At 33.3% G+C, this 270,605-nt stretch overlaps 4 protein-coding genes and 2 long non-coding RNA genes across 8 annotated transcripts; 4 read left to right on the forward strand and 2 right to left on the reverse strand.

Moving 5' to 3' along the window:
• The first annotated feature begins 25,773 nt into the window (after positions 1 to 25,773).
• On the forward strand, positions 25,774 to 40,536 carry LOC127700313 (thromboxane A2 receptor-like). Its single transcript, XM_052203732.1, has 2 exons — positions 25,774 to 26,732; positions 39,554 to 40,536. Exons 1-2 carry the CDS (start codon positions 25,881 to 25,883, stop codon positions 39,875 to 39,877), a joined length of 1,176 nt encoding a protein of 391 aa, XP_052059692.1. The 5' UTR covers positions 25,774 to 25,880; the 3' UTR covers positions 39,878 to 40,536.
• A 9,069-nt stretch (positions 40,537 to 49,605) lies between these two features.
• On the reverse strand, positions 49,606 to 57,661 carry LOC127700464 (cysteine-rich DPF motif domain-containing protein 1-like). The gene is made up of 4 exons (XM_052203956.1): positions 57,559 to 57,661; positions 52,183 to 52,291; positions 50,273 to 50,356; positions 49,606 to 49,754 (listed from the first exon to the last, which is right to left on the reverse strand). The coding sequence occupies exons 1-4, from the start codon at positions 57,651 to 57,653 to the stop codon at positions 49,734 to 49,736; spliced, it is 309 nt and encodes a 102-aa protein (XP_052059916.1). The 5' UTR covers positions 57,654 to 57,661; the 3' UTR covers positions 49,606 to 49,733.
• A 254-nt stretch (positions 57,662 to 57,915) lies between these two features.
• Positions 57,916 to 134,142, forward strand: LOC127700073 (transient receptor potential cation channel subfamily V member 5-like). 3 transcript variants are annotated; one of them, XR_007981420.1, is made up of 18 exons: positions 57,916 to 58,020; positions 66,366 to 66,830; positions 73,963 to 74,206; positions 76,868 to 77,023; positions 88,053 to 88,207; positions 88,939 to 89,082; positions 100,085 to 100,166; positions 103,634 to 103,749; positions 106,117 to 106,233; positions 106,993 to 107,100; positions 109,755 to 109,906; positions 113,161 to 113,270; positions 114,585 to 114,691; positions 116,557 to 116,580; positions 118,378 to 118,539; positions 122,287 to 122,499; positions 127,055 to 132,605; positions 132,720 to 134,142. XR_007981420.1 is itself a non-coding variant. In XM_052203542.1 (17 exons), exons 2-17 carry the CDS (start codon positions 66,552 to 66,554, stop codon positions 127,892 to 127,894), a joined length of 3,009 nt encoding a protein of 1,002 aa, XP_052059502.1. In that variant the 5' UTR covers positions 57,916 to 58,020; positions 66,366 to 66,551; the 3' UTR covers positions 127,895 to 134,142. The 3 variants fall into 3 exon arrangements, 2 of the variants coding, with proteins under 2 accessions (XP_052059502.1, XP_052059512.1); XM_052203542.1 differs by having other exon boundaries at positions 127,055 to 134,142; XM_052203552.1 differs by lacking the exon at positions 116,557 to 116,580 and having other exon boundaries at positions 127,055 to 134,142.
• On the forward strand, positions 118,745 to 120,657 carry LOC127700578 (uncharacterized). Its single transcript, XR_007981646.1, has 2 exons — positions 118,745 to 119,237; positions 119,404 to 120,657. It is a non-coding gene; the product is annotated as an uncharacterized LOC127700578 (long non-coding RNA).
• Positions 134,143 to 135,086: 944 nt separating the features above from the next.
• Positions 135,087 to 136,650, forward strand: LOC127700555 (uncharacterized). The gene is made up of 2 exons (XR_007981636.1): positions 135,087 to 135,868; positions 136,520 to 136,650. It is a non-coding gene; the product is annotated as an uncharacterized LOC127700555 (long non-coding RNA).
• Positions 136,651 to 237,932: 101,282 nt separating this feature from the next.
• On the reverse strand, positions 237,933 to 241,813 carry LOC127705072 (uncharacterized). The gene is made up of 2 exons (XM_052209656.1): positions 239,809 to 241,813; positions 237,933 to 237,961 (listed from the first exon to the last, which is right to left on the reverse strand). The coding sequence occupies exons 1-2, from the start codon at positions 241,811 to 241,813 to the stop codon at positions 237,933 to 237,935; spliced, it is 2,034 nt and encodes a 677-aa protein (XP_052065616.1).
• Between the last annotated feature and the right edge of the window lie 28,792 nt (positions 241,814 to 270,605).

Raw genomic sequence — 270,605 nt, forward strand, 5'->3', positions numbered from 1 at the left:
ACTAGAACAAATTTAACCAAACTTTTCCACAATCATCATTATGGTATCTAGTTTAAAAAATGTGTCCGATGACCCCGCCCGCGAACCAAGATGGCCGACATGGCTAAAAAATAGTACATAGGGTAAAATGCAGTTTTTGGCTCATATCTCTGAAACCAAAGCATTTAGAGCTAATCTGACACGGATAAAATTGTTCATTAGGTAAAGATCTATCTGCCCTGAAATTTTCAGACCAATCAGGCAACATGTTGTTGGGTTGCTGCCCCAGAATTGGTAATTTTAAGAAAATTTTGTAGCTTTTGGTTATTATCTTGAATATTATTATAGATAGAGATAACCTGTAAACAGCAATAATGTACAGCAAAGTAAGATCTACAAATAAGTCAACATGATCAAAATTGTCAATTGATCCCTTAAGGAGTTATTACCCTTTATAGTCAATTTTTTACAATTTTCATAAATTTTGTAAATTTTTGTAAATTTTTACAAAATATTTTCCACTGTAACTACTGGGCCAAGTTCATTATAGATAGAGATAATTGTAAGCAGCAAGAATGTTCAGTAAAGTAAGATCTACAAACTTATCACCATCGCCAAAACACAATTTTGTCATGAATCCATCTGTGTCCTTTGTTTAATATGCACATAGACCAAGGTGAGCGACACAGGCTCTTTAGAGCCTCTAGTTTAGATTCTATTTAGTTTCAATTGCCTTTATTTGGGTAAGTTTGAAACTTAGTTTTTGCGATGGTTACAAAATATAGCAACTGAAAATTTATCAAATATGTTTATATTAAATTATGCTTAGAAAATTCAGATTGCGTCATTAAGTTGACATTGAACTTCCTAGAGGACGTAAACAAGTTGCAGTATTCAATCTTTCGCGCTTCATTTAAAATTTGCTTTGGTAAACGTTTTCGCCATACACAAAATGTGCTTCGGTCAACACTTTTATTACACTCAAAATAAGCTTTGAAAAAAAGTATTTTTAATTTATGAATGCTGTTTCTATAGAGATTCATAAGATATTATGACGAATAGTCGTTTCTCATACTTCGGACTTCAAACAGAATATGATGGGGGAAGGGGTGTTGCTGTTAGCCAGTATAAATATATGTAATGAAAAAAGACACACAAAGTTATGTGCACTTCTACAAAAATGTATAAAATAATATTGGTAGTTAAGAAAAGATATACGCCATTGTGTTAACTTCTACAAAAGTTATTGTTTCGTTATGGAATGATATTTTATGCTGTTATATATATGGATGGTGCAGAAATTCGTGTTTTCATTTTTTAACAGAGGAAAAATAACTGACCGATCACCATCACAGAATATTTTATCATTATCAATATTATCTCATTTGAAATTAGTTTTTGATAATTTATCTCCGATACATTTGTTGTCATTTTAGATAAGTATAATAACAAAGATGGCTTATTTGAACATAGATTTTATCTATTTTGCATTCTTAGTTTTGAAGTTACTATCAAGTAAAACTAACTTATTACACTTTCTCTATCCCGCAAATTACCCTACATCAAGATCAATACCAACAACCTCAAGACTTATCTATTTTCCTTGATAGTGTTTATAAATATTTAAACCTCACGCTTCAGAGTACAATGGGAAGATTTATATGTATATATACCAGTCATTACATCCGTCCATCACTAAATTTTGGAATTTTGATAATTATAACCGGATAACCTCACTTAGGCTTGTATGGCCACAATCTATATCAGTTTGAGGACAACTTGCAGAAGGTCAAGGTAATAAATACATAAAGACTCAAATAGTGTAGAAAAAGGATTTCTGGATGATTGTTCGATAATTTGTAGGAATCGGAATCAAACTTGGATATATATTCACTTAAAACGAGACGAAGTTATAGATCAACACATCCAAGACCAAGGTAACAGAATCAAAATCAGACCCCAAAATACTGTGGAGAAAAGGTGTTTTCGGTCGGTAAATCTGGAACCTAACTTACTTTGGATCTTTAATGAGTTTGGCATTTTTAAAAGCAGAAAGGGTATACGGATGATAACCCAAAAACCTTATCTTTTAGTTGAAACGAAATTTGAATATATTATCACATTTAAAAAAAGTAAAATTCACATTGACTTTGAGCTCAGTATATCACAAGGAATGGTAAAATCGACTGTAGATTAGTGTAGAAAAGTTGAGTTCGTATGTTAACAAATTTTTAAAATACAACATGTGCAAGTTATCCATTACATTGTCTCTCGTGGAGCATAATGAACAGTAATGCAATGTAATATTTAAACACTTTTTAGATGTAAGTGCAGAAGTATGTACATCTTATGATGACATATTAGATGAAATAACAACGTTTGATTGTTCTTCTGGATGTTGTGAAGATTCGTGCTGTGATGATTATTGGTAAGTGGGTAACCATTTGGATTTTTCTATGATGTGGAGAGATCAAGGAATTCATCTCATATCCTTTATTTTTTTTCATGGCATCATTGTGAGGGCAACTTGTTTCATGCAATGATGGTGAGATATCTCATTTTTGATACAAGACATATCATGCCGCAGAATTTTATAATTTTTATATTTCCATCCGGATCCCTCCTCTAAATTGTTTTCTTTGAACTCAATACAAATATTTGTTTTGCTCTCTAAGTATTACTTTTATCATCGGTTGTGATTTAAAAAATGCAGCGGGCGTTTACCCTTTTTCTGGATTTTATTTTTTGGTAACTTTCTTCGATTTATAATATGAATCAAATGTTTGATACAATATAATGCAATTTAATACACATGATATAATATAATGCTTATGATACAATATAATACACATGATACAATATAATACATATGCTACAATATAATCCACATTATACAATATGATACATATGATACAATACAATACGTATGATGTAATTCTCACTATTCAATGTGATATAATAAAAGTCCTTTATTGTCTTACAGTTTTGTCAATTAAACACAACTGATATAATAAAAATGACAAAAACATACTTACATTTTTTTAACAACAATCAGTTCGTGTCCAGGAGGCCTTCGTCTTCAGTTCCATAGATTAGAATATTCGAAAACAATAACAAACGATACAGTAACAGAACAATGTTCCAGAGATGGACACATATAATCACTTAAGTTGAGAATGGAAACGGGGAATGCGTCAAAGAGACAACAACTCGACCAAAGAGCGAAAACAGCTCGAGGCCACCAATGGGTCTTCAACACAGCGAGAAAATGAACAATTATACGTGTACAGTTGAGACCAGTTGACGTGCATAAGAAAACTACATTTTAACATTATAATATCCAATCAGACCAAAGAAATCGCTTATAAACGTATAATTTTATGCCAATTCCAGGTCAGATTCATCCGTGGCTGCAATAGCGATAACGGTAATAATTGGCACTACAGTGTTTATAGCTATTATGGTTGGTGTATGTTGTCGTTGTACACGAAGCAACAGAATAACAAGAAGAGTTATAAGACATGATATGATTCCTATTATAGCGCAGGAAGGTAAATAATGTTCAAATTTAAACACAAAACAAGAATACCCCGGTCCTTTCAAGATTTGCCATTATTGTGTTGCTTTTTTTTAAATTAAAGATACCGACGTTTCGCCGTTATGCAATTTCGTCCTTTTTGAATGCATTTTGTAAGAAATATTGCCATAGTCATTCGAATACTCCTTCATTTGGTTTTTTGGGTTAAGTGAATAATAGGTTGACTATTCGAAATTAAACTTTACCATGCTAGCTCATAATTTTACGTGTACGCAGGAAGAGGATATAAGTTCAAAGAAGAACTGAGTTTTATCTTGTCTGGTTTACAACAGGAATATATATATATATAATATATATATAATAATTACGTCTGAACCAGTGACGACTCTACAACAGATTTTATCCATCGGATCACCAGTGGTGGTGATACAAGGCTGAAAACACATTCTGTATATATTATTCGTCTAAATAACAGCCCAACAATGTTAGATATCTAAATTTGCGTTATCAAATATATTGTTCTTCCCTGGCCGGGATTCGCTCTCATGCTACTGAGATATCGTGGCACCAAATCGCCTTGCACTGTGCCCGACGCACTAGATCACTCGACCACCTAGGCTCTACATATAATAAAGCTTTCGGTGGTCGGGTGTTACCTTTCCTCGTCAGTTTTAATCTAGCGTCGTAACACAGTACATGATATATAAGGCATGAAGATGTAATTGTTACAGATCAGCTGAATTATCTATTGTAAAGGATCCTACAAATTAATGTAAGATGCAGCCACAGAAATAAGTATATTATAAGTTCGTCTGAATCAGTGACGACTCTACAACAGATTTTATCCATCGGATCACCAGTGATGGTGATACAAGGCTGAAAACACATTCTGTATATATAATTCGTCAAAATATCGTGGCGCCAAATCGCCTTGCACTGTGCCCGACGCGCTAGACCACTCGACCACCTAGGCTCTACAAATAATAAAGCTTTCAGTGGCCGGGTGATACCTTTCCTCGTCAGTTTTAATCTAGCGTAGTAACACAGTATATGATATATAAGGCATGAAGATGTAATTGTTACAGATCAATTAATTGTAGAGCCTAGGTGGTGGAGTGGTCTAGCGCGTCTGGCACAGTGAAGAGTCATTCATCGTTCACATGTGTATTAAACGGTTGGTATAACATTAGAATTAAAACGGTATAAGCTAAAACTTTTGTTATATTTGAAGAAAACTCTAGTGGAATCTGTGACCAGTTGGCTGTCCCGTTTACTGTATTTCCTACTCCAACACAACCACCATCATATGAACAGGCAGTACAACCCAGTAGTGGGAATAATTCACAAGAAGTGCAGAAATATTGATATATATATATTGTAATTTATACAATGAAGTGTATAGGATAGTATTATTGTTTAACAATAACGTGAAATTTATTTCGTAACCGGATGGCATGAACTAATATTGTTAAGAATAATTACGGAATTTGCCAATGTTGTCATTACACAAAATAACAAATTTTACAAACCTGTAACGAATCGCATATGTATTTCAATAACTGTTGTAATGATAATCTTTGAAAAAATATTTTACAAAAATACACTGTAAAAATGGTGTTTAGATCCAAACATAATTCTAAACACATCTTTTGTGCACTTTTCTTTACACGTTTTAGTCTAAGCATGTCTCATTTCTAAACATGTTTAGGTTGACAATGTGTTTACGATTGTGTTTAGTATTGTGTTTAGCTTAGAAATTAGTGTTTTATTCCTAAACACTTTAATTCTAAAACACATTTAAAAGTGTTTAAATTCAAGACATGTGTACATTTAATGTGCTTACTAAGAAAATGTGTTTAGATATTAAACACAATCCTAAACACGTTTAGAACAAAACATGTAGAAAGTGTTTATTTTCTAAGCCCGATTTTTACAGTTCCATAGATAGTGCCTATTTCTAAATTGTATTCCAAAAACAAAGCAAGTTACAATAATCTCATTGTATTGTGAAACTGTACGGATCCTTCATCTGAACTCCAAAACAGTCAATTGTAAATTGTAAGTTTATACAATACTCATCATACGTTTATTTAGGAGATTTATTATTCACTAAGAAAAAGAAAATTGAAAATTATCAAATGTTTTGTGTTCAATTTTTTATGATAGACGATTCAGACATAGTTATGTAGTTGCAGCTCAACATTTTGAGATCAGCGTTATGAATAATTTAAACGTTTGATACTAATTTCAGTTCGAGAAAGACTAATTTTAATGAATAAATTTATATAAATCGAGACAAAAACTGTCGATACCAAATATATGTTTTAACTGGTGGGCTGGCAATATAACCAAGGCACTCACTGCTACACAGATTGTATCGTCTGACAATACAATTACCAAAGCAGTACAGACTTTGGTAGCCACGGTTAATAAAAAAAAAAAAAGTGCGCACGAAACGTGTTTCTAGGATAACTTTTGTTAAGTACGGTCGATTGAAATACCAAAAATGGCATATAGTTACCTGTATGTGTGTTTTGGCTGTTTATTCTAAGACATTACTTCTCCTTTTATTGGCAAAATTACTAAATTAAAGAGCTGAAACCTTCTAGTACATTTTTAGGTAGTTGGATGTACAATTGATTCAGTTATAAAGTCAAAATTTTAAAGTCAAAATGCATGTATCATTTAAATTTTACAAACATCTTGCTAAAAAATTGAAAACTACACGTGCTAAAAGTTTGCTAACGGTACTCTCACCAAGTCCACTACCAACTGTACAGACCCAGAAACGCCGTGGTAATGTACACGAATTTACAATAAGAATCATATTGATATTCTTCGGGCTGTACTATAAAGTATTGACGACTAGATAAGCAAACGATCAAGTGAATTATTATAATAAAAAAACTTAGAAAAACACATATCGTATTAGAATAGTGCAAACCAACATATCAACCTAAATTAGATATTTACCGTTTATGCCAATTATGAATATGTATTTCGGCTTAACCTTATTTGAACTTGACGTGGACGGGAATTCATATTCATCGATCACTTGCATGCATGTATTTCAGTTTGAGGAGTTGACGTTTCCCGATTCATCGATCACTTACATGTATGTATTTCAGTTGGAAAAATTGACGTTCCCCGATTCATCGATCACTTACATGCATGAATTTCAGTTGGAGAAATAGACGTTCCCCGATTCATCGATCGCTTACATGCAGGTATTTCAGTAGTAGTGTAAAAAGGGGGATTCTACACCACCACCAATTTTAAGCACAAATCCTGCATAAGGACCCCAACCTCAAACATAAAATGTAAATTCATTATGTTTCAACTAGTCTAAGGGTAGAAACAAGAATGTGGCTTTTTGTAAACAATTGTAGAAACACCTTAAAAGGGATGTAATCCTAAGGGTAGAAACAAAATATGGCTTTCGTACAAAAGATGGACGAACTCGGAAGTTCAAAAATCGTAGACAACGATTTTATCAACGATAATGTTTTCGAGGAAAAGGCAAAGGACCAGAGCCTGGAAACCCTGAAATGGAAGGAACTCCCAACCTGGGTAATCTATAAAATCCTGGAGGTGGAACAAGTAGCTGGGTTGTATGGGTGGAGTAAAATCCTCACCATGAAAAACAGAGAAGGAGAAACGACAAGTGTATGGGCCTGCAGTAGTCTGAACAGAGAGAAGGAACCCTTGGAAGGAGCCTTCGTGAGAAGTACAGGCTTAAAAGTTAGTTAAAAGACCAAACAGGAGTACTTTTCTTGCGATCTTGTAAGAAATTAATTAAAAAAAAAAAAAAAAAAAAATATGGGGTGGGTGGGGTACAAAAAATTGTCCAATCCGACATATTTTCCGGATCGGAAACTTTTTTTTTTTTATGCTTGAAACGGAGCACATCGTGAAGTGAAGCGGATCGGAACACATCGTGAAACGATGTGTGTAGTAAAGCGTAACGAAATGATGTGTGACGTTTTTTACGGCGAATGCGCATTAAGGTCCTCACTAAAAGTGGTGGAAGGCTGTCGCAATTGTTGTTTTTCCTCATAGTAAAAAGGCAAGCATTTGACAAAGGTTGTAAATTCAACATCATTGACAACATCATCTTCCAAAGCCTTGCTGATCTTATCTTCAATCTTAGATCTATAAGTTCTGGCTAAATGTATGATGTCTTCATGTTTTTTCCGTTTCTTGTAGAGACGTTTTGATAGCACCGCTAACGCCACTATTACGGCAGAGTTGATTAAGGCTAATGAACCCAAGGGAATGCACGCGACAGCTCCTATTCCAGTTGCAGCCGTACCAAGTGCGCCAGCTGTATAAATGACATTCGTTAGTGAACAGGTTTCCAATGCAATGGAAACAACCTTACCCAATCTGTTATAGGTTTTCAATGTTCGGGAATATTTGAGGATTTCAGACTCCAATTCTTTTTCGGCTGAGTCGATTTTTGTCTCTGTAGGATTGCTTTCCAGAGTCAACTTCATCCATTTATTTATAGGAGCATACCGAGGAGGGGAATGTTTTTGAAGGGGCTGTTAGCACCTAAGATCAGACCGGCTCCGTCGTGGAATTGCTGACCACGCTTCAAGTAGAGTCCATCACCATAGGTGATCCGGGCGTTTGAGGGTTTGAGGTAGAGACCGTTGCCACTAGGTTTCACGGTACAAACACACCCACCACGTTTCAGGTACAATCCAGACCCTAAGGCCTTGTTGATGGCTACACCACCCAGACCGCTCAAGGCTCCAACACCCAAGGCAGATAGAATGGTCTTAGCTACCATGGGAAGTGCCCTCATTGCCAGCCCTGCCAACATGGGTAGGAATCCACCTATTTTTTGCATTTTTTTCTTTCATTTGGGTGACACTCAGCTCCAGATTCATACCACCAGTACCTTTTTGAAGAAACTTAGTAATCTTTTGAACCTGCCGAGAGGTGAGCCACATCTTGTGTTCTCCTTGCAGGTTTGCATGGGACAAACGAATTGACACTGGACAACCTTTCTTGGCAGCCCGTTGAAGTTTAGCAGTTTGACCTTTTGTCAAGTTCAAACCATGTTCGTGATAAGTCATTTATTTATACCTCACGAAGATGAAAGCATATGGTGAGATGTTCACCCCTGAAATCGATGGGCCTACCATCTTGATCGGTGAGATACGTTTGCATGCGATTGATAGTTCGCAAGGTCACCGGCAAGTATACTAGATTCTTGGGGTTTGAATGATCTTCATACCAGGACCGTCTGTGGGAAAGAAGCTGTAGATGGTAGACTGCTGTGTACCAATCACATAACTTCCATGGATGATATCACTATTCACCAGAATGCTGTTGATGCTGATGATATTTACAATGCGTTCCCCTTCCGTATAGCCGTATGTGATCATATCAAACGTGTAAATCTGCCACTCGAATCCCAAGACGGTGTTGATGCTATTGACAACGTTGAAATCTACTTGATAGTGTCTGGCGAGGGTCAGCGTTGCTCTTAGGGTCGCCCGGTTTGCATCGATGATGATCTTCGTTTTGTGTTTGTTGAGCCGTAGCCGCCGCTGGATCTAATTGTTGATGTCTTCGATGTCATAGGAACCTGTGCTCAGTGCGATGGGAAACCAGTTGGCACCATCGTCGGGGGAGTAGCGGAAGGAATTGTTACCTGTATGAATGTTGGGGATGGAGTTATAGGTTTCCAGGTTCACCAATGCCATCTCGTAGGTCTTCGATTCCTTGAGCAGTGGGGGGTTGAACCGGGTAAGGATTCGACTATCGTTTCCAGAGACGATGAACGAGAACCCCTGTTTGGGGTCAGCGTTGTTTGCAATTCGCCGCAAAAGTGTATTATCCATTTATTTATGGTAGACCATTGTCACATATTTTTGCTTCCACTTTTCGATACTGTCATAGTTCTCCTTGAGCAGTTTTCGGCCTTCACCACGATTGCATAGACTTTGGCGGAGCGACTGGCAAAGAGGAGTTGTAGGTGAATTTTATCCATTTACTTTTAGTACACAACGTTCATCTTCTGACCGTCGGATTCAAACTGTAGGATTCTGTCGGAAATGACAAGTGCAAACGCTTCGGTGTTGGCTGGAACATTGCGGGCGAATTCTGCTCGGATCTGAATATCCACCGTGGATTCTTTGAGACGCTCAGACTGATGACTCACATCAATCACAAACAAGGGGTACAAGTCGATGAAATCAGAGGGAATAATACCACCATTACTGAGGAGAGTGTCCATGTTATGAAATTACTTTCTGAAGTCGGAGGCCTCTTTGAACACTCTGGCGATCCTATTTTCGTTGAAAGCTGCATTATAGTCGACTGCTGGATAACGTTCAGCGTTGAGGGTGACATGGATATTTCGCAATCGACAGTGATCGAACACGGAAGCATGAGGGGTTTGGTCACCACTTCTGTTGGTTTGGAAGGCAACGATGATATATCTAGGCTTTTCGCGACCACTCTTGGCAGCTAGGCGCCAGTTAAACTGTGAGGCTTGGGGAACGGCTATGGAATCGCACTGTCTTATGCGAAATCCACAGCGGATCTTGGATTTACTCTGGATGGATTTGTACAGTTGCATCTTTTTTACGTCTGAGGGGGTGACGTAGACGAACCACGATAGTTTACTCAGGACGATCTTTGCCGCATCGTTGACGGCAGCTGCTCTCAGAATGGCATTGGCATTTGAATCAATCGTGAACGAGTGAGAGTTCGTGTCTGAACCCGTACACTATTTTGTTGTAATCATCTGTGAATCCAAAAATATGTTTCAGGGGGATGGCAAACGAAAACGATCCTTTGTTGATGGGCTTGGTGATAATGTATCCATGGCGGGCTGCAAATCCAGTGTTCTAAGCCTCGGCATCGGTGGAAGAATCCTTATACCACAGTTGGTTGAGACCTCGCGATTTGGAAAAGTCGTCGGGGTAGGTTAACATTCCCAGCATAGTGGTGGCGATGCCGGGGTCGTTAATATGTTCGATCTGCTGACCGGAAAGCCTGTAACTGATGCTCTTGAAGAGATACATGATACCATTATGGGCCAGCGACACAAGATTGGCAGCGGTATATGCTGTGTTATCATTCTTGAGAAGTCGACCTTCCACCACGAGATAACTCTCGGCAGGATGTAGGAACAAATCCTGGGTTTCGATGTTGATTCGGATTTCGGCACCGGCTTTGTGGTTCATATTCTCGAACCTGATATTCCTGGAGACTTTCGTCGAAGGTCAACCCTTTGGTGATTGTTAGGATGTCAGACATAAAGTATTTATTTATAGCGTTGGACGAAGTCGTGGATGGTTTTGATACCAGAGCCGGTGATTAGATTGTTTAACCGAACTTGCTCTGGCTTCTTGCGTTGAAGACAAGACTTTTGAGGGGTTTTACTATGTTTTCTAGAACGGGTCACTTAATCAACCACATGGTCGACGGCTTTGGAGGCCCCCTTTTCAACACCTTTCAAGGCTGCATTGGTGGCAGCACTCACGGCCTTACTTCCTAGGGTTTTGGTGGCAGAGGAAGTAAACATGCGTCCAGCCAAACTGGCGATTGTGTAAAACAGTCCTCTACCAGCGTAGGCGTACTTTCGAGCGTAACCTTTCTTGATTTGCAACATTTATTAATAGGATGCTACGATGAAGCGCCTTATATTCCTCGATGCTGATATGTCTACCCTTTTTCATAGCATCGATAATTGACACAATTCGTTGCGCACACCGTTATTTCCTGCTCGGTATGCTGCAGCACACAGTTCCAGGCGATCGAGAAGCTGCTTGAAGTTGGATGGAAGAAACACGGTTTGTAGCCCACTACCATGTTTATTTTTCTTATATATATACGACACGATGCCCTTCTATTTGTAGCTCCTACTTGATTTTGGCCCAGACGCTGGATCATAATTTTTATACATTGCATTTGACATTTTCAGGATGTCTTCATAGGCGTCCAAGTCCTCTGGCTCGTATGTTTCAGGACGTTTCTTGATCATGAGTTCCCTCAATCCAAGCGTTCCTTTGTATCGCTCCCCATCTAGAAAAATGTCATCTCCTTCAATGGTAACAGGTGCATTTCAAATGTAAAATTTACTGTTTTCGGATCTTAGCCCAAAAACTTGGTCAGTATCTTTTGTTGTCATGATGTGAAGATACTTCCCCGCTTGAGGCCCAAGGTAGCAACTTGAGCCTGGTTGATAGGTAATGAATCGGCAAACTCAGGGGGTGGAGGAGGGAGGGCTGGCACTGCTGCAGGAAGGTCTGCAATCGTTTTGGTGATCTGTGAAGCTACCTCTCGCTGAGCCTCAACCACAGGCTTGAACACCTTGGAAAGGTCTCGGCTGAGTCCAATCTTGTTGAGGCGATGCTGCATATTACTGGCTTGAATCTTCCGCTTGGTGTCTTGCAACTCCCTGGCAAGCGCCTCACGCTGCTTAGGGTCGGTAATCTTGAAAAACGTCATTTATTTATAGCGTTGGTGTAAACGCCCCTGAGCGTTGGTGTGAACGCCCATAAGCATTGGTGGAAACGCCCCTAAGCGTTAGTGTGAACGCCCCTAAGCGTTAGTGTGAACGCCCCTAAGCGTTAGTGTGAACGCCCCTAAGCGTTATGAAAAACGCTCCCAAGTGCCTGGGGGAAGGTTCAGACGCCTTTCGCATTCGCTAGAGGTATCGTCTGTAACCGTTGCAGCCCCCTTTTTCTTTGTAAGATTGAAGTGTCTGCGGCATGGGTGTGTACACTGATGACCTCGAATCGTCTTGATGGGGCATTGGGGTTGAGAAAATCGCTGCACCTTACCATACTGGCGGCCAGAGTTCCATGCGTCGAAATCACCTCCACCGCTATAGATCGGGTGGGTGATCACGAGACCACACTTCCAACACATACTCCTCATATCGACTGGGTCCCACTCGAACTTACATTTGCAGGGCCACTCAAACTTGCAGGGCTGGGGTTCTCTGTGTCTTCATACTCCAGTTCACGGAAGAAATCTTCGAACTGATCCATTCTTTATCTTATACCTCTTAGAACTCATCTATTTTGCTTACACAGAGTGTCAAATTGTTCCTTGGTAAGATCGTTACAGTGATCGCGCCGGATATGGTTGAGATTCTTTGCATCTTGCTGAAAGAGACAAATAAAGTTTGCATTCTCACGGATCGATTGTCGGGGCAGTTTGAAGTAGTTTTGGCACAGGTAGAAACAGTCAACATATTTGAGACGACCGCGAACATAGTAGTCTTCACACGTATTTTGCTTGCTCAGCATCAAATCATCAAACACCATAAGGTTTTTGCGGGCGTAATCCAACTCTCGAAGATCAGGCACAGCGCTCCCTTGCTCAAAGAAAAAAGTATCGATTCCACTGGGGCGTCGGGTGGTGGTAAGAGATCAGCCACATTGGTCAATGAATAGGGCGATTTACACTGCAGCAGGTTTCGGATATCTTCCTTCGAGATTCCTTTTCCCAGGGTTCGCTGCAGGAGCTGGTAGATGGGTTGGTGAAGCGATTTTCCAAACACGTACAACCGATTGTAGTCAAGCCATCCATCTCGCAGGAGAAGATTGTTGAGCAGGTTCGTTTTACCACAATCCGATTTTCCAATGATCAACCCTCGGATCGATTGCTGTGGTAGGAGATAGTGGTTGCTTCTCTTGGGGGTACTAGTATTATCGCTGTAAGAAAGGTTTTCGTCCATTTCTTTAAAGAAAGCAATGTTTTGTGTGAAATGTCGAAGGAAGACGGACACTGTAATCTAGGCGAGGCAGTGACCAGCAACGGACGTCGGAGGAAGGTTAACTGGTTACTGTAAGGTTTGCGGTGCCAAGAAGTCCCAGTTTATCGCTGCCACAGGTTCTGGGTTCATGGACAAGATGATTAACCGGTTGCCTGTAGAAATGCCAGGGCATAATTTCACCGGACCGGGAACTAAGCTTAGCAAGTGACTCCTCCCCGATGGTACACCGAAGTCTTGGTCCAAACCTATCAATCGAGTCGATCAGGCTGCATATCACCACGATCTCTGTTATGCCCAGCACAAGGATACCGATTCACGGAACGCCATCTGTGACAAAGCGATGCTAGCTTCACTCGATACTATTTCCAATTCCATCCTGCGAGAAAGAATGGATCGTAGCATCGTCAGACCCATCATCGGTACCAAAGCACGATTTGGGCTGGGCGTTAAAAAAAACGTTCGCTGGACTTTATGATTTAGCTGAGGAGTTGCACAAACCTGTTCGACGCAAGTTTCAGAAACGCCGTGTGGTAGTGGGTGGTGTGGATGAGACCTGGGCGGCCGACCTTATTGATATGAGTGCCTTTTCCAGGGACAACAAGGGAAATAAGTTCATCCTGAGCATCATTGATGTCTTCTCCAAATATGGCTGGCTGATACTACTCAAGAACAAGAAGGGGGTGACGGTGCGGGATGCTTTCCAAGCGGTGATCAAATTGCGTGTGCCTAAAAAGCTTTGGACAGACAAAGGCACTGAGTTTTACAAGGATATAAAACAGCTGCTCTAAAAGCATGATATTGAGCTCTACTCCACCGAGAATGAGGAGAAGTCGAGTGTTGTCGAGCGCTGGAATCGCACCATGAAAGAGAAGATGTTCAAATATTTCTCGGCCAACTCTACACGCACCTACATCATTGTTTTGGATGATCTTGTTCACCAGTACAACACCGCCAAACATAAATCCATTAAAATGACTCCTGTGATTGCAAGCCTCAAGGAACATGAAAACAAGGTGTATTGGAATTTGTATGGAGACCTCCCTCCCATGCAGCAGGTGGTAAGGTTCGAATTACCAAGAAGAAAGGCACATTTGAGAAGGGTTACACACCCCGGTAGACTGAAGAGGTGTTCACCGTCTCCCAAGTTTTGGGTACGCAGCCGCCCACCTATCGCCTCGAAGATTTCAACGAGGAAGAAATCCAGGGAACCTTTTACGAGCCTGAGCTTCAGAAAACCGATCAAGCCGTTTACCGCATCGAGAAAGTCTTGCGCCGGCGAACCAGAGGTGAAACCAAGGAGCTCTACGTAAAATGGAGGGGGTATCCCAAAGAGTTTAACTCATGGTCAAGGAATCGGATATGCAATAAACCCCCCAACAATCTTTCCGGTCTCGTTTTTAAAGACCGGAAAAGTTGTTTGCCCCTAGAGTCTCTTCTCAATCTTTGCAATCTCATCCCACAGAATGTCAAATGATACCTTGGTCGCTGGATCCCCATCCTCCTTGGGTAATGGAAGGTTGCGAATGCGATACTTTTGCATATCTATATCCGTATTCATCAGACCACCGTTGGTTGAAACACATTCCGACTTATCTACTTTACTACTTTCCAGGGCAATTAGCTTTTTGGTGAAATCTTTGATCTCCTTTTGCGTTTGCTTCATTTTCATTTCCAACTAATTGCACTGTGATTTCAAATCTTCGATGTCCTTCATTCCATCCTTCAATTGATGGGTCACCCAACGTTTTGTCACGGCATCCGAGCTGTCCTTGGGTTTTCCTAGGCTAGTAATCCGATTGTCGTTCATATCCAAATCCTTATCCATTTATTTATAGAGTGAGAAGATTGTATCTTCCAGCGATTTTCCAGTCGCCAACATTTTCAACACGAATAGGCAAAAGTGGCCACGCACCACCGAGCCTCGCTACTGTAATTCATCGGTGCTATATCAAATTTCAGGCTGTAAGTAGTTCACCATCTCTGCAGGCGGTGGCAATCCATAAGAGTCAAAGTAATACTTGTTCAGCCCGTGCTTGTACCAACAAGTCCAATGCGTTCCAGGACCCTCCCAGCTATCGTGATTCAAGATTCCACATTCGATGCAGTGCGTGCTGGTTAGTAGGGTATCTCGCATAAACATCCCTCTGAAACTTGGGATTCCTAGGGCTGTGACGGCTCTCTCCAATTCCTTATTCGACAGGGGCTTTTTGGGGAAGAACTACATTGTGCACTCGGATCATTTATTTAAGATTGTTCAAATCGAATGATCCTATGAACCTTCTTCAGTACTACTCCTGCTGAAAGGTACTGTTTGAGGGTTCGGACGTCCAAAACACGTTTACACCCTATACCTTCCTGTGTTAAAACTTGCTGAATCATTTCTCGCATTTCCGTCTGGTGGGGAGGTAAAGTGGCTAGGGTAATTTCTAGCATATCCTTATTACGATCATCGATGCGTTCCATTTCGTCCAACCATTGTTGTTTCTGACTTTTGAAGGCCTTTGCTTTTCGTTCGAGATATTTCATTCCTTTTTGCGTTTTTTTCCATACTTAATTTATAGCAGGCGATGTTGCTCCTCGATTTTATAATGCCCGTAAGCAAGGGTGCTAATTCCATCGGTGAGAATGTGTCGCTTGGTATTTTTGGCCGAGAGAGCGACTTTGTTAATTTCCTGGGTGTAGATCTAATGGCGGTAACTTCGGAGAATATTCATCGGCCGGTATATTTCCTGCTGGGTGTCAAGACATCTCTTATAGTTGTCAAAGGTAATATGCTGCTTGATGACAGCCTTTGTAACTCACTTTGCTTTCTTGGTAGTGTCTCCATCATCCATTTCGTACGCATATAATTTTGGTCGAAGTCCCACGAAGCCAGTCATACTCTTACCACCACATTCGTCCTTAAACATTCCAATTATCTTCTTGTTGACGCCGGATGGAATTCCTGAAGGGTGGTCGGCTGGATAGTTCGAGGTATCGAATTTTTCCTGAACGTGGGGAGGGGGGGGGGGGGGGGGGTAATATCTTTGTAAAAATCCTCGGTCTGAATTTCATAGGCCAAGCTATCTGTATCGGTAAACAGCAGCCGGGCGTTATCACCATACATCTCCTGTATGAAAGAAACCGTAATGGAATTTATACATCAGAGCTTTGAGATGTCTAGGATACATGCTCCCAAGTAGACTGGCTTGTCGAATTTCAGCTTGGTTCTTTTCATGTGAACGGCTGCCAGATTTTCATTGAATACGACCCGGCGATCAAAATTGGGCTTGGACACCAGTTTTAGGGCTTGTTTTTCACTGTTCGCCAGTCGAACATCGACCCTCTTACGAATATTCTCCATCGTTTTTCCAAACACTGAGTTATTCATGAGTTTGTAAAAATCCATCTCAGCACCGCTTGTAGCCTGAGCTCTGAATTCGGTATTCAGGTCGATATACGGTTTGAGCCATGGGGATTGTTCAAATCTGATGATCCGATAAACTTTTTCAAGATCATTCCCTGGGAGATATAGTATTGGAGGTTCTGAAGATGAAGTGTATATTTTTCACGTTTGTCCAGATGAGGTACTAATTTACGAATTCCGTCGATTTCCATGGCTTCCAGCGCGAGATGGTAGTCGATATGGCTATCGTGAAGGCGTTGAGGATATTCCATATCACTTTCTACTACCGCCGAACATTTATGATCTGCTGGATATTCTAACATCTCGTCAATCTCTTCTGGATCTCTCCTTTCAAACCCTCCTGTGGGAAGGGGTTGTGCCATAGCCCACCCATATAAATTGTTTGCATCTAGGTAGGTCATAAACTTGGTTGGCTGCGATGGATCGTAATTGCTCATATATGGATTATTGGCCTTTCCGAGTCGGTGAGATATCATGGCCACACCTCCCCTAGTCGCATTTTCGAACACCAACAGCATATCCGGATCGTTCAGAAGTTCCAGTCGGATCCTGGTGTAGTTTAGCATCGCTTCGTAAAATAGCCCTGGGGATGTGAAATAGTGTGCGGGATCGAGCTTGTGAGTTTTCATACAGTTATCCCTGAAATTCTCGAAAATATCTTCTAGTAAGGCCACATCACTTTCCAAGTAAAGATTGTGATAATCTCGCATAGTCTGACAACTAAATTCCTTGAACACCAGCTGGGCGTGGGCGTAATCTTCATTGGAAATATGTTCACCGCTGAGTTTGTTGAAAAACGCCTCCTTAGGTGGTAGCTGTGTTTCCTCCAGCTTGGTGGGGCTATCTACATAATCGTATGGATATACTCCCTTCCTAATCATCAGTTCGGTGTGATCACCGAAACACTTCTGCGTTACCTTGAATTTATCCTTGGTCAGATTCTTTGTCAAGTTTTCAATGGAGGAGAGTAGGAATCGCATGGAGTCAATAAACCTCATCTCGATATCTCCAACCTTCTTGGAGAAGTTAATATATTTTTCATCGGTGTTGGGGATACAGTTAATCTTTCCTTCCCCGAATCCTAATTCCCTCGCGAATAAATGGGCATCATACCCACTCAAATTATGAAATACGATGGAGACAAATTTGGGTAGCTGAAACGCTAAATTACACTCATTGTGTGCTGCACCTCGATATTTGCCAGTAAGATGATTGTGATCCCGAACATTATCCCCACCCAAAGTGTTACCACGGCACCCTCATCAGGCGTTGGTGGTTTCGGAAACTGATGAAAGTCCCTTCTTTCGGCATATCGATTCTGACCGGCTTCTTCTGACTGCAATATTCCATGTGCTCGTCTAGGATGTCCTGTCTGGAAAAGTGACACAAACACCTACGGCAGAAGTATACTGATTCTTTGTGTCCTGTCACTTGAGAGGTCAGAAGGCGTGAAAGGCTCTTAATCCAGCAGTAATGTTGTTTGTTATCTCTGTTCAAAAACAGGAAATCTATGTGCTGCGTGCCGGTATTCTTGGAAATCCTAAGGCGGTATAGTTGGATATCTTCTTCCTCATCTTCTCCTTTCTTCACACCATCGAAGCCAAAAACGTTGATATTTAAGTTTGAATTTTGACGCTCAAATTTATCAATGGCCTTAAGCGATACTGGGAACTCAATCCCATCAAAGTTAAGCTCATTTTCCCACTTCTTATATTGGTTCAGTCGGTAGGCTTGAATTTTATCCACTTCATTTTCATATAGGGCTGACAGTAACGCCAACTGAAAGCAACGATTATCTTCATTCCTAACATTTACAATTGCCTTCTTTTTGGCCAGTTCTGATGGGGTTGGTATGAATGAGCTGCCGGCGAGAGGTTTAAACTGGTTCAAGTGGATTTCTAGCTCATCGATCTTTCCAAATGTCCATCCACTACCATCACTCATATATTTGGCCATATTTTCCTTAACCTTCTCTGCCACGAGGGAAATCTCGAAATCAAGGTCTGATGATTAGGTGATCGTAACCTGATATGATCTGAAGGTGGGATATACGTAGATATTCTCTCCGGTTGCAGGGTTTGATTTCACTAACTGTACTGTTAATGCTATCTGCACCTTCAATGCTTTCTTTTGGGCGAGAGTACTTTCAATTTCATTAGAAATGGTGCCTCGACTTATCTGGAAAAACGTTTCCAAATCATGCTGCTTGAGCGGTTTTATGACGTCTTTACCAAATACACCGTTCAATGCACCCCGCCGGTCAAAAACTTCGACTTCATTTTCCACGGGGGCATTTTCAATATTCCGTTTTACCAGCTCAGCCAGATCAGCTCTCGCTAGTCGGGAATAGTTGGTGATTCCCCGTCATTTGGCAATGGTCTTCAGTTCCTTTTTGGTGAAAACCTCTTTGCGGGTAAATTTGTGAATGGCTTTGGTCTCAATTAACTTTACCAATTCCCCCTTGGGTTTCCTACTGTATCCCTTAAGTCCCCCTTTTTTCGCGATATCTCGGAGTTCTTTCATGGTGGCTTTCACCACGATTTTCCCTCCAACTGGGGTATCCTCTTCCTCCTCCTGCTGGCGTGGTTCTTTGCTGTGTCTCCAGCAGAGCCCATCTATTCCCCGGTTCACTCTTGCAGAACTGCCCCTTCTTCCTTTTCAGCGGAGCGTCGCAAGATTTTGGTTCTTCGGCAGTGTCATTCTCAATATTTTGGCGCACCTCCGTACCACAGTGCTGACACATTTGGGTCCTTTCGTCCATATCTTCCATTTTGGGGTTGCTACAACACTGCTGCTTTTGGGGAGTTGGGGTGCTATCTTCCATTTCCATCTCAAGAAAAAAGTCTTTGAACTGATCCATTTTCATACTATTGGATGCCAATCCCTTTATTTATATCAATTGGAGGGGTGCTTCTTTCTAAGGTGTTTGGGGCTTGGGTATCTCTGACGTTTTGTGTAAAAGACATACTTGTATTTACCCTAGGATTACATCCTTCTAAGGTGTTTAGGTTTCGTGTAAAAGACATATTTGTATTTACCCTTAGGATAATTGGAACGCATTGTGTTTGCATTTTATGTTTTGGGTTTGGGTTCCTATGCAGGATTTGTGCTTAAAATTGGGGGTGGTGTAGAATCCCCCTTTTTACACTACTTTCAGTTCCCGATTCATCGATCACTTACATGCATGTATTTTAATTGGAGCAATTTTTGTTCCCCGATTCATTGATCACTTACATGTGGGTATTTCAGTTGGAGAAATTGGTGTTACCCGATTCATCGATCACTTACATGCATGTATTTCAGTTGGAGAAATTAACGTTTTCCAATTCATCGATCATTTACATGCAAGTATTTCAGTGGAGAAATAGATGTCCCCTGAATCATCGATCACTTACTTGCATGTATTTCAGTTGGAGAAATTGATGTTCCCCGATTCATCAATCACTTACATGCATGTATTTTAGTTGGAGAAATTGATGTTCCCCGATACATATATCACTTACATGCATGTATGTCAGTTGGATAAATTGGTATGTTTATTCGTTGTTATGGCAAAATCAGTAGTAAAGATTGTCGAATGTAATAAGTGGTCACCAAATGAAAATAAAATATTAAATGTTCTGAGCTATTAACGATTTTTTTTCTTTCTTGGTTCATCTTCATCAGGAATGCTCATTGACAAATCTCTTGGACATTCAATGATGTAAAAAGATGTGAAGCGCGTTATTAGTGGAAGGAACCTTTTTGTCATACCAGGAGCTTTTATAACTGTAGGTGGTATGGGTTTTGTTCATTGTTGAAGGCCGAAATATGGCCTGTTGTTGTTCGCATATCTGTTCTTTTGTCTTTATGGGCATTTATATCACATTAATTTTTTTATTGGACGGATAATCAAAACGGTATATTGTCAATTTTGCTTCAGATATCATGACTATCCACTTCTTATCAATCTCGATTTATGACCGCTTTTTATATTGTTGAGTAAAAGAGAGGACTCCCTTCCCACTAAAAGAATCGAATTCATGTTTCGGTCAAAAAATGGTGTTGGCGTGTGCTTGACTGCAAATCCTATTTTACATTTGAAGTTCGTGAATTGGTTATTGGAAACCCCAAGAACCATGACGAGCAGAAAAAAATACGTTTACAGCTTCAAGCTTAAAATAATGTATGTTAAATTTGGTTTACTAGTACTTTTTGTTGAACAATTCGACAGATGTTGCAAATAAGACCTGCAAGCATCAGCATCCCTATCCCAGTGTACATTGAAATATTTTAAAAGTATAGAAAATTCATTAGAAAACATCAAATTCAAGTGATTAAAAGAAGATTTAGATGTACCCTCAATAAAAGAGCAGTCTTTAAGATTTGTGTGTAGTGATGAGTGTCAAAATTCAGAACAAAGATGAGTGTTCTGAACTATATTGAGACTTTATCTTTAGCCATTTAAAACCTTAGAATAAAGATTGATTATACGCGATCTTCTATTTCTCATCTACACATCGCAAAATTTAAAACATGCTTGTTTGAATTATAATTGATAGCTCCATAGCTATCATCGCAAGTGTGTGCGGGTTTTTAAAGATGCTTCAAAATGACTATTAACTCACTGGGAAAAATAAAAATTGTGACATTTTAACCGATTACATAGTTCTAAAAAAAATCCAAATGAGAAAAAATAATACATTACCTATCTACATTGCACTTCAACATTTGTTTTTTTTTTATCTCCTTCAGTGTTATTTTAGTTGTTTGTCTTTTTTGGTATTTACAGCACAATTTGATGAATTTTCAATTTTGTTAAAATAGATTATGATAAGCAAGAGTCCGGAGCCTATATTAAGGAACTCCAGCTAACATATTGCAAAGAAAATTATTTTATTATTTTATTTTATTATTAATCAATGTTAATATAAACACCCTTTATTTTCTATCACTCATGTAACTTTTCTCTGATTAACATCTTAATTATTCATATAATATTCCAATAAGTTTTATAATCGGAAGCATTATCTTGCATAATATCTTCCCAAATTAAAATAAAAATCCTACTTTTCGCCTTGTTTCTCTGCGTTTTATGTGTGTTTATATTTATTATTCAGTTTTAGAATGCATTGCCTATTTTCGAAGCCGACCCCTCCTTCGAATTGCAGGACCCAATTGATCATACCAAGGTTTATCATTACTTCGTAAAGCTACCATATAGGAATTTAGTCTGTGGTGATTATTCTGACCATTTCATAATAGTCCTCAACATTAGAAAAGAGTTTATTCCGCGTAAATCCGAAATGAAGTTTCCATAAATCTCAATATTTTAAGAAAGCTGATAACCCAACTCAATACCATGATTAATTAAATCGTGATCGTTACTCGACACCCTTAACTTTTGTCCAATCCCCTTTGTTATTCTTTTTTAACCCGACTCATTTAAGTTATGAATTTTTGCCAACCTTCTACGTCATTTAGTCTCTGTGGATGGTTGTCTCATTGACAATCATGCCACATCTTCATATTTTTATATTGAATGTCATTTATTATTACCATGAAAAAAACATTACTTTAGTTTTATTAGTATTCACAGGAAATCTTTTTGTTGCAATATTTTTGTAATCTATTTAATGTAAAGTGTAAACCACTTTGGGATTCTGGACATATCACTGATTCACCTGCAAAAATAAGGCTACTTATTGATTTAAAAAAAAAATATCTCTTGATGAAGTGTAGTTCATTCTTTTTAAACATGAAAACTTACGTTGGATCAATATTAAAAAAATGTGTTATGTTCTGTTGATGCAACTTCGTAAATACTGTCAAATGATTTTGGCGGGACGGAAAAGAGTGGGCATAAAGAACGAAAGCCTATCAGTTGTCATATAGAAGTCAACGGACAGTAAAGGTGCAAACAATTTTTTGAAGAGAAATATAATTGCGTGAACTCAACCACTATTGTATGCATACTTGGAAAAAATTAAACGGAACTATATACACGGTAGGTATAGTGTACGGCTGGGATCGTGGTTTTTCGAGTGATTTGATCGGGTTTTTTCGAGTGTGACCACTTTTTTTTGAGTGAATATGATCAAAAATGTAAACAAACAGACTTTCTTTCTGATAAAACGTGAAAAAATATGCTAGAACCTTATATACAAGATCATAGAAGGTAAATTAGTATTTTTGATAAAAAGATATTATCAACCCTACATTATTTTGTTTTAAAAACGTTTAATTTAGCCTTACAATGCTTTATTCCAAAATATAGATAAGACTAAAGCCATTTTATACACATACCAATGCAAATGTCAACGGAAATGTGCACATGGAATCTATATATACTTAAATATACAGACACTTTACAAAAATTCTTGATTTTGCATTGAAAAGGACATTTTGGAGAGTAAATTCATTTGTATATGTCCTTGTTTTTTCGAGAGCAGTCCGTGTTTTTTCGAGTGTGTCCTTGTTTTATCGTGTGAAAAAACAAAATTCCTATGGCTTAAAATGTAATATGTCAGTGCATTTACGTTTAAAAAACAAGGAAATGGTTCAAATAAAGTACTTTTCAAAGCACGAAACAATGCAAAACCAGTTTGATAATGCTGTATTAACACGTACATTTCATAAAAAGTCATCGTTCATTTGCATTCAGAAATCTTCATGTTAGTGTACCGATATGGATTTCATACAGTATATCATTCGTGATGTAAACAACCTTTTTGTGATCTCAGACATGTTGGACTGATACGTACGTACACATAGTTATGTGTATAGAGCGGGTAAATGTGTTTTTTTACAGAAAATATCTCCGTAAAATGTTTCATTTACTATGTATCTTGATGGTAACATTAACTATCTTGGTGTAATCAGGAGTGTACAGAATTTTACACCGGTGTTGAAAATATATACACCCTGAGGCTCAGCCGAAGGTCGTATGCATTTTCAACACCGGTATATATATAAAATTCCGTACACCCCTCATTGCACTAAGATAACGAATTTATTTCTTATTTAGCGTTCGTTTACTATTTTTATTCCCGGGAATAAAATTGAAAAAAAAATCTTATGACGAACTTCCACTACACATTTGTCAACGCCGACGTTGCTGTGCATTGTCAAATATTATCTTTTTATTTATTTTTTTATTTGTGGAAAATTTGAAAATTTTATTATTTGAGGAATATTGGAGAATGTTTTTTTTTTTAATATAATTTTTTCCAAAATCTTAATTTTCATAATTTTGGCAAAAAAAATATTTTGTTTGGAAATTTTGGCATATTTTTTTTATCCCCTGGTAACTAGGGTGGGGTGTTATTTACATCCGGGTAATTAACCAATCAGATTACAAGATTCTTGCTTCCTTAGAAATAATGTTTTGTCGTTCTAGAAACGGAAATCAAGAATAATGATCAATTGCTCCTACTGTGAAGAGGAGTCTGATCAAGCGTAAACTATGCTTGGTCACACAGTAATAATGCACCAGCATAGCTTCATTTCCATCAAAAAATTAAAAGAATAAAAATTGACAATGTATATTTGTGAGGTGAACGCATATTATATACACATTTATTCTTTTTTTTATTATTATTATTTCAAAAGGATCGTATTGAAGCTTACAGATTATTTATTTTGTTGTTTATTAAATACATTGGACAAGTCCCTGAGTTTATCATCAGCTCAGTAGTCAGTACTTCGGTATTCTTTAAATCATTTACCTCCAAGGAAGACAAGGGAATAGAAATATGGTCACTTAAGTCCTCTTCCGACCGACCCTTGCCAAAGTTGGACGTCCGTTTGGCTGTGTGGGATGTGCAAGTCCTTTTGGTCATATAGCATAAAATCATAAAGTGTTGTTTTTATTTTTTATTAGATATTCCATTCAATTCAAATGTTATTGTATTTCTTTTTATTGGGGGGAGGGGGCCCTTTTAGTAGAATATTTGGTTTTATATTGAATTTTCTGATTGTTTACTCCTTTTCCTTTGTTTTCTTGCTCTTATGTTTTTTCATCAGTCACTGTAATATATATCAATCATAAAATATTATTGACTGTTAAAACAAAGGTAGCATGCAATGAAATTAAAAAGATTATGAGTCCCTGTACTCTGTTCTCAAGACCGTTTTTAAAAAGGGCCCAGTGATTTAATATAATATTTAATATCGTAAATATGCAGGGTTATGGTAAAATGTTTTCAGAACAGAAAGTTATCATTAAATTGAAAATGGTTAAATTTGATCAACATAGTAATCTGTTTTTGTGACTTATTAAGAATATTTATTACATTGGTTGCAATGAATTACACTGATTTCCCAGTGAAATAAAAACCGATAATTTCACATGTGAAATAAACGTGGTTATTTCACTCCTCTGACGTCATACAACAATAGGCGTTGTCAAGACGTCGATAACGTCTGATCAAAACAAATTGCGAATGCGTAGAAAACGATATAGTTCCTTACATTTTCTAATTTAATTTCACAAAAAAGTCATTTTCCAATGTAATAAAAAGAATAACTAATCAAAGAATTCAAATATCGAAAAATATTCAACTCGTGACCAAACAACACTGATAATTAACTCTTGCGCTACGCGCATTCGTGAATTAATGTGTTGTTCGGTCACTCGTTGAATATTTTTCTCTATTTGAATTCTTCGATTAGTTATTCTATAAATAATATTGTCCTTCGCTAAATTACAGTTACAAACTAGAAAAAGTCAGTTTTTAAGCCAAAGAATGTTTTCTTTCTTATTCACATTTTCTTCAAAAAACCCGGACCGTTTGTAGAAAAACCCGGACGTTGCTCTCGAAAAACCACGGACAATATAAAACGCTATATTATAAGTGAACTTAAAGAAAATTCTGCGTCGTTTGTGTTCAAAACATGTATAGCATTCAGAATGAGACGAATAGCCACGCATAAAAATATTATATTCGCGAAATAGCAGTAAATCGATTGATCGCATGTAAATTTACTCGAAAAACCTGATCTACACTCGAAAAAAGTAGACCGATTCACTCGAAAATAACACGATCTCCGCCGGACACTATACCTACCGTGAAACTGATTACATGTATATAGAGTCACGTGAAACTATAGAAGGAAGTTTATGACATGCACATGTATAAAATAGTTGCCAGTTAACAAAAGGAAAGAGGAATTGAATGAAGACTTTCAGTATTTCCGTTTTAAGTGGGATAGACGTCATGCAATGAGTTATGGAAATAATAAATAATACTATGACTACTGCAATAATTCCTGACTTTCATTCCTTTTCGAATATTATTGAAGGACCAACAAAAACAGATAACATTACCACGCCTACTGTGAACATATTAAGCAAAAATCAAAAAGCAACGGTTCCGATTTCATCCGTGGTATCATTCACACTTGGAGTACTTGGAAACATTCTGGCAATTATAGTTCTTGTTCGTTTTAAGAAAAAGCATAAATGGGGCATATTTTCTAGATTTGTAATATCTTTAGCTTTGACCGACCTGTTCGGGATTATAACTACGTCACCAGTCGTTTTTGCATTTTGTGCAAGAAAAGTTAACTTGTCAGAAAATGTGTTGCTTTGTCATTACATGGCAGTCATGATGATATTTGCAGGATTAGCGACCGTGCTTTTGGTTAGTGCAATGGCTGTGGACAGATCTTTAGCTGTTCTTCTTCCATTGACATATTATGCGATTGGTACACGAACTTTTGCGAACAGTTTGATAATTGGAGTATGGGTTTTTTCGTTATTAGTTGCTATACTGCCCTTACTCGGTTTTGGTGAAAATGTAGCACACTATCCATTTTCATGGTGCTTTTTCAATTACTTTGGCGACAAAACTGAAGACAAAATATATGGATTTTTTTATTCCTCTTTAGGGTTGGGGAGTATTTTTTTAACGATAGTGTTAAACCTGCGTGTGCTTGCAAGGCTTATTTCCGAAAGTAAGAGTAATGTCAGGCGTGAAAGTATATCAAACAGAAGAGCAAGATCCAAGAAAGACATTTCTATTGCCATATTTCTCATTATGATAGTTATTGTATTTACTGTCTGCTGGGCACCATTTATGGTAAGTATTGTTGTATTAATAATGCATGTCAGGAGTAAAGGTTATCTGCGGAACCGCAAATCTTATGGCCCTTGTGATATTTTTTTTTTATAATTTGCGGATCTATGAACCGAAAGTATTACATTTCCGCAGCTACTACCGGTAAAAGCCATTTTATAGCAAAAAATGAACACCATGATCAGATCTCTCCACAAGAAAAATAAAAGTCATTTCAGGTGTTCGGATGGGTAAAAGTTTGCTATATGTTGGTGAACTACAGAAAACTACTTTGGTGAATTTGTTGTTTGGTTTCTGTCTCACTGGGGTTAAACAGATGATTAAAAAAATGTCATTGTAGTTTTAATCAGTATTTTACTTATGATGTCTTCATCATAATCGCAAGAATTAAGAGTTACTTTTAATTATTAAATAATTGACATCTTAGTTAGGCGAGACTTACTATACTCAAGTACTAGCTTCCTTAAATTGTATTGTTAAGATATTCTAATCATCCAGGAAGTGCATGAATCTATAAAGTTCACGTACATTGTTGAAGATGAGGCACTTAGAAGTGCGCAATGGTACATGATTTTAAGAATAAGGATATAAACTTTTGTCACCGGTAGCAAACCGGATAAGAAAATTGTTATTTTGTTCTAAACGTATCGGTTACTCCCTATCAAATTTTAAAGTAGGACTGGTCATGAAAACCGAAACAACCTTATTAAAGGTATTCAGGTACTTCGAAGATAAATGCCTTTGGATTTATTAAGGATGTCTTAATGACTGATTTTTGCCAAGTTTCAGATATACCTTTTTGTATACAATTCGATAAGGTGCTATGTCAAACGTTAGGTGGCAGCGGCTATATTTGATGTTGGATGGAGTTTTTAAAAAAGACCAATCGAACAGCATCCATGCCAATCATATGTATAAAAAAAATTCGTAGTTTAATTTATTCTTTAAACTTCCATTTCAAGAAATTTGTACAGACACGCTGCGGCAATAATTTTCAGAGATATGAAAGGAAGATCTGAAAACTAGTTCTCCACATGCGGTCTATATATATATAAAAAAAATCACGGAAAAAATGCTCAATTTTTGTTTTCCCAAATACTATATATGGAGCAGGAACTAGTGACACTTCCGAAGCACACGAGTTCACCCGTGGTACAAGAAGGGGTTGGCGTTGCTCAATCATGGGTTTTCTGTGTAGTCTTTTGTCATTTCGTCGTGTTTTCTTGGTATGTCATGGTCTCTCTCATTGGTTCTCATTGTCTTTATGAATTGTTTATGCCCCCGATTGGTAATTCCTCATTCTTTTTCCAAGAGTTTCAAAGCAAAACAATTTTTTTGAAGAGTGGTTTGGCCAATCCCCCCATCCCTGATTTGGAGTCTCCTGAAATTTGGACAATCTTAACAAAGTAATTTACTCAATTCATGGCATCACAGCTTCATTAATGTATACAAACACATTCATAATTTCCTGAACATGTGATCGAAACATAAATAAATGCCTTTAGCTGTGCTCTAACACTGCATTTTTGAAAGACATCAATATATTGTGTGTACTTATCTAAAAAGTGAATAAGAAGGATATTTTAACAAAAAGCATAAATTCTATCGTAAATAAAGCTTACTATGGTATGCATATTTTTCACAAAACATGTACAATTTGAAATATTTTATCAAAATTGTTTTAGCAGCAATGATAAGCGCTGAAATACATTTCGAGTTAAATGAATAAGTATCAAAGTACTGAAGTACTGAATATCGGATGACCTCAAGTTGTGTTGGATTATGGATAAATGACAGGTGTTTAATACCTGCCAGACAGATATGTTCACCTTTCAATATAGTACACATAATATAATTTGCTATCATATCTGAGATATGGACTTGAACTAGGAAACTTAACTTTGTGAATTATCCATGAAATGTTGACGAGGTCAAATGAGAACTGTTAGACTGGCATTATGACCTTACTAGTTGCACACATACAAAAATCGTTATCTTATTACTTATAATAGAGAATCAACATAGCAAATAATTCTTCTAGTAGTCACTGAACTATGAAAATGAGGTCAAGACAATCATATCAAAAACATAAATTTTAATAGTGGGGCGAAATTTTTTGAAGAATGGACAACAATGAGATATTTATTATTCTAATATCAGAAAAAATCTCATAGTATCAAATCAGAATGCAAGTTCTTTCTATTGCGATAAACAATTTAATCGCATTATTTACTTTAATAAAAACCTTATGATAATTTCTGAATTTACAGTCATGACTTAGCTTTTCAATCTCTGCGCTTAAAAATTGAAGTTTCCTAGGCCTATATGTCATGAATATGGTTGAAATAATGACAATTTTGCTAAATTTTACCAAAAATCTCTTATTTTATGACATACACTACAATTTCAGAAAAATATCTGTATAAAGTTATATATGTATCACATATCAGAATGCTAGTTTGTATCATCATGATTATTGCAATAAGTTGTTATTCAATTAATTAAAAAACATCAATTATTTTTGAATTAATAGCCCAAAATATTAGTCTGGAATCAGTACATACATTTTTTTTAACATCTATATACTATTCATTAGGGAACTTATTAATTTTGCATAAGACACTCATGGCAGTTCACAATTACAGTGGTCTTTATAAACATAATGACACAATTTTATTGTTGATATATGTAAACTGAAATCATTGCAGAATTTTTCTTTCAAATGATTTAATGTTTGTTAGTCACTTAGTACTTTATATACTTAACCTGTACTAAAATAAAGAGATGTGGTATGATTGCCAATGAGATAACAGACTAAAAACTATCCACCAGAGTCCAAATAATGTGTGTGTCATGTCTGTTAGCACTCTAGTCTGTTAGCAGTTATACGTCATTTTACAGACATCAAGACAACAATGAATACATTTCATTGTTTTCAGGCAGATGAGGAAAAAGAGGAATTGTAGCTTTTTAGCTTATGTACATGAGAATATAAGAAATATAATAATATAAATAAGGAAATAAGAGAGACACAAAAGACAAGACAACATATAAAGTGTTCCCTTACTAATCCTTAGAGGAGCTGCTGTATACTTAGAAAAAAGGATGTTGAGGACTTGGCCACATCAAACAGCATTTTTAGACACATTATGGTCTATTGCAATCTGCCCTATTTACTCCAACCTATAAGTATTAAAATTAATGCCTAGGGTGCGAATTAAACCCATGTATGTTCATATATACTCTTTTGTTCTCTTTGTACATACATGTATATGAAAAATATCAAATGCAAAAAAATGCTGTAATGTAAATGTGGTAATTTACATCATTACAACCTCATTTTTTTAATAAGGACCTAGTAAAGGAAGTCCCTGAACCTAGTTAGACCTATTTCTTAGGCAAGGTGTATTATATATGCGGATCCAGGGGGGGGGGGGCTTTTGTGGGAAAAATTTGGTTGATTATATAGGGGACCACTGAAGCATGACTGGGCCCCCCCTAATGAAAAGTTCTGGATCCGCCACTGAACTCTTGAAAGTATTAAAATGCAATTGTAAAATTAATTCTATCTGCTGTGAAACGATAATAACACAATAGTGGTTATTTCTAAGTATTTAGTAACAAACACTTTCAATTTAGGTAAACAAACATCAATGATCGACCACGTGTTTGTCTGCTGTGCTTGAATTCAAAACGACCCATCAGGTTTATTTGCACGAATTTTTGCTAAAGTAGACAGTTAAACATGTCTGTTAACCTTAAAAGTTTTATAAATGCATTTGATGTTATGACTTGTGTATGCATGGAAACATAATGAAGATAACATTGATTTTTTACCGTAAAATTGAATACACAAACATTCTTCAGCTATACACACAAAACACATCCCACTTTTGTAACGATGGATGACCAACTTATTCGGTATTCAAGAGCTTGCAGCTCCTACTCAGACTTTGTAAAACGTCACCAGTGTCTGAGCAGAAAGTTGATGAACCAGGGGTATGTCAAAGAACGTCTCGTCCTTTTTCTAAAAAAAGTTCATCGGAAGGTACCAAGACCTTGTTGATAAATATTCCGTATCAACTTCACAAATAATACACGATGGTCTTGAAGTATAGATTCTGCGTACTGACGTTGTTTATCATCTTAATAACGTGTTATAGTATTCTTTTATTTGTCTTTATTAATATTACTTTTACTGTTAAGTCTGTTCTTTGAGATATCCATTTGACGTGACTCTATACTTATGTATCCCGTCATACTTTGAACGACAAAATTATTTTATTTATTAATATTACTTTTACTGTTAAATCTGTTTTTTTGTGATATCTATTTTACGTGACTCTCTACTTATGTATCCCGTCATACTTTGAACGACAAAATTATTTTATGTCTACCTGTGCGAATTTCAAACGCGCGATTTTACGCCAGTATTTAAAACCTTCCATCCTTTATGGGTGGATTTTACAGAGATAAATAAAATCGTATAATAAAAAAGCAAAATGAGGATGTTAAATTTGATGTATGCCTTTTTGTGCTTCTTCGTTACATTTGTTTGTTTTTATAGTGATTAAGATGATAACACAATCGGTTGACTGCTGTACCCCTATTTTTGACATTTTTACCTATTGTGTCTGTTTGTTTTGTTCACGCATCGTTGTCAATATAATGGAATTTGATGCGACTGTCATACAAGTGAGAGGTTTAGCTAGCTATAAAACCAGGTTCAATCCACCATTTTCTACATAAGAAAATGCCTGTACCGAGTCAGGAATATGACAGTTGTTATCCATTCGTTTGATGTGTTTGAGCTTTTGATTTTGCCATTTGATTATGACTTATATCTAGAAATTGACTATGAGGGTCGCTTGAAAAAAAAAACTTTACGACAAAAGAGATGATTTCAGCTTCCCAATTGTGGATTTTCATTTTTAAACCAAGAGTTCCAAATGGTGAAGTTGAAATCATCACTTTGTAAATTTTACGGACGCCATCACGAGTTGGTTGACCGTTATGGAATATCCGTTTCACAGATGATATCGGATATGTTCCTTATGTCGTAACTACAATCCCGTTCCCTTTTCACGAATGTGACCTACCGAATTAGACTATTTACCCCTATTTGTGACATTTTTACCTATTGTTTTTGTTTGTTTTGTTCATACATCGTTGTCAACTTAGATATAATGGAATTTGATGCGACTGTCATACAAGTGAGACTGAGGTTTAGCTAGCTTTAAAACCAGGTTCAATCCACCATTTTCTACATAAGAAAATGCCTGTACCAAGTCAGGAATATGACAGTTGTTATCCATTCATTTGATGTGTTTGAGCTTTTGATTTTGCCATTTGATTAGGGACTTTCCTTTTAGAATTTTCCTCGGAGTTCAGTATTTTTGTGATTTTACTTTTTTTGGGTAACGTATAACCACTCTGTAACAGTAAATCCCATTGGATAAGCTACCCTACACTGTACATAATATGCAAATTAATGATTGGATACGAATTTGCGTCAGCTCTCAAGTCAAATTGATGGGAAAATGTAAACTTTGGAATCCGCCATTTTGACGTAGGAAACAAACTAATTTTCAATCTTGGATTAAAGGACATTGCGCACATTGCCAGCGTATCATGCATAACCAGTCATGTGCAAATATATCTTTTAATTTGTTTTCTACCCTTACTATTCTGTGTTTTTTAGTTAATTCAATGTTTTAATTTCCTACAGAACGCCGAACATCATTCTCAAAGATGCCGTAGAAAAAAATTACAGGTGGGCGTAAACGTAAACATTTTACATACGGGAACTTTTTGTGTCGACAAATTGACCTTTGTCTGTCAGATTCAGGCGTTAGCCGTTCAACTGTTACCTTTCTGTGTATAATTTCCTGTATTGATCGCCTCTCCAGTTTCTTTCAAGCTCGCTCTTGATGAATGTGCATTCGTGGTATTCATCCGCAACAACAATTTTTCGGTACGTCATAGATATTTTAAAAGATTGTTTGACTTATTTATAAATATTTCTAACGACAAAACATTTTAATATTATTAATTTGTGTTTAAAAAAATTTTTTTTGGAGTATCCATTGAAAAAAATGAATTTAAAACAAGCGATAAGGAATTTTATTTTGCACTAGATAATGTCCGCGGATCTATAATTTTTATAGATCGGTTGAAAACCCAAAACTAATTTGCATGGAAATTTAGGCGATAGCAATACACCGGAATGACCTCACGGTCATCCGATGTAATAACAATGTTTTTAAAACCTTCCAATTGACTCTCTAAATATTAAAATTCCAATAGGTGTCAACAGAGGCATATACTACTATAAGAATAAGAATTAAAAACCAATTGTTCAGAGAACAATTGAAGGTCTTTCCACAAAAAAACATGTATTATAATATATAAATAGTAAAATTCGTTTAAAAATGTCATTTCCAGCTTCAAATGATAGCTTATTGTACGCTGATTCCAAAAATATATGGTTTCTATACAATATTTTTTAAATAAGGGAGATAATTTGTTACTTCCGGCTTGAAAAATGTTACTTCCGGTATTATTCAAACGTTTAATTGACACTGATACCAAAAATATCTGGTTCTATAAACTTTTACATTAATTAAGTACAAAAAAAAGCTACTTCCGGTTTACACAAGGTCACTTCCGGTTGTCTTTTCTAAGGTTAAATGGCTTGAAACCTAATGCGAAAAGTCCCATGGATTTATCATGTATATATATGAGGTAAAAGCATAGGTCAAAATCTAGAACGTCAATTTAACCTATGACCTTGAGCTCAATTTCAAGGTCATCAACCAAGGACCTAAAATCAAAAGACCCTAGGACTTAATTATATTTGGTTGATGAGTTATATCACCATATGCATATTTTTAAATAAAAGAGGGGAGAAAACTCTAATTTGATGTAAGCGTACCGTTTAAACCGATATGTATGTGTTACGACATGTCGCAACTAACAATTAAGTTAAAATATGTTGTCGATATCTTATATCGTGTTTGAAAAGAGGTGAAAATAAGCCAAAATCCAAATTCAAAAACGACCTTGACCTTTGACCTTGACCCTATTTGCCTTTTTTTGGACCAAGAACCTCAAATCAAAAGACCCTAGGTCCCTATCACTTATGGTTTACCAATTACAATTACATTTTACTTATTTTAAATACAGAAGGGGAAATAACTCTCATATGGAGTTTCTGGACCGCTTCGGTCAAAATTATTCTTAAGATCCTGAGGATATAGCGAACAAATTGGAGAGATAAATTTGTCATAATCTTTTACGGTTGCGAAGGATATGCGTACACAAGAAAAACAGTGTTTGGGGAGATAACTCTTACAATAAAAAGTATTCGGCTAAATAAACAGGGTCAGTTTCAAAATCGCAATAACTGTTTGCTATCATACACAAAAAATCTAAGCGACATCTTGCGAAACAAAAAAGCACCGTCAGAAAAAAGTGGCGGAAGAAGAAAAAAATAATAATAATCAGAAGAAGAAAACCAATAGGTCTTTCCACAGAAAAGTGGAAAGACCTAATAAGAATATTTTATTTCCAATTAAAGGGCCCTATAAAGAGCTTTCATCACATTACATACAAGTACATAAGATTAGACATAAATTAGAGACATATAAGAAGAGTAGACAACATCGTTTAATACTATTAAAAATGCTATAAAAGGCCAGGACAGAACCAGATAATACAATTCACATCTTTGAAATATACCATTCAAAATCATATACCACTCAAATAATATATTTTTGTGGCTAATTTGTATTTATTATCTTTGGACTTCTCCTTCTCTCAAGATTTTTAGATAAATACTTTCCCAAACATTTATACATATTTAAATTTTCTTGTGTAAATAGCCATGAAAACTTTGAAAAATTGTCTAAAGATTGAAAATAATTACAAGTTAGAGAAATTTCAGTAAAAAACTCATTTCTGTTACCAACATATAGTGGACATTCAGTCACAAAGTGTATCTCATCTTCAACTTTATTTAATGTACAGTATAAACATTTTCTAAGTGTTCTATTCACATAAATTTTGGCATATCTATCAGTCTCAATCCTTAATGGATGAGCGCTTATTCTAATCTTACAGATTGATTGCCTTAATCCAAATATTTTTCAAAACAAAATAGAGTTTTAAAGGAAAAATAGGTATTAAGTTTACCTTGATCTGATTGTAAAACTTTATTTCTATTTTCCTTCCAGTTTTTATATAGCTTATCTTTCATAAATTTTGTTAAAGAGTGGATACTGGTTTTTAAATTACATGTTTGTATGCCCAGCTTTTGTAAATACCCATATCCTCAGTGATTGATATAATCTTGCATCCAGTTCATGTTTAGTTATGGGCATAGAAAACTTTAGAGGAGAGAACCGAATACAATATAATATCTATATACGTTTCAGATACCAAAATGTGGACTACTATGCACAATGCAATGCACAAGTGCTCACTGGATATAGCTCCGAGTTGTTCACAACATAACTAGTCTGGAGATAAAAAATGACGCATGATAATCAACAATATTGTCATCTGAGATCTATAATTTTATTTTTACCATTGTAATGAAATAGCGAGCACAAATATACAAATCCACTTGCCCTCATTGACTTTTCCTGTGAACATCGCCTCATCAGACGCTAAAGTGAAGGTGTGTTCCGTCAACATTTGATCACATAGTAATTTTTCTAATGTTGTGTCTTGCTCATCAACCCAAAATGCATACTTGTAATACCAATATCAAAATCTAAATATGAAAAACCTATCCACATTTTGGTACTAATGGGTGGGAGAGGGGGGAACATATCAAGGATCTCATCAACCCAAACAGTCAATATGTATTGCCTGACTAAATATAGCCCTTAAACCAACCACTTGGATATTGAAAGAATGAGGATGTATCCCATGTACTTCCGCCAAAGATTTCAACCAATGAGGTTATACCCATATCCTCAGTGATTGATATAATCTTGCATCCAGTTCATGTTTAGTTATGGGCATAGAAAACTCTGTTGTCCATACAGCATATTTGCATGCCAATCTCAAATAACACCACTAGCAAGGATTTCCCTTAAGGAATAGTATTCCCAAAACTCAAAACAAAAATGTCTTCAACACTTTTATTAAATATTATTCTTTTATTTCTTTACAATGCAACTAACCATTTCTAGATACGTGTACACAGTTCTTTATAAATAGTTTCACAATTCAATAAGTTCTCATGAATTCGACCACATACAAATTTATAAAGTCTCGTTAAGGCAATGAACTCATAACAAAATGAACATTATTTGTATCACATCTTCAGCATGATGAAAGCTGGTTGTAAGCAAAGGGACTTCACCTCCAAGTGTCAACTATGCTGGCTTGTCGCTTACTTTACTGTTGTTGGATCAAACTCACTCTTTACTTCCCAATCAGGAACATTGACAATTGTATTTCCACTTGATTCTTCTCAACTCTGCTAAAACTATATTAACCAATAACAATTTGTTTATTTGTACTTGTACAGCATTAGTCACACTTCGAAAAGGAAAAATCCCTTCGCCTACAATCCACGTGGAAAACCACTAGGGAATCAGTGTCCCTCGAACTGTAGACAAAAATATTTGAATTTAAACATTTCACTTTACATAAAATTTTAGTATACATTGGTATACAAAATCATTCAACATTATATTTAGTAGATAAAACAAAACAAAAATATTGCAACAATTAATCTTCCAAGTCAAACAGATTGTTGTGACATCTTTCAACACATCAATGAAATTATATACAAATTCACTAGTAAACATCTCAAAATTAGGGGCAAATTTTTAGAATTACTTTCAAATAGGTTCATTTAACATAAAGCTGTTCCCTCACATGTTTTTTTTTTAATTCAAGTATCGCGCCTTACTGGCATCTTCTGCCTTTCTCTTCAATACAGACAAACATAATTTAGTGTTATATCTATATTTACACCATTTCTTTTTTTTTATTATTATATTTCCTGAAATCAAATCATTACGTAAACATGCAATTTGTACTCACCAGATTCTGATCAGAAAAATCCTGTCCTTTAAGGTTGATCCTCATTGACATGAATTAGTGGCGTAGCTGCACTTCTAATGATGTGGACTCAGAAAATGCCGAGCGTAGCGAGGCAAAAAATTTTGACCCTTTTAAGCAGAAAAAAATCTAAAAACTTTGCAATGCTCCCCAATTTATTATGCTTCAGAGAAAGAAAGGGCTAGAGAACTGGATCATCTCATGACATATATAAGTTAACATACGAAAACAAAGCAATTCAAACAATCAATTTTTAATTTTGTGATATAGGAATGTGACGTTCGTATGTAAGACTGAAGTTATCAACCGAGGTCCTTTAGGAGAGTAACATTTTCCTTTGCCTAGCATTGTTAAACGTGTCAACAACTTCTTTAGTGTCAATGTCAAAATCAGAATGAACGTGCAGTAGTGCAAGCTAAGAAAGTCTTTCTTGTCCCATGGTCGATCTCAGATACGTTTTTACGTGATTCAGAGCGCTGAAAGAGCGTTCAGCAGTAGCGGTTGAGGGTGGCATGGTGAGAAGTATTTGCAGAATACAGAATATATTTGGGTAATTAAAAGTTCTTTCGGGGTCATCTCCAATGTTGCACAGAGTTGGTCTGGTTTCTTAGATGGATAAATATCCCATCTCGCAACCCACCTTTTAATTTCGAGAAGAAACTGATCTTTTGGTTGAATATCGGACTCGTAGGCGCGAAATATGCGAATTTGATGGTCCCGATTCAAACTTTTCAGATTGTTTGGAAGAAGCCTCTGGGCAAGAAAACGTTCTTCCGAATTGACAAGACGATCTCGTAGTTCGTTTAGTAGATGGTATAAAAATTGTATATACAGTGTGACGCGCCAATAATCTGGATACCGACAACAGCGGGATTCGCCCGATTACGTTGACGACCGGTAGTTCTTGGTTTCTATATATATATATATATATATATATATATATATATATATATATATATATATATATATATATATATATATATAGTAACAGTCAATCGCACTCTTTCTTTTTTTGACTGTTATTATTTTTTAATAATGATTTTTTTTTGCCATTTCGTTTGTGCACGCAAGTGCGTTGTTGCGTCAATGGTAGCTACGCCACTGTGAATTATCGTAGAATGTCATATTGCTTCTCCTTCAGACACAGCTTGTCAGTAACACCCATGATCTGAAAACTAAAACATTGTATTCATATTCTATGTACATTCAAACAGACCGCTGAACGCGCACCTCGACGAAGACACCTTTTAATTCAATACACATCACTCAAGCCAACAAAACTAATACCAAATGACATGTAATTTCACACTTAATGCTTTCCCTTTCTCAATCTTACTATTCTTTTCTAACAAAATCTTATTATACATAAAATATTTTAACAAACTCCAATTATACATAAAATATTTTAACGCTATAGCACTTTTCCCGGCGTTTAACCGACAAACGGCATAACAAATATCTGATCACCTGGGTTAATAATATCTACCCATGACAAGGTCTAAATCCCAAAAAATTTCACCACCAAGGTCAAAAATGACCACCTAGGTCTATTAAGAAGCCACCAAGGCGAATATAAATGACCACCAAGGTCTTAAAGCCACCAAGGCTAGTATTTTCTTTTTAATGTTGCCACCAAGGCAAGTATTTTCTTTTTAATGTTGCCACCAAGGCAAATGTAAACAATTATAAAAATGACCACCTAGGTCTATTGCCACCAAGGCAAATATAAATGACCACCTAGGTCTATTGCCACCAAGGCATATATAAATGACCACCAAGATCTTAAAGCCACCAAGGCTATATAGCCACCAAGGCAAATGTAAGTAAAAGTTAAAGAATATAATTACTTTGCCGATAACACGTGGAGCACGACCATCCCACAGCTTGGATATTGAAAGAATGAGGATGTATCCCATGTACTTCCGCCAAAGATATCAACCAATGAGGTTAATATATTGATATTTTTTCTTACATGCAGCTGAGTTTACAGAAAACATACCCCATACTTCACATCCATAGGTTAAAATTGGTTTTACAGTATGGTCATATAAATAAGGTAAAGTTGAAACACTAGGGTTTGACGATGACATACATTGTTGTAATTTAAAACATGCTTTCATAGATTTTTTGTACAGTTCATCTTTACATTGAAAAAATTTTTCACTGGGTATAAAAGTGATGCCCAAATATTTATAATTATATGTACAACCAATAGCTTTCTCACCTAGGTAAAAAGGGAGATTAAAATGTCTCCCTGTTTTATTAAAAATCATAACTTTTGTCTTGTTCTCATTTACATTTAAACGCCATTTAGAACAGTAATTGTTAAGAATCGTTAACCTCTCTTGCAATCCCTCTGCTGAATCTGACAGAATTATAATGTCATCAGCATGCATTAAACAATCAACCCTTTAACTTTGAATTAAATTAAACAAATAGGGAGAAATGGGAAAAGAATCGTAAACAACGCCAGAAAAAAGCAATCGAAAAAAGTGACGAAAAATCTCATGCAGATCCTTAAGGATAGAGAAGTTAACGATGCTTAACAATTAGTGTTCTAAATGCGTTATCATCCAAAGTTATCATCTCTTGTGTAGCACTATATCATATTCAAAATAAAATAAATTATTTGAACATGACTGATATGATGCTACACGGATCTCCATGTTCAAATGAAGTCCCTGCAAACATAACATAACAAATGAATTAATAGCATAAATAGCACAAATCTCTTTTTATTTCAGATAAGGATAATCATCAACCAAAGCCGTATTTTCCCAAGAGATGTAAAAGCTGACATTCTATCACTCACTCTTGCCAGCTGGAATCAAGTTCTTGACCCGTGGGTGTATCTTTTGTTTAGAGGAAACACGCTGACGCGTTTATTACGTTGCATAAAAAAATCCAGTTTCATCTGTAAGACGTTTGGATGCTTTAATTGTTCTTCTAGTGGTGTTAGTAATCATGATTCAACATCACTGCAGTTCGGTGCTATCCCTTTGACGTCGATGGTAAACAACACTGCAGTTCGGTGCTATCCCTTTGACGTCGATGGTAACCGAATGTAAAACCGAGACATGGATATAATCAGGTTATAATCAGGGAAAGTGCCGCAGTGGCAGATGGTTTTAACAGTTCCTACACTTATCACTAGTATATACATAGGGTATTATTATTGAAATAAAAAATTTTTATAATAACTTACCTATACAGATTTATCATCATGCTATTATGGCCTTCTGAATCATTTACACATCAGTAATAAGCTTGCATTTTCACGATGGCAACTTTTAGTTTCCAAATCACATTTCTTTTACAATTGGCAGTGAAGATCATAAGCTTGCAATAATTATTTTAATTCTATAATTTTTATTTCGACTTAAAATCAGCATTTTTACTGAAAAGCATGTTTTTTTTATCTAATAAAGTTGCACTAAAACGTTAAAGTTTGTCATCTACAACTCTTATTGGGTACTAATTGTCAAAATGGCTAAAACTACTGACAGAATGGGAAAACTTTTTTGGGGCTTATGCTTGAATGATAATGCTTAAATGATCTTGAATGCTGGAACTAAATTATGTCTGATGACCCTGATGACTATCTAATATGATTTATTCTTTATAGAATGACAGCTATTCTATCTATGTAGATTGTTTGTTTTATAGTGTGTATATACTTATATGTACTGCATGTTTATGTATTACACGTGTGAGCTCTAATAAAATATTGAACCTGAATCTGAAACCACTGTGTTGATGATAATGCTGGTGGAATTTCGTCCCCGAGTAGTCAACACACTTTTGTGTTGACATTGAAATATCATTGATATATTAATTTTCTGTAAATTTACCGTTTATAAAATGTTGAATTAATTATTCGAAACACTTAGGTTTTTCTACCGAAGACATTGATTGCCTTAGATGTATATGGCACGAATTTTCTGAATTTTGGGTTTTAAATGCTCTTTTACTTCGTATTTTATTTAACTCTTCAACTGTTTTGATTCGAACGCCACTGATTATTCTAGTGTATTCTTATGCACGTCAGCCGTACCAAATAAAAATATAAAAATAACGTGGTGTGGTATGATTGCCAATGAGACAACTATCCACCAAAGTTCAAATGAAGTGGATACAAGCAATTATAGGCAACCGTACGGCCTTCAACAGTGAGAAAAACCCATACCGTATAGTCGACTAAAAAAGGACCCGACATGAAACTGAATATGAAACAATTCAAATGAGAAAACTTATTGTGGGCCTTATTTATAACAAAACAAATACGACAGACATGAACCAACGACAACCACTGAACTACAGGCTCCTGACATTGGACAGACACATAACAGTTCAACATAAGAACAAACTATAACAAGAGTGCACACGATGAAATGTCTCGCCTATTTTACTGAAAATTGATTTTATGTTGAAAGTCTTAAAGATAAAGGTTTACTACAAGTATCACATAAACTTAACATTTTTAAAGATCCATGACACAATGAGGTCAAGTTCAAATAAATCCTGTCATACGGCAGGCTTGTTCACCTTACAATTATTCCATACACCAAATATAGTTGACCTATTGCTTATGATAAATGAAAAGCAGACCAAAAGACAAAAACTTAACATTGACCAATGAACCATGAAATTGAGGTCAAGGTAAGATTATATCTACCAGACAGACATGTACACCTTTCAATCATTCAATACACCAAATATAGTTGACCTACTGCTTATAGTATTTGAAAAAACAGGAACAAAACCCAAAAAACTTAACATTGACCAATGAACAATGAAAATGAGGTCAAGGTCAGGTGTAACCTGCCAGACTGACATGTACCCCTTACAATCATTCCATACACCACATATAGTTGACCTACTGCTTGTAGTATCTGAGAAACGGACCTTATCACGTAACTTTAACTTTGATCACCGATCCATATAATGAGGTCAAGGTCAGGTGAACTGACGGACTTGTAGACGTTGCAAGGAACCCGTATACCAAATATAGTTATCCTTTTACTCATAATATTAAAGTGAGAAATTCACATGACAGAAAAAATAAATTTTTTTTCAAGAAGTCGCTGAAGCATAAAAATGAGGTCGAGGACAACGAACATACGACAGACGGAAACTTCGTTACATAAGGTATCTGCATACAAGGTATGAAGCACACAGGAGTCGGTTTCACAAATAAACTTATGACTAAAATTGGTCGTAATTATACTGAATTGTTCATGACTTACGATCAATCTAAGTCGTAAGTTTTTTTGTGTGAAATCGACTACAGGTTTTCTACCTTCTGCAATATAAAGGTTTTTACAAATAGTTTACACCGCTGCCGCTACTGCTGGCCGGTAATTTCAGTAATTCCTATGTCTCGTATACTGCGACTTTCGTCGCAGGCTGGACAAAAATCAGTTAAAAAGGGCTTAACTCATCATATCGATACAAAGCAGAAAAACATTTAACAAAAACACAGACCAACGTCGTATGGTATTTATACACCCCTCGCAACAAATAAGACACAAAGTACAGATCCGAGAGTACTTGCAGCTACTGACTGCTACTAGTTCAAAGCCAATAACAACTAATAAAAAGGTCATTTATCTGAGACTAAAATATCAAGCAGTACACATCCACCATCCAATGGATTTAGTGTAAAGACGTCATTAACAGTCAAGAGAAAAAAACATAACATTGTGCAATGCCAAAATGTAGGTATCGACAGATTGTAGTACCGTGAATGTGCATATGTGTATAATAATAATATTTAGTATGATTTTAATTTACTGATAACAAAATCAATATTTATACCAATACAAACAATATTCGAAGATCTAAGTACAGTGTTGAATTGGTAACCTTTTAAAATAAGTTTATTTAAAGGACTGATCAGTTTACCCGGATCGTTTTTAAAATTCCGGGCTCGGTAAACAACATCACCGTAAAAATTAGGATGTGCTATTCCGTTTGAAATACGTTTTTACAGGTACAGCCAAGCTTCCAAACGAAATCTTTGTATCCATGGATGAATTTAGTAAAGGTTTTAAATTATTTGTGGTAACGAAATCCCTGACTTAATTATTTACCAGTAATACATAGATTACGCTCATTTAATACATCCATAACTACAAACACGAGCATAGCGAACGAGTTGTGGTATATAAACACCGTAAAGACTGTGCCAAAGGAACATCACCGTCTGGTATCTTTGTTGAGTTTTAGTAAACATTGAACTCTTGTTGTGATCATAGGCTGTACCTCCCCCTGTATAAGTTTCAGTGTGAAATAAATATTGACTATAGAGACCTAATGGGCAACGGGTGTATTCATTAAAAAAAATCTGGCAGAAAATTGTCAGACTTCGTTTAACAGATAAATCACGTGCAAGTAACTGCCGTCCAGCTTCTTTGACTGTTGATACATGCAAGATCCTAGAGCACATAATCTGAAGTAGTATTGTAAAACTTCTTGAAACTCACGGCATCCTAAACGACACTCAGCATGGATTTAGAAAGAACTGTTCCTGCGAATCACAACTGATCCTTACAATACATGACTTGGCTAAGAACATAAATCTCTGTGAACAAATTGACTTTATCTCGCTTGATTTTTCGAAGGCATTCGATAAAGTCCCTCATGAAAGATTACTCTATAAAGCACAGTGCTATGGTATCAGCTGGTCAACACTTCAGTGGACCATGTCCTTTCTAAGCTCCCGAAAGCAGAGAATGGACGGTAAAAAATCTCACACTGCACCACAGGGCAGTGTACTTGGGTCACTCATGTTCCTACTGTTTACCAACGACCTACTGGACCGCGTACAGTCATCAACAGTTCGTTTATTTGTAGATGACTGCGTACTGTTCAGAAGGATCCAAAAATGATGTAGACCCAAAAAGACTCGAACAACTTGTTCAGATGGGAATCTGATTGGCAAATGGAATTCCATCCTAGCAAAAGCCAACTTCTACGCGTGACCAACGAGCACAAACCACGATCCTTGAAGTTATAACATCCATGGGCATAATTTAGAATTGGTTGATTCAGCAAAATACCTAGGTGTAACAATCTATAAAACCAGTAATTGGAACACACACATAGAAAGAATAGCTAAACAGGCAAATTCAACTAGGGCCTTCATCCAAAGAAACCTGCACCCCTGTCCACAACAAACAAAACTGTATGCTACACAACGCTAGTTAGACCATTGCTTAAGTACGCATGCTCAGTTTGGGACCCGTTTACCAACCTCAATCACATAATACATCATCAGTATCTAGAAGACACACATGATTTCTTGTACCATATGCAAGAACATCAACATACAGCCATTCATTCTTCCCAGACAGTATACGGATGTGGAACAGCCTTCCACAACCCAGGAACAGATATACTGTTCCCAGCACAACTTAACTTTCAAATTGGTGGATAGTACCTAACTAGATGCTTATAAGCAAGGGGTACTGAGCAGCAGCATCCTTTATTCGCACTATCAGACTGTTTTAACTTGCACCTGTAAATATTTTCATACACCCTTAATTTGTTGTCACACCTAGCAATGGCATTAGTGCAATAATACTCAATTAGAGGACTGCACTGTATTAGAATAAGAACAATGAGAAACAGATAGGCTACAAAATCAGCTAGAACGTTACAGTTTTAATAACTTATTTTGAAGATTTATAGAACTCAAATGTACTATAAGGGAGCTACCATTTGATTTTTATGGGAGGGGGTGGTGGCTACGATGAAATTTGAAAAAAGTCAGGACAGGAGTTTTGAGTTAAAAAAAATGCAGGATGACAATTTATGTAAAAAAAAGTCAGGATAAACTAATAAAAAAAAGGCAGGACCGAATAGAGTGAAAAATAAAAGACCGGACAGAGATTACAACTAACTTTTTCATCCTAGCCCCCCCCCATAAAAATCAAATGGTAGCTCCCTAAAGATTGATTTCATTTTGAAATGTGAAAGATTGAACACATCCAGGCAATATTTTGAATTGGAATTATCTTCCTTTGTCCACAATTTCAGTTGAACCCATTCATAAGACCAGATAGATTTATATATCATGTACAATTAATGAAATTTTCAACAAAATAGTATTCCTCACAAGCATGGTTATAAACATGCACATCATTTTGAAAGTTGAGTTTATGTTTTTATTAAATTGCTTGACATGTGCACTGCATGGTAAGAATCTAAAATATGTTCACAGTATTCTAGGGCTAGTATTTCCTATCAAGATTTTCTTGATAGAGGGTTGCTGCTCACAAGGAAGCTATTAAACCAAGAGTTCCAAGTGGTGAAGTTGAAATCATCCCTTTGTAAATTTTACAGACGTCATCATAAGTTGGTTGATCGTTATGGAATACAATGTATCTGTTTCACAGGTGACGATGGATATGTCCCCTTTTCCCTAATGTGACCTACGGAATTAGACTTATCATTGGGTTTGTACTTGCATGAGCAACACATGTGGAGTAAGTTGTGCTTACCCTTCCGGAGCACCTGAGCTAGATCACCTCAGTGTTTGGTGGGAGTGTTGCTCGGTCTAGTTTTCTGTGTTGTGTTGTTTGTACTTTGTTTGTCTGTCTTTTTCTTTTTTAGCCAAGGTGTGTCAGTCTATTTTCGACTTATGAGTTGGTATTTTTTGCCTCTCTTTTACCTTACTGCTGTGCATTATGTTGTTTGCTCTCAAGGTGCAGATCTCCATCATAAGGCCTGGAAATATAGCTTATATTACATTATATGCAATCATTAGCCCAAAAACTACAGGTGCTCTGAGCAAATCTAAGTAAATGATGCCCCTATGATTTGCTTATAAAAATCTCCCTAAATAATTGGAATAAAAAAACAAAGTAGGAGGTGTACAATGGTATTATATTGTTTAAATTTTGAAAATTTAAAAGAAATTGAAATTTGGGGTTTAAGGAGAGTTGCACATAAAAAATGGTTACCCCTAAAAAATTAATGTCATTCTACGATTAAATGAGGGAAACTCTCAAAAATTAACATAACAGATAATTCAAACAATTTCAAGAAGGGGGTCACCATTTATTATCTGAAAACAAATATTCCAACAAATAAGTACCAAAATGCTTGAACATATAAGTGAAAACAACAAAAACGAAACTTAACCCTTGATTAAGTGATCCAAAAAATTTCAATCAATTTAAAAAATAAGATCTCAATTCAAATAATCCTGAAACCGCAAAATTTTGAATTTTTCCATCAATCAAGTTCCATCACTCTGGAACCAATTGAAAACAAAGAAAATCGAATATAACCTGTCTTGTAATTCAAAACATTCCATTAAAGTTTCAATCAATTTCAAATAGGTCTTTTCTCATCATCAAAAAACAACAAAACTTTGAATTTTCCAACAATCAAGTACCATAACTCTGGAATGGTTAAAGTGAAAACTATGAAAATCAAACTAAAGCTGTCTTTAGTAGTCCTATACATTCCATTGAAATTTCAATCAATTTAAAAATCCATTTATTATTCAATAGCCTTTTTGTTATTTTGGTAATGCAAATGTTGAAATTAAAATAGCAATACTTTAACATGTAAGTTATGCAAATAAATATTCAAAGTTAATGAATCATGACTGAAGGTATAGGGCTAAACAATCTCCATAGAAATGAGATGTGCCAATGCTATTACAACTGCATACCAAATACCATTGACTTTTCTTTTCCTTTAAACAAACATTAATTTGTAAACTATGTAAAAGTTTCAAAATCAATGAACCATAATGAGGGGGGTGGGGTAATATAATCTTCATGGAAACGAAACTTGCAATACATTTGCATACAAAATATCATTGACTTAACACTGAGACTACTTATATGTGTTATAGTAGTCTCAGCTTAACATTAGTGTTCCTCTTAAACTGACCTAATCACAAACTAATACATGTAAACTTAGCAAAAGTTTCAAAGTCAATAGACCATGACTGAAGGGTAAGGACCAAATATTCTCCATGGAAATGAGATGTGGTAATTGACCTACCACTAGTGGTTCTCCATAAACTAGACCTAATCACAAGCTAATACATTGTTGACGCCACAGCCGTCGCTGCTGCCGCCAACAGCATACATATGTCTGGATTTTTTACCCGGTCAAGGCGAGACAAAAACCTAAAAATTTAGAATTTTTTGAACTATAAAGAACCATAACTCTGGAATGGTAGTACATGTAGTGAAAAACGATGAAAATCAAACTTAACCTGTCTTTAGTGGTAGTAAACATTCCATTAAAAGTTCAATCAATTTCCAAAAAGGCCTTTCCATTTATTATCCAGCAACCCCAAATTTTATAATTTTTTTCAACAATCAAGTACCATTACTCTAGAATGGTTTAAGTGAAAAGGATGAAAATCTAACTTAACTTGTCTTTAGTGGTCCAAAGCATTCCATTAAAATTTCTATAAATTTCAAAAAGAGGTTTTCTATTTATCATCTTAAAACCAAAAAAATTAGAATTTCTACTGTAGCTCTAAAATGGTAAAAGTGAAAACAATGAAAATTGAACATGACCAGTCTTCAGTGGTCCAACATTCTATTAAAATTTCAATTTATTTCAAATCAAAAAGCAGTTCTCAATCATCTGGAAACCAAAAGTGTGATGGACAAAGGAAAGGACAGACGTCAGGATTTCTATATCCCTGACTCAATGTACAGATGTAGCTTTATCAACATTTAAAAAAGAATTCTTCTCAAACTGGTGCTAGGAGCTGTCATGGATATGCAATGAGGAGCAAGCTTTTGCTCTGCTGAGGTCAAAAGCCCACTGTTATTTTGAGGTGAAGACCTGCAACAAAAATTCTGTTCCTTTTATTTGGAGCCAAGTGCATGTAGTTATTTCATGTCATGAAATAATACTAGTACACCATATCCATTCTTTTCCATTTTAAGGATACACTGCTTAGAATGATAATTACAATATAAATCATATTTCAAAGAGAAATTTTTTCTGTCTAAGTAGTTGATCGGCACTGATTTCTTAAGTTGTCTCAGACATTACTGATATAAACCATTCATATAAATTTCATAAAAATAAGTAACAAATGTAGATCTCACGTGCTCCGGAAGGGTAACAAATGTAGACTTAGGAGTGCTAACAACACAAATTTCCAAAGAATTAATATTTCAAAGGGTCAAAATAATTGATCAGTGCTGATTTTTCAATTTTTTTTTTATATAAACCTTTGACAAAAAGTTCATAAAAGTCTTATGAAAAATGTAGGCTTGAGAGGCCTAAAATGCAATATTTAATATAATCTATATTTCCAAGGTGCATATCTCCTTCTAAAAAATTGATCGACACTAGTTTTTCAAACTGGTCCAAGACATTGCTAAAATAAACCCTGAGAAAATAAATTTCAGAAAAATCTGGCAAGAATTGTAAGCTTGAGAGTGGTTTCAAGCCAGACAGGCAGACAAACTGACACACAGATGAATGAACACGTGGAAAAGCCATGCATCACAAAAAGGGGGACATCTTAGACTTCAGTAGGATAATGTGGACTTAGACAATATTCAAATGTATAGATATAATATGTTAAACTCTAAATTACCATTGATCTATCTACCTGAATAGAAAACAGTGAACAAAAAACAAAGTGTCCATAGTACAGGGATGCCCCAATCGCACTATCATTTTCTATGTTCAGTGGACTGTGAAATTGGGGTCAAAACTCTAATTTGGCATTAAAATTAGAAAGATCATATCATAGGGATTATGTGTACTAAGTTTCAAGTTGATTGGACTTCAACTTCATCAAAAACTACCTTGACCAAAAATTTAACCCGAAGCGACCAAAAACTTTAACCTGAAGTGGGACAGTATCATTTTCTATATTCAATGGACCGTAAATTTGGGGTCAACAACTCTAATTTGGCATTAAAATTAGAAAGATCATATCATAGGGAACACGTGTACTAAGTTTCAAGTTGATTGGACTTCAACTTCATCAAAAACTACCTTGACCAAAAACTTTAACCTGAAGTGACCAAAAACTTTAACTTGAAGCGGGACAGACAGACGGACAAACCAACAGACACACAGACCAAAAAAACATAATGCCCTTAGGTGTGGCATAAAAACAAATATCTAGACATGCAGAATGAGTGCAAAGAAATGGCAAATCATGTACATTTACATGAAATATTAGAGATTACCAAAACTATAATTTCTTTACAACTTTGGAGCAAAATAAAATATTTTGTGATCTCCATAATATTAATTTTATTCTTATCAATTACCAGTACTGGAAAGAATTCAGATGACCATACAATATAAAGTGATGGGTAACCAGTAATATGACACTGACCAGTCACCTGTCATTTTGTCTGTGTCATATATCCATTATATTTATTCATTTAAGGTTAAATCAACGAATTGCAATAAAAGCATTGTTTTCCTTTGATTTTTGTGTTTTTTCCTGTGCTGTTTTGTGTCATGGATGGATACCCCATATCCTTTGTTTTTCTATCTTATTAGAGAAATGAAATATTTTGACTGATTTAGATAAAAAGTAACAACAAATCATATAGCCCTTTTGGTAATATGAGCTAATAAAAATTTACGTTCTCTTTCAAATTTTTATTTCTATCAAAATGGAAGAAATAATTAGTAGGACTTTTGTATAAAAAGTAATAAAATGTCTTTTTTATTCCAAATAGTCATAGTCCAATTTTACTTCAAAAAGATTTGAACATCATATTGTTGATAATATTAATATGAATTCCTTTTTTCTATCGTCTCTGCGTTCTCTTCAGGAATTTGTATTAATCTAACTACTGTCTTTGAATCTTAGTTGATGTTTGCTGGAACATAAAAAGCTCTCCGTCACATGTTCTGTGATGGCTTTAAACTATGACATCCATGTTGAAAATATTCTTATTTCTGTCAAGTTTTACGTGAAATTTCCTGAAGATAAAACAAAACATATATTTCTTTAGTTATGTTCAGAATATTATAATCACTGGATTCGTCTCTATCACTTCATAAAATGATTGCAGGTTGAAACGTGTCTATTGCAAACATCAGATGTACATGTAAAATTTAATTAAAGTCAGGAAAAGTTTGTAAAGGTGACCTACTTTAGGAGAGGGCTGTATGCCCATACAAATCCAGCTCTTCAATAAGTGATAAAGTTGTAGGCATCCAAAAATATGTCAAATCCTAAGATACATGATTGTAAAGTCACATTAAAAAAAAAGCCAGTGAACAGTGAAATGTGAGTCAAGGCAACTTTATCTCATTTCAAACAGCCAGTATATCCAAGGTGCACCTAAAACCAAATGTATATGGTTGAGTATCTGGAAAGTGGCTGTGGATGCCAAATACATGCTCTTTTAGATCAAACATGTATCTACCAAGAATGTGCACTGAATGTCATATCATCAAAACTTAATAATACTTCTGAATAAAAAAGTAGTTCTAACCTGTTGAATTTCTTGAGGAAACTTTCCAATCTTTGATTTAACACAATCTATACAAAATCTCTTTGTATAAAACAAGCTACATTCCTGTAAAACATAAAATATAATATTTACAACTATTGTATCTGTCAAACCATGATACAGAACAGCAAAAGAAAGCACAAAACTTTATAATTATAATATTGACTACTTGGAAGCCAAAATTTTCACAATTTTTGAATAAATCAAGGGTAATAAATATAAAACTAGATGCTCTATAGAGCCTGTGTGTCTCACCGGCATCTTCAACAATGGCCACTCTTTAGTAAAAATCATCATTAAAGGGGAATAACTCTATTAAGAGTTAACTGACAATTTCAGTCATGTAGACATATTTGTAGATCTTGTCTTGCTGATCATTTGTGCTATTTAAAGTTTCTATCAATCTTTTCCAGTTTTCAAGAAAATAGGCAAAAATGGTGAAAATTGTCATTAAAGGGCAATTACTTCAATATGGAGTCGACTAAAGACTTCAGTTTTATTGACTTATTTGTAGATCTTGTCTTGGTGATCATATTTCCTTTTTCAAGTTTCTATCAATCTATTATAGTTTTTAAGATATAAGGCAAAAAGGAAAATAATTGGTAAAAATCGTCTTTAAAGGGCAATAACTCTAATAAGTTTTTTGTCATGTTGGTTTAGTAGTAGATCTTGTCTTGCTGATCTTTTTTTGCGTTTTAAAGTTTCTGTCCATCTATTATAATTTTCGAGATAAAAGGCAAAAAATTTTTAAAATGGTAAAATTCATCATTTAAGGGCAATAATTCCTATAAGAAGTTGTCTGACAGTTTTGACTTAAATGGACAATTGGTAGAGCTGAACATTAGTGAACATTTTTTGCCCCTGTCAGATTTTCTCTATTTATTGCGGTTTTCGAAATAATAGGCAAAACTTGCATATTACCCTTATGTTCTGTTTTTTAGCCATGTAGGGAACTTGGTTGACAGGCGAGGTCATCAGACACTTTTTTTATACTAGATACTCTAATAATGAATGCGGCAAAGTTTGGTTAAATTTGGCCCATTAGTTTCAAAGGAGAAGATTTTTGTAAAAGTTAACGGACAACGAAGACAGATGCCAAGTGATGAGAAAAGCTCACTTGGCCTTTCAGTTAGGTGAACTAAAAAAGCAAAACCATTAATTCAGGATTTCACAACCAAGTAAGTACAGAGTATGAAATTTGTAATTTCAATGAAAAAACTGAGGCTGCATTTCGCTCATGCAAACTTTACCTTTAAAAAGTTTTGATTGTTCTCTCGATCGCTTTACCATGACTACAAAAGTATTATTAAATCTCTGGCTTCAACAGCATTTCATTCAAAGTCTTCTTGATAAATATCTGTGTGCATTGAAATCAGCAAATCTAGCATGTTTTATTTTGGTATAAATAATTAAACAAAAATTGGTCATTAAAAATATTTGTCTACTTAATATGAGATTATATTAAAAGGATGTTATTCAAGTTTTCTCCAGTGGCATATCCAGGGGGGTACACCCCCCCCCCCTTGATTGCCAAAAAAAATAATTATATCATGTTTACCATTATGTATATATGACTTTTCGCATAAAGTTGACCAAAAAAAATTTTGGCGATATATAATGCATTTAATGGAATTACGCCTCCCCCTTTCAAACAACCTGGATCCGCCCCTGTCCTCTGAAGTACAAATCTATGGACAGGGCTTACATAGGCTTTGCCTGTTGCCCAATCCAATTCAATTTATTTGAATAAAATACTGTTTAAACTAAAAAAAATTACAAATCATACTCTGCTCAAATACATTTCAAAATTATCATGTATTCAATGTGTTACATGTTCTAACAATTTAGGAAATGCATTCCACGACAAATATTAGGTGTAGTAATGATGTTACCATAGAACAGCAGACAGACAGCTGACACATGGAACAGTGTGAGCCAAGAGTAATAAAGCCTCCCTCAGTACTAAATGGATCCTTGCACAAATATGAGTCTTCCATCAAACTAGAGTACAAAAAGAAAACATGCATCTATAATAAAAAAAAAACTTCTTTGAGATATCACATGACCCTATTACAAAGTATAAATGACTGCAAAAAAAACTTTTGGCTTTGCTGGTTCTACTTTATGAAATATTGCTATCTCATTGATGTACACCCAACAGTTCCTATTATTAAAAAGAAATAAAAGAAGAATGTGTCCATGTACCGGTAAGTGTTCATAGGCCCACATCGAGCAGCAGGGGAATAAAAATTAAAAGAGTATCTTCCAATGTACACTTATTACTGTGTAAATAATAAATGGAGATGTAGTATGATTGTCAATAAGACAATTATCCCACTGACAACAATATTACAAAGATGTAAATCAATGCATGTCACTGTACAGTGGCCAACAATTTAAACAAACCCATACAGTATACGTTTGGATTGGGTAGGTACACAGATTTGTTTGTTATATATATACATGTACATTTTGTACTATTACTGGTAACCAAACTATTCCAGTGTTAATCTGGTATCAAAAAAGATTATTCTATTTTAGGAAGTCTAATTGGCCAAATAAGAAAGATCAGATCAGTGAGTTTCTGTTTCTGACACTAAACTTCCTAGTGAGAACCCAAGTCACTATAACTGAATCCCCTCCCAACCTCAAAACAACAATTCAATCTAAACAAAAATTAAATGACTGGCAACTGAAATTTAGAGACTATTTGATCCAGGATGTGTGTAATGGAAAATTCAAATAACTGAGTACCTTAAAACTTAATTAATCATAAATAAACTGATAAGTTGATTATAATTGGATTAAAATTTGAAACAGGATTAATCTTTACTTGCTTTAAAAATTCTTGTGTGACAATTAAATATATAAAAATAGGTACATGGATAATATTTTAAAGGTATTATGTTAATTTGGGAACTTCACAGGGGATGTTTGCTCATATTCCCTGTCAGTTTTTATATCGCCTGAGCTGTAAAGGCCTACTAACAATTATATTATACTAGAGTGTCCAGATTTCAGTCAGGAAACTCATCAGTGAGGGGCCTGATGGGTTATTTTCGTTCTTCGTGATCGGCGCATTTTCGTTATTGTGATCCGTTTTTCTACAGATTTTTTTTTTTTATATTTTCGTGATCCGTGATCATGGAAATTTATTTTCTGTGAATTGTGATTGACAAAAAAATCAACTCGTGAATCGTGATGAGACCCCCCCATCAGGCCCCTCATCAGTGGCAGTCTCTAGTTATGCAGTAATATTGTTATCTTAAGGGAAATTGGTATAATAAAAAAACATTAAATAATTAAAAGAACCTTTGTGAGCACTCTCACATACCCCACACCCCACATTGTCACTGGACATAGAAAATCTCACCAGATTCCTAAGTTCAAAGACTCATAACTCCTAAAAGGTCAACTGATAAAAATTTCTTGTGGATATATATGCATATCTACATACATACATTTAGTATGTCCTTATTATCTGCAAAATTTTATGGAATTTTTTTGTGTGATTTCAGAGGAGTTGCAATGACAAACTGTTGCAGTACAAACATGTAATATATTTAGGCCAAAATTCTAAGTTCAAAAGGGGCATAAATCCTATAAAAAAAAGTTGAATCATAATTTCCTGTCAATATGCACATCTACATAGTATGTCCTTATTATCTACAAAGTTTCATGAAATTCTGATGTGTGGTTTCAGTGTAGTTGCGATAAGACAAACTGATGCAGTAGTATATTTAGGCCAAAATTCCAGGTTAAAAGGGGCATAACTCCTAGAAAAAATTTGAATCATAATAAATTTTGTATCAACTATTGCTATTTGCAAATTCAACCAGAGCTTCTTTTAATTTTAACTTTTTCGATATATATATATAGTATAGTAGTTTGCCAACTATGGATGGCACCATCCAACTTAGAGCTTTAAGTTGTTGTGTAGGTTTTAAACACCCACAACTGGCCAAACTGGCATTGCTAATGACAACTAATGATTGATCAAGATATGTACTGAAATTGAAAAACTTGCTGCTTAAATTTCATTTAAATGATTTCATATAATTTGTGGAGATAAAATTTACATTTTTTACAAATACAGAATTTTTTTGAATTGATATATAGAAAACTTTTGCTTTATAAGAAGAGATAACTCATATAATTTAGTCTTATAAAAGAATGTAAGGTAAATCTATGAATTTTGTTTTTAGTAAGAAAAAAAGTGCAGTGGCCACATTTTATATGTTTATTTTCTGAAACATTTTATCAGAGCTATTTATATAACAATGCCTTTTCAATGTATAATCCTAACAAAATATGAGAATTTTGCCAATCTATTTATCAAATTATTGTATGAAAAGAGAACTAAAGGCTCTTAAGAGCCTGTGTCTCTCACCTGCATCTTCAACAATGGGCATTTTCTGGTAAAAATTATCATCAAAGGGCAATAACTCTATAAAGACTTAACTGACAATTTTAGTCATGTTGACATTTTTGTAGATCTTGTCCTACTGATCATTTTTGATTATTAAAGTTTCTATCTACATTTGCATCTATTATAGTTTTCAAGATGATAGGCAAAAACTAAAAAAATGGTAAAAATCATCTTTAAACGGCAATAACTCCATTTAATAACTAGTTGACTTTAAATTTCAGCCATGACAGCTTTTTTGTAGATCTTGTCTTACTTCTCATTTTTTGCTATTTAAAGTTTCTATATATCTATTATAATTTTCAAGATTATAGACAACAAATGCAAAACAATTGGAAAAAATCATCATTACAGAGCAATAATCCCAATAATGAATCTGCTGACGATTTCAACCATTTGACTTTCTTGTAGATCTTGTCTAAAGTTTCTCTCTACCTACATACATGACATATGTATAATTTATAGTTTTTGAAATAATAGACAAAAGTGAAAAAAAGAAGGTAAATTTGACATTTAAGGGTAATAACTCCTATAAGAAAATCTCTGACAGTTTTGTCTTCAGTCTTCAGTCATAATTTCTCTATTCATAGTGATTCAAGATAATAGACAAACCTTACATTTTACCCCTATGATCTATTTTTAGCCATGTCAGCCATGTCTGTTTAAAGGCTGGGTCATTATACACATTTTTAAAACAAGATACCCAAATTAAGTTGTGGTCAAGTTTGGTTAAATTTGGCCCAGCAGTTTTAGAGGCAAAGATTTGTTGTAAGATGTTAGGCAAAAAGGCTAAAAATGGTAAAAATCATCATTAAAGGGCAATTACTCTAATAAGAAGTCATCTGACAATTTTGGCCAAGTTGCATTATTTGTAGATCTTGTCTTGCTGATCATTTTTGTTTTTCAAAGTTTCTCTCCATCTGTTAAAGATTGCAAGATAATGGGCAAAAAAAATCAAAGCGCTTGTGAGCAGTGGAGGGTAAAACTTGCTTTCATTTTGCAATTTTGTGAATTTAGAATAAAACATTCAATAGACTTTTTTCATATTACCGACTTTTGACTCCAGATTATATAATTTGTCGACTGGTTACCTTGGACATCATGATACTCGGTCAAGTAAGAGCACCCAAAATAAGTAAAATCAAACATATAATCGGTGTAATTTGAGGGGAAAGTTTATTATTTTCCGTTGATTTTGTAGTGAAAAAAATATTAACCAGGTAATTTTCCCCCAAAATTGTACCGATTGAAAGCTTGGTTTTACTTCTTTAGCTTGCTCTTACCTGACTTGGTACCATAATGTCCAAGGTAACCAGTCGACAAATTATATAATCCGGAGTCAAAAGTCGGTAATATGAAAATAGTCTACTGCACTATTGTAAAGCTAGGCAAATTATAAGTTTGAGTTGGAGTTATCTTCCTTTGTTCATGATTGTACATTTGAAGTTGATCCTATTTTAATCACAAATTCATACACCATGTATTACTTATGTCAATTTTAATATAGAAAATTATTCTTGATGAGTATGGTAATTCAAATACACATCATATTGTAACTTGAATATCTAAGTATAACATATCATTTATAAATTGCTTGACATTGACTGGATAGGATCTAAAGAATGATCGCTTTGCTGCACTATTTTGTTTGAACTATGAAAGGTAGTGATAAACCTTGGGAGATTTAGATATCAGGTCAGTACCATGGAGTTTTGAAATCTTTACACAAAAATGGTAAAATTTGTCACTTAAGGCCAATTAAGGGCAATAACTCCTATAAACAGTCATCTGACAGTTTTGATGTAGATGCACATTAGGTAGATTTCAACATTATGAACATTTCTTTAATCTTCAGATTTTCTCTATTTATAGAAGTTTTCTAAATAAAAGACAAAACTTGCATTTTACCCCTATGTTCTATTTCTAGCCATGTCAACCATCTTGGTTGGCAGGAGTAGTCAAGGGTTACATATTTTAACAGGATACCCCAATGATGATTGTGGCCTAGTTTAGTCAGGAACATACTGTTCCCAGGTTTAGTTAAATATTTGCACAAGTTAACGGACGATGACAGACTCACAGTGTTGAAAGAAGCACAATTGGCACTTTGGGCCAGGTGAGCTCAAAAGGGTACGAGTTGGTAAAAGTAAGACTTAGTAAAAATACGGTACGAATTAGCAAAGGTACATGTATGAGTAGTAATCTTCCCATCATTGTTAAGCAGAATATATGGTAGACAGAATAATCTGTCTCTTTGTGTTTATTTTTGACATTTTATATTTCCTTTCTATCATTTGCTTTTTGTTTGTTTTTTGTTTTTGTTAAAAAAAAAAAAAAATAAATAAAAAAAAAAAAAAAAGGTCGAAATGAAGAAAACAAAATATTGGAATGGTGAAATATGGACGAGGGGCGTAAAGGGGGTGTATCTGCACGGAAGAACGCGAAATAAAATTGCCATTTCACGATGAAACGAATAATTAAATTTTCTTGCACATTGATCTTTTTGCCAATTTCACCAAACACTGTGAATAACGAACCTTTTTCATGGCTGTACGTGAAATAAAAATGGCAAAACATGTTGCACAGAAACAACCCTTCACCACCCTCATGGACACAGGAAACAGAAAAATTCATTCTAAATATATGGTACGGTATATATAAATATCACTGTCACTCTAATATAATTATAGTCAATTTAACTATTGTCAGTTTATTGTCTCAATACTGTATGCCATAACCATTTAATGTAAATGTGTTTGTGTTTGTGCTAATAAATATTGTCTATTGTCTATATACAAAATTATATGAGAAAAGTTGTGACCTAAGGATAAAGAATTCTCACATGATATTCTTTGCAAAATTTGGTTTCGTTCCATAATAATGATAAGCGCTTGAAAATTTACAAGAATGACAGACAAATCGTTTGTTTTCTTCCATGCTGGACCGGAAATATGAAAACGATTGTAATTTTACCCAAGTACGGGCTGTGTATAATTTAGAGAAACACACTTTCATAGATATCAAATCGACCATACTTATACGCCATTCCATACCAAAGCAAAATTTCTCTTTTATTCATGAAAATTAGACTTTTGTAAAAAAAAGTTTGGATAATCAATCACTATGAGATTGGGAACGGGTTTAGCATACTTAAAGTAGCTATTCATGATATTACGTTTATTTCCTGTTACGTAAATGATCACGTGGTGTTGACATAAAATGGAGCAAAATAATTTATTGACAAGTGAAAAACACTTTTGTTGAGTTTTAAGTGTGCATTAAATCACTTCTTCTATTGTCATAGGTAAGCCATGTTTTACATATCATAATAAATCTGTCATTCTAAAGTCAAAGAATGTACTTCCAATGTAGTTATTCGACAGTCGGGCAAAAAAACTGTTTATAAAATGTCATGGAAACACATAAATCCCTCGTTTTTTCAAAACGAGTAAAATAAAAAAAAAATGACAGACCATAGGAATAAACATTTCATGATTTTCAAATATGGTAAATGACCAATGCATCTATTTTAATTGACCAGCGGATGAGTATTACTATTAGGATATCTATAATCAGTTTTATCCCCTATTCATAGTACATTTTGTAATCCTGACAGGGCTTCGGAGTTAAGAGTAGGTTTCCTGGTATAAAATGAAGCCAAGTAGCTCTGAATTCTGATTTTATATGGATCTTTTTCCATGCTCTAAATTTCTGGCCCAAGTAATCAAGATTTTATCTGACGAGTTTTTATTAGTTTTTGACACATGTATGAAGTATGTACACTTTTGGTATTGAGCAGAACTTTGTCTCCGAATGACCTTAGATCTGTCTCCAATTAACCTTCTGACGTCAATCAACAATCACTTTTAATTATGACGTCAATTTTTTTAAACTGTGATGTCAGATTTTACGGGAACTTGTGTGATTTTAAGTAATGGTGGACAATTTTGCATACAAGTGTCAATAGGTCGATCTCAAGTGCTTTTATGAATTAGTTACAGTAACAACAGTTGACCCGGAGTCAATCTGCGTAAATAACGACGTCATCGAACAATCAGTTCTTATTGTGATGAACAACATAAGCATTGTGATGTAGGAAATTTACGGGAAAGTGCATGAATTCAAAAGTTGTCTTTAGCTAATCTCTTTTAGGATTCTGTCTCCTGAGTTGTTTTCTTATTTGATTAGGTTTCATGTCGTTCTGGTCCCAAGTCAATCTTTACCATATTTTGAGTCCATTATCACTGTCACTCCTATTTTAGAGATAACTATATTGTATTTGAAGCTTTGTGGACGTCCATCGGTAGTTTTACTGTCGCAAACTTAGTTTAACTGGCGAAGGGTAGCGGAGACAGGTAAACGGTTATTTGCGACTGTAAAACTACCGATGGACGTCCGCAAAGCTTCAAATACAATACAGTTATCTCTATTTTAATGCAAAATAAACAAATCATTCAAATTTAGTCATTATTTTAGTGTAAATTTTCATTAAACTAAAATTCCGCGAAATGATGTTACATGTATCTTCTTTGGCACCTAAACTAGGTGACGTCATAGGTATGCTTCCGGCATCAAATGTAAACACTGGGCGTTTTCTAGCTTGTCCGATTCAGAAATGTAATAAAATTTTATAAACAGAAGATTTCTAGGTGCAAAATTTGAGTTTTTTGCTTATTGTTGGAGAAATTACATGTCAATACATATACATTCCGGAATTCAAAATGTCGGCATCCTTACCCTTGGTTACAGACAGGGAGATAGAGAATTTTACGCTCATTGTCATCCAATCAGAACCACTGATACAAAATAATTGCATTAGAATACAATGTATCTTGAATTCTGTCTGACCGACAAAATGTCAGACAAAAATTCATTCGGTCAGACAGAAATTTTTTGATTTTTTAGTTGAAAATATAGTAGAAAAGGTCAAATTTCTTTTTCTGTCAGACAAACTCTAAAACAGTTTGGCACAGACTGCTATTATAAAAAATAACATTCATGATATATGCATAATGGGTTACCAGTGATCGGGAAGGACGTGCGCCTTGCGCCAATTGCACTTATCGACCAGAAATGGCGCATAGAGTGACAAATGTAAGCGCCCGCGTGGCGCATGATATTTTTCACTTCGTTTTGAAACGTTGAGATATCGTCAAATGGATTTCCGATCGTATTTCGTGCCGCCATGTGTGAGTACACAACTCCAATCATAGGAGCACCTATATATTTTTGGGACGTCTCGGGTGTTTTCCTATGGTAATAATAGCAACATGCGGTATGACTGATTACCCAAAAAACGTAATTAACCATCATTCATGATATCATTTTTTATAAACAACTTTAAATTTGTGAAAATTGGCTAGTACAGTCGAGAATTCTTCTCTAATTATAATCTTTTAAGTAAGCTTGCTATTATTTCGATTGAAAAATCCAAAAGCCTTTTTATGAATAGCATAGTATTTGTCTCCATAAAAAGGGCTTAACTGTCCTTGTCAATTTTTTTGGTCTTTGGCTCGTTTTGACATTAAACATGCCTTCAGCGAATTGTTGTCGTGTCTTATCAATTAACGTTGCTCTCTACTGTTATTCTTGTCATCGTGATGAAGTAATAATAATACAAGTGCAGGGGAAATGCCAGTAACGTCCTCTAATACGGAACGTCTGGAATAAGTATGGTATCGACGAAGACCCAAATTTAATGTAAAAAAAACATGAACATGAACAAGGGAACAGTACCAGTTTTAACATTGTAAATAAAGGTTATCGTAAATATTGCCCGGTTTGGAAGAAGTTATTGTATATTCATTGAAATTGAAATAACAAAATCACAGGAACAATTTCCATGATATTAATTAGAATCATACTTGTAAGTACAGTGAAATATACACTTTTTTATTATTTTTTTATTGTTAACGAATGGCCCACTCATTTGACAACATGGCCCATTAATTCTAAAAATGGCCCATTGAATTTATTTTTGGGGGCCCTGGGCCCATAGAGAAAAAATCCTTCCAGATCACTGGGTTACACATGATTATACTTTAGTACTTGTAAGTGATGAAAAGTAAAATCTATGTAGACCTCTATTTAAGAAAAGTTAAATTTTTCAATATGAATCATAGAAATGGTGGAAAATCTTCAATAACTGTTATCTTATTACTGACATATATTTAAATATATATACCATGTATACCTTACCCTTAAGAAAAATAAAGTAATAGTTTGAAACAAATCATTTAAAATGTCGCCTCTGAATATTCCCTTGATAATAATTATCAGTTGGTCATCTTCACTGATCTGTTGTAAATTATGCTCTTTCCTTTAAATATTCCATTTGAAATATTCCTACTATCATTATCGAACATGAATATTACACAACTAAATGCCCCATGTCCATTAAACAATCTGATAATAGCTCATAGATTCTTATTTACTTATAAAAATGAGGAGATGTAATATGATTACCAATGAGACAACTATCCACCAGAGTTAAAATGAAGTGGTTACCTACGCAATTATAGGCCACAATATGGCTTTAACAATGAGAAATACCCATACTATATAGTCAGCTGTAAAAGGCTCCGACATGAAAAATGTGAAAATTCAAACGAGAAAACTTACAGCCTAATTTATGAAAATTCATAAACAATTTACGAAAAACAAATACATATAACTAAGAAGATGTGGTATGAGTGCCAGTGAGACAACTCTCCATCCAAGTCACAATGTATAAAAAGTTAACAATTATAGGTCAAAGTACGGCCTTCAACACAGAGCCTTGTCTCACACTGAACAGCAAGCTATAAAGGGCCACAAAAATGACTAGTGTAAAACCATTCATACAGGAAAACCAACAGTCTAATCTATATAAAAATAGAGAAATGTGAAACACTTATGAACCACACCAACAAACGAAAACCACTGAACAACAGGCTCCTGAATAAGGACAGGTGCATAAAAATACATGTTTGTAAGACATGAACTAAGGACCATCACTGTACTACAGGCTCCATTTCCGAGTTGTCTTTTCAAATAAAGTTTTTATATTTCCACTTAATCTGAATCAATGCAAACAGTTCCTGGGTGCAATTTCCTTCTAACATACATGTACATGTACATGTATTACTAGTATATTCTATATGCATTATTTAATATGGGTTGTTTAAACATATAACTACTCAAATAGTTGTATTTTACACAGACAGCATTATTCTGTACACCTGAATCAGATAAGATCTGAAAATATGACATATATATATATATTGTCCTTTCATAGTAAATTAAAATTTTGAGAATACCTAACCTTTAAAGATAGTTATAGATCCATTTTGTAACTTTAGAAAATACTGTCGATTCAAGACTTGCTGAATTATTTCCTATGACGTTTCTGTAATTTGCTTATAAAAAGCCTTTCAAAAGGAATAATACTTTCTGAAGAGTGTTTGTAAAGGCATCTGAAAATCTGTCTGTTGAAAAATGACAGAAAATAATCTGTCCTTTTACTGATCATGTGACAAAACCTAAAATGAGAACAATGTGGATGGTTTCAAGGAAAATTATTTGACAAAATGCATTTATAACTACAAGTTACATTTAAGGTACAAAATGTAATTAAGTTACAAATGTATTAAAAAAATATTTAATGGATTCCGAAACTAAGACTGTCTAAGGGATTCTGTGGATGGTAAAATCAGAAAAACACTTCTTAAACAAAATCCTAAAAGGGATTACCCAAACCCAATCTAACATCACCAATAGAAATAAACATAAATTTAACTGTTTCCTTGTTTGCATGTAGTTGTTTCTCTTTTTGTGAAATAGTCTAAGAGGTGTTTAATTGACTTGTAATGTTACTAAGCAGATGTAAGAAATTTTACTAAATTAACCTTTATCAAAAGATCACGTTTTTGATCTGCCTGTACATGTACATTAAAGCATTATGATAGTGGTCATGGATGGAAATATTCTTTATTTTTTAGATATGATTATATGTAACAGTATATATGTAATTTAAATTGTGTCCAAATATTAAACATTTTTCCAACATAAGATTTGCTCTGAGGAGATGTGATTTTAAGAGCCATTATTTGGTCCCTGAAATTAAAAAAATATCAAAATTACTCTAGCCTTTCAAAATTGTCTTAATTTTAATTGTAATTATTGATAAATGAATAACATGATATAATCATTATCTGAACACTTTAGTGCAGAAATGTCACTTATGAAGTCATAGAAATTGTTTGCATTGATAGATTTTTAACCTAAATTGACCAAATGATACAAGTCTAAATTTTTCCCTCACATTTATTCAATCATGGTTTTACTCGAGCTCTTTATAATTATAATATTGTCCTTGGGTATTTCATTGTAATTTTTACTCTCTTAGTCATTGTCAGATCTTTCACTTTCACCTTCTTCAACTTAAAATGTAGGACTGGACTGGTTCCCTCCAGAACAGACAGTTAAAATTCACCAATATTAAACTACTTCTTTAGACTTAAAATAACTTTGCACAAAATTTTGAAATACATGTATGAGAGTATAAAATCAAAAGATATAGTGACAGCATCGTCATCAGCAATTGTTTTAAATTTTTCTGACAAATGGAATTAAATTGTAATTAAGACAGGTTATAGCACTAAAGTGATTAAAGTGATATTCAGTGGTGCTTTTCATTTAAAATACCAGAAAAACATGAAAAAGTGCAAACATCATGTGCATTACTACATGTAGTACTGTGTCTGGCCTGTTTAGTATCATCAGCATTACTAGTTTTTATTTCTTACTTACAACCTGATTGACAGTCAGTCTAACTTGTGTCTTCTTTTCAAAATTTATTCTTCAAAATACAAATTTCATAAAATTGAAATAATTTTCAGTTCCTACATATATATATTTGAATTGCATTACATGTAGTACTTTTGTAATAAGGTAATAATTTTTGTAATAATCCATTCCTGGTCCAGTACCAGTTATATAGCCAGATATTCACAGTTTCTTTTCAAATATTATTTAACAGGAACTCTGGAGATATCTTGTAAAATATATAAAGAGTTACCAAAAGTTAGGTTTACATGTAGCACCATAGACTAGGACTTTAAATTCTCTAATGATAAACAACAAAAGCAGGTAACAGTTTCGCTTACTGGACTGGAGTGGTGAATTTTGTATGAAATTTTATGCATTCAGGAATGATTCCATTTGATCTGTCCATTTAAAATCAAATCACTAAGTAATAGATATTTCCACTTAATATTTATATTGTGAATGTTAATACAGAAAACTCAGCAATTCCTTGCTCTTATGGATTAAACATAACAAAGTTTTTAAAAATGAAAGTAAATGCATTGTATCTGTCTACCGATAATAGAAGTATGCCTACATGTAAATAATATTTACGCAACATATCCATTATTGCATAAAATGTCTGGTGACAGTAACTGGCACATGTAAGTGGCATTGAGTGGTCCTTGACCTGTGCATTGAAACCTGATTCCAGTATACTTTATTTACATGTATTGTATTTTAAAAAAATTGCTATCTGTAAATTATTAATTGGGAAATACCAGGTAAGACGAAAAACCGACACATCAAATTCTTATTTGTGATAAAATGGATATTTGAAAAGCATTTAAAAATGTGCACTTGAACCTTTTTGAAATGGTGTCAAATTTTTTTATAAACATCAATTTATAACCAGTACTTTTATCAATCTGTTCAATATTGTAACAGTCTGATAGCTCATAAAGTCATGATACTTGTCAGACATGCATACATGCCAACTTTTCAAAATCTCCATGGGGGGATTTTTAACCCTAAGAGTCCTAATGCATAGATCTCTTATAGACATACATGTCATAAATGTATTTACTCTAATAATATATGGTTTTAAATTAGTATATATAATATATATATGAGCTTAAATGTATTTTAACACCTTTGTGTGTTTGTTTTTTTTTTTGTATCTAGTTTATATAATAGGACATCCAAATGTCAATTCAGAAGACTCAAAACTACTTGTTGGAAATCCCCTATAAATCAGGAAAGTAGGGATGTCCTACATTGTAGTTCTTCTTCTAGATCTCTTCTCAATTATATAAAATGAACAAAATTTGTAGGAGTGGCAGACTTAATTTTGACTGCACTGATAGATTTCTACTTATGCTTCGCCCTGTATTACTGCTACAGTCCAATAGAATCCATACAAAATTGTTCAATAAATGAGTTGGCTGCAAAAGTTTATTGTGAAGAGTGTGATACGATGTTCTTATGTACAATGTTTAGGTGTGAAACATATATTTGACAGTGTACTATGTGCATGATTTTAAAATTTGATGTGAAGATCAAACATTTTCTTAATGCAGAGAAATGGACGATGTACATGACGATCATATTGAATAATTTAATGTGTAGATTCCTGTTTGGAATATATTAATAAATCTGAATCAATTTCTGTTCTGAAATTGTTATCATCTCCATTTATTTCCTATTTTCGAACTTGGTATAGAGTTTCAGGCATGTGGGCTTTTGTGTTTGAGTTTTCTTATATGATCCTTGTATACTTCAAACAATTTCATTGTGGATTTACCGTCAAGGATTAAACAGTTAAGGTGAATTTAATGACATATCGCATACAGACCAAGAGATTACATATATATAATGTTTGTACATAGTGAAATCAACATTGTTAAAGAATTAGAAAGGTAATAAATTAAATGTAAACAAATTTTAAAGTATCAAAATAAAAAAGTGCTTTATACTAGAAGACCTTCTGATAACATTGTTTTTCTTTGGCCTTCGACTTATAAAGCCATTAATACTTTGCCATCAATCAAGTATGCTTGCAACTCCTTGAATTAAAAGGAAATAACACTTGAAATATAATTGAATTTACAAGCATTGTGCTTGATATACCTATGTTGTTGTCTTTGTGATAGACATTTGTTGTATACTAATTTAATTTTGAAGTGTTGGTGCTAAGGATAATAGAAATGTGTATTGTTTTGATATAAGCTCACAAAAATTTAGTGAACGTGAATTAAGTTTCTTTATTCAACTTCATCAGGTATTTTTACAAAATATTGTAAAAGGTAGATATTTGGTTAAAAAATGGAGAATAATTCAATTACAGCTGAGCTAGGACTGTGGATTCATTATTGTTAATTGGATATACATTTTGGTGGATTTCGAGGGTACAGGTTATCCACAAATTTTGATGTTCAAGAATTACAAATTTTCTGTAGGAATATTTACAGACGTTGGCAAAACCACTATATCAAATATCCACTAAAGTACAAGTTTTTCTCAATTCTCAAAAATTAGTACCCACGAAAATAATTAATCAACAGTAATATTGATCATGCTGATAGCAGGAAAATCCAAAAGGTTAAATTTAATACATATCCTCTCCACTGCTGGCAAGTTAACCTGAAGGTTAAAAGCCTTTTTGAAATGTTGAGTACAAGGCAAAAAGTTGAACAATTAATTAACATGCTTTTTGTTAACTGAGTTTAACTGCATATATACATAGCAGGATTTGTTTGACAGTAGCTCAATATGTTTTCAAACAGTAGCTCAAGCAATAATGTCAAGTGGGCTCAAATTTCTCAAGATTGTTATTGATTCATTTTCTGATTTTATTTTTTTCAGATTATAAAATTAAATATGGAGTGACCAGACAAGAACATGTGATTTCAATGCTGAGCAATAATGGATATCATAACTTTAAAAACATTAAATAGTATAGAAGGATTTACTTTCTGTCATATTTTATCGCATCTTTATCTTTCATGTACATTTATTCCGTAAAAACTGAGAAGAAAAAATTTTCTCCAAATGAAAATGGGAAATCTCTGTTTTCGTAAGAATAATGAGGATCCGGATTCAGCATGGCGGCAACAAAACAAAGAAATGGCGAGAAATCCCATTTACAAATTTGTTAATTTTAGTGGTGGTGGCAGGCTAATCGATGCATACAAAAATGGTGGTGTTTTTGCAGTTGAAAAAATAATCAAAACTGAGATTGTGGACTATTTATATAACAATGGACAGGGGAAAATGTTAACAACATTGGACCACATCAAATGGCAAAGGAGATGTATAGCAAAAAGACAAGTAGGTTCTAATTCAGACACTTTGTAGATAAAAGCTGAAAATAGGATTTTTGGCATTATATTTGGCAACCAACAAAACTTAGTGTTTTAATCTCAAGGTTAAGTTGGCTGTTGCCTGTAATAAGCATCAAGAACTGTTAAACATAGACCTTATTTTTATGCCCTTGCACAAAGGTCCTTACAGAATATTCAAGCCTTTTCGTTATTTAGGTGATAAAGTAAATTTCTTTCAGAATTCTAAGATTGACCTGATAAAAAAGAAATTAATTGGAAAATTATTGTCAAACAAGCTATCAATATCTATCAGTTAAAAATCTTTATTCCGAGGTTACCTTTGGGGATATTAATTTTTTTACGTACACATACATGTACATGTATAAACATGGATTTTTCAAATGTGATATGAATACCATACAATGTATGCATACTGACAAGAGTAAAGACATATAAATATTTTTTAATAACTTTTTGGTGTTTTGGTGTACCCTGATAAAAAAAACAGAATAAGATTTAACCATATTATATATATATATTTATATTTTTTAGGAAGTAAGGATATATTATTTTGTTTTCACTTGTCCTTCCTTCTTTCATTCCTCTATCATGCCTATTATAACTTTGTTTCCTATATGTTTAAGACGGTAATAATGAACATTTGTAATGAGAGAGAGACAGACATAAAAAGATATAGAACTCTCCGTTTCAGAATAGTTAGTGCATTACTAACATATTTGATATGGTCTTCTTATTTAAAAAGATTTCATGCAACAAAAACTCAATTTACTATTACACAAAAAAAAGGATATAGGATATAATTTTTGCATGAGAAGGCCAAGACTTAAACACATATTATGTAATTACTGAGTCTTATGTAGATGAAAAGTGTGTCTGGCACAATATAAAAGCCTAGTTAATGTACATGTACATTTTCATTTTCTTGCAACACATTCAGAAAATGACCAGACACACCTTTCTTGAAACGTCCAAATTTTTCTGTGTAAAAACCACTGACTTTAACATCAATGACAAAGTTTTCCCCAGAGCTGCCAAGTTTTTATATATGATTTGTGTTAATAGAAAAAGAGACATGAAATATTTCCATTGGTCGTGGGAAACATGGTCTAAATAGTTTATCAACTGTATCACTAGCCTGATAACAATGAGGTTTGAAACTCTCACATGGCAGGTGTGTTCTAATGTATCACTAGCCTGGTAACACTGAGGTTTGAAACCCTCACATGGCAGGTGTGTTCTACTGTATCACTAGCCTGGTAACACTGAGGTTTGAAACTCTCACATGGCAGGTGTGTTCTACTGTATCACTAGCCTGGTTACACTGAGGTTTGAAACTCTCACATGGCAGGTGTGTTCTACTGTATCACTAGCCTGGTAACACTGAGGTTTGAAACCCTCACATGGCAGGTGTGTTCTACTGTATCACTAGCCTGGTTACACTGAGGTTTGAAACTCTCACATGGCAGGTGTGTTCTGCTGTAACACTAGCCTGGTAACACTGAGGTTTGAAACCCTCGCATGGGAGGTGTTTTCTAATGTATCACTAGCCTGGTAACACTGAGGTTTGAAACCCTCACATGGCAGGTGTGTTCTACTGTATCACTAGCCTGGTAACACTGAGGTTTGAAACTCTCACATGGCAGGTGTGTTCTAATGTATCACTAGCCTGGTAACACTGAGGTTTGAAACCCTCACATGGCAGGTGTGTTCTAATGTATCACTAGCCTGGTAACACTGAGGTTTGAAACCCTCGCATGGCAGTTGTGTTCTACTCCAGTCTTCATTCACTAGGATTGACATTTTTCCTCCTTTAGGTCAGTGATTCTCTCCAGGCACTCCAGCTTCCTCCTTTAGGTCAGTGATTCTCACCAGGCACTCCAGCTTCCTCCAGCTTCCTCCTTTAGGTCAGTGATTCTCACCAGGCACTCCAGCTTCCTCCTTTAGGTCAGTGATTCTCACCAGGCACTCCAGCTTCCTCCTTTAGGTCAGTGATTCTCACCAGGCACTCCAGCTTCCTCCACTAATAAAAGCTAGCTGACACGATATAGCCTAGTGTTGACAGTGGTGTTAAACACCAACAATCCATCAATCTATTACACATATAGAATATTTACAATATATTCAAAAGTGTACACCAAAAATACAGAAGATTGTGATTGTTTAACAACATGAACAAAGTCCTAAACAATGATTTCTAACCATTGGCATGATAATATATTCTGACATCATGTAGGAGTAATAAAATTACCCACATCCTTTAGTTTTTTAAATCGCCAATTAGTGCCATCTACATGTACATACAAAATTGACTCACATGTGATATATATAACCAAACAGTTAATTTAATCACATCTACTTAAAAATTTGGATTTTTACATGTGCAGTACTAGTGCAGTACTAGTGCTTCTATTGAAAATCGTATCTGTATACAAATGACATGTACATTTTACTTCACTAAAGGATGATCATATAATTAAATGCATCCCTAGGTGCTGATCAATACTTGTGTTGAGTAGTAAAGCTCAGTTCATTACACATTGATTTCTGCCTATTTACACTGTACCTATATTGGGCACTGTTGGGGTAGATTTGTTGGTTGCTGGGACTCCATATTGGATTACAGTACGTCACAAACATGACAAATTGGCACAATGTTTCAAATCGCAAAAGATGAGATGTGTTACAAATGAGGTGGGAAAGTTTTATATATATGCAGACCATTATGACAAGTTGATAAGCACGTGAATGGTGTCCTCTTGAAAGTTATCCTTATTTATACTAGATAAAGTTAAAAAAAAAAAAACAATTCTGTTTAAACTGAAAGTTTTAAATTCTTGAAACCTTTAATTTAAGGTAATCTGAATCCATGTCAAATAGTTTTCTTACAGTTTTGAAGGGAGGAATAAAGTTTTTGCCAATTTGCAAGTTTTGAGAGATCTGCTCTGTGGATTATGATGCCTTACAATGTACTGTAGATGGATGGTAGTCGTGGTAGTGGGTGGTCTTAATAAAATGGTTTGTTCATACTTTGCCAAAATGAAGTCACCAAGCTTTTTTCCAGGCTACATGTACATGTTTTGCAAAATTGTCAGATTTTTGTAAGGAATATATGGACACTTGTCTCTTGTGTATATATCATGTATATAGAAAGAAAATTAAACGATTTTTTTTTTTAAATATGGCTCCAGAAGATAGCCCATGATATGTGCTTACTGAAAATAAAAATAAAAATTAGGGTCACCAAACTCTTTTTCATGTTTCATAACAAAATACATGTAAATTTACTGTAAAAAAATATTTCTGAGTTACATGTATCTCACCTGAAATCACAAGTTTCAAAATTTGAATGGATGAAATTTTTTTCATGCAAAAAAAATGTTACATTAAAATTAAACCATATATATATATATAATTTTCTTTTCATTTAGATGAAAAGTTTTACAAATAAAGTCCATTTCTGCATCAAATTTGCTAACTTAAGATATAGAATCTAGGCTGATCATTTGCAGCTATTTGCAATAAAAAAATCAGATTCCAGGTCTACCAAAAGGATGTATTAAATTTTTGTCTGTTTTGTGATACAGAGCTCTGCATACACTGTAGAACTGAAGATCATGCATCACGTAAGCTCTTTTCAAAAACAAAGCAAAACAAAAAATCTTTATACTAAACTATGATTAAACATTTTACTACAAACAAAAAGGTTTAATAAGGATGATGAAATAAACAGATCTTGAAATTGAAAATGTTTTTATGCCCCACCTACGATAGTAGAGAGGCATTATGTTTTTTGGCCTGTGCTGCCGTTTGTCTGTCCGTCTGTCCAGCTTCAGGTTAAAGTTTTTGGTCAAGGTAGTTTTTGATGAAGTTGAAGTCCAATCAACTTGAAACTTAGTACACATGTTCCGTACGATATGATCTTTCTATTTTTAATGCAAAATTAGAGTTTTGACCCCAATTTCACAGTCCACTGAACATAGAAAATGATAGTGCGAGTGGGGCATCCGTGTACTATGGACACATTCTTTTTTTATTTTCAAGTTGCAGAAGTTTTATTGACAAGATACATGTATATTTCACATCAATAATATTTAGTTTTCACTTTTTTCATATTTTAAAACAAAAAGACGCATTATTTAACATGTTTAAAGATATATGTTTTCTGAAACTTTGTACTTTTTGATATCCAGTCTTAATACACTGGTGTATTGTATTAGAAACCATAAGTTGAAAATTTATTTCATTGGTATATATTTATGAATTCTTGACAAACTCTTCTTTTAACATTTTTAACATTTGAAATACGTCATTAAAATGATCATATTGAGTTGTAGTCTCTAATTGTACATGGTAGTTTTAACTAGTTTGTCAAGTATTGATGTTTTCATTTCCAATATTAGTTGTCTTGAGGATAGCTGTGTAGTTAATAAAACTATTCACATCCCTGTGAAAGGCAATTATGTCTCCTATGGAAAGTGAGTACCCACTGTGGAAGTAACACCTAATAGAGTCTTCTTATAGTGAGAAAATCAATTTCAGAATGCAAACTCGACATGCAATATACACTGACAATAAATCTGAAATGATTTAATGTCTATAGAATATTGAATTAGACATAGTCATTATCACCTGGCTATTCATCTGCTGTTAATTAAGTTATAACAAAATGATTACATTTAATCTGTGATGATGGTTTTGATTGGTCAGTTGAATTGATCGACAATTGTTTATTATGGAAATACAACAGACACCAAGAAAACAGTTGTAATAATAAACAATACTTTGTAGATATTCAATAAACCGCTACATGTGATTTACTGAAACCATAACTTTTTTAATGTAATGATTTGAAGAGTAAATAGAAACAATATTCAAATCATATCAATTTTGATTTAACATATCAAGGATTTGTATAGTATTAACATTGATTAAAGACACTATATAAATCCTTGACCATGTGTTCATACATGTAGCAACAGACACTGACTTTTCAATGAATCTTAACAGATGCAATTTCAAAGGGATGTGGTAAATATATACCCCCACAAAAATGAAAAAAAAAGGTTTTCAATTAATTTTCACTTGAACACAACAAAGGAGAAAGTGTACTTATGTCTGATTTTGGCTAAAATGATGTAGAACAAAATTATTTGAACATAACATAAATATAACTGATAAGCATCTGTTCACTGCAAGGTCTTAAAAGTATTAGGAATATTAGCATGATTAGATTTTAAGGTTTAAATGGGACATTAATCATGTTAATTAAATTTTTCATCATCATCAAAAAAAAAAAAAAATACTGCTAAAGTTAAATTTTGGTGGGAAATCTGGCAGTGCAAGAACCAAGTACAAATAAATATAGTGGTTATTATCAGTTTGGTTCTTGCTTGTACTCTGAATTTGTGGATCTGATTATGATTTAAAAATTGATAAATTATGTTTTTTCCATAAAAAATGCTGAAAGGTTATCTTTATATATTTATGAAGCCTGTCGATGGTGCAAGTCCTGTGGTAACAGACGATGTCTGACTTGCCAACAAATACTGAATACTCAAACATTTACTTGCCACTCCACTGGGTCTGTGTACACTATATTTTGCAATGTAACTTGCAAAACCCAGAATGTTGTATACCTTCTTCAGTGTTGATGTGGCATGTAGTATGTTGGCGAGACAGAACAGCCATTCAACAAACGCATGAATGGTCATCGAAGTGACTACACCTGCAAGCCCTACCTCCCTGTAAGTTGTCATTTGAGATCACCTGGGTACGCCCAAGCTGATCTCAAAAACCTTACCATCACTATCATAGACCACAAAGGGGGTAGGTCAAGGGCAGACAGACTTGCTCGGGAAAGGTTTTGGATAAGAAAGCTAAGGACAGTTTCCCCAGAGGGCATAAATGAAAAAACATAGAATAAGTCATTCATTTTCCCTACCATCACTCATTTTCCTACCATCACTTGTTTCCAGTAACTCAGGCTTCCGTTCTGAACTCTTACAGTTTTAAGAAATTTATTCCTCCTCCCAAACATCAATATTGAAAAAATTTACCAGCGTATTGATTATTGATAATTTGTATAGCGATCAAGATTTTTATTTCAGTTTGACTACCACATGTCAAGATAAGATTCATTTTACATCTTACTGATGAAGGATATTAGTTATCCGAAATTTGTTCATGATTTTATTATTTTTTGGTGATGTTGTACACTTTTAGACTTGTTACATATTATATTTTGTAGTGTACTGTATCATAATTACATGATCCATTGCCCCGTAAGATTTATTGTTGGCTATTATTCAGTCATTTTATATATGAAGCCTGTACATACATGTAGTTTTTTGTGAAATCATGGTTTAGGAACAACTTAATTACATATTTTTGTTTTGTATTATCTCCTATGAATAGACATGTCACTGAATTGAAATCTAAAATTTAAAGTTCAAAAATATTGCACACCATGTTTTATATATGCTGAAAATAAATAGTATTTTCTGTAATTTCATTTTAAAAAAAATTAAAAAACTAAGCTGTGTGCTCAGAAGAAAGATGATTTAAAATTTCCAATTAAATTTCTCAGTCATATTACTGCACTGGGGTTCTTATTGATGGCATTTTACGAAACTTGGACAGATGCTTGTTTTATGATCAAAAGACAGTATCCAGAGCAACGTTTTGTTTTATTTTTTCACATAGAACACCACTTTGAATGATATATACCTTTAAAATGAAGTCAGTGACCCAATCATTATTTTTTACACAATCAAAATGATAATTTATGTACATGTTGTATCAACAACATATAGTTTTTTGAGAAAAATCTATGTATTTGAAATTTGATGATTTTAAGACAAATTTAAGAATGTTTTTTGCCGATTTTATGTGCTTTCTATGTTCACCCATTTTTAAATGATTCAATCAGTAAAATTTTCAGAAAATAAAAGAGATAGCTATAGATGAATTATATTTTCAATTTTCAATTAAAAGTTTAACGAGCCAAAGATTGTATGCCAAATTTTAACAAAATCTTTGACATAGCCAATTTACTGTAACTTGACATTAATTTAATGAACCAGTGCATGTTTAACCATCATAAATGTATTATTTTACAGGGATCAACTATTTTGGAAACAAAATCCGATGCTGATCTGCAAGCAGAATATCAGGAAGATGAGTTTAACAAATTATACAATCATGAAGTGTGTTGGGACATGGATAATCGTGGTGGTGTGGGGGAAACCCCATTTCATCTTCTTTATCTTGTGTCAACACCTATACATTTGGAAGTTGCTAAAATTCTCATGAAACACTTTCCAAAGATGGCTTTGGATCGTTATGAAGGAGAAGAATACTATGGTAAGTGGCCATGGGGGTTAATAAAATGAAATCAGAAATCAATTAAAAGTGGATTTATTCTGGCTAAAACTTTTGATCACTCACCCATGAATGGCTGTTGTTGTGTTACAGTTTACTGTTGTATGATTAAGGGAATCACTGTTTTGCAAAGACACAAGTTTGCTTTGACCAAACCTTACAAATTTTTGTACAGTGTTAAGATGTTATGAAGACCTGCTTCCTTTGAACTCAGACGATTTCAACCATTATGTATTCAACCTTTTCCCTTTTCTTTTTAACAGTTATATGGACTTTCATTCTCAAATTTCCACTCCTAAAAATGTCGTTCTGTCACATCTAGTTTAACTTATTTTTTGGAATCCCTAAAGAAGAAAAAAATAATAATGCAATTATCAGGTCTATGACAAACTTATCTCCTTATTTTTATGCCCCACCTACTATAGTAGAGGGGCATTATGTTTTTGGTCTCTGCGTCCGTTCGTTGGTCTGTTCTTCCGTCTGTTCCACTTCAGGTTAAAGTTTTTGGTCAAGGTAGTTTTTGATGAAGTTGAAGTCCAATCAACTTGAAACTTAGTATACATGTTCCCTATGATATGATTTTCTTTTTAATGCCAAATTAGAGTTTTGACCCCAATTTCACGGTCCACTGAACATAGAAAATGATAGTGCGAGTGAGTGGGGCATCCGTGTACTATGGACACATTCTTGTTGTATTATAATTTGTGCATGGTGCAAGTGTTTATTTCCTTTAGTCCATCATTGTCATTAAGGCATTTAGAAGATTTCATTAAACTTTCAGTTTCATTCAGGGAAAAAGGGTTATTTCATCACCTATATTATCTCTAAGCTTGTGATCCACAAAAAGAATAGAAAATTAACACAGTGCTTGGTTTTTTGACAGGCCAAAGTACAGAAGTGTCAAACAATTATTATCTGTGTTATAACAGAAAATAAGGGGACAAATATAACTGAAGATGAGTGGGAAACTCCTCAATTTGGCAAAATGTTGAATTTGTTTATGGATCATATTTTGATGGTACAATCTGCATTGATATTGATAGCTATTTCATTTATAATGTGCCAGAAGTCCAGATTGAATAAATTTAAAACTTTTAGACATTTTCAAGAGTTATTGACGAGGGCTGTATTCTTGTATAACACCAAAATGTGTTTTTCATTTGAAATCAATTTGAGTTTCCTTGGATATTATCTGATGACTCTGGAATGATTAAAATCACTAAATCATATTCAAAACAGTGTTTAGCAAAAATCGTTGTATTGAAATCGATAAACGAGGTATAAACTAACATCCCATATTTAATTAAGGTAAACATTTGTGTAGCTTTTACCAATTAAATTCATATCAGAAATGTCTTTTTAACACCATGTTTGGTAAATTAATAGGAGGGTGTAATCAGGAGCAAAGAAAGTATTAGTTATCATCCTGATTTGATAATGACATTTATGGCCTCCATTGTTGAATTCAATGATGTTTTTGATGCCAAAAGCAATAAAGTTCGTGATAAAGCATATTTTGCATGGAAGGTTACTTTCAGTACTTCATGTGTAAAATGTTTTATGCCATATTGTATGAATAATGTAAGGTAAAGGGTAAAAACTAAGTATCATGTAAAAATGACAGTAACCCAGCAATTAACTGCTTTCAGATTCTGTCTTTTTTGCTAAAACATTACATTCAGAAGTAGATGACTGAGATTTTCAAATAGTAAATATAAAAATAAGGAGATGTGGTACTATTGCCAATGATACAACTATCCACCCAAGTTCAAATGAAGTGGATGTAAGCAATTATAGGCAACCGTAAGGCCTTCAACAATGAGAAAAAAACATATCTTATAGTCAGCTATAAAAGGTCCCGACATGAAAAATATGAAACAATTCAATTCAGAAAACTAGCTAACGGCAGCCTGAGAATGATTCTTGACTAGGGCTTTCTATTGCATTCATGATATATAATCAATAGGTCAACTATATTTGGTGCATGTAATGAATTGAAGGTGTATAATTTTGCAGGGTTCATCTGACCTTGATGTAATTTTGTATGGTTCATTGGTCAATATATAAATAACACATAGCTGAGAGGGTGATAGAGCAGATTGTTACCCCGAGATGTAATGTGTTATTTAATTTATTATACTGAATGTTCTGTTATTACTGTCTATTAAATTCCAATTCAAAGTAATAAGCTATGTCGTCTTATACATAACAATCATCCGTATTTATTACATCGCACACTTGAGCAAGCGTCTCTGTGAAGGGTAATAGAGTATTTGCCATGGGATAGAGTAAATTGTCTCCCTCCTATTAACCAATCAAAATCTGGCATTTTGACATGAAGTATAATAATGTTATATATGCATGGCTTGGTCTGTTTCTCAGATGATAAACTATATTTGGTATATGGAATGATTGTTAAGTGTTCATATCAGTTTTACAGGTTGATCTGACCTTGTCACCTTGACCTCATGTTCCTGAATATAAGTTCATGTAATACTTGTAGTAAAAATTTTATCTTAAAAACTTTCAACATAAAATTCAATCACTATCAATAAAGCAGACGAGACATTTCAGCCACTCTTGTTCCTCTAGATCTGTATCCTCTCGAATCCTACAAGTCATAACAAATTTCTGTTTTTACAGGTGAAAGTGCCTTGCATATAGCTATTATTTTTGGAAGTGTTGAAGCTGTGAAAGTCCTTATTGAAAATGGTGCTAATATCAATGAAAGGGCCAGCGGTCGTTTCTTTCTTCCTGAGGATCAGAAAAAGGGAAGAACGAAAGATACAGATTATGAAGGTTTGTATTTAAAATTTTCTATATGCTGTATTTATTCTTTAAAAAGATGTCCATAGATGTATATTTACATTAGGTAGGAATGTTAAATTACAAGAGTTGACAGACTTGATATCCTTTATTCTGTTTAATACTGCAGCAGAAACACTTCCTGTTGTCTTTATTTACCATATATAGTAACAGGGATATTTCGTGCAATGCCGATCTCATGTCAAATCATGTTTTCTCACAATTATTTGGCTCATTTAGGGATGTAAAATAAGTTAAATTTTTGTGTAAACATTTTAATAACTGCAATTGTAGCCATTTTAATCTACGGTATATAAACAATGGGTCAATTTCAGAAAAATATCGATTATTTCTATTAACACTAAGCTGTTGAAGAGCTTGGTAAACCTTGCCCTTCCCCTGTTTCTAAGCCTCATTAAAAAAAAGTTTTATTTATTTTCTACCCAATATTCTTTTTATGCAGTGACTAGTTGTGCAATGCTTTTGCTAAATCTTGCTTTTCTCAATCTGTTCATATGACTGCTGATGCTTTCACAAAACAATTGGCTATAAATTTACATAGAAACTTAATTAATTAAGCCTTGTTTTTTTTTATAATTTTATGGAAGTTCACGTATCTGGAATGAAAAAAATATATTTAATGTTCTAGATATTGTGTCGATTTTGATTTGATCCATAAAGTCGAAATCTTCACAAGATCTTAAACATTGGTTTTGCTGTCATGACATTTCAGTAAATATATAAGACTCTCAAATTTGATGTGTTTTTGTCAATTGATTTATCATAAAAACAAGAAGCAATTTGATGAATTAAAAGATATGTCAACAGGATAGGGTTTTTTTTGCACTTGAAAATGTATTGCAAGGTCTTGAAGGTTATGTAAGCATTTAGAAAAAAAGACATGACAGAATTATGATCACTAAAGAACCACATGTGATTGAACTAAAGTATACTTGATGAGTTGTTATTGTCATAATCTTGAGATAATTATAGTTTCCCTATATACATGTATTTATGTGTGTATATATAGCAGTGGTCAATTAAATATTTTGATCCATATCACTTTGTAATTCTTCCAATTTTTACATCGCGATAACCGCAAGGGCATTCCGATGTATTGCTATCGCCTAGATTTCCAATACGTAACTTTCGTTTTGGGTTTGTAACCAATCTATAAACATGATAAATACGCGGATATTAACAAGTGCAAACTAACATTCCTTATCGTTTGTTATAAATACATCTCTTCCATGAATACTGATAAAAATATTTTTGTTTAGAACATAAATTAATAGTATGAAAATGTTTTGTTGTTAGATATATATATATATAAGTAAAAAATCATTGATAATATCTATGCACACGTACCAAAAAATTTTGTTAAAGCATGCGGAAGAATATCTCAAGAACTTTTTGCGACAATCCCGGCAAGGACCGGTAACTCTGTAATTGTTTTTGCAGGAAAATATGAATGCCTACTCATTTCCAATCTTTTAGAAAAATCAAATTTTTACAGAAGAGTGTCCACCATGCACTTGCACTGCACTGTAATTAGAATAGTATAAAAGAATGATATACAAATGGATGAAAATTATATATGTATGTAACTGTCATATTAATATAATATATAACAACAAACCAGTGTATACTGATTTGTATCACTACAATATAATAGTTATTACGGTAAGGTTGAATTTCCTGTCATTTATTCATCATTCACGCACGAACTTGTCTCAGAAAAAAATATATCTCTGTACATTAACCTTAGTTTCAGGTATAGGGATGTGATTTTTGTCGAGCCTTCGACTTTGGTCGAAAAAGCGAGACATAGCGATCCTACATTCCGTCGGCGTCGTCGTCGTTGTCGGCGGCGTCCACAAATATTCACTCTGTGGTTAAAGTTTTTGAAATTTTAATAACTTTCTTAAACTATTTTGGATTTCTACCAAACTTGGACAGAAGCTTGTTTATGATCATAAGATAATATTCAAAAGTAAATTTTGTAAAAAAAAAATTCCATTTTTTCCGTATTTTACTTATAAATGGACTTAGTTTTTCTGCCAGGAAACATTACATTCACTCTGTGGTTAAAGTTTTTGAAATTTTAATAACTTTCTTAAACTATCCTGGATTTGTACCAAACTTGGAAAGAAGCTTGTTTATGATCATAAGATAGTATCCAGAAGTAAATTTTGTAAAAAAAAAAATCCATTTTTTCCATATTTTACTTATAAATGGACTTAGTTTTTTCTGCCAGTTAACATTACATTCACTCTGTGGTTAAAGTTTTTAAAATTTTAACAACTTTCTTAAACTATCCTGGATTTGTACCAAACTTGGACAGAAGCTTGTTTATGATTAAAAGCTAGTATCTAGAAGGAAATTTTGTTCCATTTTTTCCCTATTTTACTTATAAATGGACTTAGTTTTTCTTCCAGCTAACATTACATAACAGTCTGCAGTTTAAGTTTTTAAAACATTTATTAGATTCATAAACTATCCTGGATTTTTACCAAACTTGGACAGAAGCTACTTACAATCAAAAGATAGTATAGAGAGGAATATTTTTATTAATTGTTTTCCTCAATTTTGTTGAGCCTGTGATTAACAGCAAAAGTAGGCGAGACACTGGGTTCCGCGGAACCCTTACGAATTTTTTTCTGTGACAAGTGCTTTTGACCATCCACAAGAACTTGCGGTCATCCGATGTTCAGTACTTCAGTACTTTGATAAGTGCCGCGCCGAATCGCGGACGCCCTATAGTGATCAGTCTGTCCGTCCGTCTGTCTGTTCGTCCGTCTGTCTGTCCGTCCGTCTGTCCGTCCTTAACAAATTGTGTCCACTCTATATCTAGAGAACCATTATGATTTCAAAGTTTATACTTGACAAGTATATTTACCAACACCAGAGGGTGTGTCATAATGTATGTACAACTTCCTAGGTCAAAGGTAAAGGTCAAAAACTTTGGTTTTAGTTGACAACCCCATGTCCTATGGTGAAGATCGTGTCCACTCTATATCTTTAGAACCGTTATGATTTCAAAGTTTATACTTGACATGTATATAAACCAACACCAGAGGGTGTGTCATAATGTATGTACAACTTCCTAGGTCAAAAACTTTGGTTTTAGTTGACACCCCATGTCCTATGGTAAAGATCGTGTCCGCTCTATATCTTGAGAACCGTTATGATTTCAAAGTTTATACTTGACATGTATATAAACCAACACCAGAGGGTGTGTCATAATGTATGTACAACTTCCTAGGTCAAAGGTCAAGGTCAAAAACTTTGGTTTCAGTTGCCAACCCCATGTCCTATGGTAAAGATCGTGTCCGCTCTATATCTTGAGAACCGTTATGATTTCAAAGTTTATACTTGACATGTATATAAACCAACACCAGAGGGTGTGTCATAATGTATGTACAACTTCCTAGGTCAAAGGTCAAGGTCATAAACTTTGGTTTCAGTTGACAACCCCATGTCCAATGATAAAGATACAAATTTTTTACCACACAATATTCACAGCGGGGCCCACAGATGGCTCCCATCTCAATGATGTCTAGTTTATTCTGTTATCAAAAAGGAAGCTAAATATTGCTACATAAAATGAGTTTAAAATTTGTATTTGTGACACCTTGTGTTTTTAGAATCCATATGGTGCTTCTCCTTCTTAATTGTTTGTGCTAATGTCTTCATGGATGATAGCTTGTTATAGACATGTTTAGGTTTTTTACTAAAACATCAATTTCAGAAACATGTTCCTTTATGCTAATGCTAAGTGGATAAGGATCCAAAAATTTCTGAAAAAATGGGGTTCAGTGGTTCTGGAACTTCATCATTGACTACTGTTTTTCAGCCTTTTATGGTGTGTGGTATCGCATATGTACATGTACATAACTACATATAGCCCTTATATGCTTTGCTATATCATAACAGAAAGTTATTTGTTTTGTTTATGTGATTATAGGGGCACTCTATAATTAAAATATCCATTGCTCTGGTGAAAGTCTCTCATCATTCCTTGCATTGTGTTTGATAGTATTCATTACAGAAGTGATTAGGTTTGTTATTAAAGAAGATAATAAATAAAAAATATTGAATGATATAATTATTACTAATACCTGAAATCCATTACAAGGATCTGGAGATGTATATAACCCTCTTTAGCTATGAAGGTCCTAGTGTCCCTATATACAATTTACTTAGAACAGTGGTAGAGCTTGTTTGATAACTTTTTATAATCTATGGCCCCAAAAATAGGTATTCTCTTGTGCATTACTTATAGAGTAAGAGGGAGATCTTTGTAATAGAGTTTTTTTTTCCCATGTAACCACTGTAATATATGCAGAATATAGTAAATTTTTGCATACTGGTAGTTTTTGTCGAGCCTGCAACTTCTGTCGCAGAAAGCTCGACATAGGGATAGTGATCGCAGCTGCAGCATTAACAAACTTCTTAAAAGCTTAATGTTTTGGAAGATAGAAGACCTGGATCCGTCATACTTTGTTTATAGATGCCTTATGTTATGAAGTTTCCGTCTGTCATATGTCCATTGTCCTTGACCTCATTTTCATGGTTCAGTGACTACTTGAAAAAAAAGTTAAGATTTTTAGTATTCTTAATTTCTCTCTTATTATGAGTAATAGGATAACTATATTTGGTATGTGCGTACCTTGCAAGGTCCTCATGCCCATCAGACAGTTTTCACTTGACCTCAACCTCATTTCATGGATCAGTGAACAAGGTTAAGTTTTAATGGTCAAGTTCAAATCTCAGATACAATAAGGCAGGGCTTCCAAAAATTTTTTGAGCCAGCCGGACATTTTTTTTGTCTTATCCTGATTTTAATCCTTTAAGACTTAGTAACAAAAGGCAACCATAGTAATCAGTTGCATGTGGGCATCATATGAATAATGATTGACACTAAAACAGTATAAGCAATAGGTCTACTATATTTGGTGTATGGAATGATTGTAAGGTGTACATGTCCAACTGGCAGGTTTCATGTGACCTTGACCTCATTTTCATGGTTCAGTGGTTTTAAGTTAAGTTTTTGTGTTTTGGTCTGTTTTTCTAATACTGTATGCAATAGGTCAACTATATTTGGTGTATGGAATGATTGTAAGGTGTATATGTCTGTCTGGCAATTATCGTCTGACCATGACCTCATTTTCATGGTTCATTGGTCAATCTAAAGTTTTCCTGGTTAAGTTTGTTTCTCAGAAACTATATGCAATAGGTGAACTATATTTAAAGCATGTAAGGATTGTAAGGTGTACATGTCTTTCTAGCAGGGTTCATCTGACCTTGACCTCAATTTCATGGTTCATTGATCAATGTTTACTTTTCCTGGTTATGTTTGTTTCTTAGATACTATGTTTAATAGGTCAACTATATTTAAAGCATATTTGGTGTATGGATTGATTGTAAGGTGTACATGTATTTCCAGTTTGGTTTATCTGACCTTGACCTCATTTTCTTTGATCATGTTAAGTTTATGTGATAGTTGTAGAAAAGCTTTATATCTAGGACTATCAACATAAAATCAATTGTCAGTAAGGAAGACAAGACATTTCAGCGTGTGCACTTTTGTTAAATGAAATATTTGATGTGAGCTAATGTTAAAACATAATCATCTGTACGTATGTAGAAAAATTTGAGTGACCATTTGAAATATCTTACTGTTGTCTGTAATCTGCTGGTAGATCTCAAATGTATATTTATCAATGTGTACTTGGCTACATGACTCACTATTATAAATATAATGTAGAATTCAATCTGCAATAATTGAATATATTAGTTTAATGACAATGATTGTATGTTATACTCTTTAATATTTTATTGCTAAAATATCATTAATTATGTTATAGTTTTATGAATAAGTACATTTATTTATGGTACTTCAGAGACCAAAATACTTTACCTGATAACTTGCTTTAAATTGAGTCCTTTCATCCTTACATGGTAGATTAGAAACCAGGAGTGAGTTTCACAAAATATCTTGCGCCTAAAGTTGATTGTTAGTCTTACACAATTCAGTTTACTTATGATCAATTTTAGTCGTAATATTTTTTGTAAAACTCATTCCTGATACTTATAGTTTTCTTTATCATTGTTCAAAGGGTCAAGAATGTTTTGAATGTCAAGCTCTACCTTTCTTCTATTATTATCAAAACTATCAGATGTCTCCTTACAGGAATTATGACCCTTTAATGACATTTTTTTTTACCATATTTAGAGTTTCTCTATTTACAACAGAAGTATGTAAAATGAACTTAATATTTTCAGAACACATTTCTCTGTGTTTCTAAACAGTATTACTATTTTTAGTAAGCTGCTTGATAGTGATGAGTGGTTTTGGGATTTGTCAGACACTAAATTCTGGTTTTTGTTATTTTTTTTTTTTTAATTTTTATGAGCACTTCAAAACATTGGAGAATTGTATAAGGTATTGCAAGTTGGTAAAAAGTGAGTATACACTTGGTTTAAATTGTTTTCATTAACTTAAACATTGAAACATATGGATCAAGAATTACTGAATAGAATCTTTGGATTATAATGTCTGGGCTTGAAATCGACTTCTCATAGTTCTCATTAAGGTCATATGTACCAATAATAGAAATCATTTTGTTGGATTTAAACACCTTGATTTCAATATAAAAAAGATCATTTCATGGATTAACCATTTTACATTGGATAATAATTACATTCAGTTATGAAATTTGTCTTTTAATTGAGCAATGAGATTTAATTCTGAAGAGAAATCGAACAATATTTTTTCTTCTATACAAATACAGAAAAGCCTTCGAATGCAATATACGTGACTATTCTGAGCTTCGATTGACGTAAAGATTGTCCTGTTAACATCCACAACATAACAGTGATTTGATTAAGTTTAAATTTCCTGAGTTTTCAATACAAATCAATGCAGACATTATCAGAGGCATTAACCATGGAGCTCATTTTTCTTCCACAACTCAGAAATGAAAGGTTTTTTTTTATCTATTAAATGCAAATTTTGGCAATCTAAATTAATCTGAACATATGAATGATGTCATTGAAATTTTAATTTTGAATTAATTTTTTTAAAGACCATTAAGTTGAGAATTTGGCCGAGTTAAGTCAAAATGTCTTGACTGAATAGAAATAATTGGTTTTGGAAAAATACCAAACTGTTGACTTTCTTATAAGGCAGTAATATCTTCCTTTCGTTAGTGTTTTGTGTATTCTGTAATGCAAATAAGTTAAGAGGTTTTTCTTAGTTTTCTTTTTTTGTTTTTAGTTTTTTTCTCAACTGTCTGATCAAGATGGGGAAAATTTGAGTACTTTCATATCTAATAAACATGTTTTTATATGATTATTTTGCCTGACCTGTGTTATCAATCTTGTCAGTTGTTTTTTCTGTCTCTTATTGTTATTCCTAAGTGTCTGTCCATCCCATGAAATTTTGGTAACATTTTTTTTCAGGAATTGCTAGTCAGATCTTCCTTAAATTTTATATCAAGCTTCATGTGAGCATTCTTGACCATGTGATGCGCTTTCACATCAATTCCTTCATCAAGTTCCTGTTTCCTGAGTAATATATTCTTACACATAATGTATGAAATATTTTATTGGATTTTCCAAACTATAAATCAGATCTTCCTGAAATTTGGTATCAAGCTCCGTATGAGCATTTGGTATTGTGTGATACCTTTTCACATCTGTCACTTGTAACTTCCTTTTTTTTAGGATAGAGGGGATATTGTAAGTGTGCAATAGATCACAGGATTCAATGTCCTCTCTATTAAATATATCACAACATGGTAAGGCTTGTGATGATTTAAAGTTTGCGATTTAGTATGGGGAATTTCCAGTATGGTGACCTAGATATCTATTTTTGGTTAAATGGTATTGTTTTGTTAGGTCTCATTGACTTTTTCTGCTAATACGTGTATCTTTTACTTCACACAGAAACCAATACTAAAAGTGATATGAGAATTGTTTATATCAACAATAACATATTGCATAATATCAAACATTATCCACAATCTGTCTAGGGGATTGTTTTCTGTTAATGTTTGGAATATTGATAGGTGAACTGATGCAATTAATTGATCAGGATTTCTTTTAAAAAAGGTTGCTTTTTGACTCTGGAGAATATCAGTGACTTTTGTTGTCAAGTGAATTATCCAATTAGTTTCAGTGGTTCAATATTTTCACAGATAAAACAATATCATATCATGTGACAAAGTTACAACATATAAATCTTATTTCTAGCATCAATAGAAATTGCATAATAGATCTAAAAAAAAAAACATTTTCACAAGATATTCTTAACATAGAAAATAAACTATGAGATAAGGTATTTAAAATTCATGACACAAAATCCCAACATGAACTTTACAAAACCCAAAGCAGAGAAATAATGCTTGTATTGCTCTGTTCTTCTCGGAAAGCCACAGTTTTTAAACAGTACAGTATTGTTATGTATTTTTATATTTAACGTTTTTCAGTAGTAGCAAATAAGAATTACTGGACTCTTTATTTATGTGTTTTGCCTGTATACTCTGTAATCTAATAGAAGGCAAGACAAAGTAATTAAATAACAGTTCTCCCGTGTTATCTCCTATGGCTTTTAGCATCATGGCAATGTGATGCTATTTGAAATGATTTTCTTTAGATTTTGTAATGGATGTGATGCTATAATTTCTTGAAAAAAAGATCCTATTTTGAAATTCCAGTTACTTTTATGTTTTATGAGATCACTGTCTCTTATGTTTTCTCTAAAGTATTATGAATGAGTTATCAGTTACTTACTCATATGGTTTTATTCTACTTTTATTCAATACTGCAGTCTTCAAGACAAACTTTTAAATCTACAGGACTGGGGCTCAATTTTTGGAAAATTTTAGTTAGATTCTATTGGCCTGTAGAGATGAATTTTACAGGCCCGAAAACAATTTTACAGGCCTGGGCTGTTAGGCCTGTGGTTAAGCATGAAGACTAACTTATACTTCATGCAAAGATAAAACAGTAAAAGAACAAAATCATTTTTTAGAAGGAACCCTCACATTGAGCAACTAAATCTTTTGACATTTGTAAAATAGTGTGTCATCAGGGATAAAAGTAATTAATTGTCTATTAAGATATTTCAGTTTGGGAAAAAATAAATCATTTCCAAATTCTATTCAAGTTTACTGCCCTCTTGATTGTATAACCCTATACTGTTGGTCACTAAACATCTCCTGTATATTTTGTAATTACATAAAAAATAAAATCAAAATTACGATTAGTATCTTTAGAAATGTGAAAAAGTATTGTCAAAGAACTGGAGATAATTATATCTTAACACGAACAAAGCTAACTTTAAAGTTTAGAATAATTGATTTTGTATTCAAGAAGAAATTTTTGTTTGATGTTTTGGAAGTTTATGTAAAACACATTTATATGAGTATCACGGAATAATGTTAAACCTTTTTTGCACTAAGTCATTAAAATTGAATGTGTTCTACTCCTATTAGAGAAGGCTTTTATAAAAGATTTTTAATGGTTATTTAACACATTCCTTCCTATGGTATTATATATAATAATGAAATGAAAAATTTCATGATTTTATATAAACATTTTTGTCAAAAGATCAGAATCTGTTCATGGAGTTTTGAACACTGGGTCCAGGGATCAAGATTGTCTTTTTCTTCTCCATTCATCCATATTTTTTTTGTGTTCACAGAAAAGGAAGGATGTGACTTAGCAGTATTTATATATATTATACAGTTGTTCAAGCTGAAATGCTCCCTTTCAGCTAATTATTTGGTCTGAAATGAAAAATAAATACCTTCTGTTCGAAAACTATAGACTGAGGTCCGGTATAAAAGTACAGGTTATGTGGTATTTAACTCTTTCCAATTTTCATAAGTATATTTACATAATCTATTTTGTGTCTTTTAATGACGAAAACTGTCAAAACCGATCTCTGTGGGCTAAAATTTTGTTTGGATGAGGTGGAAGTTTTATATATACACTTCGTTGTTAAATCACTTAGAATAGGAATAAAATAACATGTAGGGTATTCATGAATGACACAACAACCCAACACAAAAATACATCTTTATTTTCATTTCTTTGTCCTTATGCAAGAGCTCATTGTATTACATGTAGTGGTTTGTTTTTTAATGATAAATAAAAAGAAAGACAGGAATTAACAGATTAACTGACCACACTAGCTGCCAACTCTTGACTCCTCTGAAAAAATAGACATACATGTAAAAACAAAAATAAACAAAACTGTACAACACATGGTCAAGATAATATGACTTGGTACATGCACAAAATGTGTTGGGGTTAAACCAGTTTGTCAAGCCAACAAACCTCCCCTTTATCTATCTAGACCATATGTTATAAGAATGTTTTTATTTAGACAGATTTATTATATTATCGGACTTTATTTTTTTTTTTTTTTTAATTATAGGTAGGGTACGTTAATGATACCTTATACTTTAAGCTATGCTGAATATAAATTTGGAAAAAACCAAACAAATAAAGCTCAAGATCTTTAAAGAAAATGAACATCTAGTAGTAGTTCTTATCAGTATTAAAAAAATGATAAGCATGAAAAGAGAAATATATTTATATTATTTATTTCAGTTTTGCAAAAAGATTTTAAATATGAATTCCTTCTCCAAAGTGTGAAAAATGGTCCATATTTTAAAAATCAATTTTGAAATGTAAAAAAAAAAGTTTTTGTTATATGAAATTTGAGTTCAATTGTTATGAGACTTGTTGAAATGCAGACCTAATCTCTTCTTCATTCACGGTGATGCATAGCTGATATACACAGACATTGGTTTAGAACCTATTACATTGTGCAAGATGATTTATGAAAAGATTCTTTTCATGTTAATATTTGGGTAAGCAACTAGTTTCTGTTATATAAATTTTGCTTTAATTTGGTAATTGCAGTTGAAACAGCTTTATGAAAATACCAATTACCATATTGGTTTTTAAAAAAGATTATATCATTAACCAATGTTGATATTTCCAGGTTATGCCTACTATGGAGAATATCCTTTGTCTTTTGCTACATGTACTGGAAATCAAGAAATCTATGACTACCTCATTAATAATGGAGCCGATCCTAATCTTCAAGACTCTTTTGGAAACACGTGCCTTCATATGGCTGTAATTCACGATCAAGTTGTAAGTGACTATTCAATTATGACGGGGTGAAATAACAGTAAGTGTTTGTCAAAAAGAAGAGCGAGAACATCTAATAAAAGGGACAATCAAAAAAATGATTCGTCAAAGAATAAACAACAACACCATGGCAAAAAACGAAAACTGACGACAAGACAAACGACACTCTACAATACACTACAATACACTACATAGAAAAGTAATAAACAAGCATCATGAACCGCGTCAAAAATTAAGGGTGATCTCGGGTGCTCCATAAGGGTACAGTCAGGAAGTGTTCAAGTATAGAATCAAAAGGTATTTCAGCATCTGTTACAAATTGAATAGCTTGTCAATGTTATCAAATACTTGTTGTCATAGTCTCAGACATATATCAGTGACATTTCCAGGTAGCTTTAGAAAGAGGGAATATAAGAAAGATACACTTTATACAAAACGTTCTGCTTTCAATAAATAATAATGAAAGGGATTATAGAAATCACTGAAAAATATCCGATGGCACAAGAAATTACATCACCCACCATCACCCAACAATTAGTAACTTAAAACTGTTATGCTTACATTGGATTACATTGAAATAAAAAAAAATTGAAATGAATAATATATTGGACTGAAGTAGAAAATCCTCTTTATACAGTACAACAAATGAGAATTCTTTACATGATATGAAAAATGTGTAGATGCATAAGTTTCTATAAAATAAGGCACAATTTTTATTATTTTTTTTATTTCAGGAAATGTACAAATACCTTGTAAAACACCACAAAAAACCTGCCAAAACAGACATCAGAAACAAAGCCAATCTTACTCCTTTGACACTTGCCAGTAAATTAGGGCGGCAAAAGATATTCAAAGAAATGCTTGAATTAAATAGTTTGGTAAGTAAACCTATCAAAACTGTCAAGGTAGAGTTTTTTAATGTTTCCTTTTTAAAGTTAAAAAATAAGCCTACAACATAAGGAAAACTATCATCAGCAGCTTGTTTGCGCAAAACCATTCGTAGTGTACCTTTCATTGAAGAAATTAAATACAAAATTCTCTTATTTTTCTCCAGATTTACATCATTTGCAAACATCCTTTGGTCAACCAGCGCTAAATTGATGTCAATGGTAGTAAAACCCAGAATTCAGGATACATGTATTAAAATCTGTTGACAGCCGATGTTATTCATGACAAAGAAACTTTACAATCAGCTGGTACCATACATGAACAAAATCATTCCTGTTATCTCATGAAATACTGTTTACAATATTTTTTTGAATTTACAGAAAAATGTAAGGGTCTTTCTCAAAATACATAAAAAGTACTTGTGTAAAAGCAGTATGAGGACTATTTAGTATGGCGTTCATTATCACTGAACTAGTATATATTTGTTTAGGGGCCAGCTGAAGGACGCCTCCGGGTGCGGGAATTTCTCGCTGCATTGAAGACCTGTTGGTGACCTTCTGCTGTTGTCTGTTCTATGGTCGGGTTGTTGTCTCTTTGACACATTCCCCATTCCATTCTCAATTTTATTTAAATATCTGATTCTGTTCTCTATTGTAGTTTTTATGAATCAAATCAATTCTGTAGTCATTGAGGGGTCAAATCAATACATTATTTAACTATCCCTAGAGTAATATAGATAAAAAATGAATTGACCCATTTATCAGTCGTGTTTAATTAATGTCAGGCTTACTCTATCGATTCCTCAGTTTTGTGATGGTATGATCATATTAAAAATAAACTTATAATTGTTATTGCCTAGTTAATGCCTACACATTGTGTAAACAAATTGTAAATAAAACCAATATTAAGTATCCCTTCTGGATTCGTTTTTAAGCCAAAAGTACATAGATTTTGTATTTTTTGTCAATGTTAAATTGATAATACTTAAGGTAATTTGAAATTTTGAAATTTTGAAATTTTTATTTTTGTTTTTTGTTAGTTTTGGTTTTTTCTTTACTGAAAATTGATTTTCATGTTTCATTGTATATAGACAAATTGTTTAAATAGGTAAAGCATACCAGATTTAATTTTTAAAGTTTGAATTAATAACTTCTTTATCCCCATTATTTATTCATACCTGGTACTGAGTTTTTTCAACATACAAAGTATATATAGTTATATCTGTATATCAAGCCTAAATTACGCTATTTCAATTAGAGAAGAGATGCATTTGATGCATTTATGTCTGTGGTTTTAATCACATCTTTTAAATACTATCCATGATTCAGCATTTTCAGATACTTAGGCCAAAAAAAAATATATGTCTGTTTACGGTTACCCTACTTTTGAGCGCCGACCCTAAGTCATTTTATTTCCGTCGTAAAGTGAAAAATAAACTGAACTTGTGTCAAAAGTGAAGTTAGTGTTGCCAATAATATAAATCAATTGCCTGATACATCCCAATATTCACAATCGTGAATATGATAGCTGTTTTAGGGAAATTCGCGACTCGTGTAATGAAATAAACACTTTGCTGCCATTTTTTCCCCAACCTATAACCAAGGGAAATAATCTAATCATTAAAAATACGGGTAAACTCGGCCCATGATCAACTTGGACCACAACAAGATGAAACCGCATGACTCAAAATCATGTCACAAAAATAAAATAAAAAATAAAATAAAATGGAAATACCAACCTACCTACCCTATTTTTTTAAAGTATGTAAACCTTAAACATGTTAAACAGACATATATTTTATTTTGGCCTTATGATATAATCAGCTACCTTATCATATATTATGAAGCTTGAAATAGTGACCAATTCCAGCAGCTCATCCCTATCACTCTTTACATAGAAATCCCCCCCCCCTCCCCCCCCCCCCCCCCCCCCCCCCCCCCAAAAAAAAAAAAACAAACAAACAAACAAACAAAAAAAAACCACACACACAATCCATTATTAATACCTTATGACCAGTGACTCATATATTTACAGTACAAGGTACTCTCTCAATTTTACAAAATTGAAGTACTATCAAACCTGTAGTTGAAGTTCACCCTTGGGGTAAGAGAGGGGACCTTAGAATTAAGGTTCAAAATGTAAGGATATATCTACAGTGGGACAAGAAGAGGGTGACCTGACAAGACACAGGTTTTTGCTAAATAGAGGTGACCTATGGTCTATTTTGACAATGGCGGGGGTAGGGGTGTTAAGCCCCACACATTTTGTGCATGTACTGATGTAAGTTTTACAGATTGAAAAATGGTAAATTTTGGATGTTGGTAAACTTTGGCAATGTTAATACTTTAAAGCTACCTTTTACAATATTTGGGATTAGTTAAAAATATCAGTGATTTCTCCACTTAGTTATAATTAAATCAGATTACAGGATTACTGCATTTATTTATTTAACATTTTTCATTGTTTATGTGGTCTCAATAGAAATTATTTTAAGTATTGTTTCTTAATCAGATTTGAATTAATCCTTGTTAGCTTTGAAAATTGATTAGAAAATAAACTGTGCAGAAAATCCTGTTATTTTGTAACTAATGTGCTTTTTAAGATGGATTGAAAACTACATGCTACAAACATAATTCAATATCCATAACCAGTGCAGGTCCCAGTACTTAAAAATTAATAAAGATTATATGTCAATGTTAGAATGTTGATATCAGTTCAGTATTATGGCTTTGGTTCTTTGTAAATGACTTTCTAATGAAAATTCAACATACCTTTATTGATAAATAATGTTTGAACAGGGTTTTCAGCAGGTTTTTGGTCCATTATTCATAATAGTTTCAATTTTTGTTTTGAAAATGACTTGTTAATTTGAAACAATACCCAGAAATTTGATTAAGACTTATAAAAGTGCAAATAAAAATCCTGAAAGTTGATCATTAAAAAACAACATAATCAATTTCTTGTCCAGTATTGACCATGTTGACCTTTTCCACTTGTTAAAGCCAGTATCAAGTGTCGAAGTGAAATACTTTTAATTAGTTTTTGCAAAGTAAATTCAGACTTGCATTAGTAAATTTATGTCCCAAGAAATAAATGAAAAAGGACCGAATTACATATATTGTAATAAAAAATGAATTTTTCGGTAAATCTGATAAAAACTGGAAAATAGTTTATCACTTGCATTAACTGCTGATTCTTTCAAATATAATATTAGATTTGTATTATAACATTGAATGAAAATATTTGGAAGCAGTTGGGATGTCTGTTTTTTTATGTGATAGTGAAAAATGATGACAGGATATTAGAGAAATATATAAATCAGTACAACAGACCAAACTAACCTGAAAAAAATAGACGAACAAACAATGATGAACAACACATGGTCCAGAAAGCCTGCCTTGATATGGGCCAAAAATGTGGGGGGTAAACAAGTTTTATATGCACAAAACTCCCCTTTGCCCTATCTAGACCATATGTAATAAAAGTAAGGCACGCAAAAAACCTGCCAAATTCATTATGTTGGCACCATAGAGGTTCTTTCTTACATCCAATATACATCAAACATGGCCTGCTGCTGGAGTACAAAGAGTGCATAATCCATATTCATTTTCAAGGTCAGTTGTGAAAGCTCCACATCACAACATTACTAGTAATTAACATTCAAGGTCACAGCATGACTTAGGAAAGTAGTGCTTCTAAGCTCTATACCACTGCATTATTGCATCTAGTTTTCGTCATTATTCAATACTTGGCCATTTGGAGAGCTTATTAAATTCCTATTTGATTTAAATGTATATGCTATGGTCCCTAGAGCAAGGGTACTGCAATCTTTTTTGTTTGAAAAATGGTGGTATTTACAGATTAAAAAAAATCAAATTATTTGTGTAGCATCATTTTGAGTGTATTGATATAATAATGCAGATCCTTGATTACATGGAAATCCAAATGAACAAGTTTTTATATGCCTGTTTATGGGACGTATTATGGTAGACTGTTGTCCGTCTGTCCGTCCGTCTTCAACATGTCAGACATTTACTCAAAAAACACTTCAACCAATTTCCATAGAACTTTAAAGAATTGTTCATATCTATTGATGTGAGCTCCCTTTTGTTTTTTATAAAATTTAGATTTTACGTTTCTGAGTGATTCATTAAAAAAGGGGGATTTTCAAGTTTTCGTACAATAACTCAAAAATGCTTTCAGTAGTTCTTATGAAACTTTGGAGAATTGTGTATATCTATTGATGTAAGCTCCCTTTCAATTTTTGTAAATTTTGGATTTTACCTTTCCGAGTTGTGGGATTTTATTCATAGAAAAGGGGTGATTTTCTAGTTTTCGTACAATACCTTTAAAGTGCTTTGAGCAGTTTTCATTAAACTTTGGTGATTGGTTTATATCAATTAAGATAACCTCCCTTTAGTTTTTCACAAATTTCTGATATGACATTGAGAAGTTATTGAACTTTATTCGTAAAAAATGCGACCGGCGTATCATGCGCTCATGGCGCAGCTGTTTATTTTCATTTCTTAACCATTCTTAGTTGTTTCAAGAGGAATAAGTAAGTTATTTATTTGCTACAGTTCTGGATGCAGTGATACACAATACGTTCTTTATTGTATCAGTAATAAGTTTCTTCTAGTTGTATTTATCATGTGTTATTTAGTTAATTTTAAAAACAAAATGATAATAAATTTAACCAATTACTTGGCGCCAGAATTGAGAACTAATATCCAATCTGGACTTAATGCTGCTATCAAACCTAATGAAAGGAAGCTAATTAGAGATTGTACATTACACATATAAAAAGGAGTTTGTTTAGAGGGAACAGTTACAGATATTTAACCGAAATTTTAAAAACAGGAAACCGCAAAAGCATCGATTTCCTTTTTTATATAGTCGCTGCCTTTCCAGCGCTACCTTGCTTTGATTTTCAAACAGGAAATGCAGCACTCTCACCCAAGATCTTCTTCTTTTGATTGAATTGAATTTTTTCATAAAAACTTAAATTGAAATACACTGACTGTGTATTTTGTATCTTGTTGTCCCTTTAAAGAAATGATATGAATTATAAATAAATCAATTTCCAGTTTGGAATCTAGAGGTAATCAATGTCAACATTAAATGATAGGTAAAGCACTTGTCTTCCATTTATCTGGTAGCATTTAAAGCTCCATGTTTAGAAAGGGTGTATTGATTAAAAACATGGAATTACCAAGCAACAGAAAACCAGAAGATTTTGACTACATGTGTAAATATCAGATCAAAGAGGTCACTACTTGTGACAGGCTTAATAAGACAATTAAGAATTTGAGGATCTTTCAAATATTTAATAGAGATTTAAATGTTTTTCTTCAAATAAACTTTAAATAAATGATTTATTGTAATCAAGTTTTAAGTAAATAACTACTCTGTACTAAAGTAAGGAACTTGCAATAAGGGGGACATATTCTGGTGGGGTGTGTCTACATTTCATCAACAAAAATAGATCAATGGGCTGAGTACAGATTTAACAGTTCATAAAGGCATTGTGCATTTGCAATTTATTTTTTTTTGTCAGAGGTATCTTCAGGGCTTCCCATAGCAAAACATGGACTTTTCCCTTTCTCTATACAAGCTCTATAAGGGTATGAAAAATACAATACTTTATCTGCAATTCCTCCTAACTTATTGAATAGGTTTCAGTAAATCTCTCTGAGATATTTCATTACACAATGCCATCAAACACATATTTATTGATACAATGATTTTTGGGCTTACAATATCAAGAATGTACATTGCCATTTTTCCCCCAAAAGACTAGTAATTATACGACCGCAAAAATTTTGCGGTCGTATATTGGTATGATGTTGGCGTCGTTGTCGCCGTCTGAAGACACATTGGTTTTCGCACTTTAACTTAGTTTAAGTGAATGGATCTCTATGAAATTTTACCATAAGGTTAAATACCACAAAAGGAAGGTTGGGATTGATTTTGGGGGTTATGGTACCAATAGTTCAGGAATTAGGGGCCAAAAAGGGGCCAAAAATAAGCATTTTCTAGTTTCCAGATAATAACTTGTGGAACAGTGTATGGATCTCTCTGAAATTATACCACAAGTTTCCATACCACAAAGGGATGGTTAGGATTTGCTTTGGGGGGTTATCGCTCAAACCGTTTAGGAATTAGGGGCAAAAAAGGGGGAAAAACAAGGTTGTCCTGGTTAATGGACAAATACTTTAGTACAAAACATAATTTAAGCAGTGTAAGGGAGATAAATCAAATACATCATTTGAATTACCTCCCTTACACTGCTTATAAATTATGTATAAAGTAATGGTTAATGAACAATGAAGACATAAAACAGTGTAAGGGAGGTAATCCAAATCCAACGTTTTAAATTATGTTTAAAGAAATGCATATTTATAAAGGAAGACCAGTAAAAATATCTGCACATGCTGCATCTTTTTTTTTTTACAAAAAAATCCATATGAAAGATTTGACGCACCATATTTTAAATTCTATTATAAAATAGATTAAGTTAGCACTATGGTAAATATAAATGGGTAATTATGGTTGCAAATTCCATTGGAAATTTGAATTGAGATTATGACCATATCTTGAGGGAAAGAATTTTTGGGGGGAAAAAGGAGGGGGAGGGGGGGGGTTAAAAAGAAATTGTGAGGGGGCAATTTTTTCTCATTTCAGATTTCAGATATTAAAAAGAATTATTCTTCAAATATTATTTTTTTTTCCAATTTCAAATATTGAAAAATTTCAAGAAGTAATCTTTAATGGCACAGTATGGCGCATTAGATTTGTAAAATCTTTGACCACATTTATTTATTTGTTATGCTGAATCTGACCATGTATTTAGATTTTTAATTTTGGGTCCAGTTTTCAAATTGGTCTACATTAAGGTCCAAAGGGTCCAAAATTAAACTTAGTTTGATTTTAACAAAAATTGAATATATGGGGTTCTTTGATATGCTCAATCTAAACATGTATTTAGATTTTTGATTTGGGCCCAGTTTTCAAGTTGGTCCAAATTGGGGTCCAAAATTAAATTTTGTTTGATTTCAAGAAAAATTGAATAAATGGGGTTCTTTGATATGCTGAATCTAACCATGTATTTAGATTTTTTATTTGTGGGCCCCGCTGTGAAATTGGTTCATATTGAGGTCAAAAGGGTCCAAAATTAAACTTTGTTTGATTTCATCAAAAATTGAATTATTGGGGTTCTTTGATATGCCAAATCTAACCGTGTATTTAGATTTTTAATTTTTGGTCCCGTTTTTTAAATTGGTCTACATTAAGGTCCAAAGGGTCAAAAATTAAACTTAGTTTGATTTTAACAAAAATTGAATTCGTGGGGTTCTTTGATATGCTGAATCTAAACATGTGTTTAGATTTTTTATTATGGGCCCAGTTTTCAAGTTGGTCCAAGTTGGGGTCCAAAATTAAACTTTGTTTGATTTCAACAAAAATTGAATAAATGGGGTTCTTTGATATGCTGAATCTAACCATGTATTTAGATTTTTTATTTGTGGGCCCCGTTATCAAATTGGTCCACATTGAGGTCAAAAGGGTCCAAAATTAAACTTTGTTTGATTTCATCAAAAATTGAATTCTTTGGATTCTTTGATATGCTGAATCTAACCATGTATTTAGATTTTGGATATTGGACCATAATAGGTAAATTAAAAAAAATTAAGTTCTTAGACCACATTCATTCTGTGTCAGAAACCTATGCTGTGTCAAATATTTAATCACAATCCAAATTCAGAGCTGTATCAGGCTTGAATGTTGTGTCCATACTTGCCCCAACTGTTCAGGGTTCGACCTCTGCGGTCGTATCAAGCTGCGCCCAGCGGAGCATTTTATTTTTAATCTACAATGCCTTCTTAAGCAATGAATGATTTCAGTGAACCTCTCATAGCATCTCAGTAGCTATGCATCATTGCAAGTTGGTTTATTTATACAATAGTTCAAGAAAAGTACAAAAATGCTGTTTTTGAGATGAGTGTTTTCTTATTCAAAGAAAATAATCTATAAAACTGAATTGTGACTTTTTGTCCTGTGACTTTTTGTCTGTGACTTTTTGTCCTATGACTTTCTGTCCTACATTCTTCATCCATGTCCAGTGCACAATGTTAAAACAATATTGTCGACATCGCGATATTTACAATGTCAACACGATATCGTGTTTACATTGTAAACATCGTGATGTATACAATGTTGTAAAGATATTGTGTTTACATCGTTTACATTGCGATATCAACAATGTTAACACTATATTGTGTCAACACCTTTTATATTGTAACAGCTGTTTTATACTGTTTACATCGTTTACATCGTATACATCGCGATGTAGTGATGATGTAGTGTTTACATCGTTTACATTGCGATATTAACAATGTTGACAAGATATATATTTTCAATATCGTTCACATTGTAACAATTCTTATATACTGTTTACGTCTTTGACATCGTTAACATAGCGATGTATTCAATGTATTATCAATATCGTGTTTACATCGTTTGCATTGTAGCCTATGCACGATATAGTGTTAACATTATTTATAATGTGTGAAATGTAATAAAATGTTTACATCATTTACATCGATATATTACAATTTATTAACGATATATTATTGATTACAAATGTGTATCTTTTTTGTAACTGGATAACACTACGGAGATGTCAGTCTATATTCAGGAAACTGCCGGGTATATACTGTATTTTTGTACCCCAAAATGGAACATCAACAATGTCATCATAGCAAAAGTTACTATGTGACGTAGTCTTAAGCTATGCAGAACACATAAAGAATGTAAGAGGCTCTCAGAGGAAAAAAAATGGCGTGTATCCGTCAATAATATGCTTTTAATTTTAAACCACGCTATTTACACATTCAATACTTAAGTAATGTCTTAAAGTGCTATCACAAATTATTGCATATATGATAGAATTATTTTCACAGCAAATTACAAAATCATTTACATATGCAGAAAATATCAAGTTGTTTTTTCAGTATTTGTTGTTGTTAAAAACATACATAGAAAATACAAACGGTATACATGAAATCTAAAAACTTTATTGAAAAATATCAATGAAATATTTGAAAAGATGGAAAACTTGTATTTAAAAGAATTACACAAAATATTAAGAAATAATAAACATGTACTGAATATATATACTGCGTGGTGAATGTTGAACAAATACCTGATATTGATTAAAAAAAAGGCAGGGATAATCAGTAATATATGTGTAGTTCGGGTTTCAGACAGAGTATATAATATGACATTCCCGGCTTAGGGTTTATACGTTGTGAACGATGTAAACAGAAAGGTGTAGATTTCATGTTCAACGTAAACACGATGTTGACACGATATTGTCAACATCACGATGTATACGATGTGAACGATGTAAACACAAAGGTATAGACTTTGTATACAATATAAACACGATATTATTAACATTGCGATGTGAACGATGTGAACACAAAGGTGTAGACTATATATACAACATAAACATGATGTTGACACGATATTGTTAACATTGCGATGTTTTCGTTGTGAAGGATGGAAACACAAAGGTATAGACTTGTTACACAACATTAATACGATGTTAACGATGTGAACGATGTAAACATGATATTGTCAACTTCACGATGTATACGATGTGAACGATGTGAACAGAATAGTATAGACTCTATATACAACATAAACACGATGTTGACACGATATTGTCAACATCACGATGTATACACTGTGAATGATGTAAATACAAAAGTATAGACTTGGTACACACCATTTATACCATGTTGACGATGTGAACATGATATTATCAACATCACGATGTATACGATGAGAACGATGTTAACACAAAGGTATAGACTCAATATACAATATAAACACGATGTTGACAAGATATTGTTAACATCGCAATGTATACGATGTGAACGATGTAAACAGAAAAGTATAGACGCTATATATACAACATAAACACGATGTTGAAATGATATTGTCAACATCATGATGTCTACAATGTGAACGATGTAAACACAAAGGTACAGAACATATATATAGATAGGATACAATGTAAACACAATGATGACACGATAAAGTAGACATTGCGATGTTGACAATATCGATAAAACACCGTGCACTGGACATACTTCACATTCTTAAGTTTAACCTTTGTCGACCATAAGCCCCAAAATAAGTTTTCATTCTCTAACTTTAGTTTGCCTCAACCAAATGTTATCAAACTTATACACAATGCTTATTATCACTAAACACAGATCAAATTCAAATTTTGGTGGCACCACTTTCAAGGTTATTGAGTTATGTCCCTTGATAAAGAAAAATTTGCTATTTACACACTCTAACTTTAGTTTGCCTCAACCAATTGTTGAAAAACTTATACACAATGTTATTACCACCAAACACAGATCAAGTTCGAATATGGATTGCATCATTTTTAATGTTCTCGAGTTATGTCCCTTTATAAATCGAAAAATTGCTGAATTTGCAGTATATTTAAAATGGTGGCATCTGTGTCCCAGTGACGCAATCTTTTTTTTTTAATTTCAAGTTGACCTGCTTTTTAGATAATTACTGCCTATTTGGTGGGAAAATTTCATAAATAAGCATCCAATTTTTGCTCCATTGTGAATTTTTTCTAGTAGACCTACTTTTGAGATAATTATTGCCCTTTTAGTCAGAAAATTTCATAAATAAACAGATTTTAATTCTGTTGTCAGCCATATTTGCAGATATTGAATTATTATTTAGTTGATAATTGTAATGTTTAGAGTAAAAATTCGGTGTAATTCTTTCTTAAATTTGACCTACTTTTGACCTAATTATGATATACTTTTGACCTAATTATTACCATGAAACCTGATTGAAATAGATAAATGAGTAATAAAGGGCAAGAGGGAAACAAATTACTGTCTTAATCCTATATTGTCTGTGATCATTAGATAATAATGTTGTATTTTGTTTCAGGAACTTTGGAGATACAGCAATATAACTTGCTCTGTTTATCCTCTTCACTCAATAGATTCTATAGGACCTACAGGAGATTCTAGTGAGTAGCTTTAATGTAGACCTACCCTGGTATGTAAAGAAAGGTCAATTAATTGACATAAAATACAACCTTGTATGGCATACACATACAATATTATACTTTGGAGAATGCTCAGCAAAGAATTTCACAGGGTACTTGTTATATTACACATAACTATACAGTACTGGCAATGTTCTTTAGAAAAGGGAAAATATAGCATTCACGTGTGAAAGTCATCTTATGATACACACTCAAATAACTTCTGAAAGGGCTTATTGCTATTGACTGGCACCCAATTGATCAGTTAACATACAAGGAATCAGTTGTAATTTACCATACACCCCAGCAATAAATTGTGAATAATGCAGTAATCAAATCATTGAGTGTCATTCACAGGTGAATCACAGCAATAACTTAACTTTTTTTTTCATGGAAAGTATGGACTTTTTTCAAAGTAATAAAAGTTTGCCATTTAGGCTTAAAAAACAAGAATTTTTTTCAGTAGCTAAAAAGATAATGTGTATTCAGGTTTTGCTAGGGAATGGTATTTTAGTTTGACTAGTAAATTTTTTTTTAAAGAGAAAAAATGTACCACATGTTAATCATCGTCAATATTATTTGCAAACAGGAAATTGGACAGGTAAAAGTATGGAGAGTTTTAACAAATGCCTAGTAGATAATGTATATTCAGGTTTTGCTAGTGAATGGTATTTTTATTTGACCAGTCAGTTTTTGTCACGCCTTGACGGAGTCAAAAAGCGAGACATAGGTATGCTGTTTCCGGCGATGTTGGCGTCAACAATGTATTAGTTTGTGATTAGGTCTAGTTCATGGTGAACCACTAGTGGTAGGCCAATGATATTTGGTATGCAATTGTATTAGCATTGGCACATCTCATTACCATGGAGATTATTTGGCCCTGTCCCCTCAGTCGTGGTCTATTGAATTTGAAACTTTTCATAGTTTACATGTATTAGTTTGTGATTAGGTCAGTTTATGGGGAACCACTAGTAGAAGGTCAATGATATTTGGTATGAAGTTGTACAAGCATTGGCATATCTCATTTCCATGGAGATTATTTGGCTCCGCCACCTTAGTCATGGTCTATAGACTTTGAAAATTTTGCTAAGTTAACATGTATTACTTTGTGATTAGGTCAGTTCAAGGGGAACCATTAGTGGTAGGCCAATGTTAATTGGTGTTCAGTTGTATAAGCATTAGCACATCTCATTTCCATAGAGAGTATTTGGCCCTGCCCCCTCAGTCATGGTCTATTTACTTTGAAACTTTTGCTTAGTTTACATGTATTAGTTTGTGATTAGATCAGTTTAAGATGAACTGCAAATGTTAAGTCAATGATATTTGGTATGCAAATGTATTGGCATTTGCAAGTGTCGTTTCCATGGAGATTATATAGCCCCACCCCTGATCATGGTTCATTGACTTTGAAACTTTTACATAGTTTACAATTTAATGTTTGTTTTTAGGTTTGTTTAAAGGGAACGACTTATAATAAGTCAATGGTATTTGGTATGCAGTTGTATTAGCATTAGCACATCTCATTCCATGGAGATTGTTTAGCCATGTACCTTCAGTCATGGTTCATCGACTTTGAATATTTGCATAACTTACATGTTAAAGTATTGCTATTTTTAATTTCAACATTTGCATTATCAAAATTACAAAACGGCGAGACATATCTCTGTGATAACAGTTTATTTTTAAAGAGAAACAATGTACCACATGTTAATCAATGTCAATATTATTTGCAAACAGGAAATTGGACAGGTAAAAGTATGAGCGCTTTTCACAAATGCTTGCCAATAGTTGATTTGCCATTAATTTGAAGTTTTCCAGAATATCCTTTTTGTTCTCAGTACCATTAATATCATTTTATCCCCAGTTATTTTGTTTTCCACTGAAAATGAGAATATTTTTACTTCTTAGATAAAATGAATTTTGTTGCTGTTTTATTACAATTGTAGTACCATAATAAAACATCCTTCCTATTTATAGGTTTAAAAAAGGCCCTCGAGTATATGAATCTTTTTATTAGAATACTTGAAATACTGAAGTAATTAGATTGATTTATATTATGGATTATGATCAAGCATGCATTTTGTTCCTCTTTGAAATGTAAGCCAGTTTCTTTGAATTATTTATTTTAATGAAATTTTTAGCACATTAAGTTTATTTGTCCTTTGTATTTTTGTTGTCAGTTGACCCATAAATTATAATCTGAGGACAAAATCTTAATTGAGCATTGTTCAATATGATCATGGTAATATTATCAGTATATAATCATTATTACCCTTGAAGGGCTTGCTACATCTGATTTCCAAACAAATTGTTGTCACCATGAAAACTGCGGTGCTATTTTATAAACAGATTTGGAATACTAAAAGATAGTAATTGTAAGATTCTGTTTATTTTGAATTGCAAACAAATCAGAAAATATGTTTAATTGTTTTGTATTAGTTAATCATGAAAGATTTATTTGGATTTATACTAGGAAATTTAGAAATATTTCCAATCAAATCAGACATATAAGACATGTTCAAAATGCAACCATTTAGATTTGATGAAGCAAACACTTAAAAAAAAAACAACAACAAAAGTTTCACAGTTTAAAGTGTACTAATACAAAAAGGCCCTTTTTTTAATATTTTATTGAATTTCATAGCAGGTAACTCCCACAGAAATGTCCATTTTGATCTCTAGCCTTGTTTAAAATACAATTGACGCTTCAAGTTGACAAAGTACATGTGCTCTCATGTTTTTTTGGAATTAGAACATTGCTTTGATTTCAAAGAGAAAGAAGAAATGATTGCCAATGAGACAACTATCCACCAGAGACCAAATGACATAGAAGCTAACAACTATAGGTCACCATACAGCCTTCAACATTGAGCAAAACCCATATTGCCTAGTCAGCCTTAAAAGGCCCTGAAATGACAAATGTTTAACAATTCTAACGGCCTGATTTATGTACAAAACTTAAAAATGAAAAACAAATATGAAATACAGAAACAAACTATAACCACTGAGTTACAGGCTCCTGACTTGGGACTGGCATATACAGAATGTGGCAGGGTGAAACATGTTTATATTTTTCTTGGGGTTTTTTTTTACAACAAAAAATGTACATTTGGATTGACTATTGTGAAATCTGTTTCTTCCAAACTTTTAACTCTGAGGGTTTCTAATGAAGGTTCATCCAGAAAAGTGCATCAAACAATTCTCCATGTAAGATGTTAAATTCTTTCTTTTTCTGGATATTTATCACCAGTCTATATTGGCAGAGGAATTTCTTTTTATATCATTTGTAATATAAAATGATAATATACATGATATAGTAGTTTATTAATAATTTACTTTTTAATTGACTAAAATTTTATCTTCATATTCTTGGATCTTTCAATTGAAACTTAAGGATAATGTATGCATTTTGTGAATGAAATTAAAACATTGAAAATTTTTCATTTCAGATTTTAATTCTGCCTTAATGATAATTATCAATGGAGAAACTGATGAACATTTAGAGATGTTAGAAGGTGGTGTTATGAGGCAGTTACTGGACGAAAAATGGAAAACTTTTGCTAGGGTATAATTAATATACAAAATAAAACATACTTATATGGTATTGGTAAAAATCATGTATATTTTAACAAGCAAAATGATGCCAAAAAAAATCTTGATTTTCAATACAAAAAGAATATTCAGAATTTATTGTGCTTATTTAGTTATGACTGTTTATTTTATATATTTACCCATGTAAAACAACAGACAATACTGTGAGATTAATATGTAAGGCCATGTAACATAAATTTTCAGAATATCAAATAATGACTTCTAAAAAATTGAGGGATGGATTATGTTTAATATTTTTATTTATATCAATGTTGACATAACCAGTGTATATATTCCTGTATAAAAAAAAAAAGAAATGAAGATTACCAAGGAGGCAATAGAAAATCTTACTAGTCACAGAAGGAAAGACAACACTCTGGCCTAAAGGAAAAAGACAGAAGACAAACAGTAGTGCATCAAACATTACACTGAAACTTAAGATTGAGTAACATATGACAAACCTACCAAATAGTGTGGGTGTCCATGTTTAGTGTACTTATTTACATGGATATATTATAGAGAATATATTAGGTTTTTTTTATTCCACCAATGAATGACTATGCAAGACCCTCAAGTTTAGTTAATTTTATCAATTCAGGAGTCAGTAGAATACAAACACAGATTTTTATACGACCGCAAAAAAATTTTGTGGTCGTATATTGGTATGACGTTGGCGTCGTTGTCTTCCGAAGACACATTGGTTTTCGCACTCTAACTTTAGCTTAAGTGAATGGATCTCTATGAAATTTTACCATAAGGTTCAATACCACAAAAGGAAGGTTGGGATTGATTTTGGGGGTTATGGTACCAACAGTTAAGGAATTAGGGGCCTAAAAGGGGCCAAAAATAAGCATTTTTGTAACTTCCAGACATAACTTGTGTGTTAGTGTATGGATCTCTCTGACATTGTACCACAAGGTTCCATATCACAAAGGGAATGCTGGGGTTGATTTTGGGGGCAATTGCCTCCAAATTTTAGGAATTAGGGGCCAAAAAAGGGGCAAAAAACAAGCATTTTTCTAGTTTCATGACATAAACTTGTGTGTAAGTGTATGGATCTTTCTGAAATTGTACTACAAGGTTCCATATCACAAAGGGAAAGCTGGAATTGAGTTTGGGGGTAATTGCCCGAAACATTTAGGAATAAGGGGCCAAAAAGGGGCCAAAAATAAGCATTTTTCTAGTTTCCAGACAATAACTTGTGTTCAACTGTATGGATCTCTCTGAAATTGTACTGCAAGGTACCATACTACAAAGGGAAGGCTGGGATTGATTTTGGGGGTAATTGCCTCCAAAGTTTAGGAATTAGGGGCCAAAAGGGGCAAAAAAACAAGCATTTTTTTTGTTTCAGGACAATAACTTGTGTGTAAGTGTATGGATCTTTATGAAATTGTACTACAAGGTTCCATATCACAAAGGGAAAGCTGGGTTTGAGTTTGGGGGTAATTGCCATAAACGTTTAGGAAGTTGGGGCCAAAAAGGGGTAAAAAAACAATCATTTTTCTAGTTTCCAGACAATAACTTGTGTTAAGTGTACGGATCTCTCTGAAATTGTACTGCAAGGTTCCATACCACAAAGGGAAGGCTGGGATTGAGTTTGGGGGTGATGAATCATAAGGGGGTTCAAAAAATTTGAGGGGATTTTTTTTTCTTTAAAATTTTCCATTTTAAATTGGTTATTTCTGATTTATATATAAAAGCAAGTAATAATGGTATGGTTTGAATAGGTTCTTAAGTTCTTTGACCACATTCATTCTGTGTCAGAAACCTATGCTGTGTCAAATATTTAATCACAATCCAAATTCAGTGCTGTATCAAGCTTGAATGTTGTGTCCATACTTGCCCCAACTGTTCAGGGTTCGACCTCTGCGGTCGTATCAAGCTGCGCCCAGTGGAGCATTTTATTTACATATTCTTTAAAAAAAAAATGATAAATACAATCTAGATTTGTTACTGACACAGTAGAATCTGATAACCAGAAAATATATTTTGCATGGTCATGATGCAAAATTTTTGTGCATAGTGTAGTAGAATAGAATTAAGAAAATTAAATATTCAGAATATCAGTTTTTAATTATCATGATGTTCATATCCTGTCACATTTTTTCCTGTGAGTTAATTTCTGAATTTTGATGAATAGTATTTGTCATTGAATAGAGAAGCAAAAATATCAGATTTTGTTTATGCCTCTGATGATCCAGAAGGGTTTTTTGATAACTTGATGACCAAATCTGTTCATAGAAAATTATCTGATTTCATTTCCCACAATTATTTGATACATGTAACAACAATTGCATTTTGGTACTCTATTAAATACTAAGATCAATTTGATATTTTACAGAAACGATTCTTTATACGATTGGTGTTAGCCTTCCTCCATCTTGCATTAATCAGTACATCTGTATATACCAGACCTCCTGAAGATGACCTACTTGCCGTACATAGTTCCTCTGATATTGTAAGTATTTATATTGTTATCTACTTGCTGTACATATAAAAATAAGATGTGGTATGATTGCCAATGTGACAACTCTCCACCAGAGACTATTAAAATGACATAGAAGTTAACAACTATAGGTCACCGTACCACTTTTAACAATGAGCAATAACTCCTCTGATATTGGAAGTATTTTTATTGTTATTCCCCACTCAACAGTTTCAGAGACTATTTTTTTTTTTTTGCTTCCTGGATTTTTTTTGTCACATACTCTACAATTTAAAGGAGATTCATTTCTTTATTAAACCGTTGATCATTTCTAAATAAATAAAAATATATTGTCACAATCACAGATCAGATATAAAAATATACTGTGTGATGATTTTTTTTGTAATACTTTCACAATTTCTAAATAACCTGTACAATGCTATGTTCCTTCTAAGAACATCAGGGTTAAAAATGAAAGAAATCTGATCGTTGTTCTGAAATCATTCCTGTAGTGTCTGAGTTAATGATGGCATCTTAAAATGCCATCCATGACATTCTTGCATTGAGATGTGAATTTGTTATATCCTGACAAAATAAAAGTTATGTGGTTGAAAAGGCACAGGTGTGAAAATTGAACGAGATTTTAAGCATGCGTGGTATTCTTGTAACTTGTTGATGATTAGATATGTGTTCTGTCTTACATAATCATTACATTTATAGTTTGTAACAAAATATTTCACATCTTTATTAATAACTACTTGTCACAAAAGATTTTTTGTTTTTTTATTTCAGATTCGATTTGTAGCTGAAATATTAACTGTTATAGGATGTATAGTAACGTTAGTTGTAGATTGCTTTGAAATAGGAGCTCAGGGATTCTGGAGTTTTGTAAATAATTGTGTAAGTATCTTTCAACAGCATGCACATCATAGTTTTAGAGTTATTACAACTTCAGTTCTGGACACTCTTTTGACTTTACATGTGTAGGTCAATGGTCACAAGTAGAAAAGTAGTATGCTCCCCCTGGATGCAAGAGGTCGACCTATGGTTCAATTCCTGGCTCGATCATACTTAGGACTTGAAATTTGAAATTGGCTGCTTATCCACTTAGTACACAACATTAAAGAATAAGACAAATAAACTCTACGTTAGAAAAATGTGTTTGAGTGGGGTGACTTGTTTTCCCATAGACTGTTATCTTGTGAACTACCACATTTAAAATCTTGCTCAGCATTTTGGTCTAGTACAATGAAGTGTTCATTTTCATATCACATTAGCATGTTCTTGTACTGATATAAATGAATATTTGCCACTGGAGGTTAAACACCATTATCGGTAGTTTGTGCATTTTTCCTTTGGTGTGTCCTCGCTGATGATGTCAGTATCAGTGGACTGGTCGTGATAAAAAAATTATTGGGTCAGTTTGCAATTGACATACGCGAGTGCACCACATATGAATCTACTTTCCCTTTCATTCATTTGATTTTTTTTCACAGAAATGCACGCTTTTTTTGGTGTTTTACTTTTCATTGTTTGAAACTTTCAGTAAAGTTAGTTTAGCTTTTTTCGAACGATTGTGTTAAAATTTGAACAGAAAATGTATGAAAAACCCGATAAACTTGAAAAATTTGCATTATCTGCAGTATTATTGGTAGCTTTCCTTACTATAGCTGCGGAATCGTAGCTAATAGGTCCTTATGATATTTTTTTGGGGCCCCAAACTAGACAACGTTTGGTGTGGAACAGGTAAAAAGTCTTTCATTAACCATAAATGTAGCCTTTATAATGCCTGTAAATAAATGTCTGTTTACACAGTGCTTCCTCCAAAATCAATGTAATTGTTTTCAGGATGAATGCTGAGTATATAACGACAAGCTAAATGTAATTTTTAAGCAAATTATCTATCCAACTAAGTAAAAGATTTAACTTGAATTTCTAAAACAATGACAAATCTGCTATTCATATCATATCATACTTTGCTTTGTGAAAAATAAAGAAATTTGACTGACCTGTATGTTACCATTATATTCTGCATTGTTAAAGTCATGTTCAAAGCAGAATTAATTAAACGCATGCAATAATTCATTTTCAATACTTTGTGCAAGAGAACGCCTTGTTTACTGCACTGTGACAAAATTTCAAATGCAGCCTGTGACGTAAAGAGTGATTCAACGTGATAAAGTAGCTCGTATTTTTATATTCTCTATTATTGTAGTGATTTTCTTTTTTTCATAATTACCAATAAAAAGTATAATGGACTTTTTGTTTTTGAAACTGGCTTTATCACTGTAAAATATCAGGAGAGGATATTTTACTGTGATAACGTCAGTATCAAAAACAAAAAGTCCTTTATTCTATATATCCAAATTTCTTATCTTCCTTTGCCCTCAGGTGGGAGCAGCTTATTCCTATTGGGGTTGAATCATTGAACAAGAGAAGTAATTTTATTTGGCAAAAGAAGCATCAATATATATATTACCTCTTGCCTTAGGATTTTTTTTTAATAATTTTCACATTGCAGTAAAAATTCATTTAAAGGTTTTCAACATTAGTCTTAATTTTGTATTACAGAGACATGCTCCAGCTCTTACATTATATTTATTGTCATGTGTTCTAATTATGTAACATTTTGTATTACAGAGACATGCTCCAGCTCTTACATAATATATATTATGTGTTCTAATTATGTAACATTTTGTATTACAGAGACATGCTGTCATGTGTTCTAATTCTGTAACATTTTGTATCACAGAGACATGCTCCAGCTCTTACATTATATTTATTGTCATGTGTTCTAATTCTGTAACATTTTATTTTACAGAGACATGCTCCAGCTCTTACATTATATTTATTGTCATGTGTTCTAATTGTGTAACATTTTGTATTACAGAGACATGCTCCAGCTCTTACATAATATATATTATGTGTTCTAATTATGTAACATTTTGTATTACAGAGACATGCTGTCATGTGTTCTAATTCTGTAACATTTTGTATCACAGAGACATGCTCCAGCTCTTACATTATATTTATTGTCATGTGTTCTAATTCTGTAACATTTTATTTTACAGAGACATGCTCCAGCTCTTACATTATATTTATTGTCATGTGTTCTAATTCTGTAACATTTTGTATTACAGAGACATGCTCCAGCTCTTACATTATATTTATTGTCATGTGTTCTAATTATGTAACATTTTGTATAACAGAGAAATGCTCCATCTCTTACATTATATTTATTGTCATGTGTTCTAATTCTGTAACATTTTGTATTACAGAGACATGCTCCAGCTCTTATATTATATTTATTGTCATGTGTTCTAATTCTGTAACATTTTGTATTACAGAGACATGCTTCAGCTCTTGCATTATATTTTTTGTCATGTGTTCTAATTATGTAACATTTTGTATTACAGAGACATGCTCCAGCTCTTACATTATATTTAGTGTCATGTGTTTTTATTATGTAACATTTTGTATTACAGAGACATGCTCCAGCTCTTTCATTTTATATACTGTCATGTGTTCTAATTATGTAACATTTTGTATTACAGAGACATGCTCCAGCTCTTTCATTATATTTATTGTCATGTGTTCTGCTGTTGGCGTGTATACCATTCCGCTTTCTGAGGTTACGATATGTAGAAGATATACTGCTAATTGTAGCAACTCCAACGGCTTGGTCATTTCTTCTCTTTTTTGCAAGGTAATAAAATGTTTATTAGAATAAGGTAGAACAGATGTTGTGTTATTAATACAGGTTAAATGCAGTTTGTCATTTTAAAATTAAAAAACCAGTATTTTTTGTGAAAATCTAAAAATATACTTCAAAGCATTTTAGCAGCTTAATAACATTCTTGATAAAACTTTTGACATTTAGATAATAATGTAGTAGATTTTCATTTTTGTGTTAGAACAGTGAAATATTGACATTTTAATTGGTTCTGAATGATGATAGGCAATTTGAAAATCATTAAAACTAGCTAGCTCTTAACAGTTTGCCTTTATAAAAATTATGACCATCCACATTAGGGACATTGTAAAAATTTATAAACTCTTGAAAACATCTTAATTTTTGGACTAATACTGGTAAATGCCATTATTTAGGCTAGCTATTCTTGCAGATTTATGAATTATCTCACTGAGATTTAAAAAAAACATGTTATTTTGCAATATTTGTCAAAATTTACCAATTTTTGTATTTTAAATGTGGAATTCAAAAGAAATATTTTCATTTTCAATTTGAAAACCATTCAGGTCTTTTACAGAGATGGTAAAAAACATAAAAACTCTACCTTCCAGGCACTGAAACAAAGAATTGTATTTAAAAAATATAATCTGTTTTTGTTTTTTTTGACACACAAGTTTTTAATGATTGTTATAAAAACAGATAATTTAAACATGTGCAGTACTTTATTGGTTGTGTAATGAATGGGACAAAAAAAAACTTATGATCTTGAAAAACTTAATAAATGATTGAAATGCATGTAAGCAGCCAAATTTTATGGAAAGCTTTTATATTTAAATTGCATGTTTCGAGCATTAAAACTCAATAGTTTTCCATAGTAAGTTGTTTTTAAAGTACTGAATAGAGTTCTGAGAGGAATAATATTTATAAATTGTAGAGGTTACCCAGGGACAGGAGCTATGGTTGTAATGATGTATCTCATGCTCAGAACAGATTTTCTCAAATTTAGCATCATATTTGCTATATTCATTGCCCAATTTTCATCAGGTATTTGTGTGAAGATTGCATGGCATATTTAATATTCATGATTTTTTAATCCTCCAAGCGTGTGATCTAATATTGCCGCACATTAAAGTGTAAAACACACCAGATAGTTTATAACCTAATGTGATTATGTAGATGAACATGTGTTTATATCCTCTTACAATAGAATGTAAACAAAATTGGGACTGTTTCTGTCATATGATTCAAGTGGTGGATCCATAATATTTTACTTGTACAGGTACATCCATTTCCTTAGCTCCAACAAAGGACCTTTTGATTAGTTCCACACCAATTAAAGAGAACAAAAACATTGGATATGTGTTCAAATAATAAATAGAATTACCTTTGATTTTGATCCTACCTTTTGCAAATGATACATATATATGTAAAGTTTCCTTAAGGGTTTTTGAACATTTTAACAGAAATAATGCTGCATGTTTTTAACTGTGGACCTACAGCAAGATAGTGTCATGGACATTTTCAGACACTGTCTTGCTGCAGGGTCCACTTGTTTATCTAATGTGTGAGGATTGACCATGACCTCCACTTATTTTTCAAGAATTGCTTTTAAAAACAAAAACTACAAATTTCCAGTATTAAACAATACAAGACAATTGCTCCAAAAATTTACTGTCAGTCTGTGTGAATCAAGAAACCACTTATGATCAAGTTCATCAAACAAATTGCCAAAGGTTAATTTATTTGGTGTGGTCACTTGTTATGCAAGATTATATTGTATGTCTATAATAGTTTTAATTATTATGCATGAAAGGTTTACATGTTATAATCAGAGCTGATAATGGAGTGGAGAAGCTTGTGCTTTACACTATAGTCATTTATTATGTAACCAGTATAAAATAAATAATAGGGTACCAGTTTTTGACAGAGTTCTTTGTCGAACCAGACTTTACCACATTGTGCCCATAAAACTGTTATATTGTGTTTATATTGTAAATTATTTTTCAAACAAAATTACTGATGAATAAGCTAAAGTAATTGTTTGGTTACATTTTTTCAGGATTGTTATTGCAGAATTAAAATCATCATGCCAATAAAAGAATGAAATTTTTTTTTTTTTTTTTTAAATTTTGATAGTCAATTTTCTTACATATTTCAAGAAAAAAAAAGTTCCATACCATATTAAATCAGTCACATATGTGTTCCATACCGTATTAAGTCAGTCACATATGTGTTCCATACAGTATTAAATCAGTCACATATGTGTTCCATACCGTATTAAATCAGTCACATATGTGTTCCATACAGTATTAAGTCAGTCACATATGTGTTCCATACAGTATTAAATCAGTCACATATGTGTTCCATACCGTATTAAGTCAGTCACATATGTGTTCCATACAGTATTAAATCAGTCACATATGTGTTCCATACCGTATTAAGTCAGTCACATATGTGTTCCATACAGTATTAAATCAGTCACATATGTGTTCCATACCGTATTAAGTCAGTCACATATGTGTTCCATACAGTATTAAATCAGTCACATATGTGTTCCATATCGTATTAAGTCAGTCACATACAGTATTGAATCAGTCACATATGTGTTCCATACCGTATTAAGTCAGTCACATACAGTATTAAATCAGTAACATGTGTTCCACACCGTATTAAGTCAGTCACATATGTGTTCCATACCATATTAAATCAGTCACATATGTGTTCCATACCGTATTAAATCAGTCACATATGTGTTCCATACTTATTAAATCAGTCAAATATGTGTTCCATTTATGTTTACTTCAATTAGAATTACATTTTACTTTAAAAAAAAAAAACAACAACAAAATCCCACTAGCAGTTATTTTTTTATTTTAGACATTGAGTTGAAGATGATGCTCAAAGTATCAGTAAAAAATTTCAAAATAAAAGATGAAAGGGACTAAAGCATAGATTTTAAGATGTAGCCATTGAATTTATAGATGCAGCCTTTTTCTCCCATATTATTCTTTATTTAGTTAGCATCAACTTAATCAGTGAATATTTCTCAAATGTAGGTTGATTTATATTTAGTGTACTACATGTAACTAAGATCAATCTTCTCGGCCACAGAGTCAATGTATTTTCTTCTATATTATTAAGCGCATCTATACAGCTAGAAAATCTTTCATGCAGAATAAATTGATATTAACAATTACACCCTTACCATGCTCAGAGTAACCTCACTGTTTGAACCATGCACTATATAACAATGATTTGAATGTTTACAGAAGTGTCAAGCTGACAGGACCATTCGTATCTATGATCTATAAAATGTGTATGGGAGACCTAGTTAGATTTGGTGTTATATATGTGATATTTTTAGCTGGATTTACACAAGGTAGGATGTACACTGATTAAAATGTTTCATACAGCAGCAAGAACACTTCCTGTTATCTGTATCTACTGAATATAGTAACAAAGAGATGATTCGTGCAATGTAGATTTCATGTCATATCACTTTTCTTCCAAATCTGGGGTTTATTAAGGATGTGTTAACATTTCATAACATAATTGTAGCAATTTTTAGCTCCAGTATAAAAACAATATTAGGTCAATGCCAGAAAAATATCAACTTTTTTGTATTAAACACGAAACTGTTTAAGGGCTCGGTGAAACTTACCCTACCCTACCGTTAATTTCTAAACCTCATACAAAAAAGTTGATATTTTTCTTACATTGACCTAATATTGGATATATATTGTCATAGAAAAAAAATGATATAAGAGGTTAACTAAGTTTTTGGATAAAGTAGCTTTAAAATTATTGGTTATAGGTTGAAACAATTTTGTATATGAATTGACCAGATGGATTTCATTTGACCAGTGAATTAATGTTCATTTCAAAGTAAATTGCCTTTAATAAAAATCCAATATTGCAGCAGCGGAATTTCATATCATGAAAATGCTAAAAAAAAATGGATTCTAAGTTTATATTAGAATTTTATTCCAACATACCATAGTAAAAGGGCATTATGTTTTTCAATGCGTCTGTCCTGTATGGGTTTAAAGTTTTGGTTTAAAGTAGTTGACCATGATGTTGTGGTCACATCAACTTCAAACTTAGTATACAGTATTGTTAAGATGTGAACTTTTAATAAGATATGCTAAACATGTTAAATAAGGAGTAGAACGAATTGTACGATGAATTTAACATGGAAATGTGATAGTGCAAGTGGGGCATTGTGTCTTATTCTTGTTAATTAATTAAAACAATACTTTAAGGTTGTTTATTGCTGAAATTCAAATGCATGAATTGCTTCATTTTTATAATACACCAAAATTGTCTTAAAAGAAAGATAAGTCTGTGTGCTTGTTTTTGAGTAAACTACAAAAGAGACAAAGTAAAACACAGGAAGTATTTCAAGTAGTATAATATTTTGAAAACTTTCAAACAGTATTTCAGTGGAATTTAATTTCCTAAACCTTAGCACATAGAAAATGAATAGCATTGATAAGAAATAAAAAAGATATGGGGAGTATATTTCAATGATACAGCAACCCAACAACACTAATAACCAAAAGGCATCTAAAGGACAGGAGACAGTCTTTAAATTCATTTATCAATTTAATATTCAATTGTGTATAAACAATATGAACTGAAAATTCAGTTCGTTTATTGCGTTTACATTAATTTATGTTTTGATGTTTTTCAGCTTTTTATTTCCTGTTCCAAGGGTCAACAGATAATCAATCTCAAGGATTTCTCACTATAGGAGATACCATCATGACTTTGTTTCAGATGACCTTGGGCGAATTCAAGGTCAGTACTACAACCCTATATTTATCATGATATACACACTCCCTGTATGGTATATTTTTACTGAAAACCATCATATAACATACTAATAACAACCTCATATAAGTAATTATTGATTACCAATGTCACATCTTGTATTTTCCTTCACTATAACCAAGCATGAAGCATGTAAGGACTCCTTTTAAAAAAAGTTGACAAAGAGAAAAAACGTGAAGCAAATTTGAATTTTGACCAGATAGTTTACGAAGGGCAGGGGTTAAGGATTGTTCACTGTCCTACTACTATTCATTGCCACTACAACTGTTTGCTGGGATAATCTTGGGCAAAGAAGTAGAGTAAAGAAATAAAAAATGTGGATGTTATTACCATGTAACAGGGGAACAAGTTTTAGAAAGTCATTACCATCCCTTTACTTCAAATCTTAAACACATGCATGGGTTGGGCTTGACAGACAATGAGAGTGTCAATGACAAGAAGTAAGTTCCAAAAAGAGATATGCCAAACTGCAATGGTTTGCAGAAACAAAAAAAAAGGGTGAAAATTCCGGAGGTCAATGGTTTTCTCCTTGCACTCCAGCTTGCTGCACCAATAAAAAATGACTACCATGATATAGCCAAAAGTGGTGTTAAACCCAAACAGTCAATAAAAATTCAAGATTATTCAATTTATCTATACTTTATCACATGTTGTCTATTGTAAGAGCAACATGAATTAGACTCAACATTCTAAAACATGTCACATATATAATGGAGTTGAATGATCTTTGAGGAGGATGACACATATTTTTGGATGTGGGATATAAGGGGTAAAATAGTGGGGATGTGGAATATAGTGGTTTAAAAGTGGGCTCTGGGAAAAACAGAGGGGAGGAGGGAAAGTGTGAAGTGGGCAAAAAATTTCAATCACCATTTTTGGGACCCTCCTTTATATTGATTCTAATAATAAGTTATGGTGAACGAACTTCCTGACAGATTTATTTTTAGGAAACTACAAATAAGCAAATATTGACACAAATTAATCAAATCTTTATTATAACTATATCATGTCTTTGAATTGACATATTAAAGCCAATTAAACAAATAGAATAGTATGTGAAATAGAGAGAACAAAGTGAACAAACTAAGGAGACCATGTGTTTTATGGTGCACAGTACCTGTTCTGCATGACATTCCAAAGTAACTTGATTGCATGTGAAAACAGCATACTGATTCATGTGAATGACTTTGTTTATTGCATGCAAATACATTACAATGTTTGTAATTGTTCTGTGTGCTGTCATTGTGGAAAAATATCATCAAATATAACCTCTACAATAAAAGAAATATTTTTGATAAGAAGTACTCTTAACATTATTTTCAGGAATAAATGTTTAGTTTCAAGCAGATCTTGCAAATATATTATTTAAAAGTGACAAAAATTATTGATTCAGAAAACAAATTACTGATGAGACAAAATTTATAAGGACATGACTTAATAGCATTTAAGATTTATACTAGTGGATGGAATAGAAATGTTATGTCATGAAATCAATTCATACAAATAAAAAATCATGGGAATGCAACTTTAGCATGTATCTTTGGCTTAGGCATGATGCTGAAAATGCTTCATCCTGTTTTGTTCACCTTTTGTGTAAAGAGGACCCTCAAAAACTTCTGTCTGCCAGAGCAATTTGTAACTTTGTTTTTTTTAAGGTTGCATTACCGTCAGCATTAATCTTCACTTCCAAAAAACACTATTCAATATAAACTTGTTTGCATGACATTGTCTTTGTCTTTGTAAAAAATGTCCCGATTGTTACCCTTTCACATGAAACCAACACTTTATACCAATGTTTGATACCTATGTTTCTTTACACATGCATGCTATAGTTAAGCAGGAGAAATACTTCTCAGGTATCTTTGAATATCATATGTAGTTCTTTTAGCACATTTTAGATTTTTTTTCTCACTTTTTGTATTGTTTAATGTATTTGTGTATGTTACCCATTGTTACATGTGCTTAGAAATATTTTTAGATTGGTAAGTAATCTTTATAGTTTAACTGTAAAATATAAATTGTTTTTACTACTTTTTATCTATATGCTTTCTTTAAAGAGCGAAATAAGTAAAGTTGTTATTTGCTGTTTTATTATTGATGCTTTAGATGTTAGACAATGGTAGATATAAAAAGTCTTCAGAAATAAAAATAGATTGAAAAAAATCCTTAGAAATGGTATGAGTAGTTAATTAGGTTCATGGGATAAAGATGGATGTTAAGAATCGAACACAGGATAGAGAGAAACAAGGAAATCTCAAGACACCTGAGGATAAGATTTACAGTTTCTGAAGTGACTTGTCAAAGTCCTAGATGATAGGAATTCCTACCCAGGGTGTTGGAGAATTTAGAGTCTTATAGTCAGAGATTCTAGAGTCTTGTATTCTTGCCATTGTTTGATTCTTTCTATATCTCATTTCCAACATTCAAAAGGTTTAAAAAGAGGGTCAAAAACTGTAGACAAAGTGATATGTCTTACTCAGGAAGGGAAAACCTTTGTCCATAGAAAACAAATAACAGATCAGCTGTTGACAAGAGGCCTGCAGTTTTCAAAATGGACCAGTTAAATAAGTGTAAAATTTAATGTATTCTGGGTAGATTTCTTTTCTGAAATGTTCTCGTAGCTAGCTTGATATCTCAAAAATTTTAAAAGGAAAATTAATATCTACATGTTACTGTATGGTTTTCAACAGTAAGGCATATATATATATATATATGATGTAAACAACTATAGGTCAAGTATGGCATTCAACAATGAGCAATAGCTCATTCCCAATAGAAATCTTAAGATGGCTATGAAGCAGGATATGCTGTGATGCAGTTTAACATACTTAGAGTGATTGAAAAAAATTCTATCTGAATTCCTGAACATTTTAATGTTAAGGAACTGTGTTTATTTTACATTAGCAGTAGAGGGAATCTATTAAAAATATTTTGTTTGCTTGAGTAATGTACAAATAATAGTTGTATTCTTGTTGTTATTGTTTCTAATTTATAAAGCTTGGTATCCATATTACTGAAAACCAAATATTCTATAGTTCTACATTGTTTTAGAGTGTATTTGATGCATCTCTAATGCTCATCATCTGAGATCCAATTGTAAGTCAGGTCATTGCATCAAGTTTTGTTTCATATTAGAACTGTCAAGATATTGAAGAACATATTTTAGTAAACATTCCATTTCATGGAAAATGTATAGACAGCTTATTTCTATTGTTAAATTACATTGCCTTTTATAACCATGAAAAATCATTGTGATATTTCCTATTTTGTTTATTATTTAAATTTGTTAATAGTTAATCTTTTACCTACTAGTGATATGTCAGATGAAGTTTTAAACCTTTCTTGTGTATGTGAGTTGAAACCCTAGAATTACATTTTAAAACAGTATGCAAGACTAGTGAATACCAGTGAATATAGGGTTATCCCTAATGGGGAACCAATGCATCTAGTGAATATACTTACACAGTAATTGTTAACAATTTAAAGTACAGTAGAAGATTTATAGACTAGTTAATCATGAAAAAAATAAATGTTATTTGGTGATGACAATGAAAAATGAAGTTGAAGATGAAAACACACTTCTGTTTTAAAATAAGAATGTTGGAACAAATTTGGTAGCAGAAAATAAATTTTACATGTTTGTATTATTTCAGTATCAAGATTTTAACTATACAAAGTATCCAGGTTTGACGAAAGTGGTATTTGCTGTTTTTATGATATTAGTACCTATACTGTTGTTAAACATGCTGATAGCTATGATGGGCAATACTTATACACAAGTTATAAATAAATCAGAGAAAGAGTGGAGAAAACAGGTAGGTTCTTGTATATAGTCAGGATTTGGTCTTTGTTTTATAATTTTTTTGTTTCATTTAATAGTCCATTTGCCAATATCTGATTTGATTCTGTTACTACACACTTTTAAAGCAAGTTGTCTCCCTTTGTCAATTGTAAACTGGTTCTAGACCAGTATACCAGTCAAAATAGGCTATAGTAAGTTAAGGTGATAAATAGCAATTTTTAGCTCACCTGGCCCGAAGGGCCAAGTGAGCTTTTCTCATCACTTGGCGTCCGTCGTCCGGCGTCGTCCGTCGTCGGCGTTAACTTTTTACATTTTGAACTTCTTCTAGAGAACCACTGAATGGAATGAAACCAAACATGGCATGAATGTTCCTTATGAGGTGCTGACCAAGTGTTGTTACTTTGTAGCCGATCCATCATCCAAGATGGCCGCCAGCGGGGGACTTAGTTTAACATAGGACCCTATGGGAAATGCATACAAATGACTTCTTTTAGAGAACCACTGAATGGAATGAAACCAAACATGGCATGAATGTTCCTTATGAGGTGCTGACCAAGTGTTGTTACTTTGTAGTCGATCCATCATCCAAGATGGCCGCCAGTGGGGGACTTAGTTTAACATAGGACCCTATGGGAAATGCATACAAATGACTTCTTTTAGAGAACCACTGAATGGAATGAAACCAAACATGGCATGAATGTTCCTTATGAGGTGCTGACCAAGTGTTGTTACTTTGTAGCCGATCCATCATCCAAGATGGCCGCCAGCGGGGGACTTAGTTTAACATAGGACCCTATGGGAAATGCATACAAATGACTTCTTTTAGAGAACCACTGAATGGAATGAAACCAAACATGGCATAAATGTTCCTTATGAGGTGCTGACCATGTGTTGTTACTTTGTAGCCGATCCATCATCCAAGATGGCCGCCATCGGGGAACTTAGTTTAACATAGGACCCTATGGGAAATACATACAAATGTCTTCTTTTAGAGAACCACTGAATGGAATGAAACCAAACATGGCATGAATGTTCCTTATGAGGTGCTGACCAAGTGTTGTTACTTTGTAGCCGATCCATCATCCAAGATGGCCGCCAGCGGGGGACTTAGTTTAACATAGGACCCTATGGGAAATACATAAAAATGTCTTCTTTTAGAGAACCACTGAATGGAATGGAACCAAACATGGCATGAATGTTCCTTATGAGATGCTGACCAAGTGTTGTTACTTTGCAGTCAGTCCATCATCCAAAATGGCCGCCAGCAGGGGACTTAGTTTAACATAGGACCCTATGGGAAATACATACAAATGTCTTCTTTTAGAGAACCACTGAATGGAATGAAACCAAACATGGCATGAATGTCCCTTATGAGGTTCTGACCAAGTGTTGTTACTTTGTAGCCGATCCATCATCCAAGATGGCCGACAGCAGGGGACTTAGTTTAACATAGGATCCTATGGGAAATACATACAAATGTCTTCTTTTAGAGAACCACTGAATGGAATGAAACCAAACATGGCATGAATGTTCCTTATGAGGTGCTGACCAAGTGTTGTTACTTTGCAGTCGGTCCATCATCCAAGATGGCCAACAGCAGGGGACTTAGTTTAACAAAGGACCTATGTGAAATACATACAAATGTCTTCTTTTAGCGAACCACTGAATGGAATGAAACCAAACATGGCATGAATGTTCCTTATGAGGTACTGACCAAGTGTTGTTACTTTGCAGTCGGTCCATCATCCAAGATGGCCGACAGCAGGGGACTTAGTTTAACAAAGGACCTATGGGAAATACATACAAATGTCATCTTTTAGAGAACCACTGAATGGAATGAAACCAAACATGGCATGAATCTTCCTTATGAGATGCTGACCAAGTGTTGTTACTTTGTAGCCGATCCATCATTCAAGATGGCCGACAGCGGGGGACTTAGTTTAACATAGGACCCTATGGGAAATACATACAATTGTCTTCTTTTAGATAACCACTGAATGGAATTGAACCAAACATGGCATGACTGTTCCTTATGAGTTGCTGACCAAGTGTTGTTACTTTGCAGTCGATCCATCATCCAAGATGGCCGCTAGGGGGGGGGGGGCTTAGTTTAACAGTACCCTATGGGAAATACATACAAATGTCTTCTTTTAGAGTACCACTGAATGGAATGAAACCAAACATGGCATGAATGTTCCTTATGAAGTACTGACCAAGTGTTGCTACTTTGTTGCCGATTTACTGTTCAAGATGGCCACCAGGATATTTTATTAAATAACGGGACCAATATTAATCAAAATTTGGCCTCAATCATTATTTGGGTATCTGTTATGATTTTTATCTATCTTTACATGATTTCTAAAACCAAAGTAGAGTCAGGTGAGCGACACAGGCTCTTGAGAGCCTCTAGTTATAAATTTTTGTCGAGTCTTCGACTTTTGTCGAAAAAGTGAGATATAGCGATCCTACATTCCGTCGGCGCCGTCCACAAATATTCACTCTGTGGTGTAAGTTTTTGAAATTTTAATAACTTTCTTAAACTATCCTGGATTTCTACCAAACTTGGACAGAAGCTTGTTTATGATCATAAGATAATATTCAAAAGTAAATTTTGTAAAAAAAAAAAAAATCCATTTTTTCCGTAGTTTACTTATAAATGGACTTAGTTTTTCTGCCAGGAAACATTACATTCACTCTGGTTTAAGTTTTTGAAATTTTAATAACTTTCTTAAACTATCCTGGATTTCTACCAAACTTGGAAAGAAGCTTGTTTATGATCATAAGATAGTATCATGAAGTAAATTTTGTAAAAAAAAAAATCCATTTTTTCCGTATTTTACTTATAAATGGATTTAGTTTTTCTGCCAGTTAACATTACATTCACTCTGTGGTTAAAGTTTTTAAAATTTTAACAACTTTCTTAAACTATCCTGGATTTCTACCAAACTTGGACAGAAGCTTGTTTATGATTAAAAGCTAATATCTAGAAGGAAATTTTGTTCCATTTTTTCCGTATTTTACTTATTAATAAATGGACTTAGTTTTCTTCCAGTTAACATTACATACAGTCTGCAGTTTAAGTTTTTAAAACATTTATTAGATTCATAAACTATCCTGGATTTTTGCCAAACTTGGACAGAAGCTACTTACAATCAAAAGATAATATAGAGAGGAATATTTTTATTAATTTTTTTCCTCATCTTTGTTGAGCCTGCGATTAACAGCAAAAGTAGGCGAGACACTGGGTTCCGCGGAACCCTTACGAATTTTTGATAAAAGTATTTAGCTTTACAAAAGATTAAATGGAATAAAAATATTTGAAAAACTTAAAGATTACACACAGATAAATTTGATATATCTGCTAGTTCTTTATTGTCAATGAACACTTATGTCTGTCCCAAGGGAAGCAACTAAAAAAATGGATCATTTATTGCAGGGTTTATTTTGGAATTTGCAAACATTTATTGAATCATTCATTGCAAGGGTCATTTTCAAATATTGTATGATTCATAAGTATATTATGAAAAGTGAATTATCAGTTTGTGAAATACACTTAAAAATGCTCTAAGCTGGAAAATCTCATCTTTTTCTGTTAATTTCTCATTGTTGTTAAAGAAGATTTGTTGCCTATTCTTTTTATTTTTTCCTTCTTATCATAACATTAAGTTGATATGAAAATTGAAATTTGTAAATTTGCAACCTTTAATGATCTGGTTTTGTCAGTAATGCTCATATTGAACTATTTTATGTATATTTTCAGTGGGCTAAAATTGTTGTGGTTCTAGAGAGGTCATTTACTAGGAAACAGCTACTGAAATTTCAACAAGAGTATTCCATTAAATTAACTGATACTGAAGACTGTGATCTAGGTGAAGGCAAAGGCAAAGTGTCAGAAACAAGAGGCTTAATGGTCATCAAAACTTCCAATAAAACAAAAGCTAGTCAACGTAAAGGGGCCATTAGTGCATGGAAGGTTAGTCAGTTTCATTGTCTTGTTATTTCAATCTTTGTCAAGATTTTCAAGTTAAAGAGGAAAATGAAAACTCATTTTTTTAATGTCATAAAAGGAATTGACATTCAAAGTTGGTTTTAATATATCATTTTTTTCATTTCGCTTCCTTAACTTTTGGTCTAAAGGGTAGTAGTGATTGGGGGCGGTGGGTAGAGGGCATACCCCTTTGTTCAGAAAAAAATTAATGTTTTGGCATAATATCATCCAAAAACTTTGTCTTGATCCAATCTGAAATATACAATCGGCTGTCTTCAATTACGCCCCTCCATTTGAAAAGTCTTTGATTTACCCCTGAAGAGTACCAGAAAAAGGTTATAAAGGGATGATTCATGCACACTTTAAGTTGGTACCTTACCTATATCTTACATATGGAGACCAATAATAAAAAATTAACATGCTAACTAATGTACTTGGACAAATCATAGTACTTAGGAGTTAAGATTTGCAAATTGTAAATATTGACATTATATTATATTTGTAAACTGTCACTTATTACAGAGAGCGGTAAAGGTAACTATTTTTGTACTCTTAAATGTATATAGTTATCCCTTATTCAGGTTGACTGATATGTTGATAATGAAAACAAAATCTACAATAGCATTTAACTAGTTGTAATGTATTACTGATGAATATTTTCTCTCCTTTGATACATTCTCATAAGGAAAACACGATATATATTAATGTATTATATCTCTGTATAGGAATTTACATGTTATCTCTTATATTTGATTGTGAACTTTCTTTTCAACTTATTTCTGGGATTGATACTCATTATGTATGAAATTGTTTTGTGGAATAAGTATTTACAGACCAGTGTTCTTTTTCCTCACCTCACACATTGGATAAGTGTGAGCTTAAACTATCATTTGGTATTTGTCATATACAAAATCTTCTTTATAGGGAGGGGGAGTGATATTTGTTATAGAATTTGTGTTCAACAGATCTAGGAGTTCAATTTTATGGAAAATGCAAGTAACTTTGGTGCTAAATGTAAACTATGTTTTTTTATCTGAAACATAATTGAAACTTTTTCTGTGAAACCTGCCATAGGTTCCATGTGAACAGTACAGCCGTTTTTGAGCTACGATTTTCATTTCATTATGATTTAATTTTTGGGCATGATAGAGTATTTGGATAGGACATTCTTGGGATCTACTCAAACGTTTTCATTTCATTATTTTCAAGCCGCAAAAGCGAGACATAGCGATTCCGTCTGCGGGTGGCATCAACATTTAGGTTCAGTCTGGTTAAAGTTTTTTTGGACATCAATAACTTTGTCAAACCTTCATGGAATTTTAGGAAATTTGGACAGAAGCTTGTTTATGACCAAAATACAATATCAAGGGCAAAAATTTGAAAATATTTATTTTTATTTTTTCAATATTTTACTGATAAATGGACTTTGTTTTTTTTAAAGTAAACAAGAAGATACAGTCTGAGGTTAAAGTTTTTTTGGACATCAATAACTTTGTCAAACCTTCATGATATTTTAGGAAATTTGGACAGAAGCTAATATTTAAGACCATGGAATAGCATCTAAAGCAAAAGTTTGATATTTTTTTAATTCTGTATTTTACTGATAAATATACTCACTTTTTAAGTCAACATTACACTTTTAAACTGACAGCAGCAATCGCAGGCGAGGCTCAGGGTTTCGCGGAACCTTTTATAATTTTTTTTTATTATTGACTTTCTTCATGTGTTGTTGATATACATACTTATAAAGGTGTCACTTATATGTACTTATATAAGCACAGTCTGTCTCTACCCTAATAAGTATCAGTATATATACTAAGGGTTACAAACATTCATACAAACAACAAAAACTCTATTTAAAATATTCACGCATTATAGTAAACGAATAAGAATTTTTTTAGGATTTATAAATATTTGTTGTAATGCATATCATGGTTTGTTTCTAAAAGATTTTTTGGAGAATTTGATTGTGTATCTTAGAGGTTTTATTTAGCTTACAGTTGGCCATAGAAAACTTGATTTTAAGCAATAGATTTTTTTTTCAAATGCACTATTTTTTCAGTAGATTTAATTGACATTTAATATTGCTTTCATTGGGTTTGAAGCACAGGTGTCTAAGACACAGATTTAATCTATTCTAGTTTTTGACTCTCTCTTGTTTTTATGTGTATTCAAACTTCTCTAAGGAAGATAATTTATCTTCATTGTTTTCTCAAAACTTAAAGGTATTTTCAGTTTCTCCATTAAATGAATAAATGTTGGTGAGGCATCATGATATACAATTATATATCATATATATATTCTGATTTTGGCAACTTCTGTGGTAATGACACGACAACAGTGCTATACAGCAACATTTAAATCACCATAACCTGCATTTTAATGGTTCAGTAACTTGGTTAAGTTTTTTAATAAAGTCAATTTAAAAAAAAATTATATCAATATATAGGTAATATTTCACTTTTACAATTTTATTGGTTGATACAAGGCTGCTCAGCAACATTGTTGTTGCTGTGACCTACATTTTATGCTAGATCAAACTTATCTACCTTTTTTTATACTATGTAAGTTTTGTGTTGAACTCCTTTTTAAAAACTACAAAAACATTGCCGCGCACCTTTTTAATAGTTAATTTTACTATGATTATGAATTAAAGGTGCAAAGGGTTTCATATTATGTTTTCAGAGAAGAGAAATTGGAGAGTTAGGACTCTAGATGAATCTAAATCAATGTCCAAAGCACTTGTAGTTTTAAGATTTTGATTGAATGTATTAGGTTATTGCTTCATAAACTTGTGTTTCAATAAATTAAAAAAGTTTTTCAATAAAAAATATTGCTAATATTGATTTAGTATTTGTAAATTTTAATATAAATCTAATTATACAATTTAGTATTTATCCATGCATAAGAGTAACTTGCCATAGTCAAAACATTTTCTCTGCAGTAACCTCATGCTTTTCTTTGGAACATTCCATATCTCAAATTAAACTGTGAATACTATTGGTTTATTTACCACTATGCCAGATAATAATTGTACAGTATCTTGTATGTAATTGTTTTTAATGTAACAATTATATCAAGTAATGACTAACAGTTGCTAGGTAATCAAAGTCATCACAGAGTAAAAGTATTGTATTTGAACATTACTAGAAAACACTGGACAAAATTATTCCAGAATGCATGTTTATCCTAAGAAAAATAGTAAGCTTCATTGAATGCCCTGTTTTTTTTTATCTTCCTTAGAAAAATGCAATATCTGTAAAGCATTAATTGACAGGGCTTGACACTAACATATGTAGTTCATTAGTCCTATGCCTGTATAGTTAATATGACCATGTGATGGAAAGTAAGAAGGCATATTACTTTACACTTATCATGATGTAGGGTACATGGTTTGTTTTCAAACAGAAAGTTTTTCATTCAGAAAGAAAATTTGTGCATGGACTTAAGATATCAGGATATTAGTTTTTTTTTTCAAAAGTAGGTATAGATTGTTAAAATTCGTTCAGATTTAAAAAAAATTTATGCATATACAGCACATGGTTTGATCCTTTGCAAGTTAGAGTATCTGAATTTTGCAAAATATAATATATATATAAATTTTTTGATTATTTTCCCCAAATGACAGGTTATTGAACTTTTATTGTCAGAATGGGTTAAATGTAATGTGAAAACTACTTTTTTAAGGCAATTTAGAGCTTGATTTATTGTATCTACCAAATATTGACTTTGGTTGATTCAGAGTTTAAAATACTGTATAGACACCCATCGATTGAGGAAAGAAGAAATAATTCCATATCTCCATTTATTTATATCTTTAGATGTCCTTTGTTGATTTTTGGTTGTTGTTAGGTTTCTGTCTCATTTTGCAGATAATGCTTATTTCTTTATGTTCGTTGTCCTTAATATGCATGAAATATTTGCCACTGGACCTTAAGCAAACAAGAAGAATCAATCGATTATCCTTTTGTTTATATGGATTGTGATGTCAAATCTTTCATTAGATTTCTTGGTAGAACTTTTTATTACCAGTATTGCAGAGCATTGTATGTGTCATGTGGACGATTTTGTTGACAAGACCATTTGAATTCTTTTTGCTGAATTACTTAACTCTTGTGTCATGTAGACTACAAAGAACATGTATATGTAAGGCCTGTCATTAACTCTCCAAAATATGTAAGCTTCCTTTATCAATTTGGTTTCTTTAACATTTCTGTCATGAAATCCCTTCTCTGAAACTAAGTGACATGTACAGTTCATGCTGAATAGGTTTTATAGACATATAATAATGAATACCCTTTTTACAAGACCCTATGGGTTGATTTTATACATAGAATTATAATAAAGTCAGCAAACTTGTCTTTCGTTATGACCTTCATGTGACCTCGCCATTTTGGTGTCAGAAATATAACTTTTTATCCTTTGACCTATATTTTAATGCTGTTTTGTGGCCCAAGCACATAACAGATAGAATTGAAGAAAAAAATATTTAGTTGTAGTTTAATTTTATATTTAAATGAAATTGTCTTCTGTTTTACAGAGAGTTGGTAAGGAAGTTGTTAGACAGATGAAAGTGCAGAGAGCTAAAGGCTCTATTGGTCCAATTATACTTAAACCAGCGCCTAAAAGATCTCATGATGATGGAGATTCTAGTGATGATGATAACAATCAGTCATTTGCTGCAGCAATCCAACAGTTAGCATGGACAAAAGACATAGATTTGACAAAGGGGAAAGCATTAGTGACAGACGCTAATGTTATAGAAAAATCAGGTCAAACTGACAAAGAAAATAACATTAAAAGTAATGGTGCAGCCATACCTAATGGCAAACCTAGAACATTTCAAAAATTTGTCAAAAAACCACCTGGTACTCCAAAATCTAGCCCAAAACCATCGTTACGTACTTTAACAGTCAATAAAATTTCTCCATTGTATGAGGTGAAGTCCGCTGATGAATCAAGTAGTAGTGATATGGACACCAAGAAAAAAAGTACTAACACAGGGGAAGATCTCTCTAAAAGTACTGATTTAGATGTAACAAAAAGTACTGCAAGGGAGGATAAAGTGATTTTAGTCAAAAGTGATAGTGATAAAGATGCTTCAGGTAGTGAACATTCAGATCTTTTTAGTGTGGGGGAAGGACCGAAAAAATCATGGATTGTGCCAAAATTTGAGACAGAAGAGGAAATTGCTAGTCATGACTCAGACTCTAAAGGAGCAGAAAGTCCTGTAAAGTCGCCGAAAAAATCACCTAAAAAGTCCAAAAAACACCACAAACGTCAAGGGTCACCAGGCAAAAAGAAAGACCCACCTAGATCCTCATCAACAACGTCATTGTTACATTTAGCAGAATATTCTAGTAAAGAAAGTGAAGGATGATGTTTCAAAATTGTGATATTGTTTTCTTGTTTTTTTTTAATTTGTTGATTTAATTGTTGATAAACTAAGTTAATATTTAAAAATTTATTATTAACATTTGTACATTGACAACATTTTACCCAGTGAATATTTCGTCATATATTCAATATTTTGAATTTTAGCCATTCCTGTTGAATTTACACTATTCTTTCTTTTGTTATTAAGTTATATGTTTTTTTAGCAAAAGCCATAAAAAATAATTTAATATTTTCTATTAAAAGCCATACAAAAATATTTTAAAATTTCTAAGCTAAAGCCATACAAAATAATTCAATATTTTTTAGCAAAAGTTATAAAAAATAATTTAATAAGTGATTAAATATGATGTGCCTTCCAAAGCCATTGTCATCATTGGATAAAAGCCTTTCCAGAGCAATGTGAAGTGACCACAGACATTGTATTTCTTTAGATCTCAATTCCTTTAAATAATTGTTAATAGAAAGTCATTACCAACGAAGTCTTTATATGTTAGAAAATATCACTTCAGAACCAGATGTATTTTCTAAAAGTATACACAAAATCTATGTGATTGGTATGACAACATCATTGGCTAATGACCTGAACTTTTTATTTGCCAAAATTTAGATGTTTGAACAAAAAAATACTGCTGAATATTTATATTTAGACTGCTTGTATTTAATTTACTGTTTCCTGTACTGTGTGTACAAACATGTCCTGTGTCCTGTTTAATTACAAATTGATTGATGATGCATTCCGTCCATTGATTTCTTAGTCTAGTTTAAAAATCTATTTTATATCCATTTGTTAATACTATTTATTTTTATACATGTTTATAGAGTTGCATTTATTTACTTATATTTTAGATAGTTTTATTTTTAAATGACTGTTTTAATATTTTTTCAAAGGGTAATAATTTTTTTTTGTTATCTTTACATTTTATGGGGTATGTGTACACAAACAAAAGCTTAACTTTTCAATGTATTTTAATACCGAAAGACTTAACACTTGGGTTACTAATTTCATGCATGGAAGACAATATTATTCATTTAGTTTCATTATGAGTAAACTATGGACTCCTCATACACATCAGTAACATTGCAGTAGTAATATCATTTCAGATACATGTATACTGTAAATTCATAAATTGTTGTGCATATTTTTATTATTGCAACTGTTAAACAATGGATGCAAATTTAAGAATAATTCTTGCAATAGGCCCTTTCATGGTTATTGCAGCTTTATCATATATTTAGAAGTAAATACAGTAGTTTTGAATATTTGATAAATAGCCTGCTGTATAATCTGTATCGCTCAACTTTGATGTGCACCCTTTATCACACCCCTACTCAAATTTCTCATTTATGACAGTAGTGATTCCGACTAAATTTACATGAAGTCCATGTTTTAATTTATGCAAGCTTCTCAAGAAATATTTTTCCTCAATGGGTCCTAAATGAAACGGTCATTAGAGCGTGACATCATTTATCAAATGACGTCATTGTTTGGCATGTGACGACACAGACGTGGAGCTTTCATATTTTCTGGCACACGAAATGCAACTATAAAAAAGAACTCAATGAAATACCATACAAAACATAAAAAAATACAATAAACAAAATATTTCTATGAACAACAGGACGCGAATTGTAAGGTAACCCAGGTGCTTCGGATGAATAATTAAGCAGTTCTTTTAAAGCTTTTAAAACAAGACAAAAGTAAATCTGAAGGTAACCCAGGTGCTAGGGATCAGAGAGCAGTTCATTTATACTCTCCTGTTTAAATATATGATTAAGCATATAAAACATGGCAAAATCCGTATCACCCTCGACCAATATCATCCCTCAGGCTGATATTGGTATCTCGGGATGATACGGCATATGATACAGATTTTGCCATGTATTATTCTCTATACATTGAAAAGGGTGCAGATTTTCATAATGAAGGTGAAAAATACGGGAAAACATCATTTAAACAGAACAGTTGCTTGGAAACATGCATCATGTACTTTCTTACTATTTCCACCTCTATCCAAAAAATCTGCCCCTATTCAATATGGCTGCAATAACAGTGAAGTATCTTATTTCTGGAAATGCTGCATAGAAATGAGGCTATCAAAATATGAAATAAGATTTTTTTTTCAAAAACCTATGCCTTCACAATTTTTACAATAATAAAAAATAGCAAAAATTTGTGAATTTAGAGTATTTAACACAATAACACGGAGAGCATCATGTTTCTATTTTTTTTGCCTGGCATGTTAAGGTTGGAAAGTGTTGTTAACTTACTGCTTGGAACCTTTTGAGTTTTTAACGAGACAATTTGTCTTTCAGAATACAAATAATGTATTTTCATTCAAAGGAAGTCATACAAAAGGAAAAACTTTTTTAGAAATAAATACTGTCAGTCCTCTCATTGAGCTTAAAGAAATGAATGTCCAATTTGATAACAAATTTGTGTGGAAAATTTTCTTTTTAAACTGAATAATTATTTCTTTTTGAAAAGGGTGTCTAACTTGCATGAAATCAAAACCAAATTAAGGCATTGGATGTGGATTTTATAAAAATGAATCTTTTAATCTCTTTAAACAAAGAAAATATTTAACAATAATTATACAGAAAATATCAGTTCTTTTGATGTTCTACTCAAGCAACTTCAAGTCATAGCTTCTTGATTTATGAAACCTATTGCAAAATTTGATTGATTAACATATTTACTACAAAAATAACAAATTAGAGTCAGCAACATGATTCTGTATAGCTAGTGAGCTCACAGTACATCTTGTTTTATTTGATTTTACAAAAAGACTATGCATTTTTATTTTGGCAAAAAATGATAATTATAACATTATATTTTTTGCTTTGAAGTGGCTAAATTTTTTTTTGATTTTACTTGGTAATAAAGAGATAAGTTTGGAAAAGGAAAGAATACTTTTTATTTTATTTTTTTATTTAGCAGGCCAAATGATGACAGTTCTCAAGTCCTCTTATGAAAAAAGTTTCTTCCTTTTTATGAAAATGGCTTTAAACAACTATCTTTTTCATGAATACAAACTAATTTCAAGCTGTTTAATTCTCAGACATTTTGGTTGTTTGCAATCAGGTTTGTCTTACATATTCTACATTTTAATGATTTTGTCTTTCATGGCTAGGTCATATAGTTTTTGTATACTCAATTGATGTTAATGTATAAAACCTGTCACAATGATTGCTAAAATCTCAGATATCAAAGTCTATAGAACCTTGTAAAGCATTTTATTTATTTTCTATGTTAAACCAAAGGAATAATGAATTTATATTGTACTTTCAAAAATGAATAGATCCTTAGTTAAGAAATTCTGATTGTAAAGATAAAAATGTTTCAAAAATCAAAATTACAAATTTTTGTGTTGTGATGTTTTTTTGTCTGTTGATTTCAGTGGTTTTGATGTCTCGTGCAATATGTTCATTTAATTTTTGTATAAACTAGTCTGTTTGTGCCAAGAAAAGTAGTCCCCATTGCAATATCAGATGTTAAAATACCACAGTAAATTTTCACTGTTTAGATTGATTAAAAGAATGATTGTATTGTACAACTGATGTCTATTAATGGGTAAAAGATAGATTGTATTGTTAACTAATATTTCTTGAGAGTGATAGTGTGACATATCATTGTTTTTTCTCCATTCATTTCAGTTTATAATTCATCTATATGTTATGTTAGAATTATAAGTGTAAATATTATTTACATAAAAGCAACTGTGATAATCTTTTATCTGTAATAGCAAAACAGTGAAGTTGCAATGTGGCTTTTAGCATGAATCATGATTTTACAATAAAAAGGTCCTGAACAAGTTACAAAACATAAAGTAAAACAACAAATACAAACTACCAATAAAATTTTGTATTTGTAGTTTTAAGTTATATAATTTTAGCTCGCTTATGGTCTTTGTTACTTAGGATGAAAAATTAATATTACTAAAAGTTTTTACAATTTTAACTATTTCAGAAAAAATAGGGATTGGGGTTGGAATAGACTTATCCTGACACTTTCTACTAGTGTATTTTATTCTACTTTTCTAGAGGACTAACCAGGTATTCTTATAAACCTACCTCACAGCACGGATATGTATCCAACAACACATAGGCATGAATAGTTTTAGTATATAATGAATTCGTTAATAATGGTGTGTTTCCAATTTTCCTGGATTCATGAAAAATTTTGTAGATGATTGTAGTTTTTGAGTCACCTTGACTAAGTCAAAAAGCGAGACAAAGGTATGCTGTTTCCTGGCTTTAAATTGTGCCTCCACATCTATAGGAAGTTTGTAATTTGTTAAACATTTAATTTCATGGATCACCTTAACCCTCAAAATCAACCAAAATTAGTTCCCCAACGAATTATAATGAATCCACACTAATATTGATATATTTATAAGAATTCTTGTTTATAGTTTTAAGCATGTATGTATTTATTTTCAAACCAGTTAATGGCAGGAAATGCTTTGATATGGCATAATATGTGATAGTAATGTTTAGAAAAGTAATATTATTCACCATAGAATTTTATTTATAATGATAAATATCTTGTTTCATTTTACCCTCCAAGGCACCAATGATAGGTCTCTTTGAGAGGAAAGAATTATCTCCCTTGCAGTTACTCTAATAAGCCATAGAATTATATGTATGACGATAAATACCTTTGTACATTTTACCTGCCAAGGCACCAATGATAGGTCTCTGTGAGAGGAAAGAATTATCTCCCTTGCAGTTACTCTAAAAAGCCATAGAATTTTATGTATGACGATAAATACCTTTGTACATTTTACCTTCCAAGGCACCAATGATAGGTCTCTGTGAGAGGAAAGAATTATCTCCCTTGGATTTACTCTAAAACGTTTTATACACCAACTTTAAATTTTCTAATTCAATAATTATTTTTCTCACCTTTTAAGTTCCATTCTAACCTGTTTAATTTTTTTCTGGAATAGTTAAAAAATGTGACATAACCTGAAACAACCATCAAATAGTTGTCTTTAGTTTTATTGTAAAGCAGGAAAGGCATATCACTATGTCAAAACATGTAAACATTTCATTTTCATTGCATTTTCAAACAATATGCAGCTCTATGTCATCATATTTGTGGCAGTTTTAATGAGAAATTGTTTTTTTATGTTGAAAACTGTGTCCAGTGAAAAAGTTTCTGTTCTGTATAGAAAACAATTTGTTTGTAGAATTGTTGTTGAAATAAGTTATCAAGTTTATATTCTTCATGTTGATATGTGCTGTCAAGTTATACCTTTGATTCTGTTTTCAAATCAAACCAGCAAATATAAAACACCTTTATAGTAAATAAGAAAGAAAGGGGGAAAAGGAATGGCTTAAATTTTATCAGGGAAAAGGCAACATTTTCATGGTTCTAATAAATCCAGATAGTGAATGCCTTAGCCTTCAATTTTTGTCAAGTAACCATTATATATCTCTAATTTTCATGCTATTTTCACATTTCTCAATCAGTGTGAGAAAAACATTTCTCAACCATACATATAAAGAACACAACTTTCTGAAATCTTTGAAAAGGAAGGATAAAATCATTAGAGAAACAGATTCCACTACTATATCTAATGTATTACGATATTTCTCCACTCTCAACAGTTTAATTTTAAATATTTAAAAAGCTCGGCTAGCCTCGAGTTTTAAATTTTAGAATTTAACTCTCGAGCAGAGAAATACTGTAACACACTTGTTGCAGTGGTGGAATATATATATATATATATATATATAATATATATATATCAAGCTGTTATAACATTTGTTTCATGAATTTAACATAAAAACAGTTGTTTTTTTCTAAATTTTCCTGAAGAACCATATTAATATTGTTAGTTTGAAAAAGTTTTCCTAATATTACTGAATTATGTCTCCTATGAGCAGCAGTAATTGATGTTGTGATCAATAAGGTTGAAAATGAATATAAGTGGAAATCACCAATTTGTTAGAAATGAAAAAAGAAATCAGTATAGTTATTTAAAGTTTTAAATGTCCATTGCCTTTTCCCTTTATCATAGTATGTTTTTCAGGTCAGAGTTTGAAAGCCATAGAGCTGGACTATATGTAGATAAATTGATTGTTTTATCTGAAGGTATAGTTTTACAGAACATAAATCCCAGAATCTTCCAGTTGTAGTAAATATAATCACCCAACCATGTCATGCAGTGACAAGTACCCTGTATATATTGTCTATTAACCAACTAATAAAAAAATAAGGAACAACATGTTTTAATCTTTCTTTGCCTACAAGGGTTTTCAGTTTATGTTAAGAGAGACAACCTTCAGAATGTTTTAAGGGGCAAGGGGATGTGACAAAAAAGTTTTCTCAATTCTAGGTTCTTGTCCACATCTTTAACACTTTTTTATGCCATTGCCATGGCGGAGGAGGCATTAAGTTCTATCCTTGTCCGTCTGTACATCCATAGTCCCAAATTTAGTTTCTGTTCTCTAACTTTACTTTGCCACAACCAAATGTAATGAAACTTATAGAGAAATTGTAATTAGCAAAAAACTTCTCCAAAATAAGTCCTACAAGTAACTCATCATGGTCGAAAGGATCAATTGACTCTTATAGAAATTACTGCTCTTGAAAGATTATTTTTATCCATTTTGCTTTTCTTGCAGAAACTATGATTGCTCTTAACCAGAATTTCAAACCCTGATTTCAGTCTTTTTCAATGCATTTAAATTGATTTACGGTATGACAAACATTACCACAATAGTAGTACACATGCACAATACAGGTAAGAACTTAGAACATAGTCACTTTTCATTTGACTATATTATATCTACAGGTGATCATTCAGATGACAAAACAATGATTAAAAAAGAGGGGAAAAAACAGTTATATGTGATTACAGGACACCTTTTAATACTTGTCTATGCTCTACATCCTCTATATGAAATGAAACAGATAATAATTTCGTTGGATGACAGCAGCAAAATATATAATTTTAAAACTACATTTTCATAAAAAAACATTTGTGGTATTTATGGCACAGTTGCTTTTTTGAAAGGATTTTGAGAACGTTACATTCTATTTGATGACTTGCACCAAGAAAGACCAGTTGACCTTAATAAGCTGGACCCTATCACTTCTTTTTGCATTTATTTTGACTTAATCTGATGAATTATACTGGGTGTCAAAAAGACATTAATGATTTTTAAAGGCAGTGCTTTAATGCCTTTCTAGTTGCCGTGTTAATCTTTCTTTCCGCGATATCCAACTTATCTACGTGGGGGGTCATTAGGCTCCAAGTAGATCCGGAAAATGTTGATTCTCTCCTCTTCTTATTGTGATATAAAATGTTTTTTGTTTCATTTCATTTACATTGGGAAATAGAGAAACGATCATTGTGTTTTGTTAGTTTTAAAAACTTTTGATATATTTGTATTTTACATTATAAGCAGTCAACCGATTGACAAACTAGAATTATTTGAATTCCGTGTGGAAAGAGGTCGGGTTAATTTCGAGTGTTATCTGCAATCTAGATGTTTATAAATCATTTCAGTCGTTGATATAATAATTAAAGGTCGACTGAACATGAATTATGTTATACAATTTAAAGCGCATTTCTGTTTATGCACGCGAACCCGTCTAACGTAATTGTTATTTCGCGGTTATATAAAGTAGCAAATTATCGTTCCTGAATAGGTGGCGCCGTGGTAGCCGATCCTGTTCTTCAACTTCCGGTTTCTGCACTGTGCAACTATTACAGTTGCATTTTTAATTAACGAGGCCAAGTACATGTTGTTGTGTACCTGGATGTCATTTAAGAGGAGGACATGCATTTCCAAATGACTTAAAAAGAAGGAAAAGTTGGATCAACGCCATGGCCCATACGCAGATTGGACGAGAACACGATGAAATCGTGGAGTCCATCTCAATCAGCTGTTGTTTGCAAGGCACATTTTACTGAAAAAGACTACGTGCAGGAAACTATTCATGGTAAAACTCTCTTTTCTTTTTAAAATATATAATTACATATGTAATCGCCATGCGAATAAACCAAAGTTTGTTTACAACCGCAATTATCGTTTTAGAATAAAAGGGGGTGGTTAATTCAAGACGTCATAATTTTTTTGATTACGATTCAATGTGATCTGCTTGAGATTTTTTGGTGCTTGCTACAATTATAATGATTTCTTACAAGAGGTATATCATACTGAGAATTATTTTAGCAGTAATTATGCTAATGTAGTAATGACAGGAATGCATAAGCTATGCCTCATAGACTTTCTTGAAAAATATCAATGACAATGTTAACAGGAACAAAATAATGACATGCTCTCATCTATATTATAGTTATTTAGGTACAAACAATGTATGTTTGTTGCATACGTCTCTCATTGTTCGTCCTCATTAGAGCTTATGTTTGTATGTTTGTCAATATGCCGAATCAAAATAAAGTTTTACTTACTTACTTACTTTGGATTTACATAACATACATTTTGATGTACATTGATTCAGGCTAACATAGTTTTATCCAGATTGTAATGAATAAATCTAGTTAATATTTTGCCAGGTAGAACAAAGTATGCATTGCTAATGGAAGTTCATTTAATTATCAAAAAACTAATGTTTTATAACCTTTTTCAGGGCGCAAACCCACCATACAGAGACTTAAGTCTACTGCCATTCCCAGCCTATTTTCCTGGATTAAGCAAGAGACTGAATCGTCCGCAAAAAGAAAAATCAGGGCAGTTTCCTGTGAAAACAAAAGAACTAAACTTGATGAATATTGTAGTAGAAATCTAGAGGAAAGTTTTGATTGTAAAGTTGGTTTTCCTGAAGAAGTCATTCATACTGCAGACAGGATTAATGACTATCCACCACCAACTGCCGAGCTAATGTTGAGCTTCACAGATGGAATTACGCAAACACCATCAATGCCTATATTTTCAGCAGAGAATTTTGAAATGAAGACACGTGACACAGCCATGCATTTTTATACCGGTTTAGAGTTGTATACTAAATTTTTATTTGTTTTCACCACACTTGGTCCAGCAGCACATTGTTTGAGATACATATATTTTCAAATTGATAGGGTGTCATTTGAAAATCAGTTTTTTTATGACTTTGATGAAATTGAGGCATTATACAACCAACTTTGAACTGTCTAGATTCTAGATTGAAACTAGTGTTAAGAATATTGTGTAAACATGGATTGTTTTTATGTCTAAACAGTGGCGTGAGGCTAACACTTGGCAATTAAGTGCTTTAGTTAGGTATTTTTCACCATCCAACTTCAAATTAAAGTTTCCTACAACTTGGATTATTATTGACAGCACAGAATATCCCGTGATAAAACCTAAAACTCCTAGAGCTCAGGCAACCTTTTCATCATATAAAAACAGAAACACTGAAAATACTTGTATGTTCGACACCTGGTGGTTTAGTCAACTATGTCTCTAATGCATATGTTGGTTGTACCAGTAACTGTGAAATAGTTGAAAGATGTAGAATAGTTCAATTATGTGATCCAGGTGACAGTGTGATGGCAGACAAAGGTTTAAATGTGCAAGATTTGTTTGCTCACTTTTTTCAAAAAAAGAAACAGAATTAGTTCCAAAACTCTTATATGGGATAGAAAAGTCTCCATTTAACACGTGCACATAGAGCTAATTATTGGACTTGGCAAAACATACAAAATTCTAATAAATCCTATGAATGGAACTGAAACAAAACTTTCATCTGAAATAACATTTAGTTGTTTTATGTTGTGTAATTTTAGAACTTTTATTGTGCCAAAGGATGCATGAATAAAAGTGACACAATGAAGTTTGTTCTGATATATATATATATAAATATTATTTACAATTACATGCACATGTAAATTGTAATGCATATAAAAATAAGGAGATGTGGTATGATATTCAGTGAGTTTATCGAACCAAAGTGCATAAGAAATGGGTTAAGCAGTTACAGGTGTTACTGTCACCGTACAATCTCCAACAATTAGAAAAACTTGTACCGTGTAAAAAATTTCAGAGATCTTACAACTAAGTTTGACTTTGGTGAATTGTTTATATCTGTTGATGTAAATATAAAAAAGAAGATGTGGTATGATTGCCAATGAGACAACTCTCCACAAGAGACCAAATGACACAGAAATTAACAGCTATAGGTCACAGTACGGCCTTCAACAATGAGCAAAGCACATACCGCACAGTGAGCTATAAAAGGCCCCGAAATGACAATGTAAAACAATTCAAACAAGAAAACTAACGGCCTAATTTATGTACAAAAAATGAACGAATAACAAATATGCAACACATCAACAAACGACAACCACTGAATTACAGGCTCCTGACTTGGGACAGGCACATACGTGTACATACAGAATGTGGCGGGGTTAAACATGTTAGGGGATCCCAACCCACCCCCTAACCTGGGACAGTGGTGTAACAGTACAATATAAGAACGAACGATAAAAAATCAGTTGAAAGAGGCTTAACTCATCAGATGGATAAATACAAATACAAGTGGACGTGGCCCGGTAGTTGTACATCCAAACAACAAAAAGACACTAAGTACAGATCTGAGAGTACTCGCATTTACTGACAGCTAGTTCAAAGCCACTAACAACTGATAAAAAAATCTTGCATCTAAGACTAAATTATCAATCCGTAAGCTCCCTTTAGAATTTTATAAATTTTAGATATTACATTTCTGAGTTATGGGGTTTTATTCATTAAAAAAGGGGGGATTTTCCAGTTTTTGGACAACAACTCAAAAATGCTTTAAGCAGTTCGCATGAAACTTTGTTGAATTATTTATCGCTATTGATGTAATCTCCCTATTGATTTTCCTAAATTTCAAATATGACATTGAGAAGAAATTGAACTTTATTTGTTTATAGTCTGGCAACAGATTTATTAAGTATTGCGCAACAGCACAGTGTATTGCACAACAGCAAGAAATCTTTAATTGAATATAAATTCAATTCATATAACCAATTTCAAGTTCTTTGACTACATTTATTCAGAAACTATAATATGTCAAATATTTAATTACAATCCAAATTCAGACTTGTATCAAGCTTGAATATTGTGTCCATTTTTGCCCCAACTGTTCAGGGTTGGACCTCTGCAGGTGTATCCAGCTGCACTCAGCAAATCAGTTTATTTCTTAATTAAGAACTCCTTTTTGTCGAGCCTGTGACTTTTAACGCAGAAAGCTCGATATAGGGATAGTGATCCGGCGGCAGCGTTAGCTAACTTCTTAAAAGCTTTATATTTTAGAAGGTGGAAGGTCTGGATGCTTCATACTTTGTATATGGATGCCTCATGTTACAAAGTTTCCGTCAGTCACATGTCCAATGTCCTTGACCTCATTTTCATGGTTCAGTGACTACTTGAAAAAAAGTTGAGATTTTTTGTAATGTTAAATTCTCTCTTATTATAAGTAATAGGATAACTATATTTGGTATGTGCGTACCTTGCAAGGTCCTCATGCCCGTCAGACAGTTTTCACTTGACCTCGACCTCATTTCATGGATCAGTGAACAAGTTTAAGTTTTGGTGGTCAAGTCCATATCTCAGATACTATAAGCAATAGGTCTAGTATATTCGGTGTATGGAAGGACTGTCCAACTGGCAGGTGTTATCTGACCTTGACCTCATTTTCATGGTTCAGTGGTTATAGTTAAGTTTTTGTGTTTTGGTCTGTTTTTCTTATACTGTATGCAATAGGTCTACTATATTTGGTGTATGGAATGATTGTAAGGTGTACATGTCTAACTGGCAGGTGTCATCTGACTTGACCTCATTTTCATGGTTCAGTGGTCAAAGTTAAGTTTTTGAGTTTTGGTCTTTTTTTCTAATACTATATGCAATAGTTCAACTATATTTGGTGTATGGAAATTCTTTATGATCTATTTGTCAGTCACGCAGGTTTTTTTTTACCTTGACCTCATTTTCAAGGTTCATTGCTCAGTTTTAAGTTTTTGTGTTTTGGTCTGTTTTTCTTAAACTATAAGCAATAGGTCAACTATATTTGTTGTATGGAAGAATTGTTAGCTGTACATGCCTGCCTAGCATGGTTCATCTGACCTTGACATCATTATCTTGGTTCATTGGTCAATGTTTAGTTTACTTGGTTAATGCTAAGTTTATGTGACAGTTGTAATAAAGCTTTATATTTAGGACTATCAACATAATATCAATGATTAGTAAAGATGGCGAGACATTTCAGCGTGTGCACTCTTGTTTCATTCATAAATTACTTTATACTTGGAAATATAATTTTGCTTGGAGTTATAGTTTCTAAAAAAAGTATTGTCATTGAAAGAGTTGACATGTTGCAATGTACATTTATTCTACATAGTTCTATGGTACCAAATCAAAAGTTTATATAAAAGAAAGAAGTCAAAGGTTTCCCATCATAGTTTAGTTACATACATTTTTTTTGTACCTGAGGTCGTTGAATATAGATCATTTTATATAAATAAGGAGATGTGTTATGATTGCCAATGAAACAACTATCATCCATACATTGTACCTACCAGTAACAAACCACATTTGCGAAGTTGATTAAAATACAGTTGATAACATTTACTTATTACTAAAAAGAAAATGCCAAACTATTTTAAACAGTATTTGACTATAAACATAGATAAAAAAAGGTACAAAGTGGACATAATGCACTAGTTCATAAACAAGTGAGAACAATCGCCTTCATATAGTGCTCAAAATATGACATTCATAAAACTTGTTCAATATCATTAGAGAACTCTAAATCTTAAATACTGAAAGCCACCTCTGATAAGTACAATGTACTATGCAAGATAATGATATAACTGGACTAAAAATACACACAACCTGTAATTAACTGCCTTTACAGCGCTTTCGCGCTTTGATTAAAGTAACTTATATGTATGTTATGTTAAGTGGCTCTCACAACATTCATTGCTGACTGGACAAACTATTTCTTTCTGTTATTTCACAGATCCTTAAAATTAGAACAGTTGTCCAGTTGAATATTTTTAAATAAACAGCTGTACTTAAAGAAAAGTATCCTGAGTAAATTTTTCTCTTTATTTTATTCTTAACCCAAAACACTTGAAGCTAATAAAACTGAAACTGAAAACTTATTTGAAGAGCCCACATAGAATTGTACTTAATGCCCAATTAACTGATGAATTGATAATGACGATTTCAAAGAAAGATAAGTGAAAATTTCAGTATAAAATAAAAATAACATTTCAAGGAAATGGAAATGCCCATTAGAAAGTAAACAGCAAAATAAAATTATTTCCTCAATAAGGTTTGTGACTTTTCTTTTCTTCCCTCTTTTCTTTATACTGCTAGATAAATTAAAAAAATCCCGAATTGTTTGTTTCAGTTTCTGTTCTGACATAAACTTCAAATTTTCCATTGTTGTAACAAATTCTTGTTTCAAGCACTTACACTTATCTTCTTCATCTCCATAGGGAATTCATGTATGCACTAATCATCTTCATCTCACATGTACATAATTATATAAAGTCACACATAAGTTAAACAGTCATTTACTTTTAAAACATTGAAACAAGGAATACAATACAGTCAGAGAAAACAATACAAAAATTGACTTAACCTTCAATGACATTGTAGAGAGCCTGAAAATAAAAATTAAAGAGAACAATAATATCTTAGATAATGGAAAAGAAAAACTTAAAGGTAAGAAGCTTAGAACTTAAAACTAATCTTATGTTGAATCTTTCTGGTTGCACCTTTCCAAAGATATTTGATATTAGAATATTTCATGCATGTTCTAATCATGACAGAAACTAAAATTTTGTCAATGGGATACCATGTCCTGCTCAACCTATCACAAATCCGTGTTCAGTGACATGTGCAATGTATTTCCCCTCACCACCATATTGGGGGTTACCTGCACAAATTCCTTAACTAATCAAACAAATTTCAATTTAAATAGATTTTAGAAAAGTAGAATTCTGAACAATTTTCATTACTGTAGTTTAAGCATTGTATAGTTCATCAATATGATCTATTACAGATATTTTATGCAACCTGCTAGAACCTATGACAACCTGTTTGTATTGTATTGCCCTCGACGAAAGTCGCAGAATGCGAGACTTGTGGATTACAATCCGGCGGCATCGGCGTAGACTATCTATAAGCTTTATTCAGAAGGTAGAAGACCTGGTTGCTTCATACCTTGAATACATATGCCATATTTTACAAAGTTTCCTTCTATCATATGTCCATTGTCCTTTAAAAATTATTAGTTATAACTACATTTGGTATATGGGTTCCTTGCATGGTCTACATCTCCGTCAGACAGGGTTCACCTGACCTCAACTTCATTTTATGGAATCTGCGATCATGGTGAATAGGTCCGTTTCTCAGATACTATAATAAGCATTATGGAATTATTGTGAGGTGTACATGCCAGTCTAGTAGGTTTCAACTGACCTTGACCTCATTTTAATGGTTCATTGGTCTATTTGTTGTGTGTGTTTTCGTCTGTTATCTGTCCTTTAACATGTTTTTCATGGTTCACTGGTCAATGCTTAGAAACCGTAGTTTGGTCCCACTCTCAGATACTATAAGTAATAGGTCAACTATAGTTGGTGTATGGAATGATAGTAAGGTATAAACATCTGTCTTGCAGGTTTTATATGACCTTGACCTGGGATGTTCATGGTTAATTAGTCAATATTAGTTTTCCTGGTTAAGTTTGTTCCTTGGATACTGTAAGCAGCAGGTCAACTATATTTGTTGCAAGGAATGATTGTAAGCTGTACATGTCTGTTGGGCATGCATCATCTGACCTCAATATAAAAATGAGGAGATGGGGTATAATTGTCAATGATACAACTATTCACTACAGTTAAAATAAAGTGGTAGTAAGCAATTATTAGCCACCGTACGGCCTTCAACAAAAAGAAACTCATACCTTATAGTCGGCTATAAAAAGCTCCGACATAAAACAAAATGTGAAACAATTCAAACGAGAAAACTAACGACCTTATTTATAACAACACAATTTACGAAAACCAAATATGACGGACATGAACCAACGACAACCACTGTACTTCGGGCTACTGACTTATGACAAGTACACAAAGAATGTGCTTAAACGTGTTTGTGAGCGCTCAACCCTGCCCTAACCTGGGACAGTGGTGTAACAGCACAACATAAGAACGAACGGTAAAAATCAGTTGCAATTGGCGTAACTTAAACAAACGGTACGAGGCACAAAAACAATTCACATAAAAATAATAGACACAAAGCACCAAAATAAGAGTACTCGCATTTACTGGAAGCTAGTTCATAGCTAATAACAACTATGACCTCGTTGGTCAATGTTTAAGTTTTCATGGTTTTCATGGTTTGGTCTGTTTCTTATCATGCCAGGCCTGATTCCTTATCCGGCTTTGGCTATAATTTTTGTCCTCCTTGTTTTAATCAACTCTTCAATTTTTTAAGACATTTTTTACTTTCAAATAGTTTGGCCTCGAGCATCACCGAAGAGACAGTACATTGTCGAAATGCATTTCTGGTGCAGTAAGATTGGCACCGTTAATGTTATTGGACACTATAAGCAATAGGCCAACTATATTTAGTGTATGGGATGATTGTAAGGTGTGCATGTCTGTCTGGTAGGGTTAATCTGTCATTGACCTTTATTGTTATGGATCATTGATACTGTTATGCTTAAGTGATGTTTTTGACTTTCAACATCAAGTAAATCATGGGTCAGTAAAGCAGGCGAGACATTTCAGCATGTGCACTCTTGTATTTATTCAATTTTATATCATATTTGATATCATATTAAGTTTATAAGATGCCTTAAAAAGTATATAAGATATACTGTATTGCTTATGTGATATCTTATAAAATATATAAGATATCTTAAATTATTTATGATATATTTTATTTATTTTGAAGTTAATAAGATATCTTACAAACTTAACAAGATATCTTATTAACTTTGAAAGATATCTTTTAAACCAAATATCTTTTTTTAATAAATTTATGAGATATCTTAACTAGAGGCTCTCAAGAGCCTGTGTAGCTCACCTGTATCTACTGTGGTTTTGGAAATCATGTAAAATAAGGTTAAAATCATAATAAATAGTATTAGATACCCTAATAATGATTGACGCCAAGTTTGGTTTAATTTGGCCCAGTAGTTAAATTAAAAGCAGGTCATCCCATTGTAGTCTTACAATAGTTACTGAAGACTCCTTATCATAATTTAAATTAGTTTTCAAGTTGTGACCATTTGAAATTGTTTTTTTACAATTTTCCCTTAGACTTCCATAGTAAAGCCCTATGTTCTATTTTTAGCCATGGCGGCCATGTTGGTTGGATGGCAGGGTCATCGGATACATTTTTAATCAAGATACCCTATTGAAAATTGTGGCTAAGTTTAATTCTATTTGGCTCAGTAGATTAAGTGGAGAAGATTTTTGTTAAAGATTAAAAAAAATTACGAAAAATTGTGAAAAATTTACTTTCAGAGATATAAGCCAAAAACTGCATTTTACCCTTATGTTCTATTTTTAGCCATGTTGGCCATGTTGATCAGCAGGAGGGGTCATCGGACACATTTTTAAAATTAGATACCCTAATGATGATTTTGGCCAAGTTTGGTTAAATTTGTCTCAGTAGTTTCAGAGGAGAAGATTTTTGTAAAAGATTACAAAAATTTACGAAAAATTGTGACAAATTGACTATAAAGGACAATAACTCCTTAAGAGGTCAATTGACAATTTTGGTCATGTTTGACTTATTTATAGATCTTACTTTGCTGAACAATATTGATGTTTACAGTTTATATCTATCTATACAAATATTCAAGATAATAACCAAAAACTGTAAAATTTCCTTAAAATTACCAATTCAGGGGTAGCAACTCAACAACAGGTTGTCTGATTCGTCTGAAAATATGAAGGCAGATAGATCTTAACCTGATGAACATTTTTATCCCATGTCAGATTTGCTCTAAATGCTTTAGTTTCAGAGATATAAGCCAAAAACTGCATTTTACCCCTATGTTCTATTTTTAGCCATGTCGGCCATGTTGATTGGCAAGCAGGGTCATCGGACACATTTTTTAAACTAGATACCCTAATGATGATTGTGGACAAGTTTGGTTAAATTTGGCCAAGTAGTTTCAGAGAAGATTTTTGTAAAAGTTAACGGACGACGACGACGGACAACGGACGACGGACGCCAAGTGATGAGAAAAGCTCACTTGGCCCATTGGGCCAGGTGAGCTAAAAAGTATATAAGATGTCTTATTTACTTTATAAGATATCTTATCAATTTTATAAGACATATTATGCTGTACAAGATATTTTATATGATTGTTTATCGGTTATCTCAATTGGCTTATATGATATCCGGTTTAGTTTATAAGTATAACATATCTTATGTACAGATCTTCTAAATTCACACTCACCTATTTTCCGTGCATTCATCATTCATCGTCCGTTCTTAATGCGTGAGTCGTTCGTTCATCGTGCATTCAACGTGCGTGAGTCGTTCGTTCAACGTGCATTCAACGTGCGTGAGCTCATCGTTCATCATTCCGTGTGTTTTCCATTCAACGTTCGCTCAACGTTCATTCATTCTTAATTGTGTAAAGTGCGCTCAACGTTCAATCATTCTTGATCGTGTAAAGTGCGCTCAACGTTCATTCATTCTTAATCGTATAAAGTGCGCTCAACGTTCATTCATTCTTAATCGTGTAATATGTGCACTCAACGTGTGTTAATTTTAAATCGGATGATATTCATTCAGTCTTTAATTCATTTTGTAAGATGACTTTACAGTCTTGTATAACCACAACATACTGATTTGAAAACATTTTTTTTTAAATTGCGAGATACTCATTTTCTCATCTACATGTATATCATGATGTTATAAAAATGGGTAAATGGGTTTACTATTATGTGTATTCTGATTCTTAACTTTATCTTTATTTAATTGCATCATATTTGAAACAGCAAATGTCAAATCTCTTGTTCTCGATTTTGTGTTATAAACTTTACTTAGGGGACGACCATTTGATATTCTGGGGGGGGGGGGGGGGGGGGAGGGGGGGGGGGGGCCAGGAGGATTTGTTTTGGATCGGTTATTTATTTTTGCAAACTAAGAGGACAGATTATCTATTTTCTGCACTATTGAAGCAAGATTTTTCATTTTCATTAAAGCAAGGGACTGATTATTTATTTTCACAAGTATATTTATATATTCGAAAACATACAATTTTTAAATTATTTGTTTATTATAAATAATTCATGTATAGTCAAGTCATTATGTACCATTTAATCAGAATTAATTATTATCCTCTGCAGAAATGAATCTCCTATATTCCCCAATACATATACATGTATTGCATACATACACAGTATTAAAGTTTGTTTGTAACTAAGGCTCTTTAAAAAGTATTGGGAAACATGTTTTGCCGAGCGGAGCGAGGCAAAATTTTTTTTGAAGGGTTTTTGAACCGCTGAAGGCCCAAGAAGCTGTAGAACAAATGATGCAAAATCATGCCTTCTGGGTGTTCCCCAGACCCTTTCTTCAACTGAAAATGCAAGTTCTGTTTTAATAATTTTATGACAATATTTTGGTCTCAAAGCAAAATCACGTTATAGATTCAGTGTAAGACTTAAGTTTCTAGGAACAACATCAAAAGACAAATATGCATGATAAAGCAAAAATGTAATTCACATAGTTAAGTCTGTGGCTGCTGTGTTTTTTTAAACTCATGATCAAGTTAATAATAAAATTACTAAATTACAAAATGAATGCAACACTAACAGAATACAGAAGGGCAATCAATGAACAAAAGACAAATAAATAAGAAACACTGATCCCGAAAAGTCAAGGGCTACGTCTGAGGGAGAACAGAACTTGCTTCTTGCAAGGCACTCACGGTGAACACAATTTGATATGGAGACAAGCGTTTGGTTTTGAAATTTCCTACATGAGGCATTTGTCTCAATGTAGTTACGGCCCTGATTTAATAAAAGTGAGGTAAGTGTTCCTGAGACAATTAACCTCAAGTTAAATGAAACCAATTTTCTGACATTTCAATAGATATAAGAATATGTGGTATGAATGCCAATGAGACAACTCTCCATCCAAGTCAAAATTTATAAAAGTAAACCATTATAGGTCACAGCAAGTATATTTAAATAATATTTATACTTTTATTATTAATTTAAAAGATATGGGAAGTGTTTCCCGATTTTTTTTTTTGGAAAAAAGATGAATTTATGAAGAATCTGGTGCCATCTCATACTTTCGATTAGACCTGCTGAGTTATTTATTTTCAATACATTGCAAGTCAGGTAATTTATTTTCAAACTACCACAGAACAAACCATTTATTTTTGTGATTATCAAGGCTGAGTTATTTATTTTCAAAATCCTCCTGCCCCCCAGAATATCAAATGGTCGTCCCCTTAAGTCTATAATTGAGTCTGTAAAATTAAACTCAACAGTTTTAGAATTAGATTTTTAAGCTGGCAAATTTTTGTTCCTCAACGGGATTTGAACTCACACTTTTGATACACTACAGCACCAATCGCAATATACATGTATATATATTTTGGATATCTTATTAATAACGTTCAACTTGAGTCATTTCTCTACGGAAGCCGATAAGGGTCATTCGAAAAAAATAATTTATGTCGTAATTACGACATAGCATGTCGTAATAACGACATAACTATGTCGTAATTTCGACATAGCATGTCGTAATATCGACATCACTATGTCGTAATAACGACATCGCTATGTCGTAATAACGACATCCTTATGTCGTTATAACGACATCGCTATATATATAAACAAAGAGTATGTATTATGATTGCCAAGAGACTAAATGACACAGAAATTAACAACTATAGGTCATCATAATGCCTTCAATAATGAGCAAAGCCCCGCATAATCAGCTATAAAAGGCCCCGAAATGACAAATGTTAAACAATTTAATTCAAACGAGAAAACTAACGGCTTTATTAATGTACAAAAATGAACAAAAAACAAATATGTAACACAGCAACAAACGACAACCACTGAATTACAGGCTCCTGATCGCTATGTCATAATTACGACAACCTTAGCGTTGTCACTTTTTGAGGCGATAGAAAATTCAAAATGGTCGTCAGTGAGGGAAAAGTTTGTAGCGTTAACAAATTCATCTTTTTTTGGAATAATGAACACTAAATGCAATCAAGCTTAATTAAAGTTATTTACTTGCACATACTAGAACTTTATTTTATTATCAAGTCAAATGAGACCCAGTTGAACAGGGGAGCGATTCATGCTCCTTGGAGCCTCTAGTTATGTTTGGCATGTACAGATTCGTGTAAAATATGACTGCATTTCCATTGCAGATTCTGAAGAAGATGAATTTTAAGCTTTACCAAATAAAGACTATGTTAAACTTTGGACTCCTAGTGCTCAGACCCATGGACCTATGTACCTTCATTTGTACACAATTGCATCTTAATGGCCTACTGATGCTTGATGCAAATTATAACTTCATTGCTACTGTTAGTTCTTAAAGAGATTCTTACATCGTCTTCCCCATTGAAGCCTGTATTAAACTTTGGACCCAAAGTTCTTTAAACCAATGTTCCCCAGGACAACTATTCCTACAAACTTAGGGGAGGGTTAGGATCCCGTTAACATGTTTAACCCCGCCACATTCTGTATGTTTGTGCCTGTCCCAAGTCAGGAGCCTGTAATTCAGTGGTTGTTGCTTGTTGATGTGTTACATATTTGTTTTTCTTTTATTTTTTGTACATAAATTAGGCCGTTAGTTTTCTCGTTTGAACTGTTTTACATTTGTTATTTCGGAGCCTTTTATAGCTGACTATGTGGTATGGGCTTTGCTCATTGTTGAAGGCTGTACGTTGACCTATAGTTGTTAATTTCTGTGTCATTTGGTTTCTTGTGGCAATCATACCACATCTTCTTTTTTTATATTTAATCCTCATCATATAAGGATCATCCATTCTCAAAGATTGATCCAATATGGCCTGGTAGTTCTTAAGGAGAAGATTTTCAAAGCTTTTTCCATTGGGCCTATGTTAAACTTTGGACCCCTAATAATCGAGCCTAATGGATCCCCTGACCTTCACCTATCACCTTAGGAAGTTGTGTCTCGTACTCGAAGAAGTATGCGAGCGATTGCCATCGTTTGTTGTCCGTCGTCGTCTGTCGTAAGCGTGTTTTAAAAATCTCCTTTGAAACTAATGTGCAAAATTCTTTAAAAGTTAGTTTGATTTTTCCTTGTTAAATGTTTCCTTCACAAAAGGCGTGCTTTGATTTTTGACTCCTTAAAAACACAGCCGCTGTTATTAACTTGAAAAAATAGGACAAATGGTCACACATTAGTTTTTTGATAATGTCTCGAATATCGTTACATTTATCTCAAATCTGTTGAGGGTTCATCATGACAAAATGGACCTATGCCGAAAATTTCAGAAAGATCAGTTTGACCCATACCTGAGTTGTGTCCTCTAAAACATTTTTTGGGATAGCTATATGTATTGTCATCACTTGAAGTCCGTCGATTTTGACCGGCAACCAACAGCATGGACACTGTTACTAAATAAAGGCAACAGTAGTATACCGGTGTTCAAAGGTCATAAATCGATTGAGAGAAAACAAATCCGGGTTACAAACTAAAACCGAGGGAAACATATCAACTGTAAGAGGATAATAAACGAACAACAGGAACACTAAAGTGAACAAAAATAAACCCTTAACATACATAGAACGAACTATTTGATAACAACTGTCATATTCCTGAATTGGTACAGGACATTTTAAGAACAAATGGTGGGTTGAACTTGGTTTAATGGCTAGCCAAACCTCCCGCTTTATGACAATGTTAAAAATGTCGCTGAAATGATAAAACTACGTGACAGAAATACAGATCAAACACACGCAAGATAATTCATCACAGAGAAACGCACAAACAAATAATATACTACAGTGTAGTAATAGTCGCAAAACATGTAAACTGCATAACAACAACGAACATATTTCATCAACGACAAACACCACAGGATATAAAAAACAGTTACGCGCTTACGTAACTCACATGCAATCTCGAACTTTATGCAATTATTTCCACAATACTATACAAAAAGTCCACATAGCGAAATAACAGATTTTTGCCTCGCCTGCGATGAACGTCAAAAATAACAAAAAACAAAGGAATTGATTTTTCGGCGACGGCGGCTAAACTTTTATCAACATTTTGTGATTTTTGTAATCTTTAATAAAAGTTTAACGGTAACTACAGACGACGACGGACGACAAGCGATTGCAATAGCACACATAGTCCTTCGGGTACTAAACACATCTTCTTGATGTGATCTACATACATGCCAAATATAAATAGGAGCCTGAATCGTTCACCATTTCAATGGGTCCCATTAGACTTGATCATGAAATAAAGTTATATTATGTGCAGACATATGGAGTAACTAACTTTAATATTAATTAAGCTTGATTAAATTCAGTGGTTATCATTCTCAAAAATGAATATGTTTACGATAGGGTTTTGATACAAACTTTGCCCTCACTGGTGGCCAATTTTTAACTTCGGATCAGCTCAAAACGTAAAAACTCTTTTTAAGGACCTGGATACTAGGTACACATTGTATATTTATACTAAGTTTAAACTCAGTCATTTCAGCGATCTTGAGAAGAAGATTTTGAACATTGATTTTTTCAAAGTCCCTTGGCGGTCATGTGTTTTAACACATGGGTAACTAAGAAGCAACACTTGAATAGGACCTTATAGTGCACACGTATATCAAGTTTGATTCAATTCTGATAAGTGGTTCTTAAAATAAAGATGCAAATGTTTGTTTCCCATAGCATGCATAGTGTGTCGATGCTCACAAAGTAGCAATTTTAAGGTTGTCGTTATAGATGATATAGCGATGTCGTAATTACGATATAGATGTCGTTATAACGACATCCTTATGTCGTTATTACGACATAAGGATGTCGTTATTTCCACATAATATGTCGTTATTACGACATAAGGATGTCGTTATTTCCACATAATATGTCGTTATTACGACATAGCGATGTCGTTATTCTCACATAATATGTCGTTATTACGACATAGCGATATTACGACATAGCGATGTCGTTATTACGACATACTATGTCGTAATTACGACATACACGTAATTACGACATAAATTATTTTTTTTGAATGACCCTTATCGGCTTCCGTATTTATCCAATGTTGAACTATGCTAGATTATAATTCTTCGCTTATTTTGCAAATTCATATTCTACTTAGATATTTTCAATCATTTAGGTTTTGATAAATACCATAACAGATATCATATGTGTCTCAGTTCCTGATAGTCACATGTGCATGACGGTATTCCATCAAGAATATACAATATACAAGGTTGTCGGGTAAATGTGGGTTGCGGATTAAGAAGTTGTTTGTCAAACTTGAATTAACAAACTGAGGCGAATTTAACACGGATATGTATTTTCTCTTCAACAACATTTTTATTCTCTGTTCTTTATTTTCATTTAAACTAAGCTAAATTCGTTTTGTGGTAAATTAAATAAATAAACAAGTATAAGATCAGGCAAATATATCAAGTATTCCTTAAGAACGATTTTAATATTTTTACTTGAAATTGTGTTTACGGGTTTGAAATACAGTTATTTATTTTCTGATAAAATAGTTAGATTTAGGGTTTTATCATAACAATTCTTTATTTTATTTAAAATAAACATTTAACACTTTCTCGGATAAACTTGCTATTTTCATCGTGTTCATGATTGCAAATCCGGCACATTGTTTTTAATGTATGTCTAAAAGATTAGTTCCGAAAAAATAATTTACATTAGAACTTTGTTAATCCTCTAGGATTATTAAAAAATGAAATTTTTTTTTACCATGGGGGTATTTTTTGTTCCGTTACTGAGGAGATTTTTGTCCTTTACGAATCCATAGGAGAAATTTGACTCCAATAGGATATATTGTAATGCCGGCCTTCCCCCCTTTTTATAGTAAATTTATGTCTGTATAGTTTCTGGAAATTATTGAGGATAAATGATAGATGTTAGTGAGATGTCTAATGTTGCAAGTAATGTCAGACTTATAATTTGTTATTTTGGCTGTTGTTTCAATGATACGACAGATTTGTGTATGTTAGTTTGTTCTTCTAATGATCTACTAATGTATTTAAAATCAAAACCCATCTTTATTGATGAAGATCAATCCATTTTTACAAATGATATCAACATTACGGGAATTTTCCTTGTGTGATCCATGGTTGCCGATTGGTAAACAATATGTAACAAGCTCTGCCATTGGTCAGTCGGAAGTATAAAAGCAAAAGCAACAACAGAACCGACGGATTGTTGGGTTGGCAAAGTTGTAAAGTATCAAATTTGAATAGAAACTAAAATGTGTCTGATAATCACAACCAAGCGTTGAAAGTTAACTTTGTTTTTATTGAAGGTTGTCGGTGCCGGTGCTAAATCGGGTTGCCGGTGACGGTGCTAAATACGGTTGCCGGTGACGGTGCTAATTATAATGTAGTTATATAGACGGTGCAAATTAAGGTTGTCGGTGACGGTGCTAAGGTTGTGGGTGACGGTGCTAAATCAGGTTGCCGGTGACGGTGCTAAATCAGGTTGCCGGTGACGGTGCTAAAGTTGTGGGTTACGGTGCTAAGGTTGTGGGTGGTGGTGTTAATTAATATTGCCATTGACAGTGATTAAGTTTGTTAGCGATAGGAATTGTTTTATGAATGACGAGACTAAATAATATTGCCGGTGAGGGTGCTAATGTTGTTAGTGATAGTAATAAATAAAGTTGTGGAGGACGGTGCTAAGGTGGTTAATGACAGTCCTAAGTAAGGTTGTTAGTGACGGGGGTAAAATTGTTGCTTTCTATATTTAGTATTTGTTTTAGATGTTTTATGATGATAAGTCGATGTTGAATACTGTGAAATTGTGATAACATCCTTAAATTGGGATTATTGAAAGATCGAGTCCAAATAAGGGACCACCGGGTTACTTAACTGTTGAATTATATATCATTAGCTGGTTATTATCAAAAGTTTGTTTGTATACTGTAAGACCAACCATTACCGGGGACCCGACCAGACCAGTGACAGAGCCTGCAAGGCAAGACCTATTCTCTCCGCCGATGTTTATCTTAGTGCTAATAAAATATGAAACTTTATTTATTTAGATATTTTATTTCATAACTCGGACTATATATATAATCACAAGTATTACGATTTCCCTTTCTGTAACGTGTTTTGGTCCGACGGTAAACAGTGGACGTCGAACCTTACACTTTATAGATCATTTTACACTCTTTTTCTTTGTGACCCTGTGTTCTCTGGTGGCCGACTCTAGCACCAGGGAGGCAGCGTTTCAATATTTTGTCTCATAGGAAAAAAACGGTTTTATCCGATAGATTTTTTTTCATTTTTATCAGATATAATAGTTATTTTGATAAATACAAATGATTCATTGAAGTTTCGTATGCATCTATCAAGATAAAAAAATCCCGTCCAGCAATTTTGTCTAGTAATACGCACACTGTCAGTGTGTATTGCAAAACATGCTCTCTCCCTGAAAATGCAAGTCGTATTATGAATAAGATTGAATATTATTTGCTTGCTGCAAAGTGCTGTGTATTATTTGCAAATTCAAAACGATAATAGTCAAACAATATATGTTATGCAACTTAATCAGCAATGAATGAGATGGAGTACATTTTTTGCCTGTTCATGTACATTTATAACTTTGGTTTTTAAATCATTCCAATTCCCTTTCATCCGAGCTTTCAATGTGGGGGAATAATATAGAATACAGGATTCATCCATGAAATATACATGTAGTACGTTACGTTTGACTCTCAAATTAGTTCAACATAATAAAAGTTGAACTGTTAGGTCTTGTGTGTATCATTACCTAAGGATCGCTGTGGCTTTATAGCTCAAAACGGTATTATTTGTTTTGCCTGAGCATTTGATGATTCTTTTTTCTGGATTTCATAATGAGGATAAATTCAGAAATGTGGAGTGAATTCGGAACATGCACTTTACATTGGTTAAATAATGAAATGTATGTTTCAGAAATTTACACAAGTCTAAATTTGGTTTTGACGCCCGGGGACACTGTCATTTACAGTAATGCCTAGGTCACACATTCACGGATCACCTCGCAGGTTCCACTACGGATAAAATCTCACGGATGATCCCGGAAATGCAGTTTCCATAGTCTGATACGGATCCCATACGGATGCACAACGGTTTGCATATGACTACGGGTTTTGATGTATCTACCATGATATCTACCAAGGGTGAAGTAGGAAAGGAGTCATTTTGCGACATGAGTGATACGGTTTCTCACGGTACGACACGGTTTAATACGGAAGTGAAACGGTTTAATACGTTACGACATCGGGGCGTATGTATTGTGGATAAACAGCGGTTTGCTGCGATATAAGTAAGGGTTAGTACGAAAAGAACGGTCTGATACGGAATAGTACGAATCGTCACATTTTCTAAGCCGTCAATCAATAAGCTTGTGATTTATCATTTCTTTATGGCAGTGAATCGATGATTTTTTTGTTTTGTTTTATTAAATTATTTATCGGTCTGTCTGAACCAGGTGGTGTTCTTTGTAATCCTCGGACCAACGACATGTAGCAGTTCTTGAATCATATTTGGGTCTATTTTTACAAAGTTCTTAAATGCAGCTGGATTTTCCGTACAAAGTTCAGCCACGAAGGCCTCATACTGGTCATGGATAGGTCTTCCGAGAAGCCAATCCCTAGTCCACCATCTCCTCTGCCTTCGGTCACCTCTACGTCTGTCATCAAGTATCTCGACCACTACCGCTTTATTTTGTGCCATATCAATATCCAATTCCAGTCAATTAAATGCAAGCATCAGTTGTTGATTGTTCATGTTGGAAAATGTTATGTATAACTCTACGGCAAGACAAAGACTAGTCTACCTTGGGCCCTATAAGTAGGGAGTACTGATTTATACAGAAGCCTGATGCCAGTTTGTCGTGGACAGTAATATTTCGTATTTGTCGTGTTGTAACGTAGTAAACCGTAAAAGACTTTTTAACAGAACCCTAGCTATCCGTATTGCATCGTAATGAAATCGTGCCGTTCCGTGAAAAATTCGTAACAAATTGTATTGTATCCTTAACAAATACGTGGTGTAACCGTACTAGCACGTAGTTCTCCGGAGCTAACCATAGAAATCCTTCGGGCCTACGAATAAGTACGGATTAATATGGTTTTAATAGGGACTAAAACGAATCACTACGTTCTAATACAGTTTAGTAAGAATATACTACGGTTGTTTGATCCATGGTCAAATTTTGCGTATGTTCAACAATTGCCCGGATATACAAGTGCTTCTACGTATGACTACGGCTACAATACGGAAATCTACGGACCAATACAGATTGCCACGAATGATACCGGATCGTATCCGTAGCTAATCCGGCGTCAAATCCGTGAATGTGTGACCTAGGCATTAAAGACGAAAATCTACACATGTACGTCCATATAAAAAAGAAGATGATGTGGTATGATTGCCAATGTTCATAATTATATCATAATTAATGTTCTCCCCCTAATGATGCATATAATGGTTGCCACTGGACGTTAAACAACCAACTATTAACTCATCCATCTTATCCTTTTAGGTTTGTGATAATTTGTATATCAACTACATGAAACAACTGCAGATTTACACTATAGTTAGGAGGCCGAAATTATTGCACACATAAACCACGCATTGACATCCCTACGTCTTGATCCCCTCACAAAACAACACTTTATAAATTTCATGCATCCGTAACGCTTTTCTGGATTTACTTTCACCAGGAACGCTCAAAGCTAAATATTTGAAAGCCAAAGAATGTATAAAAAAAGATAGGAGTGAAAAGCTATATGACCAATAAAGGATCACATTCGCCACATTCTTTATGAGCCTGTCCAAAGTCAGGAGCATGTAGTTCAGTGGTTGTCGTTTCTTCAAGTCTGTTATATATTTTTTTTTTTGTATATTGCTTTGTTATAAATTAGGCCGTTAGTTTTCTCAATTGAATTGTATCATAATTTTCATTTCGGGGCGGGGCCTTTTATAACCGACTTTACAGTTTCCGTATTTTTCATCATTGAAGGTCGTACGGTTGCCTATATATAACTGCTTACATCCTCTTTCTTGAATAGTTGTCTCATTGGCAATTATACCACATTTCCTTATTTTTACATAAAAGCTAAATCCATCAAAGGCCAACTTAGTCTGAGGGAGCTGAAACCTTCACCCGCAAAAGTGATGAGAATAATAACATCCTTATTGAATTTCATGCAATTAAATGTTAATGCTTAAAGTTTTATTATTGAGAGTTTAATGTCTGACTATTTAGATTAATTCAGCGAATTGTGTTTGTCTGCAAACACATCAGAGAGAGAGAGAGAGAGAGAGAGAGAGAGAGAGAGAGAGAGAGAGAGAGAGAGAGAGAGAGACCAATTAAATGTTTATTATTTAAAAAAAAAAGACTGCATGTGATAGAAATAAAACGATTAGTTATTTTACACTTTAAATTAATTTCGATTCTCGGAAATTCGTCTTTTAAATAGTTCCGTTTTAGTTATATGTAATTATTTAGGGGCCGTCGGGTTCGGTTATCTTTCCAATAAAAAACGCATGTCTTAAACTCCCGGTTACGCTAAACCCGAATAATGTCAGTCGTTATATTCCGCCGATCTCCGTCTAATCTCCGATTGCTACATTAACTATAGGCCGCTAGAGGGCGCAGAATTATTCGAGTTAGGTTACGCTTGACCGCAGAGATAACCCGTATTCGTTGATAAAAAGACTAATTAAATAGTAATTATACCAATATATTAAAAAATCAATAGTTATTGGATTTTTTTTTATATCAAATACGTAAAATGACATTATGTAGCATGAAATCATATTATACACAATGACATGACATGATGAAATTTAAATTGAACAAACTCTTGCTCAGATCCAGGGACACAGATGTCCAAATTATTAAGTATACACCAAATTCTGAAATAATATTAAATGAAATGGACATCTAAGACGTTTTGTTTATTTAAGAGGGCTTTCTTTTGTCTCTTACGGGTATTTTCGATTGGCCGGGAAATTCTCAAAACTTCATTATCCCGTCAAAAATACTAAAAAAATCCTAAGTTTTATAATGTAAATTTTTAAAATGTATTATCTGCAATGTTGCATTCACAATGCACGTTTTTTTCATATATATAAATATGTATATAGATGTTCATTTCTGTACACTTAAAAATACTTTGTGTATTGCGTCTAGATGTCCTTGTTTAATTCCTACGAGAAGGTAACACCTCCCGAAACGAAAGCTGATTTTTATCAGCTATAGTTAGAGGAGGAGATAAGGTGTCTGCGCAATGCTAGGCGGTGTTGCCGTAGAAGTATGAAGTGAAAAGTACAGGTTCCAGCCCCGCTCGGGGAGGAAGTAAAGAATCAAATCTACTCTAACATTGATAGGTTGATTTTCTAGGCACTTTATATTCCTTTTCTTCCAAGTTATTCCTTAATGTTTACTGCTACTTATATATATTTCCAAACATTTTGATGAATCAACGAATGGTTTAAATGTATAAATGTTATAAAGTTATTTTTTCGACAACACAATAATTATTATTATAATTACAAGAGGGGGGTGGAACCCCCCTTTATTGACGATCAATGCTTTTGAATGGGGACATATGGTTGGAACCACCCTCTTTAATCCTGGGTTGAGAACCCCTTTTTTAAATGGCCGGATCCGCCCCTCTTTAAAATGTAACAATTTATGAATTAATTATTTATCTTATTTGATATTAAGTAAAATTATAAAAATCGATAAGTTTTATAATTTGACAACACTCATTGATATTGACTAATCAACACTGAAAGCGCGATATCTAAAATGTTTATACCCTTATGCATTTTAATTATCATATGTCAATTTTAAATGCCATTCTAAATAAAATGGCTTTTCGAATCGTGTGTTAAGTGCTTATCGTTCATTCGTCAATGAATCATTCACCGTGCGTGTATCGTGCGTTCATCATTCATCATTCACCGTGCGTGTATTGTGGGTTCATCATCCATCATTCATTTTTCGTTAATCCTACGTGTAACGCCCATCGCTATCGTGCGATGATCGTGGATCGTTCATTCACCGTGCGTGTATAGTGCGTGTGGTCAGTTTGAATTTTAGAAGGTCTGTAGTTGATAAGATGAATTTACTTGTTTATATGATATCTCTATTAATTCTAAGTTATAAAATATATCTAGCAGTTTATAAGATATTTCAATTGGTTTATAATATATTTTAAAATATACGATATCTAATTCAATACATAAGATATCTTATTCAATACATAAGATATATTATTAAATATATAAGTTATCTTTCAGATCTTTGAAATCAAATTAAAATATAAGATATCTTTTTAAATAGATAAGATATCTTATAAACTAAATAATATATCTTACAAACTAAATAAGATATATTTATAAACTGTTTAATATAAGTTGTTTTACTTTATATATTAGATATCTTACTCTATATATTAGATATCTTACTTTATATATAAGATATCCTATCAATTTTTTTAAATATCTCAATTCATTTATGAGATATCTGATTTAGTTTAAAAGATATATTTTGAACTTTATGAGATATTTTGAAAATGGAATAAAAAATCATATCGGCATGCCAAATGTACCACAAGTTGAGGTAAAAAATTTGGTTGGTCAAATAAATGAATCGACCAGTTTGTCCTCTTTCATGGCTGCAGACGGAAGGCTCTCAAGAGAAACGACTTCAACTCAAACTACACCAATGGAAAACTACCTACAGAGAAGGTCATGGATTTCAATAAGTGTTGGTTCACCAGGATAAATTTTAATCTGAACAGCGGAAATAAAAGGATTTTCACACTTTTCATAAAAAAAAAAGAAAAAAGTTATTATTTTAACAGGTGATATTACCAAATCAAAGTATTGAACAGTCACCGCGTTCCTTCTCTTTATGAAATCCCTGCCAACCTGGGGCTTTCTCTATGGTGTCCAAACGCCATGACAAATGATTTCTTGGAAAACAGTTTATCAGAATATCCACAGGTTACAAACAAAAATTTTAAATAGTTCTTAGCAGTACAAAGCTCTTGTGGGAATTCTATGTTCAGTTCCTCAGAGAGTAAATATGTACCACTTAAAAAACTGTTCTTTATTATTTTTAACTGGTATTGAAAAATAAATAAGTTGTTGTTACTTTTAACTAGGATTAATGATAACCTTTTTTGTAGACTGACATGCCGAAAATGGCGAGAATGTCCACAGAGAAAAGTGAATCGCTGAATTTTTACAAATATCTATGCCAAAAGATTGGATCTGAGGAAGTTGTGAAAATTAGAAGATTGAATTCAACTATTAGGGACATTGGAGATGGCAGAAAATTAAAGATAACTAGTGGAAGTAAAGGCGAAGGGCTTAATTTTAAAAGCAGTGATTTGGATATAATGTTGATTAATACTTACGCCAAGGTGTATCAATCACAAAAGGAAGTTATTGATGATATTCGAACCCTTTCCTTAATTTTGAATACTGAGGAGACCCAACCATGTTATACACAATTATGTATTCTAAATCATCATAGAGTAAAGGAAAAATTGTGGATAAAAACTAATCTTGGATGTATGCTTTCGAGTGAACAGTATAAACAGCACTTTTTATCGATTTTTCTTCCTATAGCTCCAGCAGGGTACTTGAAAATTCATGGTCCATGTATATCTGATATACATGGTAGAGAGGATATGGCAATGTGTCTTAAATGTGACCAATGGGTATTACAAGCACAGCCATGGATAAGTCGACCACGTACAGCATGGCCTTCAACAAATATCATTTCCAAAATAATATCTTGTGGGGTGTTAATTGTTCCAGTTGGCTGCAAAGGATCAAGAAATGAAAATCTGGAATGGAGAATTTCATTTTCTGTACCAGAAAAGTTTCTTATTTATTCCTTCAGCCATACACAATTATTATGTTATGCTCTTTTAAAAATCTTGATGAAGGAAATAGTAGACAAACATGAAGATTTGAAAGGACTATTATGTTCATATTTCTTAAAATCTCTGATGTTTTGGATTTCAGAAGAAACAGAGCTAAATTTATGGCAACCAGATAATATCCTATCTTGTTTCAAGGCATGTTTACAAAGACTGCTGTACTGTGTAAGATATTCAATCTTGTCCCATTATTTTATTCCTGATAAAAACTTGTTCAACTCAAGGTTCAATGTTATGAACAAAGAAAAATTAACCACCATACTCAAGAATTTATATGAGCAAGGAATTACTTGTTTTGTGTTTTCTGAGACCCTGCAGGATTGTCAAAATCAATCATACAAAATCACTGAATCTTTAAATGTGAATGTCAATTTAGTACTACAACAATCACCTCCTTTTATGCCTATTAGTACAGATATACATCTACTTTGTCATCTTCTACATACTTATCTACATCATTCCAAAACTGGTTTATCTAAGGCACTGTTTGCATTACAATTATCAAAGACATGTCGGTTTGCTCCAGATGATTCATATTATCTATATAACTCAGAAAACAAACAATTAACAATACTTCAAGTACAAATATCATCTCAGTCATTTATTGATAGGTTTACACTCAGATGCAGTATCAGGATGGCTTAAGTTGGCTTCTTTCTTTTATGTTCACAAAAATTACTTTGCCTCATTAAGTGTAATACATTATGCATTGCTAAAATATACAGATGAGAAAATTTATACTTATTCAACCAGACCTGAACTCACACTTATCCAAAAACATGAGCTTAATCTGATGAAAACAGAAAAACTGTACACAGTATTAAAAGCATTATCAATTAATCCTGTTCATTTTTACACCAACTCATCAATAATTCCACAAGAATTACAAATGAAAGTTACACACACCATACACAACTATTATCCTTTAGCATTTGGATATCCTCAACTTTTTATGTTACTATCATGTACAAGACATAACATCATGTAGAAATTCTTTACAACAGCTTGAATCAATAATTCATTTGTAATTAGAGACATTACAATCGAATCATTTGACTTGATGTGTATACCAGTGTTTTGTGGCATAGCGTACCACTTAATGGGCAAACCAGACTATGCTAGACAAATGTTTCAACTAGTTGCTCCGCATGATTATAATAATATACTCGGTGCAGTATCGAGATTATCAAACGTCATCTGACACTGACATGCCAATTAAGAAATCACTTTGCAAAGTTTTAAATTAATGAGAAGTTAACCCTTGTCTTATGATTTTCGCACTGGAAAGTCACTGAACTATTATGGGAACCTACCTATTTCAATCTTATTAAAATTATAGAAACACCATAGGTATATAAGCCATCTTTGTATATTTTTTTAGTAGAACAAAAAATAGATTTTAATATCGTGTACAATGAAGACTAAGTAAAGCATGATGACAATATATATCTTTGGCTGATGTAAAAATTAATAGAACAGAATTTAGAATGGGACATTGTCACGTCCAGTGAAACAGTATTTTGATCGCAATTTGTCCCTACATTTTGTATTTTTACCTTTAAAAACATCAACAACAAACACTGTGATAAGGTTGCATTTGTGACATTTATCCTTCATCTCTATTTAATTCAAAGCTCCTAACATCAAATTAGATAGTTTCATTGTCAATTCATCTGTTTTGCTGAATATATTTATCCCCTAAGTTGTTGTAATATATGAGATAAGGACAGTAAATGAAGAAAACCTCATTTATTTTATAAACTTCTTCTATTTAAAGATCAAAAGCATCATCAGACGACTTTTTGGAAAGAATTAATAACTGTATATTCAATAATTTTCCTGTGTGCCAATTTTCATTGATTGAGGAAAACATATTATTTGTGAATACCTACTTGATTTCTTGGTTTCAATCAGTTATGTATTCAAGCCTATTGGAAATTGGTGTTTCTTGGTTTCAATAAGTTAAGTATACACGCCTATTGAAAATTGGTATTTTGTATCCACATACTCCACTAATTTTGTATTGTAGTGCCATATATCGTAAAATTTCCTTATGTTTGCTAATGTTTTCTATATTCACGGTATAATTTTTCACCCATCCGACGGTCCAAACCTCGAACACAACCAAATGCAGAAATAACTTGATATACGTCCAAGTGGTTATGCTTTCTTTTCTTTTTACTTGTACATAAATTTTCCATATACTTTTTAAACAGTATTTTTTTAAACATTTTTTGCACAAATTACATCAACAATGTTAGAAATATAGTCATGTTTGCAAAGTACATACACCCAGTAGCGGATCCGGAGGGGGAAGAGGGGGGGGGGGGGGGTGGGGGGGGTGGTTCCAGGGTGTTGGACCCCCCCTTTACCTTGTTGGGTTGGAACCACCAACCCCCCCCCCCCCCCCCCCCCCCCTTTTAAAAAATGGCTGGATCCGCCCCTGTACACCTGTGTTGCATTCATACAAATTGAATGTAAGTGACGTCATAAAATGTTTACAGTCAATAAAATGAACGGCATTTGTATGAATTGAACACCTACTGTAAATATTGTAAAATGGACAGTGCATGATAATAAATTTTGAAATGATTATTGTATGAACTGATATGAATTTGTATATTTAATTTGTCAAACTTTTTTTTTAAATGTACGGAAGAAAAAATAAAACAAATATTAAAGAAAGGTCTTTCTTTAATCAAGATAAAGCAAATGTTCCAAGTTTTCCAAATACTCCATCTTGCATCTATGTCGAATACTGACACACTGAGAGGAATTCCTAAATGATTACTATTACTAGTGATGTAGAATTATAATATGTATAATGATAACAGATAGCGTCAACAGAATTCCTTAATGATTACTATTAGTAGTGATGTAGAATTATAATATGTATATAGGGTCTACAGAAGGAAATCGGTAAAGGGAAATCAAAGTATACAAAATTTTCTTTGAGGATGTTGGCTGCTCTGGTTCAAAATAACAGGATTTTGAAACGACTGTTATACATTAATAGTAAATGAATAACGGAACTACAAGGATTTTTTTAAAAGATTTTCAAAAATGGATTTTAAAACTATATGTAATAAAATTATGAAAAAATAGAGGTTAGCAGGCAACATTTTTGATTGCACTACAAGGGTAAACAAGAGGATTCCAAATATCGGACAAAACATGATCAGCGAACTTCTCTTTGTTTTAACAATTCAGCTAAATGTCGCAAGACAGCAACAAACCAAAACCTTCAACCAATGTGACTATAAAACATGGAAATGTTGGATAATAGGCAATGAGACAGCAACCTACCAAAACCTTAATAAATATGACTATTAATGGAAATATGTATACGTCAATGAGAGAGAAAATATAACCATAAAAAAGATGGATGGAAAATACCACTTTTTAGAACAACTGTCAATAAGGGCCAATGCGTTATTGTCATCGTCTGAACCTCCTCTGGTAAAATGTGGTAAGCTGTTCTGACTTCATATTGGTAAGCTGTACTGAGCTTCATATTGAAAATCTGTACTAAGCTTGATATTGGTAAGCTATGCTAAGCTTCATATTGGGAATTGTACTAAGCTTAATATTGGTAAGCTGTACTGAATTTCATATTGGTAAGCTGTACTGAGCTTCAAATTTGGCAATCTGTACTAATCTTCATATTGGTAAGCTATGCTAAGCTTCATATTGGGGATTTGTACTAAGCTTAATATTGGTAAGCTGTACTGAACTTCATTGATTTGATTGATTTTTTGGTGTTTTAACGCCACTTTTAAGCACCGCTTTTGGGCTATTTCGTGGCGGCCAGTTTTTATTGGTGGAGGAAGCCGGAGTGCCCGGAGAAAACCACCGATCTTCGATAGGAAAACTGACAATCCTAGTCAATTAAGATTGGAGTCGAGTGCACCCGCACGAGCGGGGTTCGAACTCACAACCTGGGTGTTGACTGGCTAGTGATTACAGTAGTAACTACTTAGACCACTCGGCAACCGAGGCCCCTGCTGAGCTTCATTGTGTATTGTTTATTGGAAAATAAAATTCAAACTGAAATTAAGTTCGAGTATGCAAATGAAAAGCCGTTAATTGCAGCTATTGAAAAGAATAATACTGATCAGAATGATGTATCAGATATTTAAAATTGCAAAGCGAAAGTGACGAATTAATTGCAAGGATAAAATACCTTGAAACGGGGGATTACCCGAAAATCAAAAAGAGGCTCGCAACATATGTTATGAGCGAGACCACTATAGATTAGGTCAATCTGGTGAGTTGATTCATTTACATAGGTCCAGAACAAAAGGTGTACCCACAGCTGTACTGAGCTTCATACTGGGAATCTATACTAAGCTTAATACTGGTAAGCTATGCTAAGCTTCACATTTGGAATTGTATTAAGCTTGATATTGGTAAGCTGTACTGAGCTTCATATTGGTAAGCTGAACTGAGCTTTATATTGGGAATCTGTATTAAGCTTCATATTGGTAAGCTGTACTGATCTTCATATTGGAATCTGTACTGAGCTTCATATTAGGAATCTGTACTAAGCTTAATATTGGTAAGCTGTACTGAGCTTCATATTGGTAAGTTACAGTCAGCAACATTTATGTAAGCTATATTTAGCTTCATACATGTAAGCTATACTAATATTCATATTGATAAGCTGTGCTAACCCCCGGTTTTAGGTTTGGTTCGTGTTGCTCAGTCTCTTTTTTTCTATGTTTTGTTTTGTATACTATTGCTTGTCTTTTGGTCTTTTTGGTTTTTTGCCATGACATTGTCAGTTTATTATCGAGTTTGAATATCCCTTTGGTTTCTTTCGTCTCTCCTATACTAAGTTTCACATTGGTAAGTTATACTAAGTTTCACATTGGTAAGTTATACTAAGCTTCACATTGGTAAGTTATACTAAGCTTCACATTGGTAAGTTATACTAAGTTTCACATTGGTAAGTTATACTAAGCTTCACATTGGTAAGTTATACTAAGCTTCACATTGGTAAGTTATACTAAGCTTCACATTGGTAAGTTATATTAAGTTTCACATTGGTAAGCTTCACATTGGTAAGTTATACTAAGTTTCACATTGGTAAGTTATACTAAGCTTCATATTGGTAAGTTATACTAAGCTTCACATTGGTAAGTTATACTAAGCTTCACATTGGTAAGTTATACTAAGCTTCACATTGGTAAGTTATACTAAGCTTCACATTGGTAAGTTATCCCAAGCTTCACATTGGTAAGTTATACCAAACATTGGTAAGTTATACTAAGCTTCACATTGGTAAGTTATACTAAGCTTCACATCGGTAAGTCATACTAAGCTTCACATCGGTAAGTTATACTAAGGTTCACATTGGTAAGTTATACTAAGCTTCATATTTGTAAGTTATACTAAGGTTCATATTGGTAAGCTTTACTGTGCTTCATATCATATTGGTAAGCTGTAATAAACGTCATATTGGTAACCTATAATGAGCTTTATAACGGTAAAGCTACACTAAGCTTCAATTATGTAAGCTTTACTAAGCTTTATATTGGTAAGTTATGCTAAGCCTAATTAGTTTGATATTTGGCACCTCCTACTGGTATCCTATACTGTATAACACATTTTTAGTTGCTTCACTCAGTTACTTTCTATTTGCATCAAATATGTTTGTTCTGTACATTAATGCATAGCAAGGAATACCAGATATTTTGTTGTGGTATTATTCTCAACAACTACAAGTCGGAGCTTCTTGATTTCTGATACCAAACTTTTATATAAGTAAACTTGTGTGACTCATTTTCTGATCTGTAGCTTATCTCTTTCTTTATTTGTTGCATATTTTTCTCAACAACTATAAATCATAGCATCTTGAAATTGTGTTTTGTAAGGTAAACCCTTGCTGGCCTACTTTCTGCTATAACATTGTTTGGTATTCGTTTTCCTTTGGCGTAAAGGCAAAGATGGCGTATGAATTAGAGAGCAGTAGTTTGTTTTCTCTATTTTTTATCATTGGCATTATCAAAATACACATTTGATCTTTTTGAGAACTAAATGAAACCCAACTTTGCAAAATGTTACTTACACAGGTACTGATCCGTTAAAAACCATTAAATCAGTTGGAACCAAACTTGAAAGAGATGTTGGTTTTTTTTTAAAATGGTACTTTTGGAAAGATCGATTTCAAAATGGCCAGCATAAATTGTCAAAGTTAACATTGAAACCCCATGGTAAATAAGTTTTGGATTTTATTTTGAAGAACACAGATGAAATGAAATGACTTCAAGCCACTTAGAATGATCTGTAAAAGGCACATTCTGAGAGTTTTTCGTAGGTTCTGATGAAAAATCCAGCGCGATTCAAAGGGGTAAAATTATTCCAAATATCAAAAGATATTAAAAAAAAAGAACAAAAAGTTAAACTATAAGGTTGTCGTTATTATCACATAGCGGTCAGGAGTCTGTAATTCAGTGGTTGTCATTTGTTGCTGTGTTACATATTCGTTTTTCGGTCTTTGTTTGTACATTATTAAAACCGTTATTTTCACTCGTTTGAATTAAATTGTTAAACAGCTGTCATTTCGGGGACTCTCCCTCTGGTATCTTTCGTCCCTCTTTTATAGCTGACTATGCGGGGGCTTTTCTCATTATTGAGGGCATTATGATGACCTATAGTTGTTAATTTCTGTGTCATTTAGTCTCTTGGTACGGAAGCCGATAAGGGTCATTTAAAAAAATTATGTCGTAATTACGACATAGTTTGTCGTAATAACGACATCGCTATGTCGTAATAACGACATATTATGTGGAAATAACGACATCGCTATATATATATAAAATAGTATGTATTATGATTGCCAAGAGACTATATGACACAGAAATTAACAACTATAGGTCATCATAATGCCTTCAAAAATGAGAAAAGCCCCCACATAGTCAGCTATAAAAGGCTCCGAAATGAAAAATGTTAAACAATTTAATTCAAACGAGAAAACTAACGGCTTCATTAATGTACAAAAAATGAAAAAAAAAACAAATATGTTACACAGCAACAAACGACAACCACTGAATTACAGGCTCCTGATCGCTATGTCATAATTACGATAACATTAGCGTTGTCACTTTTTGAGGCGATAGAAAATTCAAAATGGTCGTCAGTGAGGGCAAAGTTTGAAGCGTAAACATATTCATCTTTTTTTGGAGAATAATGAACACTAAATGCAATCAAGCTTAATTAAAGTTATTTACTTGCACATACTAGAACTTTATTTTATGATCAAGTCAAATGAGACCCAGTTGCACAGGGGAGCGATTCGGGCTTCTTGGAGCCTCTAGTTATGTTTGGCATGTACAGATTCACCAACTTTTATCAACATTTTGTGAATTTTGTAATCTGTAATTAAAATTTAACGGTAAATACAGACGACGCCGGACGACAAGCGATTGCAATAGCACACATAATCCTTCTGGTACTTAACACATCTTCTTGATGTGATCTACATAAATGCCAAATATAAATATAGAGGCTCCAACAAACCTGAATCATTCACCATTTCAATGGGTCCCATTAGACTTGATTATGAAATAAAGTTCTATTATGTGCAGATATATAGCGTAACTAACTTTAATATTAATTAAGCTTAATTAAATTCAGCGTTTATCATTCTCAAAAATGAATATGTTTACGATAGGCTTTTGATACAAACTTTGCCCTCACTGGCGGCCATTTTTAACTTCGGATCAGCTCAAAACGTAAAAACTCTTTTTAAGGACCTGGATATTATTTACACATTGTATATTTATACTAAGTTTAAGCTCAGTCATTTCAGCGATCTTGAGAAGCAGATTTTGAACATTGATTTTTTTCAAAGTCCCTTGGCGGTCATGACTTTTTTTGTGTTTTAACCAATGTGTAACTAAGTAATAACACTTGAATGGCACCTTATAGTACACACGTATATCAAGTTTGATTCAATTCTGATAAGTAGTTCTTAAAATAAAGATGAAAATGTTGTTTCCCATAGTGTTTCGATGCTCACAAAGTAGCAATGTTAAGGTTGTTGTTATAGATGACATAGATGATATAGATGATATGTCGTAATTACGATATAGCGATTTCGTTATTTCCACATAATATGTCGTAATTACGACATAGCGATGTCGTTATTTCCACATAATATGTCGTAATTACGACATAGCGATGTCGTTATTACGACAAACTATGTCGTAATTACGACATAATTTTTTTTTTTTAATGACCCTTATCGGCTTCCGTATGAGTCCCGAATATATATATTTTTTTTGCCACTGGGTGTTAAGCTAACAATCAATCAATTATAAAAGAACCGATGAACCAGTTTCTCAAACCTAAACATTTGAAAGCTAAGGATGTGTACATACAATTATATGACCAAAAGGTACATAAAAAGAATAGTCAAGTTCTTTTAGGGTTAACTTTGTCAAATAGAGTTGGAATCTAAGTTTCTCAATAATTTCTTTATTTCTAAACGGGGAGTATCATTTTACGCATACCAAAAACATGCCTTTCCGTTTGAGAAGTATTTGAATGTAACTACTAATATTATTGTTACGATTGACAATCAATGGCTAAACTTTAAAAACACAGAACAACAATAACATTTGATAGATAGTTTAACTATTCCTAAGATATTTATATAACAAATATACGTAGTCCACTATTTTTTTCTAAATAGGAAATTTTACCGTTTGAAATTATAAGTTACAAAAAAAACTTGAAAAAAAATCATTCTTTTCTTTTCTGAAACTTAATATCTAAAGCTTCATAGGGAAGTTTTTTTAATACCAGATTTTAATGTTTTAATTTTCTGTATTTGTTATCGTTGTTGATATTCCATTCTCTATTTCGAACGGAGATTATATTTCTCTTTCAAATCATTCGAGTATGTTATACGAGTGACAGTTTTTTTAAAAGACGCTTAGATAACTACTTTAATGCACACACTTAGCACACATTTATATTATAAATCATTCGAAAGCTTATAATCTTTACGTTCTGTTTTACCCGATCGTAAAAAAAATCGTACGTTGCAGTTTCCGTTAAATCAAAGTCAAAGGTCCAGAATAAAAATTCCCAAATTTAGCTATAATCAAACACAATGCCATTTCCTGGTTCTTTCGTATGATGAAATGTTCAAAGTATCATATGCACCACAAAGAATATGATACACTAATTCTAAATCAAACGAAAATTAAGAGCTTAGTTACTCAATAATTTCTGAAAATTGTTTTTCTTAAAAATATCCTTCAAAAATGAGAAAATTCTCTATTTATGTGTCCAAAAATAAATCATGGCTTTATATATCTATGCTTCAATCTATTTTAAGAACCAAGATACTGTTGTTATCTAAAATATTCATATAAGGCTAACATCTTTGAAATTATTTATTCAGTTGAAATGAATTAAACAGGGATGCATCGGAAAAGTTTAACTTTGTTACATGTTATTTCTACTTTGGTACATTGGTCGTTTGGACCACATTGGTCACCAATTGAACAACCATTCTGTAGGCATGATTCCCACCGATTGTCTAAACCTGATATGTTTCGTTTAAACCTCTTTGTACAACAATCCGGAACAATATCATTTGGTACACAAATCTGGCATGTGGCATCAATCTGCTGAATCTGGCATACCGCAGGACAGCTCAATGGACATGCGTTAACACAGGTTTCCCATTGACCGTTTCTCGCTGCTACAATACTTTCAACATCGCAAACTGTTGCTGAATTAGAAATTCCGAAACCATCTAAAATTAAGTAAAGCATAATTGGTCAAGCGAGTTTTTTTTATTTCGAACAGTCATCTCAGTATTCATATTTTCTAGAGTTTTGAGTGTACCTCGCTTAAGAACTGTCGGAAAGCAAATGCAGAAAAGGCATTTTCCATGCAATCAAACTGAAATCGACGTTTACCAAAAATCGAATAAAGCTGACATCAATATGATATTACCGCTATTACATTATGATATTTATTTAGGGATCGCTCTCTATTGTCAAAGTTTACTATCTCCTTAATTTACTTCATACTATGTGCAATTCTATAAAAGAAAAAAATGCTTCCAATTCTTACTGAATTCATAATATTACAGCTTTCTGTGTGTATTTAAATGCATTGAAATGTTATTATTTCTGAATATTTGAACAAATGATGTCCGATGACTGTAAATGGATCTTCACAAATTTTGAGTCTATGAAAAAAGTAAAAATAAAATTACAAACCAAAAACAAGAACCTAACGGAAGTAAAATATTTTTAATGAGAAAAAAAATAATTCATATCTGTTGACGATGTCGATGCAAAATTTTACAAAAAAAATTATTATAACATTTAGTTATATTGTATTAAAATTGAAAACGATAAGTGTAAAATCATTGAAATGCCTTGTAGTATATTGTATGAGCTTTTAATAAGTTTCAACAACTTGCTGATTTTGACCTTTTGAGTAGAAAAAGTTTCGTGGATATAGAAATGTCCTTTGGGTCCGATGACTTTCATATTTGAGCCTAAAATTCAATTTTTTGTTCCCAAGCACAGTTATTGCAAACAACTTTTGATTAGTATTGATATCCGATTGTAAAGTTACATTGATTAATGGTTAAATGTGATAATAGCAATATCTCATATATGTCAGAGCTGACAAATGAATCAATATTGAGCAACGCTAAACTCTAAAAGTCATATTATCATTTTGGGATTGCTTTGTAGGTACATCGTAATTGTCCTGTTTTCTATCGACGGAACAGAAATGAAACCTAAATGAAAAAAAAAAAATCAAAAGTCGTCTCCTCCTTGAAATTAAAAACGATTTAAAAGAAATAAACAAGCACTTCATTATTTCTCTTTTGAAATGCAGAGATACACATAAAAGTCTCTTCAGAAGGTAAACCTAAAGAATAAACCTATTAAATTTTTAAATTGATTAAAATCTGAAAAATAAATTATTTAAATTTGATGAATAAATTCATTAAGTTTTTGTTTATTCGAAATATAAAAGTAACTAATCCTTGCTGCCGTCTAAGAAGATAGTACTTTCGAGAAAGTAGTTTTTGCTTTTTCTATGCAATTTTAGAATTATTTTTGTCAATTTTACTACTTTTCTTCCAGTTTGAGTTGATCATACTTTTACCTCGTAGAATGAGAAAATTCTGACATAGGATTGGAAATACATGTATACTGTGACCTATAATGGTTTACTTTTATAAATTTTGACTTGGATGGAGAGTTGTCTCATTGGCACTCATACCACATCTTCTTATATCTATCCAGACAATTCTCTGTGTCTTTCCAAATTTGTGGTATAGGGCGTCATTATTATGTATGTCACGAATCTTGGTAACACCATGCCGAACTCGGGTAATATATTATAAAACACCAGACTATCAAAAACCTTAAGAACATGTCTGTCTCACTGCTCAGTAAACATTTGACATCGGAAGATTGATGAATATTATCAAATCTTATAAAACCAAAATAAAAACTAATTAGCTTGAAAATAATTTAATTTTCTTTGTCGTTGTAAGGAACATTCCGCAGTAGAGACAACAGATATAGTACTACTCATGTTGGTCCTATCGACGCACTTTGAAGATTGCGCATGGAAAATTCTGCAAAAGGGAAGGAACAGCTTTAGTTCTATACTCATGTTGGTCCAAGCGACCCACTTTGAAGATTGCGCATGGATCATTCCGCAAAAGGGACAGAACAGCTTCAGTTATGCTCATGTTGGCCCTAGCGACGCACTTTGAAGATATTCGCATGGATCTCAGGTTAGACTTGAAAATATGTCATATCAAAATTTTTGGCAATTCATAGTTTTTCTATAACAACTGTTAGTACAGAAAATTGTGCATTACCAAAAACTAAATTTTGAAATAACAAATGAACAAGAAGTTAAAATGACTCTGACATATTCTTTTCTATATTCGGGACATATTCTGAGTACTTTGTCGCCGACAAATTTTACATTTGATACTTTCTGATGAGGAATTATACTTTTAAAAAATGCATGACACATTCAAATATTTATAACATGTATGTTTACTGGCATCTTCACAATCTCATTTGACTCACTTACAAAAACACTTACCAATGATTACTAGTATAACTAACAGCAACTTCATCGTCAGCAAAATATTCTGAACAACCTTCTTGGCCAAGCAAGTTATCTACTATTGAACAAATAAATATATTTATGTTACAGCAGATTTTCACAGTAGGAATACTTGCTGACGTGTTTATCATATTTTTTTTTTACATATTTAACTTATAAGTGTTAACAGGTTGATGGTAACAGATTTGACGGTAACTGACCTGAACCAGTCATGTTCAGTGGTTGTCGTTTGTTGGTGTGATTCATAGGTAGTTCTCGTTTCTCGTTTTTTATATGGATTAAACCGTTGGTTTTCCTGTTTGAATTGTTTTACACTAGTCATTTTGGGGGCATTTATAGCTTACTGTTCGGTGTGAGCCAAGGCTCCATGTTGAAGGCCGTATTTTGACCTGTAATTGTTAACTTTTTATACATTGTGACTTGGATGGAGAGTTGTATCATTGGCACTCATGCCACATCTTCATATTTATATTGTGTCATTTACTTAACAAGGAAGCATTGTCCTTGAAGCCATACTTGGTCAATACTACAAATTGTCAATTTTGACGAAATTTTCGATGATTATCAAATTGTATTTTTTTCCTAATCGTGGTTGTCCTAAAATTTAAATGGAATATGAATACACGGAAATGTTGGATACTCATCTGTTAACAGAAATTATCTAATGAGTAATACTGCAAGGTGCATTACTTGACAAATTTGTTAAATATATAATAGAAAAAAGTAAAAAGACGTACACTATGGAAAGCCTCAGCTGTCATATATTAGATATTTAAAAAACGTTATGCTGAAGCTTAAATTGTAAAGTTAAGACAGCGTGATGTTGAATTGAGTCATCAAAATGCTAACTCTAAATTACAATATGCTAAGTTGAATTTCCGCAATGTTGACTTGCAATGACAAGTGCTTTAGTCGTGATAGTATAATGATAAGTCACGATGTTGTGATGATATGCCAAACACACGTAACGTTGGGTTTAAAGTACATGATGTGAAGTTGACGTTGCATGATGTTAGCTTGCAGATGGATACTGCTCAGTCATACACTTCGATAGCTATGATAACAAATAAAATGAATAGCTAAAATGTATGGTGCTGACATGTTATTAATAAATGTTTAGCTGAGAATGTACGATGTTATATCATTGTGATATAACGATAGGTCTATCATGCAATCTGTTGATTTAAAACACCATGATGCACAGTTGAAAGTACATGATGTTAAGTTAAGATAACACGATGCTACACCACTATATTGAAACGAAAGGCTTACCATACAATTTGTTGACTTAAAACAACACGATGCAACGTGTTAAGCTAAGATGCTCACTTGAAACTACACGACGTACAGTTGAAATTTGCTCACTTGAAACTACACGACGTACAGTTGAAATTTTGTAATGTTAAGCTACGATAGTACGATGTTATATCATTATAATGTCACAATAGACTTATTATACAATTTGCTCATTTAGAACTACACAACGTACAGTTGAAAGTACGTGATGTTAAGCTAAGATGGCACGTTGTTATATCATTAGAATGTCACGATAGGCTTACCACACGATATGCTCGTTTTAAACTACACGACGTACAGTTGAAAGTGCGTGATGTTGAGCTATGATAGCAATATCTTATGTCATTATAATATCACGGTAGGCTTGCCATACAATATGCTTATTTAAAACTACACGACCTACAGTTGAAAGTACGTGTTGTTCAGCTAAGACAGCACGATGTTATATCATTATAATGTCACGATAGGCTTATTATACAATTTGCTCATTTAAAATTACACCACGTACAGCTGAAAGTGCGCGATGATAAGCTAAGATAGCACGTTGTTATATCATTAGAATGTCACTATAGGCTTACCACACGATATGCTCATTTAAAACTACATGATTTTCAGTTGAAACTAGATGATGTTAAGCTAAGATAGCATGTTGTTATATCATTTGAATGTCACGATAGGCTTACCATACAATATGCTCATTTAAAACTACACAACGTACAGTTGAAAGTATGTGATGTTGAGCTATGATAGCACGATGTTATATCATAGGTAAAGTCAAAATAAAACAATGATAGGATGACATATACTTGTGCAGAGTTGAAGATTTTTGGTGTTGACTTCGAATATAGTACAAATATTAGATCGTTTTATGTTAAATTGAAAGACAATAACGATGCGTAAAACATTACAGAATTATGTGAATTGAAACTGCAATTCTATGGAAAAGAATGAGGGCAAAATCCCCAGGATTTTTTCTTCTTCATTTGCAAGTTGATGAATATTAATGAAATTTAACTCCGGAGGCAAAATTATATACAAAGAAAGTTTTCCATAAATTCATAAAGCAAAATAATTACCCATCGCTATATATTACACTTGAATACAGTTTTGCCGTATATTTTACATGTTTTGTTTGGATGTTTTTTATGATTAAAAACACGTGTGGACACAGATGAATGTGGATAGTATGTTTGGATGTTTGACAGTGTTTTATATGACAAAAGGAGTTCTATGTTTTTCCTATATGGTGTTATTAACTGTGTTGCACGATGACAACCAACCTGAGCATGAGGAGTGTTGTTTATTTAATATTTAGATTTTATGTTCAAGAGGGCATGGAAGAGACACTAATTGCATTAATGACCAAATGATTATGATAGAATATTTTCCACATCTTTGATTTTGGATACATTTTGTAGCTAGGAGAGCAACACATAATAGGTTCATTTTTTCATGTGATTTTTTTTTAAATGGGAGATGATATCTGAGAACATGATATCAGGAGGCTGTAATTTAGTGGTTGTGGTTTGTCTATGTGTTACATAATATTTCTTTTTCGTTTATTTTGTGTACATAAATAACATAAATGACTATGCGTTATGGGCTTTGCTCATTGTTGAAGGCTGTACGGTGACCCGTAGTTGTTAATTTCTGTGTCATTTTGGTCTGTTGTGGAGAATTGTCTCATTGGCAATCATACCACATCTTTTTTATATGTATTTGCTCACTATTTGTATGGTTCTATTTATATTACTTTGTGGTGGATTGTCAGTATCATTAGTAAAATATTTTGTTAAAATGTCGAAATTGTTTCTCAGATTAGAAGACATTTATTGGTTTTTAGTAATGAAAATGCCTGACATGATGCTTGGGGCTAGATGAGCTAGAAAGTAAACTTCTGTGTTGTTTTTTATCAATTCTTTGATAACATCTCCTCCAAAGCTGGCCGAAGCAAAAAAAAGTTTTGACCAATATGAAAACGATATCAACAAAAAAAACCTTTGTGAGCATGCTTCAAAGACTCATAACTGCTCCAAAAGTAATCTGATAGAATTTCAAGCATGTCAAGTGGGTATTATGAAAATCTACTTAATATGTCTTAATATCAAAAAAGTTATAGTATTCAATATGAAAAAGGTATTGCAAAATTATTCTTTCAATTTTTTTTGTTATATGGATACAAATATAAGTGATACCAATACAGTATTTGTTGTGGTATGAAAGTGTAGTAATTAACATTTACTGTAACAATGTTAATTCACACAAATTAAGAAATAAACAAATGAATGAAAAATGTTGAACATGTACAATGAAATATAGTTTTAGAAATCAATTAGGCCAGATAGGCCTTATAAATTTTTTTTTTTTTTTTTAACATACTGAATGACCATTTACACTCAGGACCGAGTCATCAGTAGGCAGTAAAGATGTATTAAAACAACCTAGCATCATATTGCTAGTAGTGAGTGTAGCATTGTCGGGTAAATTTGTTCTTTTTTAAAATTTGGTTAATGGACAAAAAATGTTTGGTTCAAATCATAATAAAATGCTTTTATCTCCTTATTACTTACATTGTACATAGAATGGATACTACCCTGACAAATCCTTGTACATGAGAGTTATCTGTCAAATCTTTATTTCACAAAGAATGAATTGCATAACAATGAACTGAGCTCAAAGCAAAGCACTTTAATAATACACTTAAGACAAAGAGCTCAATCCAGTGATATACTTTGTACTACAGGTCCTTCATGAACATCCTATCCACCAAAACCATATCTCACAAACATGCCATACTACATGGTTCGATCAGAAGTCCTGAAAAAGACATGAATTTTATTATCATATTTTAATTATATATACACAGGTTAAAAGTTATATACTCCAATGGCAGTCTTTCCTGCTAAAATGTCATGTGTAGAATGTGATATACCATTTTTGGGTCTATATGGGTACTGTCCTTTATATTCATTAGGTCATTTTGACACAGCAAAATATATAGAAAATGTTAACTTTGATCTGGAAATTGAGTTCTTTTTCGCAAAATAAACCCACTAAAACTAAACTTTGAATGCAAAAGACCTCTAAATGGCTATCAGATATTGCTATAAAGAATAGTCCATGATGATTATTGTTATTAAAGAGTTCATGAAATGTACACCGATTCTGTCAGTTGAATGGACTAGAATGAGATAAATTATATAAACATAAAGGTTTTTTCAACAGTTGTGGTGTAAATTAAATCATTTTTATTTTATGGTTGACATATTTAAGTATATATGTAGATCATTGGCTTTTCAACACATTGATATTTTACAATATCGATTATCTATTTATTGTTATATTGTTGGTATTTTTCACCTTCCTAAAACAGTTTTAACGCAACATGAACACAAGCTTAATAGATCTTGATAGGGTGTCCTCACATATTTTGACTTTGCTGAAAAATTTTGGTTGACATATGTATCCTCTTCTCATCATTTTTCATGCTATTAAGAATGCATACTGTCGTCACAATTTCCATTGAAAAGGCATGCATAGTACAAATTCATATGACGTACGAAAACATATGATCTGACCATATACATGTACATGTATGTATAGGTTATCAGCTTTTCTACACATATTAGCCAGTAAGCCGCAATGAACCTATTATGGCGAGTGAGCGCAGCTAATGAGCTAAAATGAATCAAATTGTGTCCTCAGTGGGGGATATTTTAAGGGATCTATATGAAGAAAACCTGATCATCTGTTTATCGTTCTATTACTGGCTTTTTCACCACCCTAACTTGGCCAAAGACAGTTTTTACAGACGAAAGGAAGCTTGATAACTACTCCTCACACACATGTATAGATTATCGGCTTTTCTACACGAGTCATGAATATCGTAAAATGTAAGCCAGTGAGCAGGCCCGCAATGAACCTTTTTAGCGAGTGACCCCAGCTAATGAGCTAAAATGAATCAAATTGTGTACTCAGTCATCGTTGGTGATATTTTAAGGTATCTACACAAAGAAAACCTGCTTATATAAATCTCAGTGGCGGATCCACAACTTTTCATAAAAGGGGGGTGGCCGCTGACTGACCTAAGGGTTGCCCACTCTCGTCATGCTTCCCCAGTGGCGGATCCGGGGAAGGGTTCCGAGGGTTGGAAACCCCCTTTTTTGGACGATCAATGCATTTGAATGGGGACACATAGTTGGAACACCAACTCGACACTGAAGTTAAAAAAACCTATAACATAATAGTATATGGAATCGTCCAAACGGATTACCTAATATTGATATAGGTGAAATATGTAGATTCAGAATTGTGTACACAGAAATAAGATCAGAAATAAAGCCCTATGTAAGGTGAAAACAATAACACAACTGTATAAAATCATTGTTTATTAAATTTGCTTGCATAAGAACCATGAAGTTAAAATTTATAATGATTACGTTTATCCTGTCAACCCCTTTTCTTCATTGCATCAAGGCTTCCGTTGCTTTACATCGAGCAGCAATTCAACCAATCGGGGAATGTTAAGTTGGGACATACCTCTATTTTTGGAAGCGTGATCTTTACATCGAGGCTTGCGTTGCTTTACACCGAGGCCACAGTAGTTCGACCAATCGGGGAATGTTTATTTGGGGCATGTGACCTATTGAACTGCAGGTTTTATAATATTTTAATCGAAATTGTAGAAAAATGAAATGTTGTTAGTACATTCAAAACAGAAAATGATGAATACTTTTAGTAAAAGATAATTTGGATCCGGGTTCTGTGTATTCACATCATTTGTACAACTCTCCTTACTGATGCCATTTTTTGGAATTTCTGTGACCTAAATGGTTCGCGAAAATTAATATTTTATTATATATATAGTAACCAGACTTTTTTATGAACAATATTTAAGAAAATATTTATCTATGTTGTGTGTTAATATATACAACATAATATTGTGCTTATAAGACTTATGACTGTGAGAGTCAAATTTTACCTATATAAAATCACATCTATGTAAGAGTTATCGGAGAATTTGTATTTACCACTCCCGTTTTCCCCGAAATAGAACATAAGAATCTGGAGTCTTAATCTTTAGAAACAAAGATCAACTGATATGACAAATAATACGCTAAAACGTAGGACTGAGAGGGTCAGAGCTATATCAGAATGTGACCCCCCCCCCCCCACCCCCCCGTCTTGTTAGAGGTATCTGAAAATTTGAATTTTCTTTTCCACGAAATAAAACAAAAGAATCTGGACTTAATCAAAAGCGATGCGATTACGATTTCCATAGAATGTCGACTAGTTCGTTGAAAATTCGGCTAGGCAAGTAAAGTATAATGTCTTGTAACAAAGCAGGGTTTATTCATATTCACATCACACTTACATGTTCTCGTCCTGATATGCATGTAATATTTGCCACTGTACGAAAAACACACCCCTTTTCCCCGAAATAAAACCAAAAAATCTGGACTTAATCAAAACCGATACTATTTGGATTTCCATAGAATGTCAGAGACGTTTTGTCAACTAGTTTGTTAAAAATTCGGCTAAGCAAGCAAAATATGTCTTGTACAGAGCCAAGATTTATTCATATTCATATCACACTTACATATTCTCGTCCTTATATGCATGTAATAATTGCCACTGTACACTAAATACTAAAACATTTTCATCAATTCTTTTTTATGAAAAGGAGCCTACTTTAAGCACGTTCATCGATTTGACACCCTGTAATTCATGTTTTTTGGGAGATCCTCGAAAATTATAACACATTCCTTCTTTATTTGCAAAATCGCCAAGTGACGGGTGCCACATATGAAACATGATCTGCTTACCCTTCTGGAGCACCTGAGATCACCCTTTTTTTTTAGGGTTTCGTGTTGCTCAGTTTTTGGTTTTCTATATGTTGCGCTTAATATACTGTTGTTTGGCTTTTTATTTTTTTTCTCTCGTTTATTTCGGCTGATGAGTTTTTGTCATGACATTGTCAGTTTGGTTAATAGTTTTATTATCCCTTTTGTATCTTTCGCCTTCTTTTTGTCCATTTTTGTGTATTTTTTTTTCGATTCTCCCCTCCCCCTGAACAGTATAATAGATAGATAAATGAAAACAGAACCCCTTTTCAACAAAAGGAGATCTACAAGTAACTCGACGTGACCGAAATTGTAAATTTCTTCCTCATTAGATATATTGCCCTTAGGGTAGATCGGGTGTCTTCCGCAATCTTAGGGAGCTACCATTTGATTTTTATTGGAGGGCTAGGATGAAATTTAAAAAAAAAGGGCAGGACAGGAGTTTTGAGTTAAAAAAAAAGCAGGATAAGCAACTTGGCAAAAGAAAGGCAGGATGACAATGTATGTAAAAAAAATCAGAATAAACTAATAATAAAAAATGCAGGACCGAATAGAGTGAAAAATAAAAAGGCAGGACAGAGATAACAACTAAAAAAAGGCAGGACAAAATTTGTCATCCTAGCCCTCCCATCCCCCCTACAAATCACATGGTAGCTCCCTTAGATTATCATATAGCACAACACAATCGGTCTAGATATAAAAAAATATACACATTTTGAGAGAGGAATGTTATTCATATGTAGTACTTTTCATTTTGATGAAGAAAATTATGTGATTTATCTGATTAAAACGATTATTTGTTTTTGAATACAGAACGTTTTTTGCATATGTTTTTCAACTTTTCCATATAGTGGAGATAACTCGGACAACATTATCTTTTGTCGTTTTTTATTTTTTTTTAATTTTTTGCCATGGCATTGTCAGTCTGTTTTCGACTTATGAGTTTGAAATCCCTTTGGCATATTTCGTCTTTAATGATGAAATGTGTAGGGACTTTATCTATTTTGTTTTGTAGACAGAAAACGAGTCTCGTGATCCCAATTTTTATTTTTTTTTCTAACATTGAGTTTTCCATGTATAGTTAAAAAAAATCTGACAATACTGCATAACCTGTATAGCTTGCAAAATGCTCTGTGGCCCAAACTTTTTATTATGTTTTTTTTCAAAAAAGAATAAACTACATTTTGGCAAATAATTAAAAAAAATGTACCGATTTTAATTTAGACCACACTCATGAAAACTATAAGAGAGAGAGAGAAACTGTTGACATAAAAAAAACATATCTACAAATTAATCAAAGCAAGACCAAAATAATTCATGGACTTTAACAATTTTAACAGATTTTTGATTTTTGTCTTTTTCTTTAAAAACACATATAGATAGAGAGAAGCTGAAAAGAACCAAGAAAATCACTATGGACAAAAAAATAAGTGACGGAAATCATTAATACACCAGTTTCACATTTAACTGCGCATGTCTAACCTAATTAGCCAAACTGTGAAATCACGCGATAATTCCCGAGAATTCATCGACTGGGGGCTTACGGTTGATGTAAGCAGTGACCATGCAGACCTGGAAAAACAATCACCTGATTAAGTGTTTGCGTTTATATGTACACGAGCAACAATTGAATCAAAATATATATTGACGAGACAACTTTATTAACAATGACACATTAAAAGATTTTTAAACGGACTACTGTTGTGTTGTAGAGTAACAGACGATCTAATATGACGCCTGACGTTGTACCTTTAATTGTCACGAAGAAATGCTTGGATTCCCGCTGAGGTCGTTCACTTAGCGGGAAGAATACCATAGAAAAAATAAGCGGGGGTCACTTCACATCCATACATTAGGTCACTGATCAATTAAGAAGTCAATTAACACCTTAGCCATGTGGAATCCTAGTTTTACCTTGTACAATCTCACCAGGTGACAATTGATAAAAACGTACCCTTTTCTACATACAGTTGCTGAAAAGTGGACGACCATTTGAAATTCTGACGGAAGCCAGAAGATTTTTTTCGGATTGAATATTCATCGTCATCTGTTGCTACCTGGGAATATTATACTGTCAATCACGATTTAATGTCCCAGTTGCTACGCATTCTTTTTCTTTTTTTGCTGCGCGAAAAATTTATTTAACTTTTGTACACAATTATTTCCTGCATTTTGTAATACAGATGTTAAAAATGTAAACCCTGTTTCTGTATAAGATACATGTACATAATTTACACTGAGATATTGCGGTTAATGCAACTAGATATATTTTAATAATTCAAGAGGGGGTCATTTAGCAATTTGATCTTATTTTATGGTAAAGCAGGATATTCAATTACTGATAATGATATCTAATTGTAAATTCATTCATTATTAATCAGAATAAGAAAATAGATAATTTTTACATAGCAAGGATTTTACTAGTACTACGTCCGAAGGATATGTCCACATTTTCTAATTATAAAACCAAATACATGTTCTAAAGAATATATAATTGCATTACCTGTTCTTCGAGATACTCAAAATGTTAGAGTGTTGAAATACAGATCAATACAATATGTTATGAGTAAGTAAATGTATACATGAACGCATGCTGATTAATCAATATAAGTAATGACAGCTGTATAATAAAAATTAAAAAAAAAAACTACATCATTTGTTACAAAAATCTAATGTGCATGTCTTTCTACACGTTTAAAATCCCTGTATATGTACAATACATAATAGCTACGTTCGCCGTGACAAACATACTGTGTACTGGTATCATCTGTTTACCTGCCTCCAGCACATACCAAGAGAGAGATGTGTATTATCGGTATTTATTATTGTGCTGCCAAATATAAGGGTAAATTGGATAGCCCCTAACCCGAATGATTCAGTCCCTCCCCGAAATCGATCTCTCCTACTTGCGTTAATGAAGTAATCTTAGATCAGCGGAATATACCGACTGAATTATTCGGGTTAGATAGCCCCCTGTCACGTATGATATCGTTAATTATCGCGGGATTTAAACTATTTAACGCGCATTTGATTTCGAGAGCAGGGTTGATAAATCGCTTATGTGAAACTGGTCTATTGGCTTCTTATTATAAGTTATAGGAGTCATTGTCCATTAATGACTTTACCAATTTAAAAAAAATGAAATATTCTCCGAGTAGATATATACATAAACCTGGGCACTTTCTTACTTGGTGCTGGAAAAATGGTTGGCACTGCTGTAAATGATGTTTTTTTTTGTTTTTTTTTTTAAAGTTGACGATTTAGACTGGAGGCTCTAGGTCAAATTTCATTAGGTTTCATATAGACTTCATGTATAAGCGGAAAGTATACAACAGAATCTACCATACTTTATATTTGGGTTGGCCCCATGCAGTAGGATTCTACCACCTATCAATTCTTTTTGTTTGATTTCGTGGAAAAGAAAATTCAAATTTTCAGATACCTCTAACAAGGCCGGGGGAGGTGGGGGGGTCACATTCTCATATAGCTCTGACCCTCTCAGTCCTACGTTTTAGCGTATTATTTGTCATATTAGTTGATCTTTGTTTTTTAAGATTAAGACTCCAAATTCTTATGTTTTATTTCGGGGAAAACGAAAGTGGTAAATACAAATTCTCCGATAACTCTTACATAGATGTGATTTTATATGAGTAAAATTTGACCCTCACAATCATAAGTCTTATAAGCACAATATTATGTTGTATATATTAACACACAGCATAGATAAATATTTTCTTAAATATTGTTCATAAAAAAAGTCTGGTTTTTAATCATAAAAAAAAATCTAATTTGAAACAAAACATGTAAAATATACGGCAAAACTGTATTCAAGTGTAATATATAGCGATGGATAATTCATTTGTTTTATGAATTTATGGAAAACTTTCTTTGTATATCATTTTGCCTCCGAACTTGCAAATGAAGAAGAAAAAATCCTGGGGATTTGTCCCTTATTCTTTTCCATAGAATTGCAGTTTCAATTCACATAATTCTGTAATGTTTTACGCATCATTATTGTCTTTCAATTTAACATAAACCGAGCTAATATTTGTACTATATACGAAGTAAACACCAAAAATCTTCAACTCTGCACAAGTATATGTCATCCTATCATTGTTTTATTTTGATTTTACCTTCTGTTTTTATAACTTAACATTTTACTGTTTCAAGTCAAGACCAAACTACTTCAAATTTACATCGTGTAGTTTCAAGTCAACACATTGTATGATAAGCCTCTCGTGACGTCATAATGATATAACATCGTGCTATCATAGCTCAACATCACATACTTTCAACTGTACGTTGTGTAGTTTTAAATGAGCATATTGTATGGTAAGCCTATCGTGACATTCAAATGATAAAACAACATGCTATCTTAGCTTAACATCATCTAGTTTCAACTGAAAATCATGTAGTTTTAAATGAGCATATCGTGTGGTAAGCCTATCGTGACATTCTTATGATATAAAAACGTGCTATCTTAGCTTAACATCACGCACTTTCAGCTGTACGTGTTTGTAGGCATAGGTTGAATATATAGTTATCAAATGTTGGCATAGGTTGAAGACACCCATAAAAATATGGCAAGAATTGTATGCCTGAGAGCGCTGACAGTGTAATTTTTCATAAAATTTATTTTTCTAATGGCTGTTACTTCTTTCAAAATAATTGATCAGCACTGATGTATAAACTTGTATAAGACATTGTTTCTATAAACCTTTGACAAAAATCAGGTAAGAATTGTACGCGGGAGAGCGCTTTTAACCAGATCGGACGCCCGGTATTTCTATGTTCCCCGCATCGAAATACACACAAATTTACTTTGGAAAGATAAAGACTCCCAAGACCAAAAATGAAATTCAAATGATTCAACTAAAATAAAATTTGATCGAATCTTTGAAATATGAATTTAATGCAAGAAAAAAGTGTCATTACTTCAAAATATCAGTGAAAAAATTGTTAAGTGATACTGAAAAATGTAATGAATAAATTAAGCATCTTTTCTGTCTTGTGAGTTTCGTCCAATTTCCACATTTTAAAATGTGGTCATTTACAATGATATTTGATTCCATTATTCCTAGACTCCTAAATCCAAACCTAGGATTTAGGTCAAAATAAAAGCTGGTCAAATCTTTTGAAATTTGAATTTAATGCGATATAAAAAGCAATACTTTGATACTTCAGAATATCAGATATATTTGTTTGGTAAAATTGCAATAAATAGATTTAGCGTCTGTTCGGCCTTTTGAGTTTCGTCTCATTGACACTAGTTAGATGTGATCATTTGCAATGGGACTCATCAGTAGGCAATGCATATGAGTTGACTGACGAAAACACTATTCGAATAGAAAAGAGCAAATGAAACTGTTTTCGAATTTTAAATCGATAAAATTATATCAATATAAAAATAAGGAGATGTGATATGATTGCCAATGAGATAACTATCCACCACAGTCCAAATGGATTGGATTTAAGCATTCATAGCCAGCATAGGCCTTCAACAATGAGAAAAACTCCTACTGCATAGTAGAAAAAATGGCTCCGACATGAAGAATTTGAAACAATTCAAACGACATAACTAATGGCCTAATTTATAACAAAACAAATTTACAAAAAACAAATATGGACAAAGCTGTTAGAACTAAAGTGATCAAGATGAAGTGAAAAGATAGCTGTTGAAGGACCTGAGCCTTTATAATGTTACATTCATTTTTTTCTTTAATAAATTTGAATTAGAAATAAGCCAAAATATATGTCTGGATTTTCTGAAAAAAAATATAAATGCTACAAACATGTACACTGCATAGTAAATACAAATTCATATCAATATAAATCGGATTCAAGCCAAACATATACAAGGTATGAATAAAAGTAGATGCAAAAGTAATATATATGAGTTCCAATAATATTCGATACACAATGTTGTTGGACAGGGGCGGGAGAGGGGGAGGGGCACTTCTTTTTTTGTAGGGTTGAGCAGCTTGACTTTCAGTACCCCACCCTTTTTTTTTAATTAAACTATTTCATGGAGAGAAAATTTGATTTGTAAATTATCTTTAATATCTAATGGATTTATGACTGTGGTTTTGAATTAAGTTCATCTTTAAAAATACTAAATATTTCGGATACTTATATCATATATTTAATTTAAAAATTTCTTAACCTTACATTATGAAGCTTGAAATAGTGACTGATTCCAGGGGCTCACCCCTCCCTTCCTCATTACATAGAGAGAGAGAGAGAAAAAATACCCATAAATGTATATACTTCAATATTCAAATACATGTATGTATGAAGAACTTAAGAAGCGCGCGTCTGGCGTACAAAATTTCAATCCTGGAATCTATGATGGGTTTATTTACAACCCCTGGTACGATGCCCTGCTGGTGGAGGTTTTCTCCCCGAGGGTATCACTAGACCATAAGTTAGCACTTCTGACATGAATTATCAATGACGTGGTCATATAACTATAAATTAACTGTTTATAAAAAACTGTGACATATTGGGAAAAGATACATTTTTCGATTGAATACGAGTACATGGACCCCTCTTTTTAAAAATGACATTTGGCTTGGTTATCATGAAGATTATTTGTATAAATTTTAATGAACAAATCCACCGATGATTTTTGTTTAAATTAGATAAATATACAGCAAAATGCCGGTTTTTTTTTCTCTCTAAAATAATGACTATGTCATTAAAATGAATCATTTTCAAAGAATTGTTATACAAATTTAGAGCATACTTATGTAAAGAAGATTTTTTAAAATAGTTTTTTTTTTTACAAAAATCCGCTAGTGTTTATCCTTTGAAACAAAATAGTTAGGATTGTCTGTTCGCAGGATAGAAATGTCCAAGAAACCGATAATTTTAGTAAATGTCTAAAATTTCAACGCCATTTATCTCTAAAAGTAGCACGTGAAGGTATATTTTTTTATTACATATTTGAATTAACCAGGTGAAAAATAGCATGTATGTGTTTTAGAATGTAGGACAGAAAGTCACAGGACAAAAAGTCACAGACAAAATGTCACGGACAAAATGTCGCAACTCAGTTTTGAGATTATTTTTCTTTGAATAAGAAAGTACCTATTTAAAAAAAAAAGTTTTTGTATTTTTCTTGAAATATTATATATAAAGCAACTTTGTAATTAAAGTTTATTCGATAGATATCAATAATGATCATATAATTGTTAAGAAAACAAAATGTCAAAGTGGCTTGGTACTTAAACGGCTTTATGGTGCCAAGAAATAGATTGCATGATTAAAATTTAATAAATTTTCATTTACCAAGAAAAATTTCCTAAACTTTAAAATGAATATATGTATTAAAAAGAACATATTTCAAGATCTTTCTCTTATATATTTTAACAATTGTCAAAAAATTATTCGTGACTTTTTGTCCTATCAAATTTGTGATTTTTTGTCCTGTGACTTTCTGTCCGTTTACCGTATTTTATTTTTAAATATCACCGTGGAATCCAAACTGTTTCGTGCGCCCTTAACTTGATCAAAGTGAAAAAAAATTCTGATTCCTGAAAGAAAATTATATTTAATTGAACATGTTTATCCCGCCACATTCGTTATGTTGCTGTCCCAAGTCAGGAGTTTGTAATTCAGTGTTGCCTGTCATAGTTTTTTTTCGTAAATTACATGTAGTTTGCCATAATTTCAGGCTGTTGGTTTTCGGGTTTGAATTGTTTCACATTTAGTCATGTTTTGGCCTTTTTATAGCATACTATACAGTATGAATGTTGTTCATTGTTGAAGGCTGTACTTGTACTGTATGGTCACTTATAGTTTCTTGCATCCACGTCATGAGGACTAAGCTGAATAGTTGTCTCATCGAAATTGGCAAATATACCACTACTTTACTAAGACGCATTGCAAGATAGTTATGGTTTATGTTTTTCCGTGCATCCAAATCCTCCTAGTACAAATTGGAATTCCAATATCTGCTAGTATAAATTGGAATCCTAATATCTTCTAGCACAAATTGGAATCCTAATAATTACTAGTACAAATTGGAATCCTAGTATCTACTAATATAAATTGGAATCCTAATATCTTCTAGCACAAATTGGAATCCTAATAATTACTAGTACAAATTGGAATCCTAATATCTACTAGTACAAATTGGAATCCAAATATCTTCAATCCTGATTATAAACATTTGACACCAACTTTCTTTAGCTTCTTTTTTTAATGTTTATTTATTAATCTTTTGAGCAAATGAGTTTTGGTTTTACATTTTACGCAACAGTTACATAAGGAAATTGATTGACACTCATTTCAAAGGTTTTTATTATTTTCATGACGCGCTTGGAGATGCGATATTTCCTAGAGCAATTACGGGTCAATGGAATTGAGTGAATTTTGATTCCCATTGTGTCACCTTTATAATATTTTTTTTGGCAAGGGATGGCTAGGAATCATGACGGAATCTTCTACGCTTTGCTTCCCTCAAATAATTGTTTTACTGTGTCCCTGGTGGCATTTTGCGTAGAAATTAATCGGTCGTACTGTTGTGGCGAATTTTATCCGTAATCGACAATTTTTAAAGAAATATTTCCTTGTGTTCATCAATTTTTACACCACTTTTTTCCCCAACACTCACTAAAAATGTATTGAGAACAATGTGAGCACTTTTATATTGTGCCTAAAGGCAGATTAACAGATAAATTTTAACAAGAATATGGCATGGTATTGGTTGCAAAAATTTGATATTTTTCATTTAAATGCAACATTGTTTTATTTGAATGGTATAGTTTTTCATTTAAATGGAATATTTTTTATTCAAATGGTATAATTTGTCATTCAAATGCATTTTTTTTTATTTGAATGGTATATTTTTTCATTTAAATGCAATATTTTTTATTCAAATAGTATAATTTGTCATTCAAATGGTATAATTTGTCATTCAAATGCAATATTTGTTATTCAATTGGTAAAGTAGTTTTTTATTTATATGCAATAATTGCATTATGGGAAATTCTTTGACGTCATAAGGTCAAATTTGCAACAACGTTTGTGATTGGTCTGTAATTGTTTGGATTTCTTCCCTTTCTTTCTAAACATGAGTGACCAAGAATTAAAAAACGCGTCAGAATATCGCCCCTCTAACTAAATCTGGCGTTCGTGCGAGTTCTGCACTGGCTGTTAAAATCTTCTTGTCCTAACTATTATTTCTATTTCAAAATTTCGATGGTCAAAACGTTCGGACCACCACTTTTCAAAAACTTTCATTATTTATGGATCTATATGCATGTATAACGTTTTTTTTTAAAATAGATTAGACACCGTTGGTTTTCCCGTTTGAATGGTTTTACACTGGTCATTTTTTGGGGGCCCTTTATTTCTTGTTGTTCGGTGTGAGCAAAGACTGCGTGTTGAAGACCGTACTTTGAACTATAATGGTTTACATGTACAAATTATGACTTGGATGGAGAGTTGTCTCATTGGCACTCATACCACATCTTCTTATATCTATATACAACGTAAACCAGACGTTTCTCAGACTGTTTTCTTTTTTTAATAAATCCTATGCCGCGCGTTGTGTACTGATTGATACTTCAGTCTGGGAGAACAAAATTTCTTTCAATACTAGTTGTAATTAGCTTTGAGCAAACTTGCAGTAATTGGAAATACTCTAATGTCGGTGCTTTGTGTCTATTGTCTTAATATTAGGGGTTTTTTGTGTGTCTCCTACCGATCTTTTGAGTTAATCTAATTGCAACTGATTAGTACAGATTGTTCTTTATTGGACTGTTACACCACTGTCAGAGCTTCAGGATGGGTTGAGTGCTCACAAACATGTTGTTGTACTGGTACACTACTGTCCCAGGTTAGGGGGAGGATTGGGATCCCGCTAACATGTTTAACCCCGCCACATTCTGTATGTATGTGCTTGTCCCAAGTCAGGAGCCTGTAATTCAGTGGTTGCCGTTTGTCGCTGTGTTATACATATTTGTGTTTCGTTCATTTTATTGTACATTACTTTGCCGTTAGTTTTCTCGTTTGCATTGTTTTACAATTATGATTTCGGTGCCTTTTATAGATGACTATGCGGTGTAGGCTTTGCTTATTGTCGAAGGCCGTACGGTGACTTATAGCTGTTGATTTCTGTGTAATTTGGAGAGTTGTCTCATATGCAATCATACCACATCTTCGTTTTTATATTAACCCTGCCATATTCTTTATTTGCCTGTCCCAGGTCAGGAGCCTGTAGTTTAGTGGTTGTCGTTGGTTCATGTCTAGACTCATATTTGAAATTTTGTAAATTGTTTTGTTATGTATAATTAGTCCTTTAGTTTTTCGTTTAAATTGTTCACACTTTTCATGTCGGGCTTTTTAAAGACGACTTTACAGTAATAGGTTTTTGTCATTGTTGAAGGCATTACGGTTGTCTAAAATTGCTTACATTCACTTCATATTTGAACTCCGGTGGATAGTTACCTTATTAGCAATCATATCCCATCTCTTCGTTTTTATATTATATACCTGACTTCAAAACTCGTGTTTTTTCTGAACAAGTCCAAGCATACAGTAAATTATTCTAATATGAATATGTTTCTTGTTTTAATAACCACAAATGATGCTATGCATGAGTCACCATTTATCAGGACAGGAATTGGGTTTACATAGAGAGAATAATGTGCAAAAAAAAGATAAGGGTCGGGACCAAACCTATAGATAACATATAAAAAAAATGATGAAATATGAAGAATACGTTGATTGTTTTTTGGTTGCCTTATGTCCAGTGGCAAATATTTCACGCATGTTAAGGACAAATATAATAGAGATCAAAGGATAAAGAGACGAGTGAAATGGTAAAAACTAAAAGATATAGAATTATAGAAACGATCTTTGATCTGAACACCCTCCCCTCCCCTCACACACACACCATAACCATTACTGCCAATACTCGCATACATACATCTCTATACAAATATCTAAATCTGCCCCCCCCCCCCCCCCCCCCCCCCGCCCTAGACACAGAGGTTCTGGATCCGCCCCTGTTAAATGTATCTTATTATATACATTTTGTACGGGTCTAGATAATAGCTACACGTACAATTCTATAATTTGTTGGATACAAATCATTAGAGATTTGTATCTAATTATATTATATACTGTGTCACAAAATAAACTTGTATAACTCCCCTCCCCCCCCTTTCCAAATGCAGTATTGAAAAGTAAATCATTTAAAAGTCATGAAGAAAAAATATGTTTTGAAATATGCCTTGCATACTTATTTATGCAAAGACATATAGAAATTATTGAACTACTGTGGGGCTTGAAAAAAAATCTATTTAAGGGATTCGGAGATGGGAACAGTAAAAAAAGCTCAGCAACGAATCTTAAATGTAAAATGATTTGCGGCATATGACATGAGAGCACATATTATAGATAGTCAAAAATACGAAGTTCACGCCTTATACAGTGTACGTCCTATGTCATAGGACTATTGTTGTAACATGGGTTAGTAACTGGTTTCAATTTATCCCGAATTGTCTTTATTAAAGAATTAGTTTCGAAGTATCACAGCTCAGGTCTCTTCTTGTGGGTCTCTGGTTCTGCTGTCGTAATTAGGTGATTTTTTTTCTACATGTAGCAAAAAAGACGGGGCTAAATCCAAATAATTATAACGTCCTGGAAGGCTTTTTATTCTTTTTTGTGTTTGCCTTCCTGCCGGCAACGTCTCTGAGGATCAAGAAAAGTAAAAAATTATATACGTCATGATTACATGTATCTGGAGTTAGAGGGGAAAAGGGGGAAAGGGAGGGTGAGGGTGGCTAGCTGTTTTTTTTTATTTCAATGTGTAGACTGGGGGGAGTTTCTTCATAAAGGGTTTTCATTTGAGGCGTTTTTGCCATGCACGCAGGCATCTCTTTCTATCCAAGAACAGTTTGTGTGTCAAATTAATTATTATTACTTGTCAAATTAATAATTACTATTGGCATTAACAGCCAGTGCACGAACTCGCATGAACGCCAAATTTAGTTTTAGTTAGAGGGGCGATATTCCGACGCGTTTATTTAATTCTTGGTAACTCATGTTTAGAAAGAAAGGGGAGAAATCCAAACAATTACCGACCAATCACAAACGTTGTTGCAAATTTGACCTTGTGACGTCAAAAAATTTCCTATAATGCAATTATTGCATATAAATAAAAAAAACTACTATACCATTTGAATAAAAAATATTGCATTTAAATGAAAAAATATACCATTCAAATAAAAAATATTGCATTTGAATGAAAAACTTATACCATTTGAATAAAAAAATATTGCATTTAAATGAAAAAATATACCATTCAAATAAAAAAATATTGCATTTAAATGAAGAAATATACCAATTAAATTAAAAATATTGCATATAAATGAAAAATATTTAATTTTTGCAACCAATACCATGCCATACAAGAAACTCTTCATTTTGATTTTCTTTTTAAGTATTTATTAAATGTTTATGTTCCTCAAAAGTAAATATAACAATTTGCATAATGTGTTAAAATGCATAATGTATATCTATCATGACTCATCTAGTACAATCCAGGATTTTTATTTGTACAAATCTTAATATCTCAATTTCTTCTAGTAGATTGATTGATTGATTGATTATTGATTGCTTAACTTCCAGTTGCAAATATTTCATGCATGTTCAGGACGAGAACAAATTAACAATTGATACAATATGTAGGTACTGTAATTAAGGCCGTCCGGAATGATGGTCGAGGGAATTTAGACTGCCACTGGAAAATGAGGATATAGTGGATAGGGATAGAAATTTGGCCTTGCAACAGGCCACCTACGGACCCCCAAAGAGTTGTTGCAAGGGTTCATAGCTTGCAGAGAGCAAGACACTCTCTCTTCACGAGGCATCGGATTAACGTCCCCATCCTGACCGGACGTGGGTGCGTACTTATACATCCCGCACAACAAACCCGTTGCGGACGCCCCACTTTGGCAAAGGTTTTACTGCCGGTCGGAAAAAGACCTGAAGTGACCATATTTCTATTCCCCAGTCACCTTTGGGGGTTCCACTAGTAGATATTGGAATTCCAATTTGTACTAGGAGGATTCTGGATCCTACTGGATTCCAATTTGTACTATAAAATATACAAAACTTCATTACAAATTATGTAAATGTCATAATATATTATGATAATACTTTGAAATTAAATTCTGGAAATCACTAAAAGTATACTTAGTCGATTTTGATGATAAAAATAACGTATTAGCCTTATGTGCTTGAAAGAAATATGTCAAAAAAATGATTGTTGCTAGATACTTTTTCGTTAAAAATTGAAGGTTTGGGAGTCTTTTAGGAACGTTACCTTAGTTTCATCTCAAAGGTGAGATATTAATGATTAACCTGGGAGCATAATTCAGATAGATTTGTAGAATTTCAAAATATAAATTCTACATAAACGAATTTTAACTTAGCATAAATAATATGTCAAATGTCATAGCTGTACAATATATATAAAGTGAAGATAGTATATGTTTGGCTTTGAAATCTCTGTATAAAAAATGTTAAAACCAATCTGATTCAAATACAGATAATGTGTTCAAGCTCTTAAAGGTCTTCACAACAGATGCTTGGACACAGGATCAGTAATTTTATTCAGATTGGAACTTTCTCTGATATGTTTAAAAGATTGCAAATTAATTTAAATGTAATTATTTGTTCCATAATTTTTGCGACATTCCAATCGTGACATTCTGTCCTGTGACTTTTAGATCCGTGACCTTTTGTGCGTTTACTTCATTTTCCATGAATTTCTCAATCGAATAATAAAACATTGTTTCTCGATCTGTTTTGTTACTTTTTTCTTTATCTTATTTTCTTGTGACGTATTTCAAGTGTTCTACATGTATAACTAGATTACATTTTTGTAATCAATTTCTGCATGCTGTCAAATTTACAAGATTTTCATATTTTCATGTTTGAAATTTTTAAACAAATTACCTCATGGGAATATCTTAGCTCTGTGCTAATTTAGACTAGAGACAAAATGTTTATTTAACAAATAATCACTCTGGTATAATTGTTTAAACCAGAGATTACAATCCCAGTCCTAATGAATGGTTTGTTTTATATTCAAAACTTACAAAATAACCGATGCATTAAATGAACTAGAACAAGAGTTGTTGAAACTTTCTGTTAACCATAGATATATTCTGCTTGTCGGAGATTTCAATAGTAGAACTGCTTCCGATATCGATTTTTCAAATATTGTAAACAGCAAACATGATATAATTAGTGATTCGGATTTATGCTATGATTACTCAAATACTTTACAAGAGTTAAATATGCTAAGTATAAGAAAAAGTAAAGCTTTTATGGAAACGCTTTACTTGATATTTGTAGAAATAACAATTTATTCATTTTGAATGGTAGAGTGAATGGTGATAAAGAGGGAATATTTACATGTAGAAGTTCTAGTGTGGTTGATTATTTTATTTGTTCATTTGAATTGTTAAATCATGTTGTAAATATGAATGTAGATACTTTTTCATCTCTTTACTCAGATGTACATTGTCCACTGACACTTTTGTTAAACTTTAAAATTGAGCACAATTCTGATGTAATTAAAGCTGCAAACATTGATGTAAAAACTGGCATTGAAAACATTAAGTTAAAAAAATGGGATAATGAAAAAAAACAAGAGTTCATTGAAAACATTGATGGAATTAAGATTGCAGAATTAGAAAATGAATTAATGCTTTTGCATTCAAGTGTTATGTCGCAAAATTCTGTAAATAAGTTGTCCGAACTTATAAACGAAATACTTTTGGAATCAGCAGAAAAGGTTCTAGGCACCATTTCTTATAACACGAAGGTTAAAAAGAATACAAAGGAAAGCAAACCATGGTTTGACAAAAAATGCTGTGAGCATAGAAAATGCTTACGAATTGCAAAAAGACGATATAAAAACAACAAAACGACAGCTAAACAAGTTCAAGTGAAAGATGCAGAGAGAAAGTATAAAAAGCAGATGGATTTTTCTATAGAAGAATATAGAAAGACTTTCAGAAAAAAGATGCAAAATTTAAAAAACAGTAACTCTAAGGAGTTCTGGAAAATATTAAATGAAAAAAAGGAAAAACGTACACCAAACATTTCCATCGATGTTCTCTTTGATTTCTTTAAAGACATGAATTCATCGGATTCAGTCGACGATATCCCTGTTTCGCAAATACCAAACCAGTTCAATGAAATTCTTAATAGTATCATAACAGAAAAAGAAATATTTACTTGTATTAAAGATTTAAAAAATGGAAAGGCATGTGGAGATGACAAAATTATTAACGAATATATTAAAAGTACATGCCATATTTTTATGTCTATTTATGTTCAGTTTTTCAATATTGTTTTCGATTCAGGTAAAATTCCAGAAGCATGGTTAGTTGGTAACATTATTCCTTTCTATAGAAATAAAGGTGATACAAAAAAAAAAACAGAAAATTATAGACCTATCACAATTCTTAGCTGCATGGGAAAGCTATTTACTTCAGTTATGAATTCAAGACTTTCCACTTTTTTGGAAAATTACTTATTGTTAAACGAAAATCAATCAGGATTTAGAAAAGGCTATTCAACCATAGATAGTATTTTTGTTTTACATATTCTTTTTGAACTATTGAAGATGCGAAAGCAAAAACTTTTTTGTGCTTTTATAGACTTCGCAAAAGCCTTTGACACAGTCTGGCGATCTGGTTTATGGCAAAAACTTCTGGAGAACTTTATCAGTGGAAAAATGTATGATACCATTGTAAATATGTATAGTAACATTAAATCTAGAATTTTTAATGGTAGTGTATTTTCAGAGTATTTTCCTTGTAACGTAGGTGTACGTCAAGGCGAAAGTCTCTCACCTATATTATTTTCACTGTATATAAACGATCTTGAACATTTTTTACAAGACCAAGATGTAGAAGGGTTAAAAACAGTATCCGATGATATAGAAACTGAGCTAGACTATTATTTAAAGTTGTTTCTGATTCTGTACGCAGAAGACACAGCTCTACTGGCAGAGTCAAAAATTGACTTACAAAAGCAGCCTGACTCTTTGTATAACTATTGTGAACTTTGGAAATTGAAGGTTAATGTAAGTAAAAGCAAAATTGTATACATATAATTTTTTCAAAAGGTAGACCGTTATCAATTATAGAATTCAAATATAATAATACTGCTTTAGAAATTGTAAATGAGTTCACGTACCTTGGTGTTATTTTTTCTAGAACAGGAAGTTTTTGGAAAGCAAAAAAGGCGCAAACAGAAAAAGCCATCCACGCCATGTACGATGTTATCCGCAAAGGTCGAAAACATAATTTATCTTTAGAATGCCAACTCGATCTTTTTGATAAAATTGTCAAGCCTATTCTTTTGTACGGATGTGAAGTTTGGGGAGTCGGCAATAATTCTGTTATTGAAAGGTCCACCTTAAATTCTGTAAAATTTTGTTAAATGTAAAGAAGTCAACGCCAGATTTCATGATCTATGGAGAACTTGGAAGATATCCTTTGGAAATTAATATCAAATTGCGGGTTTTAAATTACTGGTCGAAACTTATGTTAGGAAAGCAAGAAAAACTTCCTATTATTTTGTATAATTATGCATATAAAAAGTATGGGATAAATATTCCATGGCTTAATAATATCACATCTAGATAGTTGTGGATTGTCATATGTTTGGAATGCACAGTACTTTGTTAGTAATACATGGTTATATCATAATGTTAAAGTTAGTGTTGTAGACCAATTTAATCAAAATTGGCACTCAATCTTAAAAGAATCACCAAAAGCTATTAATTATCGTCTATTCAAAGACAATGCTAAAAGGGAAAACTATTTTAAGATCCTAGATGATAAAAATATTATAACTTTTTGTAGATTCAGGATCCCCAGTCACAAACTTCCTATCGAAACTGGAAGGTGGAAAAATGTACCAAGAGAAAATCGATATTGTAAACTATGCAATTCAGGTGATATTGGGGATGAATTCCACTATATTTTTAAATGTTCGAAATTTAATTATGAAAGAGAAAAAAAATTGAAACCTTATTATCTAAATAGACCAAACATATTGAAATTTCATGATCTAATGACTTCTAGAAACATCAGTATGCTGAACCATTTGTGCAAATTTATCAGACTGATTAATAAACAGCTTGGACTCTTAGGGGAAACATTGTTTAATAACTTTTATATCATATTGTATACATACATAATGTGTTTTTATATAAGCTGGAATTTCTTTTTTCTAGATGTAGATTTGTACATTTGTATTAATTCTGACTATATGTTATATTATTAATGTTTATAATATCTCTGTACCATGGATTTTGGTTTATGAGAATAAAGATATATATAGGGATATACAGAACCTTTCCTGTTATCAATATCGGTGTCCAATTAGGATAAAAAAAAATATTTGTCATTTTTGTGTATTTTTTTCCATTTATTTTAGGAAACTGGCTAAATGTTTCTTCGGTGTAAAAAAGGGGTGGGGCTTCAAGTCACTTGCATGATTTGACACCAATGTGTAATCATTACGTAGGGCACTAAAAAAAAGTATCTATGGCTTCAATTAATTAATAGTAGTTCGATACTGGTACCATAGATAAAGATAGGTAAAAGGTTTCAATAAACAATCATGATTGACACCTATTGTTATTGAAATAAACATAAATAAAAGGCGTCAAATACATGTAGGAAGTATAATGCCAGAACAGAATTTGAAAAGAGCAAAATTGGTATTTAAATCCTTCAAAATCAATTTCTTCATCAGATGCATAATTGAAATCTACTAGTTCAGAAGGAATTGTTATTGGTGAGTTATTTTCTTCTTCACGAAATAATATCTATATACATTTGAATTTATTTAATTCATTTAAAAACTGTGTTGTCATCACTGATATAATTATGTTTTGGTCCCAACTAAAATAAAATGTATTATACAAACTAAATACTAAAAGTATCCAAATATGTGCAAAACTTGTTTTCTGTGCATATAGAAATATTTAAGAAAAATTTTTGATCCCCTGATAATAACTCAATGATATGTATGTATTTTGCAATTATAATTCTATGAAACTATAATATATCTTAACTATTCTGTGTAAAAAAAGAAGCTTAAAATATATTGTCCAGTATTACCGATTTCTGAGATTATCGCCCAGCCCAGGAAAATATCTTATCACTATTGTAGTATTTATATATATTTTTTTTTAACAAAAATGAAACACTATTGAATTCCAGTATTGCGGTCGTCAAGTATAGTAAACCCAAGTTATTGAAGATAAATAAAAATAATTGCCACTTACCATGAATTGACAAATGTAATTTCAAAGATTTAAGTACAACATTGAAATGATACACATTTTGTAATTATAACCGTAATTTCTATCGAAAAAGTCAAATGCAGCCGTGAAAAGTATGTCAAATAAAGCGTTACATGTATATGTGTGGGTTTTTCTTTCTCGAATAGGGTGTGCTGTTTTTTTTTTGTTTTTTTTGAATAATTTGTTAATTCTATTATTGTGAAAAAAAATTATTATTGTTTCAAAAGAATTTCGTTTTTCAATTGTAAATAAGACAACTAATTAAATTGGGACTTAGAATTTCAAAAAATAGTTATTAAAAAATTTCGGGTTTGTCCCGAGAAACACCCCCCCCCCTCCCCCCACACACACAAAAGATGGTTGGTGCATAAAATGTCTTGTTTCTTTTGGACTTCTGAAAACTAAGTAGACGCCAATTCTCAAGTTGATCCATTTTTTCGACATTTGAACAGAGAGTCATTTAAAAAAAGTCTTTAAACTTTCAAGTTGACTTAAACATCAGATAATTTAAGCAACATGTGTGTATTTTAAGTGCAAACAACATTTTATCGTATTGAAGAATGCATTCAAAAATATTATTTAAAAATGGCTCAAAATCGTACTTTTGATGGATAGGGTTTTAAGTTTCACTTATTCAAACTGATATACACAAGGAAAAATCAGAAACAAAACCGCTTCGGAACTAATGCAGCTATGCCTTGGACATAGTTCGATAAGCGTGGATTTAAACATTTTTTAAATGTAGAAAGGTTAGAACGGATTTTAGGGGTTCCCATGAATTATCCACTGAGGTGTCCTTTGATGCATGGTTTTACACACACAAAATAAGTGAAATGTTCAATATTTTATCAAGTTCTCAATGGTAAAACGGGTATCTGCAATATTGTTGTTTATTGTCTGAAATATTTACTTAATAGATTCGTTATATATACATGTAAATGTTTTTTTTTCTTCTGTTGGTCTGCAATAAAAATGGGACATAATATGTTAGTATAATAGGCCCAGGATACAAATTATTTGACAGAAGGGAATATATACGGTTGAAAACTGGTAAATATAGCAAATGAACTTCTCGTTTGCAGTGCCTTTATAGCGACGTTTCTTTCTTTCTCATGGTTGAAGGCCGTACGTGACCTATTAATTGCTTACATTCACACTGAGACTACTATGTTATAGTAGTCTCAGATTCACATCATTTGAACTCTGGTGGATAGTTGTCTCATTAGCAATCATACCACATAAAACATTTTTACATCTAAAACTATTCTCGATATTTCTATATACACTGGTGATGGCCTTGTGAGAATTAGGCGTTTATGGCAAATCTTCCTTTTTGATTATATATTGTACCCTTTAAAGTCTGTTTAAATGACATATATCCCAACTATCCTTTCATTTGAATGTCGGAAAACGTCACAGAAAAAAATGTATTTATATTTTAGAAAAATGAACTTCTTCCAACTGTAAATTTTATACTCCGCTCCGAAGGTAAACCACGAATTTTATTAAATGTTTAATATGCTTGCATTCCTTGGCAAAGCCACGAGACTTGGTATTTACAAATAAAAAAATGTTTAGCACTTGTAATAAGCATTTATTGTGTCCATTACAGCCAGTGAATGATAGAAAAAGAAAAAAAAAGATCATTTGAATTAAGTAGGAAAATTTGTCCAAAGAATTATATGCAGCAAACTTGAACCTTTCCCTAATGATATATTTTCCATATAAATCTGAAAAAATTGAACAAGAGCCTTGTCCATTCTGTACCTTGTTACAGGTAACTCTATAGATTCGAAGTCTGCATACTAAAATTAAATGAAACACGACGCTTTTTCAATATGGTAAATTTTCCTTTCCTGATGATCCGTTCAGTTCCTATGCGTTTATTCTGAGTAACGTTTTGGGTTTAAATGAACATTGCATGTTTAGTAACTATGCTTAAACCATTGAATGAGGGACATTCATGTCTTAAGGGCTTGGTGCGTTTTCAAACAAGTTACAAAACTGCCTTTTTTGTCATTTTAAGATCAGCAATCGACTATATGCCATTTCTAATGAGAATGTATTCTATGATATGAAATTTGGTACCTTATAGTTCAGACTTTTCACAAGATTAGAATAAAACTTCTAATTGTTGGTCCACATAAGATCGTAAGCACTTTCTCCTAAATTGCAATTGATAAATAAAGAGAGATTGAAATATGAAGTCTTCAGTCCATTTATTACAAACATGTCGATATTTCGATAGTTCATATTTCGTTCCTTTTTATGCTGATGTGCAGAAGGCATCTTTTAGCGTATATCATTCATATAGAAAAGCATGAAATATTAATAAGATAATGAACTGTTCTCAAGAACAGACTTGTATCCGACCTTAAACCTAAGTTAATTGTAAAAACGACTCAAAAATTAAAAAAGCGTAAAAACAGACTGTGCTACTGGTGTTATAATCTTTCAAGTTTTGTAAATCGACCTACTATAGGAAACATTTCAATGTCGTTTTATTAGAATTAAAAAAGATTATAACAGTAATTTTTTCACAACGCCAGTTGCTATACGAAAGATAATTTATAATATATCGAAGAAAAAGGCATGAGGCCGAAACGTAGAACTTCAGCAATGTCTTTTAAATTATAATGTATTGATGTAAATTCAATTCATTGTCTATTAAATTATCGGTTTCTGATTGGTCTGAACGAGAGGGTGACATTGAAATAATTGTCTCTCGCTAAGTCATGGGGTAGAGTGAAATGTATCTCTCGTATTAACCAATTAAAATCTGACATTTTAACGGGAAGTGTTGAAGAGTTAGATTTTCCTTCGGTATTAACCAACTTGGCAAAAAATGACATTTTGACGTTAAATATAATGAACTTACATCAACCATATCTTCCCAAAATCTATATTTGAGTTCGTCAAGTGTAAAATTTCAGTTAAGGGCAAATGCTGTAACAAGTTTAAGGTTTAACTTAATTTTTGTTTTTTTAAATTATATCACTTAGTGAAATAAAGAATGTGACAACATTTTTGCGTCTATTCAGAAGTGCAGAAAAAATTTGATCGTTGATTTTTTCTTAGAATTTTGGCGGAGCGTTCATAAAACATTCCTTGATTGATTGCAAAAGAAAAAAAATGGGGGTCCATGTGCTTGTTTTTTCAATAAAAATAAGGACATTTGGTATGAGAACTTTATCAATCATAGTTCAAATGACGAAGATAAACACAATTAAAGGTCACCGTACGGCCTTCGACACACAAAAAAATCCACATTTATTTCGTAATTTCTCTCAATACATATAGTCCATTGCGGTGTAGTATAACATTTCATAGGAAGTACATCAGTCGATATTAGACCATACCATTGCATGATTCTGTATCAATAGATAGGTTACCTTAGCTTGTATTCATGCAGGGCATTTTTTATTATGGTACATATTTGTCTGTATTATATCTCCAATCTAGGATTGGGTGCAACACCATTGTTTTTCCGTACGTCCGGCGGTCCAACAAATTTTTGTTTCTGATAAACTACTTTACGGAAAGACTTCGTATTTGGTCAGTAGTTTAACGACAGTGAGTTGCAACTTGTAAACACTTTTCTTGTCTGTCAGATACCTTATTCCGGTGTGCCGATACTTCGAATGTTTTCTCTCAATATGTACATAGGGGATAAGCTTAGCGCATGAACGGGTGCGTTTTTGTTATGGTTTGTAATATGTACGGGGCTCCTAACTGTGTTTACTTAACTGAAAGTTATTCTTCATACACATATAAATATTCCACTGGGTTAGTTCTAAAAAATGCCGTTAAACTTTTTAATGTACCTATTCAAAGTCAGGCGTTGTCTTAATTTCTTATGTTATTTTAAAATTTTTTGATAGTCAGTTTAATTATCCGTACAATTGTCATACGATTTAGAGCTTGCCAAATGGTGTATATATAGATACTATATTATGGTCAAGACAGTACGTTGAATTATTTATTGGGCTTTTTGTGTAGTTGGGTTTCTGTCTCCTCGACGTATTATTTTATTTACATATCTTTTATTCATTTCCTATATGAAATAAAACACATACAAAACTATGATAGTGGATTTGATTTTTACATCGCGATGACCGTGAGGTCATTTCGATGTATTTCTATCGCCTAAATTTCCATTATGCAAATAAGTTTTAGGTTTTCAACCGTTCTATAAAAATTATAGATCCGCGGTCATTGTCTAGTGCAAAATAACATTACTTATCGCTTGTTTCAAATTAATTTTTTCAATGGATACTCCTATAAATATTTTTATTAAAACACAAATGTGTTGTCGTTAGTTATATATATAAAAGTAAAAAATCATTGATGATATCTATGCACACGTACCGAAAAAATTGTGTTAAAGTTTACGGAAGAATATCTCAAGAACGTTTTGCGACACTCCCGGCAAGGACCGATAACTCTGTTATTGTTTTGCGGGAAAATATGAATGGCTTCTCATATCCAATCTTTTAGAAAAATCGATTTTTTTTACAGAAGAGTGTCCACCATGCGCTTGCACTGCACTATAATTAGAATAGTAGAATAGAATGATATACAAATAGATGAAAATTATATATACATGCAACCGTAATATTAATATATTATATTACAACAAACCACTGTATACTCTTGGACTATTATTATATTAGTATTATAATAGTCCCAGGTATACTGATTTGTATCACTACACTGATATAATAGTTATTACGGTGCGGTTGAATTTCCTGTCATTTATTCATCACCCATGTACGAACTTGAATCAGAAAAAAAAATATATCTCTGTAAATTAACCTCAGTTTCAGGTATAGAGATGTGATCTATTTCTGTGATATGTGCTTTTGACCATCCATAAGAACCTGCGGTCATCCGATGTTCAGTACTTTAGTACTTTGATTTTTCACGCTTCAAGTAAATACTGTTGACTTCATTGCTAATGAATAAATATTACAATTTTCGTGATATGGTCAATATTTTTAGCAGGTACCTTTTTTCAAATTTGCGCAATCGGATTATGACGTCAGTGGATTTTTCCGCAAATGTGACTACATCTAAAGCGACGTCGCAAAATGTAATCATTATTTTAAGAAACATCGCGAAATTACAACGTTCTGATTAACAACATCGCGAAAACAACACGAACAGTTTTGAAAACGTTATTTTCTGCCCTTGCTACTGTATCGTATGAGTAGAATGAAATGGTTCAGTGGTTCATGTCATTGGTTCATGTCTGTTATATTTGTTTTTCGTAAATTGTTTTGTTATAAATTAGGTCGTTACTTTTCTCAGTTGAATTGTTTCATATTTTTCATGTCGTAGCCTTTTATAGACGACTATACGGTATGGGGGTTTTCTCATTGTTGAAGACCGTTCGGTGACCTATAATTGTTTGAATCCAATTCATTTGAAATTTGGTGGATAATTGTCTCGTTGGCAATCATACCACATCTCCTTATTTTTATATTGAAAGCATGATACGCAATTTCCGCCGATAAAAAATAGATCTCATGTAATTACTAACATAGACCTACAAATAAGAAATATTGGTTAAATTCATCACTTGATTTTCAAAAGTGGGCGGATAAACATGTTTCAAATTCACTGTCATAATATTTATCAAAATTAGATTTTTTTCTCCATGAAAACGAAACAAATATATTAATGCTTCGTAAACACGTAAATTTTATGGATTGTAAGCAACAAGTGTTAGGTTTGAAAAAATGTGGTAAATCAGAGTGCATGGTATAGGAGTATTAATATTGAGAGGGTAAAACTAAAATAAACATGAAAAGAAATGTTAACGATAAAGGAGTTCGAAGGGACGTCGATGGGAGAATAAACATAACCTATATATTGTGTTGTTAGCTGTAAAAGGAAAAAAAAAAATAATTCAAAAAAAGTCATGTACGATATTTTGAAGATTACAATTTACGAGTTGCTAAATGCTTAACATACAGTTACTCATATATGCTTATTGCAATTCAGAATGCAGTCATTATTCAATAGTCACTAATGCATAATACAAAAGATATTGGAAAATTTTCTAAGTAAGAAATAAATATCTGAAACTAGAGTGTTTTTGCTTCATGCAACAATAAGCAGAAGACCTACATCCTTATCTATAAGTGTAAATTGCTTTCTAATCATAAAAAAAAGATGTCTGTTCACTTTCGTACTTCTCCGTCGTTTCTTTTGTATGAAATATTGTAGCATATCATGAATTTTAATGAAAAGAGGGTTTGCGCGTGAATGAACGTGAAATGAAAAGTGATTATACAATGACCGAAAGATAGTTAAAACTCGTTCATATTTAAATGGCACTAAACACAGCAAATACACATTGAACTTGTGTATTTTTTTCTAATATTTTAGCGTTCTTTTGTATTGAAGTGCTAAACCTGTACTGATTTTGATTGTATGTTCTGTCTTAATCTTTTGTTAAGTCCACTGACCGAGATTAAAAAGGGATGTTTCAAACGACTTATTTAAATCCCGATACATATTCACTTGTCTCAAGTAAAGAACCTTTTCAGTGGTTGGTCTATGACATATCTTAATGTTTTGTGATTTCAATTATTTTGGTTTTGAGGACAGATCTTAATTCAAAAATTATGTTGACTCTGGACAGTTGAGAACTTGACTCCTATTTATTCATGTCTTTTGGTTATTTGTGTCGTTAGGTTGCTGTCTCTTTGACGCTAACGCCACATATATTGCTACATCCCGATATGCAGTTTATATCTCACAAGTCTAAAACAGAGTTAAAGCACTCGGAATTTCTTACGGATTTACAAATACGGAGGTACACCGACATATTAAGCATCTTCTGTTTACCGTTCATCGCCAATCACATTATCCCAAAGTAAAGTAAAGGTCTTTTTCTCCGAAACTACTGATCCGATTTAAATAGAATTATTAATCTTTAAGATGTCTTAATTATTATAGTTAATTCATAAATTTGACCGAACAACCAACTTTATCTTAATGTCTTAAATAAAAGAAATAAGAGTAACATGCCAGTAATTGCCCCTATATTGAGATTTTCATCAACTTCACCGGTTTTCCCTTCTAATTGAACACAATAAAAGTAAGAATTTAGTGTAAAACAAAGATTATACATGATCTAAAATAATGCAATGTCGATTGAACCCATCACGTCCTGGTAGATGTTATTGCTACAAAGAGGATTTTGAACCATTATAAGCATTTTTGCCAAATATCTTTAACACTATAATAGGTAATCAGTTAACAGCAAATATTATCAGCAAAAAAATATCTTAAAATGAATTATATAAACGAAACCATCAATTGACTCATTATAAGAGTGATTGTCATTAAATGACGATTTTGACCAATTTTAGCATTGCTATTACACCGGTTGATAGACTAAAACTGTAAACAGTAGAAATGATCAGTTAAACAAAATATACAACAATACTAATGTAGCCGAAACCTTCTCAATTATTTTACTACTTTATTGCCATTTAACGACGATTTTTTTTAATCAATTTAAAAGTGTTAACAGCTCAAAAAGATAAGCAATACAAGATCTAGCATAATTCCTAATGACCGAAACACTCAATCGACTCTTGAAAGGAGTAATTACCCTTTAAATGAAAACAAAACCATATATAGTTCTTGCATTCCTTTTCTGGATTAATATTTATCAAAAACGCTTAAACCCAAACATTTGGAAGCAAGGGATGAATTAGTTAGTGGCAACATTAGGAGCTATTTGACCAAAAAGAATAGCCAAATTCGGCTAAAGTCATCTTTGACTGAGGATGTTGAAACTTAAGTGTCTTAGTCATTTCTTCATTTATCAACGGGAAATGTTTTTAGAAAAATATGTTATTAATCACGTCAATACCGAAGTACGGACTACTGAGCTGATGAAAGCATATACCGGTAGTCCACCAGCAGTGGTATCGACCCAGTGCGATTTTTTGACAGTTAAATCATTATACCAATTGACTCTCTATTGAAATTCTTTCCTTCAATGTTTACCTATCTTTGACTCTGCAACAACTGAACCACCAAGAATTAACTTATATATATAGAACTAATGAGATCCATGCTGTGTTCAGATTTTTTTAAGTCTGTAAATAATATTATACAGAACAACTTAACTTATATCATATGATTTATACTTAAAATGCAAATAATTGTCAAATATCTTGTAAAAGGTAGTAGATAGCTCCTGAGCAAAACAAGCACAATTACTCGGAAAGTCAACAATTACAGGGGGTAAATATTTTGTTTTCCTGATTTTTGAGGCACAATTCAATAAGGCATGTTTTTGTCTGGTTAGCGATTCGGGCTCCATGGACAAAGCTAGGACAATTAGTAGTTATGCATGTATTTCATTAGCCAATTAACACATACTATTTATATTTACTGCGTGGCTAGCGCATTTCATAAAAATCTTAAATGCTTCGCAAAATAGAGGAAAAGGTCCGGTGACAGGTTAGCGGGGTTGCCCCCTAATAAGTTACCTCATTTTTTTTTTATATAATTAACGTTGAAGTAAGAGACTTTTATTAAGATTTTTTAGAAATGAGTAACCAGATATCTCAAATTTGTGCAGATTTCGTCACAAAAGCGGAAAGAAACAAAAATTTAATTTGGGTCATTAATTTATGAAAATGTAATACATTAAGTTTTAGAAAAGCTGACTTACTATTTAGTTAACTTATTTGAGCTTAAATATGAAATTGACAAGCGGTACAAACAAATAAACAAATAAAGCATCTTTAGGTCAGCTAGACATGAAAAATAAAACTAAAGGAAAGGGAATATGTTCAAAAAAACGCCTTAATATGGCCCCTATTTTTGACTAAAATGTAATGGTCATTATCACAATTTATCATATATTTAGTACTAAATACAGCTATTTTGTATATCTAATAAAGGATCATTTTTCAAGTCTGTATCCGCTACCCTGTACCGCATACCCCGTATCGCATAGCAAAACCCGTATCGCATATCCCATATCGCATAGAGCAACCCGTATCGCGGCATACTGGGCATGACGTCATATATCGAATGACGTCAAAGTTTGAATTATGACGTCCATGTTGCTGTATTTCCTGGCATGATACGAAATGTAATCTCATTTAGTTTGAATTTCTGAAAAATACTTCCTGGAGAAAATGTGTCATTTATGACACTGATTCAGACTAAAAATTTTCATTTTGGAAAATATTCAAAATACCCATTCTCTCTCCACTAGCTCTTGTGCTTAGAACAGATATAAGAAGATGTGGTATGAGTGCCAATGAGACAAATCTCCATCTAAGTCACAATTTGTAAAAGTAGTAAAAATGATAAATGTAGAAGTACATATAGCATTACAATCGAAGGTGGGTCAATGAAAAGAGGAGTCTTAGCATTTCAAATGATAAAATAAAATATGTTTTTATATTTTTTTTGAGATTTCAAAATCGAAATTATATTTATTTAGGTGAAAAGAAGAGGGAACATTCACTGCATATCCCTCAAAACAACAACTGATAATATTTCTTACGGATTTTCTATTAATATTGGATACCTTTGTAAATGATTACAAAAACGTATTTGGGGCCAGAATATTTATTTTTCGTGTGTGATGAGACAATATTTTTTTTTTTATCTAAATGGGGGCCTGAATATTTATTTTTAAAATCTTCCAGGCCCTCAGAATCAAATGACTTTCCCCTTACATATCATGAATCTTATTTTGTTAAAATATATGATAAACAGATCAATACATGGCAAATCCATATCGCATGCTGTATCACCACTTGACCGATATCAGCCTTCGGGACCTTCGGCCCTCGGGACTGATATCGGTTTCTCGTGGTAATACAGCATGCGATACGGATTTTGCCTTGTATTATTCTGTATGTATCAGTGCCAAGACGGGTCTTTATTAATTTACGTATGAACCTTTTTGTAATAATTAAAAAAAAATATTTCAAGTTTCCACCAAGTTCAAAGGACACGAAACATATAGCGCATGCGTCGACAAAAAAACTTAACATTATGCTTATAACTATTGAAATACGTATCTGAAATGAATTTCAGTTAGTTGAACCCAGAATGCGATGTATCCCAGTTCTGAATCTGGTTTTAATCAAAAAAAATTTCGTAAATATCACCCTTAATCGAGTTAGGTAAAAATGTCAACGCTGTATTATAGGATTAAACACATTTTTTCTAGAGGTTATTGATGTGTAAACCGGGGCGATTAACTCACAAACTGAATAAAAGTCCGAAGGACTTTTATGTTAAGTTTGTGAGTAAGAGCCCCGGTTTACACATCAATAACCTCTAGAAAAAATGTGTTTAATCCTTATAATTCTTCAGTCAAACATTCGCGATTTTTAGTTAAGATTTTTTGTTTGATGGCTTCTACCATCAAATGCACATGTCGTAACTAAGGAGTTAGCCGCCATATTGAATTTCTAAAATCCGTAAATGTTCGATAAATGCAACAGAATCTAAAATGAAATAGCACCTACCTCAATAACTGCATTTTAATGAGATATTTTCCGAATTTGAAGCGTACAAGTAACGAAATAATCTTTCGCTTGAAAGTTTTCATTTGTATGACGTCGTGTTTTGCCATGACGTAAATGCGCTAAATCATTCATGAAATTTCGCGGAATTTTTCATGAATTTTAATTTTATGCATTTTCAAAGCTTTAATGCATTTTTTTTTTTGGTTACATATGCATTAAAATAGAAAAAAACTGTTATGTTTTGTTTTATCAATCTCAATTTGCTGAAAATCCCGGAATCCCTGCATATGCATGTGTATCGCGCATGAATAGATGGTACGAAAGTAGTTTCGGAAACATAGTTTATCGAAGTGTAATCCAAGGTAAAAAATTCTAATTGACCAATCCGTTTCAAGTATTTATAGATATGCAAATCATATAAGAATTATAAAAACACAACCTGATGTTCCATGACGTTTATGCATCAACTTGAAATACTTATTTAACGTTATTTGAAATAATATTGTAACACATCTTCTGATTGGCTGAAAATATTTTTGTCTATCAGCTCATAGACATAATTTTGTCATGTGATCGTGTCGTCATTAACGTTTTTTCATGATTTACTCATTAAAACTGGAATTTAGAATTAAATTATAAGGAATAACTGTAATATTTTTCTGTCTATTCGAAATAACCTCCAAAATGAGGTGCACACTTTTAAATAACCCGCTACGCTGTTTATTCAGTGTGCACTTCATTTTGGTGGTTATTTCTTCATAGACAGAAAATAATATTACAGTCATTCCTTAAATAAAATTAAAGGGATTAGTGAATAGCAAGCTTATCCAATAGCTCTTGAATGACAAATCCAAAAATCATTAGAATAGAAAAGTAGATTTTCGCTAGGATTTGTAATAGAGCCTAGTTCTTGCAAATAAGTCAGGAATGACTCATCTGAAAAAAAATTACTAGTTTGCTTAGACGTTCACATTTAAAAAAAAATGGAATGGTTTCTTAAAAGCATACTTGAGTTATCGCGATAATTGCCGAAACAGCCGGACGAATGGACAACAGCGTAAAATTGTCCATCTGAGTTTATATTTGCAGAAAAATTCTAAAAGTAAACTTCTAATTTTTCAGAACAAAATATGTTCCTTGATTAATTTTAATGTATGATATATACGATGTTTAAATATTATTTTCATAATTTTGAGTCTACAATTAAAAAAGTTACCCTTAGGTTTCTATGTTAATTTTTTTTTTTTTTTTGAAGTGTTAAACACTTAATGGTGAAAGTATCAATAGAGTAACAGCCTTCCAATGAAAACAAATCCAACAACATGTTCTTTGAATGTCTGTTTCATTGTACCACGTGATTCTACACAATTAAATATCAAAAGACACCAAAAACACCAAAAATCTTTAATTGTTACTTTATATTTTGATTACGTATTTTATATCAATTCATAAGTAAAACAAATATGTTGTATTATATATTCTTAGATAGTAGTTATTATTGCCAGACCTTTTTTATTTTATTGATTTCTTTAAAATTGCTTACAAAAATCTATGTTTGATTAAATATTTCTCATCATCATGACATGACAGGACTATCAGCAAGCTTTTTATAAAGTTGGAGAATATAGCAAAACATTTTCTGGTATAATTTTCTGTGAATATAGTAACGCTACTGTGTATGGCAGAAAAATAATCTTGAATGAGTTAGTTCTTGCGCATAAATCAAATACACAAAATAACAAACCCACCGATAAAAAAAATTGTGCGTTACAAAACTTTTTATAATTTTGTTATTTGAGTAACAAGATCAAATAAGATAAAAAAAACAACTTTATTTTGATACATTAGATGTATTTAATTCAAATAACAGCATTACAACGATATTGATTTTAGAAATATTATATTGTGTATGATTCTATACAAGGGGGTTAATTCATTTAAGAAATAATTCATGGCAGCCGTAGATTTGTTTTCATTCAACCATGGGTTGGGTATTTATATTCGATTATTTTATCCCAAGCGACAGCATGAATTATTTCGATTCTAATAAACGTATTTACATTTTTGGTATTTAGCTGAATTTTGTCTCCGAATGACCTTAGATCTGTCTCCGAATAAACTTCTGACGTCAAGTAACAATTACCTTTTAACTATGACATCCATTTTTTTAAATTGTGAAGTCAAATTATACGGGAACTTGTGTGCTTTTAAGTATTAATGGCGGACAAATTTGCATACAAGTGTAAATACGTCTATAGGACACATTCTGTAAATTTAAGCCCAATACACACGATGCTGTTTTGGCTGTTCCGTTTTACCCCACATATAATAATATGAATGATATAATATTATTCAACAATAAATGAAAAAAAACTCACATTCTTCTCTTTAATTTACTTCAATGAACAATCTAAAGGATGTTTATGAAACTTTTGCGGGCAAATTAATCTCAGAGGGTCTAGATTGGGTCCCTTATTTACTTCATATATTTTCTGTATTCTTTATTTTTTATGCCAATTATTCTCCAGTCTGTAAACCCCCTCCCAGTCCCTCTTCTACTAGAACTGCAAGTTATTATTCAAAAAGTATGCAAGTATATTCAAACTTTCAGAGATAAACGAATCTGAAAATTCTATAAAACGAAGTACAAATATATATATATTAAAATGCACGGAAATACTGAAAATACTATTGAATAATTTGTTTTTGATTTGACTTTTCTCAAAAACGTTAGGTCAAAGTACGGTCTTTCAACACGGAGCCTTGTCTGTTTGGTCATAACTTTTTTCATTTTTTGTTTGTTTTGTTTTATCTTAATTTTATCGTTTATAATTATATATTTTTTTTACAATTCAATTTGGCTGTATATAGCAAATTTCCTGACAAGAATGATATTTGTTTATATCATCAGAAGAGGAAAAACGCTTCTAACAAATACAACCAAATCAGCAAATTAACCTATGACAATTCGGTTTCTATTGGTACCAAGTTGATTAAATTCCGGTCTCCCTTTTTATTTTTTAAATACTTAGTTTTTATGGGAAATATATAACAAAAAAAGTAGGTGACGAATATTCATTGCATAAAGCCGGGGTCACACATTCACGATTTTTTTACCGCCGTCCTTGATAGGACCATTCCCGATTAAAATTTGTCAAAAGTCTGATCAAGTCTGATACCGGTGAATCGCGGCTGGAAATTTAAACTTTAATTAAAATTTGTAAAAACATTTATTTAATAACGACAAAAATCAGATATTGTTCAGGAAGCGTCCAAATTCAGCCGTTTCCAGCGGAATTTGTCCCGATTATCACGTTCTCAATCCGATTCTAATTCGATTTGTATCTTTCACATGGTAAAAAACGACCGAATATTTCTCAACAGCGTCCCTATTCTGCCGAATGCGATCTGACGGAGATCAGAGAGTGACCAGACATTAAACCGACGCTGACGGAAGATATCCGTTAGAAAACCGTTTCATGTGATAGTCCCGTCTTAATTAGAAAAATCGCCATATTCGGGATGATCAGGTACTACCGGAACGCAATCCTAGCACAGTCTGCTGTACCGCATTGCAAACGACTTTGTCTGGACTCCAGCGTATCGTGTTCTGTAATTGTCGGAACTCCGACTTGGGTATTAATTCCGAATTTCGTATTAATAATGGGATTGTTCCGGAACAAAGACGGTTCGCATTCGGCAAGATCTGAATGCAATCTGGACTCAATCGGCAAAAAAACAGCAATGACAAATTTCTCCAGATCATGCCCGTTTCACAGGACACCGTCCAGAAGACACAGAACATTGTTACGATTTTGATCCGATACAGCAGAATCTTTCACGACATAATCACAATTGTAATCCGACTAAACAAAATCGGCGGAGTTTCCCCGATTGTTACGGGACGCACCTAACTGTCGGGGGTGCTTGGCCGACCTCTCCGGACCATTCCCGATCCGGAATCTGTTACGAACGTATACGACTGCGTTCAGACAATGATAGGACATTCCAGATCATTGAGGATAGTAACCCGACTTTTTCACTTTTCGTGTCTTAGCGCTGTCTGATCTCAAACGGGAGCCATAATCGGCACTGTGTGAACGCCGCACTACACTGTAAGCGTTATCGGAGCATGATTTCGCTTCAGTTTATCTTTGTGCTACTTTGTCTGTAAGTAAGTTTGTTTTGTTAAGCGGGTTAACAAATAATCGCTGAAGTGACTATCACATTTTATTATAGGATTAAACGCCTTTTTTACTTTTATTTGTTTGTGAGTGACTTGGTCCAGTTTATATACCCATTATTCTATAAAAATACGTTTAATCCTTATAATTCTTTAAAATTGGAGATAATGAATTCAATTTCCCCACTCGTAAACTCTATCACAAGTAAATTGTATCATGATGTTCGTCAATGAATTCAGTGGCCTGGCGCATGAATATATTTATGGTAAACGCAAAAATGAAATTTGCTATCTAAAAAAAAAATAAACTACAAAAATATCTTATCATTTAAATGAATGTTTATTGTTTAATTCAACGATAAACGCGAAGTGAAAATAAATATTTTTAACGTCGAGCAGGTTTGCGTTATTATCGCCGCCATCTTGTTTACATAGTTACAAAAAGTAGTTCCGCCAACGTCGTGTATTGAAAAATAAATTACTTCAAGAGCCACTACCGGAAGCCCTCTCGACCAATCATATAAACGTATTCCCTAATATGAAAATCATATAAGAATTATTCACATATATTCATTAAGGCAGCGGTGTTTATCTAATTTGGTTGGGTTAATCTGATATACAAATATTTATTTAGGAAATGTTGAGTTAATCTAAAATTATAAATTATATTATATAACAACCAACGATATCTAGATTGCGCATACAGATTTAAAAAAAAACATGAATCCATAATATGAGGCAGGCATTACCTGTGAAAGGGGACGAAGTCTATATAAATTATTTTTTTTAATTCAAACATATTTTAAGTTCTAAATCTGTTAAAAAAGAAACGGAAATACCGTAACGTCTCCGATTTTGGTTCTGTTAGGGATTTTAGTTGTGACGTTATTTTAGTTATGACGTCATATTCAATGTAAACAAAGAAACGCTATCATCAGGTAACGTTTTTTCATATCAAAGAATAATTAGAAATGAAATTGTTATTGTGTTCCTTCCTATATTTTACTGGACTGATAAATATATATTTCATTCAAAGTCTCATAACTAACGAGACCGGAAGAAGGAAGTAGATTTCTGCGCAGATGCGGGAATTAAAAAAAGTTACAAAAAAAATGTTAACGATTTTGAGTTCATTAGTACAATGAAAATTTCGGGAAATTTTCCCGATTTTTTTTTTTTTATTTTATTGATTTTTTTACTGTAATAGGGGACTTCGTCCCCTTAATATGAGGCAGGCGTTACCTGTGAAAGGGGTCGAAGTCTGGATGAATTATTTTTTTTTAATTCAAACATATTTTAACTTCAAAATCTGTTAAAAAAAAAAAAAAACGGAAATACCCTTACGTTTCCGATTTCGGTTCTGTTGTTCGGAATTTTAGTTGTGACGCTATTTATGTTATGAAGTCATATTCAATGTAAACAAAGAAACGCTATCAGGTAACGTTTTTTCATATCAAGCCGTTCAAGGAATTATTAAAAATGGAATTGGTATTGCGTTCCTTCCTATATTTTACTAGACTGATAAATATATATTTTACTCAAAGACTCATGCAAACGAGACCGGAAAAAGGAAGTAGATTTCTGCGCAAATGCGGGAAAATAAAAAAGTCTGAAAATAAAAAAGTTAACGATTTTGAGTTCATTAGTGGAATGAAAATTTCGGGAGCTTAAGTCTTAAAACGTTCTAGTGGTATTTATCGGGATTAGCAAAGATCTACCATCAACATGATATAATAAAGGAATATCACTGAAAAGTTTCTAGACCTTTAATTGCACTGGTAATACTATATTCAAATCACTATGGGGTGCTTGAGCTAGTAGTTCTCTATATTGTCCCGGTCAAAAAGTTTATCGGTTGAATAACAAAAGGTCAATAAATTGCAACATTTCGAGAACCGACTTTACCATATCTTCTCCTTAAAAAAGAAAGAAACTACACATAAAAAAAAACAAAAATATTTTTGAAAGAGAAACACTTTCATTCATAATATACATTAATATTTGTTAAAGTTGAAACATATAATAATTTGAATTAGTTTATGTTCAATCTCCACCAATATATAGGAAAACCATGCAAAAGACTACAATTGTATACCGAAGTATGGAAAAGGTATATCGCAAGTGATTGAGAAATTAACCTGTATCCAGTGTTTTTGCATTATCCATAAACAGAAATGTTAAACATGTAGCTCCCTTTTCTCTAACTTAAATTGCCGGATAAAAAAAATATCAGTATTCGCTACAAAACAGAAGAAAGCTCGGCGAGCCTCGCTTTTCTGTTTATTTCTAAAGCTCGTCAAATAAATTTTATATTTTCCTACACGGTACGAGTATTATATATTTATAACCTTGAGTTTGCTTTCATATTGCATGGATTGTTTTCATTCGACATGGGTTGTTTTTATACGAAAAGAAAGCATATGACGGAATCAACTCATTTGTTTCTCAGCCAATAACAGATCAGCATTAGTAGGAATTGAACACCTTCAGTAAATATTTGCAAATAACACAAAACATTATCAATTATAATTGCTAACCGCCTAACTTTTGTGGCGATTTCATTTCAATTGATTGCTTTCAGGTAATAAAAGAAAACTGGGGATATCGCGACCGTATCCATTATTTTTTACTTTACAAAATAATGTCAAATTTTACTGGTTAATAATACATCCTGCTCACCTCTCTTAGAATTATTCTACGTTTATAACCACGAATAAGCTAAACAAATTGTTCCTTCACATAGTTGTGTTCGGTTTTAATTGTATAAATTTCAAGAGTGTTCTAGTTAAATCAGTTTGCCCTCGTAAGAAAGATCGTTGACTAATATCTAGACGTTTTATATATATATATATATATATATAAATATATATATATATATATATAAAACGTCTAGAAATTAGGTAATAACAAATTTCTTGGTAGAGGGGTCTAAATACAGCACAACCAACATAATCCAAAAGACCACAAAATTGAAAAAGTATATTTAAACAAAACGCATTTGACTAATTGGTCGAAAAAACAAATGTTCTTAAACCCTGCTGACTGCCATTGGCGATTGCCAAATAAACGGATCACCGATGTTATAAATGGATCTTCATTATAAATTTAATCCTAACAGAAAACAATAAACTTGCGGAAAAGATGATATACCTCAAACAAAAGGTGCAAAGGTTTTAGTACACCATATCCAGATTTCGACAATTAATGTCTCATCAGTGATGTTAGGAATCGAAACGGTATTTGGAAGGCCATATAATTTACCTCAATTTAGGATAGACTCTTGAATTTTGAAGAGTCGAAATAGGATGAACGGATCATATAAACCCGAAGGCAAATATAATACAAGCCCAAACGAAAAAATATAAATATAATTGACCATTCGATATATCACTGATATACCCGAGATTTTCACAATTCTGAGGGGTCACCCGGAACACCCGCCGTGTGACCAAATAACCCGGGAATTCGGAAAATAACCCGTTTTCACCCGGATTCCTAAGCCTTTAGACTGATTATATATACAGTGATTTTTTTTAAATACCGGCAAATTTGTAATTCTTTCGGACAAGAAGTTCAACTAGCTAATGAACTCAGCTCAAGTGACCCATTTCAGTGCATGGCTTCACTTGACAGCTTTGGTGTCAAACACACTGTTAATTAACACCAATCATAGGCGGGTCCTGCGGGGGGGGGGGGGGGGGGGGGGGCGGGTCCCCCCTTTTGTGGGAAAAATTGATGGTTGATTATTTAGGGAATCACTGAAGCATGACTGGAGCAACAATTTGAGTTACTTCCCTTTTTTTGTCAATTCACAATATACTCCTTAAACTTATGTTTTTTTTGTAAAAAGATTAAGTCTAAAATGAATTGAATGCAAAAACATATCAGAATAATACTTTTACTTATTGTTCTACCTTAGATTAAAAAATGAAAATTTTGAAAATTACTTTTTTCATCTATACCTCCTTTAATTGTTTAACTTTATTTTATTATACTCTAATATCAACTTATGTATGTTTTATTGTGTAAAAGCTGCACAAATGTATGCAAAGAAAACACAAATTGGCACATTGTATGTCATGGAATGATGAACAGGAATAAAGGGAATGTAACACAAATCTATCAGTGGCCTCAAAGTGCAATGAAATAACAATATGTAGATTTTAAATTACTTAACCATGTGGACATGTTTTGGAAACTTTGATATAAATTATAAAGAAAATGTCCCCTAAATACTGAAATTCAGCTCGAAAAAGTTCGTACGCGTTATGACCTGAGATTTCATTCTTCTATGCAGGTCATCACCTGCATTTTCATTGTCATAGGTTGACAGTTATGTATCAAGGTAATAAGTATGACTGTGGTAAAACATAAAGTCATTCTATTTATCAAATACTTGATATCGATTGTTTCTATATCTGAAATTTAAGGCAAACGATAAAATCTAGCAATATCATATCACTTGTTAATACAACCGGGGTTAAATTAATCAAAATAAATAATGGATTGTGTCTTATTTGTTCTATGAATTAAATGCTGCTTTATGTAATTTTATTGGGGAGTAAAAGCATTGACCGAAAAACATTTTGTAGTCCGCGCTTCTTCTGATAATGTGCACACGATCATTAAAAAGAAACTTATTTTTATAAAAAAAAAAAAGATTACATTTATATACTAGTCTACAATCATGAACTAAAGAGTTATCTCACGCTTTTTGTTTGTTTTCCTAAGTAATTGTTGTCATAAGAAGTCAGCCACGAATGTTGAATTTTATTGAGAAAACATAATTTTGAAATGCCTCGGATTCTTTATCATACATCACATAAATTCTACCACACTATAATGCATTCTGGCATTTCTACAGTTTGGCAATTTGTTATCAACATGATTGAAAACAAATGATGTATGTGGCATAAAATTCTTTGAAAATCAAATTATTTATTATGATACAAAGAAATAAAATTATGTACCACTGCGATATGAATACCACTCTATGAAATTCTCAAAGCTAAGAAATTAAAGAACAAAGCATAAAGGACTCGTCTACCGTCGAAAATAAATTGGAAATAATGTTGTCAGGTCAATAAAGATGCTATTTCGTCCTATTGTAAAGATTGTTGTAAATGGGAGAATCTGACAAAAAGTCACTCGATTCCCATTTAAATAAATGTCTGAATATTGGTGATATTCGCTTATCACATTTCGAAAATGATTAAAAAAATAAATAAAAGAATAAGTAATACGCTAATTTCTAGGATTAACAACAATAATCGCAGTACTCTCAAAGCATTTTGTGTTCGTATCGGCAAATCAGCCAACAATGCGGTGGTGGTATGACGTAACTACTAAAATACTACACGGAAGTCCTTTAAAAAAATGTAATTATACATTCATCTCAAACTACACAAAATTCTTTTCAAATTCTTTTTATTTTAGCTTCTACAACTTATCTTTCTGTACTGTTAACTAGTTCTCTTACTTCTATTAAAGAACTAGTTATTATTTTTGTAATAAAGCCTATGAAACTAACAGAATTAATTATTTTTGGATTGTCAAAAACTCTTTGGATGTTTTGGATAAATTACATGCTGTTGATGGCTGTTAAATTCAATTGACAGTTATGATTTTTCGACTCTGTACACTACACTACCACACGATCTTATCAAACAGAAGTTCTCTAATTTGATTAAATGGTCCTTTGAAAAATCTGGTTGCAGATTCCTTTGCTGCAATTCATATAAAGCCTTCTAATATTTCTGTAATGAAAAGAGAAATATGCTAGATATACTTCCTGGAACTGTGATGAGATTATTAAAACTTTCTTTTTTTTTTCTTATTGACAATATCTACATGTATGTACGTTTCAGCAATAGAGCGACAGTTTGTAGGTATTCATATGAGCACCAATTGTGCCCCTTTAATAGCAGACCTGTTCCTGTATTGTTACTCAATAAAGATATGTCGAAATTATAATTAATAAATCAGTTTAAAAACACCGTTACTATATACTGATTCTGATATTTTTGCTTTAAATAATCAAGAATTTTCCAATTTATTGCGGAAATTTACCCAAAAGAACTTACCATTATAAACAACTATAAAACAGACAGCAATAATAGTCCTTTTCTAATTGAAGTCGCGTTTTAGATTTCAATGAACGTAATTTAGCGAGAAATCCGTTTGCGCTAAAAATGCGACCTTTTTGCGCCACAACTCATTTGCGCCAATGCTACGTTTGTGCCACTAGTTTTTAAAAAACCTAATATTATTTGCGCCAAAAGTATACGATGTTTCCTTTTCTGAGTTATGTCTGCGTCTAACTGCTGCAGCATTAGTACTACGCAAGTTAAGGATGTACTTAGGTGAAATTATAAAAATCCAGAATTTAAAATTGATACTTCAAGTCAGGAGAGCATTAGTTAAGGAACAAAATTGGCTAAACATATTGATAGGTTATGGAGGTCCTTTTCGAGATAATTTTTAAAAAAATGGCGGGAAAAGGCTGACTAGGACTTTTACCTTATATTTGCATTGGTATTATTTGGGTCTCAAATCGAAACAAAAGAAATCTAAAAACTGCTTAAATTTTGGTATACGACCTTTAATGAGCTATTGAAGTCTTATATGAAAAGAAAAACGGGTGTTATGGGGCAAAATAGTTTACCCTGTATCGTAGGAAAAAAACCAAGGAGTCCGAACATCTGACAAAAATTCCTAAACCTGACCTAATTACATCCTTAATGTAAGAAGTGTCTTGAAATCTTACGATAATGTCCAAAAGTACAAACATATATGGACATGATGGATGTGATGAACAAAAAACTTCAGTATAGTGTTAATGAAATGCTTCTGGTACATCATAAGTGCTTCTCGGGGTTGATTGAGTTTCAGTCCAAACGGAATGTGAATACAAAACATTGTCATCAGCATATGTGGATATCACATAATCAAAAACGTTTCTACTTTCTTATCATTTGGCATATCTTGCAACAAAAGTCCTTATTTTATTACTACGATGTATTTTTTATAATTTGTATAAAAATATGTGAAGCTTAAAGAAAATAAATTATCATCATTTTATTATTCATAAATATATATGAAAAGGTAAATTGGCACAATTAAATTCCGAATTCCGAAAATTGGATTCAGGATTCTTTTGCCTTAATTTATGTATAATTGATACATTTTTAAGGCTGTACCTGAAGAGTTCTTATCCTAATTTTTACGGAGATGTTGTTTGTAAAGCCCTTAAACTTAGTTACGATCCATGTAAACTAATTGATCCTTTGAATAAACCTATTCTTACAGTTTATAAATGTATCACAGTAGTAGAAAATATTGTTTTTATTGGTACTCAGATTGATTTTGTTTTTGTAGAAATAAAATATAACTATTATGAATATCACTTAATCAAAAACGTTTCTACTTTCTTATCATTTGGCATATCTTGCAACACAAGTCTTAAATTTATTTTTTCAGTACCACAACTAATTACGGATTATTATGTACGGAAAATATATTATCACCATACTCAATTACGTCGTTTTTAGATTAATTATTAGTTTTGTTTATGTGACAAAATTCTGATAATTAACATTATTGGCAATTTACTATTTGTATTTTAGTTTTTTAGATAGTCTAGAAAATGTATATACACGTATAGTGTCTCATAAGTCAACTTTCGTTGGGTATTTGTCTTATTTTATTACTTCGATGTATTTTATATAAGTTGTATAAAATTATGTGAAGCTTAAAGAAAATAAATTATTATCATTTTATTATTCATAAGTGTATATGAAAAGGTAAATTGGCGCAATTAAATTCCGAATTCCGAAAATTGGCGCGATTCAGGATGCATTTGCCTTAATTTATGTATAACTGATACATTTTTTAGACAGGGATTTCATTACCACAAATTAATTAAACTTGAACCTTTACCAAATTCTTTCATAGATACAAAGATTTGGTTGGGAAGTTTGGCTGTACCTGTCGAGTTCATATCCTAATTTTTACGGTGATGTTGTTTATAAAGCCCTTAAATTTAGTTACGATCCATGTAAACTAATTGATCCTTTGAATAAACCTATTCATACAGGTTATCAATTTATCACATACTCAGATTCATTTTGTTTTTGAAGACATGAAATATAACTAGATATATATTGCTGTATATATGTACAGCTATGAGAACTCATTATCCTACATTTTGTCGATACTGTTTACTTATATTTTGGCATTGTACAAGGTCATGCGTTTCTCATAATGTTTATGACGTCTTTTCACTAAATCCGTTGGATGTGTACTGATTTAAATACTTTAGTCTCGGAGAACATGGTTCATTTGTTAGTTGTAATTGGCTTTGAACTATATTTCAGTAACTGCGAGTACTCTTTATTTCGGTGCTTTGTGTCTACTGATTTTATGTTAGTTATGTTGTGTCTCGTACAGATATTTTGAGTTAATACAAATAAGAAGATGTGGTATGAGTGCCAATGAGAAAAGCCCATTGCAACTGATTTTCACAGTTTGTTCTTATGTTGTGCTGTTACACCACTGTCTCAGGTTAGGGGAGGGTTGAGCGCTCACACACATGTTTAACCCCGCCACATTTGTATGTGCCTGTCCCAAGTCAGGAACCTGTAGTTCATTGGTCGTTGGTTCGTTTCTGTCGTATTTGTTTATCGTAAATTGTATTGTTATAAATTAGGATGTGACGGTGACCTGTAATTGCTTTCATCCACTTCATTTGAACTCTGGTGGATAGTTGTCTCATTGGCAATCATACCATTATAAGGGACAGTCTTGTGGATACAAGTATAAATCTAAAATTCAAAATGACATTGAAACCTTTATCCAAAGTTTTGCAATTTGTTATCAACATAATTGAAAACAAATGATGTCTGCGGCATAAAATTCTTTGAAAACCAAATTATTACTCATGATACAAAACAAAAAAAATTAGAAATATTTACTACGGCAATATAAATACCACCCTATGGAAAATATCTCAAAGCTAAGAAAATAAAGAACACTTTTACAATGTAAAATTACCAGGGACAGTCTCTTAATAGTAATAAAAAACTTAAAATGACATTGAAATTAGAAGAAACAAAACTGAGTCAACGTAATAAAGCAATTGAACTTACCGTAATAAATATAGTAAAGTTACTTCTTCGAACCAAATATCTGTCTTTCAATATCAATTTTTACTTAAAATAAATGTTCTGTAACAGTTGATAATATGAAATTCAAAAATAAACATGAACACCCAATCAACATGATTTTCGTGGTAGCCTTGCCGTAGATTTGTATAAAAGAAGGTTAGGGTTAAATTTTGATATGAGCACTAACACAAAAGCATAAAGTTTACCTATCTAAATGCCAACTCAAAGTACCACATTAAAATGAACAAGCGGGAACGTTCTACAAAATTTGCCCAAATCGCCAGAGTTACTAATATGACCTCATCTTCAGTGAGCTATGTACTAGCTAAAGATGATCCATAAACTGTGATTCCTAAATGTAAATGAATAAGTCTGCGATAAGATCAGGACAGTTAGTCCCATCGCAAAAACATTCGTATAACGGTCTACTTTACATAACATGTAAGCAAAAAATTATTTACTCTTTCTATTCGCATGTCCAACCGATATTTTTTGGAAGTTTTATTATTAAAAAAAATGTATTGTTGCAATTACAGATGTATAGTGACACTCAATATTTATAGAACTTTCAAAGAAACAACTTTTGATCAAATATATTTTCTAAATATTATAAAGAACTTTTAATTTCCTGGACTGACTTACAGAAAACCCAAAAATCTGTTACGAAAGAGGACCTTTTAGAAGAAAATATATTCGGCAATTGTAAATTCAAGTTCAAGGGTCATGCCTTATATTATGCAAATTTTGCCTCCAGTGGAATAAAAAAAATAAAAGATATATGGGACTTAAATAATGAATCCTTTAAAACTTCTTTTGAAATTTTTAACAACCTTAAAGATAAAAGGAACTGGATAGCACAATATAGCCGCATTAAAGCCTCGTTAACGCCTCAACAAATTGATCTTTTAAAAACAGACCCCATCATGCAAAGTCATTCCGATAGACCTATGAAAATAATAAATTCTTGTAAAATTTCAAAAAATGGAGTTGTCGTTGATGCTAAAAAATTGTGCCTTAAAGATATTAGATACTTTTATGAGAATAACATAACTCCAAATAGTCAGTTTAAGTGGAATTTACATTTTGGGAAAGAACTACCATGGGGCGATATTTGGGTCACTTTGAATAAGAATTTAGCAAATAAGAAAACTAAACAACTTCAATGGAAGCTACTTCATAATATAATTTACACAGAAGAAACATTACAAAACATGAATCGGTCAAACGGAAAGTGTCTCTTTTGTAATGAAAAAGAATCACTGTTTCATCTTTTTATTTACTGTAAACTGGTGGAAGACGTTTGGAGAGAAATTTTTGAGAAAATATGGAAATTTTGTTCAAAATTGAGTATCGAAAAATTACAACAATCGGAAACGAGTATCATTTTGGGTGTCATAAATGCAGATAGAATGAATACTTTATTCAAGCGATTATATTTGGTGTGATATTAAAAATATATAGATAGATTATACTACATGTACATTTGTACAAAGATAGATGATATTTATAAAGATAGATGTTAATTATTAATAATGTGAGTTTTTTTTTCTCATTTGCTTTTTCCCCGACAAATGAGCCTGTAAAAATCGGGGACCCCATTGTTGCTTCCCTGGGCAACTTAGGGTTGATGTAACAGGTGATTATTAATCAAATATGTTTAAAATTTAAAAAAAAAAAAAAAAATATGATTTTTTTATTATGAAGTAGTGTAATATACAGAGTAGAAAAACCATATCTTCTAACCTTCAATGGAACGTATCTTATCCAGTTAATCCTTTTTGCGTCTCCCTTTATCAATTACTTAAAGGGGCTTCAAAGGCAACTCTACATGTGATATTTACGCCATTTAACTGATTAATTACACCAAAAACACGTTACGACAATTAAATAAAGATTGCATAGATATAGTTCACTATGTAAATTTATACTCTGACGTTTCCGTCTGAGTTCTGAAATATCGAATAGTTTCTTAAACTATAATTAGAAATATATCTAACTTCAATATATATTTCAATATTATTGATTTTCTTTTGCGTAACGTTCAGTGACAAACATTTAATGCGTATGTCAGGACGGCATATTCCAATACTCATCATTACTTATACTAAAGTAACACTAATGGTAGTAATATGTATTTTGTGTGAATGTTTCATTTAAAAATTGTAAAATTTTCTTTATTTGTTGCTGGACGTTCATTGGCAAATATTGTACTTGTACTTGAAACGAAAACAAACTTAAAGCATTCTAATTTTCTATATTGTAATTTCACGGTATTTGGTGGCTGTAACAATTTTTTCCACTAAAAATGAAGAGAGGACAGTAACTTAAAACAAACCCTGAAACAGAATGTTTTTATAATAATTTCAAAATTAATTACAGATAAAAGATGGATCCACCAGACCAAGGAAATTGTAATCTCCATGGCAACTTACTCAATACCTTACAACGAACTGTCAACAACACATCAGAAGAAGTCTTACACCTACAAAACCAAGTGAAAGCATTTTTTCCTTCTGCAAAGCCATCAGCTGAAACCATCATGTCCAATCCATTTGGGTTTGATCTAAAGGAGCCATTACAACAAAAAGTAGCCGCCTCTCTGCTTAAACTTGGTCGTAATCATCATGAACCATGTATTCCTTCACTGGTAACTTCACTACAGAACATTGGTTGGAAGGTACGCATGCAGAACTGGTCCGTATCAACTATCCACAGCCAACTGACAATAGCAACATCTTTACCACACTGTATCTCAACCAGTAAGTTATCATCTGCTGTACCTACAAACATACCAGAATCTGCTACGCCCTTTAGCACCACTCACATGGCCGGAACTTATGCTGGCTCCAGAACACCTGTGACATCAACGCAAAGCAATTATCCAAATTCATCAGAAGTTACTACTAGTTGTTCCTGCTGTCAAGACTGTATAGATGCTCTTACATTAACCAACATGTTAATAAACCACAAGCTTTCCCGACTAAATGAGATTTGTACTACTATACAAGACATGCTGAATACATCTGTTTTACAGAAAAGCAAACTGATTCAACATCTAGGTAACCAATGTAACAACCAGATCAGCATCCACAGACAGGTTTCTCAACTGATGACATCCGGGTTCGATGGTATTTATGCTTGTTCTTCCGTTCACTCCACTCAACAAGATACCCTAATGTCACCAACCAATACTACGTCGACACCATTGAGACCTGCATTCAATTTGCCTTCATTTACCTCATCCTTCAGCGCAGAACAAAGCTTGATGAGAAAAAGTAATTTGAACAACAAATCTCCAGTACAACTGATGTTAACGAACAACCAACAGTCAACCGATACAGAAAAAACCACCGTAACACCTTCAAATAAACACATACCAGATAATCCATCAATACTGACTCCTCATCTACCTGTTCATATCACTATTGATACTCCAGCATCTATCTCACAATCACCTCCGGTTCTGACTCCACAGCTACCTGTTCATATCACTATAGATACTCCAGCATCTATCTCACTATCACCTCCGGTTCTGACTCCACAAGTTTGTACAAAGTCTACTTTTGATCTGCGTAATGCCACACCATCATCTTGCAACTACTCTAAGTCACTCAAGTCTACTCTTGAAGAGCACATGGAACGAATAAAAAAAAGTGAAATTTCCAACGCCTACAGCATCCTACAAGATTCGGCGTCATCTCAAATTTCTACAGCATCAATGTCACCGGTGCTCTGTAGAAAACGTCTCTTTATCGGTGACGACAGCGACTATGTGGAGCAAATCAAGGTTGCAAAGCGTGCACATTCATCAACCAACGAACCAATTCATAGTCTAACCGATTACCCATCATTACTAGCTGGTATGATTGTAGGACATAGCTCATTCAAGGTGACGGACGATTGGCCAGGTTACAAAAGCCGTCAGAATATGGTTAACCTGTGGAACATCAAGCCATTTCATCTAAAGAGAAGCCCGAATCTCTACATATTACACATGCATGCCCTCTACTGCGGCACAGAAAAACCAGCCTACGACGTTACTTCAAACAGGGTTTCGGAAGAAGTTTTGTCAGAAGTGTTAGAAAATAACAGCTCACCTACATTTTTTGCACGTGATTTAGTTTGGCGTGTGCTTACTTTACGAGAGGTTTATCAGCTTCACCATGGAAAAGATAGTTTCAGCATAGTAATGTCAGCTGTTAAAAGAGCTACAATTGATAACTTCAATATAAGCGACAATTTCTGGGACACATCTTGCATTGATTTCATTTACAAATCAAACAACTACTTCTTCAAGAACAAACTCCGTTCTAAGGTATTTCAGATGTTCCTACGTGGGAATCTTCCTAACGTCGAACTTAGTCACGACAACAGCTACTGAAAGCTTACTAGACTGTCATACTTTTCTCATTCGGAAGTACATTTGAACGTCTGATTTAAATAGTCTTAACCTTGTATCAAGTACTTAGTATTTTTGTCACTACGTTGTCATTTAGTTACAGAAGAACTTTTTGTTTACCATGAGCTGTATAATGTGATAAATTTGTTTGAACATTTATGTATTTCTTGCATGCTGTGGATTACGTTGACGGTAGCTTTAATTAAAGATAAAAAAAGTACCTGTTTGTGCAAGTTAACAATTGTCAACTATTTAAAGTATCTAATGGATAAAATTAAAATGGATATTAACAGATTATAAACAGCATGTTCATGTAGATATTAACAGATTATAAACAGCATGTTCAAGTAGATATTAATAGATTATAAGCAGCATGTATACAAATTATAATCTAGTTGATGTTTTAGGTGTCAGGTAAATCATAACCTTGCAGTTGTTATCTTCTCTAAATAAGGTTTAAAAAAAGAAATGGTAAAAGAAATGTAAATATTTTCATGAAACCTATCGGTTGGTGCTGTATGTATATATTCATATAAAATTATTTATCAAATGTGTAAGTTAGAGTATAAGTAATATGTGTAGAGATGAAAATAAATATTTATGTAATATTCGACGTTATTTTTTTGTTTACTTCATTTTCCTGTTCTTGGTTGATACTTGTGTCACTCAATTATACCAGTACATGAATTTATATATATTCTGTTTCATTTTCTATCATAAAAAATGAACACCAAATGCGAAACAGAATAAATGTCATCTAATTAAATGTAAGTGTACTGGTAAACAGTGGAATGATGCTTGGCATCATTTGGTGACAATGGAAGACCCTCAAAGGCATTCAAATTCGTTAGACACCCCGATTTACAGTAGTGAAAAATGTAATGGAACTAAACATATTAATATATATATGAGCCGGTATGGTATGATTGCAAATAAGACAACTCTCCACCAGAGTTCAGATGAAGTGGTAGTAAGCAATTATAGACCATCGTGTAGCCTTCAACAACGAGAAAAAAAAACCCATACCGTATACCAGTTGTCGGCTATACAAGGCTCCGACATAAAAAATGTGAAAGAATTCAAACGAAAAAACTAACGACCTAATTAAAACAAAACAATAAATGAAAATCAAATATAACAAACATGAATCAAAGACAAACACTGTACTACAGGCTCCTGACATGGGACAGACGCATGAAGAATGTACTACAGGCTCCTGACATGGGACAGACACATGAAGAATGTACTACAGGCTCCTGACATGGGACAGACACATGAAGAATGTACTACAGGCTCCTGACATGGGACAGACACATGAAGAATGTACTACAGGCTCCTGACATGGGACAGACACATGAAGACTGTACTACAGGCTCCTGACATGGGACAGACACGTGAAGAATGTACTACAGGCTCCTGACGTGGGACAGACACATGAAGATTGTACTACAGTATTAATTTCCCTGCGTTTACTTCAGATTGCAGTTCGTTTTGTTTTATTTTATGATAAATTTTTTTATAAATATCGTAAAGGAATTTTGGCAGAATGTGATGTACAAAAATATGTTATTAACTATATACAATTCACTTTTGCATGCAGAACTCGAACATAACAATGGAAATCAAGAAGTCGTTATTTCGACAACAGTGGGCTGTATATTACCAAGGCGAAAGATAAAAAGACAGAAAGACAAAAACTCAACTTACCCAAGAACGTTAAATAGATTAGCATCGATAATAACTGAATTGAAGATCATTACTCCGAGAGGGTTAGCATTAGTTGGTATTACAGAAACGGGAACACAGTTTATATTGACTGGAACAATCTCCGTTTCACGTAGATGATTCTAAACTAAACAAACAAGGGTTTCGTAATTTAACTGAACATATGAAAATCCCATAAATTCATGGCTTTCGTATATATAGTACTCTTTTTCTCGAATCACACATAAGAAAGACATGAAATTATAATACTATTCGGAAAAAAATTAAGGCTCTGACCCCGAAACCCCCATCTGGATCTGCAACTGCCTTCACACAATTCATGCATCGTATTCTTTTTCATCAACCTCTTCCGATGGCCTCTCTCTGATTACTTTTTGCATCAATTACACTTACTCTTAAAATTTCACAATTGATACAAGCTATCAAGCACTAAATTGCGAGTGCATATCGATCCTGATCGCTTATTCGTTCTTTAGATATAAGAAGATGTGGTATGAGTGCCAATGAGACAACTCTCCATCCAAGTCAAAATTTCTAAAAGTAAACCAATATAGGTCAAAGTAAGGTCTTCAACACGGAGCCTTGGCTCACACCAAACAGCAAGCTATAAAGGGCCCCAAAAATTACTAGTGTAAAACCATTCAAACGGGGAAAGCAACGGTCTAATCTATATAAAAAACGAGAACACTATTATGACCATTATGATAGTAACTTCCTATCGTCATATCTGGTATTCTCATTGTTGAAGGTTGTACGGTGACCTATTGTTGCTTACATTCCCGTCATTTGAACTCTAGTGGATAGTTGTCTCATTGGCAATCATATCACGTTCTGTTTATTTTATAATTAGCCTGTGAGTTAATGGACCACCTTGGAAATGGACGAAGCACTAGTCATTGGAATAGAATCGATATACATCAATCACTTCGCAGTAAATAAAAAAAATATCTTACATTCATTTTTTCTCCTTTGGGATAAATATCAAAAGGGAGGACTTCGATATTCCACATCGATCTCCATAGAATTGATTGGATACCAAAAGTTCATATGAAAAAGTAATTTTGGCATTGCACAAGGTCACATATTTCAGACTGTTTATGATGATTTCATTCAAAATCCATGTGATGTGTACCGATTGGATTTTTAGCCTGGGAAACATTTGTAATTGGCCTTGGACTACCTTTCAGTACCGAGTACTCTGAGATTGGTACTTTGTTAGTTGATTTTGTGCTGTGTGTCGATGTGATGAGTCGAGCATTTTTCATCTGATTTTCACTGTGTGTTCTTATGTTGAATTGATTACTGTCCCATGTGTTGGGAATGGTCGAACGCTCTAGCCTCATTTACTATGTGTTAAACAACAACGGTGTTCTTATGTTGTGTTGATTACTGTCCCATGTGTTGGGAATGGTCGAGCGCTCTAGCCTCATCCTCTATGTGTTATACAACACGGGTGTTCTTATGTTGTGTTGATTACTGTCCCATGTGTTGGGAATGGTCGAGCGCTCTAGCCTCATTCTTTATGTGTTATACAACACGGGTGTTCTTATGTTGTGTTGATTACTGCCCCATGTGTTGGGAATAGTCGAGCGCTCTAGCCTCATCTACTATGTGTTATACAACACTGGTGTTCTTATGCTGTGTTGATTACTGTCCCAGGGAATGGTCGAGCGCTCTAGCCTCATCTACTATGTGTTATACAACACCGGTGTTCTAATGTTGTGTTGATTACTGTCCCATGGAATGGTCGTGCGCTCTAGCCTCATCTACTATTTGTTATACAACACCGGTGTTCTTATGCTGTGTTGATTACTGTCTCAGTGAATAGTCGAGCGCTCTAGCCTCATCTACTATGTGTTATACAACACCGGTGTTCTTATGTTCTGTTGATTACTGTCCCATGTGTTGGGAATGGTCGAGCGCTCTAGCCTCATCTACTATGTGTTATACAACACCGGTGTTCTTATGTTGTGTTGATTACTGTCTCATGTGTTGGGAATGGTCGAGCGCTCTAGCCTCATCTACTTTGTGTTATACAACACCAGTGTTTTTATGCTGTGTTGATTACTGTCCTAGGGAATGGTCGAGCGCTCTAGCCTCATCTACTATTGTGTTATACAACACCGGTGTTCTTATGCTGTGTTGATTACTGTCCCAGGGAATGGTCGAGCGCTCTAGCCTAATCTACTATGTGTTATACAACACCAGTGTTCTTATGCTGTGTTCATTACTGTCCTAGGGAATGGTCGAGCGCTCTAGCCTCATCTACTATTTTGTTATACAACACCGGTGTTCTTATGCTGTGTTGATTACTGTCCCAGGGAATAGTCAAGCGTTCTAGCCTCATCTACTATGTGTTATACAACACCGGTGTTCTTATGCTGTGTTGATTACTGTCCCAGGGAATAGTCGAGGGCTCTAGCCTCATCAACTATGTGTTATACATCACCGGTGTTCTTATGCTGTGTTGATTACTGTCCCATGTGTTGGGAATGGTAGAGCGCTCTAGCCTCATCTACTATGTGTTATACTAAACCGGTGTTCTTATGCTGTGTTGATTACTGTCCCATGTGTTTGGAATGGTCTAGCGCTCTAGCCTCATCTACTATGTGTTATACAACACCGGTGTTCTTATGTTGTGTTGATTACTGCCCCATGTGTTGGGAAAAGTCGAGCGCTCTAGCCTCATCTACTATGTGTTATACAACACCGGTGTTGTTATGCTGTGTTGATTACTGTCCCAGGGAATGGTCGAGCGCTCTAGCATCATCTACTATGTGTTATACAACACCGGTGTTCTAATGTTGTGTTGGTTACTGTCCCATGGAATGGTCGAGCGCTCTAGCCTCATCTACTATTTGTTATACAACACCGGTGTTCTTATGCTGTGTTGATTACTGTCTCAGTGAATAGTCGAGCGCTCTAGCCTCTTCTACTATGTGTTATACAACACCGGTGTTCTTATGTTGTGTTGATTACTGTCCAAGGGAATGGTCGAGCGCTCTAGCCTCATCTACTATGTGTTATACAACACCGGTGTTCTTATGTTGTGTTGATTACTGCCCCATGTGTTGGGAATAGTCGAGCGCTCTAGCCTCATCTACTATGTGTTATACAACACCGGTGTTCTTATGCTGTGTTGATTACTGTGCCAGGGAATGGTCGAGCGCTCTAGCATCATCTACTATGTGTTATACAACACCGGTGTTCTAATGTTGTGTTGGTTACTGTCCCATGGAATGGTCGAGCGCTGTAGCCTCATCTACTATGTGTTATACAACACCGGTGTTCTTATGTTGTGTTGATTACTGTCCCATGTGTTGGGAATGGTCGAGCGCTCTAGCCTCATCAACTATGTGTTATACAACACCGGTGTTCTTATGTTGTGTTGATTACTGTCCAATGTGTGGGGAATGGTCGAGCGCTCTAGCTTCATCTACTATGTGTTATTCAACACCGGTGTTCTCATGTTGTGTTGATTACTGTCACATGTGTTGGGAATGGTCGAGCGCTCTAGCCTCATCTACTATGTGTTATACAACACCGGTGTTCTTATGTTCTGTTGATTACTGTCCCATGTGTTGGGAATGGTCGAGCGCTCTAGCCTCATCTACTATGTGTTATACAACACCGGTGTTCTTATGTTGTGTTGATTACTGTCCCATGTGTTGGGAATGGTCGAGCGCTCTAGCCTCATCTACTTTGTGTTATACAACACCAGTGTTTTTATGCTGTGTTGATTACTGTCCTAGGGAATGGTCGAGCGCTCTAGCCTCATCTACTATTGTGTTATACAACACCGGTGTTCTTATGCTGTGTTGATTACTGTCCCAGGGAATGGTCGAGCGCTCTAGCCTCATCTACTATGTGTTATACAACACCAGTGTTCTTATGCTGTGTTGATTACTGTCCTAGGGAATGGTCGAGCGCTCTAGCCTCATCTACTATTGTGTTATACAACACCGGTGTTCTTATGCTGTGTTGATAACTGTCCCAGGGAATAGTCAAGCGTTCTAGCCTCATCTACTATGTGTTATACAACACCGGTGTTCTTATGCTGTGTTGATTACTGTCCCAGGGAATGGTCGAGCGCTCTAGCATCATCTACTATGTGTTATACAACACCGGTGTTCTAATGTTGTGTTAGTTACTGTCCCATGGAATGGTCGAGCGCTCTAGCCTCATCTACTATTTGTTATACAACACCGGTGTTCTTATGTTGTGTTGATTACTGTCCCATGTGTTGGGAATGGTCGAGCGCTCTAGCCTCATCAACTATGTGTTATACAACACCGGTGTTCTTATGTTGTGTTGATTACTGTCCCATGTGTTTGGAATGGTCTAGCGCTCTAGCCTCATCTACTATGTGTTATACAACACCGGTGTTCTTATGTTGTGTTGATTACTGCCCCGTGTGTTGGGAATAATCGAGCGCTCTAGCCTCATCTACAATGTGTTATACAACACCGGTGTTCTTATGCTGTGTTGATTACTGTCCCAGGGAATGGTCGAGCGCTCTAGCCTCATCTACTATGTGTTATACAACACCGGTGTTCTAATGTTGTGTTGATTACTGTCCCATGGAATGGTCGAGCGCTCTAGCCTCATCTACTATTTGTTATACAACACCGGTGTTCTTATGCTGTGTTGATTACTGTCTCAGTGAATAGTCGAGCGCTCTAGCCTCATCTACTATGTGTTATACAACACCGGTGTTCTTATGTTGTGTTGATTACTGTCCCATGTGTTGGGAATGGTCGAGCGCTCTAGCCTCATCTACTATGTGTTATACAACACCGGTGTTTTTATGTTGTGTTGATTACTGTTCCATGTGTTGGGAATGGTCGAGCGCTCTAGCCTCATCTGCTATGTGTTATACAACACCGGTGTTCTTATGCTGTGTTGATTACTGTCCCATGTGTTGGAAATGGTCGAGCGCTGTAGCCTCATCTACTATGTGTTATACAACACCGGTGTTCTTATGTTGTGTTGATTACTGTCCCATGTGTTGGGAATGGTCGAGCGCTCTAGCCTCATCAACTATGTGTTATACAACACCGGTGTTCTTATGTTGTGTTGATTACTGTCCAATGTGTGGGGAATGGTCGAGCGCTCTAGCTTCATCTACTATGTGTTATTCAACACCGGTGTTCTCATGTTGTGTTGATTACTGTCACATGTGTTGGGAATGGTCGAGCGCTCTAGCCTCATCTACTATGTGTTATACAACACCGGTGATCTTATGTTGTGTTGATTACTGTCCTATGTGTTGGGAATGGTCGAGCGCTCTAGCCTCATCCTTTATGTGTTATACAACACGGGTGTTCTTATGTTGTGTTGATTACTGTCTCATGTGTTGGGAATGGTCGAGCGCTCTAGCCTCATCTACTATGTGTTATACAAAACCGGTGTTCTTATGCTGTGTTGATTACTGTCTCAGTGAATAGTCGAGCGCTCTAGCCTCATCTTCTATGTGTTATACAACACCGGTGTTCTTATGTTGTGTTGATTACTGTCCCATGTGTTGGGAATGGTCGAGCGCTCTAGCCTCATCTACTATGTGTTATACAACACCGGTGTTGTTATGCTGTGTTGATTACTGTCCCATGTGTTGGGAATGGTCGAGCGCTCTAGCCTCATCTACTATGTGTTATTCAACACCGGTGTTCTCATGTTGTGTTGATTACTGTCACATGTGTTGGGAATGGTCGAGCGCTCTAGCCTCATCTACTATGTGTTATACAACACCGGTGTTGTTATGCTGTGTTGATTACTGTCCCATGTGTTGGGAATGGTCGAGAGCTCTAGCTTCATCTACTATGTGTTATTCAACACCGGTGTTCTCATGTTGTGTTGATTACTGTCCCATGTGTTGGGAATGGTCGAGTGCTCTAGCCTCATCCTTAATGTATTATACAACACGGGTGTTCTTATTTGTGTTGATAACTGTCTCATGTGTTGGGAATGGTCGAGCGCTCTAGCCTCATCTACTATGTGTTATACAACACTGGTGATCTTATGTTGTGTTGATTACTGTCACAGGGAATGGTCGAGCGCTCTAGCCTCTTCTACTATGTGTTATACAACACCGGTGTTCTTATGTTGTGTTGATTACTGTCCAAGGGAATGGTCGAGCGCTCTAGCCTCATCTACTATGTGTTATACAACACCGGTGTTCTTATGCTGTGTTGATTACTGTCCCAGGGAATAGTCGAGCGCTCAAGCCTCATCTACTATGTGTTATACAACACCGGCGTTCTTATGCTGTGTTGATTACTATCCCAGGGAATAGTCGAGCGCTCTAGCCTCATCAACTATGTGTTATACAACACCGGTGTTCTTATGTTGCGTTGATTACTGTCCCATGTGTTGGGAATGGTCGAGCGCTCTAGCCTCATCAACTATGTGTTATACAACACCGGTGTTCTTATGTTGTGTTGATTACTGTCCCATGTGTTGGGAATGGTCGAGCGCTCTAGCTTCATCTACTATGTGTTATTCAACACCGGTGTTCTCATGTTGTGTTGATTACTGTCCCATGTGTTGGGAATGGTCGAGCGCTCTAGCCTCATCTACTATGTGTTATACAACACCGGTGATCTTATGTTGTGTTGATTACTGTCCCATGTGTTGGGAATGGTCGAGCGCTCTAGTCTCATCATTTATGTGTTATACAACACGGGTGTTCTTATGTTGTGTTGATTACTGTCTCATGTGTTGGGAATGGTCGAGCGCTCTAGCCTCATCTACTATGTGTTGTACAAAACCGGTGTTCTTATGCTGTGTTGATTACTGTCTCAGTGAATAGTCGAGCGCTCTAGCCTCATCTACTATGTGTTATACAACACCGGTGTTCTTATGTTGTGTTGATACTGTCCCATGTGTTGGGAATGGTCGAGCGCTCTAGCCTCATCTAGTATGTGTTATACAACACCGGTGTTGTTATGCTGTGTTGATTACTGTCCCATGTGTTGGGAATGGTCGAGCGCTCTAGCTTCATCTACTATGTGTTATTCAACACCAGTGTTCTCATGTTGTGTTGATTACTGTCACATGTGTTGGGAATGGTCGAGCGCTCTAGCCTCATCTACTATGTGTTATACAACACCGGTGATCTTATGCTGTGTTGATTACTGTCCCATGTGTTGGGAATGGTCGAGTGCTCTAGCCTCATCTACTATGTGTTATACAACACGGGTGTTCTTATGCTGTGTTGATTGCTGTCACATGTGTTGGGAATGGTCGAGCGCTCTAGCCTCATCCTTTATGTGTTATACAACACGGGTGTTCTTATTTGTGTTGATTACTGTCTCATGTGTTGGGAATGGTCGAGCACTCTAGCCTCATCTACTATGTGTTATACAACACCGTAGTTCTTATGCTGTGTTGATTACTGTCACATGTGTTGGGAATGGTCGAGCGCTCTAGCCTCATCTACTATGTGTTATACAACACCGGTGTTCTAATGTTGTGTTCATTACTGTCCCAGGGAATGGTCGAGCGCTCTAGCCTCATCTACTATTTGTTATACCACACCGGTGTTCTTATGCTGTGTTGATTACTGTCTCAGTGAATAGTCGAGCGCTCTAGCCTCATCTACTATGTGTTATACAACACCGGTGTTCTTATGTTGTGTTGATTACTGTCCCATGTGTTGGGAATGGTCGAGCGCTCTAGTTTCATCTACTATGTGTTATACAACACCGGTGTTCTTATGTTGTGTTTATTACTGTCTCATGTGTTGGGAATTGTCGAGCGCTCTAGCCTCATCTACTTTGTGTTATACAACACCAGTGTTCTTATGCTGTGTTGATTACTGTCCTAGGGAATGGTCGAGCGCTCTAGCCTCATCTACTATTGTGTTATACAAAACCGGTGTTCTTATGCTGTGTTGATTACTGTCCCAGGGAATGGTCGAGCGCTCTAGCCTCATCTACTATGTGTTATACAACACCAGTGTTCTTATGCTGTGTTGATTACTGTCCTAGGGAATGGTCGAGCGCTCTAGCCTCATCTACTATTGTGTTATACAACACCGGTGTTCTTATGCTGTGTTGATTACTGTCCCAGGGAATAGTCAAGCGTTCTAGCCTCATCTACTATGTGTTATACAACACCGGTGTTCTTATGCTGTGTTGATTACTGTCCCAGGGAAAAGTCGAGGGCTCTAGCCTCATCAACTATGTGTTATACATCACCGGTGTTCTTATGCTGTGTTGATTACTGTCCCATGTGTTGGGAATGGTAGAGCGCTCTAGTCTCATCTACTATGTGTTATACTACACCGGTGTTCTTATGCTGTGTTGATTACTGTCCCATGTGTTGGGAATGGTCGAGCGCTCTAGCCTCATCTACTATGTGTTATACAACACCGGTGATCTTATGCTGTGTTGATTACTGTTCCATGTGTTGGGAATGGTCGAGCGCTCTAGCCTCATCTACTATGTGTAGATAACACCGGTGTTCTTAAGTTGTGTTGATTACTGTCCCATGTGTTGGGAATGGTCGAGCGCTCTAGCCTCATCTACTATGTGTAGATAACACCGGTGTTCTTATGTTGTGTTGATTACTGTCCCATGTGTTGGGAATGGTCGAGCGCTCTAGCCTCATCTACTATGTGTTATACAACACCGGTGTTCTTATGTTGTGTTGATAACTGTCCCATGTGTTGGGAATGGTCGAGCGCTCTAGCCTCATCTACTATGTGTTATACAAGACCGGTGTTCTTATGCTGTGTTGATTACTGTCCCAGGGAATAGTCGAGCGCTCTAGCCTCATCAACTATGTGTTATACAACACCGGTGTTTTATGTTGTGTTGATTACTGTCCCATGTGTTGGGAATGGTCGAGCGCTCTAGCCTCATCTACTATGTGTTATACAACACCGGTGTTCTTATGTTGTGTTGATAACTGTCCCATGTGTTGGGAATGGTCGAGCGCTTTAGCCTCATCTACTATGTGTTATACAACACCGGTGTTCTTATGTTGTGTTGATTACTGTCCCATGTGTCTGGAATGGTCGAGCGCTCTAGCCTCATCTACTATGTGTTATACAACAACTGTGTTCTTACAGCGTCAATATAGTCCAAGAATACACTAGAGTCAAGACACACTGTCCTAGCGTTTTTGGTTATTTGTTTATTTTAGATAAATTTAAGTTTAGATAAATTTTATTTGAGTCGGTATTTGTAGAAAACAACGAAAACATATATATGTATCAACATTTAATTCTTTTGATTTTGATTGCTCAAATCTCTTCAATTGCAAACCCAAAAACAATATTAGTGAATAACATTTTATCGACTTCATATTAACAAAAGGATACCATTTTATTTTCTTAATTTGACAAACAACGTCTATCCCAAGATTTATGGCTGCCCGTTCAGACCTCCAAAAAATATAATTTTATCACGGAATAAGATAATAATAAAAAAGAGTTACTTCGACAAAGTTTTCTTATTTGATCAAGGATTAAATTTAGTATCACATATTTACTAATTCATGATCACGAATATATGAGAATACGTCATCCCACATATTTTAATTATTTACCACGGATTTAATCGATGATTTTTGATATTACAGATTCTTTACCACGAATTTAATCCATGATAACAATTTTGTAATTCGGTGTAACAAATTATACAATTCGTGAAAATAATTTCAGTCCATGATCAAGATATTTTTAATTCGTGATTATTTGTTCTCCAGATTTGCTATCAGAAATTCAAACTATATTTATTGGAGGCCCTAAATTGGCTTCCAGAAATCCCTTCGACATCAATATGAAGCGCTGGATAACATATCAATTTTATAAAAATATGTACTATTGTTGAAAATGTTAAAATTATATGATAAACTTCCTTGTGAGCAGCATTCTTTTATCAAGGAAATCATGATAGGAAACACAAGCCCGGGAATATCGTATCAATTGGGAGATATAAACTCCGTATGCAGGCGCTGCTGGAATGTTGCTACATAGAAATGGAAAGTTCACAATTGGGAAGCTGAAATCATCTCTTTTGTCGTAAAGTTTTGTTTTCAACCGACCCTCATTGTCAATTTCTAGATGTAAGTCAAGATATGAGGCAGACTTAACTGTATCTGTAGTATCCTTTATCTCTAGTTCGATGGGATATATTCGTTCAACATAGTCACCAAATTTTGTATTATTTAGTGAGAGAACATCATCTATATAGCGGAACGTAGAGTTAAAGGATATTGCTAACTTCTTATAAATTGTTAATTTGCTATGTACAATATTGCATCTCATTATGCCCTGAAACGGATAGTCAACGTTTTATTATATTTACACAAACTCAAGATGTAAATGCTTTATCCTGTTGTCTGGTCTGGTTTTGACGTCTACATTTAACCAGTAATACGATAAACTGGACGATATTCAGGACGAAAAGAACAGAAAACATACCACCAAACAGCAACTTTGTATTTTCATCTAGAAACAGAAAGAACAATTATTTCCAAAAATTAAATTGCAACGTTAGTCTTTAACAAGTCTACATGCTCGTAGCATGAAAAAAATCGCTCTCACTCGGGCTCTCAAAAACACCATGAGAAGTAATAAAACTATTGAATCAAGTTATTTGTCATCATCACAGGACTCAATTCACACATAGTTATAAGTGAAAGTAAGCCAACAATTTGTATATAATGTACATGAATTCATTCTTTAGGGTTTGTCTTCGTCTGATTTGTCATGGACGAGTTGAACACTTTGTGCAGTTTGTTGTAATGTCCAGTATTTTTTTGTAGTGTTTGCCTATATTTGTGTATATGTCAGATATAAAGAAACTGTTTTATGCACTACTGGGTTTAACTTGCAACGTCCATATCAGTAGGAACGTCGTATTATCGGTATATAAAACGTCACTGGTGGGTCCAGAGGGAATCCGGGGTTAAAACATTTCTCTTTATTTGTTTTTTTTTTTAATTACACAATACTCGACAAATTGTGCAGGAATCCTCATTTCTGGTTCAAGCTGCTACTAATATATATATTTTTTAAATAAAATGCAGGCAAGAATATCTGAAACCCTTCCCTCCTCGACCCGCCTATTAAATCTGCTACGTTATATCTGTTCATATACAATATATAGGATTTGATGAAATAATGAAAAAAAAAGGAACAAATTTGTTTTGCACTTATCAACTTGTAAACAAACAAAATGTCGGATATCTCAATAAACCAAATCAAACCCAGGCCGTAGCGCTTCATCTGTTCGAGGTAGAGGCAACATTTAATGCATCTGACAAAGAGAAGAAATCCAAGACAATGCTCACAACAAGAAAACAAGAAAAAAAACGGTTGATATTTACCAAGTTATTTTTAAAGCAATAAAGATAGCCTTTAATAATGATACAGTTTATTAACCGTAATATAGATATATTGTACCAGTAACCATAATAAAAGCAATTTCTATGTAAATTTAGAATGCTCAAAAAAGCCCATCGCCATGTAGCGTCGATTAAAAAAATTTGTGAACGGTTTTGTAGTGTGAATTCATTTGCATCGCTTGCATATCCTATCATGATTTCCATTGCAGAGGGCTGCTACTCACAAGGAAGCTATTTAACCATGAGTTCCAAGTGGTGAAGTTGAAATCATCCCTTCGTTAATTTTACGAACGCCATTACGAGTTAGTTGACAGTTATGGAATATCTGTTTCACAGATGACGACAGATATGTTTCAATTGTTGTAACCACAATCCCGTCCTCTTTTCCTCGAATAAGACCTACCAACTTAGACTTATCACCGGGTTTGCACTTAAATGAGCAACACGACGGGTGCCACATGTGGAGCATGATCTGTTTACCCTTCCGGAGGACCTGAGATCACCACCGGTTTTTGGTGGGGCTAGTGTTGCTTAGTCGTTAGTTTTTCTATGTTGTGGTTTGTGTACAGTTGTTTGTCTTTCGGTCTTCTGCTATTTTTGCCATGGTGTTGTCAGTTTATTTTCGACATGAGTTTTAATGTCCCTTTGGTATCTTTCGCCTCTCTTTCAGAAAGTAATGATATGTGTAAATTCAGCCCGGGTTAATATTCAAAGTCGTATAAAATAATTTAAATTTAAAAAATGTTATACTTTGTAAATATTCATATTTACCTTTATCTGATTCACTTTGTTCATCTTTTAGAACATGATCATTGATGTTTTCCACAGGGTCATTTGTATCACTCACGTCCGATACATCGTCGTTACCGAGGTAACTTCCACATTTTGATAAACCAGGTGGTGGTTTAGGGATACTAGCGAAGGACTCGTTCAAGACCAGCGCCATTCCATCGTTAGAATGCATATCAATGTGGCAATGTAGAAACCAGATTCCAGGAATTGTAGCTGGAAACCTTACAACAACGTATCCTCCACTGGGTACAATTACAGTGTCTTTTAGTACCGCTCCTTGTTGTACAATACCTGGGACATTTCCATTCAACCATGATGAATTGCTCCAAGTGGCACTGTTACACATACTAATTCCTGGTTTGGTATTTCCCCTACAGTCGACATCATAATTATCCTGAATTAATGCACCTGTTCTTTGATTAAATACGCCATATTCAACCTTCACTACCATAAAGGCATGTCCGTGCATGTGTACCGGATGGTCATCAACTCGTCCTTGACCCATATTAAGGAATGTCATCTGAATTGTGTCGCCCGAATTAATTGTCAAAGAGTTCATACATTCGCATAGTTTTTCCTCCCCACATTCCTGATCTGAACATTGATGTGCTAATTCGTCGGGTTGTGTAAGTGCGGAAACAACTGGTAACTTGAACTGTCGTCCATTTATGGAAGAAGGTCCGAGTTCTCCATTATAGCCAGGATTAGCAAAATTGAGAAAATACTCTTTAAATTTTCCTTTAACCGGAAGGGGAGTTGGAATATTAAGCACAGCACGGAGCTCGGTCAGTCGAGTACAGTTTACATTTTTATTTTCAGGGTAAAAGGGAAACGGGCAATTTACAACTATGCATTTGTTTGCAGACGTACAGTTGGACTTTGAGGATGTAGGTTCTGATAACATGGCTCCTTGATACTGCAATATAGCCTCAGCCTTGGTCGTAAATCTCCTATCTAAAGTTTCTGCACGTACCATATAGGTTCCTATTGGCTGGTCAGCTTCCAGAATAAAATTGAATCGTTCACCCGGAGCTATGATAAATGACTGTGCTACGACTGGTACAGTTTCAAAACCATCAGCCCCAACAATTGTTAAGTTATGTTGATCAACTGATACTCTCCATTGATAGAAAGCACCAGGTCCAATAACCCTAAATAAGTATTGTTTACCTTTTGTAACTTTGAATGTTTCAAGCGGCGAACCGTTATGAGATGTATTTCTCCAGAATCGTCCACGTCCATTTATAAGCCCTGCATGAGTTCTATATGGCGTGAATATAGTCATGTCAAGTTGTATTGAAGGAAGTAGTTTCTTTCTATTTTTGTACACGCTTCCTTCCACTTCGAACAAATCATCAGTATCTGAACCATATTCATGGTTCCATTCAAAAACTTGCATTATATGTTCTTCAAGCTGATTTTTATTAGATATTTTTGGCCTTATTATAAATGCACCAAATAAACCATTCAATCTTTGGCTTCCCATGTGTGAATGGTACCAAAATGTTCCTGGTGCATTAGCTGTGAATTTGTATTTAAAGGTTTGTCCCGGTGTTATTGGGCATTGTGTAATATAAGGTGGACCATCCATCCATGGAGTGTCTTTCATGTCTACGCCGTGCCAATGAATCGACACCGCTTCAGACAACTGCTTGTTATGTACATTGACAATGACTGTTTGTCCCTCATATACTATTATTGGTGGGCCAGGGAGGCTTCCATTTGCGGCAACTACCAGTCTACCAAACGAGCCATCCCATCCATCTGCTGTAATTATGTCATCCATGTTGACCGGGGAGGCGTTTGATGTGTCGGTGACATTATAAAGGAACAGATTGCCGTTGTACGGATAGACAGGACCATCTTCTGACATCATTGCTAGTTTATAATGTATGTTGAGGGATGTTTCACAGATCTTTGCATGAGGATCACATTCAAATGCAGTACTTAATGTAGCAAAGAGAAGACATAGCAGTAGCTTCATGATGTCGATTCTGAAAAATGCAAATTTAGAAAAAAAAATGAATGGGAAATCAAAGATAGAGGATCATTAAGTGCCAGTCATTGTAAGAATCAGGCAATTTAGAAGAATATCAAAACATGGCCGAAAAAAAACCCGCCGACCTTACTATCCTATTTTAAAGTTACTCACATCTCGAACGGTTACAGATGCAAATTACGGAGCTAGTTCCCCTTAATTGTGAATTTCTAATGCATTTCAACCAAATTATATTTTGATTTATCAGATCAGGTAAAGGAAACGAATGTTATATTGATGCACAATTGAACATTTTGAACTTGAATTAATGCAAAACTTGAGCGGGTTTTTGTTTGTCATTGTTTCACCACTGCCTGAATCTTAGGCAGATTGGCAATTAAAATATCATGTACTCCCTTAAATATGTGATGGTCTGTAAAATGTGCCCTCTGCTTTCCTTTTGATAATCTTAATAATATGAATTTATTCTTGAATTGATTTTACTATGTTACCTATAGATTGAGAGTATAAAACGTTGAAATTTGAAATGTAGATAATTCAAGTTTTTATGGCAAGCTTAAGCCGTTGTGGAATTTATTCCCTATTTATTGAATTTAAAAACTGATTTTTTAGTATTAAAAAATGTTATATTTTTTTTTATATTAAAAATTCGATTTATTAATATTAAAAAAATGATATTGTAATATTAAATATTCAGTTGGATTTATTGATATTAATAAATGAATTTTTATTATTAAAAAATATGCTGATATATATTAATAATAAAAAATCAACATCAATATTACCTTAACGTTTAATATCAGGCAAAATAATCATGATCTGCCAAACGCTCTAACGATGAATATGGGACAAGTCGGTCAGGAGAAATTTGGACCGATCATGTTAAGTCAACTCGGACCATCTTATGTCAACCCAGACAACTATTTAAAGAAATTTTTGACTATTTAGTGATTATAAACTATTAAATGTTAAATTTTACATAAAAGTATCATTTTAATGTTGCTGAATTTGCAAAAAAAATATCAAAATAATTTAATCAATGTGAATCCAAATTTCTACTGATCTTTTTTTTTAAATGAAACTTAATTTATTCCCCAAAAACTAGTGAAGTGGATGCTGAATATGGTTTGTGATACACACCGTTATCATCATGATAACGCACAATTATACAAATAAAATTGATTAAAAAAGAGTTTTTTTAGTTTGTTCTTATGTTGTGCTGTAATTCCACTGTCCATGGTTAGGGGGTTGAGCGCTCGCATACATGTTTAATGTTTAACCCCGCTACATTCTCGATGTGCCTGTCCAAGTCAGGTGCATGTAGTTAAGTGGTTGTCGTTGATTCATGTCTGTCATTTTTTTTTTCGTGAATTGTGTTGTTATTAATTATGCCATTAGTTTTCTCAGTTACATTGTTTCATATTTTTTTTTAAGTTGGGGCCTTTTATAGCAGACTATACGGTATGGATTTCTCTCATTGTTGATGGCCGTATGGTTGCCTATAATTGCTTACATCCACTTTATTTAAACTTTGGTGAATAGTTGTCTCACATCTCCATATATTTTATATTGCTATGAAAAAATAAGATATGGACGTTATTTTTTTTATAAGAGAAACAAGGTTACTTTAGGCATGGGACTAATAGTTTCTTTCCTTTATGGTAATATAGCTCTTCAACTGTTTTAGTTCTTATACAGCCTTGGCTTTCAAATATTCTGCTTTGAGCGTTCGGACGCATGACATTTATAACGTGTTGTTTTCATCTTTTACAGCACTGGGTCGATACCTCTGCTGGCGGACTATCAGTCCCCAAGGGTATCATCAGCTCAGTATTCAGTACTTCGGTACTGACATAATTTATAACAAACCTTTCTAAAAATTGTCCGTTGATAAATTTTGAAATTATTAGAAAGTAAGGTTTCAACTCCCTCAGGCAAAGTTGACTTAAGATGGATTTGGCTATTTTTTTTATGTCATTTTTGGTAATATAGCTCTTCAACTGTTTCTGTTCTTATACAGCCTTGAGTTTCAAATATTCGGCTTTGAGCGTTCCTGATGAAGGTAAATCCAGAAAATGCGCTTCGGACGCATGAAATTTATAACCTGTTGTTTTCATTTTTTTTTTGCATAGTCCTGACTCCACGTAAAGGAAATCGTATTAAAATACTTTAAGCTGGCTAGGCCCTTTAACAGTGAGCAGTTTTGACGTATGTTTCTAACGACGAGCGCGTGCTCTTCATCTTGGAAACGATGGCTTTGAAAGGTTTTTCTCAAAAATAATGTTGAACGACATCGTTTATTCCGAATAAAATTGAGAATGGAAATGGGGAATATGTCAAAGAGACAACAACCCGACCGAAGAGCAGACAACAGCCGAAGGCCACCAATGGGTCTTCAACGCAGCGAGAATATCCGCTGGCCCCTAAATAAAATGGTGTACTAGTTCAGTGAAAATGAACGTCAAATTAAACTCCAAAACAAATAAATGAACTAAAATTAAAAAAACATACAAGACTAACAAAGGCCAGAGGCTCCTGACTTGGGACAGGCGCAAAAATGCGGCCGGGTTAAACATGTTTTGTGAGATCTCAACCCTCCCCTTTACCTCTAGCTAATGCAGAATTAAGAAACACATAGCAATACGCACAGTAAAACTCAGTTCAAAAGAAGTCCGAGTCCAATGTCAGAATAGGTAACAAAAGAAACTAAGCAAAATGACAATGATACATAAATGAACAAAGGACAACTAGCAGTTACTGACATACCAGTTCCAGACCTCAGTTAAACTGATTGAAAGATTATGTCTTCATCATATGAAATATGAAATTCAAGTACAATCCCTCCCGTAAGGGGTTTAGTATCATACCATCATAAAATATATGAGAAGAACATAACCCGTATCATGCCAATAACTGGTTTTAGAATAAATGTGTTTATTTCCGATGCAAAGACCCTATGAGTGAATCAATATTAATACCAAAATTTGCAATCCTTAATGACTTGACAAAAGTATCGTAACTATATCCTTTCCGAATAAGTGTGTTTAAAGGTTTGGATAGCTTTTGAGGTGAATGCCGACATTTTTGTGCTTTGAAAAGAATATTACCATAAAATATTGGATGTGAAATACCCGAACGTATAAGATGTCTGCATGTAGATTTATATTTACGAATGATGTCCTTGTACCGATGATAAAATTTAGTAAATGTTTTGACTAGTTTGTGATATCGAAAACCCTTGTGTAATAATTTTTCAGTAAAACAGAGATTTCTTTCGTTGAAATCAAATACGAAGTATATAAAATATTTTCCCACTACAAAATTTTGGTAATAATTAAAAATATTTTTCATTAAACAAAAATTGTTTTCAATTTAATAATTTTCAAGTAAAATATTTCATACCTTACAGTCACGTCCAACATTTTAATTTTACACATTTACATTCTTTATCATATCATGGGCACGAATAAACACTTTAAAAACGGGGTCAAAATTCTTAATTCCTAAATTGTCAATTTATAACTTGTAACTGTGTTTTTAAAAATTATTAATTGATAAATTGTCAATTTGCCACTTGTAACTTTGTAACTTAAAAATTCGTATATTGAAAATCTTGAAAATCTGTATTTGCAACTTTGAAATTCAACATTTGTAACTTTGAGGTTCTTTATTTGCGACTTTGTAGTTCATTAAATCTAACATTCGTATACTATTTCTTTTTTGCCATTCTTCATTTCAACCACGTCACTTAAATATTCGCCATAGACACGCTGAAATTCGTATATTGATGTTTTGTAACTTGAAACATGTCGATTCGTTAAATGTCATCGTTGTATTATTTTAACGATCATTATGACGACAGATGGCGCTCAGTTTTCTTCTTCTGTGTATAAGCATCTTGTAAGTAGGAGCACCTCCATATGGAGTATATACCCTTAGTATTTTAAATCAATTATGTACAGCACATACATATAAAAGAAAACAAATAGATAAATAACATTTTTGTTTTTATATGGCATATATACAGGAACTCGGTTTTATTTTGTTTTCTGAAGACGACATGTAGCGCTGCGTTCGAGAACAGAAACTACATCATTACTGGAAAACCCAGGTAACAAACGGTTTCTATTAATCCTAAAATGCGATTATTGGACCATTTGATTCTGACTGAGTGGGAAGGCCTGACAGATATTTGTTAATATACATGCCTACTAAACTTTACTGGCCAAGAAGTAATGGTCGCCACCCGGTTTTTCGTCCTATAAAAATTTACAAAATGTGTTGCAGACAAAACTTCCCACAGGGTGTTCACCAAATATTCCCGATTCCCGATTCCCTCCCCTCAACTCCGGCTTCACTCCCCCTACTCCCGGGATCCCGCCCCCTTGCCACCTCTCCTCACAGTTTGCCACCGTTTTACAAATGTTGAATTTCAAAGTTGCAAATACAGATTTTCAATATACGAATTTTGAAATTACACAGTTACAAGTAGAAAATTGACAATTTACGAATTAAGAATTTTGAAATTACACAGTTACAAGTTACAAATTGACAATTTACGAATTAAGAATGTTGAAATTACACGGTTACAAGCTACAAATTGACAATTTACGAATTAAGAATTTTGACCCCGTTGGCTTTCCATATAAAACAACCACTATCTTCTAACCTGAAAGTTTTTTTTGCATTTGTTAGCGTAAAGAGGATATCTATCAACCTCTTTCATAACATAATTCGATGATTTCCGGAACTCTTGTCCTATAACATATTACCATATTACCTCGGGGGCAATGTTTTCTATTCTGATATTTTCTTTTTTTACTAATTTTGTTATTTTCTATTTTAACTATCAATGTGCCAACCGAGTTCCCATGTAAAAAAGAAAATATCAGCGTAAACACGTTAAAAATTGAATAAGAATGTGTTATATACTACCGGAACTCAAGCAACATATTTTACTAAATTAATTATTTGCTTTTACACACACACACACACAAAAACACACCAAAAAACACACTTTTTGTGTGTTTTTGCTGTACATGCACTGATTTTGTTGCATTGATGTATATCCCATATCCTTTGTTTTTCTAATACTTCAGTAAATTGCTGTTTTTCATCTTTAGCCATAGATGAAAATTGGTTAATAGTAAACCTGGACCTATTATTCCGACCTTGTTTATATATGATAAAATTGAGAATGGAAATGGGAAATGTGTCAAATAGACAACAATACATATCGTCTATGCTGTTATCCCCCAATGTGGCATGTTTTGCAGAGAAGCGCTAAATCTTTTTTTCTGTGCAATATGTACAAAAGAACTTTCACACATCTCTCCGACCTTTGTAAATGACAGTTTACTTTGAAAAAAATTTCAAAGACAAATCTATTAATTTCATGGTGAAAAGATTTCTATTAAAACCTTGAATATCGCAGTTGTCATCTCTGCACGACAAACACAATGTACCAAATTTGAAAATAGTGCTGAGTAGACAGACTTGTTGGTGTTGTTACGGTCAGAAATCACCTTTAAATTGTAGCCAACAAAAGACGAAAATCAATAATAAATTTAACAAGATTTATTATACAATTTTACAAGAAATATTATACGAATTGAAATGTCAACTTAACTGTTAAAATATATGTCCGATCCTTAGTCTTTTCTTTATCCGGAATTCTTCTCTTAACTGTAACGGAATATGTTCAATAAGTTCACAATCTAGTATGATGTAGTTGACGTAAATAAAAGTGTCAACCCAACAACTCCAGAGATCTTCTGAGAATCCAAGTATATTAATATCTGATCTGATCTGAAAGTATAACTTTGGTGTCTGTATATATATATATAAAAAAAAATCCCGGAATCGCCGATTCAGGAGAAAAATAAAAAGTTGCATGAACTCTACAAACACTGTAGTCAATTTGTCTTCAGTTGCTTTGTCGGAGACCGAGACTAAGGTACTGTCAAAAGGTCTTAATTTTTGTCCCACGCCGGGCAAAATAGATTCTATACTTTTGGAAGATGACCTAGACAATTTAGCAAGATCCCTCAGAATCAAGGAATATTTTTCTAAGGACACCACAAAAAGTACCACTGATAGTGACACAAGTGATCTCGACTCAGATGACGACCAAGAAGATGTCGATATTCCCAGATTCAGGAAAAAAAGTTCATGGATTCCTAAACCCAGTAAATGTGCTACTTTAGAACATATTATTGACAAAATTAAATCCGACGTAACACATCTGTCCACTGCCACTTCCCAAACATTCAACAATTTATCGTCTGAAGAAAATGAAGCTGTGCGGTTACTTAAAAACAGAGACGACATTATAATAAAACCAGCCGATAAAGGTAGCGCTGTTGTCGTCATGGACAAATGTGATTACATTTAAGAGGCAGAACGTCAACTCTCTGATGAGAGATTTTATAAGAAATTAGACTCTGACCCGATCCCTCAATTCAACAAAGAGATCACCACAAACCTGAAAAACATGTGTGAACAGGGTCATATTGATGAAGACACATTTAAATATCTAAAACCTGAAAAATCAAAGCCGAGGCGTATCTATCTTCTACCCAAAATACATAAAGTCAATAAACCAGGTAGACCAATTGTTTCCGCCAATGACCACCCTACAGATAAAATATCAGAATTTATTGACTTTCATCTGAGACCACATGTGGAAAATTAACCATCCTATATACAAGACACAACACATTATCTTATGAAAATGGTATCTTTGAACCCTCTCCCACCTGAAACGATCCTTGTCTCGCTTGATGTTACCTCCCTCTATACTAACATCCCCCATGACGATGGTATTGAAGCCTGTAGGGAAGTCTGGAACTCTCGTAACACCTTACATCCACCGACTGAATGTCTCATCCAGCTTCTAACTTTGGTATTGCAATGCAATAACTTCACATTCAATGGTGAACACTTTCTCCAAGTTAATGGAACAGCAATGGGAACAAAGATGGCCCCGTCTTATGCCAATATTTTTATTGGGAAATTAAAACAGAGAATTCTCAATTCTTCTCTTTATCAACCCCTCTCTTGGTTCTGATTTATCGATGATATTGACATGAAGTGGGATAATACTGAACAAGAACTAAATGTGTTCATTCAACATGCCAACGATGCCCATCCCTCAATAAAATTCACATATGAAATCTCTGACTCTAAGATCACATTTCTTGACACTAAAACGCAAGTGAGGGATGGAAACATATTTACAGATCTGTATTGCAAGCCCACAGACAAACATCAATATCTATCTCCTTTGAGTTGTCACCCTAAACATTGCACCAAGAGCATTCCCTACAGCCAGGCCATACGAATAAAAAGGATTTGCTCCACCAACGATATTGCAAAAAAAACGACTACAAGAACTTCGCGGTCACCTAAAACATCGGGCTACAAAAGAAAAGACATTGATAATGGTTTTTCTCGTGCTAACAACATCAGCCGAGATGAACTTTTACAATATAAAGTCAAAAAGGTCAACAGGAGGGTGCCTTTTGTGTTGACTTACCATCCAAAATTTAACAACTTATCTCACCTAATCCGCAAAAATTGGAAAGAAATCGAAAAACATCCTAAACTATCCAAGATCTTTTCCTAGCCACCTGTACTGGCTTTCCGTAGGCCCAAAAGCCTTAAAGACTTGCTGGTGAGAGCTGATTTATCCTCTCAAGCAGGCTCTTCGTCTGTGGGCTCTTGCAAGGGTTGCGGAAACAAACGATGTCTGACTTGCAAACAAATACTGGTTACCCAGACTTTTAACAGTCACTCCACTGGTACAGAATACACCATATTTTGCAATGTTAATTGCAAGACTACAAATGTTGTGTATCTCCTACAGTGTAAATGTGGTAAACAGTATGTTGGCGAGTCAGAACAGCCGTTTCACAAACGAATGAACGGTCATCGTAGCGACTACCAATGCAAGCCAGACCTCCCTCTCAGTCGACATTTGAGATCCCTTGGCCACACTAAGGCAGAACTCAATCGACTGACCATTACAATCATTGACCACAACTCTGCTTGGTCTAGGGAGGATAGACTCACTCCGGAAAGATTTTGGATAAGAAATTTAACAACTTTGGCACCAAATGGGATAAATGAAAAGATGTAGTTCGACTCCATGCAGTGCTTCACATTTGGGTTATATTACTTATTATTACAGTCTCTGTTTCTATTTCTTTACCTTACTCATCTCTAAAATAAATCTGTTGAATATACCAATTTAGATTGCTTAATTTTTTGAGGGATGTAAAAGTACCAAGCCACGTTCAACTAGTTAACCTTAGTCAAAATTTATTATCATATTTTAACGACCGTTTGTTTGCGATGTTTAAATACGCAGACTCTGTTGTAACTACTCTACCGTTGCCAAATTTGAAATATTAACAAATTTAGATCGTTCACTGCTGTTTATTTGGAATTCTTATTGACGCAATCGTTCTTGTAACATCATAACTGTCGTCACCGTTATAGCTTTAGAATTCTGCTAGTTCATATCGCACATTATTATATTTATTTAAAGCATATATTTGAACTCTCTGTTGTAACTAGTCATATAACCTATGTCGTGTTTAACACATATTTAGAATTGTGCAAACATCTTACCTGATGTTCGGTTGGACTTTTTTATTGTATAAATTTCAAGATTGTTATAGTTTAATCTAAGTAGACTGATATATGATTCATTCAACATCACAATCATATTTACTGATGAAGGATATTTGTCATTCGAAATATTTATAAATAATTACATTTATAGTTCCCTTTTTTGTTATTGGTGTTGTTGTGTACACTTTTTAGGCGTTTTTATATATATATATATATATATATATATATATATATATATATATATATATATATATATTTAACGTTGTTTTCAATTTAGACTTGTTTATATATATATATGAGGGAAGAGCAAATTTACAGATCTAACATTGTTAGGCTGATGTTTAGACGAGTTGTATATATATATATATATATATATATATATATAAACAAATCTAAATTGAAAACAACGTTCAAACCTATGATTGCTTTGGATAAAAACCGCAATTTTTATACGTTTGCATGCAAAACAAATTTCTTGGTAGAGGGGTCTAAAAACAGCACAAACAACATTTCCCAAAAGACCAAAAAATGTGAAAAAAGTATATTTTAACAAAACGCATTTGACTAGCAGGTCGAACAACTGATGTTCTTAAACCCTGCTGACTGCCATTGGCGATTGCCAAATAAACGGATCACAAGACGAACACAATGGATCTTATTATTTAATTTATTACCAAACAGAAAACAATAAACTTGCGGAAAAGATGGTATACCGCCATCATGAGGTGCAAAAATTTGTACACCATATCCGGATTTCGACAATTAATGTCTCTTCAGTGATGTTAGGGATCGAAACGGTATTTGGAAGGCCATATAATTTACCTCAATTTAAGATAGACTCTTGAATTTTAAAGAGTCGAAATAGGTTGAACGGATCATATAAACCCGAAGGCAAATATAATACAAGCCCAAACGAAAAAAATATAAACAAGTCTGAATTGAAAACAACGTTCAAACCTATGATTGTGTTGGATAAAAACCGCAATTTTTATACGTGTGCATGCAAACAAATTTCTTGTTAGAGGGGTCTAAATACAGCACAAACAACATTTTCCAAAAGACCAAAAAAGTGAAAAAGAATATTTTAACAAAACACATTTGACTAACAGGTCGAACAACAAATGTTCTTAAACCCTGCTGACTGCCATTGGCGATTGCCAAATAAATAGATCACCGATGTAATAAATGGATCTTTATTATAGATTTAATACTAAACAGAAAACAATAAACTTGCGGAAAATATGATATACCGCAAACAAAAGGTGCAAAGGTTTTAATACACCATATCCGGATTTCGACAATTAATGTCTCTTCAGTGATGTTAGGAATCGAAACGGTATTTGGAAAGCCATACAATTTACCTCAATTTAGGATAGACTCTTGAATTTTGAGGAGTCAAAATAGGATGAACGGATCGTATAAACCCGAAGGCAAATATAATACAAGCCCAAACCAAAAAATATAAACAAGTCTAAATTGAAAACAACGTTCAAACCTATGATTGCGTTGGATAAAAACCGCATTTTTTATACGTGTGCATGCAAAGCAAATTTCTTTGTAGAGGGGTCTAAATACAGCACAAACAACATTTTCCCAAAAAATTCAGTGCCTTATTGACACTGAGGAAGGCTATTTGTTAAGCCGAAATATTTGTCAACACGATTTAATAACAACATCTTCGTATTATACCATCTTATATTAGTATCTTTGTGCAAATCTCTAGACTTATATTTCTTTTTCCTTATCTGCACAGTATCGTCTATTCTAGACGATCCGGTACATAGTAAATTTGCTGGTTGGTCCTTTTTATAGACTTCTTCTATATATATGTTGTATAAATTTCAAGATTGTTATAGTTTAATCTAAGTAGACTGATATATGATTCATTCAACATCACAATCATATTTACTGATGAAGGATATTTTTTGTCATCCGAAATATTTATAAATAATTACATTTATAGTTCCTTTTTTTGTTATTGGTGTTGTTGTGTACACTTTTTAGGCGTTTATATATATATATATATATACAAGTCTAAATTAAAAACAACGTTCAAGCCTATGATTGCGTTGGATAAAAACCGCAATTTTTATACGTGTGCATGCAAAACAAATTTCTTTGAAGAGGGGTCTAAATACAGCACAAACAACATTTTCCAAAAGACCAAAAAAGTGAAAAAGTATATTTTAACAAAACGCATTTGACTAGCAGGTCGAACAACTGATGTTCTTAAACCCTGCTGACTGCCATGGCGATTGCCAAATAAACGGATCACAGATGTAACACAATGGATCTTAATTATATTAATTTAATACCAAACAGAAAACAATAAACTTGCGGAAAAGATGGTATACCGCAAACATGAGGTGCAAAAATTTGTACACCATATCCGGATTTCGACAAGTAATGTCTCTTCAGTGATGTTAGGAATCAAAACGGTATTTGGAAGGCCATATAATTTACCTCAATTTAAGATAGACTCTTGAATTTTAAAGAGTCGAAATAGGTTGAACGGATCATATAAACCCGAAGGCAAATATAATACAAGCCCAAACGAAAAAAATATAAACAAGTCTGAATTGAAAACAACGTTCAAACCTATGATTGCGTTGGATAAAAACCGCAATTTTTATACGTGTGCATGCAAACAAATTTCTTGTTAGAGGGGTCTAAATACAGCACAAACAACATTTTCCAAAAGACCAAAAAAGTGAAAAAGAATATTTTAACAAAACACATTTGACTAACAGGTCGAACAACAAATGTTCTTAAACCCTGCTGACTGCCATTGGCGATTGCCAAATAAACGGATCACCGATGTAATAAATGGATCTTTATTATAGATTTAATACTAAACAGAAAACAATAAACTTGCGGAAAAGATGATATACCGCAAACAAAAGGTGCAAAGGTTTTAATACACCATATCCGGATTTCGACAATTAATGTCTCTTCAGTGATGTTAGGAATCGAAACGGTATTTGGAAAGCCATACAATTTACATCAATTTAGGATAGACTCTTAAATTTTGAGGAGTCAAAATAGGATGAACGGATCGTATAAACCCGAAGGCAAATATAATACAAGCCCAAACGAAAAAATATAAACAAGTCTAAATTGAAAACAACGTTCAAACCTATGATTGCGTTGGTTAAAAACCACATTTTTTATACGTGTGCATGCAAAGCAAATTTCTTGTTAGAGGGGTCTAAATACAGCACAAACAACATTTTCCCAAAAAATTCAGTGCCTTATTGACACTGAGGAAGGCTATTTGTTAAGCCGAAATATTTGTCAACACGATTTAATAACAACATCTTCGTATTATACCATCTTATATTAGTATCGTTGTGCAAATCTCTAGACTTATATATTTTTTTCCTTATCTGCACAGTATCGTCTATTCTAGACGATCCGGTACATAGTAAATTTGCTGGTTGGTCCTTTTTTATAGACTTCTTCTATATATATATATTGTATAAATTTCAAGATTGTTATAGTTTAATCTAAGTAGACTGATATATGATTCATTCAACATCACAATCATATTTACTGATGAAGGATATTTTTTGTCATCCGAAATATTTATAAATAATTACATTTATAGTTCCTTTTTTTGTTATTGGTGTTGTTGTGTACACTTTTTAGGCGTTTATATATATATATATATATATACAAGTCTAAATTGAAAACAACGTTCAAACCTATGATTGCGTTGGATAAAAACCGCAATTTTTATACGTGTGCATGCAAAACAAATTTCTTTGTAGAGGGGTCTAAATACAGCACAAACAACATTTTCCAAAAGACCAAAAAAGTGAAAAAGTATATTTTAACAAAACGCATTTGACTAGCACGTCGAACAACTGATGTTCTTAAACCCTGCTGACTGCCATGGCGATTGCCAAATAAACGGATCACAGATGTAACACAATGGATCTTAATTATATTAATTTAATACCAAACAGAAAACAATAAACTTGCAGAAAACAAAAAACTTTGGAAAATGTTGTTTGTGCTGTATTTAGACCCCTCTACAAAGAAATTTGTTTTGCATGCACACGTATAAAAATTGCGGTTTTTATCCAACGCAATCATAGGTTTGAACGTTGTTTTCAATTTAGACTTGTATATATTTTTTCGTTTGGGCTTGTATTATATTTGCCTTCGGGTTTATATGATCCGTTCATCCTATTTCGATTCTTCAAAATTCAAGAGTCAATCCCAAATTGAGGTAAATTATATGGCCTTCCAAATACCGTTTTGATTCCTAACATCACTGAAGAGACATTACTTGTCGAAATCCGGATATGGTGTACAAATTTTTGCACCTCATGTTTGCGGTATACCATCTTTTCCGCAAGTTTATTGTTTTCTGTGTGGTATCAAATTAATATAATTAACATCCATTGTGTTACATCTGTGATCCGTTTATTTGGCAATCGCCATGGCAGTCAGCAGGGTTTAAGAACATCAGTTGTTCGACCTGCTAGTCAAATGCGTTTTGTTAAAATATACTTTTTCACTTTTTTGGTCTTTTGGAAAATGTTGTTTGTGCTGTATTTAGACCCCTCTACAAAGAAATTTGTTTTGCATGCACACGTATAAAAATTGCGGTTTTTATCGAACGCAATCATAGGTTTGAACGTTGTTTTCAATTTAGACTTGTATATTTTTTTTCGTTTGGGTTTGTATTATATTTGCCTTCGGGTTTATATGATCCGTTCATCCTATTTCGATTCTTCAAAATTCAAGAGTCAATCCCAAATTGAGGTAAATTATATGGCCTTCCAAATACCGTTTTGATTCCTAACATCACTGAAGAGACATTACTTGTCGAAATCCGGATATGGTGTACAAATTTTTGCACCTCATGTTTGCGGTATACCATCTTTTCCGCAAGTTTATTGTTTTCTGTGTGGTATTAAATTAATAAAATTAAGATCCTTTGTGTTACATCTGTGATCCGTTTATTTGGCAATCGCCATGGCAGTCAGCAGGGTTTAAGAACATCCGTTGTTCGACCTGCTAGTCAAATGCGTTTTGTTAAAATATACTTTTTCACTTTTTTGGTCTTTTGGAAATTGTTGTTTGTGCTGTTATTAGACCCCTCTACAAAGAAATTTGTTTTGCATGCACACGTATAAAAATTGCGGTTTTTATCCAACGCAATCATAGGTTTGAACGTTGTTTTCAATTTAGACTTGTATATATTTTTTCGTTTGGGCTTGTATTATATTTGCCTTCGGGTTTATATGATCCGTTCATCCTATTTCGATTCTTCAAAATTCAAGAGTCAATCCCAAATTGAGGTAAATATATGGCCTTCCAAATACCGTTTTGATTCCTAACATCACTGAAGAGACATTACTTGTCGAAATCCGGATATGGTGTACAAATTTTTGCACCTCATGTTTGCGGTATACCATCTTTTCCGCAAGTTTATTGTTTTCTGTTTGGTATCAAATTAATATAATTAAGATCCATTGTGTTACATCTGTGATCCGTTTATTTGGCAATCGCCATGGCAGTCAGCAGGGTTTAAGAACATCCGTTGTTCGACCTGCTAGTCAAATGCGTTTTGTTAAAATATACTTTTTCACTTTTTTGGTCTTTTCGAAAATGTTGTTTGTGCTGTCATTAGACCCCTCTACAAAGAAATTTGTTTTGCATGCACACGTATAAAAATTGCGGTTTTTATCCAACGCAATCATAGGTTTGAACGTTGTTTTCAATTTAGACTTGTATATTTTTTTTCGTTTGGGCTTGTATTATATTTGCCTTCGGGTTTATATGATCCGTTCATCCTATTTCGATTCTTCAAAATTGAAGAGTCAATCCCAAATTGAGGTAAATTATATGGCCTTCCAAATACCGTTTTGATTCCTAACATCACTGAAGAGACATTACTTGTCGAAATCCGGATATGGTGTACAAATTTTTGCACCTCATGTTTGCGGTATACCATCTTTTCCGCAAGTTTATTGTTTTCTGTTTGGTATTAAATTAATATAATTAAGATCCATTGTGTTACATCTGTGACCCGTTTATTTGGCAATCGCCATGGCAGTCAGCAGGGTTTAAGAACATCCGTTGTTCGACCTGCTAGTCAAATGCGTTTTGTTAAAATATACTTTTTCACTTTTTTGGTCTTTTGGAAATTGTTGTTTGTGCTGTTATTAGACCCCTCTACAAAGAAATTTGTTTTGCATGCACACGTATAAAAATTGCGGTTTTTATCCAACGCAATCATAGGTTTGAACGTTGTTTTCAATATAGACTTGTATATATTTTTTCGTTTGGGCTTGTATTATATTTGCCTTCGGGTTTATATGATCCGTTCATCCTATTTCGATTCTTCAAAATTCAAGAGTCAATCCCAAATTGAGGTAAATATATGGCCTTCCAAATACCGTTTTGATTCCTAACATCACTGAAGAGACATTACTTGTCGAAATCCGGATATGGTGTACAAATTTTTGCACCTCATGTTTGCGGTATACCATCTTTTCCGCAAGTTTATTGTTTTCTGTTTGGTATCAAATTAATATAATTAAGATCCATTGTGTTACATCTGTGATCTGTTTATTTGGCAATCGCCATGGCAGTCAGCAGGGTTTAAGAACATCCGTTGTTCGACCTGCTAGTCAAATGCGTTTTGTTAAAATATACTTTTTCACTTTTTTGGTCTTTTGGAAAATGTTGTTTGTGCTGTTATTAGACCCCTCTACAAAGAAATTTGTTTTGCATGCACACGTATAAAAATTGCGGTTTTTATCCAACGCAATCATAGGTTTGAACGTTGTTTTCAATTTAGACTTGTATATATTTTTTCGTTTGGGCTTGTATTATATTTGCCTTCGGGTTTATATGATCCGTTCATCCTATTTCGATTCTTCAAAATTCAAGAGTCAATCCCAAATTGAGGTAAATTATATGGCCTTCCAAATACCGTTTTGATTCCTAACATCACTGAAGAGACATTACTTGTCGAAATCCGGATATGGTGTACAAATTTTTGCACCTCATGTTTGCGGTATACCATCTTTTCCGCAAGTTTATTGTTTTCTGTGTGGTATCAAATTAATATAATTAACATCCATTGTGTTACATCTGTGATCCGTTTATTTGGCAATCGCCATGGCAGTCAGCAGGGTTTAAGAACATCAGTTGTTCGACCTGCTAGTCAAATGCGTTTTGTTAAAATATACTTTTTCACTTTTTTGGTCTTTTGGAAAATGTTGTTTGTGCTGTATTTAGACCCCTCTACAAAGATATTTGTTTTGCATGCACACGTATAAAAATTGCGGTTTTTATCCAACGCAATCATAGGTTTGAACGTTGTTTTCAATTTAGACTTGTATATTTTTTTTCGTTTGGGTTTGTATTATATTTGCCTTCGGGTTTATATGATCCGTTCATCCTATTTCGATTCTTCAAAATTCAAGAGTCAATCCCAAATTGAGGTAAATTATATGGCCTTCCAAATACCGTTTTGATTCCTAACATCACTGAAGAGACATTACTTGTCGAAATCCGGATATGGTGTACAAATTTTTGCACCTCATGTTTGCGGTATACCATCTTTTCCGCAAGTTTATTGTTTTCTGTGTGGTATTAAATTAATAAAATTAAGATCCTTTGTGTTACATCTGTGATCCGTTTATTTGGCAATCGCCATGGCAGTCAGCAGGGTTTAAGAACATCCGTTGTTCGACCTGCTAGTCAAATGCGTTTTGTTAAAATATACTTTTTCACTTTTTTGGTCTTTTGGAAATTGCTGTTTGTGCTGTTATTAGACCCCTCTACAAAGAAATTTGTTTTGCATGCACACGTATAAAAATTGCGGTTTTTATCCAACGCAATCATAGGTTTGAACGTTGTTTTCAATTTAGACTTGTATATATTTTTTCGTTTGGGCTTGTATTATATTTGCCTTCGGGTTTATATGATCCGTTCATCCTATTTCGATTCTTCAAAATTCAAGAGTCAATCCCAAATTGAGGTAAATATATGGCCTTCCAAATACCGTTTTGATTCCTAACATCACTGAAGAGACATTACTTGTCGAAATCCGGATATGGTGTACAAATTTTTGCACCTCATGTTTGCGGTATACCATCTTTTCCGCAAGTTTATTGTTTTCTGTTTGGTATCAAATTAATATAATTAAGATCCATTGTGTTACATCTGTGATCCGTTTATTTGGCAATCGCCATGGCAGTCAGCAGGGTTTAAGAACATCCGTTGTTCGACCTGCTAGTCAAATGCGTTTTGTTAAAATATACTTTTTCACTTTTTTGGTCTTTTGGAAAATGTTGTTTGTGCTGTTATTAGACCCCTCTACAAAGAAATTTGTTTTGCATGCACACGTATAAAAATTGCGGTTTTTATCCAACGCAATCATAGGTTTGAACGTTGTTTTCAATTTAGACTTGTATATTTTTTTTCGTTTGGGCTTGTATTATATTTGCCTTCGGGTTTATATGATCCGTTCATCCTATTTCGATTCTTCAAAATTCAAGAGTCAATCCCAAATTGAGGTAAATTATATGGCCTTCCAAATACCGTTTTGATTCCTAACATCACTGAAGAGACATTACTTGTCGAAATCCGGATATGGTGTACAAATTTTTGCACCTCATGTTTGCGGTATACCATCTTTTCCGCAAGTTTATTGTTTTCTGTTTGGTATTAAATTAATATAATTAAGATCCATTGTGTTACATCTGTGATCCGTTTATTTGGCAATCGCCATGGCAGTCAGCAGGGTTTAAGAACATCCGTTGTTCGACCTGCTAGTCAAATGCGTTTTGTTAAAATATACTTTTTCACTTTTTTGGTCTTTTGGAAATTGTTGTTTGTGCTGTTATTAGACCCCTCTACAAAGAAATTTGTTTTGCATGCACACGTATAAAAATTGCGGTTTTTATCCAACGCAATCATAGGTTTGAACGTTGTTTTCAATATAGACTTGTATATATTTTTTCGTTTGGGCTTGTATTATATTTGCCTTCGGGTTTATATGATCCGTTCATCCTATTTCGATTCTTCAAAATTCAAGAGTCAATCCCAAATTGAGGTAAATTATATGGCCTTCCAAATACCGTTTTGATTCCTAACATCACTGAAGAGACATTACTTGTCGAAATCCGGATATGGTGTACAAATTTTTGCACCTCATGTTTGCGGTATACCATCTTTTCCGCAAGTTTATTGTTTTCTGTTTGGTATCAAATTAATATAATTAAGATCCATTGTGTTACATCTGTGATCTGTTTATTTGGCAATCGCCATGGCAGTCAGCAGGGTTTAAGAACATCCGTTGTTCGACCTGCTAGTCAAATGCGTTTTGTTAAAATATACTTTTTCACTTTTTTGGTCTTTTGGAAAATGTTGTTTGTGCTGTTATTAGACCCCTCTACAAAGAAATTTGTTTTGCATGCACACGTATAAAAATTGCGGTTTTTATCCAACGCAATCATAGGTTTGAACGTTGTTTTCAATTTAGACTTGTATATATTTTTTCGTTTGGGCTTGTATTATATTTGCCTTCGGGTTTATATGATCCGTTCATCCTATTTCGATTCTTCAAAATTCAAGAGTCAATCCCAAATTGAGGTAAATTATATGGCCTTCCAAATACCGTTTTGATTCCTAACATCACTGAAGAGACATTACTTGTCGAAATCCGGATATGGTGTACAAATTTTTGCTGCACCTCATGTTTGCGGTATACCATCTTTTCCGCAAGTTTATTGTTTTCTGTTTGGTATCAAATTAATATAATTAAGATCCATTGTGTTACATCTGTGATCTGTTTATTTGGCAATCGCCATGGCAGTCAGCAGGGTTTAAGAACATCCGTTGTTCGACCTGCTAGTCAAATGCGTTTTGTTAAAATATACTTTTTCACTTTTTTGGTCTTTTGGAAAATGTTGTTTGTGCTGTTATTAGACCCCTCTACAAAGAAATTTGTTTTGCATGCACACGTATAAAAATTGCGGTTTTTATCCAACGCAATCATAGGTTTGAACGTTGTTTTCAATTTAGACTTGTATATATTTTTTCGTTTGGGCTTGTATTATATTTGCCTTCGGGTTTATATGATCCGTTCATCCTATTTCGATTCTTCAAAATTCAAGAGTCAATCCCAAATTGAGGTAAATTATATGGCCTTCCAAATACCGTTTTGATTCCTAACATCACTGAAGAGACATTACTTGTCGAAATCCGGATATGGTGTACAAATTTTTGCTGCACCTCATGTTTGCGGTATACCATCTTTTCCGCAAGTTTATTGTTTTCTGTTTGGTATTAAATTTATATAATTAAGATCCATTGTGTTACATCTGTGATCCGTTTATTTGGCAATCGCCATGGCAGTCAGCATGGTTTAAGAACATCCGTTGTTCGACCTGCTAGTCAAATGCGTTTTGTTAAAATATACTTTTTCACTTTTTTGGTCTTTTGGAAAATGTTGTTTGTGCTGTATTTAGACCCCTCTACAAAGAAATTTGTTTTGCATGCACACGTATAAAAATTGCGGTTTTTATCCAACGCAATCATAGGTTTGAACGTTGTTTTCAATTTAGGCTTGTATATTTTTTTTCGTTCGGGCTTGTATTATATTTGCCTTCGGGTTTATATGATCCGTTCATCCTATTTCGATTCTTCAAAATTCAAGAGTCAATCCCAAATTGAGGTAAATTATATGGCCTTCCAAATACCGTTTTGATTCCTAACATCACTGAAGAGACATTACTTGTCGAAATCCGGATATGGTGTACAAATTTTTGCACCTCATGTTTGCGGTATACCATCTTTTCCGCAAGTTTATTGTTTTCTGTGTGGTATTAAATTAATAAAATTAAGATCCTTTGTGTTACATCTGTGATCCGTTTATTTGGCAATCGCCATGGCAGTCAGCAGGGTTTAAGAACATCCGTTGTTCGACCTGCTAGTCAAATGCGTTTTGTTAAAATATACTTTTTCACTTTTTTGGTCTTTTGGAAAATGTTGTTTGTGCTGTATTTAGACCCCTCTACAAAGAAATTTGTTTTGCATGCACACGTATAAAAATTGCGGTTTTTATCCAACGCAATCATAGGTTTGAACGTTGTTTTCAATTTAGACTTGTATATATTTTTTCGTTTTGGCTTGTATTATATTTGCCTTCGGGTTTGTATGATCCGTTCATCCTATTTCGATTCTTCAAAATTCAAGAGTCAATCCCAAATTGAGGTAAATTATATGGCCTTCCAAATACCGTTTTGATTCCTAACATCACTGAAGAGACATTACTTGTCGAAATCCGGATATGGTGTACAAATTTTTGCACCTCATGTTTGCGGTATACCATCTTTTCCGCAAGTTTATTGTTTTCTGTTTGGTATTAAATTAATATAATTAAGATCCATTGTGTTACATCTGTGATCCGTTTATTTGGCAATCGCCATGGCAGTCAGCAGGGTTTAAGAAAATCCGTTGTTCGACCTGCTAGTCAAATGCGTTTTGTTAAAATATACTTTTTCACTTTTTTGGTCTATATATATATATATATTATATATATATATATATATATATATATATATATATATATATAAGTCTAGCGATTTGCACAACGATATTAATATAAGATGGTATTATACGAAGATGTTGTTATTAAATCGTGTTGACAACTATTTCGGCTTAACAAATAGCCTTCTTCAGTGTCAATAATTAAATAAATATATATATAAAACACCCGGCCACCGAAAGCTTTATTATTGTGAAGCCTAGGTGGTCGAGTGGTCTAGCGCGTCGGATACAGTGCAGGCGATTTGGTGTCACGATATCTCAGTAGCATGAGTTCGAATCCCGGCGAGGGAAGAACAGAAAATTTGCGAAAGCAAATTTACAGATCTAACATTGTTGGGCTGATGTTTAGACGAGTTGTATATACAGAATGTACACAGCCATGTATCACCATCACTGCTGGTGATCCGATGGATAAATCTGTTGTAGAGTTGTCACTGGTTCAGACGTTCTTATAAATATCATTATTTCTGTGACGGTATCTTGCATTAATATGTAGGATCCTTTACAATAGATATTTCAACTGATCTGTAACAATACCATCTTCATGCCTTATATATCATTTACTGTATTACGACGCTAGATTAAAACTGACGAGGAAAGGTAACACCCGGCCACCGAAAGCTTTATTATTGTGAAGCTTAGGTGGTCGAGTGGTCTAGCGCGTCGGATACAGTGCAGGCGATTTGGTGTCACGATATCTCAGTAGCATGAGTTCGAATCCCGGCGAGGGAAGAACAAAAAATATGCGAAAGCAAATTTACAGATCTAACATTGTTGGGCTGATGTTTAGACGAGTTGTATATATATATATAATATAAATATAGTTGTCACGTAAATGGAAATCTGTAGAACAAAAACTTCTAGAATACGGTAGATGTTAAATTAAACATCGTAGATTATGATCTTTCCAGAATTATTATGTAAGTCAAATAGAAAGTTCTAATCATTCCATCAGTTTCTAAGATTGTTCCATTTGTTCCAGTGATTTCTTAACTGCACAATTATAACATTATTTTGTAAACAAATAAACAAATAGTAAACACCCCAATTTTGTATCTTATAAGTCCACACAAAACAAATTAGGCCAAGATAAATAAACATGATAATTACAATATCATAACAGTGTTACAAAGATATTGATTTTTCTTTCAACCATAATAGCTGTTTTGTAACATTTGTTAAAGGCGTCCCCATCACCCCCCCCCCCCCCCCCCAAAAAAAAACAACATTTTTTTTATTTTTTAACCATTTAAATTACATAAATTTAAATGTACCATAAAAAATTAAATTGTAGTCAGTATAATTCACCATGATTTTTATATAAATTATTATTTTTCCTTTACTTTTAACAGGTAAATTTACCTTTTATTTAATAAGACATTAATGACTAAAACAACATATTTTTTAAACAACATCTATTGTTCTTTCCATGTAGGAATAGACAGAATATGAAAATTTCAAAATGTAGGAATAGCCAGAATATGAAAATTTCAAAATGTAGGAATAGCCAGAATATGAAAATTTCAAAATGTAGGAATAGACAGAATATGAAAATTTCAAAATGTAGGAATAGCCAGAATATGAAAATTTCAAAATGTAGGAATAGCCAGAATATGAAAATTTTAAAATGTAGGAATAGCCAGAAGACACCGTTTTGTAAAATCAATTTCACAACACTAAATAAGGAAATAAGTTTTCTTAAAAACTATGCTTACTAGCAAACGGTGTGGACTATTATTGTTTCAATACAAACAAGAAGTATATTAGGATAGATGACATATTTTTAAAGTTGTTACCACAGATTCTAAGATACATCTACATGTATGGTACATTTATGTAGTTGTAGTTTTCAACACATTGTTTTAGTCAACAAGAGTGTACAAGCTGAAATGTCTCACCTGCTTTACTAATAAATCATGATTCACAGATTGATTTTATGTTGATATTCCTAAAGATAAAGTTTTACTCAAGTATCACAAACAGTTGTGTGATCAATGATCCATGAAAATGAGGCCAATGTCAGATAAACCAAGCCAGCCTTACAATCAATGTAATTATAATGGAAGGATTGAAATTCCCTACCTTATTTGACTAATAAAAAACATACCTACAAATCGTTTATGTCGGCACAAGTATCGATCGGGTATTTAGTCGGAGGTATACATGAATGCGACAATACGTTTTTAACTCTTCTAAACTTGAATATTGATATAAATGGATTTTTTTAAAGCTGTGCGAGGGGCAATACGGAATATTTGACCACGTAGCTATCGCCAGAAGAGTTAAAATTTAACATCCAGTGGTGTTCCCACTTAATATCCTCTCTGAAAACTTGATAAAATAATAAATTTTAATCTTCGAAAATGGATGCCGATTTAAGTTATAAAGAACTATTTTATTCTGCAAAAATATATATCATGTACATGTACATAATTTAACAGGTAAAAGTTAAAAATGCATTTTCGATATACTTACTACATGTAAACTGTATAAATGGTGATTAAATCCTGAACACAATTGTAAATACATTGTAAATTGTTTGCGCATTGTTTGCGCATTGTTTTAACATGTTTAATTTCGTAACATGTTTCGATTGAAGAAAGTGTTAAGGATTGTGTGTAGGATCATGTTTAGCTTTAAAATTAGTGTTTTAGTCGTAATATCTTTAATTCTAAAATACATTTAAAATTGTTTATATCTTTTCCAGGGAGATTATTTGGCCCTGCAACTTCAGTCATGTTTCATTATCTTTGAATATTTTGCGTAATAAATGCGTGATAAAGTATTTTCATTTTAATTTCAACAATTGCATTTAACTATTAAAATTACATATAGACATGGCAGATGATGCATATATCTGTGTCAACACTTTATTATTCTTGAGTGACACCACGGGTGTCATTCGGTTTATCGAGAGAAATGATCGTGAAATAATACCTAACGGTGGCCAAGCATTGCGATTGGATCGTAAAAGATCTGATATCGGATCGTGAATGTAATTAAATGTAAATTCTACTTGAAAATCTGTGAAAAAAATCGCTGAATTTTCAAAACGCGGAACAAATCCGAAAACAACAAATATGTCTGTCAAAATGATTCAACTTTCTCAACAATACAGTGTAATAAGATAAAGAAAATATGCAGTACTTTATGAGGAAATACAAAAGGCGCAATACATGTCTATGGGATTCATTAAAAAAAACCACGCTTTTTGTACCTATAATGGTAACATTCCAATATACTATGATATATTTGAAACTTAATCTTTGGTTTGTCCCATAGAACAGTAAAATAAAAGTATGCTCTTCCCTTGAAACCGTTCACTTGTTTATGAAAACCTTGAATTTTGTTGATTTTGCATCAAACTTGATCGTGAAAGATTAGGCAACGCATTATTTTGATCGTGAAAGATAAGGCGTGACCAGACTTAATAATCAGAAAACAATATTTCTTTTACCAATTGATATACTTGCAGCTGATGGAAGAGTGTAACTTTTTTGATAAGAACCAACATTAAAGAATTCATTTTTTTATTTTTTTAAATTCAACACTTTACCTCGAAAGTTAAAAAAATAACTAAAAACGTGTCTAGATAAGTTAATTTCCAAAATAGAAGGACCTCCACGAGCGTAAATTGTCGAAAAGGTATATATGTATCTTTAAATACATCCTCCTTGGAAATATATGAATGTGTATTAATTTTTTTAAGGGTTGTTACTTTCAGTTATGTGGAGTGTCGTTCGTGTATACATAAAATGACAATATTGTTATTTCGTGGCTGCGCCGACACAAACTAAAAAGGTACAAAGATAACGTTATTTCTAATCAATTGTTTGTTAAGTCATTTCACAATAGCTATACGTCATTGTACCCAACTTAGTAGGGATTTTCATTCAACAAACTTCGACTGCGATGCCCAGCTTGAACTGTAGTTTAACCGATTAAGTTATATTCTCAATCGTGACACTTTTTACTGAATCTGCACTGGCATGTCTAGCGATATCATACCTTTGTCAGTTCGCGTGTGAAAAATTCAGCTCTGAGAATCGGTCTAGTACAATTCAGGTAGACCTGTTTACTTACCGCCACTATTTAGACAATAATATGGGTATGCAACGTTTAAACACAAAAAGTTAATCATCTACCATATCTATATCTAAAAAAGGTCAAGGTAAGATAAACCATGCCATACAGACCGGTACAAACATCCCGTACACCAAATATAGTGGTTCTGATGCTTACAGTACCTTAAAAACTGACAAATCTAAAAGTTGTGTTTGACCAATGAATTCGGAACATAAGGTCGAAAGTATATAAACCCTGACCGACAGTCAGACATAGACATCTTACTATCATTCAATATATCAAATACAATTGAACTATTGCTTTTAGTATTTGATAAACTGACAAAACCATGAACACGTATCAAAGACCAATGAAGCATGAAAATTAGGTCAACGTCACATATGAAACATGCAGACAGACATGTACACCATACACCAAACACAGTGGCCCTATAGCATACAGGTATATAAGCAAAAGACCAAAGCCCACAAAATAAACATTGCCCAGTTATGCATGGTAATGATGTCAAGGTTAGTTGAAACCTTTCTAGTCGAAAATGTACACTATACAATCACAACTTACATCAAATACAGTTACCCTATAGATAAACGAATCCGCGATACAGACTTGACCACAAAACTAAACCTTGATCTATGAAATAAGGCACAGTCGAGGTCTGAATATATTAATACTTTGAAATGCTTTATTGAGGATCTTCGCTTTATAATATAATGAGCATAAAAATGAGAAATGAAAATTATTAAAAAATAAAACTTATGAAGGTCGGAAAACTAGACTGATATTGCTATAATTCACCTAGTCTGTGTGGTATTATAAGATAATTGGATCAAATGGCACTGCACGATTATGGCCCTATTCACCAACAAAAGAAACCCGGGTTAGTCATGCAAATCTAGTTTTTTCTATAACAATAACAAATATAAATTATCATATAATTGAAGAATGATTTGAACGTCTTCGTAGCATCAGATCTTGCACGATCCTTTTCACGATCTTCAAAAAGCGGTACATGATCTTTCACGATCCGAAATATCAATTTTGTGTAAATATTTCTTTTTTTACAAATTTTCTGATTATGCTTTCACAAACTTTGAGAACCATTTGATTCATTCAAATGAAATGACCTTTTTTTGTAGAAAAGTAGTGTAGTCATTCGAATTATAAAAAAATCATGTTTGTTTACATTTTTAAACTCATTGAAATGTCGAGGAGCAATCTTCCTTTTGTAGTTTTTTAAACACGATGTTCTTTTAAACCTGGATTTTCTCACATACTGATCATCATGTTTAACCATTTTGACAGACAGTTTTATTTTATTGTAAATTTGTCCGTGTTCACTAATTAAATTAGATTAATAATTGACCTTGTATCTGTCTTCTCGATAAGATTGAATTCACGATCCTATACAAGAGCTTTCACGATCCAATCGCAATACTTGACCACCGTTAGGTATTCTTTCACGATCATTTCTCTCGATAAACCGAATGACACCCGTTTGATTGAGCTAGTAGTTCTCTATATTGTCCCTGTATTATCGGTTGAATAACAAAAGGTCAATAAATTGCAACATTTGGAGAACCAACTTTACCATATCTTCTCCTTTCGACGATTTTTTTTTATCTTAAAATTAAAAAAGAAGGAAACTACACATAAAAATCAAAAATATTCTTGAAAGAGAAAAACTTTCATTCATAATATTCATTAATATTTGTTAAAGTTGAAATATATAATAATTTGAATTATTTTATGTTCAATCTCCACCAACTTTCCGATATAGACTCTATGACAGATACAAAATAGAATAACCACACAAGCATACACACAAACAACCAAAGTTGATAAATTTAAAAATCTGCTGAAAAAATATATCCATATATAGAAAAACCATGCAGAAGACTACAATTGTATACCGAACTATGGAAAAGGTATATCGCAGGTGATTGAGAAATTAACCTCTATCCAGTGTTTTTGAATTATCCATAAACAGAAATGTTAAACATGTAGCTCCCTTTTCTCTAACTTAAATTGCCGGATAAAAACAATATTAGTATTCGCTACAAAACATAGGAAAGCTCGGTGAGCCTCGCTTTTCTGTCTATTTCTAAAGCTCGTCAAATAAATTTTATATTTTCCCACACTGAACGAAGCTATATATATTTATAACATTGGGTTGCTTTCATATTGCATGGATTGTTTTCATTCGACATGGGTTGTTTTTATACGAAATGAAAGCATATGACGGAATCAACTGATTTGTCTCTCAGCCAATAACAGATCAGCATTTGTAGAAATTGAACACCTTCAGTAAATATTTGAAAATAACACAAAATATTATTAATTATAATTGATAACCCCCTAACTTTTGTGGAGATTTCATTTCAATTGATTGCTTTCAGGTAATAAAAGAAAACTGGGGATATCGCGACCGTATCTTTTACTTTTTACTTTTACAAATTAATGTCAAATTTGACTGGTTAATAATACATCCTGCTCACCTCTCTTAGAATAATTCTACGTTATAACCACGAATAAGCTTAACAAATTGTTCATTCATATAAGCGTTAGCATTTGAGGGCAAAACCCGTTTTATACAAAGTTTTGAAAGCATTGATTCCAAATTGGACAGCGTCTTTTTTTATCAATTTCTGCAAATTTTTGTTGTTCTGAAAAGGCTATATTACAACTGACCATTTTATATATTAGGGTAATATGTATGACTGTGGTAAAACATAAAGTCATTCTATTTATCAAATACTTGATATCGATTGTTTCTATATCTGAAATTTAAGGCAAATGATAAAATCTAGCAATATCATATCACTTGTTAATACAACCGGGGTTAAATTAATCAAAATAAATAATGGATTGTGTCTTATTTGTTCTATGAATTAAATGCTGTTTTATGTAATTTTATTGGGGTGTAAAAGCATTGACCGAAGAACATTTTGTATTCCGCGCTTCTTCTGATAATGTGCGAACGATCAACGCTTTTAATTACAAAACTTATTTTTATAAAAGATTACATTTATATACTAGTCTAATATCATGAAATAAAGATTATGTTTATATACTAGTCTACAATCATGAAATAAAGATTACATTTATATACTAGTCTACAATCATGAAATAAAGATTACATTTATATACTAGTCTACAATCATGAAATAAAGATTACATTTATATACTAGTCTACAATCATGAAATAAAGATACATTTATATACTAGTTTACAATCATGAACTAAAGAGTTATCTCACGCGTTTTGTTTGTTTTCCTAAGCAATTGTTGTCATAAGTAGTACGTTCAGCCACGAATGTTGAATTTTATTGAGAAAACATAATTTTGAAATGCCTCGGATTCTTTATCATACATCACATAAATTCTACCACACTATAATGCATTCTGGAAACCTTTTTCTACAGTTTGGCAATTTGTTATCAACATGATTGAAAACAAATGATGTATGTGGCATAAAATTCTTTGAAAATCATATTATTTATTATGATACAAAGAAATAAAATTATGTACCACTGCGATATGAAAACCACTTTATGAAATTCTCAAAGCTAAGAAATTAAAGAACAAAGCATAAAGGACCAAAATAATATCGTCTACCGTCGAAAATAAATTGATTTGGAAATAATGTTGTCAGGTCATTAAAGATGCTATTTCGTCCTATTGTAAAGATTGTTGTAAATGGGAGAAATCTGACAAAAAGTCACTCGATTCCTATTTCAATAAATGTCTGAATATTGGCGATATTCGCTTATCACATTTCGAAAATGATTTAGAAATAAATAAAAGAATAAGTAATACGCCCATTTTTAGGATTAACAACAGCAATCAAGTACTCTCAAAGCATTTTGTGTTCGTATCGGCAAATTAGGCAACAATGCGGCGGTGGTATGACGTAACTACTAAAATACTACACGGAAGTCCTTTAAAAGGATGTAATTATACATTCATCCCAAACTACACAAAAACCCTTTCAAAATTATGTTTATTTTAGCTTCTAGACTGAAAAGAAAAACGGGTGTTATGGGGCAAAATATGTTACCCTGTATCGTAGGAAAAAACCAAGGAGTCCGAACATCTGACAAAAATTCCTAAACCTGACCTAAGTACATGCTTTAAGTAAGAAGTGTCTTAAAATCTGACGATAGTGTCCAAAAGTACAAACATAGATGGACATGATGGATGTGATGAACAAAACAGTTCAGTATAGTGTTTATGAAATGCTTCTGGTACATCATTATATCATTATATCATAATCTCGCGGTTGATTGAGTTCAGTCCAAACGGATGGTGAATACAAAACATTGTCATCAGCATATGTGAATATCACATAATCAAAAACGTTTCTACTTTCTTATAATTTGGCATATCTTGCAACAAAAGTCCTTATTTTATTACTACGATGTATTTTTTATAATTTGTATGAAAATATGTGAAGCTTAAAGAAAATAAATTATCAT

The sequence above is a fragment of the Mytilus californianus genome, unplaced genomic scaffold, assembly GCF_021869535.1.
Source record: "Mytilus californianus isolate M0D057914Y unplaced genomic scaffold, xbMytCali1.0.p SCAF_1, whole genome shotgun sequence".
In the NCBI taxonomy this organism is placed as follows: Eukaryota; Metazoa; Mollusca; class Bivalvia; order Mytilida; family Mytilidae; genus Mytilus; species Mytilus californianus.

What these genes read in the sequence shown, in the direction of transcription:
- LOC127705072 (XM_052209656.1), bottom strand. Translation starts at nt 241,813, where the DNA reads ATGAAGCTACTGCTATGTCTTCTCTTTGCTACATTAAGTACTGCATTT. An exon ending in ACAAAGTGAATCAGATAAAG is followed by an intron (nt 237,962 to 239,808) that starts GTAAATATGAAT and finishes TATCCGTTTCAG; the next exon opens with GGCATAATGAGATGCAATAT.
- LOC127700464 (XM_052203956.1), bottom strand. Translation starts at nt 57,653, where the DNA reads ATGGAAGAAAACAAACGATTTGTCTGTCATTCTTGTAAATTTTCAAGC. An exon ending in AATTTTGCAAAGAATATCAT is followed by an intron (nt 52,292 to 57,558) that starts GTGAGAATTCTT and finishes TTTGTACTCTAG; the next exon opens with TTTGATGGAAGACTCATATT. An exon ending in TTCCTCAAGAAATTCAACAG is followed by an intron (nt 49,755 to 50,272) that starts GTTAGAACTACT and finishes TTTTATCTTCAG; the next exon opens with GAAATTTCACGTAAAACTTG.
- LOC127700073 (XM_052203542.1), top strand. Translation starts at nt 66,552, where the DNA reads ATGAAAATGGGAAATCTCTGTTTTCGTAAGAATAATGAGGATCCGGAT. An exon ending in GATGTATAGCAAAAAGACAA is followed by an intron (nt 66,831 to 73,962) that starts GTAGGTTCTAAT and finishes ATTATTTTACAG; the next exon opens with GGATCAACTATTTTGGAAAC. An exon ending in TTTAGCTGGATTTACACAAG is followed by an intron (nt 113,271 to 114,584) that starts GTAGGATGTACA and finishes GATGTTTTTCAG; the next exon opens with CTTTTTATTTCCTGTTCCAA.
- LOC127700313 (XM_052203732.1), top strand. Translation starts at nt 25,881, where the DNA reads ATGGAAATAATAAATAATACTATGACTACTGCAATAATTCCTGACTTT. An exon ending in TCTGCTGGGCACCATTTATG is followed by an intron (nt 26,733 to 39,553) that starts GTAAGTATTGTT and finishes TTTTTATTTCAG; the next exon opens with ATAAGGATAATCATCAACCA.